Source organism: Rhinolophus ferrumequinum, chromosome 21 (assembly GCF_004115265.2).
Source record: "Rhinolophus ferrumequinum isolate MPI-CBG mRhiFer1 chromosome 21, mRhiFer1_v1.p, whole genome shotgun sequence".
NCBI lineage: Eukaryota > Metazoa > Chordata > Mammalia > Chiroptera > Rhinolophidae > Rhinolophus > Rhinolophus ferrumequinum.
The window spans coordinates 50397135-50603032 of NC_046304.1; the positions used below are offsets into that span (position 1 = coordinate 50397135).

The window sequence follows — 205898 nt, forward strand, 5'->3', positions numbered from 1 at the left end:
AAAAACTTCATCCAGTCTGGCTCAGGCTGCAGAGAACTAAATATGCTATTAAAACACTCCCTAAACTTGGGGTCCAACAAGACCACACAGGCAGCTGTCTTTATTATCAAACTGTTCTGCCTAATGTTTAGCAAGTAAGTCATCCCAAGTCTTCATAACTAATTTCCCTCAGAAGTAGTTGTTTCAATAATGACAGTTTCTGGAAGGATACTCAGGAAACTCATATACCGTGTTTCCCCGAAAATAAGACCTAACTGGAAAATAAGCCCTAGCATGATTTTTCAGGAGGACATCCCCTGAACATAAGCCCTAAGGCGTCTTTTGGGGCAAAACTTAATATAAGACCCGGTCTTATTTTCGGGGAAACACGGTATTAGTTGCTTCTGGGGCCGGGGGAAGCTAGAAGGTAGGTGGGAGGGAGACCTGATTTTCACTATATACTTCTTTGGTTTTTTTAAAATTATTTATGTGCATGTGTTGCCTATTCCAAAGTGAATATGATAGTTTTTTTAAGCATAAAGTTTATAAAATTATGGGTGGAATTTAACTTCGCTCCTTCTCTTCCAAATCAGGCTTTTTTCCCCTTTATTATTCAGCTCCCCGTTTTACTAAATAATTGCAAATGACCTCATCTACTTTTAAGGGATCATTCACTATGTACTAGGCACTGTGCTCAGCATCTCCTGTTCATTATCTCATTTAACAAGCAAACGAGAAGGTTCTACTGTGATCCAGATTCTACAGATGAGGAAACTGAGGCTTAGAGAGCGGTCCCATAGCAAGGAAGCATCAGATCTGGAATTCAAACTTGGGTTGATCTGCCGACACCCCTCTTGTAACCCCCGCAGCTGCGGCTGCCTCAGTAGCTGTAAGAACACTGAAGTGTTAACTGTATCAAACATATTAGGAACTTTCCCTCGAATTCCTTTGGTAATTAAACCCTTAAAAGCACAAAAGTGACAAAACACAATTAATGCACATCCTTTACCTAATAGCAAAACTGGGCTTTCAGTATATGTGCCTTTTTGAGTTGGGGGTACAGATTATTCTGCAGAATGACTGATTGGCTGGCTCATCAAAGTATAAGGACTCTGATCCCCACAGCCAAATCCTGAGCAAGGACTGTCTCACTGGGACACATTTTAAGCAGCAATCAAATGGAAAAGGAGATACTTTGGGTTTGAGTTAGAAGATACCAGCAATAGATACACCAGCCCTTTTTCTGGCTTAAGGGGAAAAGCTCTAGGGCTCAGAGCAAAGCTGTGAGACTCTTAGAGGCCCCATGAAAGGACAAGCCCCTGCATTACTGGTAGTTTCTATGGACACAAGAAGAAAGGAAAGATTGCAATGAAAAATAACTAAGCAGCCAGCAATTCGAGACAAGGCTGCAGAAGGCCAGGTGGAATGACAGCTGACAATACGTGACACGCTCTCACGAATCCCCTGTCACCTAAAGATAGAAAAGGGGCTTTAGAAACAGCCATCAATTATTCCAGCTTTTTGGGGGTGAAAATCAAGACAGGGATCTGGTAATCATCCTTAAGTAAAACGGCCTTCCTTCAGGTAGCTTAGTCACACAGTTAGGGGAGGATTTATAATACCCTTTTTATATACTTTGCAACTTAAAAGCATCTTCACATGCATTACCTCACCTTCGAATACATGATCTCATTTACCAATCAAGGGTTTTCATCCTCCTCCAGTCCCAGGGTCCAACCACCTCTCTCTTTCACATAGTGCCTCTCCCCCACCATCCCAACAAGCCACCAAGTCAGGTGGACCGCCTTTGCCTAGCAGGGCCTGGGAAGTAGCAGCAAGGTTCTAGGTCTGCAGGTTCTGTCCAAGGTTGAGTGTTTTGGGACATACACTTGATTTTAAACAATGAGGGTCATGGTGATTCAATGCTGGCACCAGAACAAAATTTAAGAGCAATGTCTCCCATCTTCCTTTTCCAAGTTTGTATTCATGACGCTCTTGAAATTAACCACTTCCAAGCAGAAACAACCATAAGTGAACCACGTGGCCAAGAAGCACAGGGGACAGAGACAGCCTGAGCTCGGAGACTCAGATTGTTCTTTCCCGGTGCTCACCCATCTCTGCCCCGACAAACCCCCACGGGATGCCAAACCCCCAGATTATTCAGGACTGAACTGCCAGAATTCCAGCACGTGACCCTGGAAGTCTGACTCCCAATTCGTAGGGAAGACTTCGAGAAAAGACCAGGCTAAAGATGCGCTCTGGCTGATGGAGACTTTCTATGAAAAAGTGAAACTTCTCACAGAGCAGTGTTTTAAGCCTTTTTAAAATTTTCATAATTTCCCCCCAAAGACTCAAAGTATATTGAATTTAAATTCTCCTTCACAAGGGAAATTAGATCCTGAGAACTAAGATTTTGTTGGATAGCGTTGAGCTTTGGAGGACCACAAACTATAATATCTAAGACTTTTTTCATCTTTCAAGAACCGATTTTCTTTTTTCCCCTTTTGGGGGCAATTGTGCCCCCACTAAGAATGCATTTCATAGAGGAATTTCAAACATTTTTCTTTTAGGAACAAAATTTCCTTCCTACACGGCCACTTAGGCATCATCCTTAACTTGAAAATTATGAGCTATATCAAGTAGCTGGTACCACAAGGCTGAACAGAAAACTTAAGTCTGTTGTGTATTTTTCTCTTGTCTAAAGTATTTTATTTCTTTTTTTCTCCCATAAGGTAAATTTGGTCTTAACCAGTTTTTCAGGTTTTAAATCTGCAGCCCACAGATCAACAGCTTTGGCCAAATTGCTCCTCTGCAACTCTGGAATAGCCTGGAATAGCCTGGTTGTTTATCAAGCATAAAGAAAACAAAGCTACATACTGTACCTTCAAGTTAAGCTTGGATTTTCCCTTCTAGTCTAGAAGCTGGAAGAGCACGTTCCAATCGGCTGGGGTCCCGGGGGTGTGTGCAGCAGGCATCTGCTCCCTACATGACGTGCCCCCTCCCCTTGCAAACTCTGCCCACAAGGGAGACGCAGCTTAGGCTCTGCCGCTGCGGGAAGGGTATGATGAATGACAAGCTCAGGGCTTATTTTCAGCTGCAGCCCACAGCCCATTTATTGTGTGATCCTGAGCAAAACCACTTAGCCTAGTTGTCCCACCTTTCTGCTTTCTAAACTATGGAGAGGATGTTACTGACTGCAGCATTTCCCAGGCAGAAGGGAGGTCCTGGGTAAGAAGGACGGTGAGGACCTGAAGGAAAAGCAGCGAGGAAATTCAAGGGTTTATTACAAGAATGGCAAACAGATCTGAACTTCAGTCCAATAACGACATTCACGGAATACTTAAAGTTCATTTCGTTCTGGACAACAGGCTGACCGCACCCATGATAAAATCAAAACAAAACCAAGGCAACAACCTGTGTGCGTTGGCCTTTATACCCAGGACTCAGCCGCGGGCTGTCTTCTCCAGGGCACCCACAGACCTTTGCCAGGGAGGACACTGGGTTCATCATTGATCACACAGTCATTACTGCGCCAACAGGCCCCTGAGGCTGACCCTCTCAGGTGGAGGGTGGCAATGAAGGAAGGATTAATGACGGCTGAGGCATCCGACACTACCAACCTACCTGGCAAGGGGTTATCAGGAGCTAAGGGCAAGCCCCAAATGTTACTTACTCTCTGACAAGTCCCAAAGCAACCTCCCTTCGAACCCTCCTGCCAGTTCTTTGAGGCTTGCTGGTCTTGTGGATCCCAGAGCTGACTTCCTGGAAGTTGAGACCAACTCCCTCAGGAGAAAGACCCATCACTGGGAGTGGATGCAGCCTTTGTCCTCAGGTGTTGTAAGCACGAGCTAAAGATCTGGGGAAGGTACTCATGAGACCTCAGTTGCATTTGATCCCTAAAGTGACCAAATTTTGTAGGGGAACAGGACTTTATTGGGGAACAGTGTGTACTTCCAGGACTTTTTTTTTCCCCCAAGTCAAGTTGTTGTCCTTTCAATCTTAGTTGTGGAGGGCGCAGCTCAGCTCCAGATCCAGTTGCCGTTGCTAGTTGCTGGGGGCGCAGCCCATCATCCCTTGCGGGAGTCGAACCGGCAACCTTGTGGTTGAGAGGACGTGCTCCAACCAACTGAGCCATCCAGGAGCTCAGTGGCAGCTCAGCTCAAGATTGCCATGTTCAATCTTAGTTGTAGGGGGTGCTGCCCACCATCCCTTGCGGGACTCGAGGAATTGAACCGGCAACCTTGTGGTTGAGAGCCCACTGGCCCATGTGGGAATCGAACCGGCAGCCTTCGGAGTTAGGAGAATGGAGCTCTAACCGCCTGAGCCACCGGCCAGCCCAGTGACCAAATTTTTGAACAGGAATATTCCATTCCCGGGTATTGCCAGCACCTCCAGACACTAAACAGTCACCTCACAAATTTCTGCTCAGAAAGGGCCGTTGATGAAAAGGTGCAGGTGAACTGATACAAACTCATTACTCCCCTTAGAAAAGAAAGTGGCTTCAATCTTGTGGGGGAATGACCTTACACAAGGAATCTGCAACTGGCAACAGTTTTTCCTCAGGGGACATTTTTCCAGCGTTCTGTCTCAGGAGCAATCCCTCACCTCTTGGGTTTTAGGTCACCCGGGCCTACGTGATCAGGCCCTCAGGTCAGGCTTGTGCTAACTGTGCTAAGAAACTCAAGACTGATACATAAACCAAACTGATCCTTTGGTTCATCGCATTCACGCACTGCAGAAGGCTGGTCTCTGTATCCACATCACCCGAAGTTTCACTCCTACATATCTAGAGACCCAAGAGAAATGAAGACATACGTTCACACAAAAACTCATACACAAATGTTCATAGCAGCATTATTCTTAACAGCCAAAGAGTGGAAACACCCAAATGTCCATCAACTGATGAATGGATAAACAAAACATGCTCTATCCATGTATAGAATACCACTGAGTCATTAATAAGAATGAAGTACTGACGTGTTACAACATGGATGAACCTTGAAAATATTGTGCTAAGTGAAATGAACCAGTCACAAAAGATCACACATTGTATGATTCTGTATATATGAAATGTCCAGAATAGATAAATCCATAAAGATAGAAAGTAGACCAATGATTATCTGAGGCTGGGGGAGGAGGTTGGGGACAAATGGAAGTGACTGCTAAGGAGTGCAGGGTTTCTTTTTGGAGTGCTGTAAAGGTTCTATAATTGGTTGTGGTGCTGGTTATACGACTCTGTGAATATACTAAAAGCCATTGAATGATACACTTTAAATGGGTAAATTGCATGGCATGTGAATTATAGCTCAACATAACCATTAAAAAAAAAAAGAAGAAGAAGTTGGCCTCTGGAGCCAGACTTCCTGGCTTGAATCCTTCCCTACCACTTTTTAGCTGTCTGATCTGGTATTAAGTTCCTTGGACCCTCTGGGCCTCATTTTTCTCATCTCTGAAATGGGAATGGTACCATTTCCATCCTCATAGGTTTATTATGAGTTATTATGTAAAGCACTTAGGAGAGTGCATAGTAAACTGTGTAAACTGTACATAAGGATGAACTATTAGGTTGGTGCAAAAGGAATTGCAGTTTTGGGGTGGCTGGTTAGCTCAGTTGGTTAAAGCACGGTGCTGGTAGCACCAAGGTTGCCGGTTCGTTCCCCGCATGGGCCACTTCCTTAAAAAAAAAAAAAAGTAATCGCGGGTTTTGCCATTATGTTTAACCTCTTAAACTGCAATTACTTTTGCGCCAACCTAATAATATTATTATTAGCCACATGTGTCTCCCAGGACTTTCCCTAGCTGGTTTTGAGGACGTCAAGGAGTTGAGTCAGAAGGACGCTTAGCAAGCGTGCAGTCAGAAGGGGGGGATATTCTCGTGAGGCACTTCATCAGACTTTGGAAAGCCCTCCATTCACTCATTTGTCAAAGTCATCGGAATATTCCAGGGACTGTCCTAAGTGCTCAGAAGACAGCAATAACCCAAATCGATATGATTTCCTGTTCATACGCAGCTTATATCCTTGTGGACACTGACAATGAACAAATAAACAAGAAAATATAGCAGATAGAGCTCAGTACTTGGAAAAAACAGAAAGCTGGTCTGATGGTAACTGGGGCACGTTGGGGTGGGGCTCAGGGGAGTCCTCGCAGAGAAGGGGACATTCTGACTATGAAAACCTCGTGGAAGGGCATCCTGGCTGTGGGGATAGCTAGTGGAAAGGTCCTGAAGCAGGAAGATATTAGGTGTACTGGAGAAAAAGAAAGAAGGCCAGTGTGGCTGGAACATGATGAGCCGCAAAGGGTGCAGGGGTTGGAAATAAGGTTGGAAATATAGGTAGGGATCAGGTTATGTAGGGTCTTGAAGGCCACGTGTGACCGCCAGCGTCCCAGGTGGTTCCCAATCATCCCTGCCTCTCTGGATGAACTTCCCGTGTGGTCCCCTCCCACACTGAATAGGGTTGTCCTGTGTAACCAGTAGGATAGTGTAGAAATGATGGAGTGTGACTTCTAAGGATAGGTCACAAAAGATATTGGGGCTTCCGCCTTGTTCTCCCTTGGATCATTTGCTTTGCGGGGAGCCAGCTGCCATAGCTTGAGGTTCTCCAAACAGCCCTATGGAGAGTCCATGTGATGAAGAAGTGAGGCTTCCTGCCAACAATCAGCATTACTTCGCCAGGCATGTGAGTGGGACTCCTTGGGTCTTGTAGCTTCAGTCAAGCCTTCAGATGACTGGCCAACACCTTGACTGCGACCTCATGAGAGTTCCCAGAATCAGAGTCATCCAGCCAAGCTGCTTCCAGATACCTGACCCACAGGAACTATCCAAGATGATGGGTGTGCGTTGTTTAAGAACACCAAATTTGGGGGCAATTTGTTATGCAGCAATAGATATCTAATACACCACAGTAAGGACTTGAGATTTTAGCGTAAGTGTGATGCGAAGCCATTCAAGGAGTACAAGCAGGGGAGTGACCCGATCTGACTGACTTGTGAAGAGATCCCTCTGGCTACTGTGCAGAGAGTGGACATGGGGGAGCTGGAGAAGCAGCAGAAGCCTCATTAGGAGCTATGACAGTGCTACAGCAGGTATTGACAGTGGCCTGGACGGACCACGAGTTGGAAATGAGAGAAATTGACAGATTAGGGATGTAATTCAGAGTTAGAGCGCACAGAACTTGCTGATAATTGAGTACGGAAAGTGAGGAAGGGAAGGAATCAAACATGACAGGTTTGGGCTGCATGTACTGCGAAGGGGGAAGATCAGAAGAAGGAAGTTGTTACAGGGAAGAGGCCATGAGCTTCGTTTGGGATGTTTTAAATTTGAGGAGCTCATTAGATAGATATCCCAGTGCAGGTGTCAAGTAAGCAATGGGGTATGTGAATCTGAGATTTAGGGGAGAGATGAAGACCGATGTAACTGTGGGAGTTGTCAGCATGTACATGGTAGTTAGGACCGTGCGACTGGATCCAGCCACCTAGAGAGAGACTGTAGCAGAGAGGAGAGGAGACCCTCCCCACTCCCATATCTGGGGGCTGATCGGGGGAGGCGGTAGCAAAGCGGATTGAGAAGGAGTAACCAGTGAGGTGGCAGGTGAACCAGCACAGAGTGGCGACCCAGAAGTCAGCGGAAGAAAGTATTTCTAAGGGGGAGGGAAGTGAGCCAAGAGAAGCTGTTTATGTTTCAGGAAGCATATCTGTTACTCTACGGTCCTGACTGTTCACTGACAAAGAGCATTCCTGTGCAGGATGTTTTACTGTTTCTTTAATGCTTTCCATCCTGTTTGACTAATAAGTCCCCCTCTATAGATGAGCGAATGTTCCACTGCCCTGGGAGGAAGCTGGCAGCCTCCTGCTGTTAGCATATCTAACAGATTAGACCCATCCAGTTTTAGAGAACACCTGGGGCCGCCTGTAGACGTAGTGTAGATGTAGCAGGGACTGACTTGGTCCTTGTAGATCTAGACAATACTAACTTAAGCCCCACTGGAAAGAATTCTCTGCAGGATCTTATGTTCTCATGGGTGCTTCTGGTTCCCAGCTGAACAGGTTTACTTCAGGGATTCTCTCACAGTCCCTCTGGTGTAGTTCCTTATCCCACAGCACTGACCAAGATGTGAGACTTACCTCCGCCCCGCCCCGTAATTTTCACTAAACCAATCACTTACATGGGCACCTTATAGGTAGGTCTCTCTGTTGGGGGTTGGGGAAGTGCAGGAATTTACTACATTGTAGAAACACAAGCAACTTTAAATCCATATCGGGATGTTTTTCCTAAAAATCCTTTGACATTTCCACAGTTCAGGCTCCAACCTCCCTCCACATTGCTCAGCCTTCCTCTCGGCTGGCTCCTCTCTTTTTTGTCCAATTCCAATTTTATTTTTTGGTTCATTTTTTAATGTAAAGCACTTGGGCTTATTTTCTTATTGTTTTGGTGCCTGCAGACCTCGGCATTCCGGGGCCTCATCTTTCTTTAAGACACTTATCAAATATTTTCCTAAACACAGAGTTTCCTCTCTGTCGCTTTTGGTGCCATTGTGAGGGCACATATGTACTTGTAAACAACCACTCTGATAATCTGTGAGGAATTAAAAAGCAGTAAGGCACTGTCCATGCTCTCAGAGAGCTTAACATTTAGGTAGTGAAGTGATATTTACACCTAGAGTGCTAAGAAGCACGGCAAAAATGAGTCCGGAATGCCAGAGAAGTCTGGTGTTGGTGTTTGGGAAAGTGCTGGAAAAGGTTCCTGGGGTTGGGATGGGGAGTAAGGCTGGCTGGCCGGCCATCAGCTGGCAGCTGGACCCCCTCCACAGGCCTCCTGTCTCCACTGGCTCCTCTTCCTACGCTCATTTTCCTCAAATTCAGACCTTTCTTCCTCTCAAATTGAACTGTCTTGTTTCTCTTTTTAAACATGTTGGGGGCAAGGTCTGTGCTCACTCATCTTCAGGTAATTAATCACGCTTATTGTTCCTCAGAAAATGGCCCCAACCTCCTCTAGCAGGAGCTCCTGCTGCACCCCCTCCCTGAAGTACGCCAGACTCCCTGTTGACAACAGGCAAAGTCAATCAGCTCAGTTCCTACCCATAAGCAGTGAAACAGGGCTTCCATCTGGAGGATGAAAACGGCTGTTGTGTGGCGTGCAGAAGACCCGGATATCAGTGCACTGCTGCTTAGTTATTTCTGGAAAGCAAACAAAGCAGAGGTTTCTGTTACATGGATTCCCAAAGAGCAGTGACATGGTACACTGAGGATGCTTCACCTGCAGCTACACCGGGTTTCTCCACCTTGGCAACACCGACATTTGGGACCAGGTAATTCTTTGATGTGGGGGTCTGTCCTGTGCATTTTAGGGTATTAACAACACTCCTAGTCTCTACTCACTAGACGTCAATGGCGCCTACCCCTTCCCCAGTCGTGACAACCAAAAATTGTCTCCAGACATTGCTAAATGACCGTGGGGCAAAATCACCCCCAGTTGAGAGAAGAGATTATTATATATGCATATACATCTCTCTCTATATGTATATCTATCTATAGATAGATATACACATGAATATCTTATTGAAGTGTAATTTAAATGCACGAAATTACACCTCAACAGGTTTTAAATGTATAGTTTGATGACTTTTGACAAATATATAAACCTATGTAATTCTCACCCTAATCAAGATATAGACCATTTCCTTCATCCCCCCCAAATTTCCCTCACGCCTCTTTGAAGTCAGTCCTCACCGCCCCCATCCCTGCCTAGAAGTTCACACAAATGGAATCGCACGGTGTGTCATCTTTCATGTCTGATTTCTTCCCTTCAGCATAATGTCTGCGGAATCATTCATACTGTGATGAGTATCGGTGGTTCATTTAGTTTTATTGTCGCATGGTGTTCCCTTGTACGGATACACTACCATTTGTTTATCCCATCTCCCGTGGTGGACATTTGAGCTGTTTCCCATGTGGGGCTATCATGAAGAAAGTCTTTGTGTGGACATGCATTGTCACCCAGAGCCTTACATTTCGCAAAGGGAACGCCGCCAGAGACTCACAGTGTGTTGTAAGGCTGTGCGCTCGGCTTCAGCACTGTTCTTCAGGAGTGTCAGAATTGCCTCGTTCTCAGTGTTTACAAGCAAGTGCTCCCCTCTTGAGTGAATCTGAGGGCTCCAGACAAGGCCCTCATCAGTGAGACGTCACCACAACTTGCTGCAGATATCGGAGAAGCTTGTCTGACAAACATCACAGCTGAGAGGCGAAAGTCTCTTGCCAGCGGGGGAAGAAGGGACAGCTCAGTGAATTTCACCAGGCCTCGCATTCCCTGATCCCCAGTCACCACCCCAAAAGGTCCATCATTAACTACTTTTTCACAGCCTCTGGACCATTTCCTCCACTGGAGTGTCCCCCCAGGCCTTCCTCCTGTGCTATCTGAAGTCTGTTTCTTCATGAGGAAAACTCAACCTTGTGGCTGAGAGCCCGCGCTCCAACCAACTGAGCCATCCGGGAGCTCAGTGGCAGCTCAGCTCAAGGTGCTGTGTTCAATCTTAGTTGCAGGGGGCACAGCCCACCATCCCTTGCGGGAGTCGAGGAGTTGAACACGCAGCCTTGTGGTTGAGAGCCCACTGGCCCATGTGGGAATCAAACCAGCAGCCTTCAGAGTTAGGAGCATGAAGCTCTAACCGCCTGAGCCACCGGGCGGCCCCACCCCTGCAACTCTTGAGTGGAGGGAGCACCTCTCCCAAACCCACACTCCTCCAGTTGGAGCACAGCAGTGCAGGTTTTCTTTGCTTTTATGTCTACTTCCAGACCAGCCCTCTGCCTTCCTCAGGAAGACTCCCTCTTTTGAGGTGCCTGCCACCTGGCAATAATCTGTGAGCCCACATCTTATACTCTGCTCCAAGTTCTACCACGACTCTTTCGATAACCCATCCAATCTCCCCTCTTCCTTTTAAAAAAAAAGGAGATATAATTGGCAGGTAACACTGTGTAGGGCGGACGGGTGGCTCAGTTGGTTAGAGCACTGTCCTGTCAACCACAAGGTTGCTGTTTCGACTCCCACAAGGGATGGTGGGCTGCGCTCCCTGCAACGAACAACAACGACTGGACCTGGAGCTGAGCTGCGCTCTCCACAACTAAGATTGAAAGGACAACGACTTGACTTGGATGCAGCTGATGAGTCCTGGGAAAAACACACTACTGTTCCCTAATAAAAAAAAAAAAAGTCCTGGAAATACACTGTTCCCCAGGAAAGTCCTATTCCCCTTCCCCAGTAAAAATCTTAAAAAACAAAACAAAAATACCCCACTGTGTCAGTTTAAGGCGTACCCACCTACACACAGCTTTGGAGTTATTTCCTAAAGTTGTATTACCATAAGAAGAGATAATCAAGACAGAGTTGATCATTTCCTGGTCTTTCTTACCTGCTGTCATACTTCCCAGCACAGATATTGTAACAATGCACATTATAATCAAAAAGTAATGTATAAACCTATGAGTTTATACAAACCACAGCCTGAGCATTATTAAAATTTATTATTTTATCTAACTGAATAGGTTGAGAAATGGCACCTCTGTGTTCATTATAATCTAATGTTCTTTGCTTATTAGTGAGATCAAAACTTTTCCCAGAAAAACAATTCCTAATGTTTGGTTTCTTCCTGAATAAACTGTCAGCTCACGTCCTTTGATCATTTGGTCCATCCTTTCAAAAGAGCCTGGAAGTGGCCATAGGTCGGTCTGAAACTTTGGCTGTAACAACAATCAATATTTATCAGCCATTTGCAGGACGTCGATCCTGACACTGTGATTTCTGGCAAAGGACTCCAATTCTGATTTGGTGTTTATCTCGGTCAAGTTCAAAGAATTTCAGCCCAGGGACCTTAAACAATCACCATTTCATCCTGCCACCTTTAAACAAATGATTAGGCTGAAGGGATGGCGCAATGAGAAGGACGCTGGAGTACGAGGGGAAAGAAGCTTGTTTCTGCTTGGATGTGATTTGGCATGTCACTCCTTGTTCAAAAATGTGAATCAGTCCTGATGAGCTATTCATGTTTTCTGACTCACGTCTCATATCTCCATTTGATGAAGCAAAGTCTCATAAACAAACAAGAATGTTTTTTGGATGACACTTTGTTGAGTGCTTTGCTCTAAATTAGCCTTTTCAAGGCACCTAGAGCTGAATACACGTATTTTGTCATTATAACTGGCACCATACGGGATCCAGGCTGTAGAAACTTAGGAGTCATTCCTCCCTCTTTCTCCCCAAACTTAAGTCCAATCAGTCACTAAATGTTGCCTAGTCTACCTGCTAAGTATCTCTTGAACACGACCTCTTGCCACCCAGGATGCTACCCCCTTAGCACGGAGGCTATGTTGCTCAGATTACTGTGAAGCCTCCTCTTTGGGCTTCTCAAAGCTGCTCTTGCTTCCCTACTCAGCAGCCAAACTGAGGATTTTTATAAATGCCAATCAGATCGTGCCACTCTTAAGCTTAAAACCCTCCAATAGCTCTTCGGCACCCTCAGAATAAAGCTCAAAACTCTTTAACGTGGTGCAGAAGACCCCGTGTGAGCTGCCCCCTGAATTCTCCAGCTTTGTCTCTCACCACTCTGCTCTTCCCCCTTTTCTGCTCATTATGTAGGAATCCCCTTTAGTTCCTCCGCCTCATACCCTCCTTCCTCAGGGCTTTTGCACATGCCACCCCCTCCATCTGCAATGTTTGTCCTCATTCCCTTTGCCTGGCTAACTTGTAGTGACCCTTCAGATTTCGGCTTCAACATCACTTCTTCAGAAAGCCTTTCCCGGCCACCCATGATGTGGTCGCCAGAATCCTGTGAGAGATGCTCGTTTGCAGTATTTCACACACTTGTGATGACATGATTATTTGTTTAAGGTTCTGTCTCCTCCACTAGAATATTGACTTGAGGGCAGGGATCCTCTCAGGTTTGTTCACCACTGTATGCCCAGCATCCAGCTCCTTGCCTGGCACATACAGGGGACTCAGTAAATCTGTGCTGACTGATTGGCAGGTAGGCCAACACACTATGACCAGTTTTTAAGAGGTTCTTTGCAGACTGGTTTAACAACTTTGAGCTAGCTTTCTTAAAGTCATGTAACATTGAAGTTTTCAGCTATAACTCTTAAATATTCTACAGGGTCAGAAAACAAATGAAGTGATTCTCTGTTGACTGTAATAGGTGAAGTCACTCGGTACTTCTACACTGGCTGGTGTAACAGAGACATAACATCACAGAAGGGGAGGGAGCCATTGCTGGTTGATTCATTAGCTACCTGGCAGAGAGTGTCACATAGACCAGAGCATTTAATGCTGAAGGTCTTCTCCTCTGCATCCTCCTTCTTCCTCTTTCTACCTTCTCCCCTTCTCTTTTTTCTTTTCCCTCTAGCCTGCCCCCTTCATCTACTTCTATTTCTCTCCTTCTTTTGTTTTAAGGAGAGATGAGAACGATGAATGTTTATGCAGCTAGGGGAAAAGACACAGGGAAATGGAAGTAACTGAAGATGCTAGAGAGAGACGATAATTGGGTACCAGGTCATTTATTCAACAAATGTTTATCAGGGACCTACTGTGTGACAGATACTTAGTTAATCAGTAGTGACACAAAAATGAATAGGACACAGTTCTTGGACTCAAGGGGCTCATAGAAAGAGAAAGGGCACATAAATAAATAATGTTATTAACTATATAAAGGCTAGCCATGATATGTCTCATCTTCCTACAGAATCATATACAAAGAACACTAGTTGGCATCCAAAAATAATTGCAAAGAAACTTCAAATCTTATTGTAGTCTCTTGGGAAAAATGCCAAAGGGAGAATTACATAAATGATTTATAATAAACCTTTTTAAAAACCTATTTTTCAGGCCGGCCCAGTGGCTCAGGCAGTTAGATTTCCGTGCTCCTGACTCTGAGGGCTGCCGGTTTGATTCCCACATGGGCCAGTGGACTCTCAACCACAAGGTTGCCAGTTCAATTCCTTGAGTCCCTCAAGGGATGGTGGGCCACCACCCCTGCAACTAAAAGTGAACACGGCACCTTGAGCTGCGCTGCCACTGAGCTCCTGGATGGCTCACTTGGTTGGAGTGCGTCCTTTCAACCACAAGGTTGCCAGTTCGACGCCCGCAAGGGATGGTGGGCTGCGCCCCCTGCAACTAGCAATAGCAACCTGACCTGGAGCTGAGCTGCGCCCTCCACAACTAAGACTGAAAGGACAACAACTTGACTTGAAAAAAAGTCCTGGAAGTACACACTGTTCCCCAATAAAGAACTGTTCCCTGCCCCCAATAAAACAAACAAACAAACAAAAAAAAACAACAACCCTATTTTTAATTTCTCTTTCCCTCCTGCTGTCTGCTAAGGAGGATTCTACCTTTACCTGTTAGGTTCCCAGGTCACTGTACAGTATCAGAATAATAAAGGAAAGGTATTTCACCTATTCACTTAAGGCATTTCTCATTCTACCCTAAAGCTTCTCTTCTCCCTCCCTCCAAACTTCCTCCAACTCCTCCCTAATCCACACCATCCTGGGTCTTCTGTATTCACTTTTTCCTGCCCTCTTTTAAAACCCATGTTTTCATGTGCCGGTAACCCCTCCCCCTATCCAAAGTAAACCAAATCACTCAGGGCTAAGCCCCTCCCCATCCCACCTTTCACCTACTATTTTGATACTGCACAGTGATCTGGGAACCTAATAGGCACAGACAGAATCTTCTTTAGCAGGCCGGAGGGGAGAAAGAGACTGCAAATACTAATACATTATTAATATTATTTTTCTGCCAAAAATATAAAACAATGTGGTAAGTGAGTGATACAGTTATCTAGAGGGAATTATAAGAAACCAGAGCGGGGACAGACCAACTTGATCTTAAAGGACAATAGGGAGTTAGCCAGTAAGAAAGGAGGTGAGAAGGGCATTTCAGGCACAGCAAACAGCATAAGCTAAGCCTAGCAATGGGAAATAGGCTAGGGTCAGGGAAAGGACAGAGGGGACAGATGGGGAAAGGGAGAGGAGTATCTCTTCCTTGGAGAAGTGTTGAGAGAGAAATAGAAGTAGGTGAAGTGGATGAGAAATCTCCATGGGAAGGCCTTAGTCTTCTCATCAAGGTCATTTTGGTAGGGAGAGACAAAGGACGCTCCAGAAAAATAAAAGATTGCTACAGCTGCCTGTGGTTGCTAGACAACCAACAAGACATGGCCCTGGGGACCTCAGAGTCACAAAAAGGCTAGCCAGGGTGAATTTAGAGTGGGTGCAGTGGCATGTTTCGGCTTAAATGATTTGATGGACTTCTTCAGCAAAGTTTTATGGCTGGGGGGACCGACAGAGGGCATGGTCAAGATGTGAAGGACTATAGCACAGCCCCCCCAAACTGGCAGGCACTCAGTTCAAGTTTGTTGAGCGATATTCATAAAACCCAAGGGAACAGAGAAACAAGTGTGGCCAGAGGGAACTAGAGTACAGGTGGAGCAGGGCAGGATGACTCTGTTGCATTTGTTAACCTTCCAAATGCAGCCCTGGAAATCTTCTAGGATGAAGTGGAAATACATTAAGGCACAGGCAATTGGCTAGTTCAATTCATCAAACATTTTACTGGGTACAAAGCTCCAAGTAAGGTACTGTGTGGCCTGCCAGGGTAAGTCAGCTGCTTGAGGTCTTACAAAAATAATGCTGTACAAAGCATACTTTTGTAAAGGTGACAATAGAGACAACAAGAAAGGTGGCACCGTGCTATAGAGAGAGAGTTTCAAAGACTAAAAGTCAGGGAAGTATTTAGCACAGGTAGCATTTGAGGTGGCCCTTCAGGATGGGGATGTATTGAATCTTGGCTTTATTGGTAGGAGTGAACCTTCGAAGCACAGGGAATCTCTTGGGTAAAGGGGCAGAGCTGGGAGGGTCCCAGATGCATTTAGGGGATGGGGGTGAATCTTTGTGTCTGCAGTAGTTTGGCTTGTGGGGAGGTAAGCCTGGAAATGTCTGAGTCCATTTATGAGGGGATTTGAATGTCAGGCTGAGAAATATGGACTTTGTCTATTTGCAAAAACAAACTACAGAAGATTTTTTTTTTTTAATTTATTGGGGTGACAATTGTACAGAAGATTTTTGTGTGCAGGAAAATGACATGATTCTACCAATGATTAGGCAACAGCTAAAACAGTTCAAACATACAAGATGAGTTACTGAAATAGCACCTTCTTGTCGAGCTGAGAAGAAAGAGAGATTTTTAACTACATAATTAAATTCATTTAACAGGGAGAAGGGGCTCTTACTTCCCAGGGCCAGCCATGACCCTCTTCTAATTTTATAAACAGATTAAAAACAACAACAACAAAAACCCCAAGTCTCCAGACTTAGATTTCTGGGAAAACAGAAGTAAATACTGACACAGGCTTGCTTTTTTTCCCCAAGAGAGGTCTCCCAGGCGATTTCTCTAATTATCTAGAAAAAAAATTTTTAAGCTTGTTTTTCCCTGGAGAGTTCAATTGAACTGAGGGGAAAACGGCAATGTTGCCTTAGATTCGCCAGCTTTGGTTTGGACGCAGTATTACTCCCTGAGGGACTCCCTCCAAGGTCTCTGAGCAAGATGTCTCCAGGCATGTTCCTAGCAACTAGGAGGGAGCTTAGGTGACACGGGCGCTCTGCAAAGGGCTTATTTAAAAAAGAAAGAAAGCCGGGGAGGTGTGTGTGGGAGGGTGACTCTGTCCATCTTTTTAGTGTAATTCCGTAAGAAAACTAATGCCTCCTCTGGACCTGAAAGGGCCCGAGCATTACGCCCCAAAATGCACAGTGATTCCGTGTTCTCCGGCTGGCATCACTTGGCACTTAATTCCGCCAGGCTCCCAAAGGGGTGCTTGCAGCTACAGCCTAGCGCGTCGTGAAGCCAATAAGAAACTAGAAATCCCCGCCCGTCTCGGATTTCAACCAATCGACGCCCAGAACATTAGTTTGCCAGCGGCGTCTCTATTGTCCGAGAAGGGAGCCAAGCCCCCTTGGAGTTGCCAGTAAAGGACATGGCTGCGGCCCCTGGAGGAGGGGACCTGAAGTGAGGAGGGGGCAGGGAGGGGAGAGGACGCGGGCGAGGAAGACAGGCCCCCGGGCCCGGGTAAGTACAAGAAGGCCCGTGGCCCGAAGCTAGGGGAGCAAGGGGGCGTGGTGCTTGGCCTTCCGAGTCCTCCGGATTCTTGGCCGAGGCGCGGGGGGTCTGCACCTAGGGAATGGCCTCCGGGAATCCCTTCGGAGGGGGTGTCAAGGGACTGACTCTTGACTCCAGCTGTTGGCCGTTTCTTTCTCCCAGGTGCTCACACTTGCCCTCGGCCCTGGCTAGACCCATTGGAGGTCCCGTGTCAGAAATCTAAGCCTCCCGCCAACAAAGAGCCCCTTCCCCTGGTTTGTTGTGGTTGGGCCCTGGCCCAGAGGGCTTTCACCAGAGGGCTGACGTACAGTGTATTTATAGGCCTCTGGGAGTCCCCATCCCGGGCCCAACACAGACCGTTGTCTCCCCTGCGCGCGCCTACAGCTGCTGCTCGGGCCCTCGTGCTGACCGTGTCCCCTGTGTGTCGGTGGATGGAGCCAGCCCAGGGGCTTCTCAACCCTGAGCAGCTACTTTGCAGTTCGGAGAGTGCCGTGCTTTAAAAAAAAAAGAAAAAAAAAGAAATTAAATTTCCGTCTTTTCAGAGTCGTTTAAAGACTCATTAGAAGCAACCAGAGGAACACAATAGTTGCCATCCTATTAACTGACTTGTGTGCCACTATGTTCTCATCCCTCTGCCGCACACCCCTAACGTCCAGTTTTTAGAGCCCCTCGTGTGCCAAGGTGCCCTGTGCCAGATACGAGGGAAACCCTGCTCTCCTTTCATTGGTGTATAACAACAGGCTACACTTTGGGGCGTTCATCGATTTGGTCATGTGCTGCTACATCCTACCCTCTCTTCCGAGGTTTTGTATGGCTCTTGGGGAAAAAAGGAGGGAGCTGTATTGAATCTGTTTTCCTTCTAGTGTGTGATTTTGTACATTAGAGGATATAATAATTTTCTCCTGCTTTATTCAAGACATTCAGCTTTAGTGGCGTGGTTCCCTTATGCCGGGGTACTCTTAGAAGATGGAAGTAAGGAGGGGGAGTTGTAACGTTTTTAATGCACAGATATAGAGACTGCCTGTTGGGAGAGGCCAAGGGGCAGGGCCAGGGTCAGTTACCAAGAGCCGGGGCTAGAACTTTGTAAGTCCAGATTCTGGAGTTCTTTATCCAGCAGCGCCAGTTTTTCCCGTGTGTGATCTGAGGAACTCAAGTGCCCTAACTTCTCGGGGACTCTTGCGAGGTGGTTGGGAGCATTAAATGAGATGGTATGTAAGGGATCACTACATGCAGCTTAGCACTTACTAGGTTCTTGATACAGTTTTGCATTCATTAATTTTAAGTAACCAGCAAGTAGTTCACTGGCCCATTTCCTGCATCAATATTTATTGTGGTCTCTGTCAATATTTGGGAGCATAAATAATTACCATGATTCTCAGGGAAGGCAGGGAGGGGTGGAGTCAGGGCAAAGTAGCCTCAGCCTCCATTTTTGGGAACCATTGTAGTGTGATTAGAGATGTTTTTTAAGGGGAATGTGTTCTGTGTAAGAACAGTGTGGAGGCAGAAAAAGGTTAAGAACCACAGAAGAAAGAAGAAATACCACTGGGATATGTCTTTATAGTAATATTGGCAAAGAAGAGCCCATCTTAGTATTACAACTGGGTAATTTAAAAATTTGAAAACAAAAAGCCATAGCACAAATAAGTTTCATTATCTAAAGATTATCAAATAAAGTTATCCATGGTTTAAAACTTTTGAAAATCACTGTAAAGATCAGAACACATCAGAAAGTAGATTATCATTAAGCTTGGAACTGGGGATAGCATGTTCAGATAAGATCCACATACTCTAAAGGTCTTATTTTAGCTGCCCTGTTTACTTTAACTTCCTTGCTCACTGGTTCTTGTTGTTAGAACTACAAACAAGGAAACTGGTAGATACCATGGTGTAGTACATTGACCAGGGGGGTGGAGTACAAACCATCCCTTTGATAACCAGTTGTCAGATAATTGAGAGTTAACTGCCCTTGAACCCCCACCCCCACTGGCCCCTTGTTTGTGGTGATCTGACATCAGAAGATTAGACCCGAGAGCCAGGGCAAGGCCTTGAGATGGAAGAAAACAGAAAGCCCTTCACGTTTCTATTTTGAGAAGTTGCTAGGGTGTGCCAGCTCCAAGTGTTGAGAATCATCAGCCTTTTAGAAAGCTTAACTCCTGCACTACTAACGAAAAACGAAGGTCGCAATCCTTTGGTTCGCCCCCACTGCTCTTTCCCTAATGCTGGGGCTTGGGAAAGAATTTCTATAGGGAAAGGGAGGAGCGCTAATGTAAATATTGCCTAGACCCAAGGCTTTATTGAACCTCATTTGGTGAGTCAAGTATGAGCTCTTATAATCGCAGTCAGATCTGGGAAGCCGCAAAGCCTCTACATCCACTCCTGGAGTTCAGATGAGAAGGTTCCAGGTCATCGTTGGCACTTCTCCGCCGGTAGATGTGTGTCAATGTTTTTTATCATATGATGGTGTCAGTGTTATTTCCATAAGCATATCTTTCTTTACCTAAAAGATAGGCTTCTTTAACAATATTGTTTGAAACCTGGTTCCCAAGCAGGCCTGGATTTGTTGACAATAGCACAGGTGAGCTAAAGGGTAGGCCATGGCTGCAGAAGGAATGTTTTTCTTCCCAATGGACCTGCCAGCCTGAATGCATGGTTCGGTTGGTGATCAGGGGTTTGTGAATAATAATAAGCTTTGCCTGTGGCCGCAGAGACAGCAGTAAACAGTATCAGTCACGTGGCCTGGTGAGTAGGGGAAGGGCCAGATTTAGACCCGGTAGGAGGCCTGCATCAAGCTGGGCACATCTCATACTGATTGCTTTGGGTTTTGCTAGCTCCAAAGGCCAAAAGTGATGGAGGAGAGAAGGGTGCCCGAGGAAGGAGACCCTTTCAGGGGCCTTTGAGAAATCAGAAATCTTAGTATAATTCTATGCACCCAGTTTTCTTAATTTCAGGATCCTCTTGAAAAAGAAATTCGTGGTAAAGGCCTTCCTCAGTAAGGAGATGAACAGAAAAATATTGGGGAACACTTGGAATAGATATATACTGGAGAGAGACTCAAAGGTATTCAAAAGAGCAGAAGCATCTCTAAAGTTGACATGGAATGCAAGGGGGGATGGTCGCTTTAGTAACATAAGCCAGAGGCAGTTGCAAAATTAGAATCAGAAGTTGCTGATTTTTTTTATTGTGATAAAATGTACATGAACTTTACCATTTTAACCTGTGGCATTAAGGACACTGACATTGTTGTGTAACCATCCCCACCATCCATCTCCAAAAGTTTTTCCTCTTCCCAAACTGAAACTGTCCCCATTAAACACTAACTCCCCATTTCCCCTCTGTGTGTCCCCCCCACTCCCCTCCTCCGCTCCGTCCCTGACTACCACCATTCTGCTTTCTGTGTCTATGAATTTGACCTCATATAAATGGAATCATACAATATTTGTCCTATGACTGGCTTATTCCACTTTGCATAAGGTCTTCAAAGTTCATCCATGTTGTAGCATATGTCAGAATAGTCTTCCAATTTGAGGCTGATGAATATTCCATTGTACTCGTATATATATGTCACATTTTGTTTATCCATTCATCTGTCGTTGGACACTTGGGTTGCTTCTATCTTTGGCCATTGTGAATCATGCTATGAATATGCATGTACAAATATAAGTCTCTGTTTTCACTTCTTTTGGGGATATCCCCAGAAGTGAGAGGTTGCTGATTTTTAGAAGTTCATTTGATACATGCACATGGTTTGAAAATCAAAAGGCACAAAGTATAAACAGTGAAAATTCTCCCTCCCACTCCTGTTACCAGCCACTCAGTTCCAATTAATTAATTTCTTCTTTTGTGGGGTATGCTTTTGGTATTGAATCTAAGAAATCTAACCTTAAGTCACAAAGATTTTCTCCTATCTTTTCTTCTAGAAATTTCATAGTTTTACATGTAAGTCTGTGATCTGTTTTCAGTGAGTTATTGTATATGGTGCAAGTTATATTTCCCGATTCTTTTTCTGCACCTCGGTATTCAATTGCTCCAGCACAGTTTGTTGAAAAGACTATCTTTTCTCCACTAAATTGCCTTTGTACCTTTCTCAAATATCAACTGACCATATGTCTGGATCTATTTCTAGACTCTCTATTACGGGGCCAATACCACACTGCCTTGAGTAGTTACTGTAGCTTTATAAACTTTGAAGTCAGCTGGTGAAAGTTTTCCAACTTCCTTCTCTTGAGATAGTCTAGTTTGAAGGTCTCTTACTGTAAGTGGAGTTGAGCACCTTTTCATATGTAGAGGCTACTGGATTTCTTGGTTTCCTATTCTCAGTGTTAGAAGAGACCATCAAAAGTCATCTCTTTCTTATTTGCTACCTGATGTATATATTGTCTCCATAATTTCCCAGCCTCTGCTGGGATCTCTGTGGTAACGGGGAACTCAGGGCCTCTCAGGGCAGCCTATTTCCATTTTTAAGTACAGTTCTAAAACTATTGCTCTACCTCCCTATATGTTCCCTCTGCTGATCTAACCCCTGTTTTAAGAGCCTCCCAGAGTTAGCGTGGCTCTTCTTTCTCCTGGCAGCCATCACGCCCTTCTAGCCCTGCTCTCACTCGAGGTGTTTTTGACGCGCTGGCTAAGCGTCTTCAGTTCTTCCTATTCTCGTGTCGTGGTTTCTCCAACCTGATTGCTGCTATCTGGAAGCGTTCCAGCTTTGTCAGTGTCCTTAGTGTGATGCACAAATGAAGAAAATATTCCAGATGTGCTCTGATATGTGCAGAAATCAGACTTACTCCTCTCTTTGTGGGGATGTGGCACTTCTGTTATTGCAGCCTAAGTGTGAATGAACTTTGGGCGGCCATGTCACTTTTATTGATACTGCATTTAACTAAGTCATTTATGGTAGATTGATACAGGACTTTTTGAACCTAAGCACAGGACTTAATATTGAATGTATTCGATTTGGCCCATCCTTTCAGCCTGTTGAGATCTTCTTGGATCTTGACTTTGGTCTACTTTCCAGGTTTATGCCACCCAAGAATTTGATGAGCATACCATCTGTTTCCTTACTCAAGTCTTTGATGAAAGTATCAACTAGGATGCCACCAAGGATGGAACCCTTAGACTTGCTAGTAAAAAGCGTCCTCCAGCAGAACATCAGTCCATCAGTTAGAACCTTTGGGCACAGCTATTCAGCCGAATACAAGTACCCCAAATTGTGTTTTTGGTGTGTTGAGCATGGCTAGGGTGCCATCTCGGTTAAAGAAGGCTATATTCGAAGGGAAGAGAAGGCAGCACCTGTTTGCAATTCTCATTGAGTATTTTAATTCCAACTTGAATTTTTGCTATCTTTTTGCACAGTAGCCAAAGACTGGGCTATATTATAAATCCCTTGAGGGAAGGGACGATATCTTATATATTTTTGAAAACAGGACCATTCCTTACACTTACTAAATATATGAAGTTGTTTTATGGCTCGTGTTCTTCGTGGTCTAAGAAATTTTTGCTTGTCCCAAGGCACAAAGATTCCCCAACCCCCATGTTTTCTTCCAGAAATTTTATAGGTTTGATTTTTACATTTAGATTTGTGATCCATTTTGAGTTAAGTTTTGTGTATGGTATGAGGTGAGGGTCAAGTTTTGTTTTCCATGTGCATGGGTCTATTTCTGGACTTTCTCTTCTGTCCCATTGAACTGTATGTCTCTCCGTATACCAGTACTGCATGTGTAGATTTCTGTAGTTTTATATTAAGTCTTGAAATCAGGCAATGTAAGGCCTCTCACTGTTTTCCTTTTTCAAAATTGTTTTGCCTATTCTAGATTCTTTACCTTTCCATATAAATTTTAGATCAGCTTATCAATTTCTACAAAAATGTCAGCTGGGTCTTTGATTGAGATTATATTGAATCTATAGATAAATTTGGGGATAATTGACATCTTAATATTGAGTCTTCCAGTCCATGAACATGGTATGTCTTTCCATTTATTTAGGTCTTCTTTAATTTCAGCACTGTACAGGTCTTAGATATATTTTTATTAAAGTAATCTTTAAGTATTTCTTTTTTTTTGGACTATTATAAGTGATATTTAATTTTTTTATTTTCCTGTATTTCATGATAGTATATAGACATTTAATTTATATTTGTATTCTGTATTTTTACCTTGAACCCTGCAACCTTGCACTTATTTGTTCTAATATCTTATTTGTAGATTCCTTAAGATTTTTTACATATACTGTGTTTCCCAGAAAATAAGATCTAGCTGGACCATCAGCTCTAATGTGTCTTTTGGAACAAAAATTAATATAAGACCTGGTCTTATTTTACTATAATATAAGATCAGGTCTTATGTAATATAATGTAATGTAATATACTATACTATACTGTACTATACTATAATATAATATAATATAATACCGGGTATAATATAACATAATACCGGGTCTTATATTAATTTTTGCTCCAAAAGACGCATTAGAGCTGATGGTCCAGCTAGGTCTTATTTTCAGGGAAACACGGTATGATCTAATCTTCCGCAAATAAAGACAGTTTTACTTATTTCTTTACAATCTTTATGCCTTTCATTTCTTTTTCTTCTCCTTACTTTTGAGTCCTCGCTTTGATCATATTTCTTGTTTGCTGATGACAGTAATGGCAACCATGTATTTAGACCTGCTATGTGCCAAATACTGTACTAGACCCTATGCATATAATATTTTACATAATTCTTGTTGCACCTCTGTGAAATAGGTATTATCATTTCCATTCTGTGAACAAGGTCACTGAGGTTCAGAGAGAAAAGTCATTTGCCAAGGTCGGTTAGCATTTGATACATGTTGCAGTCAGGATTTGAACCCAGGGCTATTTGGCTTTGAAGCGTGTGCTTTTTTTTCACAATGGGCCAGGAATTGAATTGGCCCTTTAAGGATATAGCTGCTGGTTTCAGATCAGACAGTTGAGGACAGCTCTCTCCCAGAATCCCATGTATGGAGTGATGGGAAAAGAGAGACTCAGAAAAGTGTCCTGCTCCTGGCTGCCCTCTCTGAACTGCTGTGGTTCCAGCTGGCCACAGAGTTATTTCACTCTTGTAGTGTTGGCAGGAGTTAAGCATAATTCCCATCTGGCTCCTGGTGCCTTTCCTTGTGTGGCAGCTACCTCATCCAGCCCTTGCAGGGATGGGGTGTCATGGGGACCTTGAGCTGTACTCGTAAATGGCCTGGGCAGCCTGAGTCAGAGCGGCCTTGGGGAGAAGTGAATTCGGCCTCTCAGGATCCCATTTCAGTTGGCTGCTGAGACCGAATGTCACTGCTTGGCGAGGCTGCTTCCAGCCTCACTGTCTGTCACTGACCCTTTGGGGCTTGCTCAGCTCTGAAAGCCCTGGCTGGAAAGACAAGGGTAGGGAGAGACTTGGCAGCGCAGGCCTGGGGTGCCTTGTGAGGAATCGGATGGGATTTCAGAGAGTTGGTGGTGGTTCAGAGGCTGGGCCTCCTGGCGAGGGTCCTCTGGACACAGCTTTGTTCTTTGTAGACAGAGCTTTTATGGATCAGGTCTCTGGGCTTCCGAACAGCTCCTCTTAACTGCAGACCCCAAAAAGAACTGCCCTAGTCAGCAGGTTAGCGCTTTCTCTGTGAGGAGTTACCTGGCACCAAACCAGATTATTCAGTGGCACTCTTTACCCAAACACACCCTGGTCTGAAATCATGACAGTGTTGGCTGCCAGGATGGATGGGTGAGGGTCGGGTTGTGTGTGGGGGGGGCGGGGGGGAAGGTAGGACTACTCTTCATCTTCCAGATTGTTGTCAGAATGGATCGTGCCTCCCCGTGGGCATCTGCCAGGTGCCTGGTGAGCACTGCCCTGTCGGCAAACCGCACGAGAGGTCTGATTGTCCATGGGCATGTATGTGTTGGCATGGGTGGTGTGTGTTTCCCAGAAAATGGAAACAGATGGATGCCAGGCTCCTGGTGGCAGCAGTGGAGTGATCACGTCTCTACTTTCTACCATCTCCACTGCTCTCCTGCCACTGTCCTGATTGTTCGAGTTGTATCTGTAGATTCCAGTTGATGGTAAAGCTAACCTCTACTTTCTGAAAAGCTGATACACCGAGGCTTTTCCTGCCTGCTGGGAGTCAGCGAGGAAAAGAGTACACGTGGAACAAAACATATGTGCCTCCGAATATTAGGGTTCAAAGAGGGAAAGCTGTACCCCAGCGTCTTCCCCAGTGCCCTCTCCCTCCTGGGCTCAGAGAGAGGAATTCAGCCACAGCTGACTGCTCAGGGAAGCTCTGCTGCTCGGACCAGCCGGCCAGGGCACACTGTGGTTGTGGTCGGTGACACCAGTTCTCTCCATGACCACTCTGAGATTTACATGACTCTGTTGTGTTTCACAATAGCTACCCATTCCAGCAACCTCGACTCATGCAATTTCTTTTTTCTTTTTTCCCCCAGATGCTGTGACTGCGACAGTCACTGGGGTTTGCACATGTTGGGGAGGAGCCTTCCTTTCGGGGGTGACCGCACTCATCTGGGCATGCCTGCAGTACTCTGGGCCCATGGACCTGAAGGAGAAGCGTGCGGTAGGCAATATTCGGCTTCTTGGGGGTGTATTGTCTGTGTGTCTGTTGGAATCTCTGTCCTTATGCTTGCCTGGGAGGTCCCTCTTTGGGGGCTTTAAACCAAAAGTGAGAGGGGATGTAGCTCTGAAGTTTGGGGTTTAAGAACGGGATCACCTCTGAGAGGGTGCTGTGCTCAGCTGGACAGCAGAGACCCAAGGAACCCCCAAATACAGGACGAAGGTGGACCCGTTAACACAGCTGCAAGGGCACGGGTTTCTGGCTCGGGTTGGCTCCGAGCCAGCCTTCTGCTTCTTGCCCAGGGGTGTGTAATTTCGTTTGTTTGCTCTTCGCTGGGGCTCTGCCCCAACCTGCTGAGCCATGTTGAGTACTGTTGGGCACCCCCTCTGTGGTTAGGGAAGAGCTCCCCAGTCAGACTCCAAACACAGCTGCGTAATCAGCTCAGCGGCGGCCAGGAGGTGCAGGCCTCCTGCTCCCAGCCTGACCTCAGGTGCACCGGTTCCAGGTACGCCGTCTTTGCATGGAGGTAGATTTGTCGTCAGAGAATCCCTCTCTTGTGACAAGGCTGCCCTAGAGGAGGTCCTTTCATCTCTTCCCTGGACTGCTGCCACACCTTCTAGCAGGTCCCTGTCTCTCTTCTTCTTCCTCCACTGTCTGTTGAAGAACACTGGCCAAAATGCAGAGCTGACCTTTTGTTACCCCTGCTTAAACGTGGCTTCGTGCCACCTGCTGAAAACTTTCGGGGTGGTGGAGAGAGCCCTCCATACTCCTGCTCCTGCCCATTTGCCCAGAGTCCCCAGTCTCCTCTGCCGTGACCTTTACTGCTAGTAATTCTGAATGCTTCAGAGTCTGGACGCACGCTCCACATGTAGGCTGTTACCCTGAAATACCCCCCATGTTTTTTCCTGGCAAACTCCTACTGTTCTTTCTTCAAGACCCAGTTTAGGCATCACCTTCTCCAGATAAATCCTCCCTCCCCTCTCCAGAGGTCCCTCCTTTCTGCAGCGTGGTACTTCCACCATCGCACTTGCTACACGATTGAAATAACCAGGCTGTTCCCTGGCTCTTAGCATACACCCTGCCATGTAGCGAGGGCTTATTAAATATTTATTAACTTGAACTCATGGGTAGTGATCTTCCTGCCCAAGAGATGTTGGGAAGTGTGGAGAGGGGGAGGGAGCTGTGTGCTCACACACCGCGCTGCTGGTGGTACCTGGCTGACGGCTGACTTCTTCAGCTCCAGGTGCCTCTGGACCAGCTGTGGGACAGGCTGGTGGACCTGAACTTGAAGCAGGTGTGTTCAGCCTCCTGTTCACAGATGCCTCGGGATGCTCTAGCCATGCTAGCAATGATTGGCACACAGGGAAAGCTACACTTACCTCTTCCCTGGTGGGGTGCAAGGCTGCTGCTGCATACAGTTGCAAGGGCTGTGCACTGCTCAATTCCGGGGGGGCACAGGGATTACTAGACTTACAAACCCATTTATACAACTTACAAGGGCTTGTAAAAACCCAGAGGCTATAGGCTTGTAGCCCAGGGGTGTGTAATTTCGTTTGTTTACTCTTCGCTAGGGCTCTGAGGCTATGATGGTGTGCGATGTGGTGGCCTGCCTGGGTAAGGCTGAATGTCCCCAAAACAGAGGACAGTATTGTCTTCTGATTCCAGCCTGTTGCTGAAACATTAGTTCCTAGTGAACTGCGGAAGCAAAGTTCTGTGATCCAGGGAGCTGGCTTCTCTTTCAAACCTAAGGAAGAACACTTGAGAGCCCAGGCTGGTTAGCTCTCGGGCCATTTTTCCTGGAGGATTTTCCTTTATCCCCCTTATCTCTTTCTGGATAGTTGACTCCTGAACTAGAAAACATTGTCACCGTCAGCAGCAGCCATATTTATGGGACGCTTCCTTTGGGTTGGTAGAACTCCAGGCACTGGGGAGGTGGCCCTGGCTTGGAGAGGCTTGCAGTCTAGTTGAGGAATTGATAGTCCAAGCAGCTGAGTGATAGAACCTCATGGGGTTTCTCCCTTGCGAGTTGTATAAATGAGGTTGTAAGGATAATAATCCCTGTGGCCTCTGACAGTCAAAGCCTTCTTGGAGGAGTGGGAGAGAGAGAGAGTGGGATGGGGGTTGTGGGAAGGGGGACTGTCATCCCCAGGCTGTAGCCCAGGATTGGTTTGGCTGTTGCTGGTTGATTTTCTGCACCCTGTTCCCATTCTCTTTGTGACCTGCTCCTGCTCTCCCCGTCTGTCTTGTCCTCCAGCCCGTGGTGGACCCACTGGAGCAGCGACCATTTGGATTTCTGCTTCTTAGGTGCAGAGTTGCCCTTTCACTTGGCTGAAATGGGCAGTGTCGGAAGGGGGCAGGCTGCGTTGGGGGCCCTGCGGAACCCCTGGGTCAGATCTTGTGAGCTGTTCTTTCTAGGGCCTCTTGCACAGGAGGGAGCGTGTTTGCTTGGTTGTGGTTCCCACCGATTAGTGCCTTGGTAGAAAGCTACAGGGAAAGCGTGACCTGGGCGCAGGGGACAGGGTGACAGGAGTCTTTCCCCCTGCATTTTGCTAAGGCTGCAGCCCTACTGCACAGGCAGCAGCCGTCCTTGCGGTGGCTGCTCCAAAGCTGACCCCGCCTCCCCCTGGCCTTCGCCTCAGGGAGCCTTCCTGCCCTTAACCTCTGGACTGCCTGGGCCCCTCCTTTTCTCTCGCACTCAGCCCAGGGTTTTGGCGGGGGCCCCACAGGGAGCTGTGCGAGAGAAGGGGGAGGGGAGAGGCTCTCTTCCCTTCCCTGCAGTTAGAGATGATGTCGTCTAGGAAACGTGGGCCCTGGAGAAACGTGCTGGGGCTCCAGCCGCAGCTCTCTGGTATTGGGTCATTAGGCTGTTTCCTCTCCCTTGGGGTTTTGCGGCCCCATCCTAAGGGTGGCCTGGACGTAGGCAGAGAAGTTTCCCATTCAGTCCCAGGGCCTTTTGCCCTCCTTCACCCAGGGGAAGTGCTGAGAGCTTCCTGTATGTCAAACTCGGGGTCCTAGAGAGCTGCTCAGGCTGTGCTGATGTTCAGGAGATGGCGAGGTGGGAGCCCCAGGTCGCTGGCCTCCTGCTTCTGCCTGGGAGATGTCCTGGTCCCAGCAGCCATCCAGCAGGTGCATCACAATGCAGAGGGGTCACCAGCTGCTGGGGGATCTCTTCTTGGGCATTGAATATCGGCTGTTGGGGTCCCCGCACCACCTGTGGTGGGAAGCTGTTGGGTTCTACATATTGGAATCCTCAGCGGAGGTGCTTCCTTTCAGCTGCTCTTCCCTCTTCTGCTGGGTTCTTTCCTGGATGCTTCCGCTCTCTTCCTGGCCCCCTGTGCTGCCCCCCTAGAAGTCGGTGCTCCGGTCTTCTCAGAGTCCCTTCTTCCCGCTCCATGCAGGATGTGCTGCTATTAATAACTCGCAAGTCCCCTCTCCCCTCCTTCCTGCAGCTCTGACTGGGGAAGGAGCTGCTTGTTGTTGGCTTGGCTCCACGCAGGGAGCCTCGGTGATTTGGGGGAGCTCTCGTGATGGCAGGCTCACCACACTGGGGCCCCTAACTTGCCCAGGGATTTCAGCCAAGGGAAGGCAGTCTGGGGAGGGAGACCAGGTACTCTCTGACTGACAGCAGCCGTGTCTGCGTAGCTTCTCCTCCACTGTCCACCCTCTTGGCTGCACATCCTCCTCTGCTCACCCTGCAGTGGCTCCTCTGATGAATGGGCCAAGCTCCTGGACATCTGGCAGAGCATCCCCAAACTTTCTCCTCTCAACCCCCCCTCCTCCCTCGCGCTCCCTCCTCCCTCCTGCTGCCGTTGCAGGCTGCCTCCTCCTCTTCCCTCCCTCAGTCTGCAGCGTGACTGGAAATAGGCTGAATTAATCAGCAGATTGAAGCTCCACTGGGCTGCGTGTGGCTCCTTGCTCACAGGCTCTCTAGCTCTCTCCTTTCTTCCTTCTCTTCTCGTACTCTTTCTCCCGGTTTTTTCTCTCTGCCTCTCTCTGAGGGCCGTGTTGGAAGTTCTGTAGCCGACGCCTTGTGGCTCATGCTCTTTAAGCAGGCAGAGCGATGGATGCCCCCTCAGGGCAAGCACAACAAAGTGAGTATGCCAACGTGGGTGCACAGTTCTGTGCCAGTGTCTCGTTCCCTGCTTCGTGCAGGGGGCTCGGGGGTCGCGGTTGCCACAAGTCTTGATGGATGCTGAACTGGAGGCTGCGCGGAGTACGAGGGAGCTAGGACAGTGGAGGGAGGCTGGGAATGGGAGCCAGGAAGCCAGTGTGTTCAGGGAGCTGCCAGCCGGGCTCCCTGTCACCCAGGGCAGGACTGGAGCTGAGTTTCCCAGGGGGGCATCTGTCTCCAGATGCTGGGACCCGGGTCTCCACGCACAAGCGATGGGAGCTTTGGGCTTGGATGCCAGCCCTCCTTGGGGCCAATAAAGGGACTTTTTTCCCTGGACCATGTGGGTCATTGAGATAGGAGCGACTGGGCCTGGGTTGATTTCTTCCTAGGTCTTGGTGGCTGCAGGGGGAAGAAGATGGGTGAGAGGTTCGTGGTCAGCTTGAGCCTGGAGAGTGAGCAAGGGGAGGAAGCTTGAGGCTTTGACGGGCCTGGCTGCAGACAGAGTCGATTTGTGTCTGGCCAAACTCAGAAGAGATTTGTCATGACTGCTACAAAAGACCCTGGCGGACAGTGGCCGAGTCTCTGCTTCGGTGATCCAGGCATTACGTGGAGTCCAGCTTTGGTGCCCTCCCCACCTGCACTAGTCAAGAAGGCTGTGATGGTGGGGACCTGGCAAAGGGGCCAGCCAGTTCTCTTAGTGGTTTCTGCTGTTGTCAAGGATCAAGGTCGAAATTCACTAATTTGTCTCCCTGAGCCCAGGGGACCTTGATTCTGTTTGCTCCCAAAACAGGTGGAGTAGTAAGGAAAACAGCTGCTGTGCTGACAGAACCTTGAGGAGTCCCACAGGGACAGGGGGTGGGGGCTTCTGGCTCTCAGCCACCTGAGACCTGACGAATGTGGCACAGGAGAATGCAGGTGTGTTGGCTCTTGAAAGGCTCGTTGGACTGACCCAGATGCTTAGCTCCAGGCTCTGCAGAGCTGGTCCTGTTTAGTAGCAGGTCCTAGTTTGACAGAGTTCTCTTCCCACCGTGCTGCTCGCCACAGAACCCCCCTGCCCTGCAGTGTCCCCTTTGGATGATGGAACAGGGAGAAGAAGTCCAGAGCATGATGGGGGTTGCTGCCAGCTTCTCTGAGCCTGGGCTTCCCAGACCCTCAAGTTACTCCTCTAGGATCCAGTTGAGCCTGAGCAGTGAAACCAGTGGGATGGGGTTGGTTCTACCTGCAAAGCATCTTTGTCAGTGGAGAAACAAGGCCTCGCCTCCCCTCTGGCGTGGAGGCTCCGCTTAGCCATCGCTCCTCACCCTCTCTGGAGGTGCCTGATTGGGCGGTGCGGGGTTAGGATTGGGGGTTTCTGAGCATCTGGGAAGCAGGACGTGCCTTTGCATACTTAAGGCCGGGGCAGGTTTTCTTCATCCTTCTTGGCCCTGGTAGGCAAGAAAAGCCGACCTCAGATTGCACGTGTACGACTCGGGGCTTTATTTCTCAAACAAACCATACCCATCCTTACACAGTCTCCCCGTTGGTACCCAGGCACACTGGGGTGCCCAGCCTAACTCATGCTTGGAGAAAGGCTGGCAGAGTCCACTTGCCCACCAGCCCTATCTGAATTTCCCTCGGAAAGGGTGAAGGTCTTCCACCAAGTTCCTCGGCCGTGGCTCTCACACATAAGGGGGGGAAAGCCATGGCACAAAGAGAGAAACAGTGACTTTACCTGGAACTGGGACCCTCCTGCCGGAGGTTGGCTGAGGTATTGTCATTCGGGTCGGTGAGCGGCCATGGCAATTGGATAAGGGTGGTTGGGGCATGGCAAGTAGGCTGGCCCAGCAGGCTGTGTCCTCACCCCAGGGCCAGCCTGTGCGGGCAGGCATTTTCTTGAGAAGGCATGTAATTACGGAATGACTTAGTTTTCCTCTGCTTGCTGTCTTTAATCGCCAGTCTGGAGTTGGTGCCCCTGGCCAGACACAACATGCGGGGGCAGACGCACGCCGTCCGCTCTGCAGGCACCCGCCTGCCTCCACTGGCCCACACCTCCCGCACCTGAGCAGCAGCCTGCGGGACCTAGGAACCTGGGGGCAGAGAGAAAGAGCGAAGGGATGGCTGGGCAGGGGAGGAGGAGGGCCTGGGTTTGGGGGCGCCTGGAATAAAGCAGCAGATGTCAGGATAGCCCCAGGGCAAGCAGAGGGGAATTGCTGAGTGCCCAAGTTCCAAAGGCCTGGCAAGGGGAAGGACACTGCCCTGACTTGCTCTCGGCTCCTCTTCATCTGTCCCTGCCTTCCAGAGCCTGGTCCTCATTCCAGATGGAGCAGCTTCCCAGGGGACCTGCAGCCCCTGGGGGTTTGTCCGGCCCTTCCTTTCTCCCTCCCAGTCCCTGTCTTTTGAGTATGCAGCCTTTTCACCTCTACAGGCCAGACCTTCCCTGCCTCCAGGAGCTTTTCCTACTTGATCATTTCTGGAGGCTTGGCCTAGGCTACATGCTAGGAACTCTCACATCCACGCTGAGCAGGGAGCTTGGAAAGCTGAGCCTCAGGGAGAAAGCGGGGGAGGGCAGGCACAGGAGGCCCTGCTCTCTCACCCTGGCCCCAGACGCAGTGGCTGTGCCTTCCAAATTTCCTTCCTCCCTGGGCTGGGAGGAACGGGCATCCCCACTCTGGGCCGGCCGGCTACGGTCTGTCCCCTTTGCCTTCTCTCTTGCCCTTCCAGCCGTTCTGGAGATTTCCTTACCCTGCATGTCAGGAGTCAAGGAGGCAGGGTACAGACCTTAGCCTTCCCGGACACTCCTTTGTCCTGGACCACAGCCTTTCAGGGCGGCCCCAGGATCCCTGCCAAAGGGAGTAGGGTACTTAGGAGTACAGCATTTACCGATGCCAGGGTGCAGGCCCCTTGCCCAGGGGATCCTTTCTTCCTGAGCTGAAATAAGCAGTTATCCCCTGTGGGAAGAAGCAGCTCTTATCTTCATAATCCCCCAAAGCCACCGTGGAGAGTGGGGATTAGGTGAGGTGAGGCGAGGGAGCTGGGAAGTCTTTGGGCCAGGCGGGCGGGCGCACTCTGGAACCTGCCCTCATCCCTCAGGCCGAGGACGCTGGTGCTAGGCGCGCGGGCTCCACTCACGTGGGTCTTACCTGAACAGGTCAGACAGCAGCTGCGGGCTTCTCTCCCCCAGTCCGGCATCCTCTTCTGGTCTTGGAGATGTGTGTCTTGTGAGAGGGCAGCAAGGAGGAAGCCAGAACGTTCCTGGGAAAAGCCAGGGCAGACCCTGGGGAAGGCAGATGGGGTGAGAGGAGTTCAAGGGGGTGGGCCGTAAGTGGAGCAGCCAGGGGGTCAGCGGCCCGGTGACATTGGTCAGGACTCAGGAGATGACCCCAAGTCCCTTTCCTGGTGCCTCAGGTCTAGGGGTCTGCTCCTCAGTCTCAGGAACGTTGGTATTCTTCGGGAGGCCCTGGGAAAGCCTCACTCCTCCTCCAGGCACTGCCTCTCCTGGGGGCTTTCTTTTACCTGGGACCCCCGAGCTGGGATCTGTGCTTCAGATTCTACCTGGGACAGGCCTCACCCCGCGAGGTTTGATTCAGTAGGTCTGGGCTGGGACCTGGACGTCCACGTTTTTAAAAGCTCTAGGTATTTCCGCTACAGATCCTGGGATGACAACCCCTGATTAAGGTATCATTGGGATCAGTGAAGCTACATGTGTGTACGTCTGTTCCTTCCTTCCTTCCTTCCTTCATTCAGCTGGTATTCACTGAGCTGCGGCTGTGCACCGGGCACTCAGCAGTTGGTGGGAGGGGTATGGAGATGGAAGAACTCAGTACCTGTTTTCAAGGAGTTGGCAGTCTAGTGGAAGAGCAGACAAGTACATCTATAACGACAGCTCTGTATGAGCAGACTGAGCCAGGGAGCTATTGGAATACAAACCTCCCCCTGTAAGTGCTGCCCTGGATTTTGGAAGAATTTCCTAGAGCTGGTGACGTTTGAGCTGAGTCTTGAAAGTGAAGTAAGAGTGGTCTGGGGCGGTGAGTATTGTTCTTGACTGGGAAAATACGTAAGGGTATTTGCACATGAGCCAGAGGAGTATGGCAGGAAGGGCAGGAAAGGAGGCTGGAGAAGCCGGCAGCTCACAGAACACACTCAGGACTCTGGACTCGATTTTAAAGGTAAAGGGGGTCAGGTGATCAGACAAGTGCTTGCTCTGGCCTGGGTTTTGCATTTGGTTTGGACAGGTAGAAAATGGAGGGAGAGATTGGGGGGCAGAGAGGGGAGGGCAGGGTTGGGGTGAGGGGAAGGCCAGAGTCTGGGGATTCCAGCTCTGGCCTGGGCACCCAGGGGAGCTGGTCACTGCAGGAGGCGTGCAGACTCTGGCAGGGAGGGCCAGGTGGCAATTTCAGGGTTTTGGACATATGGACTCAGGTGCCTGTGAAACAGCTGTGAGGCAGTTCAGTCAACAAGTCAGAATTTGGGGCAGTGGGTAGGCTAGAGGTGAAATCTGGGAGGTGTAAGCTTGTTAGTGGTGGGTGCTTCTGTGACTGTGGCCGAGGTCGCCCTGGAAACGTTTGTAATGTCAGGAAGATGTGATAGAGTGGGCTTTGGGGTAGATGGAGGGCAAAGAACAGAGGAGGAGCAGGAGGAAACAGGAGCAGGCCAGGCCAGACGGGGGGGGTCTCAAAGAACAACGTGGGTGGCCCCCAGTGTCACCCAGAAATCACCCCGCCGCCATCCTCAGTGAGATGGGAATAGGACGTAGTCGGTGCACGGTCCTTTCCTGGGAACAGCTGTCTTTTTTCTGAGATTGTTTCCTTCCTGATGTTGTGTTGTAGTTTTGCAATCCCCTCCTTTTTAGGAAATGGTGGTAACAGAAGATGGTGGAGGTTTTTTCCTTAACTTTTCTTCTAGAAACATGCAATGCTAGCGTCCCTGTGTTAGTTCTCTTCTTCCCGTTCCTATGTGACGGAACCTAAAAGATGGCAGTGGGTAGAGTTGAGTGAACGGTGAGTTAGAAAACACTGAGCATGGAGTTTAGCTTCTGTTTTTGTTTTAAACTTGGCTTTGAAGAGTGGGGACTATGTACTTAAACATCTTTCAGTTTGGTAGAGATTTGAACGTGCGTACACCCGGAGGGACAGGGGCTTAGTGGAGACAGAGGAGGCGAGGATTCCTAGTCGGGGGGAAGGGCCTGGGGATGGGAGAGGAGGGGGCCCGTCTTGGCAGGACCTGGGACCTCTGGGGAGATGCTGAACGCTTCTTGCTTCCCTACAGGGCGAGCCCACCTTGGCCCTGGGCCTGTCCACCCAGAAGGCCCTCAGCACCCTGAAGCAGCAGCTGGAGGCGGTGCTAGAAGAACACCTGAAGGAGCAGAAGAAGCGTCTCACGTGGAAGGTAGGCCAGGGCCTCGTGGGGATGGCAGAGAAGCGTGGGGCCCACTCTCAGGGCCTTGGGTGCCAGGACCCCACCGAGACATCACTGAAAATCAGAAAGAGCTCGGGGTTCCTTTTAGAGTGAAGTCCTGGCCCCTCTTGGTGTAGGAGCCCAGCGGGCTGGACCCCAGCCGAGACCAAAGCGAGAAGACAAAGGCAGCCTCAGGGGCTGGGTGGGGTGGTTGGGGGGAAGGCAGCCAGATTCTAGCGGGATGGGACAGAACCTTGGCTCCTTCCTACCTCCTGGTCCCTCCTCTGTCCCCGCAGGAGCTGTGGAGGAGCAGCTTCCTGCACCACGGTAACCGCTGCTCCTGTTTCCACTGGCCGGGCGCCTCGCTCATGCTGCTGGCCGTGCTGCTGCTGCTGGGCGGCTACGGGGGCCAGCCGGCCGGCAGGTATCCGCTCCGGCCCAGCCTCTCCCACTGCACCCTTGGGGCCTGCCCTCTCCTGCCTCAGCGAGTCTGCAGTCCCACCTAGGTCACCCCAGGGGCGATGGCTGCTGCCCGAGCTGCCCCCACTGCCGGCACCTGGTTTGTTTAGGGATCCTCCGTCCCTTGGCTGGCTGGGGGCAGAACCAGAAGGAGACACTCTTTTCAGAAGGGACTGGGTGGGGTGGGGGCGGGGTGGAGTGCAGGGCCCTGGCTTGGTTAGGTTGGTGCTAGCAGCCCTGACCCCTTCCCGCCAGCCACGGGGTGGAACTGGTGAATGCCTCGGCGCTGTTCCTCCTGCTGCTTCTCAATCTCATGCTCATCGGGCGGCAAGATCGGCTGAAACGTCAGGAGGTGGAGAGGAGGCTCCGAGGGATCATTGAGCAAATCCAAGGTGAGGCCAAGGGTCTCATTCCCACGTGCCCCGTGGGGGGGCGGAGCCTGCAGAGCTCCTCCTGAGGTCCCGTGGGGGCCCAGGACAAAGGCGTTGCCTCTGCTCAGCCTTCCAGGGGCTCTTGGCATCAAGAACATTAGCAAGATGCCCTGCCCTCTTTTGAGCAACTGTGGGAACCCAGGCAGTGGCCTGGGCAGGCAGGAAGGCTGAAAGCGGCCCAGGAGGCTTGCAGCCTTGCTCCGTTAATAGGGAGACGAACAGAGAAGACCCTCTGTCTTGGCAGGAGGACAGTCGAGATGTCCTCTCCCAAGTCTGCCTTGTCCGGTGGTCCTGGGCCAGGGGAGGTGGGAAGGCAGACCAGGGATGTCTGAGATACCTGTAAGAATTGGGGTTGGGGCAGGGAGCTGGGAGCCCAAGGTAGAGCCGCCCAGTTCCTGAAGGAGAAGGGCATTGTGCAGGGAGGTTTCTGCTCATCCAGCCACTCAGCTCGTGCTTCTGAAGCCCAGGCTATGCATTGAGGACTACATTAGGCTCTTTTGGGGGACGGCGGCTCCTGCTTTCAGGGGGCACATGGCAGCACCTCTCTCAAGAGACTGTTCTCTAACACTACTGGTGGGGGAGGTTTAAGTGCTAAGTGAGAATCTGACGTGATTAATTAATTGCAACCATGTGCCAGGCACTGGGAGTTCCACGGTAACCAGAAAGGCGGGCGCTGCTCTCTGGGAGCTTAGTCCCTCGCTCAGGAAACATCGGTGGCTCCCTCTCGGTTATCAAAGCCATGCCATGGGGCTTCCTCTGGTGCAGGCTCTGACCTTCCGCTCCATCCTCTTCTCTTGCTCTCCATCCTCACGTTGTAACGACTCCCCACTCCTAAACCCACTGCAGACTTCCCTGCCTGTGTGTCTCTGTCCGGCTGTCCCTCTGCCTGGCATACTTCTCCCTGGCTCGTCTCCAGCTGACAAAATCTCGCCCACTCTTTCAGGCCTGTCTTCAATGCCCCCTCTTCCATGAAGCCATCCTTGATCACCCCAGCTCTTCAGTGCTCCTGCAGCTCTGGGGTCTGCTTTCCTACACTCTTAGCACATGTGTTTGCCTTGTTTGGAGTTACCTGCCCACGAGTCTTATCTCCCCTTGTAGGCTCCACGGGCAGGGCCTGTGTCATCCTCACCTTTTACCTTTGTACCACTCGTGGGCTCAGCGTTCCCCTCCAAGCCCTCAGTAGTGTTTGTGAAATGTATTTGAAAGGAACAGGCGTACGAAGAATAAGAGCTTTAGAGGAGGTGGAAGAGCCTGGGCTGAGTGCTTAGGACAGGCTTCACGGGAAGGTGACCTTGAAAGAGGAGAAGTGTTGAAATGAACGCTGTGGGTTGACATAGGCCTTCTGGGGAAGGAAGATGAGCAGGCAAAGCTCCACGCTGTGTGCTGGGTCCAGCTGTTGTGCAGAGGCCTGAGTGAGTGGTCTCCCCCTTTCCATTCTCGTCAGATGCCCTCAGGGATGGCAAGGAGATCAAGTGGCCCAATGCCATCTATCCTGACCTCCACATGCCCTTTGCGCCATCCTGGTCCCTGCATTGGGCCTACAGAGATGGACATCTGGTCAACCTGCCAGTGAGCCTGTTGGTAGAAGGGGACATCATAGCTCTGAGGCCCGGCCAGGAATCGTTCGCCTCCCTGAGGGGGATCAAGGTAGCTCGAGGCTTTTCTCCTTCGCGGGAAATGCTGTGGGCACATCCATAAGCAACGGTGAGAGGGGCCCAGGGCTTAATCCTAAAGCTTCCTGGGCGCCTCCTAGGCTTCTCGACAGGGGCTGTAGCGGAACGGAGAAGGGCTGGGACATCTTTCTTCTCCTTGTCCTGTTCTTTCTTCTCTGATCCTCAAGCTGCTAGGCGTCCGGTCCCACGGGCCCCGCCCCAACTGACTCTGCTAACTGATGGTCCCTAAGCCCATGAGATGTCTCCACTTAGCTGGAGCTGCCAAGGAAGAATGGCTTCCCATAGAAGCCTTTCATTGTCCTCCCCCTTCTCCCCTTTGTCTCTGGCAGGATGATGAGCACATCGTTTTGGAGCCAGGAGACCTGTTTCCCCCTTTCTCTCCACCCCCGTCCCCCCGAGGAGAAGTGAAGAAAGGGCCCCAGAACCCTCAGCAGCACCGGCTCTTCCGTGTCCTTGAGACTCCTGTGATTGACAACGTCCGGTAGGGGTGCTGCCCTGTCTTTCTCCTGCCCTCGTCTTCTCTTCCCCAGTGACTCCTGTGAGCAGCGGCATGGGTGACACGGCAGGAGCCTCTTCTTCCTGGGGCCCTTTAGGGCGAGCACCGCTGTAGGTTCTCCTCGTTAGCGTCCTGTGAGCATTCTGAGACTGGGGCGTTGCTCCCCTCCCAGCCTGAACTCTGAGGGGACGGCTGTGGAGGCCTCAGACCACTCTCCCGGGGGCCACTTGGCCGGCACTGAGGAATTGGAGGGAACTCTGGACTCAGTGCTGTCCAGTGAAGGTGCGGGTTTCCGGCCTTTTCCCTGAGCAAGACTCGCTGAATATAGGGTCACCTCTTCCTGCAGATGGTGCCTGGACATGGCCCTGTCCCGCCCAGTCACTGCTCTGGACAACGAGAGATTCACGGTGCAGTCCGTGATGCTGCTCTACGCCATGCCCGTGGTCCTGGTGCGTGAGGCGAGGGGCAGGGGAGAGGGGCAGGAAATGGGGGAGCCTCGGGGCCAGACGCCCGTGAGCGTGTGAGCGGAGATGGGGCCGCAGAGTGAGCCAGCCAGGGTGGGGAGTGTGAGTGGGCAGAGAAAGGGGAGTCTTAGAGCCTGGGTCCTTCTCTGTGGGAGGGCATCAAGGGTGCACCTCTCCTGCTCCCAACAGGCCAGCTTCCTCATCACCAATGCCCTGCGTTTCATGCTGAATGCCCCCGGGGTCACGTCTTGGCAGTACACCCTGCTCCAGCTACAGGTAATGACAGTCCTTTCCTCCCCATGCTTCTCTCTTCCCTCATGTTCCCTGACTCTCCCTCCCTCTCAGCAGCCCAAGGGTCCTTTAGGCTTCAGCTTAGAACGCCTGCTGCCCTTCCTCCCTTCCTGCCCCCAGACAGCTGTCCCTTTCCACTCAGGGAATGGCCCCAGGGTGGGGAAAGCCCGCCCCTCCCTCCCTGCCTCCTTCCCTCCCTCGGCAGTGTGGTTCCCTCTTTCCCAGGTGAATGGCGTCCTGCCCATCCTCCCCCTGCTCTTTCCTGTCCTCTGGGTTCTGGCAACCGCCTGTGGAGAAGCCCGAGTCCTGGCGCAGATGAGCAAGGCCTCCCCTAGCTCCCTGGTAGGTTTTTGCAAGGCATCTGGGGACAGTGCAAAAAGAACAAAAACCAGGAACAAAGAGGTAGTCTGCTGTGCCCCAGGGGACAGGAGCGGGAGCCCAGTCCCACGTGGACCCAGCGCCTGGGCAGCCCTGGGCAGTTCTCCAGCGCTTTGTCCTGTCCTTCTAGGGGAGCCTCCAGGCCACGCCCTGGGGGTACAAGAGCGTCCATCCTGGCTCTCAGCAGACAGGGGATTTGGGGACTGCTGGTGTCCTTTACCAAAGGCACTGGGAGCTGGTGTGGGGCCTGCACCTGCCAGCTTGGAGTCCTGTGCCAGGGCTGGGGCGGGTGGGGGGGCAGCTTCCTCCCTGAGGCTCACGCCCTCTTCCCCATGCAGCTGGCCAAGTTCTCGGAGGACACTCTCAGCAGCTATACAGAAGCCGTCTCTACCCAGGTACACTCGCCCAGGAAGGGTTCTGCCCCAGGCCCCTTCTGGAACCCGGGGACTCCCCTATTGTGTGACCTTCCAGCCTCCAGCGGGCTCGTGGAGCTGCCAGCCCTGTCTCCCGTGGACGGTGTGTCACTGCCCTGCTGAACAAATGCTTCCCCGCCCCAACTGCTTAGTGCTCCCTGGACTGTCTCCTCTGTTGGCCCCAGAGGCTGTCTCCAGGGAAATATGGCTGAGTCCCAAATGGCCTCATGGACTTTCTCCCACCAGGAAATGCTACGCTGCATTTGGGGCCACTTTGTGCGGGTGATCCAGGGGACATCGCCAACTCTGAGCCACAGCTCCAGCCTGCTGCACAGCTTGGGCTCTGTCACGGTGAGGGCGGGCCCTCCGGGAGGACCCTGCCTCAGCAGGCCTCCTGCTTGGCTGTGTCTGGGTGCCTATCGGCCACTTTAGTGGACCCTGGCAGGTTGGGGAATGCCAACCCCCTTTCCCAATCCCCATCTCTCCCTGCAGGTCCTGTGCTGTGTGGACAAACAGGGGATCCTGTCATGGCCAAACCCCAGCCCAGAGACCGTGCTGTTCTTCAGCGGGAAGGTGGAGCCCCCGCACAGCAGCCACGAGGACCTAACGGATGACCTGTCCACCCGCTCCTTCTGCCACCCGGAGGTAGAGGAGGAGGTACGCCGGCTCCCTGGGGCCCAGCTCTGGGCCCGGCTGGTAGCCTCGGGGAGGGCGAGGCTAGGAAGGAGAACGAGGGCTCAGGCGGCATTAGGACTGATTCTGAGCAGTTCAGGCGGAGCCCCCAGACAAGGCAGTGAGGGGACATCACGGCCCTGCCTCCCTCGTCCACGGCAGCCGTCGGGACCCTGGTCCGAGGCCTGTACTCCCTGCTCTCCTCAGCCCCATGAACGAGACGCCCTCCTGGCCGGCTCCCTGAACACCACCCTGCACCTTTCCAATGAGCAGGAGCGTGCAGACTGGTCTGGCGATGGTCCCAAGCCCCCTGAGCCCTACTGTCACCACAGAGCGCACGGCCGCAGCAAACACCCGTCCGGCTCCAACGTGAGCTTCAGCAGGGACACAGAGGGCGGAGAACAAGAGCCCAGCAAGGTGAGAGGAGGAGGCGGAGAGCCACCGCCAGGCCGGGGCATCCTGGCCTCCTCTGCTGAAGGGGCCCGAGGGGTGCAGCCCAGCCTGGATGGATGGAGCCGCAAGCACAGGTCCTCAGGCCTCCAGGCTTGGCCAGGCAGGGCAGCTCCTGAGGCCTCACCCAGGGCTCCTCCGTGAGGTGGGTCCCAGCCCCCTTTCTGGATCTCGCTGAAGGTTGTTGTGGGGGTCAGGCCCCTTCCTCCTAGTCACAGCCTTCTAAAGACAGACAGCCAGTGGTTTCCTCTAAAATAGTTTCCCCGCAGAAAAAGATCCTTCACTGTTTCCTCCTTGGTCTACTCATCCTCTTCGTAGGAGTTGCCAGTGTCTGGGCACCGATACTAGCGGCAGCCAGGAACTCAGGAGGGACAGGGAGAGGATTTCTGGGGGGACAGGAGAGCGTGAGCACGTGAGCACGCCTTCCTGGGAAGGGGGTGGCTTCTCTCAGGGCCACGCCCACCCCCACCCCCCCAGTCTGAGGCCCCCCTCCCCTTCTGCGTTCCCTCCAGACGCAGCCGGGGCTGGATGGGGAGCTCTGCGAACCCGAGGACTTTGTGTGTGACTACCACTTGGAGATGCTGAGCCTGTCGCAGGACCAGCAGAACCCCTCCTGCATCCAGTTTGATGACTCCAACTGGCAGCTGCACCTCACGTCCCTCAAGCCCCTGGGCCTCAACGTGCTGCTGAACCTGTGCAATGCCAGCGTCACCGAGCGGCTGTGCCGGTTCTCGGACCACCTGTGCAACATCGCCCTGCAGGAGAGCCACAGCGCCGTGCTGCCCGTCCACGTGCCCTGGGGCCTCTGCGAGCTCGCCCGCCTCATCGGTACGTGCTGCTGGCAGGGCTGGTGGCTGGGCCCTGAGAAGAGGCGGCGTGGCCTTTGTTCATTGTGTCCCCCACGATTGTGTCCCACGACTTAGCCTCTGATTGTCCCTCTTAACCAGGCACTGCCTGCCGTTTGACAGTGCTTCCTAATCTGGGAAAATAACCGGTTGTGGGATGGAAAAGTGGAAGGAGCCAGCCTAGCCGGCCTAGATTTCTCTCCACGCCAGGGAGGGCGGTGCAGTGGTGTGGGCTTCGTGGCGGAGGCTCTGAGTGCTGCCCTCCTCCCGCAGGCTTCACTCCGGGGGCCAAGGAGCTCTTCAAGCAGGAGAACCACCTGGCGCTCTACCGTCTGCCCAGTGCCGAGACCATGAAGGAGAGCTCCCTGGGGAGGCTCTCCTGTGTCACCAAGCGGCGCCCCCCGCTCAGCCACATGATCAGCCTCTTCATCAAGGACACCACCACCAGTGAGCCTCCCGTGCTTGGCCTGCATCAGGCCAGACCTTCCAGGAGCTTGGGGCAATGCTCTGCCCTCCTCATCCCTTTTTAGGGAGTCCTGGGCAGACGAGCACTAAACAGCTTCCTAAGACCTCAGATATGGCAGGGATTGGATTGGGGGACCAGGGCGGGGGTGGTGGTAGCCACAGAGGATGGGACTGTCTGTAGGACGGGCAGCTTAGTGCCTGCGTTACGAGCCCAGAGCCCCCACCCCCACTCCTACAGGCTGGCTACTATGAGGCCTGGGTAGTTCCCCCCACCCAGCGGGGGGAACTGCACCCTTCTCAAGGATGGCAGTGCGTTACCTGTGGGGTCAGGGTGAGGGCAGGGGAGTCTTGGGGCACTCATGGTTTGGCCTGTTCCTCCCCTGCCCCAGGCACAGAACAGATGCTGTCCCATGGCACAGCTGACGTGGTCCTGGAGGCCTGCACAGACTTCTGGGATGGAGCTGACATCTACCCTCTCTCGGGTTCCGACAGGTAGGTGAGGAAGCTCACGCCAGTGGCAAGAGCAGTCAGCTTAGGCGGCCTGCCTGCCCAGCTCACAGGCGCGTGCTCCCAGGACCACGCGCCTCACTTCCGCCCTGTTGCCCCGGCAGAAAGAAAGTGCTGGATTTCTACCAGCGAGCTTGCCTGTCCGGTTACTGCTCCGCCTTCGCCTACAAGCCCATGAGCTGCTCCCTGTCCTCTCAGCTCAATGGCAAGTGCATCGAGCTGGTGCAGGCGCCTGGCCAGAGCAGCATCTTCACCGCGTGCGAGCTGCCCAGCACCATCCCCATCAAGCTGAACAGCCGCCGGAACAGCTGGAGCTCTGATGGTACTGGGTGCAGCCGTCCCTGTTGGGGCCAGGCATGGGGAGGGCTTCCCGAGGGCCATGGAATCAGTCGTAGCAGAGGGGACACTGGGCACAGCATTGGACCCCGAATGCCATGGTGGCACTCACTATCTGGTGACGTGGGTAAGTCCCTTCATCCCCTCAGTGCATAACTAGGTGCTGCCTCTGCTGTCCTCATGGGTTTCTTGTCTGCTCCATTGGGATACAATATAAAGTGCCGTCTTGAAAAGTTATAAAGTAGCAGTGTTTATAGAGCATTAGCTTTATTCAAATCAGACAAAAGGCCAGGTCACAAATCCTCCTGGAACAGAGGGACTCAGAGCTCCACCGACCCCCACCGCTCCCCACTCCGTCAAACACGGGGTCTTATGACCCGAGAGACCAGATGGAAGCCTTTGCCGAGGGTGGGGCCAGCCCCCTAGCCTGGACCAGGTGGGGCTCTGCTGTTTCTCTGTAGGATCATCACCGACTGATGGGTACCTTTCATTGTCTTTCCTCCTGTGTCTGTTGGCTCTTGCTTGTGTCCTGGCTGCGTGGGATCTGCTGGGGCCGCATGCTGTTTGATTTGGGTGTGGCATCTGTGTGTGGTCCTGGGCTGCATCCCGGAATTCGCCGGTTCCTGGGTGTCCTGGCCGGTCCCTGCCGTGTGCCTACCTGAAGAAGGGATCGGGGAGGTGCTGGAGAAGGAAGGCTGCATGCAGGCCCTGAGCGGCCAGATCTTCATGGGCATGGTGTCCTCGCAGTACCAGGCCCGGCTGGACATCGTGCGCCTCATCGACGGGCTGGTCAATGCCTGCATCCGCTTTGTCTACTTCTCTCTGGAGGATGAGCTCAAAAGCAAGGTGGGGAGAGCCACGCCCCTTGCTGCCACTGAGCCCCGTGCCCACGGGATTTGGGGCTGGCCTAGCTGTTCATTGCCATCTGTCTTTTGCAGGTGTTTGCAGAAAAGATGGGCCTGGAGACAGGCTGGAACTGCCACATCTCCCTCACGCCCAATGGGGACATGCCTGGCTCTGAGATCCCCCCCTCCAGCCCCAGCCACACTGGCTCCCTGCATGATGATCTGAATCAAGGTGAGGACAAAGGTTTGTGGTGAGGACAGGTGGGTGTGGGCGGCTCCCCGCCTTGGAGCTACACTAGGAAGAGCCCCTGTGGAGCCCTCCTAATACATCCATTCTCATGGAAAATGGCTCTCCCTGCGGTCACAGCTGTTGAAGGAGGCAAGAAGTTCTATGCCATCTTCAGGGCAAGGAAAGGCTCGCAGAAGGCTGGCCCAAGGTGAGGGACAGGCTTTCGTCCCCACAGTGTCCCGAGATGATGCAGAAGGGCTCCTGTTGATGGAGGAGGAGGGTCACTCGGACCTCATTAGCTTCCAGCCTACAGACAGTGACCTCCCCAGCTTCCTGGAGGACTGCAACCGGGTATGACGGCAGGGCCTGCGCCCCCACCCCTGGAGGTGGCACATGGCCGATCCGGGGCAGAGAAGGGAGGGTTGAGGGACCCTTCTCCCTGGCCCTGAGGCCCCTGGTATCTGTGTCTCCAGGCCAAGCTGCCCCGGGGTATCCACCAGGTGCGGCCCCACCTGCAACATATCGACAACGTGCCCCTGCTAGTGCCCCTCTTCACTGACTGTACCCCCGAGAGTGAGTACTGTGGTCACGGTGACTCGGGCAGCCTGGCCCCTTCCACCGAGCACTGCCAGGGCCTGGCATCCCCTGGGCTCTGGAGGCGACGTTGGTTTCCCATGCAGAGAGCAAAGGAACCTGGGCTGGGAGGAGCTGGGGAGCCTAGAGGGCTGGAGCCATGAGCGTGTCCATTCTGGGGAGTCAGAAGTGACTGGGTAGGATGGTCCCAAAGGGGAGCCCACTTCCCCGTATCTCCTGTTCTCCTGTCCTGTGAATGTCCAGCGTCCCATGTGGGGCTCTGCCTGCCTGACTCTTATGCCCCTGACTCTGTCCCCACAGCCATGTGTGAGATGATCAAGATCATGCAGGAGTATGGAGAGGTGACCTGCTGCCTGGGCAGCTCCGCCAACCTACGGAACAGCTGCCTTTTCCTCCAGAGTGACATCAGGTCAGGGGGACACGCTACTACCTCCGCGTGACCCCAGACTCGGTCTTGCATGGGGCTGGGGCACACTCTATGGCTGATCTTGCCCTGGCTGGGGCAACCGAGGGATCTGGGCACAGTGGGGAGGAGAGGGAGCAGGCGCTTGCCCTGTCCCGTGGAGATGGGTCTTTGTGGAGTGCAGCTGACAGCTACGCGTCCCCCTACGCTGCGCAGCATTGCCCTGGACCCCCTGTACCCTTCCCGCTGCTCCTGGGAGACCTTTGGCTACGCCACCAGCACCAGCATGGCCCAGGCCGCGGATGGCCTTTCTCCCCTGCAGCTCTCAGGGCAGCTCAACAGCCTGCCCTGCTCCCTGACCTTTCGCCAGGAGGAGACCATCAGCATCATCCGGCTCATTGAGCAGGTGGGGCTCAGGTGGGCGGGGCCTGCTGGCGGTGGGCGGGGTAGAGATACAGGATCTGTCTGGGCTCCCAAGGGCTGGTCCCCTCCAGGCGAAGCTCTCCCGGGCAGTTTGGTTTCCTGTCAGGAGCATCCGGGGCATCTTGAGGCTTGTCAGCTGTAGGGCCTGAGAGGTCACAATCTGTCCCTCCCGGTCCCTAGGCTCGGCACGCCACCTATGGCATTCGCAAGTGCTTCCTCTTCCTGCTGCAGTGTCAGTTGAGTCTTGTGGTCATCCAGGTGAGGTGGGGCCAGCAAGGCATTGCCCCTCCCCGGCCGCTCCTTTGCTCAAGGGCCAACTGGGAGTCTGAGGTGGGGGGCTGGGAGGATGCAGTGCAGCTTAGGGGCCCCCAGCGCCTCTGTGGAACCCCTGGGCTTTTGGAGTTGACCTTAGGGGCAGAATAGCGTCCTCGCCAGTCCCAGCTCCTCTCAGCCAGGACGTGAACGTCTGTCTGGGCACAGGGCGAGGCAACCCTGGGGCTCCCCGCGTCCTACTCCTTGCCAGAATCTAATGGTGCTCCCTGGGCTCTCCCGGTCTAGTTCCTCTCTTGCCTAGTCCAGCTGCCACCACTGCTCAGTACCACTGACATCCTATGGCTCTCCTGCTTTTGCTATCCTCTGCTCAGGTGAGAAGCTGGCCACCCCTCTGTGCCCAGGCAGGCAGGATGGGGGTGTCACCAAGCACCCCAGGGCCCCAGGTCCGGGGAGCCCTGCTCAGTGTTCGCCTCCTCTGGCACAGGGGTCACCAGGGGGACTCCCCTTGGCTTATTCCTCCTGCCCACCCGCCCTGCCCTCGGTCCCGAGACTCCCAAAAGGCTTCCCCCATGGGCACTGGGGGACAGAGGGTCACAGTCGCCACACTTCACCCGCTCTCTGCTTTTCAGCATCTCTCTGCTGGGGAAGCCCCCCCACAGCTCCATTATGTCTGTGGCCACCGGGAAAAACCTTCTGTCCATTCCTAAGAAGGTAAGTGAAGCGCAGCCTGCGAGCCTGGGCCTTCCCCAAGGAATTGAGTGTGGAGGTGGCTAAGCCTTGGGAAAGGTGATCTGGACGGGCGCCTCCATCAGAATGTCCCCCACCCAAAGGGGAGGTGGTGGTACAGAGCTGGAAAGACCCTCGCCAGGGCGGCCAGTCCCTGCTCCTGGCCCCTTCCCCGCCCCCTGGGCCTGCCCATTTACTGAAGAGCCCTTGGATCCAAGTCCAGAGGCCCCTGTGACGGGCCTCCCCTCCTCCCACAGACCCAGCACTACTTCCTGCTCTGCTTCTTGCTCAAGTTCAGCCTCACCATCAGCTCGTGCCTCATCTGCTTTGGCTTTACACTGCAGAGTTTCTGCGACAGCTCCCGGGCCCGAAACCTCACCAACTGCTCCTCCATCATGCTGCCAAGGTGGGTCCTGTCCCGGCCCCTACCCCAAGTCCACTTCCACAGGGCCCAGAGGGGCCTGAATCCACCACGCCTTGCTTTGGCAGCCACGCCGACACGGCTCCAGCCTGGTTTGATGACTTTGCCAACGGGCTGCTGACAGCTCAGAAGCTCGCTGCCGCCCTAATCGTCCTGCACACTGGTGAGGGGCTCCCGAAAAGGGGCCAGTGACGGCTGGTGGGGGCACCCCGGGGACCAGGCCTTGGGCCATGGTGTGTCTGACACTCCCCCCACCACCCCATTTTCTCCAGTCTTCATTTCTATCACCCACGTGCACCGCACCAAGCCCCTGTGGAGAAAGAGCCCCTTGACGAACGTCTGGTGGTCCGTGACGGTGCCTGTGGTGTGAGTGCGGCTTAGATGGGGGCAGCGTGGGAGGAGGGGGCTACGGCAGGCTGTGATTTGAGAGCGGGGTGTGGGCCAGAGGTGGAAGGGTGCCCTCCTTGAGCTGCTCTGACACTGAGAAAAGCAGGGAAGGAAGCAAGGAGGCCTGGCTGATGCAGGGGGCCACCTCCTCCTGCAGGCTGCTGGGGCAGGTGGTACAGACGGCAGTGGACCTGCAGCTATGGACGCACAGGGCCAGCCACATCCACTTTGGCCTGGAGGACGTGCCTCTGCTGACGTGGCTCCTCGGCTGCCTGTCCCTGGTCCTTGTGGTGGTCACCAACGAGGTCGTGAAGCTGCACGAGATTCGGTGAGCTACCAGCAGGGCACTCCGTGGGCCCAGGCATGTTCCCTCAGCCTGTCACCACCCGGGCTCCATTCCTTTACCTTCTCGCTACCCATCCCACCGTCCTCCTCTGGTGTCCTGCCACTTCCCCTGGAGTGGGGGTCTGTGCTAACCTGGATTTTAATCTCCTGTCCCCCCCCCCCAGGGTCCGGGTCCGCTACCAGAAGCGACAGAAGCTGCAGTTTGAAACTAAGCTGGGCATGAACTCTCCCTTCTGAGCCATTGGCCATGGTGACCATAGTGGCCCTGGTCTCTGGGGCTAATACCAGACCCATTTCTGAGTCTGGGGAGTTGGTGTCATGAATTTTGCAGGGTTTGCTCTTGTGCCCCATGGAGGTCCAGATCCCGGTGTCAGACCCAGCTGTCATCTTGACCCGTGGGGCTACCGTGGAGGAGCTGACGAGCCAAGGTCTTATCAGGACAGTCTGGCTCTTCCCTGGGTCTCCCCAGGGGCATTCTTGAATGTATGACCTCATGCGCTTAGCAGAGGGGCTCTCAGACCCCTTCACCTGTGGGCTGCCCCCCTTCGTGGTCCCCTCACCCAGTGCCCTCCGCTCTGGGGTCTTGGGCCAGGGCCTCAACTCGTTTTGAAAGGGCCACTGGCAGCAGCCGTGGCGAGTCCAGATCACTGTCAAGTCCGCAGCTGAAGGCAGGGGCGACGGTGCATCCTCCCCCATCCTGTCTTCCAGGGGCAGGTGCCTGGATATGGCCGAGTACTTGCCCTCCCTCCCTCTGCAGGGGAGCCTCACGGGTCCTGAAGATGGAGAAGGGCCCCCAGCTCGCCCTGGAACCTCCGTGCCTGCCCTCAAGTTGGCCGAGAGAGTCTGTCTTGGGGATACAGCCCAGGGCGCCTTTTAGCCCCCCGCATATTTCTCCTGTGAAAATGTTTTTACTGGTGTATATTTTTTACTGGAAATGAGCCTTTTAGGAATGAATGTAGACTGGTTTGTATTAAAACTTGTAAATTGCTTAAGAAAAACATGTGGCTGCTCCATGAGGCAGCCACTAAGGGGAGGAGAGGAGGGCCCAAGCCTCCCTCCTTCCACACTGGCGGGAGCCTTACGGGTCCAGTTGAGATTGTGGCACAGATCCAAACACACAGGCCGATCACGTGGAATGACACTTTCATTGGTGTTAGTTGGGGTAAGAGGTTAATGGTTACAGAGCTGGGGCCTGGGCCAAACAGGTCAGGCTTCCAGCCCCCAGATGGGCAGTGGGCATTCTTGCTGTGATTCGAAGCCCCTCCCCAACTGCGTCTTCTCAGGCAGTTATAGATAGAATAAATTCCATTTAAAATATATGCATTTCTCTCTGCTTAAAAAATATTTACAATTGAAAAAGTTTGGACTTTGGGGATCTGTTAATCCCTCTGCCCCCAACCCCGCCAGCTTTGCCTCACTGAGGGCAGGCAGGGGAGGGACCAAGGTCCGGCCTAGGCACTGCCACCACTGCTAAGCAGGCCCCCGGAGGCTTATATACATGTCCTATGTACACCCGTGAGGACCCAGCCAGACACACCACCTCCTCCAGCCTCTCAGCACCAGGACAACACAGAAGGTGGCAAGAGGACCTTGGCACAGGAACTTGAGACTTTTGGGGGGGGAGGGCAGAGACAGCACCCCAGAAGCTCTGCCATCACCTCTCTCCCTGCAGAGGAAGCTCTTACCAGGATCCCTGTCCAAGGGGTAGGGCTCTTCACTCAGGTTACACACTGGGAGGGGGTTTCGCTGAGATGTCAGCTTCTGACAAGTTCCCTTGGCCCACGTGGGGCGGCCCCCCTAGAACTGCAGTGCTGACTACCACTGGCGTGGAGCAGCAGGAGCTTCTTCTGCACTGGGGCAAAAGCAGTGGACGCTGCAGGTCACAGTGGGCGTTGCCGAGGCTGCAGACGGGTCGAGCTCAGTCCAGCATGGCGTCCAGCTGGTCAGCCAAGGCATCGAACATGGTGCTAATGTCATCCAGGATGTGCTTGGTGGAGGTGCTGGGGGCGCTGCAGTGGGGAAAGGACTGGGTCAGATCACCACGCGGGCCCTGAGCAAGGGGGCTGTTACTGAGTGCCCGGTTGGTGCCAAGCACGGTCCGTGAATCTTCATTCTCACAACCTCCCAAGTCAGCAGGCGTTGCTTCCCTTCACAAGTGCACTTCCCGCTCAGAGCGGGAAGTGACTCGCCTAAGCGCACGTGCCTCTAAGTGGCAGCCACCAGATTCCCTCTGCAGGCCAGATCTGGATGACTAGAGAACCTGTACTCCTCCCATTCCAATAGGGGCTCCCCAGCCTGAGGATCTATCTGCCCGAGATGCCCCCGCCCTCCCCTCAACAATCCTAGGACCCCCGGGAAGAAGACTTGCGAGGAGCTGTTCCTATGCCGCCACCTTCTCCCCCTCCCTGCACAGCACCCAGCAGCCCTCACCCCTCTCGCTCCTCAGTGCCAATGCTCTTCTCTGCTGCCCGCAGTGCAGCTGCCAGGGATGAGCTGGTCTGCTCCAGTCTCTGCTGGGCTCGGCCTGAGCCTGCGGTCCCAGTGCTCTCTGGCCTTGGAGGGGGTACCGGGCGAGGGCCAAGCCGGGGAGCCAGCTTAGGGCCAGAAAAGGCCAGCTGGGTGCAGGCCACAGATACAGGCTTGGGAACTGTTCCTGCAGAGACAAAAAGGTTGGCCTGTGACTTGGCTGTGCTGGACCCAACCCCCGCAAACAGTGCCCTCTCCCCCAGGCCCTGCCTCATACCTGCTCCAGGCACCTTGATGACGGCAGCAGGGGGAGTTGGGGGCTCCGGATCCCCAGGCCGCCGACTGCCCAAGTTTTCCAGAGCTGGCCCAGGGCAGGGGGACACAGGGGACTGGGTTGGGGGGCTGGGAGAAAGATGGGCTGAAGCTCCTTGAGTTGGAAGGCTGCTGGGGTCAGGCCGAGGAGGGCTAGGAGAAGCTGACGGGGATTCGCTGGGGGTCTGGGAAGGCAGGGGGACAGAGGAGCTGGACACGGTACTGGCTACTCCGAAGGCCAGAAGTGCGGTCTGCAGCGGCTCTCTCTCCCGGCATTTGGGCCTCCGCTTAACAGTGTCTGACTCTGTCAGGTTGAAGTCCAGGCCGGCGGGCACTGGTATCTCCCGGGGCGGGGGGCCAGCTGGCTTCGGCCGCTGTTTGATAGTCAGGTTCCCCTCCTCTGCAAATGGGAGCCCTTCCCCTGAGCTGCCCCGAGATGGGGGTGTCCCCTCCGGCCCAGGCTCCTCCTCCTCCGTGTCTGATGAGGGGCCGGCTGGGGCAGGCGGGCCAGGGGGCTCCGATGGGCCAGCTGGTTCACTCAGTGTTCGCCTTCGGGGCCCTGGGGCCCCCTCCTTGGGCCCTAGGTTTCCATCTAGTGGAGGTGGCTCCGGGGTGGGACCAGAGACAGAGCTGAGGCGCTTGGGGGGAGGGGGTGGCGGGCCTTTACGTCGGGCCCGGAGGGCAAAGGACTGGCTGCGGGGAGCCCCTCGAGCTGGGGTCTGGCTAGGGCTGGTCCGTGCTAGAGCGCTGCGTCCTGGTCGCCGAGTGAGAGTGGCATAACTGCCCAAGGCACTGCCCACTGGCCCGTCGGCCTCCCCTTCAGTTTCCCCCTCGGCTGGGCCAGGGCGGCTCAGGCTGTGGGACCGGCGCTTGGGCCGAGGTGGGTCTGGCGGAGTGGCAGGGGGGCCAGCCAAGTAGGAGAAGGCCCGGGGTGTACCCGGAGGTGGTCCTGGCGCTGGGCTGGAGGGAGAGCCCTGGGGGTACATGAAAACATAAGGGGGAGGTCCTTGGGGGGCACCAAGCTTAGGGGGCCGCTCTGTGCCCTCTGGAAGGTTCCTCTCCTGTGGGGTGCTGGGGTCCCCACCACTGGGCTGGGGGGCAGGCTGTTCCTGTGAGTGACCGGACCCTCGTGAGCGTGCTCCAATGCTCTCCTGGCTAGGGGAGCGGGCAGGGGGCAGAGGGAGTGGCTCAGGGCCATCCCCGGCCATGGCTGCTTGCAGCTCTGGGCTCAGCTCGCTGCCCTGAAAGGTGAGGAGGCGTGGGCCAGCTGCAGCAGGACCATCTCCGTTCTCCAGCCCCTCGATGGCCATCAGCTCTGGGCCCCTGGCCAGCCAGTGGCCACCCTCGCCTGAGGTCTCCCCCTGCAGCAGGCCCCGCCGAAGCTCGGCCAGCCGCTTTACCCCCAGCATAAGCTTCTTCTGATGACCTGAGAGGGATGGATATGGGCAGAAGGGTTAGCTGGGGCTGGAAGGGGTCACCCCATTCCCTCCCGGACCCCATTCTCTCTTCTGGCCCTGGACCCTGAGAACGTTTTGGAGACCCTCGGGTGCAGTCAGTGCTCACCGAGCTTATTGACGCCAATCTCCTGCAGCTCCTCCCAGGTGAGGTCGGCCACCAGCCCCATGGAGTCGTAGCCACTGCTCACCAGCTGCTTATGGTATTGCGGCAGCCCCAGGGCGCACAGCCACTCCAGCAAGTCCGCCTGGAAGAGTGCCACTGTCACGACTGGCTCCCCGGCCAGCCTCAGCCCCCAAGCCAGGAAGGCGCCACAAAGCTACAGCTGACGGTGCGAGCCCGTGCCGTCTACCCACTCACCGGGATATAGTTGGGCAGCCACTCAGCGATGCTGAGCTGGGCAATCTCGGAGGCGATCTTCTTCCTGTGCCCAGGCTTGGTCACCCCAATGGCTGTCAGGTCCTGCCACACAGAGTTGTGCCATCAGGCCCCTCCTCTGTCTGCTGGACCCTCCACTGCCCTTCCACAGGGGCACCTACCTCAGGTGTCATACGGCTGATGGTTGGCACGTCGTAGCCGGCCTGCAGGAAGTGGGCAGTGTAGCCCTCCAGCTGGAACTCACTCAGCCAGTTATGAATGGCCTGAGCATCCTGGCGGGGGTGGTGAAGTTAATGGAGCTGAGTGTGCCAGAGCCCAGCCATCTGCCCCAGCCTCCCCTAGGAGCCTGGCCTGAGCAGGGACTGAATTCCATACTAAGGCCCATCCCATGCCCGCCCCGGCCCTCCCCCAGGCCCGCAGTCACACCTTCCCCTCCAGCAGCTGCTCCGGCCTCACATCCTGGGTGAAGAGCTGTTCCCCAGAGCGGTAGTTGGCCAGAGGGCGGTGGCTCAGGTTGTCTTCAAGGAGGAAGAGGAATGGGATCAGGGGAGGCAGGACGGAAGGGTGCCGAAGCAGCTCTGCTAGCCCAGCCCAGCCCATTTACCCTTCCTACCTGCCAGGGACGGGGGGTGCAGTCCTGGCAGCACCTGGTCCTCTCCAGCAGAGGTGAGCGGCTGGAGACAGGGAAGGAGCCGACTCAGCGTTTGGGGTAGTGGCAGCAGGACAGGCCCCGCCCTGTCCCAATACTCACACCCTCCTACCTGGGCGTTCTCAATGAGGAGGCCAGTGCTGTGGCCGTTGGTGCCCTCGGAACTCTGCCCGCTGCCAGCACTGCGGATGCTGCCCACACTGCCCTCACTGCCCACGCTATTCCTGTCACCTGCTGCAGGGGGCAGAAGCAAAGAGGTTAGAGGCCCAGTTGGCCCTGCCAACAGCTGACTGGCAGCTTGCCAAAGCCAGACACCCACCCCAGTGCCTTGTGCCGCCGTCTAGGAGGATGTACCTGGGCTGTCTGGGCTGAGGCCCACGCGGGGGAGTTGGCCATAGGTGAGAGGGTGCGGGGAGTCATCAGCAGGACTCTGCGGTGTGCGGGAGAAGCCTGGGCGCAGGGGCGTGGGCGCAGAGGGGAGTCGGGGTGGCAGGATGCCCACCCGCTTGCTGACCACTTCGACGATGCCCGGGGGGAAGTAGCCCACGCGGTCTGTGCCCCTCTGGCTCTCGTGGATGTGGCCCTTCCAGCGGCCATCGGGATGCTGCTCAAGCACCTGCGGCAGATGGGGTGGGGGTAGGGGCAACAATGGTTACTTCCTGTCCACAGCAAGGGCAGGTGGCCAGGCCTGCAGCTGCGGTCCAGCTCTTTCCCCTACCCCCAAGAAGCTGGTCTCCGATGCCCAGTCAGCCCACAGTTCCGTCCCTGCTGTCAGCATCTAGCCCAATCTCCCGGGTGCCTCCAGAACAGACGAACGAGTCCTGGAATCAGCCCGGGTTCAAATCCCAGCCTCACTGCTTGCTGGGTGTGCGGACTTGGGCGAGTCTAATTTCTCTAAGCCTCAATTTTGTCATCTCTAAAAAAGGACATGGTGATAGCACCTACCTCGCCTGGACTGGAAGAAGTCAGTGAGGTAGTGCATATAAAGATCTTAGCACAGAACCTGATCCACAGTAGGTGCTCCAGTAAGTGACAGTAATCATTTGTGTTCGAAAAGAAATACCTGCACCACTGGGTCCTCACCGTGATGACGTCCCCTGCCCGGACATTGAGGGCAGTGGGATCATGGAGGTTCCAGAAATCCTTGAGTGCTCGGACCTTCAGGATCCCCGAGGCCTCTAAGAGAAGGGGGAGGACTGGTGTCATCTGAGGGTCCTTAGGGTGCCTTCCCACCCCTCCTGCCCCCTTCATGACCCTCCCCCAGGTTCCTGCCTCATCATCTCCGCAGCATTCCCCCCGACCAGTCCCAGGCTCAGATGTACGACATCCTGCTCCTGGGACATCTGCTCCTGCTCCACTTCCTGGTACCCACTGGAGTAGTAGACCCCTGGGCTGGGTCTTCTCCCACACACACTCACCCCGCAATAGCTGCTTGATTTCCCGGCTGGCCTGGGAGGTGGTGAACTGATTCACGATGTCCAGTGCCGTCTGGTTATACGTGTTCCGAATGTTCACGTCCACCCCGCCCTGGGATCCAGTATGGTGTGAGGATGCACCAAGCACTTTGCTCGTCTTTTCCCCCAAGCCTCATCACCACCCAAGAGATAGGTACTATTTTCAAGTTTTACAGATAAGGAAATGGAAGCTCAGAGATAGGATCAAGGACGAGCTCAAGGTCATTCAGCTAGTAAGAGGCAGAACTGGGGCTCGAATCAGGTCCAGCTGCTCTGTAGTCACTTGGCCACCGCCCACGCAAAACTCCACATTGGCTGGGGGTGAGCCCCTCCTGAGCCTCTAGCATCTGGTGGGGCTCTGTGTACACCTGCGGGGTGACCAGGTGCCCACACCCACCTCCAGGAGCAGCCGCACCACCTCGGTTTTGCCGTACAGTGCGGCCTCATGGAGCGCCGTGCCCGTCTTGGTCTGCCGGTTGATCTCTATCCCGGCTCTCAAAAGCTGCCTATGGAGAGGAGGGCGAGTCACGAGGGTGGTGGGGGCGGGAGAGGAAGCTGATTGCTGGGGGCTTGGGAGAGTGATCCAGAGCGAGGGTGAAAAGGGCAGCAGGGCAGGGCACCAAGGGGACATTGTCGGTCCTACAGGAAGGGGATGAGGAAATGAAGGTGGGGTGAGCGGTGGGTACCTGATGACCTCTCTGTGGCCATTCTTGGCAGCCAAGTGCAAGGGTGTGGTATAGTTGGGGTCACACGGGTCTTTGGCCTCACCCTCCAGCAGTGCCACACATAAATGGCTGTTGAGTAGCAGCTGGGCCACCTGCAACAACCAGCACCCAGGTAGAGCCTCCTCTTAAGACCCCACAGATGGACAGGACCCGGTACCCCAGGAGCTGCAGGCCTCACCTTGAGCCGCCCAAATTCGCAGGCCAGGTCCAAGGGTGTCTTCTTGGCCTTGTTGACCAGGCATGGGTTGGACTGATGCTGGAGGAGCATTTCTGACTGGGGTTGGGGGAGCCAAGTGAGGGGTGTGGCCTGACCAGCCCCTGCGCCAGCCCTGGCCCTGCCCAGCGCCCCTGTGGGCAGCGGACTCACATACCACTTCATAGTGCCCGTACTGCGCAGCCAGGTGCAGCGGGATCTGCCCGTCCAGCGAGGCGGCGTTGACGGCCGCAGAGGCCCGCAGCAGCAGTCTCACAGGCTCCAGCCGGCCCTGCCAGGCTGCGTAGTGCAGCGGGCGCATACCTGCCGGGGCAAAGGGGCTTCTGAGGGAGGTCCTGGAATGACGGGGGTCAGGAGAGGGCAGTGAGCAGGGTCTGGAGCCACCTCAGCTGGAAGGGAGACAGACCCAGCGGAAGCAATGCTGGCTTCACCCGGGGTGTGGTTAGGGAGAGTGCCGGCTGTATGGGGCTGAAGCCAGAATCCCACCTCGCCCACCATAAATGAGCTGCTGACCTCATGACAACATCATCTCAACTCCCTCATCTGGAGACTGGGACGCCAGTACCACCCACTACCCCATAAGGCTATGACGATGGAGGAGGTAAAGCATTTGCAAGCCCAGAAAAGCTATGTCAACCTCTATTAGCATTGCTATGACGTAGCAGAGACCAGCTCTGACCACAGGGTCTGGGTTGGGGGCACACTGGGGTCTCACCATTGCTGTCCTTGATGTCCACAGTGGCCTGAGCCTCCAGTAGCAAGGCTATGAGCTCCAGGCTGCCCCCCAAGGCAGCATGGTGGAGAGCAGAGAATCTGTCATGGCGAGATACATGGCAGGGTGTCAGTGAGCAGCCCTCCACCCCCCAAATCCTGGCCTTCCACACCAAACCCATCCTGGGGACTGACAAGGCCGGGTTACTTGCCCACTGTGCCCCACCCCCGCCAGCCCTGCCGTGGGAGCGCAAAGCAGCCAGGCTGCAGCATGAAAGGGCTCAGTGTCTGGGCTGAGAGGCCTGTTTGTCTGGCCTCCCCTCAGCCGGCCCAGGGGAGGGGGCCGTGGGAGCAAGAGCCCGAGGGCTCCTACCCTCTAGGGAGAAAAGGGGGCCCAGCAGGAATCTGACCCAAGGAGGCCCCTCGGAGAGGCACCAGGGCCCCTCCTCTCACTCAGGGACAGCTCCACAGGCAGGAGCGTGGGCAGGACCCCCTCCCTCCCATCCTACACGGTCAGAGCCCCGAGCTCTCAGCAAACACACTTCAGGGCCAAGTTTGAGAGGGGAAGGGGCTCTAAGACCCAGGTCTTTCCCTCTCGCCCCTCCTCCGCCCTACAGTTCTTGAGAGGGGAGGGGCTCACACTCACTCACCCATCAGCATCCTGGTAGTTGACATTGAGTCTCTTCGTGGAGCCGAGGAGCTCTGGGGTCAGAGCAGAAGGCATCAGGCTACCCTCAAATGACCTGCTCTTACCCGCACCCTAACCCAGTGCTCCCTTCCAGCCCACCTCCCAAATCCAGCTGACCTCTTGGTGTGCAGGAAAGCACCTGCCCCATGGCCCTTTAGCGTCCTGTCCCTACGGCCCCTCACCCTGGCCCACTGGCCCATAAGCTCGAGGGCACTGAGTGCAGGGAGCTGCTGCAGCAGTGGCCTGGCTTTCCGGGGCCCCCAGCCCAGCTCATTTATACATCCAAGGGGGCGGGGAGGGGGACTGGCATGCTGTGCCCTCAATGGACGGGCCCACGAGCGCATGGTTAGCATTCCTGCCTGAAAGGGCTAAGGAACGAGTCTCATTGTCCCACTGGGCCGAGGGGGCTGGGAGAGAAAGGAGAGGGGCACTAGATGCTCAAGAGTGGAAGGGCAGATGCCAGTGCTGGACTCAAGGGCCACCACACCCAGCCCTGTGACATCCCTGAGTGGAGCCTGGTAGAGAAGGTGGCGTCAGACAGACTTATGCCACGCCCGGGCCCCACCATGTACTAACTGTGGGATCTTGGACAAGTCACTCATCTCTCAGCTTCAGTGTCCTCATCTGTAAAATGGGTTGATCAGAGAACCTGCTCACAAGGGTTGAGTACCCGAGTCAGCATGCAGGAGATGGAAGCCGTCACCACTTCGCACTCCTTACACATTAGCCACTATCATCAAGATGCTGCCCTCCAGCAAAAGCTGGTACAGCCCCCCCCTTGGCCCATCTCTGTACCCACAGGCTCCTAGCAGAGATAATGCCCCAGGCAGGGGGCTCTCGGCTGCGTGGTGGGAAGAGGAGCTAGGGACATGGGCAGGATGGTGGTTTATCCCCTTCAAGGACAGGAACAGGATTCATGCAGGTGTGTCCCACTGGTGAGCCAGGGTATGGGAGGGGGCGTCCCTGATAAATGGTGGGGAGGAGAAGGGGAGTGCCTGTCACAGGCGGCCCCTGCCTCCTGCTAGAACCTACCCCTGCCAGGAAGGAGGAGGCCTGGTTCAACCCAGGCAGGCAGGGTGCCAAGCATGCTGGTCCAGGCCTGCCCCCAGACCCTAGTGGGCCCCTGAATAACCCAGCAAGGCAGGGCCTCATTCCAATAGGGAGGGACGAACCCTGAAGTGATGAGTGCAGGGTGGGGAGGGAAGGGGACAGCTACATTTAGGACTGCGTCAAATTACTCTCCTGCTGAAAAGGTAAATACACCGCCAAGGAGTGACTAGGGGTGAGGAGGTGGGGGCCACCGGGAAGGAACACAGGACTCCCAGTCTTCCTCTAGCCACACAGTTCTTGGGAAGTTCTTGTCACACAGAACCATTCAAGGCAGTGGAAAGAACAGAGGCTCTGGAAGCAGGAAGTGCCCGGTTCAAATTCTTTTTGGCTGTGTGTCACTGATGAGCCATGGTACCTCTCTGAGCCTCAGTGAAGATGACGAGTTCAGCAGGGAAGAGACACAGAAAGTCCCTCTGCCTGCTGCCAGCCGGGACAGTCTGGGATGGGGCAGCTTGGCGGTGAGGTGCAGCCTTTCTGGGAAGTGTCAGGACAACGTGACAGGAGGGACAGGAACAGGGGCAGGGCAAGGCTGGGTGGCTCTGTTCTTTCCAGAACAATGGGCGGAAAGGTGGTGGGGGAGAGGCTCACAGTGACTGGGCTGGGGGCCGTGGTGGGAGGGCGGAGGGTCCTGGTTCTGGCAGTGGCTCCAGGCACTTCCCCTGCAGCACCACCTTCTTTCCCGGCCTGGCTCTGGGGGTGGAAGGGTCGCTCCTGATTTAGGCTTGGGCAGAGGATGTGAGCTCAGCAGGCCACCCCCAGCCCACTCCGTTTCCTCTGGCCAGAGAAGGAGACAGCTCAGAAAAGAGAGTGGAGGAAAGAGGGAGGAGGGCCGGGGGCAAGGCCAGGGCAACTACACCCCCCTGTCCTCCCAGCTACTTGACATCGATTGGAGGAGCTGAGGGAGCACCTCTCTTTGGTCAGCTGGAAAGCTCTAGCCACCCCCCAGATGGAGAAGGGGAGCCCTGATACCTCCCTTCCGGCAGTTTCCTTTGCCTCTGTGGTGTGGAACAGGAGTTCCCTGCCTCCCTTTTGAGAGCTGCCTTCGAATCACCTGGAGAACTGTCTAATTTGCAGAGTCTCAGGCTCTCTGTGATGATTCTAATTCTGGGAGTACCAGGGAGTCTGCACTTTCAGAACAATCCTAGGTAATTCTGATGAGTAGCCAAGTGTGGGAGCACAGGTGAGAGGGCACGGGCTTGTTTCTGATCTGTCACACAATGGCCGTGTGACCTTGGGCAAATCACTAACCCTCTCTGAGTGTCAATTTTCTTATCTGTAAAGCGGCTATATAAATTAGAGAATTGAGAGGATCATAACATTTCATGAATTATAGGGTCGGCAAATATCACCTTGTGATTTCCTTTTTGTCACCAGCTTTTCCAGCTTCTCAGAGGACTGGGAGGGGAAGCTCAGTGCCGGGGCCTCAAGAGTCCCAGGACTCTGTCACTCTGTCTGTGCCTGTACTCTCTCTGTAAAGTCCCCTTGGGGGCTGTGGGAAGTGACTGCTTCCCCATAGACATTTCCCCCTGAGCACAGGGAAGCTTCCTGGAGCCTAGGAGCCCAGCTGCAAGGCTCCCACCACTGGCCTCCAGACCCCAGCCACTTGCCCTCCTGAGGACCTCATTTTGAGGCCCCAGCATGTGAGGCCAGCAGCAGCTCAACCAAGGCCCCACTGGGCAGGTCGCCAAAAACAACACAGAGGTGAGGGGAGGAGGGGGAGTGGCTCCCACTCTTGCGCCTACAGGGCTAGGGACCTCCTTGGCACCTTCACCCCATCATACCCACCCTGTACCCACTTCCCAAGGGCACAGAGACACCCCACACACACGGCTCCATCTCCCTATACGCTGGGTCTTCTGCGCTGGTATGTAAGTGGGAGCCTCTGGCTTCTGGGCCCTTAAAATCCTTCCTTCTGGCACCCACACTCGCAGGTGTGGGTGGGGATAATTGGGTGCTGTCAAGTAGCCTGGGGGACTCCTTCCTGTGCACGGGGCTAAGGTGTATCTTGGGGCTAGAGCCCTAGAGTTTTGGGGGAATCCTCCCTCCCCCAGCCCCACTGTGGTGGCAGCCACCTCCTGCCCCTGTTGGTATAGGAACTCAAGGGGGTAAGTCCAGTGTCCTCCATGGATGGCCCAGAGAGCTCGCCCTGAAGCCCAGAGGTCTACTTTTCTTGGAGTCTCACTGCAGAAGTTCCCAAGAGATGGGGCTCAGGTGTGGCCACCGCACATGGAGCCCCCACAACCCTGTCAGGACTAGAGACCCCAGGCTGTGGAAAAACCTCCAGGAAATTAGCTTTGGCCACATTCCACTAGGAAACACACGCAGATAAGTCAGGGGGAAAGGGGCGTTAGCAATTGACGAGATCGCGTTGAACTTTGTTTTAAGCAGTAGAACTCTCTTGTTAAAGGCATCTTACAGACATCCCCAGTAAGCTAAAACACAAGTGTAGAGATGATGTGGTTGAAGTGGTGTGGGTGTGGGGTGGAGCTCTATCTGTTCAGTCTTTCCCAACCCATTGCCAGAAACCCCATGGCTCCAGAGAATACATCGGAAAACCACCTGCTAGAAGACAGCCCCGTGAGGGCAGGAATTTCAGTTTGTTTCATTCACTGCCACTGCCCACTGCTTAGAACACAGCCTGGCTCACAATAGGCACTCAAAAATTTTTGAGTGAATACACTTCAACCCTTTTATGTTACAGGTGAGGAAACAGGCCCAGAGAGTTTAAGTGATTTTGCCTAAGACACACAGCAAGCAGCAAATTTCCTTTCTGGCTCTCCCACACAGACACACTCCCTGTACACAAGACAGTTCTCCCACCCCAAACCCCCAGATCACAGGGATCCCCCAGGCCTCTCTCTGTGACTTGAGCACTCAGGGGAGGGTCTTAGCTAGACAGTCACCCCCACCAAGTACTCACTTGTTTTTGCAGCCTTGACTTTAGCCACCAGTTTCTGCACACCAGTCACATCTCCGTTCTTGACAGCGAGGATCAGGTCCTGTTCACGACCCATCCTGGTTCCTGGGCTGGGCTCTGGGCTCAGAAGTCCAGGGTAGAGGCAGGAAAACTGGCCTAAGCCAAGACGTCAGGGTGCCATGCCTTGGTCCTTTGGAGGGCCAGGCGTCCTGGGGGAGCGTGTTGGTGTCCCAGGCAGTGAGCTTCTTGTCAGGGGCTGACAGATCCTCCCTCAAGGTGCTTCGCGAGCTGCCACCACAAGCAGGAAAGCCGATCTCTGAGGGGGTGGAGGCTGCTCAGAAATCTGGACAGATATCAGCTTGCAGCTTCCGACAGCCCCAGGATGAGCCGGGACTGGGCACGCCAATATCCCCAGCGTGGCTCAGGAGCACCAATGCCCACCCAGAGAGCAGCCAGCATTCCCTCAGGCCTCGAGCAGCAGCAGTGGACAGGTCTCAGGGGTCTGGAAAAGGTGCAGTGCCTCTTTGCTGAGGGCTGGGCCAGAGCCTGCAAGGGTCCCAGAAGCAGGGCTCAGAAAAAGAGCCATACAGGGCCTCCAGGGAGCCCCCCAAAGCACCCTGGCTGCCCTTCTGAGTCAAGGGAGGAGCTGAGCCATTCAAAGCGGAGAGGGAGCTGCCATGCAAGAGGAATATTTGGAGGGGGGGAGGTGGCATTCTGGGAGGGGTGGCTGAGTCACTAAGGCCCCAGGGCACCTGGCAGCACCTCAACCTGGGGCAGGCCGGGCCAGTAGCCTATTCTCTACAGCTCAAGGCGCTGACACCCACGGACAACTGTCGGGCCAGGAGGTGGGGCCTGGGAGGGTCAGGCACAGGCAGACAGGCAGGGGTCACTCCCTGTAGAAGGTGCCTGTCCCTCAGACTCCTCTCTACCTAAGCTTTACTATAATAGCTGGATGGCCTAGCGCCAGGGCTCTTTATGAATCCAGAGTGGTGTTGGGAGCTTATGGCCCCCCATTTGTGGTGAGGGTCTGCCTGCTGGACAGGGAGACTTTACAGCACCTGTTGCTGACCCATCTTCACCCCTTGTGCGTGATGGGAAGCAGCTGGGCAGAGAACGGGGACAAGTGCTGGGGCACTGCTGAGAAATGGGGCGGCCTGGCCCCCCCAAGCCTGAACCTGAGGCCCAGAACCCTCAGTGGCCACGAATTTGTTGCCCGAGTCCTGTGGCATGAGACCCGCGCAGGCCTGGGGCTCTGGTTGGGGACCCCTCACTCCCAAAACGTCCTAAGCCCAACCCAGATGGCACTCCCTCTCGGGGCCCGCGGCCGACAGTGGGGGAGGGCGCCCCTGGCAGTGCCTGGGGTCGAGCTGGCTCCCCCGCCCCCCGGAATGCCCGCCCAGCGCCGCGCAACCCCCCAAGCCAGGCCAGCCCAGGCCGACCTGGGGAACAAAGCGGCGGGAAGGACTGGGAGGGCCAAGCGCCGGAGGGAATGATGCGGGAGGACGGAATAAGGGGGCGCGAAAGAGGACGGAAGGAGCAAAGAGACTGAGGCGCCCGCCGATCCCGCAGAAAAAGTTAGTTTGTGCCCGCCCTCAAGGGTGCTGACCCACAGCTTAGGCCCCGCAGTCTCACCTCTGCCAGCCGCCCCGCCGGGGGTCCAGCTGGCCCTACGCGGTCCCTGGCACTCTGGACCGTGGCTCCTACTGCCCCCCTTACCCCCTTTCTCCTCCTCCTCCTTTTCCAAGGCCGGCTCGGCGCCTCCCGCAGGAAATCCCGCCCCTCCCCCCTCCCTCCCGCCGGATCGGGAGCGGAGGGACCGTCCCGGCCGCTCAGTCAAGCTGTCAGTCAGCGCCCGCGGCCCCGCCCCCATCCGTGCCAGGCCCCACCCCCATTGCTCCCCTGCAGACCCAAGAAGTTGGCCGAGCAGCGCATGCGCGCAGGTGAAGCGGAGGTTGTGTAGGCGAGAACGTGTACCCGTACGTTCCTTTTGTGGGGCGGGGGCGACCTGGGGCTCCAGAGTTTAGACCGAAGGGTTTCTGACTGGGTGAGAGAGAACACGTGATGTGAAGGGGTCTGGGAACCGACACCCGTGGACCCCACTTTGGAAGTCCCCTTTCCACTTTGCCGGTCGCCCCTCCCGGAACTCCTGCAGCGAGCGACCTCCGCCAGCGTCCGGAGTCGCCGACCTAACGGCTGGTCGGAGCAATGGTGCCACCTAGCGGACGGTGTCGGAGCAGCCCATGGTGGCGGCGGCGGGGACCCCAGCCTCGAGGAGGTGCTAATGACGGGCGGGGGTGGCGCTTCAGCACCATCGTGGCCCGGACAGCGCCTCCCGCCCCCCCCACCCCCGCCCTCCAAATCCAGCTTTACGAGCCCTTACGAAGGGACCCAACGGAAGACACTGAAGGAACTATGAGCCTCCCCAGACCCCACCTCACAGCCTCCAATGGCTTTCAGTTTGCGAAGCTGGAATTCGGGAACCCAATGCTCTCCTTTTCTAAATTCCCTCTTCCCTCCTCTAGTAGGGACTGATGGTGGGGACTAAAGCAGTCCAGGACTGTGGAGGGGAGCGTCACGAATTTTATTATTCATACTACACTTTCAGATGCCGGGTTCCTCAAGTTTTACTAGAGAGGAGCTCAGACGAGGGCTAGGGACAGTAGAGGGGGAAGCTCCTACAAATCCAGAAATCTGCAAGCTCTCTGCCCCCGGAATCGAGGCACAAATTTTTTTTTTGTCAGGCGCTAGGACCCAGGACAGCCAGGAAGGCAGACAGCAGGTGGGTTGATCCGGAGACCAGAGGAGCCGAGGTCAGATCCGCGGGCTCTAGGGCCGCGAGAAGTTCCGGCGGTGGGCGGGGCATGGGCAGCGCACGCGCAGGCGTGGACGGCGGACTCATGGAGCTCGAACCCGAGCTAGCAACCGTGGAGGTTCCTGCCGGGCGCGTGCTCAGGTGCGCCGCGGCTCGGCCCGGGAGAGTCACGGGGACCATGGGGTGGTCGCGGGGAAGGGTACGGGGGTCCGGGCGGCCCCGACTGCCTGACTCTGACCCCGCGTCTCCTCCAGTGCCCGGGAGCTCCTCGCCGCTCGCTCGCGGTCCCAGAAGCTACCCCAGCGCTCGCATGGTCCCAAGGACTTCCTCCCCGACGGCTCGGCTGCCCAGGCCGAGCGGCTGCGTCTGTGCCGGGAGGAGCTCTGGCAGCTGTTGGCAGAGGAGCGCGTGGAGCGTCTGTGAGAGGGACGGGACGGGGGCGGGGCCGGGACTGGGACTGGCGGGGCAGACCGACCGAGAAGACTCGGTTAGACTGAGACGGGCTCCTCCCCACTCCTCCCCAGGGGCAGTTTGGTGGCCGCGGAATGGAGACCAGAAGAGGGGTTCGTGGAATTGAAGTCTCCTGCGGTGAGCGGCGGCGCTTAGGGACAGGGGACCAGCTTTCTCTGCCCTTTCTGGCTCCTTTGTGACATTTGCTCTGGGTCCCAAACAGGGTAAATTCTGGCAAACCATGGGCTTCTCGGAGCAGGGCAGGCAGCGGCTTCACCCCGAGGAGGCCTTGTATCTGCTGGAGTGTGTGAGTGGGGCCCCAGGAGGGTGGGGGGGAAGGGGTTGGGATCAAACAACATGTGGGGGAGGCTTTTTTTGGGGGAAGTATACACAACTGAGTATTCAGGAAGTTTGTAGCCTGACTTCTAGAACATAAGAGGATAATGATATACAGGGAGTAGGGATTCCAGTCCGTGTTAGTGTTGCTGCTGCTCCCCACTTCCTGGCTGGTCATATTCTTGCTGTGATGCTTGGGGGTGGGGTGTGTGTGTGTTGGGTTCCCACAGATGTTAGAGCCAAGAAGTTACCCCATTGATTCTGCCACTGCAGGGAGGGCTTACACGTTGAGCTGTTGGCCCCACTTCTAGGGCTCCATCCAGCTCTTCCATCAAGACTTGCCGCTGTCTATCCAGGAAGCCTACCAGCTGCTGCTGTCTGAGGACACTGTGACTTTCCTGCAGTACCAGGTATCTGCCACCCTCTCCCAGGAAAAGAGCCACCCATCCACTGAGACAATGGGTATTTACATGTACCTAAGATGTGCAAGGCACAGAACCATATGCTGGGGCTACAAGACAGGCAAGGATTCTGCTGTCGTGGTGCCTACACCCTAGAGGTGGCAATGGATGATAAATCAGCAAGCGAAAGGACAATTGACTTCTCAGAGCTGAGTGTTAGGAAGAAGACAGTGGAGGAGGGGCACAAGGCTAGAGACATTAAGTGTCATCGTGACTACATGGATGGTATTTAAAACCAGGGGGGCTGGATGGGTGTGTGGCCAGAGTGGAGGGCTGCATCTGAGACCTTGTGGACCCCAACATGTGGAGGTCCGGGGGAAAGATGAGACCAGAAACAGACGGAGGAGTGTCCAGCAATGCAAGAGAAAAACCTGGAGAGGCGACATCACAGAAGCCAAGGGATTTTTTTCAAGGAACAAGTGGTCAGCTATGTTGAAGACTGCTGAAGATCAAGCAAGATAGGGGACATTCTGGCATACATTTCTGATACTGATATGGAGACAGGAGGATGAACACGTGGCTCTTTACCAAAGACCACTCCCACCCCACCCCTGTCAATGGAGGGGCGGGGATGTCCACCACCTTCTGCCATTGTCTTGTCCACATTGTAATCAGGAGCTTCACGCTCATCAGCTTTGGTATCCAAATATTTTAGGACATAGTTCTTTTCCTGGCCCGTCAGCTATCAGCTTTTTGGGATTTGCATTTAAATCAAGAAACTGCTATATGTCATTTCTGCCCAAAATAAGGTAAGCAAGAGACAGGAATCCATACTGAGACCTTAGTCTGAAAGGCATTTATTAATAAGAGTGTGGGGAATGGCTTCTCTTCCTGAGAAACTATTTCGTGTTTTCACAAGTGGACGTATGACCTTTTTTTTTTTCTTTGGAGGTCTTCAGCCACCTGAAAAGACTGGGCTATGTGGTTCGACGATTCCAGCCAAGGTAAATCCCTATCCTATTTCTCTCCCATTTGTTCCCATCCTGGCATCTGGGTGACTAGCCCCAAAGTGGAAAGTGGCCTCTGCTAACCTGGAGCCCTTGGCTGGAGTTGCAGCTTTCAGGACACGGGCCGTGGGCCTTTGCTGGAAATGATCTACCGAGAGGCATGTTGGGACAATCGGGTCATTTCAGCTTCTCCTGGGTCATCAGAGTGAGGCCCGTCTTCAGCCTGTTCACTCCGTAGATAACGATTGAGCACCCACAGCTAACTGTGAGCATGGAAATGCACCGCAACAGGGCCAGGCACTTAGTGAGCCAGCAGATTTGTCGAATGCAGGCAGGAGTGAAGGAATTAACAGTTGGTAGGGTTTCACATCCCTTTGGCGAGGTCAGATGTTCTTTCCTTCTGGGGCCTCTGAAGGTCATCACCTTAGTAATCCAACATTGCCCGGAGCCACAGAGACATTCAAACTTGGAGTGGAAACAGGTACAGCCTTTGCAGTTTCCAGGATGTCACCAAAGCTCTAGGACAGAGCTTTAATTTCTGAAAGTAGAATATATCCTAAGGGAATAGTCATAGATGTGTGCATACGTTTACCTGTGACAATGTTCATTCATTCAACAGTATTTGTTGATTACTTACTGGGTGCCAGGCTCTGTGCTTGTTGCTGAGGAACAGCAGAGAACAAAATCACTACCCCACATAACTTGCGTTTAGTGGGGAGCTTACACAAAACAGTGAACTTGGAAACATACTATGAGTCCAACAGGGAGGGCATAGTCACACAAATTAGCTTGTCCCTTCGAGCAGCACTGTCCAATAGAACTTTCTGTGGTGATGACAATGTCCTACGTCTAAGCTGTCCAGTGTACTCCTATGTGGCTTGTACAGCTGAGTTTCTCATTTTTATTTTAATAGATTTAACTTCAGTAATTCCTTGTCTAGTGGCTGCCACATCAGACAGTGCAGCCTTTGGGCCATAAAAAAAGTCATGGCAGGGGAGGACTGCTATAGTGATAAGGCGCCATGTCCATAATATATTATTAACTAAAACAAGAAGACTACAAAGCAGTATGTCATTCTTGTTAGAAAAACCAAATATGGAGAGAAACTGTGGTGTTTATAAGAAACAAAAATGTTACAGTGGTATCCATGGGTTTTTATTTTCATTTTTATTTTCTACATTTTCTGGTCCTTGATATTTCTCACCAGTGTTGAATCATTTGCTTCTGGCTCTGCAGGAGCCCTGCTTCCAGGGAGCTCAGTTCACAGGTGCCACACAGAGGCCTGGGCAGAGATGCATGGGCAGGCCCCTGTGGCCGTCCCGATGTACCCCGTGGGCAGGTCTGCCTGGTGCCTTAGCCCTTGGGTGTGGCTGATCCTGGCCCACTGACTTGCCCGCTGGGCCAGCCCCTCACAAACCCCACCAGGAGCACCAGGCTGAGCAGCTGGATCTGTTGTTTGCCCCATTCTCACCCCACAGCTCCGTCCTGTCCCCTTACGAGAGGCAGCTGAACTTGGACGGCAGGGCCCAGTGCTTGGAGGATCGGAATGGCAAGAGGAAGAGGAGCTCCAGCTCTCGGTAATGCTCCCCACTTGGCCACGCCCCAGGGAGTTGTGGGGGGCAGAGCTGGTGTTTGGGACCTTGGAGAAAGCATAGGCTTAGGAGCTGGGCGTGGGGAGCTCCCTTGAGGGCTCAAGGAGGCAGAAGTGCACCCACAGGACATATGCACCTCACTAGCCAGGAGCAGATGTGCTGCATTTCCTCCCCATGTCCCTCAGGTCCATTAATAAGAAGCCCAAGGCCCTGGAGAACCCCCTGCAGGGGGTGGATGGGACACCTGAGAGCCTGGCAACCTCCATCCCACCTTCCAGCAACCAGAACATCCGATGCCCTGAGGAGAAACCCCAGGAGTCAAGCCCCATAGAGGGCCCAACGGGTCCCTTTCAGCTTCTTGGGTCCCTAGAGCCCAGCATGGCCAGGGAGGGGGTGGGGTGCAGCCAGGAGAGCGGCAAAGTAGAGAATGGGGTCAAGGGGGTTTGTAAGCCACGCTGGAACTTTGAGCAGATCTCCTTCCCCAACCTGGCTTCAGATGGCCGCCACACCCTCCTGCTTGCCCCAGCCCCAGAGCTGCTCCCGGCCAATGTGGCAGGGCGGGAGACAGATGCTGAGTCCTGGTGCCAGAAGCTGAACCAGCGGAAGGAGAAGCTCTCCAGACGGGAACGGGAGCAACAGGCAGAGGCCCAGCACTTCTGGGAGGACATAAATGCAGATGCCCAGGTGCAGCGCTGCTCCACCTGGTGGGAGTACAAGCAGCTGCTGCAGAAGCGGCACCTGCAGAAGACCCAGAGCCGCCCCCCACACCTGTGGGACCAGACTGTCACCCCCTTGTTGAGTCCCAGCCAGGCAGACTCCCCAGGTACCCTCTCACTCTGCCATAGCCCCACAGGCCACTGGCAGCTAAGGAATCACAAGACTTTGAAAGGGGCACGGATTGCCCAAGACCGATTAAAGCTTAAGAAAGATGGGGAAGGAGAGAGCTGTCCCATGGATTACCCACCAGGGCAATCTGTTTTCCTGGGAAGCGACAAAAGGACCCATGTGGGAAGGTTTACAGATGGCGAGTCAGTGCCCAAGGAAAGGACAGGAAAGCAATGAAAACTCCGAACAAATCCTTACTTAATGTCATACACCAGATGGGTGGGGATAGCTCTGCCACCAACTTGCTGTGCTCCCTGTTCTCTCCAGTCTGTTAGGGGAACAAGGAGGTGATCCGTAGACCAAATAAAAGGAAAGCTTGCTGTGTGCCCTGCATGTTAAGGACAGGGGACTAATAGAGCAAGAATGACAGTAACAGATTCAGAAGTACTTCCAGCCCTTATGGGAACATGGGAGATTATAAGGAACTGGACGAGGGCTCCCAGATCAGTTACGTTACGGATAAACAACATGGTAAATCTCTATACTAACAAAAAGCTGTTAAATCTGGGACCCCTAACGATGGCAAACTGAGAATGTCAAGGGAGTACAGATGACGGACTCCCCTCCCCAACGCTTTGTTTTCACTGTCCTTGTAGCCGCAGCCCTTCAGCATATCTCGGTGCTGCAGACGACACACCTTGCTGATGGAGGTGCCCGGTGAGTTTCTAGGTGGTGCCCATCTCCACAGTACTTTGGCTGCCAGTAGGAGTTGGCAGCTGGGATTTGAAGTTGGGTATAAGCTGAGGGGTCGTTCCAGGGACCCCTACCGTGGCTAATATGTGTGTCCAGGGGAGAGGGAGGAGTGCGTGGATTTCCCCCCAGGGTTCTGAGCAGGGCAGCTGAGCCTCCCCTGCACATCAAGCGACACCTCACAGCAGGACCTCAGTTTCCCTGAACAGGCTGCTTCCTGGAATGGGGAGAGGGAAAGGGTGGCGTGGAAAGAAAAGGTGGAGCAGGAGAGTTCCCTAAGGTTTCTCACTCTGTCCTCAGGCTGCTGGAGAAGTCTGGGGGCTTGGAAATCAGCTTTGATGTTTACCAGGCCGATGCTGTGGCCACGTTCCAAAAGAAGAACCCTGGCAAGCCCTATGCCCGGATGTGCATTAGTGGGTACGAGACCAGCGAGCACTGCCCCCAGGCTGCTGCCAGTTATGTGAACCAAGTGGACGGCCTCACAGCACCCGACAGATTGTCAGTCCCTGAGAGGATCCAGAGGCCCAGAGAGATTATGTGACCCACAAGAGGCCACACAGCCAGTTAGTGCTGTGGAACCCAAGCTTCCCAGTCCTCAGCCCCATTCCTGGCATTTGCAGGTAGCCTCTCTCCTGTTCTGGGCTCATTTGGAGAACCTGACTCTTCCTAGCCCCCTTACTCAGCCAGGGCTCTGGGTCTCTCTTGAACTTATCAGAGCCATGCAGTTTGCAGACAGGAGAGTCCAGGGGCCAGACTTCTTGCACTCCCAACTCCTGTCTCAGTCTCCCTTCCCTGGGAGCCACAGAGGGCTGGGGTCGCAAAGCCTGGGGTTAGGCGATGTCCAGGTCTCAGTCTAACCTTTGTCCCTGCAGATTTGATGAGCCAGTCCCAGACCTCCGCACTCTCAAGCAGTTGTCCTACCAGAGTGGGGACGTTCCTCTGATCTTTGCCCTGGTGGATCACGGCGACATTTCCTTCTACAGCTTCAGGGACTTCACACTGCCCAGGGATTTGGAACACTGACTGTGCAGCTCTGGCAGGACCTGGGGCCTGTTGGAAGGGGTGGGGGGGCTGGGGACCTGGACTGTCTACTTTCAGGGCCCATCTCAGCTGCCTCCTACACCCTGCAGCTGCAGGGGCTAGTCTGGGCCTTGGTCCTGGGTGTCTGATGCTTGCAGAAGAGCAAAGTTGAGCCCCCGCCCCCCCCCCCCCACACACACACACTTGGCTGTTGCAGCGCTTCAGAGCCCCCGGCCTAAGACTGACGCCTTGCAGTGATCCCCTTGGAATTCAGCACTAGATTTTAGAGACCCAGCGCGGTGGGCCAGAAGAGAGGACTCTGTGCCTTTAAAGGAGAAGGTGCCTGCTTCATGCGATAAAGCCAAAGCCATTAAAAAATAGATCCCTTTTCTGCCGTGGCTGGATATACTGGAGAAGCCCCCCAGCCCCAATATGGGGGCGCAGACCCCCCCCAACCCGTTGTCGGTGGAACTGGCGCCCAGGACCTCACCCCTGCTTTGCCCACCCTCAGAGAACACTGCTTTCTCCGGTGCAAAAGCTAAAAGAAGCCCGCAGGAGGGCAGGACACAACCCCGCACCTTTCTGGGGCCTGCGTCGGAGGTGATGGGAAGTCACAGACCTCTGGTCAGCTTGGCTTTCTGAAAGGGGTCCTCGGAGGGAGGCCAGCGGTCCAGCAGCCCTTCCCTGAAGGCAGCGGATCTGGGTAGGGCAGCTGAGAGGCGCCATAGTCGCTGCGAGCTGTGCGGGGGAGCGCGCCGTTCGCGCCCCAGGCCTGGACTCCGCGCCCCTTCCGCTCCCGCCTCTGGTCGCTCTAACCCCCTCCCTCGTGCTAAAAACTCTGGTTGCTGTTGGTGTCCCTCGGGGCCTCGGGCGTCTGCCTACCTCTGCAGGGACTAGGAGAAGCGGGTTCCAGGCTTGGGGCCCGCCTCGAGGGGAGGCGCCTCGCGGCGACGCCCCAGTCCCCACGCCACCTCGCTCTTAGGTCTCGAAACCTGGTCCTGTGTCCGCTGGTCACCCTCTGATTGGATTGGGCGCTCTCAGGAAGAGCCGGCCGGGGTATGCCCCGCCCTCAGCAGCTCCGGGCCGGGTTGTGGAGGGACGGCTCCTCTGGGCAGTCGGACCTGGAGGTGGCCCGGGGCCGTGGCGAGTTCCGGGAACTATTTCTTCCTCCGGGAGGCGGCGGGACACTGGGTGCGGCGAGCCGTTCTCCGACCAGGTACGCGCAGGTGAGGCCGGGGGCGGGGCGGCAGCGCCTCGTGCATATTCTCGCAGGCCTAGGCCCCGCCCCAAGCTGCCTGGGGCCGCGGATTGGTCCGGACGGCGGTCCCCGCCCCGCGGGGGCGCTCACGCCCCGTCGGCGCAGGGCTGCGGGGGGCGGAACTGAGGCGGGGCCGGGCCGCTGGGGCCCCGCGCTCGGGGTTCTGCGGGCCTTGCCGGCTCGCCCTTTATGTAAATAGTGGCGGCTCCGCCTCCTGCTCGCCGCGCTGGAGGTGAGCAGGAAGGAGACGGCCGCCCAGCAACCCGTGGGCCGGCGGCGGAGTGAGCAGAGCCAGCGGCTGGCGCCGAGGGAGTCGGAGGCCTCGGCGGGGGCCGGCCTGGGGTTCCAGGTGAGGCGCGGGCCGGGGCCCACCTATCCGGGCCCGCCCCCTCGGGGCACCAGCCACTTGGGGTGGGGAGGCAGGGGAGGGCCGGGACCCCGGGCGGGGCTCGGAGGGCTGCGCCCAGGTCCGCCCGCCTTATCCTGGATCCAGTCGCTCCGCCGGTTTAGGAGAAAGACACCTGTAGAAAGTGCCACTGGGAACTTTTCTCTGCCTCATCCGCCCGCGATTACAGAATTTAGGTTTCGGGTTTGCACTGTAGTGTTGGCTTTGGGGAGTGGGGAAACAGGTGCCCCACCCGGCTGGGTGCGAGGGTCACCACGAGCAGAGACGGAGTCCCCGGGCCCCGGGACCCACCACGTGCAAGGTGCCTGGCGGGGGAGGCCGGCGACGCGCGTTTCCAATGGTCCTCTCTCCGGCAGCGGCGGCCGGCGAGTGTTACGTCGGCGGCTTAGCCCCTGTCCCTGCCATCTGGGCCCTCTTCCTACCGGCCCTTTGTGTCTCGTAATCCGCGGACGCAGGAAGCCCGCGGGAGGGACTTAGGGCCTTTCTCTGCCTCGGGCGGCTTTGGGTACCTCTAGGGGACAGTACGGAGACCTAGTCTGTTTTCCACAACGACAGAGGTGGGGTTGCACTGTGGAACGTTGGGACTTGGCTAGGAGTGGAAAATTCTGCCTTGCCAAAGGAAGTGTGCAAAGTTTGCTCAAGGTTTGCTCCGGCTGGATCGTTCGTAGACACATTGAGCTTTGGCTTGGGGGAGAACTGACTAACCAGGAGAGCCCTGTGTGACCCCCTGAAGCTTTCACCTGAGACAGGTGAGGTGGGTGGGGCTTAGACTCAGGCCCCTTCCATGGGGATCCCTGAGCCAGACGCAGTGCGTCTTAACTTGGGCTCTAGGGGTCCTCTGCAGAGTTTACAACTCAAGGGTGCAGAGGGGATTCTGAACAAGGAAGTGAGCTGAGAGGGAATGAGTGTATGTGGGAGACAGGAAACCCCCAGGTGGGAAGAACAGAGCTGCAGTACAGAAGAGCTGTGGCCCAGCACAGGGAAAGCCACGGTCAGAAGATGCTTTTAAGGAAGACAGGTTGCGTCTGTGTGAACTGAAGTCCAGAAAGGGTCCTCCGAGATGGTCCAACTTTCTTATTTTATGGACAGAGAATCCAGATTTTGTTTCCTTAATTGATCTGTGCACAGTGTCCACTATGGCAGTCAGGACTCAAACCTGGCTCTGGGGGCTGTGACCAGGACTGGCTCCTCTTTTCCGAAGTTAGACTGGGCCAGTCTCAATGGGGACCACTGGACAGTGTTTGGGGGGATGAGACCTTTTAGAAAGTATAAAATAAGTGGGAAAAACTTCTCCCTCTTGCCTCACAGTCTTTCCTCAGACATAGTGTTCATTAAGTGTTTTAGTGTCCTTCGATTCTCAGGTATACTTTTGAATTGTGTCTGATCAATTTTTCTTCTTGCGACCTTGGCTCAGTCACTTAACCTTACCAAGCCTCAGCCAGCCTTATTTTTCACTAATGTTGACAAGATGAAAAATGTTACAAACACATGTGGCTTGGCACATGCTGGAACCAGGTGAGGGGTTGCTTCTCAGCATCCCTGCAGAGCATAAAAAGCAAGCGTGGTCACTTATGGGCCTTTGGGCAGACGTCTGGGCCTTTTGAACATGCCTGATGGATTGTGAGGGAATCGGGCTTCTCTGTCCAGAAACCAACTGAGAGGGTCATGATTTCTGAGAGCCTCTGGAGGTCAGAACTTTTAAAATGAGGATGGGAATAGAGGAACAGAGGTAAAGGGCAGTGGCTTCTCTTAACCTCACCTTGTGTTCCAGTGGCCCTTGGTAATTCTGCTCCTTGGGAGAGCCAGGAGTGAAGCCTGATGGCCAGACCCCAGCTGAGGGTCTTTTGGGGGCGGGGGCGATGTAATCCGTTCTGCTTTCTGCTCAGGGGAGGGCTTGACTGTACACATTCTGCACCCTGTTGGGGGATGGGGGGAGGGAGCACATTCCTGCGCTGCTCCTTGTCATTAGGAGATTTTCTGAGAACTCCATAGTGCTTTCTTTCAACCTTATTTAGGGAAGGACTTCTCGGCCCCAGGACCCTCTCCCTAGGAGAAAGTGATGCATGGAGCTGGAAAGTTCGGAGCCTTTACAGTCAGTCTGTGACCCCCTGTCTACCCCACTGGAGACATTGACCATTCCTGGGCAGGAGTCTCCAGGAGTAATGTCGGGTTTCCTGAAGGCTTCCTCAGCCTTACTGGTCCTTCCAGATGTGTCAGAGGTAGCTCCTGAGACACCTGAGTGGGGGTGGGGAGGCTGGTGGTCCCTGCTCCTGGGCTGGCTGCTTTGAGCAGCACTGGCCTCTGGGACGCCCTCATCCAGAGTAGTCAGCTTGGAGAGGCCTTCTTATCTCACTCAGGCAACACCACCCTCAGGGTTCCTCCTGGGTCAAGGCATGCCAGGTCTGGGTGGCAGATTTGTCTTCCCTTGCCCAGGAGCAGTTTGCAGGGACAAGTGGGGTAAGGGGCAGGAGAAGGGCATCCCCACTGGGGCCTCTGGTTCTGCTAGCCCTTCTCCAGCCCCTCCTCCCCAGGAGACCCTCCGTCCTGTGCCCTGTCACCAAGAGGCTTTGCCCAGCTTCCTTTGAGGTGACCTTCCCTCCCCACCCTGCCTCCCAGAGGAAGCTGGTCCTTTGAAGAGTCACTCCACTCCTTCCTCTTCCCAGGAACCACAGTGAATTCTTGAACTAGGAGAGGCTCCTCTGGGCGTGGGGACAGGGAAGCTGCTAGTGACCTGACTCTACCCTTCAGGAATTCAGCAGTGACCGGAGCCTTCTCTCGAAATACCTGACTCAGTGTTCCCAGGGTTTGATGAAAGGGACCTCTGGGCACAGAACTGTTTGACTCTTGTAGCTAATGATATTGTTGGGTTCTTTTTGCCGAGGAGCTGGGTGTCCTGGAGCCTTGGACGGAGGCAGGGCCCACAAAGGTATCCCCAGCAGGAAGCCAGGCATGATGTCCACATGGCCATGGCCTTGGCCAGAGATTTAAGAGCAGGATGGAGAAGTTCCCTGAGGGACCCTCTGGTGACCCAACCCAGTGTTCTCTGGGGTTGGTGGCTCCCAACTGGAGAAGACCTTAGTCTGGTTGATCCCCATTCAACCCTACCTGTTCATTCATTCACTCAACAAGTATTTACTGGTGCCTCTGTGTGTGTGGCGTGGCTCAGACACCAGGCATAATCCTCACACAAAGCAAAGATCTCTGTCATCACAGGATTCTCATGCTAAAGGGTGGGGAGCGTGAGTACAGAAAATACGGGTAAGGAATAACATCTTAAAAGGCGATATGAGCTACAGAGTACCAACTAAAGCAGGGGGTAGGACCCCCGTGGTGGAGGCAGCTTGCAGCTTTAAAAGGGGGTCAGGGCAGGCCTCGACAAGGTCACACCCCAGCCCAGACTCGCAGGGGTGAGGAAGTTCTCTAAATACAATTTGAGTGTCTCCCAGGTGTCAGGGCACTAAGCACTGGGGATACAATCATGGGCAGGACAGGCTCAGCCCCTTTCTCCTGGAACTGACATCTTCTAGAAACTCTTAGGACAACAGTTCAAGTTTCGAAGCCAGTGGGAGGCTGTGGAATGGGCCTGACAGGAGGAGCAGGCGGCCTACCCACACCCACCCCACGGAGGTTGTCCACTTTGTCCCCACAATGGCTTTGCTTTTCCTTGTGCTTGGCCACATCCAAGCCACCCCTTCCCTGGAGAGAGTGTGATGTTGGATTAAGAAGGGGACTAAGGCCCGTAGAAGGGTGACGGGGGTGGTGTTGCATGTGTTCTCACTTGGCACCCATCCTCTCAGCCAGGCTGAGCGGGGAAACCCTGTAGGAGGAGGCTCAGGTGCGGTGGGAGGGCCCCCCTGGGAACACCCTCCCGGGGTTGTGAGACTGGCCTAGGGCTCCTTAGAATGGGTGGTGGGGAGGTGGGGGTGGCAGCTCACCTGGATCCAGCCAGGGAGGGCGAGGGCAGGCTCTGGCTGCCGACCCAGTGGTCCCACCCAGGGGGTCCCACCCCTGGCCAGTCCCTTTGTCCTGGGAGAGAGGCGTGGACGGAGCGGAGGATTCTGCAGTCAGGTTGAAGTTCAGGGACTTGGACTCTTACTAACTGCTTGGGCTTGCTAGCTCTTGGGATTGGTTATTTCATAAATAACTGTAAGAATGACACGCGATGAGGTATGTAACGTGCTTATATTACCTAACAACAGCAGTGACGACAATCCTCTCTTCCCACCCCCTCTCTGTCTGGGAGCTCTGAGTCCCATCTCCACGAGGAGCCCTTGCAGCCAAGGTTTGGTTGCTAAGCTGCTGGCCAGGGGCCTGCCTAGTGCCTCTGGGAGATTGGGTTTCCCGGGGCAACGTGGGTGCTTGCAAAGCAGCTGTGGGCATCTGAGTTGGCATGGACAGAGGCCAGAGGGGTCAGTAGCGGCCCCAGTCACATAGAGCCGTACCCCACACATCTCTTCCTCGGTAGGCAGTGCAGGGGTGAACTCACACCTGGTAGACGCAGAGTGGAGGCCAAAGCCACACACAGGCCTCACACAGGATGTCGGGGAAGGAAGGGCAGCTGCCTCGGCGGCAGCAGGCAGTGGAGAACATGAGCAGAGGGGAGAGCAGAGCTTGGGACTCAACCTCACTCTGTGTGTGCCTCTGGAGGACCGAGGTGGCTCCAGGAGCCTTCTCCCCCTTGGGCCCAAGATGTCCAGAGTCCTGCTATGGAGTGTCACCTCTCCCAGCAGAGCAGTGGAACTGCCCAGGTTACTGAGGGGCCTTCTGGGCAGCTGGCCCATATACCTCCAGGACAGACAGGCTGGCTCGGCTTGGCCAGGCCTTGGTCTCATGAGGACCATTTAGCCCAGACATCCCAAACAGTGCCCGTGTGGGACGAGCAGTCTGGCCTGGGAATCCCCTTCTTCCTGGGTCACAGTGAGGTTTGCTGCTTATAGTAGGGGGCCCAAGGCAGGCCTACCCCCATGTAGTTATTCCTTCCCTCACTCCACTGTCTCTTCACTTACCTCTTGAGACACACGGGTGAGGCAGGGTCCATGTGTCTCCTGGCCCCAGGGTCTGGGCAAAAGATGACAGGGAAAGGGTGTGAATTTGCTCGCCTGTTGCCAAGTTGACAGCTCTCCTATGTGTTTCCACGCTGGGCATCATGGTGTAGGGAGACTGATTCTCACCGGCTGGTGGATGATGGGGAGCAGTGAGAAGGGAAGGAAATCTCGGGATCGATCAGCTGCCCACAGACAACTCTCAGCCTAGTGCCACGTGCAAGGCACAGACCTGGGTGGAAAATGAGTAAGAAGCAGCCCTAGGTCAGCAAGCTGCCTGTGGCCCGGAGTGCCCACCCCCAAAGGGAATGGCAAGGCCCAGCAGGGAGGGCGGCTCAGGGTCTGGTCAGGGGCAGAGGGCACGATGGGCAGGAGCGGAGACCAAGGTCGGGCAGTCTTGAAGAGTTTGGAGGGTGGAGAAGGTGTTCCTTCCTGGGAAGTCCCCCTCTCAGGGGTCGTGTTTTAGCCAGGTGGCGTCCCCAGTGCGGGAAGCCAGGCCCCTCACAGCTCCTTACAGCCCCAGAACTTTGCCTCAGACCCTTTTGGCATCAGACTTGGGGGACTCCTGAGCCTCTCTCTTCTCCCACTGCCCTTGTCGTAGAAGCGGCACTAAGGTGTACAGCACCCGAGAGTTTGCCAGCCCCTCACAGGCCCTCCTGTTGAAGCTTATGCCAGCGCCCCCGTCAGTGCCTACGAAGTAGTCAGGTCCTTTTACCCCAGGACCCTGGAGCCCTGGGTCACACAGCTGCCTCCACCTGCCAGTCTACTCCCTGCCTCTGTGCCCCTTTGGTGTCCACAGGGCTGTCCTCTCCCCTATCCAGGTTAACTGGCCGGAGAGCAGCCCAGCTGCCAAGAGAGCGGGAGCGATGCCCCCACGGGACTGAGTGCCCGCTGCGAGCTGAGAGCCGCCCTCACACCTGACCACTGCCTGGGCCTCACTCCTTCTCCCGTTTGATCCTCTTATCTACCCTCCTGGGAGGCAGATAACAAAAGAAGAAAAGAAATCAGCGCTAATTCCTTAAGGCTCCCAGGGTGTTGTCTGCACATGAAAATATTTTTAACAGATTCGCCCTGACTGCTGGGTACATAGCATACACGCTCCCAGGTCACTAGTCTTCTGCCCTGCTCGTGACTGGAAGCCCCCCTTATGGCACTAAGCATACTTCCCCTGCCCCCCTGTTGTTGGCCACTTAGCTTCCTTCTGATTTTTCCCAATAGCTTAATGACCAGCCCAACAAGACGGGGAGGACATTCTCAGAGCTGGATGGGGGCCTGTGTCCCCGGTGGTTTTAGGGACCGTTTTAGTATAAGGTGAGGTCAGGTGCTGAGGTTAGGGTGGTCAGGGTGGGTTCAGACAGCGAGGGCGTTGTTTCGGAAGGTGATGTTGGATGTGCTGCTTGAAGGGCAAGAAGGGATTTCAGACAGAAGCACGGAGACCGCGGTGAATGGGGCCTGGGGTGGCGGCTGAGCAGATGGACCGGCCGAGGCGGGGCCTAGCCTAAGGGACGTGTTGTGGGGGAGGGGAGGGCTGACCACATCAGGCCCCTGCCCTGGACTGTCAGTGGGTTCCCCGTGGAGTCAAACGGAAGCTCTTTGCTGTGAGCCACCAGGGCCCCCCTTCCCGACCCACCTCATCTCTCCTTGTCGCCTGTGCCCAGCCCCTCTGCATCCTCCTGTAACACGCCAGCGCAGTTTGTTCCATCTGCCTGACACACCCTGCCCGAGTCTTACCACGGCCACCACTTCCTATCATTCAGGTCTGGGTGGAGATATTATACCACCTCCGTTCATTCATTCACGGTGCTGCAGTGAAAAAGAAGGTCAGAGTCCCTGAGTAAGACTTGGAAAGCATATCCTTGTGGAGGGTTGCACGGGTCATAAACAGGATCTGTCAGTGAACTAGGCCACTGCAACCAGTATTAAGGAGAAAAACAAAGCTGGGAAGTAGGAGAGAGAATGTCAGGGGAGGGACATTTGAGTAGAGACAAGGGAGGGAGGCATGTGAGTTTCTGTAGGCAAAGCATCCTGGGCAGAAGGCACAGTGAATGCATGTGCCCAGAACCGGGAATGGTCACCAAGTCCTTCCAACCACCAAACCCTGTTCACTCTATCTTAGCATCTTTCTTTATTCTCTTGCTGGCCCTGATCTCTATCTGAAACCATCCCGCGGACTAATTTGTGTACTTGTGAGTCATCACACTCTCCCCTGCAAGGATGTGAGCTTGGTGACATAAGGGATCTTGTCTGTCACTGTTGTATCCCCAGTCCTAGGACATTGCCAGCTCCATGCCAAGAGCTGTGCCGGGCACTTGGCATTTGGCATTGTTCCCATCCCTCCCAGCAGACCTGTGCAGGAGGTAGTGTGTCCCGTCTTACAGACAAGCTCGCTGGGCCCCAAGGAGCTGCCTTGGGAGGCCACCCAATGCAGAGAAGCTGAGCTGTGGTGGTTGAGCCCTGTCTGTTGGTACCGAGCCCTGGGCCCTTTCCCTTATGTCCCCTCCCCACCCCACTTCGCCAGGAGTGGACTGAGTTGATAGGATCCATTCCACACTAGGAAGCTCCAGGCCTGGGTTCCTGAAGCTTGTCTGTAGAGAACCTGCTCGTCTGGGGTGAATGGAGCTGAGGGTCTGCCTGGAGGTGAGTCCAGCCAGTCCCAGGCCTGTCACCCTTCAAGAAGGGGTGGCACTTTTTATGCCTTGCCCTTAGCAGTTCTGGATTAGGAGCTGCACTGAGGGCTTGACTGGCATGAGGAGCAGATGCTGTGGCTGCCCCGCTTTGGTCCCGGCTCCATCACTCCACATCAGAGGGGTTCCAGCCCCTGTGCAACAGGCGGCAGGCCCACGCAAGGCCCCCAGCTTCCCCCAGCCAGACCTCGCCAGCACTCCACAAGCAGCGGCCCGGCCCAGCCCCCCAACTGCTTCGTTGGCTCTGAGCTGCAGGCATGTGGGCGTGAGTGCACGCACGTGTCCGTGCCTTTTAACTGCAGGGGTGTAATTAGGCATCCTGTCCTGTCATAGCCATCCTTTGCTGCCTCCCAGAGTCCTTAGATTTGGGAGTTCGCCAGACCTGGGGCCAAATCTGAGTTCTGCTGGTTCTTCCAGTGACCTTGGACATGTGGCCTGGCCTCTGTGGTCCTTGTCCTTGTCTGCCAAGTGGGGACATTCCGCTCCCCTCCTGGGGAGGCTGGCGGCAGGTGGAGGAATACGGGGTAGGGTTTAGGTGTGTGCCTCGTTCACAGCTCACAGGGGACCAAGGAAAGGAGCGATCGGGACATGTACTGACACGCCACTGCTCTACCCCTGGGTGGTGCGGTTTAGGGAGGATTTTCTCCTCAAGATTGTTTGCTTTTTCAATGGTGAGCATGGATTACTTGAGCAAAATGTTTAAAAAGTAATAAAAATAACACGCAAGGGTCTGGTCCAGTGCCCAGTAGGCAGCAGGTGTTCCAAGGGGCATTTGGGTGGATGGCATGCCCACCCTGCACTCTTGAGTGGGGGTGTCTCCCACCCATCTCCACATCCTGTCTCCCTCCCTCCTAGCTGCATCTCCTCCCCTGGGACTCCTGTGTGGGGCCTTGCACAGATGGCCCTGTGCCCTCTTCTCTCCACCCCCTGGCCTGCATGGGTCCTGCAGGGCAGAGCCCAGATCAGCCTCTCCCTGGAGTCTGCAGAACCTCCCCCCTCCAGGGCGCCGCTCCCAGCTTCCTCCAACTTCTGACCCTCTGACCTAGGCCTGAGAAGGGAGGGTAAGCACCCCGAGGACCCGGAGCGCCCTCCCCCAGGCTGGAATGCTCGGCCACAGCTCAGCTGTTTGTCCAGGAGGCCCGTGTTGCCGCCGTCTGGAGTCTGTTTTCACTCCCAATCCTGGGAGCCTCTAGATCTGTCCCATGTCTGTTCCCTGGATCCCCTCAGGGCCTCGGCTCAGGTGGACACCTGGGAGTTTCCCAACTACCTCCTGTTCTGAGGGGAAGTGGGGCTCCCTGCTCTGCCCTGGCTCCCCCAAAATGTGAAAGCACAAACCTCTCACATCCACCCCCAACCCCTCCGCAAGTGGTGGCCTTTTTGTTGTCCCCAGATGGTAATGGTGCTCTGAGGTTTGGTGTCTGTCTGTTTCCAGTTGGGGTGGCATTTGGAATACCATGGGATGTGTGTCTGTGCCAAGTGGGGTGACCCATCCCAGCATGGCCAGCCTCAGTTGCTCTGCCAAAAGAACCCCCCAGTTCTGCCATGCACTTGCCTCAAAGGAAGCTCCTAGTTTTTGATCACACGGGGTCCTTTCATATGCAAAATCCTGGCCTGATGCTTAATTTTTGTCACCTCCCAAGAAGCCAGAAACTTCAGAGCATCCTTCGGTCTCAGCTTCACACTTTCTTCTCTGTAGGACACCCCCACCCAGAGCACTCAGCACCCTGCGTGGTCCTGTCTTTACCTGCCCCCACCCCAGACTGAGCTCCTCCAGGGTGGGTACTGGCTCTGCTTTCTTCCCTTTATAGTGTTTCCCGGGTGGGCCTGAGTTCCTATTTCCAAGGTCAGGCCTTGGTGTCCTTTGGTCAGTGGGAGGCCGAACTACTGGAAGCCGGAAGCTGGAGTACAGATGATCCGCCCCCCTTCCCCCAAGGATGATCCAGAAATAGTTTCCTCGGATTGGGAAGGCATTCTGCAGTGGGCGGACAATTTGGGGGCCTTGAGCTGGTTTCTGTATTGGGAGTAGATTTCTTCTCCTGATTAGCCTCCACTTGGGCCCCTGGGAAAGGGGCCTTTCTGAGCATAGCCCATCAGGTCGGGAAGCCTGGGGCCAGGGCTGCGGCTACAGAGACCCCAGCAGCCTCATGGGGTGGACCCAGGTCTACCATGGGTCCCAACTGTGGGGTGGGATGGGCTAGCACCCCCTGACTGCGTGCTCTTCATGCTCCCCCACTCAGGTTCCTGGCAGCTGTGGCTGGTGGGAACAGCCTAAGCCGAGAGTTGCTGACAGCCTTCCCTGAAGTTAGAAGGCAGCGTCGGCCCGGGGATGCCGGCTCCCTGAGAGCTTGCTACTGGGCCCTGGCCTGGGATTGCCGGCCTCTCCCCTGCCCCCATCTGGGTTCTGGTCTGGGAGCCCAGCTGGACAGCCTTTGCATTCCCACCTCCCCGCCAGCTCTGGAGAGAGGCTTGTGAAGTTTCCCTTTCTGTTTAGTTGGAGTTTGATGGTTTTTCAGCAAACAGGTTAACAATTAAGCTAATTAACCTCAGGGCTTCTGGGCCTCCTGTTCCTCTAAAGCTAAATGGCTAAACGGCTCCCTCCCCAGCTTGTCCCGCCAGCTATATAAGGCCACAGGTGGCCAGGAGCAAGCTTTACAGCACTAACTAGCCTTGGGCCCCCAGGTACGAGATCCCTCCAGGAACCAGACTCCATGGATGGAGCAGAGGGAGCTTGGGGAAGCCGAAGATGGCAGAGCTGGCTTGGCCCAGCGGCATCCACCTGCTGGGCTTGGGGGAGAGGCCCATAGTGGCCTGGGCTCAGCCAAGCTGTGACTGGGTGCCAGGCAGGGCTCTGGGGCTGCAAGTTTGCCTCACCCTGGTGCTCAACAGCTCCCCATCTTTCTCCAGAGGGCTGGATACAAAGCAAGATGAGGCGGTTTCTGAGGCCCGGACACGACCCTGCGCGGGAGAGACTTAAGCGGGACCTCTTCCAGTTTAACAAGGTAAGGGGGACGTGGGACACACTACCAGGAGTTTATGGTGAGTACGATGTTATCAACCTCCCCACAGACTGGGACTCGGGGCGCTCAGGTTGCCTTTACCTGAATTAAGATACTTACTTGGCACTGCCTGCAATGCCTTATGGGAATCTGACTGGAAATGGGGTCTGGTGAAGGCTTTCCTGGGAAAGGCCAGTGGGAGGCTCAGGAGCTGGGACTCCTTGTCCCAAGTCTCACTGGCTGTATGACCACTGCAAGGCACTCCGCCTCTTCCAGTCTCAGTTTCGCCACCTGTGAAATGGGGATAAAACAATCCTGCCTATCTCTCACAGGTTTGTTGAAGAGGGAGAGGAAAGGTGAAAGGACATTGAATCCTGTAAGATGTAATAATGTTCCTGAGATGTCAGGTCCCTTGGGGTAGTGGCCACATGGCTCTTCCCTCCCTCCCTCAAATTGCCCCCAAAGGAAAACACAGCTTTCGCTGTAGGCAGAACACATGATTCCTTCTGGCAGGCTCCAGGCCTGGGTGAGCGGGGAGAGGCACCTGGGAGAACTGGCCAGGGTTGGTATTTGACTGCCCCAGCCCCACACCTGCTCCTAAGGCTCCCAAAGCCAGAGTGACCTGTCACCTGAGATCACAGGGAGGGTCCCAGAAACTCCCAAAGGGGCTGGTGCCTGAGAAGGGCAGAGCTGGCCTGTAAACGGTAGGAGAACGGCGTGGATTGCGGCCACCTAGCAATCTGCAGCCGTTTCGGGGTAATTAGCTTCTCTCACTTCAGCTTTGATCTAGGCCCTTGGCCTCCGTACCCAAGCTTCCCTCTGTCCCAGAATGTGGCCTGCAGGAAGGGGAGCACCTGGGTTCCCCTCCAGGATGTGAGTCCAAATCCAGCTTCACCACTTAAAGCTGGGAAAGCCTGTGCTCGTCCCCCACAGCAGAGGCTTGTTACAAGAATTACATGGCGTTGGATCATCTAAGTGCGAGGCACGGTGATCCAGGAACGTCAGCTGCTGTTTCAGAGGCATCCTCCAGGGCAAGAGAGCCCCCAGGGGCTTGCTCGAGGTGGGTGGGGTCCCAACATGCCCTGCCATCTTCCTCTGACTTTCTTGACCTGTGGGACGTGTTGCTGCCCACGGAGCTCTGCGATGAGGCCGCTGGCCTCTGAGATCAGACTTCCCTAAACGAGCGCCTCCTCTCACTGGCAGAAAGAAGCTGTGGGAAGGGCTTTTGGGCCTCGGGAAATGGGGTGCAGGTGTTGGGAATGGGAAAACCTTCGGGCCCCTGGGGCTCCCAAGGGAGCAGCCCATGGGTACCGGTCTCAGAACCTCTGTACCTACTGGGGGTCCTGGGTGATCCCCATGTGCCTCCATTGCCCCTGGTGATGTCAGATCTCACACCCTGAAAAGGTGGCCAATTTCAGTGGAAACCGGATAAACAGGCTTAGCAAGGAGGGATGAACCCCTGTCCCAAGTTCCAGTGTTCAGTGGGGTGAGGCTGGGGTGCGACTTGGGTGGAGGAATATTTCCCACCATGCCCCACAACTGGTGGTCTCCACATTTGGCCACCCCACCCCCAGACCTGTAGGGGAGGGGGTGGGGAGGCTCCTGGAATTCCTTCCTCTTTCCATTCACTTGCAGGAAACTTGCATTGATCATCTCCTGTATGTGCTGACCAGGGCTGGGGCTGTGGGGATCGCAGATGACAAGACTCCTGCCCTCCTTGACTTCTATAGTCTGGTAGGAGGGAGGGAGCCGAGGGTTTGAAGTTCCACTTCTTGGGAGTGGAGAGTCTTATGAGTCGATGAGTCTCATCTAGGCTCCGGGTGAATGGTGAAGCCTGAAGGGTTGGGATTGGAGAGTGAGGCCAGATTCTAGAAGCTTTGGGAACCTGGGCAGTGCCACCCACGTTAGCCCCTCCCTCCCCAGGCTTCCCCGAGGCCTCGAGGCTAGAACTTCAGAGTCTGGGCCTGACACACCAGAGCCACGGTGGATTTTGAGCAGGGGAGTGAATGATCTGATTTGCAATTTAGAAAAGAACTCTGGGGCCCTTGTTTCCTGAAAGGAGACCCATTGCACCGACTGGATGGAGGCCAGGCAGTGGGGGTGGGGCACGGGACATGAGGCATGAATAGACCAGGGCGTCTCAGCCTCGGCTCGGTTGGCATTTGGGGCTGGTTGTGAGGGGAGGACACTGAGCAGCGTCCCTGGCCTCCCCTCCCCAAGGGGCACCACCAAAACTGTCTCCGGACATTGCCCAGCGCCCTCTGGTAGGTAAATTGGTTCCTGGTTGAAGACCACTGGATTAGAGAACGGTTTAGGGCCTGAGACTGAGGGACAGGTGACAGTGGGAGTATAAGAGTGAAGGCGACAGGCAGGGAGGTAGGTGTCCAGACGACTGGGGGCTCTCCATCCTGGTAGGCAATGGTGCCAAGCACTGGCATAGGGAGCCCAGGACGGGCAAGGAGCAGGTTTCAGGGAAAGTGATCCATCTGATTTGGACAGAATAGCAACAGAGATCTCCATTTACCAAGAGGCAGTTTCCCCCAGGGTTAGTGGTGCCAACCCCAGAACCTGTCTGCCTGAGTTCCGCAGCTGGGTGACCTTGAGCAAGTCACATATCTCTAAAATGGAGATGATAGAAGCTGCCCCATAGGGTTGGTGCGAGGATTAAACGAGTTAGTGTACAAGTTGAAAGGCCATCCATGCATGGCCAGTGGCTACAGTGTCAGCCAGCTAGGCTTTGTAGACATTCTCTGCTTGAGGTTGAGTTTGGGGATCCTTGGGACCCTCAGGTGAGGGGGTCCTAGCAGTCACTGGGAAATACAGAGCTGCAGCTCTAAGCTTCAGGGGGCCTGCAGTTACTCGCACACAAGGAGAGGGTGAGCCATTTGGAGAGTTCCCACATCTGGTGGAGCGAGCAGTGTCCAGACCAGACCGGCGACTGGTCACCTCTTCCAAGGGCTCCATCTTGGAAGTGCCAGTCTGCAGGGCACTGCGGGGGCGGGTGTTTGGGACAGTGGCGCCATCATGTGCCTGTCCCAAGCAGCTTCCAGACATTGGCTTTGATCCCAAACATCCATGCCAAGCAAGGGGCCTCAGAGAGCGGGGATACCCATCGGCCCAGGGGGCCGGAGAGTACCCTGTCCTGTGTCTTTGGCTTCGCTACCTGGGAAGGAGCTGTGTGTCTGTGGACAGATCCTCTGAACCCTCTGCCAGAGACTGGCTGCCAAATGGGCAACTCCAGTTCACCAGGGGCTCTTTGCTAAGCAGCAGAGGGGCCAGGCAGTGCGGTGGTTAGGGGCAGGGACTCTGGAGCCTGATGCCCTGGGTGTAGCTGCCAACGGTGCCACTTCCTCACTGAGTGACTGTAGACATATCACTTAACATCTCTGCTCCTTCACTTCCTCATCTGTAAAGTGGGCACCACAACAGTCCACATCCAGGCTGGTGTGCTAAGTGAGTAAGACTGCTCGAGTGGTGCCTGGCACACGGTTGGTGCCGTACCACGCTTTGCCTCATCCTCACGACAGCTCACAGATGGGTGGTATTCCCATTCTGCAGGTGAGGAGACTGAGGCCTCCAGGGCTCACACATCCTGAGCATGTTGTGGGGGGCACTGGCTAGGAATGAGGACCCCTGGTGCCGTCTGCCAACCAGCTGTGTGGTCTGAGGGCGGTGACGTCACCTCCTGAGCCTCAGTTTCTTTGCCTGTGAAGCATTCGTCTGCGGTGTGTGGTGGGTCCTCAGGATGTTGGGAAGACAGGCGAGTCAGCTGGCAGTGCCAACAGGGCCACTAAGGACCAAGCAAGGGGACTGTGGGACCCACTGGACACCTCAATAGAGAGGAAGTGGCTCCGAGCAGACTTCAGCTCATGTTAGAGTAAACCCCTTCCTTGAAAATCCCTTGAGGCCTCTCCCTCCCCTGGTGAAACCGACCAGCCAGTTGATAAGGGTGCCTGGGCCCTTCCTGCCCAGGCCCACCCTCCTCCACCCCCAGGCCCTGAACAAACAGAGTGTTCCTGACCGGCTGCCCCTGTCCAGGGCCGGGTTGTTTTGTCTTGGCTTTTTCGTGCCTGGGCCCCTGGTATCAGGTGACAGCCACACAGGGAGGGCCAGGTTTCTGCTACCATCAGGAATCTAAGCTGACCACACCCAGTATGGAGCAGTGCCACCCAGCCAGCCGGGCGTGCCCCCTATGGCCCTGGGCAGACCTCCTTCCCGACCCCCAACAAGTGCTGGGGACTCCTCAGTCCTCAGTCTTGGCCAGGTCCCCCCTTGCTGAGGGCAGGACCATGGGCCTCCACGCTCTCTGACAAACAAGCTTTACTCTCTCCCTTCTGGGAACTGAAATGGGGTTCCGGAGCCAGCGAGACAGACAGGGCTTTCTCTCCCACCCCATGCTAATGTTGCACTTTGGCGGCTCCTACAAATCTCTCCTTTCCCAACTCCCTGTCAAAAGGATTCATTGTTCTCTCCTCCCTTGGCAGAGGTCACCTGAGCCAGTAGCAAGGTGGGGGCAGGGCCAGGTAGGCTGGATGCTGAGCTCAGGAGGTAGGGGAGGATGGCTGTCAGGTCAACTTCCCAACTTGAACTTGAAACTGAGCTGGTGAGGCTGGGGTCTCAAGCTGAGAGGGCCATCCCTGGGATCCGTGCCTGCTGGCCCAGGCCGAGCCCTGCCCCACCCTGTCCTGGGTTGCTGTGGGCCTTGGCAGTTGAAGAGCAGGGCACCCCTGAGGCTGAGTCCGCCCTTCTGTGCCCTCACCGTGCCTTCTTTAAGGGAGGTCATATCCCCACCCTGCTCTAGGGACCAATAGAAGCCTGGAGGGGAGGTCGCTCTCCATGTGGGCCTTGTGCTCTAGTGGGGGAACTAGCTGAGTCTTAAAAGGCTCTTAGGTATTAGGGGGAGGGACAGCCAAGGAGTGGGAAGGGCACCTCAAGTTGAGGGGACAGCTGGGGCTCAGGCCAGAGGTGCCCTGAGAAACCTTCCTGCTCCCCCAAGCTGTTCCCACCTCGGCTTCCTCACTCTTCCTTGTGCCCTCAGCTAACTGACCTCGGTCCCCTTCCCAGAGCCAAGTCCCTTCCTTCCCCTGGGCCTCTCATAACTGGCCTGGGACCCACAGGTCTCCAGGTCTCTGCTTTCAGGACTGGCTTCTATTCTCATTGTCTGCTTGGGGATTCATGGGCCTTATTTGCATGTTGAATCGGTAGTCACCCTCCCTCTCCTCCCCGGACCTGGGGAAATCCCATCACCACACTATATACATTTGAACCCACTGTCTTGGCCCCTGGCCAGGTAGAGTCATTGTGAAACCCCTCCTTATTTTGTTCTTGAGGGAGCTTTGGTCCCTCCAGAGTTGTCAATTGGGGAGAAGACGTTCCAGTGGGGAATAATGGAGAACCTTAGAAGGAAGCCGGGCTTCAGGGGGCAAGGCCTGTGTGCTCTGTGGGGTGAGCGAGCCTTCCAGCCGCTATCAGGTGGTCGTCTTAAGGTTCGTCACGTTGGAGCCAAGGACAGCCTTGCTTCATCAGCCATTGGTATCATCCTGTTCATTCATCAGATGTGAAACGAAGCTCACAGAGGCCAAGTGGCTCGTCCAGCAGATGCCTTCTAAGTGGTAGAGGAGGGTTTTAAGCTTGGTGGGCCTGACACGGCCCCTGCTCTTTCTAAGCCAGTTTATGGAAAAGAAGGTCAGGAGGGGCGGCACAGCGTCCCCAGGATCCTGAAGGAAATGAGCAACGAGTAGGAGGGATTGAATGATGGGCCTGACCTTGGTGTCCCTCTGGGTTAGGGAAAATTGGTCAACCTGCAGCAGGAGTGACTCCGGTGGGATGTTAGGAGAATTTCCTGCTGGGGACTTGATACAATAATGTGTGGCCTAAGAGCCTCACCAAAAGCTGCAGACTGTTTTCTCTTTGGCTCCGCTTTCCTGAGGCAGAATGGTCTCGGGCGATGCCTTGGCCCAATAGGAATATAATAAGAGCCACATATGTAATTTAAAATGTTCTAGAAGTCGCATTACAAACTTTTTTAAACACGTGAAATGAATTTTGATCCTAAATTCTGTTTAACCGAATATATCCAAAATACTGTTTCAACGTGTAGTCAATATAAAGTAATGAGACTTTTTTAGTTTTTTGTATCTTTTTATATTTTACATAGTCTTTGAAATACCAGGTGTATTTTACCCGTACAGCATATCTCATTGCAGACGTTAAATTTTCTTTGGAAATACGTGATCTGTATTTAGAGTTCGGGAGATTTTTCACTTGGAAAAAGGTTCGAAGCTTGGTTTGCATGACTCCAGCCCCTGATTCTTTGGAACCCAAGAACATACCGAAAAAGTTTTCCAATAACTGAAGTGAGCATATGGAATGGAATAGAATGAACAATTTAGTCCCTTGGTGGCACGTGCCACATTGCAATTATTCTGTATCTACGCGCGGCTGGTGGCTATTGTACCGGGTAACAGGACCTCCTTCCCAGTCCTCCAAATTCCAGAGGCTTTGGCCCTGAGCTGCTGCTGGTGGTGATTCTAGGAAAATGCTACTGTCCCAGGAATTTCTCCCGAGCTCTGGCTGCCGACTTCCTAAGGCCCCAGCAACTTGGGGCTGGCTTGAGGACTCGTGGTGGCCCCTGGGGAAGCTTGTCCCACATACCTCATCATGTGCCCTGCCCTCCTTTTCCTGGGAAATGTTTACATTCCAGACACTCTGCTATCTCCCCAAGGCTTTTCCAGGCTCTGCATTTTTCACATAGCTGAACGGGGACCTGGGCTGGCAGGGGGGCTCCTGCTGGGTCACTTCTGCCCTCCCAGCTGTCCCTTCCAGGTACAGCCATTTGCAAGGCCGACTGTGTACCTGGCAAAGAGCCAGGCCTGAGGGGACCCCTCACCTAGGCATCCCCAGCCATCCCCAGAGTAGGCACTTGGGGAGCGCTCCTCCCCGGCCTGACCCCAGCATGGGGCTTCCGTCCAGATACCACTGGACTGGACTGGACAAGCAGACAGGCAGGAGGTGAGTTTGCTAAGTTATCGTCCCAGCTGTTACCAGGACGTAGCTCTTTCTGCTCCCTTGAGGCCTGACAGGACATTCAGGTGAAGCGCAGAGGAGAGCCCTGGGCCTAAGGAGAGCTACCTCTCCTTTTTCTACAGGATAGCCTCCAGTTTAAAAAAGAAGAATTAAATGTTTTTGAAAAGTCTTTAAAGCAGCTGGCTAGCCTCCTTTGGCCTGCTCTAATCTAGTTCTACAGGTTCAGTATCCCCTGGGGTGGGAGGTGAGGGATAGGGTTAGCTGATTCAGAAACAACCAAAAATCTTCCTGACGATGGGTGGCAGATGTAAATCTGTGTTTAGATCTGCATCTTTTAAACCTATGATTCCATCCCTGGGACATCTCCCTGAGGAAGTACTCAAAGCAGCAGGAAAAGTGGGAGTCCAAGAGTGTTCCCCAAAGCAAGCGGCAATTGCAAAACCTCCTGAAACAAAGAAAATGTTCAACAACAGAGGCCTGATGAGTTAGGACACCTCCACATGGAATGTTCTTCAGCTGTTGAAGAGTCGTGTCAGTGCTTTGAACAACCTGGGCTGGCTGTAGGTGGGAGAAGAAGCCACAGAGCTGCCCATGTATACACGTGCCATGTGACATGATCCCAGTTAGGTCTCTGTTTTAAGTATAGGCACACACATGCATACACTCACAAGCATAGCAGAGACACACTCCGAGATGTTAGCAAGGGTTACTCCTTGTTGTGGGAATAGTGGGTGATTTCTTTTCTTTTTCAAACTCCTTTATGTGTTCCAACTTTTCTGTAATGTGTATCACTTCTGTAAGAAATGAGCAAAAGCATGTGTCGGCGACAACACTCCAGAAACTTCCTCTCTGGAAAGATGGAGAATTCACAGTGACAGGAAGGCCGTGCAGAGAGCAGATTTTCAGGGCTGGAGAGCCAGGAAGGGCCACTGTGGGTTCCCCAGGACCCAGGGGCCAGCCCAGGGCTGTGATGCAACCAGGCATCCTGTGCCAGCCCCCCAAAGCTTCCTGTACCCTTGCAGGAGGGCTGGGTCGGTTACCCCCAGCCTGCATGACGGAGGAACCCAGTCAGAGTTCCTGGAGAGTGAGTGGCCAGCGTGGGGTCGGGGAGAATGAGCTCCCGGGGTGGGTGGCCAGGTGGCCAAGGACCGGGTCAGCAGTGGACTGAGGGTGGGGCCCAGGTGGGTCCGGGATTGGCTGCACACTCAGGTATCTGGGTAGGACCCTGCAGGGGACTAAACTCCTCCCTCCTTCTGGGGGAGGCTGTGTGCTGTGGATTCACCGTCTGGCACTGGCCTCCCTCAGCCGGAGCGCGAGGGGACGTGTCCACAGGCCAGCGTGCTTCTCGTTGCAGACAGTGGAGCATGGCTTCCCGCACCAGCCCAGCGCCCTCGGCTACAGCCCCTCTCTGCGCATCCTGGCCATCGGCACCCGCTCCGGAGCTGTCAAGCTGTATCCTTTCCGTCCTGCCAGCTTCGCCCAGGGAGGCCCTGGGAGGGTTTGGGGACCTTGGCATTGGTGAGATTCTGGAAGGACCCCCACCCTCCAAAACAATCAATAATAATAATGACCCTTCTGATTCCCAGGATGTCCTAAATGTCCTCTCAGGAGTCAGCCCTGAAGGCAGTAAGTGGAGGCAGGTGGTGGGTCAAGAAGATTTTTTTTTTTTTAACCTTTTTCCCAGTAAGAGTCAGTAGACTGTCCCCAGGCTCTGTCCAAACCAAGACAGGGTGGCCTTGGGTTAGAGGCGCTGTTGCGAGGGAGCTGCTTTTCCAGATTCAGCCCCTACTGTGCATATACCCTGCACACACACAGGTGTGCATGCAGACACCAGAGGGTAGAGTGGACTCCTGCTTGGTGGGGACAGTCCTCCCCTGGCTGAGGCTGGACATTGTCCAGTTGGGTCACCTTTTTTCCAGAGCATTGCTTCTGGGCTGACGGGCTCCAGGCCTTTTCACAGGCAAGCCCACAGGTTCCAAGATGGAGGATCATTGCTTGGCCAGGCTGGCCTGGGCTACACTCCAAGTCTTGGGGTACTCCTACCCCATCTGACCTGAGCCCCAAGGGTGAGCCAGGGTGGGACCCAGGGGAATTTGGAGCCCAGCTGGCCCCTCCAGTAAAGCTGTAACTTCCTCTGCTGCATAGGTGGGGAGGGAGGCCGAGTTGGGCTGGAGGGTGAACACGGAAGGACAGGGGCCGGGTCTCACGGCTGGCTCAGCCCTCCCCTGGCTGGTTAATCATTGCCAGGCCAGGGCCATATCCTGGTTACCAAGATTCATGGCCAGGGCTGCTAGGAGGAGGCCCACAGGGGTGCCCTGTGTTCTCTCACAGGTGCCACTAAGCGGTAGCTGATGGGTCTCTTGCAACTCAGGTTTTGGGGTGGGGCTAGGGGTGGCAGTGAGCAGCCTAACATTTGCCAAGCTTTTCCCACCGGCCTGGCTACGAAAGCTCTACCTGGTTGGCTGTTTCCACCCTCAGGGCTCAGGTCACTGGCTGAGGCCCTCGAGCCAGGGCCATTTTGTCTCCATCGCACCCCAACCCCCAGTCCCTCTGTCTGGAGAGAGGGCGAGCCGTCTGCCACTGGGTGTTTACACTCCTGACCACGGGGGCCACTGGAGCTTGGGCAGGCGGGGTGGTATCCTGCTTTTCGGAGCTTTTCCTGAGCCTGTTACTCCTAGCTATGGTGCCCCAGGGGTGGAGTTCATGGGGCTGCACCGGGAGAACAACGCTGTAGTACAGATCTACTTCCTGCCTGGCCAGGTGAGGAGTCCCTCCATGCCTTTCCTACGTCTTCCAGAAGCAGTGTGTGGAGAGGCAGGCTTTGGTGACCCTAGGTTTGGTGCTGGTAGGAGGACCTGGGACCACCTCCCTTTCCCAGCTGCTACCCAGCTGGGGGCCTTTGGTTCTGGGGCTCTCTGCGAGCGCCCTGGTGACTGCTGGCCCTCCCTGGGCAATGAGACAGAACATTCCTGCCCCCGTTTCCTCCCTAGTGCCAGCTGATCACCCTGCTGGATGACAACAGCCTGCACCTATGGAGCCTAAAGATCAAAGGCGGGGTGTCAGAGCTGCAGGAAGAAGAGAGTTTCACGCTGCGTGGCCCCCCAGGGTAAGGGTGCGGTCCCCTCACTCTCCCAGCCAGCCTGACCTGTGTACCCAACCCCAGGGTGCGATCACCTTTTAAAGGTCCTGTAGAGCCCTTGGCGGTCCGGGCAGGTGTTTGAGCCAATATGTCTTCACCTGCAGGTGCTCGGGTGGAATGGGTGGGACTTCGGCCTGCCTCCCTCCACCCTCACAGTGTCTGTGCAGGAGGCTCCGAGGGGGTTCTTCTGCCTCTTAGCCCAAGCTCACTGCCATCTGCCTCCTGTCTCGGCAGAACATAACCAACATGTTTGTCCTGGCCTGAGACTCCGTGGACCCTATTAAAGGATCTCAAAGGCCTGCTTTCCCGAGGCATGGCCTTCCCTAGGGCCGGCGAGGGCAGCCTGGAGTTGGGGCGCCTACTCGGGGAACCCCCTGCGTGGGCCAAAGCCAGCTCATGGGCGGCTGTTCCCATCCGCAGGGCTGCCCCCAGTGCTACACAGATCACCGTGGTCCTACCACATTCCTCCCGTGAGCTGCTTTACCTGGGCACCGAGAGTGGCACCGTGTTTGTGGTACAAGTGCCAGCCTTCCGCACGCTGGAGGACAAGACTGTCAGCTCGGACGCCGTATTGCAGCGGTGAGCCCTCAGCAGACCCTCTTGGTGTTAGGAGCCTGTCCCCTTGTGTGGGGCATGACCTTCTCCCTTTGGCCCCAGTAATGTCTCAGGAGCTAATCATTTCTCTTCTGGGAAGTCTATGGGGATGGGAAGAGAGACGCAGCTCCCCACCTGTCCCCCAAATTAAGAATCTCACCCCATAGTATATTACCATTATACTGCTAAAAGAGGTCTTGTGGGTAACTTGTCATGTCATTTAAAGCTAAAGAAGATGAGGCTCAAAATGATTGTGTAGCATCACTAACTCTTAGTCCAGCATTCTTTGCACTGATACCATGTATTTCAAAACCCCAGGGGCTCTGCAGTGTGGCAGAGGGGACCCGAACCGCCCTGCTGCAGCTGAGCTTCTGCTGGTGTTTGTGCTTTGCAGTCTGTGCTCGGTTTCCGTTTGCACGCAGGCTCCGTGGCCGACAGCCCTTACAGCCACAACCTTGTAGGTTTCTGCAGATCATTTTGGAAGCTTTGCTCCTTGGCAGTGGTGTCTACCACTGAGGGAGTCAGATCGGTCAGATCGAGTCTGGGTCGAAAGGGAGGAGATGAAGGGGTTGGTAGCGGTAGAATGTTCTGCAGTTCTGAGTGGCAGGGAGAAGGCTGGGGTGCTGGGGCACTTGTGAAGGAACAGTCTGTCACTCCAGGGGACGGTCCTGGGGTGAGCGCCACCAGTCTTGCTACACAGTTTCCTTTTGATGTTTTTCCTGATGCTTCTCTGTATTTTCTGAAATGGTGTAATTCTCGCTTTGTTTAATTTAGGAGAAACTTATTTTTAATATTAGTGATAGATTATTATAGAATCATTCAAATACTGAAACTTTACAGATAAGATTAGAGGATCCTTTGACCTCCCTCTCCCAATTCTAATTCTGACTCCAGAGAGGCGGGTGCTAGCCGCGTGTGGTGTGCAGTATTGGTGTGGGGATGTACATAAGTGTAGAGGGGTTCGTTAGGTTTGGGGCCTAGAAATGCCCTCGGGGTCCCGGCCGTTTCCGCTTCGTACTCACCGTCCTCAGTGTTGGCTGTTGGTCCCATGCCTGCCACCTCGTGGTCTTCTGTGGGCTGCAGCACCTCCAGACTTCATATCAGCGTTCTAGGCCCAGAGAAGGAGGGGAGGGTCAGGGCTCAAGACCAGGCCAACTGATAGACAGCTTTGTTTTGGGGGGCTCAAAAGCTTGTCCTTATGAAATCCCACCTCCTTACAAAAAGGCACGAGATGTGAATGTGTAGTTTAATGGCTTCTTGTAAAGTGAGGATGCCTGTAGCAACCCCACCCCCGGCAAAGAAGCAGAGCTTGCCCGCCCCCAGGAGCCTTCCCGGTCACCACTCCCTGCCTGCCCACCAGGGAACCACCGGACCGACTTTTCTGGCCGTCGCCTCCTTGCCTTTCCTAAGTTGTCCTGGCTGCATGTGCGTCCCTGTGGGGGTTATAAGTGCCACTGTCCTGCTCTACGCGCTGCTCCTCCTCCCCTGGGTGCTGTGTCCTAGCAGTCTTGCCATGCCAGCACGTTCCGAGCCCACTGCCACACGGAATGCCGTGGCCAGCTGTGCCATGCTGTTGGCCAAGGCCCGGGGATGGACATGGGTGTGGGCTCACAGTGTCCCCCTCGCCCAGGTTGCCAGAGGAGGCCCGCCAGCGGCGCGTGTTTGAAATGGTGGAGGCTCTGCAGGAACATCCTCGGGATCCCAACCAGGTCCTCATTGGCTACAGCCGGGGCCTTACCGTCGTCTGGGACCTGCGGGGCAGCCGCGTGCTCTGCTATTTCCTCAGCAGCCAGGTCAGTGATGCCTGAGACGGCGGAGGGTGCCACAGGGCACTCCCAGACCCCACATGTCACATACAGCGCCCGGGCCAAGGTGCGGGGCTACGGGACCAGCGCCCTGATCCCAGCCTGTGCTCTCTCCCTCTCTGCTCCTGAAGCAATTGGAGAACGTCTGCTGGCAGCGGGATGGCCGTCTGATTGTCAGCTGCCATTCGGACGGCAGTTATTGCCAGTGGCCCGTATCCACTGACACCCAGCGACTGGAGCCCTTGCGCAGCTGCGAGCCTTACGGTCAGTGCTCCTCCTGGCCCAGCCCGCTCACCTGGGACTGCCTTTCAGGGCACAAAGCAATCCTCTCTGTTCCCAGTCAGCCTTTCCTGCATTTGGGAGTAGGTTCGCAACTCGGAAGCAAAACCTGGGGCCCAGAGAGGTGAAAGCTTTGTCCAAAGCCACAGAGTGGGTTTTCTGAGGCCCATTGTGACTTTCTCAGGGAACTGCTCAGAGAAAGACTCCCAAACATAGGTCTACTGAGTGGGTGTGGGGTGGGGCACCTGGCCCGTGCAGACCCACGTGCCTCTGAGGGTAGGAGAACCCGTTCCAGCTAATCCCTTTTCTTATAGGTCCCTTTCCTTGCAAAGCTATTACCAAAATCTTCTGGCTGACCACCAAGCAGGGGTAAGTACTGGTGCTCTGTCCTTTGCTCTTTCCACAGACTTCCTGGAGAACTGGAAAGGCTTCTCAGGCCTCTGCAGGGGAGGGCCGGGAAGGTCCTAGTGAGCACTTTGGGGTCCCACGGCGGGGTCTCAGACTCCAGGAAGGGGAGAGAGGCCCATTCGTACCTCTCATGGCTAATTCCTGAAAAAAACATTCCTGTTCTTTCCCTTTCACCCTCGCAGAGAGTTGATTCAGATCATCAACTTTCAGAGTGTTTTCAGCAGCAGACCCGTTCCTTCAGACAGAATCCTACAGGGAAACCTGCTGTATAAGCAGAAAGGGGGGCCACTCTGGTTGAGGAAGGAACGGCTGCAGAGACTCAGACCCACAGCCTGCATGCCCCCATGTCACCCCCAAGTTCTCCTGGGCTGTTGCAGTCAGGAATAGATGGGGTCTGCGCCACGCATTCCTGGGGACCTTGGGTGGGCACTCATCCTGAGACTCCCTCCCAGCCCCAACCCAGAGGCCAGCCACAGGGAAGTCCAAGCTGCCAGCCCAGCCTGTGGCTGTCTGGGGTGGTGTGCGGAGCCCCAGCCCACCCCCCCCCTTCTGTGCCTGCCAGGTTGCCCTTCACCATCTTCCAGGGCGGCATGCCTCGGGCCAGCTATGGGGACCGCCACTGCATCTCGGTGGTTCACAACGGCCAGCAGACAGCCTTTGACTTCACTTCCCGGGTCATCGACTTTACTGTCCTCACCGAGGTGGACCCTGCAGCGGGTAGGCGCGCTTTGGCAGTGGTGTGGAGGGCTCACCACTGGGACGTATACGGATGCTGGCCCGTCGTAAATAAAGAGGAGGAGCCTCCACAGCCGTGCCCCAACCTGCCAGTCCCTGAGTCCCCACTGCACCCCTTCTCAGTGCCACTGAGCCCAGCAGCCGCATCAGCCCCGTTCTCCCCCTCTTTGCCCACCTGGGGCTCCATCTTTGCTGATCACACTTCCTGTCCACCCCACGCGCTCTTTACCCTTCCCTGGCTCAGTTGGGACTTGGCCCAGGGGGTGGGGAGTGCAGATATGTACTGTTAGGTTTAACACCCACCCAGCTGAGGAAAGGGGGTGCTGGCTTAGACATGGTGAAGTCCTCATGGGGTGAGGCAGGGAATGCAGTGTGAGGCTGGCTCTGAGCCAGCCTCCTGGAGCTTGGCCAGAACAGCAAAGCCCTGAATCAGCCTCATAAATTGGGTAACAGGCAAGACCAGAAAGGGATGGTGTCGAAACCTGGAAAGGAGGCCTGGCAGGAGAACTCCAGGGGGGCGGGCCTCCTCTCCACACAACTCTGATCTGACAAGGCCCAAAGCCTCCAGGTGAGGGGAACGGGCCTGCCCAGGATATCCTGGGCTGTATTCTCCCGCCCTCACCACCATGAGGCCATTTAAAAGGAGACTCCAAACCTGCTTTTGCTTATTTCTCAGCCACTTTCCCTTTTCTTTCCCCCCCTTCTTTTGCCTCCCCCCCCACTCCGGTTCAAGCCATGGTTTCTCAGTCTAGTTGTGTAGGACACAGCTCCCTGGCCCATGCTGGTATTACGAGCCTTGCGCTCCCCCAGGCTGAGGTAGTCGTTGGTCAGCCACTCATAGCAGCTCACGGCAGCTCTCGCCAGCTGCCAGCCACTCACGCTGGCCACTGGCCGCTCCTGGCAGCACAGCAGCCCGCGCGGCAGCCCTCGGCTGTTCATGGCAGCCCAGCTCCAGGGAGAGCCATTGTTCACAGTCTTAGCTGTAGAGGGTGCAGCTCACTGGCCCATGTGGGAATCGAACTGGCAACCTTAGCGTTGGGAGCACGGCACTCCAACCACTTGAGCCACCGGGTCGGCCCCACCTTCCCTCTCACACGTAACACAGGGTGCTAGGAGCAGGGTCCAGTTTTTTTTTTATCAATTCTTTTGGATTGTCTACATCTATGAGCATGTCATCTGTGAACAAAGACAGTTTTATTTCTTCCAGTCTGATCTGCATACCTTGTATTTTCTTGTCTTATTGCATTAGCTAATACTAGAAAAGGAGTGGTGAAAAAGGATATCCTTGCCTTGTTTCCGACCTTAGTGGGAAAACTTCGAGTTTCTCACCATTAAGTATGATGTGAAGTGTAGCTTTTCGTAGATATTCTTTATCAAGTTAGGGACATTTCCCGCTATGCCTAGATTACTGACAGTATTTATTATAAGAGGGTGTTGGGTTTTGTCAAATACTTTTTCCACATCGATACGATCATGTGGAGTTTCTTTTTTAGCCTGTTGATGTAATGGATTACATTAGTTGGTTCTCAAATGTTGAGGCAGCCTTGCACACCTGAGATAAATCCTACTGGGTCATGGCATATAATTCTTTTTTATACATTGTGGAATTTGGAGCTTGTTTATAAAATGCAAACACCCTGGATCCAACCCTAGAGCATCAGATTCCACAGTGCCAGGCTGGGGCAAACTGCTCCTTCCTGGTTCCTGGAGCCCCTGACCTTTGGCCTGTCCCCCCAGCCTTTGATGACCCCTATGCCCTGGTGGTGCTGGCCGAGGAGGAGCTGGTGGTGATTGACCTACAGACAGCAGGTTGGCCGCCAGTGCAGCCGCCCTACCTGGCATCCCTGCACTGCTCCGCCATCACCTGCTCCCACCACGTCTCCAACATCCCTCTGAAGCTGTGGGAGAGGATCATTGCTGCTGGCAGCCGGCAGAACACGCACTCCTCCACCATGGTAGGTCCAGGACTAAACCCAGCCCCACCTTGGGGCCAAGGTCTCCCATAGACTTGTTGGTCTCATTTTCTAGGAGTGGCCCATTAATGGTGGCACCAGCCTGGCCCCTGCCCCACCCCAGAGGGACCTGCTGCTCACAGGGTAGGTGTTGCACACTCTTATTGCATAGTAGGCTATGTGGGGTGGGAGCAGAGCCCGGAGGGGTGTGCGCCAGTCCCGGGCACTGCTGGCCTGGCATCCTCACGGCCACAGGTGGGCTTTGCCCACAGGCATGAGGACGGCACCGTGCGGTTCTGGGACGCCTCAGGCGTCTGCTTGCGGCTGCTCTACAAACTCAGCACGGTCCAGGTGTTCATCACCGACACAGACCCCAACGAGAATCTCAATGCCCAGGGTGAGGACGAGTGGCCCCCGCTCCGCAAGGTGAGGCCAGGAGCCTGGGAACCGGGGAGGGCAGGGACAGGTTGGGTCTAGTGCTTACGGCTACTCATGGGCCTCCTCTCCCTTGTCAGGTGGGCTCCTTTGACCCTTACAGTGACGACCCTCGGCTGGGCATCCAGAAGATTTTCCTCTGCAAATACAGTGGCTACCTGGCTGTGGCAGGCACGGCAGGGCAGGTAGCAGGCTGGGCTGGGGGTGGGGGGTAGGGGGGGAGTGATCAGATGACTGAGTAGTGTGCAGGCCTGTGAACTTCCTTCTCAGGATTGGGGGGCAGCAGACAGGAGCCAACCCCCTTAGCGTCCACTGATGGTGTTATCACGAGCATCAGCTGCCCTTGTGGCTCTGACTTTTCCCAGTGGATAGAGGCTGCCTGGTTCCATTAGAGCAAGGCCTTTGGGTTGGTTAGTTCTCCAGAAAGCAGAATTGAGGGCCAGAGGTTGGGCAGAGGCCTTCTAGCCCTGCTTGGTCCCTTGGCGCTGGCATAGGTCCCGGGTCCTTTGCTGTCCACTCCATCAGGGTTCCTGAAGTCCTGCTGTCCCTTGGTGCTGGGGTTGGCTCAGCCCATCTGCCACCCCACCCAGGTGCTGGTGCTGGAGCTGAATGACGAGGAGGCGGAGCATGGCGTGGAGCAGGTGGAGGCCGACCTGCTGCAGGACCAGGAGGGCTACCGCTGGAAAGGGCACGAGCGCCTGTGCGCCCGCCCAGGACCTGTGTGTTTCGAGCCCGGCTTCCAGCCCTTTGTGTTGGTGCAGTGCCAGCCCCCGGCTGTGGTCACGTCCTTGGCTCTGCACTCTGAGTGGCGGCTCGTGGCCTTCGGCACCAGCCACGGCTTTGGCCTCTTTGACCACCAGCAGCGGCGGCAGGTCTTTGTCAAGTAAGCAGCCCGCCCAGGGTGGCTGGGGCCTGAGTCTGGAATTGGGGCCTGGCGAGGACCTTTGGGCCCTGGCATTGCTGACAGCCTGATGTTCCCCCCAGGTGCACGCTGCACCCCAGCGACCAGCTAGCCTTAGAGGGCCCACTGTCCCGAGTGAAGTCTCTAAAGAAGTCCCTGCGCCAGTCCTTCCGCCGGATGCGTCGCAGCCGGGTGTCCAGCCGGAAGCAGCGGCCAGCTGGCCACCCGGGAGAGGTGAGGCCGAGGCCAGCCATGAGTCCAGGCAGAGCTGGGAGCAGCCACAGTGGGCCAGAGTACTCCTCCCTCACTGCTTGCTTTGGCTGCAGGCACAGGCTCTGGACTCACCACATAGGTTCACCTCCTGCCCCCGTGCCTTGGCTAGGTCACACTGCTTCTCTGTGACTCAGCTTCCCCAACTGTAAAAAGCAATAATTATAACACCTTGGGGTCAAGTCCTCAGTATGTTACCAGCCAGGGAGTGGCGTGCGCGGTGGCCAGTCTCCCCCTAGAAGGATCTGTGTTGAGCAATAGATGCCTTAAGGAGGGGAGGCCAGCGCCCACCGTTAAGCCGGCCCCACCCACCGCAGATGCAGGAGGGGCGTGCCCGGGCAGAGCGGACAGGCCTGCAGAACATGGAGCTGGCGCCCGTGCAACGGAAGATCGAGGCCCGCTCGGCGGAGGACTCCTTCACGGGCTTCGTCCGGACTCTCTACTTCGCTGACACCTACCTGAGGGACAGTGAGTAGCCAGCCTGAGGTGGGAGGGGCCCAGGCGAGCGCCCCCTTACGTGAGGGTATGTTGGAGACTGCTGCCTGCCTGGCTCTTGGGACCCTCAAAGGGGTTTCCTCTTGTGAGCCGGGGGCAGAGCAGAGCCTCCACCTGTGTCTTTCCCTCCCCTGCCTGGGCCGCCAAGTCATTTTGTCCTGGCTTCTTATCCAGGCTCCACCAATCTCTAGGAGAGTGACCTTGGACATGTCACTTCACCTTTTTGGGTCTCAGCTTCTCCCCCTGTAAAGTGGGGGGATATCTTCCTCCTAGAATGACTGTGAGGGTTGGGACATGCCACCTGACCTACAGAAGCTCCCCTGGCTGTCCCCTACTGCCCTCCTGCCAGGGCGAGGGTGGGATGAGGGGCTGTCTGCCGTATCATGAGGGCCGAGCTGTCCTGTGTTCAGGACCATCTGTGTTCAGGGCCGTTGGTGGTCAGAAAGCCTTCCCAGCCTTCTCCCATGTGCACCCCAGAGGCAGGCAGGACCCACAGCAGCTCCATTTTGCAAAGGAGTGAGCTGAGGCTTACAAGGTTTGCTGACAGGACCTTGGAGTCACACAGGTAGTGAGTGGCAAGACCATCCTGGAAGCCCAGGTCGCCTGGCTCTACTTGACCTCCAGAGCCAGAGTTAGATATAAACCTTTGCCTCCTGGCAGGCTCCCGCCACTGCCCCTCGCTGTGGGCTGGCACCAATGGGGGTACCGTCTATGCCTTTGCCCTGCGTGTGCCCCCTGCCGAACGGAGAATGGACGAACCGGTGCGGGCCGAGCAGAGTGAGTGCTGGGCCGGGGAAGAACAGAGGGTGCTTGTCTGCCTGTGCTGGGGGCGGGCTGGTTTCTCCAGCCTCGCCCTTCACCCACCCACCAGCCACCTCCTGCCTCCTCCCCTGTAGCCAAGGAGATCCAGCTGATGCACCGAGCACCCGTGGTGGGCATCCTGGTGCTGGATGGACACAGCGTGCCCCTTCCCGAGCCCCTGGAAGTCGCACATGACCTGTCAAAGAGCCCAGACATGCAGGGCAGCCACCAGCTGCTCGTTGTGTCAGAGGAGCAGTTCAAGGTGCCATACGGGTGGAGGCGGGGTCCCCAGGCTCCCTGCGGCAGGGAAGGGGGGTTCAGACCCCAGGCGCAAATGAGAGTGGCTGGGACTCCCTTATAGCGGTGTTTGTTGAGGCGTGTGAGAGGCTGCGGAGGCCCAGGAAAAGAGAGGGGCCTTAGTGTGGAGTCCCTGGGCCCCAGGCTCAGCGGTGGGAACACTGAAGCAGGACCTGTCTGGGGGACAGAAAATGCAGACATGCAAATAAGTGGCTCCAGCGTCCTTGTGCTCCAAGTGCGGAAACGACACATCCAAGCACTGAGGGAGCGCCGAGACTGAGCAGGCTTCGCTGGGAAGCTGGGTGGCGTCAGGTGGATGCAGGGAAATGAGAAGTCCCTGTTTGGCTGCGCTGCAAACGGGTCCGGCCATGGGTGTGACCACAGCCCTGTGCCCCCAGGTGTTCACGCTGCCCAAGGTGAGTGCCAAGCTGAAGCTGAAGTTGACCGCCCTGGAGGGCTCACGGGTCCGGCGGGTCAGCGTAGCCCACTTCGGCAGCTGTCGAGCTGAGGACTACGGGGAGCATCACCTGGCCGTCCTCACCAACCTGGGCGACATCCAGGTTGTTTCGCTGCCCCTACTCAAGCCCCAGGTGCGTTACAGCTGTATCCGCCGTGAGGACGTCAGCGGCATCGCCTCCTGCGTCTTCACCAAATACGGCCAAGGTGTGCAGGTGGTGGCGCGTCCAGGCCCTCCGTGAACGGCTGGGTGTGGGGCTCCCGCTGGGCTGCTGGGCTGCTGGGAGGGGCAGCCAGGGGCGCTGCGGCCGAGGCCGGGCTCTTTGGGCGGAGAGCTTCGAGGGAGATTCTGGCCCCTGATCCCCTGGGTGGAAGCCCCATTGTCAGCAGCACAGGGCCTAGGGGACTGGGCTGGCCTCACCTATTAGGCCTCTCCTGCACCCCCCAGGGTTCTACCTGATCTCACCCTCGGAGTTTGAACGTTTCTCTCTCTCCACCAAATGGCTGGTGGAGCCCCGGTGTCTGGTGGATTCAACAGAAACTAAGAACCACAGCCGCCCCCGCAATGGATCAGGCCCTGAGAAGGCCTTGGGCCGAGCCAGGTAGGTAAAAGGGCAGGTAGCCTTTGCCCCAGCCCCCCCACCCCACCCCAGCCTAAGTCACCCACTGGGAGCTGGCCAGAGCCCCCCTCCCATGTGAGCTCAGCCTACACTCTAGGCTCTGGCTCTTTGCCCCCCTTTGTATACCCCTGCTTCCCATGTGAGATGCCATCCAAGACAGGTTTGGCTTACCTCTCAGGAGCCTCCTGCTCAGGGCAGGCCAGGTCAGCTGACTTTGTTCTTCATGGGACCAAGGCTTTCCAAGCCAGAATAGGGAGCCTAGTGGCCCCCGATCCTTACTATCTCTCCTCCCACAGGAACTCAGGGAGCCAGAGTGATGGAGAGGGTAAGACAGGCCTCGGTGAGGCCAGGGGAGTATGGGGGCAGAGGTGATGTGAGCACACATGGGCCAACCGGGCCTAGACTTGGGGATGGAAAGAGGGAAGCGGGCCCCAGGTGAGCAGGTTAGCTGGGAGTAGAAACAGCATTCCTTCCAGTCCTGGGCTCTGGGCTCCAGCACCCCCACCCCCTAAGGAGGAGCTGGGGTGGAGGGCCCAGGGCTCACCTGACCGGCATCTGCCTTCCAGACAGGAGGCCTGGCCCCGTGATGGAGCACGCTCTGCTCAATGACGAGAGTGAGTCAGGCGGGAGTCGGGGGCTTGGCAGGAGGGATGTTGGGGGTAGAGGAGTTTGGAAGGCCAGCGGGGAACGGAGGGCCATTTCCCTGATGGGGGCAGACTCGCCCAGCACCTTATCAGTAAAGGGGGAGAAAGGCTTGTGTCTGGCCCAGCCCCTGCTGGCCTCACCAGGCCTCTGTTCCCCAGGGGTCCTGAAGGAAATCCAGAGCACGCTGGAGGGAGACCGAGGGTGAGTTACCGCCCAGGCTTGCAGGGGTGGGGCCCGCGTTGCCAGGAGAGCTCTGAGAGGGAAGATCCTTGTCTGGCCACTCGAGTCCCCACAGAAGGTGACTGCCCTGTCTTTGCCCACACAGGAGCTATGGCAATTGGCGATCTCAGCAAGTGGTCATGAGGTACAGCCTCAGCAATGGGGGAGGTAGGGGCTCTGAGCACTGCTACAGGCTGGGTGGGGGCAGCTGGGAGGACACGCTCCTGGGGAGGGATAGCTGGGAGAACCCTTTTCCCCCTCCCCAAGCCCCTGAGAACCTTCGGGTCCATCCCAGCCCTGACATATGCCCTGTTTGTCCTGTAAAACTCCGCATCTGGGCTCAGGGTAGGTGACAGGCCACCATCCTGCCCAGGATGCAGCTGAGTTGCTGTCACTCTACCTCATTCCGCAGCAGAGTGAGCGGGCCACACGTCCAGGCTGCGCGATGAATACACTACTGGAGGGCTCTTCCTCGGGGCCCCGGCCCACCTGGAAGGGCCCCTGCCCTGGGCTGGGCTAGGGGCTGGCGGCACCCCAGCTTCCACCCCACTGCTGCTCCTGGCCTGGGGAGAGGAGGGACCCAGGCCGTGGGACTGCCCCTCCCCAGGCCTTGTCTGTCTCCTTCCTTTTGTCAATGTTGCACAGTTTTTATTATTCTCCCCCTTTTTGTAGTGGGCTGAGTTTTAAATTATAAATTTTAACTGCCTCTGGGTGAAAAAGAGTTTTTAATAAATAATAAGGTACCTTATTACCTCTTCACTGGTTCAACGACTTTAGTTTTGTAACTGTGCAGAAATGTTCCACGTCAATGGAAATGATCGTTAGCTGGTTCCTTGTCTTTGCCCCGGGGTTCGTCCCCTGGACCAGACTGGTGCTCAGGAGAATCCGCCCCTTAAGCCATTTGAATCAGAGCAAACTGTACCTGGTTGTGTCTGATCACTACGACACCTTCTGTCTTTGGGAATAAATGGCAGGAGTTAACCGTCTTGAGTCTGAGCGCATCACTGTGTTGGGGCAGAGGGAGTCCCCTTGCTGTCAGAAGGGGAAGACACCCACAGTATCTCAGGTCTGGTGGCGTCTTCCATACTTCAGGGAAGGACTGGGGGGTACTGCTGAGGTGGGGGGCAATGCCCTGAGGCGAAAGGTTTTACCCCCAGAGGAGGGCCTGGATTAGACAGCTGTTAAGGTCCTTATAAGCCAGGGGTTTCATTCTTCTGGGCTATAGCTTTACTCACCTGTCTTTGTTGAGCACCTCCTATATGCCAGGTGCTTGGGTTCCAAGGTGGCCAAGACCATGAGGGCCCTGCCCGTGTGGGGCACATAGTCCTTAGAAGCATAGGAAGTGTTAGGATGAAGGAAATTCCAGAACCTGTGAGAAATGTGCCTGGGCGGGGGGGTGACCTTAAGCTGTGAAGGGAGCAGTGACGGAGTGGGCTGGACAGATGACTCTGCAGGACGAGAGGACAGCAGCCTGCAGGGCCGGGTCTGCTTGCTGTGGAGGCGAGTAAAGAGCTGAGGGTGGCTGGCGGGAAGTGTGCTGCTGATGAGGCCACCCAGTGGCCAGGGCCAGCTTGGGAGCCCTGGAGCCTCATGAGGGTAAGGGTGCCATGTGCCACAGGAGCCCCCCTCGACCAGAGCAGGGAAGTGACCTGCTGGAAGGACACTGAGGAGCTCACACCGCAGAGGATGGATGCACCGTGGGAACATTCTACCCAACCGCCGTCCAGCCGGGCATGGCCAGCTCAGGAGTCTGGATTTGGGAACTTGGGTCACACAAGCATCCCTGTTTCTCCTCAGAAGGGGGTGGGGGCTTACTGAGACGGGAGCTCCAAGAACCATGAGGTATGGGGACAGTTCCCCAAAGAGGAGAGAATGCTGTCCCTGGGAGCAGTAGAGGAGGGCTGCTGAGCAGATGAAGACAAAGCCACAGGCAGGAGGGGGTGCCACACACCCTGCAGTTAGAGTCGGACCTTATCCTGACACAATGGAAGCCTCTGACTGGCTTTAATGCAGGGAAGTTTCACAATGAGATTTACTCTTCTAAAGACCACTGTTGTGACCTCAGGCAAATTACTTAGCTGCCCTGCCTCAGTTTCTTCCGGGAAATGGGATGATAGCATTGTTCCCTTATGATCTGTCCTGAGGCTCATGAGTCACTGGAGATAATGGGTTAATGATGGGGGACAGGCACAGGGAGAACCTGTTAGAATTCTACGCACAGGATGTCTTTATTTTTTTAATCAAAAGAAATTAAGCTTTACTATTTATACCTTGAGTTGGCACTGGGGTCCTCAGTCTGTAGGTCAGAGGATGATGCACCAAAAGTGGGTACCAAGGAGGGAGTGGGAGCCTCACTCACAGATGGCTGGTACCGCCCCCGCCCCCTCCGCCTCCTTCCAGCCTATGGAGATTTGTATGGTTTTTGACCGACAGTTTTGGGGAACTTACAGCTTGTTTTATCGGCTTAGCTAAACTAACTCACAAAAACAAATGAACAGTGCACGAAGTTTCCTGCCAAGAAACTAAGAATTGAAGGTAACGGCACTGAGGCAAGCACCAGTAAATCCAAAGATGGGAGAGCCAGCGCTCCATGGCTTAGAGGAGCCTCGTGGCTGCAGCAGCGGTACAGCTAATCAGACAGAACAAGACGTCGACACGCACACACACACACTTCTGAAATGATCACGAAGACTCTGAAAATCGATTTATATCCACACTCACTACGGACGAACTCGGCTTTAAGCACACTATGCCTTGAAATACAGTGGCACCTCAGTTTTCAAACATCTCCGTTGACGAACATTTCAGTTTACGAACGCCGTAAATTTTATGGATCTATGGTATCATTAGATAGTAAAATTCATGCTAAATCTGCAGTTTTAGGGGTTGATTTTAAAGGTCTGGAACAGATTAACCCATTTTGCATTACTTTCTATGGGGAAACCACACCTCGATTTTCGAACTTGTCAGAACGCGAATGGGCTTCTAGAACTGGTTACATTGGAAAACCGAGGTACCACTGTATTAGCTAACGTCGGTGGTTCGCACATTTTAGTTCTCAGAAAACATTTTCATATTGGGAGTGTGAGATCAATTTTATTGATAGGTGTGCACAAATGGAAGGGCCTGGCATTCTCTGGAAAGTGGATTAATGGAAGTTGGGCTGGCACTGAGGGAGGAGCTGGGGGTCCTTGCAGCAGCAGTCCAGGGAGGGGTGATGGTAGTGGCACAACGGAGGCTGAGTTGACAAAGCTCACTGCCTTGGAGAAGGTGAGTGAGTGGGAGGGGTCCCTGCTGATGCCAGGGCCTTGGAGATGTACATGCGGTCGCGACTTCAACCGTCAATATGCAGAGGTGGGAGAGCCTTCGTGTCCACTTAAACTTGGAAGTCAGGCAGCTCCAACATGGGAACATTGGCTTTGCCTATGACTGGCTGTGTGACCGTGGGTATATGACCTCACACCTGTGCCTTAGTTTACTTATATGTAAAATAGAACATAATAGGGACTACCTCGGAGGGTTGTAAGGATTAAATGAGAGTAAAATTGCACGGCACCTGGCTAGTTAACACCCAAAGGAGGTGAAAGTTACCGTGGATGGTGGGTAAGGCTCACCTGCCTCGTGAGCAAAGCAGGTGAAGGAATGGTGGGAAAATTAGGAGGAAGAGAGGATAGAGAACTGGGCTGGAAGTTGGGGTCTTGTTCTCCTTGGTGTCAAGTTGACCAGTTCAAGGTGTACATTTTTGTTGTATGCTGTTTTCTTTAAATTATATTTCACAATGTAATAGAACAACAAAAAACTAACAAAACACCTTATGGTAGCTGTGTGCCAAGGTCAGCCTGGCCCCCGGCATCCTGGAACAATCCAGGGGGTTAAGGGAGGAGGGTGGGTGCCCCCGGGAGCCCCAGGACTAGGGGTATGGCCCGACAGGTTCCTTCCGCACCTTTCTCCCCATGCTGGGCAAGTAGTGAGGCAGAAGCTGCAAGTGGGCCCCCTATTTGGTGCAGTGCCAGGCTGGCAGCTACTTCTGGGCAGCAGGGTTGTCCTTTCCCTGGCCTTTGCCCGCAGCTGCAGCGTCTCCTCTTTCCTGGGTGGCCTCCCCTCTATTGTTGGTCGAAGGGGTCAGAACCCGCAGCCACCTGCATTATTGATGCTCCTGCGTAAGAAAGGAGACATGAGGGGTAGATTGAGCCTGTAGACTCCGCTAGAGCAGAACTGGGGTAGTGCGCTGCCGGAGGGCTGAGGGAGCCTGCGGGTAGCCAGGTCTTCGGGAACAGGAGAGGAGGAAGACACCCGGGAAGCCCCTCATCACTGGGCCCGCCATGGGTGGAAGAAAGGGCAAAGCACCCCAACGCCGGGAGGGACCCGAGGGTCCGGCCTCGCGGGAGCAGGAGTCCCGGTCCGCCAGCGTAGATGGCGTGCCCAGCCGGGAACGCCGACAGGGTCGTGTTAAGGCCCGAGGGGTAAGACCAATCTTGGAGCCGGCCACCGCGGGAGGCCAGGAGACCTCTGGGGTCCACAAGAAGCCCACTGCGGAGAGGAACAGCGGCTGCAGACGGCCCGGGGCTGGTCCTTCATCGGAGGCCCAGGGGAGACAAGAAAGCGCGCGGCGTCGGGGACGCGGGACTAAGAAGAGCCGGGAGCCCGGGGACAGCCATGCGGGGCGCCTGGAGGAGGAGAGTCTCCCTCGAGGAGAAGGGACGACAGGCGAGCGCGGCCGCCACAGGAGAGAGGGTAAAGGACGGGGACCCTCGGTTCGGCGGGGACTCAATGAGGATACGTCGCGGGGAGACGGAGACAGCTCCTGCCGGGACAGTGAAGCCCGCGAGGCCCAGGAAAGCGGCAGCCAGAACAGCGGGGCTCCAGAGCTGTGGCCCAAATCGGAGCAAACGGACATGGGCTCGGGAAGTACCCAAACAGGGTCAGAGTCAGCGCTGGAGCCTGGGGAGCTCCCGAGCAGCGACGGCCCGAGCAGCGATGAGCCCCCCGCGAAACCCCGGAGCCAGGAAGGATCGTCGGGGACGGGGCCCCAAGGAACGCAGGAGGATTCCGGGACGGACAAGGACTCGAGTCCGGACAGGGCCGGGCCTGGACGGGGCCCACTGGCAGCCCCAGGATCCGCGAGCCAGGACACGGAGGCCGAAGAGACTGAATTGGGCAGAAAAGCCATGGCCTCCAGCCCCCTCGAGAGCAGCCGCATGTGCGTCCCTCAGAAGTCGCGGGCTTCTCGGGACCCCAAGCCGGCCCGGGACACGAGTGACAAAGGGACACAGCGGGAGGCGGAGCCGCGGGACGCCGAGCCCGGTGGAGCCGAGGTCTCGACTGCCCGGAATCGGCGACGCCAGGTCGGAAAGGTGGTGGGGAAGGTGCAAGAAGCAGCGGATGAGAGCGAAGAGGGAGCTGAAGGGGTAGACGGACCCGGTGACCCAGCACCGCTGGCCGCCCTCGTGGCGCTCCACAGGCTCCGCGCGAGGCCCCAACCAGGCCCCGCTTCCCAGGCCGCGGGTCCCCGCCGCGCGGGCCTCAAGGAGCGGCTCCTGCGCGTGGCGCGGGCCTTGGGCCTCCTCCGGTGGCTGTGGCGTCGGCTCTGGCTCAGGGCAGACAGGGGCCAGGGGGCGGGGCCGCGGGCAGGCGAGGAACAGGGGGCGGGGCCGCGAGGGGTCGATGGGCGGGGTCGCGGGCCCCGGCTGCGGAGCCGTCTAGCGCTGCGCCTGGCGGGTGTCGCGGGATTGGGAGGACGGCCGAGGGCTCCCCCTGGCGGCAGCCCGAGCTCCCCACAGGCGGCGACCAGCCCAGCCCGCGAAGAACCTTCTGAGGACGAAGACCCGACCCCGGATCCCAAGTTCGCGGTCGTGTTTCCCAGGATCCACAGGGCGGGGAGGTCGTCGAGCAGCCGGAGTTCAGAGGAAGCGTCCGCAGACGCCCCCGCCGGGGAGGGGCTCATTTGGCCTTGTGCAGAGGCCTCAAGGGACAGTGAAGGGCGCAGGACGAGTGGAGAAGGGGTGGCCGGGCCCCGCCTCGGCTCTCTCCTCTGCCCGACTCCCCTCATCGAGCTCCCACTAGACGAGAGCCGCTCCAGCAGCGAAGCAGAGCCCGAGGCCTTGGAAGCCGAGGCTTCGGTTCACTGGGTGCAGGGCTCGGACACCAGCGAGGACCTTGGGCTTGGCATCCACGCTCTGCTGCCCCGACTCACCCTGGAGAGGAGCCTGGGCCCCTGTGGGTCCCAGAGGGAACGGTGGGAGCCCGAGGATGAGACCGAGGAAGCGCTAGAGAGAGAACTGGAGCTGAGCCTCGGGCCAGGCCTGGCGGCGCCGTCCTTTCCCAGTGCTGAGGGCAGGAGCCTCACGGAAGTCCTGGAAGAGACCGAGGACCTGGCCCGGCTGCGGTGAGTGAGCACGGTTCCAAATCTGCCATACCTGGGTCACACAGTTCCTCATGTCGCACCCTACTCCCGTTTTTATAAATTGTAGAGGGGATGTTGCCTCCCTAAAGGCCGTCTGGCTGGAAGGGGCAGGTGAAGGGTGAAATCAGGCACCTCTGCCTAGGACTTCCTTCTCTAATTGGCGCAAAGCTTCCCTCTGGGTCAGCAGCCTGGTCCTGCTTGTAGCCCCTTGAGGGGGGTAATTTACTTAGCAGCTGGTCCATGTTATGTGTGAACAGGGCTCAGAGAGGTACATGACTTGCCCAAAGGGTCTCTGCAGTCAGTGGCAGCACTAACCTAGGACTTCCCTCCACCCAACTCCCTGCTCCTCTACCCTGCTGTCCCCACAGACTGGTGTGTGACAGCTCCGTGCTTCTGTGCCTCAAGAAGAGGTTTCACCTGGGCAGAATCTACGTATGGGGGGACCCAGGGAGGGGATGGTGGGCTGGCACTCCCTCTCCCCTGAGATCAGAGGGAGCTCCATCACCTCTGGAGCTTGTCCTTCCTGGGCTGGGTGCTGAACCCTCTCTGGAGGGTTCAGAAAGCCGGGGGCTGGGCCGGGTACCGTCAGAGTCCCTTTCCATTTGCATCTCCTGCTCCCTCCATGTTCTGGTGAGAGCTTCAGCTTTCTTCCCCAGACCTTTGGGGGGCCCCTCCTGCTCGCTCTGAACCCCTGCCAGCCCCTGCCTCTCTTCTCATCTGAGGTCCTGGCCAGCTACTGTCCCAGGAAGGCCCCCAACACCACCCCGTAAGTGACGTTGCCTCAACAATCCTTTGCTCATCCCCCAGGCTGCTAAGGCCCAGCCTATCCCATTGACCAAAGTCCTAGGGACTATGGGCATGTCCTGCCATCACCTAGAAGGGCGCTGGATGCCCCTGGCAGCCTTCTCATCTGCCCCTACCCTCTTTCCCCAGACATATCTTTGCTGTCGTGGCATCAGCCTACAGCCGGTCTCAGAGCACTGGGCAGGGCACCTGCATTCTTGTCAGGTGGGTCGTGGCTGCTCTATTACGCTGAACCCACAGGCCACACTGAGGGCTGGAGGTGGGGGTGGGGAGACATGAGATCTGCATTTGAAACGGTCAGTTTGTTCCCCTGCTGGGTGGCAGCTCTGGGCTTTGTAAGGACTGGGTTCCTGGCTGAAGTCACCACATGTGCCTCTTGAATTAGACATCTCGGGTACATTTTTCTGTTTGGTCTCCATGCCCGGGGTCTATCTTTCCACATTTTGGGGGGTCTCCTTTAGGATGAATATCACCTCCAGGTGGGCATGTCCCCACTTCATGGGCTCAATGGGGTCAGCCCATGTGCCCCTTCCTGGAGAGCCTAACAGCCCTTCCCTCCTGCAGTGGGCACAGTGGTTCAGGGAAGACAGAAGCTGCCAAAAAGATTGTGCAGTTCCTAAGCAGTCTGGAGCAGGAGCAGACAAGGGACAGAGGGTGTCGGGTAAGGGGCAGCTGGCCATTTCCCGGGGGTCCAAGAGGAACCATCCTCCTTTGGGCCGGGAGGGTGGTCTTCAGGTCTCTGGCTTCTCCTCAGGGGCAGCCCCAGGCATTGCCTACTGTGGGGGCAGGGTGGGGTGGGGTGGACTGACCCTCCGTGGACCAGCACAGTCCCCAGGCACAGAGTGCTTTCAGCTGGGATGCCTGATCAGTGGGCACCACTGCCACTCCTGGGGAGACTTGAATGCCCTTCCCCCATCCAGCTGGATGACGTGCTGCCCTTGCTTGGCAGCTTCGGCCATGCCAAGACGGTCCTCAATGCTAACGCCAGCCGCTTCGGCCAGGTCTTGTGCCTCTGCCTGCAGCAGTGAGTGATGGGGGTCCAGGTGGGCACAGGGGGCACGCATGATTACTTCCCTTTACCGGGAACCTGAGGCTGTTGCCCTTGGGTCCAGCCCATGGTGGGTCCCATTCTGAGTGGGGCCCCTGGGTTGCATGCATCCTGGGTACCCCCAGCCGGTGTCCTGTGCCCACAGTGGGGTCATCGTGGGAGCTTCTGTGTCACATTATCTGCTTGAGACCTCAAGGGTGGTGTTTCAGGTAAGACTCACCCTGCTGCTCAACACTTGCCAGCTCTCAGAGTGGGAAAGAGGGAGGGGCCGCTGTGTGTGGAGTAGGGGGGCTGTGGTCCCTAAGCCCCCAGGCCTGCCTTCCCCAGGATTTGTCCTTGTTGGCTCTGGGGCACAGAATCAGGCCACTGCTCCCCCTTAGTCAGTCCTTCTTCAAGGCCCAGGCTGAGCGGAGCTTCCATGTGTTTTACGAGCTGCTAGCAGGGCTGGACCCTGTGGAACGGGAGCGGCTCTCCCTGCAGGAGCCAGAGACCTACCACTACCTCAACCAGGTAGGGACAAGGCGCATTGGGTGCAGGCGACAGCGCCTGCCCAGGGAAAGGTCTCGGCAGAGGGATCTGAGGGGGAGCTGAAGTGGAGAGAGGCGATGGGTGGCCAGGCCCTGCTCCCCACCCCTGCTCTGCCCTGTAGGGCCGGGCCTGCAGGCTCCAGGGCAAGGAGGACGCCCAGGACCTCACAGGACTGGTGAAGGCCCTGCAGGCGCTGGGCTTGTGCCCCGAGGAGTTGACCGCAGTCTGGGCTGTGCTGGCCACCATCCTGCAGCTGGGCAACATCTGCTTCTCCTCATCAGAGGTGGGCTTCCCCTGAGGCGCCGGACCTGTGTGGCCTGTTTGCATAATCAGGGCAACAATAATGATGCCCGTCACTTGTGTGAGGGAGACTGCAAAGCCCTGGGCCACCTTCAGCTGCCCGGGAAAGCAGGCAGACTCCCATTGTTTAGACAAGAAAACTGAGACCTGCATTTTCTGCGTCTACGCCAATGCCTGTCCCCCAAGCTGCCACCACTGGGAAACATACCTGGCGCGTATTGAGCAGCTGTTATGTACCTGGCACTGTATAAATCATGTCTATATGTTTTCTAATTCAGTTCTCATCACAACACCTGGACCTCAGGGGCATTGTGTCCCCTTTAATAGTAAGACAGTGGAGGCTGAGAGAGGAAAGACACTTAGTAGGGCCAGCCAGCTAGTAAAGAAGTCAAGTCAGGACTCATATTCTTAGAATCCAGAGCCGGCTCCTACCTGCCCAGGTCTACCTCTGGGTAGCAGGGCAGCTTGTTAGGCAAAGCCAGGCCTGGCCCCTGCCCTGTGGGAGGCACAAGCAGAGCTCCCCCTGCTCCCTCCCTCCTCTGTGCAGAGGGAGTCCCAGGAGGTGGCTGCTGTGTCCAGCTGGGCCGAGATCCACACGGCAGCACGGCTGCTGCGAGTACCACCCGAGCGCCTGGAGGGGGCTGTCACCAGGAGGGTCATGGTGAGCTCGAGGGTCCTGGGGAGGCACGGGCCCAACCAGGCCACCTGAAGCCTTGCCGAGAGCCCAGGTGGGCCTTGGGCCTGACGTACTACGTGCACATCCTCTGCCCTCCAGGAAACACCATACGGCCGGGCCTCAAGATTCCTCCCCATGGAAAGCGCCATTGATGCCAGGTGGCCCTGGGGGCAGGGGAGCGCTGTCACCCCACCTGGCTCTGTGCTGCACTTGGCTCACACACCATGCCCACAGGGACGCCCTGGCCAAGGCCCTGTACTCGCGGCTCTTCACGTGGCTTCTGAGGACGACCAACTCGCGGCTGGCACCACCCCGTGAGGGAGACGGCGTGGACACTGTCACTGTTGTGGACATCTACGGCTTTGAGGTCACCCCTTGGGTGGGGCCCAGCATCGGGTGCCCATGTCATCCTGCTTATTTCTGGGGACCCCAGCAGCTCCAGTTCTCCTGTGGGGGGCACTCGTGAGCTGTTTGCCTGTCTGGCCCTGAGATGGTTCAGGAGACAGCTGCACACTCCAGAGGTGCAGCCACTCTGCTCCCCTCTGTCCAGTCTTGACATTGCCTCTGGAGAGTTCTGTCCTGCTTGGCCTTGCAGAGTCTCGCAGGAGCCTCGAAGGCTGTGGAAGACAGAGACCCTACGACGGGTCGGCCCATAGCCTCAGCTGCTGTACACCGAGAGGAGTGGGGAGAGGGAGTCCGTCACATCACCCTGACTTTTCATAAGCTCTTCACCCCAGAAGATCCCACCTCCTCAGGGCAGGAAGGAGGCGGCTAGAGCAAGAGGTGGCCCCACCCTCCATCCCTGGATGGGCACTGCTCACTGCCCTCCCCCCCATTCTGCTCCCCAGTGTGTCCTTGGTCACCGTCCCCTCTATGAAGGGGGGGATGACAAGTGTGTGTGTGTGCTCATGTGCGCTCTTGCATATGATTTAGAGCATGTCAAAACTCTGTGCAAGCTACAGGAAGTGGGGGCTTGCTGGGATTACTAGTAAAGTGCTGGGGGCACAGAGGAAGGAGCCTGTAATCCCTGCCGGAGGAATGGCGACGGCTTCTTGGAGGCGGCAGCCTGGAGCCCTACTTATGAGGATGTGGAATACTGATAGCCAGTGAGCTAGGCCGCAGGCAAAGGAGGCTTCCAGACCACAGGGTGGCTGCGACCAGAGGCCTGAAGGCTCACAGCCATGCTGAGGCAGAGGGCAGGGGTGTGGGATCCTAGAGGGAGGCCTGACTACGGCTGGGCTGGGCTAAGGTGGCCTACACGCTGTGCCAGGGCCTTTGCACTTGACCCTGTAGGCTGCAGCATCAGCCCTGGGGCACCACTCTTCCCTGAGTGCTGGGGAGAATGTAGGCAGCCCTGTGAGAGAGGGATGCAGGGTACCAGGAATGTGTACCGGCCCTCCACACCTGCCCTGTTTCCCCACCTGTGTGGGCGCCCACCTCACTGCCCACGTGTCCCCAGGCCCTGCGGGTCAATGGCCTGGAGCAACTGTGCAATAACCTTGCCAGTGAACGCCTGCAGCTCCTCTCCGTCCAGATGCTGCTAGCCCAGGAGGAGGTAAAGGGACCTGGGCATGGATGCGGAAGGGGGCACCCAGCTATTTCCCAGAACACAAGCCATCCCTAGTAAAGAAAAGGCTCTGCACTGAGAGCTCTGCCCCAAAGCTCACGTGCTATGGGCTGTCTCAGTCCTTCTGAGCCTCAGTTTACTCATCTATGAAATGGGAGGACCACCCCAGCTCTGGCTCAGATGAGGCCCCCCAGGAACATGGGTAGGCTCCGTAAGTAGCCAAATGCAGTCTGTTCCCAGGAGGAGTGTCAGCGAGAGTTGCTGCCCTGGGTGCCCATTGCCCAGCCCCCGAGGGAGTCGTGCCTGGACCTCCTGGTCGGCCAGCCCCACAGCCTCCTGAGTATCCTGGATGCCCAGACAAGGCTGTCCCAGGTGAGCCCCCAGCGGCGGGACAGGGAGTGGGGAAATGACAAGCTGATGGGGTCCAGGGACCCTGCCCACAGCCGGCCCCTCAGCACAGCTTGGGGAGGCAGTGGCCGCACTGGGTTCAGACCATGACTCTGGGTGACCTTGAGCAAGATGCCTGTCTTCTCTGAGGTTCCTCAAGTGCTCGCTGCAGATGGGGACAAGAGTGTTGGAGGGGCAGGGTGGCAGGGACTGCGCAGAGCTCTGCTGAGCTCGCAAGGGTCCCTTAGGCCTCCAGTCAGTCGGGGCAAGCCTCGACCAGGGTGAAGCCATCCCACAAATACTGCCTTCCACCCACCCCTGCCTAATAGCTTCCGTTCCTCTCCAGCCTCTGCCCTACTTGTATTTTTATAACACTAGTGTCCATGAGCAATTACAGCGTGTTCATGGATTCTTTCTCCAGAGCTAGACTGAGCTCCATAGGGCTGAGTCCTTGTCTGCAGGATTCTATTCTAGTGCTATGCATGGTGCCTGGTACACGGTTAAGGGTTCACTAAATATTGAATGAATGCATGAATGATTGTATGAATGAATGAATGAATGAATGAATGAATATGTGTGCCAGGAACTATGCTAGAGATAAAAAGGTGAGCAAAAATAGACCCAGTCCCTCCCTTAGAGCCTGCAGTGTAACAGGAGAGAGGTATTAATTACACACTTACACTCACACTCACACACACACACAGTCACACCTGTACGGCTCCATGGATGGGTGTTCAGGGTCATGAGAGCATGTGTGTGGTTTGGGCCCCCTCTGGGATCTGAAGCCATTTCAGCTATATACCATGACCCCAGCTATGAGATGACCCCCATTTTCCCATTTAGAGGTTGAAAATAAAAGATGAAAAATAATGATAAAATTATTCAAAGGTTGTATTTCATCAATCAATATTAATATAAACGTAATAGTATATAATAATATGAATATATTTTCTATTATAATGACATTGTTTTATATGTAATATTCATACATATTTGAAATCCCTTACCAGGTAAACCCACCACGTTGATTCATAAATGATTGCTTTTCCCGGTTCACATTTCATAAAGTTTTAAGAAAACTTATCACAGGTGTCTTTGACGTCTCAGGGCCCCTTTTGGAATCACCCAGCATGGTTTTTCCAGGGCTCAGCATTAGGTCTCCATTCTTTGAAACAGCTCTTTTCGAGTCTGTGTTGGGTGTTGAGCCCTGAATTACTACCCCAAGCCACACGTCCCATCTATGTAACATTAAGGCGGGTGTACCCCATGCATTTGTGGTTATATGTTCCTTAGCCCCATAAAATAACTTCTGCCGGATTGCTTTCTTAAAGTTTCTTTGAAAGACTTGTTCAGAAACACCTGTAGGTATGAGGCCACACTCCCAGGAGTGATTACTGGATCTCTCTTAAAGTACCCCCCCCCCCGTCTCCCTCCCCCGCCCGGCCCATTTCTTTAAAATTATTTTATTGACTGAGTTTCCGTGTGTCTTTTATTGACCGAGGCAACTGTATTTTTCTCAAATAGTTCTTTGTTGTTCAAGTAGTCACCAGGAAAGAGAGAGCTTCTCCTTTATAAGGACTCAAATATGGAGTGACTCTTCCTGTCTGAGGAAGTAGTTTGGGAAACAAAAGCAAAGCTCCCCTCAGGTTCAATGCCACGGAGTGGGGGAGAAGGGAGGGGAGCACAGTCCAGGCAGGGGGCGCAGCAGCCTCGGCCTGAGGGAAGCCTGTCTGTGCCATCAGGCCACCGACCACACCTTCCTCCAGAAGTGCCACTATCACCATGGAGACCACCCGTGCTACGCCAAGCCCCAGCTGCCCCTTCCTGTCTTCACCATTCGACATTACGCAGGACCTGTCACCTACCAGGTATCAGGGTTAATCAGAGACAGTGTGACCCTGATGTTCCTCTCAGAGTCGAGTCACCTGACAGGTGACAGGAGTGGGTGAGGGGAGGCCCCTTCCAAGGCTTGGCCATCTGTGTGTACCTACCTGGGCCCCATCCAGTTCTGAGCCAGCAGTAGGGAGTGGGGGCAATAGAGACTGTGGGACCCTCCAAACCAAAAAAAGGCAGAGCATGCATATGGGACCTGGCTCAGCCTCAAAAGGAGAAGTCCCACTCTCCTTCTGAGCCTCCGTTTCCTCATCTGTAAAATGGGAGTGGGAATCTGTCCTACAGATTGCATGGGTTAAATGCAATAATAACCTGAAAGTGGCGGGACAGGGACCTGGCACATACTAGCTGCTCACTGAAGGGACTTTCCCAGCCACTGCACACCTGCCTAAGAGGAGAGGCTCTGAGGGGAGGGGGCCTGGTATAGAGTAGGACCCTGTGATGGTTTCAGGTGGGGGAAGTCATGTAAGGCTTCCTGGAGGAGGCAATGTGCTCTAATTATAGAAGGAAAAAAACAAACAAACAACAAAAACTATCCAGGAGTTACCCAAACAAGAAACAAAACGGGTATATGGCAATTAGATCTTAAAAAAAAAAGAAAAGAAAAGAAATCACATTAAAAGAAAAAAAAAGAAAAACAAAACAAGGAGATTGAATTAAAAAAACTATGAAACTGTATTGAAGGTCACAAAAGAAGACTTAAAAATGGAGGGACAAACCACGTTCATGTTGGGAGCTCTAATGTTGTTCACTCTTTCCCAGGTGATCTAGAAAACTGATACAATTCCAAACAATACCCCGATGGGGTTTTTATGGGAGGAGGAGGAAGAATGGGTTTTGATGAAATTATTCTGAAGTATTATCTGGAAAAGAAAAACATGAGAATAGACAATAAAATATTGAAAAGCAAAAGATTGTGGAGGAATTTGCTCTACCGGATATAAAACCATGTTTTAAAGCTCTGGTAATTAAAAGCGTATTGCTAAGGAACAGACCCATCAATGGAACAAAATTGAAAGCCCCCAACAGACCCAAGAGTATGTAAAGAAACTAGGCAAAGGTGGCCTTAAAAATGTGGCCAAATATACATAACATAAAATTTACCATTTTAACCATTTTTAAGTGTACAATTCAGTGGCTTTATGTACATTTACAGTGTTGGTAACCATCATCACTGTCTATTTCTAGAACTTCTTCATCATCCCAAACAGAAACTCTGTCCCCATTAAACACTAATTCCCCATTCTCCTTTCCCCCCGCCCCTGGTAATGTCTAATCCACTCTCTGTCTCTGTAAGTTTGCCTATTCTAAGTGGAATAACACACACACACACACACAATTCTTTTGTGTCTGACTTATTACATTAACCGTGTTTCAAGGGTTCACCCATGTTGTAGCATAAATCCTTCCTTTTATGTCTGAATAATACTCCATTGTGTGGATAGAGCACATTTTGTTTACCATTCTTCCATCGATGGACACCTGGGTCGCTTCCACCTTTTGGCTCTTGTGAATAATGCTGCTATGAACACAGGTGTACAAGTATCTGAGTCTCTGCTTTCAATTCTTCCGGGAATCTACTCGTATCTAGAAGTAGAATTGCTGGATCAGATGGTAACTCTACGTTTAGCTTTTTGAAGACCCGCCAAACTGTTTTTGTCAGTGGCTGCACCATTTTACACCCCTACCAGCAGTGTGAGAGGGTTCCAGTTTCTCTACATCCTGCCAATACTTGTTATTTTACAGTTTTTTGTTTTTAATTCCAGCCACTTGGTGGGTGTGAAGTGGTGTCTCATTGTGGTTTTGATTTACATCTCCCTAATGATTAGTGATGCTAAGACTCTTTTCATGTGCTTCTTGGCCATTTGTATAGCTTTGGAGAAATGACTATTCAAGTCTTTTGCCCATTTTTGAATCGTTTGTTTTTTCCTTGTTGAGTCGTAGGAATTCCTTATCTGATATGTGATACTTTTTCCTATTCTGTAGGTTCTCTCTCTCTCTCTCTCTTTCTCTCTCTCTCTCTCTCTCTCCTTCCCTCCCTCTCTCTCTCTTTGGTAATATAAACATAGCTTATTTGAGAAGATTTTTAAAATCTGAAATGCAGATGATGTGTTTTTACTTAACATGTACATTCTATGTCCTTTTCAGTGGGACTCAGTGGGCGTTCTTCCATCATACTCTTAGCAGCCATGGTGACAGTATCATCTGACAAACCTCATCTCGATTCAGCTTGTTGGGCTAGTCTACTTGACTGGTTCAAGTTACATAGGAAGCTCAGTGTCACCCATCTTTTGTAGGCCATCTGCTGTGGAGATTGTCCAATAGGTTTCTCTAGAAGCTTAATTTTCTCTTCCTGGGGCCTGGTGGCGGTGGCGGGGTCTCGGTGCCCATGGTTCCGCCGGCCTCGGCCTCGGGCGGCCACCTTTTCACTCTCTTACTAGTGTCTTTTGATGCACAAAAGTGTTTAATTTGCGTTTAAATCCAGTTTATCTCTTTTTTTCTTTTGTTGAGAAAAAAAAGAGCCTGTGCTTTTGGTGTCATATTCAGGAAATCATTGCCAAGTCCGATGTCATAAAGCTTCTCCTTATGTTTTCTTCTAAGCGTTTTATAGTTTCAGGTCTTACATTTAGGTCTTTAATCCATTCATTGTGAGTTAATTTTTAGATATGGTGTGAGATAAGCATCCAACTTCACTCTTGCATGTGGATTTCCAGTTTTCCCAGCACCATTAGTTGGAGAGACAAAGGTGGCCTTATAACTCGGAGGGGAGAGGCTGGATTATTTGACAAGGGGACCAGCCTCCGCACCCAGCCTTCCCCTCCTTGGTTTTCCCTCCCCTCCCCACATTGTCTCTTGCAGGTTCACAAGTTTTTAAACAGAAACCGGGATGACCTTGACCCTGCTGTGGTGGAAATGCTTGCCCAAAGCCAGCTCCAGGTCCCCCTGCAGCCCTTCTTGGGTCCCCAGCCCTCCACACTTTCCCCATCCTGCCTTTCTTGCCTGGACACTGTTGCTCAAAGGGCTCGCCCTCCAGCTCCCTGGCTCCCTGGGGTGGGCAGCAGGCAGGGCTATGGACAGGCTGGGTAGCTAAGCTGGCTCAGCCCCCTCTCTCCCCACAGCTAGTGGGCAGCCTGTTCCAGGAGGCAGAGCCCCAGGCTGGGGGCGGGCAAGGCAAACCCACACTGGCCTCTAGCTTCCAGCAGTCCCTAGAGGACCTCCTAGCCAGGCTGGGCAGGTGAGAACAATGCCCCCCACACCCAATGGCAGGGAATTGGATGGGTGGCTGATCTGTACCCAAGTGACTTCCTCCTTCCACCTCTCAGGAGCCACGTCTACTTCATCCAGTGCCTCAACCCCAACCCTGGCAAGGTGAGCTGCCCCAGCTCCTGGACCCAGAGCCCTTCCACCCCTGCCCTGCCCTTCTTAGCCCACCTCCTCCCTGCTTGTGCCCTGTCCTGCTTTCCCCACAACTTTAAGCCCTTGACTCCAGCTGTCATTGCTCTGTCCCATGACCACAGTTTCCAGGCCTCTTTGATGTGGGATACGTGGCAGAGCAGCTGCACCAGGCAGGTGTCCTGGAGACTGTCTGTACCCGCAGCGCCAACTTCCCAGTGCGGGTACCCTTCCAGGCCTTCCTGGCCAGGTAAGGCTCCAGGATGGGGGCAGCCAAGGGCAAACCTCAGAGACAGGACTCATGAAGAAGGCCCCCTGCAGTGACTGGTAGACCTGGGCTTCCTTCAGGGTGGAGGCGGACCCACTTTCCCAGAGGCCCTGGGCCTAGCATCCAACCCTTCCTCTTCATTCTCTCTCTCTCCGTTCACTGCCCCTCCTCCATTCAGCAAAACTTTCCTGGGTGCCTGGCACATAGTAGGTGCTTTCCAAATCATTATTGAATGACTTAGAGACTGAATAGACATCGACGGTCCTGGGGTGTCAAGTGTGGAGGGAGGTTTACACTGTGCTTGTTTCAACCTTGACTCTGTCCTTGGGGCAGGTTCCGGACCCTGGGGACAGAGGGGCAGGGAGAGCTCTCTGACCGGGAGAAGTGTGGCACCATCCTGAGCCAGGTGTTGGGAGCTGAGTCGCCCCTCTGTCACCTTGGATCCACCCAGGTGGGTGTGTGTACAGAGAGGCAGACATGATGGGACAGCAGCATTCTGGGACAAACTCAGGATTTGGTGTTCATTCTGGGTCGGGGGGAGATGGGGTGTGGCAGGTGTCCCAGGCACCCCAGGAGAATAGATGATTTGGCTGGAAGGGAGGGGGCTGAGGCTTCAGGAGAAGAGCAGGGTGGGCCCTGGCCCCTGGCCCCTTGGCCTGCCTCCAGCCCGTGCCTCTGCCCCCAGATCCTGCTGCAAGAGCCGGGCTGGCAGCAGCTTGAGCAGCACTGGGCCCAGCGTCGTTCCCAGGCGCTGCTTACCCTGCATCGCGGCCTCCTCGCCTGCATCTCTCGCCAGCGCCTCCGCCTCCTGCCTCGGATGCAGGCTCGTGTGCGGGGGCTCCAGGCCAGGTCTGCAGGGGTGGGGTGAGGCCATGGGCCTCCTCAGGTGGTGGGGCAGGGTCGGGGAGACATAAGGTCTCAAGGCCAGTCTGCCTGCCCCCGTGCCATCCCATCATCACTGGACTGTCCTTGACAGCATCCTGCCTGTACCCATGCAGTCAGCTTGAATACCCCCGGTCACGGGAAGCTCATGATCTGTTGAGGACACCCAAACCTGCAGTCTTGACTCCTTGAGTGTTCTTTTTTCTAGTCTGGTCTAGTCTATTTGTGATTCTGCAGCAGGAATGATCTTTTAAAAGCATGAGTCCCTGCCTTGGATTTTGGCCAGACTGTTACACTCCAGGCTCTTTGGACTTCCCGGTCCTATAGCACTTCGTTCCCTGTTCTCACCTTGTTAACTCCCTGTCATCCTTCACAGCCTGTCTTAGTTCATTCATCCAACAGCTATTGATTGACCTCTGTTTACCCTGGGCCAGACTGAGGACCTACGGCTGAAGGCAGAGATGCGGTCTCCAATGCTAGCTGGGGAGTCAGATGCAGACAGTAAACCAGCTGCCTGTCTGGGGGCCCTTGGCTACCCCCAAAGCTCTGAGAACAAGTGAGGGCAGTGCTCTGGACACCAGGGAAGGCTCCGGAGAGGGGGTACCCATCACCACTACCTATTTCCAAATGTATTTGTCTCCAACAGAAACTCTGTCCCCATTAAGCAATAATTCCCCCTCTCCCTTCCCTACAGCCAGCCCGTGATAACCTCCAATCTTCTTTCTGTGACTATGAATCTGCCTGATCTAGGTACCTGTGTAGGTCAACTCATACGATATTTTCTTATGTCTGGCTTATTGCACTGACCAGAATGTTTTCAGGGTTCGTCCACGTTGCAGCATGGATCAGAAATTCCTTTCTTTTAAAAGGCTGAATAATGTTCCATTGTATGGACGGACCACATTTTGTTTATCCATGCATCCATCAGGCACAGTTGGGTGGTTTCCATCTTTTGGCTATTGTGAATAACGCTGCTATGAACACGAGTGTGCAAGTAGGTGTTTGAGTCTCTGCTTTCAATTCTTTGAGGTCTATATGAGGAGTGGAATTGCTGGGACATATGGTAATTCTATGTTTACATCGCTTTTTGAGGAACTACCAAACTGTTTTCCACAGCTGCTGCACCAGCAGTGCATGAGGGTTCCACTTTCTCTACATCCTTGCCAACAGTTATTTTCCACTTTTTTAATTCCAGCCATCCCAGTGGGTGTGAAGTGGCGTCTCACTGTGGTTTTGATTTGTATTTCCCTAATGACTAATGATGGTGGAGCATCTTTTCATGTGCTTATGGGCTATTTGTGTATTTTTAGAGAAGTATCTATTCAAGTCCTCTGCCTGCTTTCTGCTTTTTAATTGGGTTATTTGTCTTTTTGTTGTTGAGTTGTAGGAGTTCTTTATGTATTATGCATATTAAACCTTATTCAATATGTGATTTGCAAATGGCCTCCCATTCTATGGGTTGTCTTTTCACAAAGGATAATGTCCTTTGATGCACAAAAGCTGTAGACTTATTTTTAAATGTTTATCCCACTTGGCTCCTTCATTGAGGAGTCTGGGCTTTCCTACATCTGGAAAATTCTCAAAGACATTTTATCTGAATGTTGTTCCTTCCAGGATTTCCTATTAGATTTTCAGTGATGTCATGTTTTTCATTTTTAGAAGTTCTGCTTCTTAAATAATAACATACCAGACTATTCTGAATACTTATCGTCTGTTAATTCATCTAATCTTATCGTGGGGCAGGTATTAGAAAAATCCTCATTTTCACAGATGACAAAACTAAAACCCAGAGAGGTAAAGTAACTTATCCAAGACCACTGTGACTGAATAGGAGAGGAATGGCCCCAGATAGTCAGCTCCAGAGTCTGAGATCTCAGTCCCCTCTACCGAACAGTTTCTCAGTTGATCTGTTCTTTCAAAGTGTCCTGCCCTGTGCTTTTTGCTTCCGTGAAGCATCCAGGGACTTCACTGGCCTGGGGTCAGTTTTTACATTCTTGGCTTGGAGGATTCAGGTACTGAGGGTCAGTTGGACGCCTCCCCACTCTCCTTCCCGGCTTTCAGGAAGCGGTACCTCCGGCGGCGGGCGGCTCTGGGACAGCTGAACACCATCCTACTGGTGGCCCGGCCCCTGCTCTGGAGACGGCAGAGACTGCAGGTGAGGTGTCTGGGTGGGGCCCCTGCTCAGGCACCTTGCTGTCCAAGCTGGCCAAACCGTGACACCATCCACCCTCCTGGCCCAGCCACACAAGGTCAAGGCCTCAGAGACCATTGCTGGTTGAGCTCCTCCCACTTTTGTCTGCCTGGCCCGAGTAGGCTGGGGCGTGCAGGAGACCATTGCCTGCCTTCGTCCCTGCCTGTCCCCGGACCCATTGTTCCCTCCAGCCTAAGTGTCTTCCCATCCCCTCCAGCCCTTCCGTGGGGCACACCTGCTTCCTTCTCTTACACGCTGACTCTAATTTGAGGGCCATAAAGCAGCTCAAAGGTCAGTGCCCACATACTGCCCCCGTCTCTGTCACCTCCCTGGCTGGACTTTGTCCCCTGGGACCATTCCTTCCCGTCAGTCATTCTGCTCTCTTCCCAGTGCCCTGGCAGACAGGCAGTGAGGCCCACAGCGCTAAGGCTGGTGAGGGTTCTGAGAGTTGGCCCCTCTGGGTCTGTGCTTGTTCCTCTGCTGGTGCTGGGGTCTCTAGGGGGCAGGAAGGGACAGCGGAACTGCCAAGCTGGGCAGGGCCACCAGGAGGCTCATGGTGGCTCAGTTCTTCTTGCGTCTCCCCTGACAGCTTGGGCATTGGCGTGGCTGGCACGGCGGCAGGGCCTCCGAGAACACATCAAGCATGGTAGGTGGCCTAGAAGCTAGAGGCTGTCACTGGGTTATGAACCTGCTGAACCGGGCACAGCTTGAGGGGGAGCATGGGGCCCCAGGGGTGCTGGCATGGGTCCTGTCCTTCAGGGACATCTGTTGTGCGTACTGAGAAGAGGCCTGGGTGATCTTGGTTTCCCTCTGAGGGCTACTGGGGCCCTGTTTGTATGACTGTCCAGAGTCAGAATCCTTGGTCTTCGGAGGGGATGTTTATAGACCTGGGGTAAGGAGGGACATTAGGTGCCTGTGCCCCTCCTTCAGTACCTGGTCACTTGCTCCACCCTGCCAGGAACTGGGCCGCCTGGAGATCCCGGCTGAGCTGGCCGTCATGCTGAGGACAGCAGAAGGTGAGTCTTGACTGGTGTCGCTCCTGCCATGACCCCTCCCCCAGTCCCTCTACTGTGCAGAGGGTCTGTCCCTGTGGTCCCTCCCGCTGATGCTCTGGGCTCCCCCGAGCTCACTGCCCGGCTCCCTCTGCATGGGGCTGGGAGCTGGTGGTGATGGCAAGAGGCGGGACCAGAGCCAGGTGCCTCACCGGGGCATTTCTGGGCTGCCTCTGGCTGTCCCCAGGCCGTCAGCAGACCCTGGCCCAAAGCATCACCGAGGCCATGCCCCCGGAAGTACCTTCTCGGCCCAGCCTGACTCTCCCCCAGGATATCGACCAGTTCCCCTTCTCCAGCTTCATCTCCAGCAGCTTTCAGGTGGGCTTACCAAGCTTCCGCTCTTCCTGGCTGACCCTCACCGTTTCCCAGATGTTAGTCTCCACCAGGCAGGAGCTGTCTATTCCTCTATCTTCCTCCTCCTTCCTCCCTCTCCTGTCATGGGGGCTGTGGATGCAGCTGCATTGCTCGGAAAATGTCCATTAAACATAAATGACTCACTCTCAGGTGTTACTTAGATCCGCGATGCTACACACCAGGTGCTATTGCCCTGCCATTGAAGTAATGTCGTTAAAGCCTGTGCAATGACCAGGGACACTGTCCAGGCTCAGTGTTGGATATAAAACAGGATTCAAAACTGCGCAAAGAAGGCCAACTCAGTGGCTCAGGTGGTTGGAGCGCTGTGCTCCTAATGCAGAGGTCGCCGGTTCGATTCCCACATGGACCAGTGAGCGGCACCCTCCACAGCTAAGATTGTGAACAATGGCTCTCCCTGGAGCTGGGCTGCCACGAGCAGCCGGAGTTCGGCTGCCGTGAGTGAGCGAGAGCGGCCATGAGCTGCTATGAGTGGCCAACTGATGACTGGTGACCAACTGCCTCAGCCGGGGGCAGCGCAAGGCTCCTAATACCAGCACGGGCCAGGGAGCTGTTTCCTACACAACTAGACTGAGAAACAATGGTTTGAACTGAAGTTCTGGGGTGGCAGGTGGAAGAAGGGGGTAAAAAAACTGCACAAAGAGTATGATCCCAATTTTGTTAAAAACAATGGGGGGTGGGGACGCATGTATCTGTACAGAGAAAGTAGAACTAGAAAGAGAAATGCTAAAATCTAACTGTGTTGCATCTGGCAGTGGAGTGTTAGTGGTGGTTTTTATTCTTTATCCTTTTCCATGTTTTCTGCATGCGTGGGCATCAATTTTCTATTCAGAGCAAGCAATTAAGCTGCATTTTTACGATGGTTTTCCAGGCCGGTTCCTCTCTCTCCCAGGGTGATGTTTCAGTGGGCTCCCCTGAGACTGTATCTAGCAGGTCATCACAGACCAGCCCCTGATCAGATGCTGTGTCACCCTCCTTCCTTGCAGGAGCCATCCCTACCCAGCCCTGGGCAGCTGCTGGCCAAGCCCCTGACACGGCTGGACGGTGAGAACCCTCAGCATGCCCTGGATATCAACAAGGTGGTGAGTGACACATCAGGGAGGGGACAGGGTAGGCCCATGCAAGAGCTGGACCCTGGCTCCTGGGTGTTGGCTGGGACCATGGGACCCCCAAATGTCCTGCCCTTGCCCCGCTTTGTGTCTACAGATGCTGCGGCTCCTGGGGGATGGGTCCTTGCAGTCCTGGCAGGAGCAGACCATGGGCACATACCTGGTGAGGCAGGGGCAGCACCGGCCAGCGCTGCGGGATGAACTTTTCAGCCAGCTCGTGGCCCTGCTCTGGCACAACACGGACGAGCAGCAGAGCCAGCGCGGCTGGGCCCTCATGGCCGTCCTGCTCAGCGCCTTCCCTCCAATGCCCACCCTGCAGAAGCCACTGCTCAAGTAAGGGGCATGGTGGCTGGAGGCCCAGTGGGTGGGGTCAGCGGGCCACCTCATCTTCACAGCAGCCCTGTGCTTCTCCTCTGCAGATTTGTGTCTGACCAGGCCCCCAGAGGCACGGCAGCACTGTGCCAGCACAAGCTGCTAGGGGCTCTCGAGCAGGCGCGGCTGGCCCCTGAGATCACACGGGCCCACCCGCCCACCCAGCTCGAGTGGACGGCAGGATGGCGGCGGGGCAGAATGGCACTGGACGTCTTCACTTTCAATGGTGATTGATACCTGCCTCTTCCCAGGACTCCCCAGGCCCACCACAGTGGGAGCCAGCCCTGCCCCCTCGTCCTCCCTGGACCCCCTTCCTGCTTCACCCCCTGTGACCCTGATCTCCCTTCTGTCCTGCCTTTGGAACCCCCATGGGGATAGCAGCCCCTTCCCTTCTGGGGGGACCCTGCTGTCTCTCACTCTTGGCCCCACCCTGCATCCCCACAGAAGAATGCTATTCGGCCGAGGTGGAGTCCTGGACAACGGGGGAGCAGTTTGCCGGGTGGATTCTCCAGAGCCGGTATGGGGGCCTGGAGCTGGGGAGAGTGTGGCCAACACTGATCATTGTCCCGTCCTCCTCCTGAGTCCTCACCAACCCCCCCAGCCCACTCTCCCACGAAGCACCTCCTGCAGCTGCTCCTGAAGGCCTAGCGCCAAAGCCTGCTCCCCAGCAGTGGGGTATGGGGGTTAGTGGGCAGCATCCAGGAAGTAAATTCAAGATGGGGAGCAAGAGTGGAGATTATACCTATGGTTCAGATTCTAATTAAATAGGTGAACAAATAAATGCGAGTATCAGAGCGGATGTGTAAGTAGGAGGGTTGTGAGTTGCAGATAAGGAAAGCTGTCTGAGCAAAACTGGGTTCCTCACTCAGGTTCCCGTCCCCTTCCACAGCCCCCTCCCCCTTGCCCTTTTGGGATGTTCATGTCTGGCTGACGACTCCCCTACTGCATTCCTCTGTCCCACCCAGAGGCCTGGAGGGGCCCCCCCGTGGCTGGTCTGTGTCACTGCACTCCAGGGACTCCTGGCAGGACTTGGCTGGCTGTGACTTCGTGCTGGACCTCATCGGCCAGACCGAGGACCTTGGGGACCTGGCTGGTCCCCGAAGCTACCCCATTGCCCCCCGAAGCTTGTAGGTGCTGCCCCAGCACCCCTGTCCCCAGCTTGCTCCTGTACCTATATGTTGTAGGTGACCCCTGCAGCCACCCTATCAGACCCTGGGGTTTATAGCTGCTGCCACAGGCCCAGCCCCCTACCCCCAAGGGACGTCCCCACAGAAGCTTCTATACTTTGCCTCAGCCTGGGCTCTGCCCCCAGCCAAGGCACCCGCCTCAGCTGGACCCACTGTCTCCTACAGAGCTGAGGATATCCCCCCCGCCCCTGGTGTCCAGGCCCCCTCACTGCCCCCAGGTCCCCCTCCAGGTCCAGCCCCACCATTGCCCAGCAGGAGCCACACAGGTAAGGCTGGGAATGGGCACACTGAGGTTGGCAGAATGCTGGGAGTGCGGGGTTATGGGAAGCCCCACGCCCTAGGTGGGTGACGCTGACCCTCCTCTGGTCCCACAGGTGAGTCCCGGACCTCAGGGAGCCTGGATGGCTTCCTGGACCACCTCTTCGAGCCAGTCCTCTCCCCAGGCCTCAGGGTAAGTGTCCTACACATACACCCCACCCCGCCCCTGCCCCTACCCCACTGGGGCTCTGCTGCCCCTCCCATCTCTCCTAGGCCTCTAGCTCTGACCCTATGACCTGTGACTTTTGTCCCTTCAGGATCTGGAGGAAGGCTGGGCTCTGAACAGCCGAATGAAAGGTGGGGGCGCCATCGGGCCCATGCAGCAAGGCAGCTACCCCATGGGTGAGTGCAGGTCCAAACACCCGTCCCCGCTCTCCCTGGCCCAGCCGCGCGTAGGCAGGCCTGGCCTGGGAAGCCCCAGGTCTGGGGTCAGAGCTCCAGCCTGTACCCTGGTGGCCCATACTCTTTTCTTTGCCTGGGGCTGGAGGGTGGCGGTCTGTGGGCCCAGGTAGGGATGACCTGGGAGGGCCCTGTTCCCTCAGTGTACCCAGGAATGATGCAGATGCCTGGATACCAGCCAGCCATGATGCCAGCACCCATGCCCATGATGCCAGCGATGGGTGCAGTCCCGGCCATGCCACGTAAGCCTGGGCTGGGGCACTGGGTCCCTTCTCAGGGAGGGACGGGAGGAGAGAGGATCCTGCTAGGGGCCCAGAGGGCACAATGGGCAGAGGGCTGCGAACTTGGTGTTCACCTGCCCCGCCCATCTGCCACACTTGCAGCTATGGTGGTGCCACCACAGCCACAGCCACAGCCCCTGCTTTCCAGCGTGGATGCAAGGCAGCTGGCGACCCAGCAGCAGAATTTCATCAACCAGCAGGCGCTGATCCTGGTGAGGGTGGGCAGGGCCCCCGGATTGCCTAGCAAGGACAGGTCTGTGGGGCAGGGCCAGGCCAGCTCTTACCTGGCCCACCCACTGGCCCTCCCCCTCCAGGCCCAGCAGATGACTGCCCAGGCCATGAGCCTGTCCCTGGAACAGCAGACACGCCAGCGCCAAGCCCAGGCCCCTGGAGCTGCCTCCTCGACCACAACTCCAGCCATCTCCCCCAAACCCAAGAAGTCCCCAGCCCCCCAGGAGGTGCCAGAGTGTGAGCTGGAGCCGGTGGGTGCCTGCCTGAGGGGGAGGAGCAGAGACCGGGCCGAGGGTGGGGCCTAGAAGAGGGCAGCAGGCTCCAGGGCTGTGGGGGTGGGAGGAGTGGGAAGATGCAGAAAAGATGCCATCGGGCCTCGGTCCCCAGGACTCAAGGGGTTCGCTGTGAGAGGTGACTTGGCTGGCAGGGCTGCTCCCTCACTTTCCCTTTCTGACAGCAGGAGACCTCACAGGAGACCTCACGGGAGACCTCACGGGAGGAACACAGGCCCTCGCGGCCCAAGAGCTTCCAGCAGAAACGGGACTATTTCCAGCAAATGGGTGAGGGGGCCTGAGGTGGCAGGCCCGCACAGAACTCGGCCACCGCCCCAGCCTAGCCGGGGGACAGTGGTGTGCACTCTACTCCCCTGGGTCAGTGTGGCCTATCCAGGAGCACAGATGGTCAGGCCAGGTGGAGGGTGACAGACAGGGCCATCTGGTCACTTACAGGGCAGCAGCAGATCAAGGTGAGGACAGTAAAGCCTCCGGCCAAGGTGCAGATCCCCCAAGGGGAGGAGCAGGAAGAGGAGGAACCGGAAGAGGAGGAACCCAGCACAGGTGGTGGGGAGATGGGGGAGGGCCGGGCTTTATGGTTCTGCACAGGGTCTCACGTGTTTCCTATCCTCCTGGTCAGTGCCGTCCCCTCCTCCGCCCGCGGTAGTGAAGAAGCCAGTGACACGAGGTAGGGACAAAGCTGCACGGGAGGCTGAGGCTGAGCCAGCCCAGGAGGCGGTGCAGGGCCGGCCTGCGGTGGTACGCAGCTCCAACCCGCCATCCAGGAAGGCAGAGCCCAGCAGAGAGATACGAAACATCATCCGCATGTACCAGAGCCGCCCAGCCCCCGTGCCTGTGCCTGTGCAGCCGTCCAGGTGGGCCTGGGGGTGGCCAGCGCTGCCCGCTCCCCAGGGAGTCACTCTGTAGACTCCTCACCTCTTCCTTCTCTCAGGAGGCCCCCCACAACTCTCCTGAAGAAAAACAACCCTAAGGACGAGGCTCTGGCAAAGCTGGGGATCAGTGGTGCCCTCTCGTCCCCCTCGGTGAGGCCCGTCCCATCTCGTCCAGGGCATGGCTACTCCACTCAGGAGTCCAGGACTCTCAGGGGTCAACTTGGCCTTTCCCCAGACACAGCCAGTGTGCATTCCCTATGCCTCCACAGACGGTGTCCCCCAGCCCAGGAAAGGGTGCCCCACCACCTGTGGCCCCTCGACCCAAGGGCCCACCACGGTTGGGGACCTCCAACTCCATCAGGAAGAAGCAAGAGCCCCTTCGGGAGCTGTTTGGCCAGACCCCACCCACTGCCCAGGCACCCCCGCCTCCACCAGTGCCCCCACCGCCTCCACATGGGGACCCGGGGACCCCTTCAGCTGAGCCTCGTGGTAAGGAACCCCACATCCCCACACAGTGAGCTTCCTTGGGACGGGGGTAAGATTCCGAGCAGCCTCTCGGTGCTCATGGCTGGCGTCAGCTGTTCGGGCTTCTGGACTTTGGAGCCGCAGGTGAGGAGCCCCGGCTTCCGCATTCCCACCCAGGGCAGAGCCTGGCCACCCCTGGAGCCTGTCTGGCACTGAGGGACTGTCACATACAGGGTGTTGTCCTCGATGTGGACCTGGAAGCTCCATCAGGAACTTAGTGGCCCGGCTGACGTGGTCAGGGAGGGCCCACGAACATCAGGGACAGCGGGGAAAGTCCAAGGCAGGAGATGGAGGCAGGAGACGGGACTGTGGGCGGGAGCAAGGCCGCAGAGGCGGAGCCAGCTGGGAGGTGAGGGTCTTCTCTCTCCGAGCCCGCATTATTCCAACGTTGGCTGCTCTTTCCCTGACGCTCCCGCCCCTCCGTCTGCCAGGCCGTATGGAGCCCATGGGGGACGAGGGGATCTGCACCCAGCTGCTCGTGCCCTCTGGCAGCGTGAGCTTCTCCTACGCCAGTGTGCCCTGGAAGCTGTTCCTACGCAAGGAGGTGGGCATGAGGGCCAGGCCATAGCCTGACCTCTCTTTGGGCTGGGGAGAGGGCGGCAGGCTGTGGGAGACACAGGCTCAGACCCCAGCCTCTGCTCCCCACAAACACTGCGGCGGCAGCCCCACTGCCCACCTCTTCAGGCCTGGTTTTCTGTCTGACCTGGGAGACAGCGGTGGGGCAGGAGGGGGCTGGGCAGGAGCACCATGCCCTCTCTCACTCTCCCATGCCCTCCTCCAGGTCTTCTACCCCCGGGAGACCTTCAGCCATCCCTACAGTCTAAGGCTCCTCTGTGAGCAGGTGAGAGCCCAGCCCACCTGCAACATGTACCGACAGACTGCACCTACACCTGGGCTAGGCAACCACCAGTGCGACGGGCCCAGTAACAGCCAGCGCTGAGGGGGCACGTGCTGTGCTTTGAGCCCTGGCTTCCTTTATGTAATCCTCACGACATCCCGACATCCCGACGAGTAAGGACCATTGCTGGCCTATAATGAGGATGAAAACTGAGGTGTATCAACAGAGGCTCCAGCACATGGCGGGTGCTCAGTAGTGCCTGTTCCTTTGCCATCTCTGGATGCTCCCAGGACTGCCTGTCTCCCAGATCTACAGTAGCCCCCACCCCACCCCAAGTTCTGCTTCTTCAGGGACACTTGTCTCCACTGACCAAGTAACAGCAGGCAGTTAGGGGAGGCAGGTGGGACCCTGGGCTTGGAAGCCCTACATGCCTTGCTGCTGCAGCTCTGCCCACGGGCTTTTCCCCTGGGCGTGGCTGCTTCTGAGCTGGGCAGTGGCATCAGGACCTGGTGGTGACCACCTGGCTCTGTCCCCAGATCCTGAAGGACACCTTTGCCGAGTCCTGCCTCCGGATCTCCCAGGACGAGCGGCGCAAAATGAAAGACCTGTTGAGTATGGTCCAGGGACCCTCAGTCAGGGAGCTGGTGTGGGGAGCTGGGCCTGCCCAGAGGGAGGGAGGCTGAGGACAGTCTGGGGCCATCGCTGCCCACAGGAGACCTGGAGGTGGGTCTGGACTCACTTGTCACCACTGAGGACAGTGTCAAGAAGCGCATTGTGGTGGCCGCTAGGGACAACTGGGCCAATTACTTCTCCCGCATCTTCCCTGTCTCGGTCAGTGAGGTGGGGGTAGGGCGGGGATGGCAGCACCCCAGTCTGGATCCCAGCACTGCAGCCTGGGATGAGGGGTGGGCGGTGGGGGAGAGGGGGCCAGGGGAAGGACAAAGAACAGCACTGGCCCTGAGCAGCCCCAGGGCATCTTGGATGGTGGAGGGGAACCAACAGCTGGTCTGTGGCGCCCCCTTCCGGGCAGGGTGAGAGTGGCAGTGATGTGCAGCTGCTCAGTGTGTCCCACCGCGGGCTGAGACTGCTCAAGGTGACCCGAGGCCCCAGCATCTACCCTGACCAGTTGAAGACTCTCTGCTCGTACAGGTGAGCCTTGGCTGTGGGCGTGGGTGGTGGGCTGGCGAGGTGGCCCCCAGCTCACGCCCCCACCGTGTGCACAGTTTTGCTGAGGTGCTGGGCGTGGAGTGCCGGGGCGGCTCCACCCTGGAGCTGTCACTGAAGAGAGAGCAGCTGGTGCTGCACGCAGCCCGGGCGAGTGCCATCAAGACCATGGTTGAGCTGTTCCTGAGTGAGCTCAAGAAGGCAAGCGGGCGTGGGGGGTTGCCCAGGTCGGGGCTTCCACCAGTGCTGCATGGCGCCCTGTCTGGGTTGCCTCGCCTTGGGGCTGTCAGCCAAGCTCCCTCATGCTGCCTAAGGTGGGGTTGGGAATTCCGGCGGTGTCCCCGGAACTCTGGGGTGCTCAGGTGAGAAAGGCCCGTGGAAGGGTGCAGGTGGGGTGGGCAGCACGAGGGTCACAGGCGGGCTGGCCGCTCTCGCCCACTCACCCTTCTGCCTGCAGGACTCCGGCTACGTCATCGCGCTGCGCAGCTACATCACTGACGACCGCAGCCTCCTCAGTTTCCACCGCGGGGACCTCATCAAGCTGTTGCCAATGGCCACTCTGGAGCCAGGTATCCCCAGGGGCGAGCAGGGCGATGACACAGGGAGGGCAGCATGTGGCGGAGCCTCTGAGGGGCGGAGAGGCCAGGCTGGTGAGGCGCCGTCCCTGGATGCCTTTCAGGCTGGCAGTTTGGCTCCATCGGGGGCCGTTCCGGACTCTTTCCTGCCGACATCGTGCAGCCAGCTGCTGCCCCAGACTTCTCGCTGGAGCAGAGGAATGGCCGACACAAGAGTCAGCTGCAGCGCAGAGAGCCAGGGCTGGCTCCGTGGGAGAGGGCGTCGGAGGTGAGGGAGGTGGGAGAGGCGGAGGCAAGGCCTACCTAGGAGTCAAGGAAGGAAAGGGCTCGAATGCCCCAGAGCAGCAAGGACCACCCTGCCGCTTGGTGGACAGAGCTGATGCCGCCCCTTGGCTCTCTCCCACTTTCTTGCCTCGTCTCCCCAGCAAGACTGTGAGCTTCCCGCAGGCAGGGCCTGCGTTGTCCGCCCCTTGTGTGTCCCTTGTCTTACTTAGTTCGGTGCTACCTTAGAAGATGCTCAATTAAAAGCTCTTGACTTTTCTGATTTCTGCCGGTGTGCTCACTACAGCTGCCCTGCCTGCTCCTCTAGGGTTGGGCTGGGGTGGGGGCTGGGACAGGGCCTCTGGACAGGCCGGTGGCCAGTCGGGTAGCACCAGGTCTCCTGTGCTCCCAGGGTCCCACCCGCCCTCAGAGCCGGGCTCACAGTGACAACTCGGAGGCCAGCAGCCTGCCCTTCTCTGTGGCCTCTGCCTCCCTGTCTGCGGGCTCCCACAACTACACCATGCAAGAGTTTGCCCTGCAATACTTCCGGAAGCCCAAGACCTTGTGAGTACGCCAGGCCCAGCCCTCTGTCCGCAGTCTCCCTCAGTGGGCCTCCCTGCTCAGAGCCAGTTGGCCGGTGCTCTTAGCACCCTCCCTACACAGCCTGGGATGTGGCCAGAGGACCAAGCAGGCAGGAATGTCTTCCTCTCTGCCCCCTCAGGCTGGACCAGGCAGGTGGAGGTGCTAAAGGGAAGGCCACGGCCAGCCTGGTGCAGTACACCAAGGTAGGGGGACAGGTGGGGAGGAGTCGGGCCAGTGCACCTGCCCTCTGGCCCCCATGGGCCCAGACCCTCAGCACAGCCTCTTTGGCTACAGGTTCCCATCCAGGAATCGCTCATCAGCCTTAGTGATGAGGACGCGAACAAGAAAGCTGTGGGAAGCTTCCAGAGTGAGTGGCCGTCCTGGGTCCCCATGTCTGCCGTGCCTTGGACCTAGGCTCCTGGTCACCATCTCCCCCTGAGTTTGCAAACTCGGGGTACCTCTGTGGTGGTTCCTATGCCCCCACAGCCCTCATCCACTTCTACTCCCGCCTAAGAGGTTGTGGGTCGTGTGGAGTCTGGGCTGGAAGGCAGTGGTGGTTCCAGTTCACTGTGTTCCGTGGGGGATCGCAGGCACCCACAGAATCTGAGCCTGTCACCTCATTGGTGAAGCTGAGATGGCTGCTCTGCCTGGCTCACACACATTTTGAGAGCAAGGCAGGAGATGGCAAGGGAAGGCCCTGTGTGGTGAGGGCACAAGCCAGGGCCGGGCCCCCTAGCCCAGCTTCCCACACTTCTCATCCTGCCTGCAGCTCTGATGCAATTTATGGGAGACCAGCCTAAGCCCCGGGACAAGGACGAGTTGGATCTCCTCTATGAGCTGCTGAAGGTGAGCAAGAGCTGTGTGTGCTGGAAGCTGGGGGTGGGGGCAGAGACACCGTGAGTCAGTCAGTCCTAAGGGTGCCTTCCTGGGCCCGAGGGGGACCCTCCTTCCTTTGATCACTATTCATTTGAATCATCTGAAAGTATTTATTGAGCACCTACTATATGCTGGGGGCATGGAAGTGAGCCAACCAGGCTAAGTCCCCACAGAACTTGCGACCTTGTGGGAGGAGACAGTAACCATGATGCAGTGTGTCTGGGAGTGAAAGGTGCCATGGGGAATAAAGCAGGGAAAGAGGCTGCTACAGTGCCGAAGGCTTGGTGACAGGGTGACACTGGAGCAGAGATCTGAAGGAAGCAAGGGAGTAAGGCATGTAGGCATTGGGGGCAGCTCATGTGGACAGAGAGAGGGGCAGGGGTGACAGTCCTGAAAGGGTAAGCCTTAGCACCAGCAAGGCCAGCACGGCTGGAGCCCAGCAAGCTAAGGGGAGAGTGGAGGACGCAGTCTGGGAGGGAGAGTGGGTCACGGCCTTGCAGACCATTGACAGGACTTGGATGTTTTCAAGAGAAATGTGGCTTCTGCTTCCCGGGGTCACTCTGGCTGTTGCTTGCTATTCTGGGGGCGTAAGGGCAAAGGAGGTGAGTGAAATGATCCCAGGTGAAAGGCAGCGCTGGCGCGGGCCCAGAAGAGGCAGCAGAGGGTAAAAGACTCAGAGCAGCGGGCTTGTAAGGAATTGCATGTGGGGTGTAAGAGGGGTCACGGATGCCACTGAGGCCTTGGCCAGAGCAACGGCTGTTTGATTAGAAAGCCTGAGGGAGGAGCAGGTCCGGGTTGGGGGAGGCGTTCCAGACAGTGAAGCCTGAAGTCCCAGACTCCCAAGGGGAGGGCCTGGCGTTCAAGGGAGAAGTTTGGGCTGGAGGCAGGCACCATCAGCAGACGGAAGCAGCTGAGAGCATCAGGGAGCGAGTGTAGACAGAGGTCCAAGAGCGTTACAGCCCTCAGAGGTCAAGGAGATAAGGGGAGGCAGCAGAGGTGACAAAGACGGGGGTCCAGAGAAAGCGGAGGACAGGCCAGCTCGGCCTAGAAGATGAAGACAGTGGTTTCCAGTGACCAGTTATGCAGATGCTGCTGAGTGAGACAAAGCTTGAGATGACCACCGGGCTGTCACCTTGACTTGGCCCCCAGCCCCCAGCCCTGAGCAGGATTTCTCCCTGACTTCAGGTCCCATGCCATCCCTCACTCCATCACACAACAGCTCTGCCCACCCCCACTGCTCTTGCCCTTCCTGTCCCCACAGCTGTGTCGCGAGAAGGAGAACCTCAGGGATGAGATTTACTGCCAGGTCATCAAGCAGGTCACGGGACACCCCCAGCTGTGAGTGTGGGGGGCGGGAGGGGAGGGCCAGCAGGCAGCGCACTGCTGTGGGCCAGCAGGCTGAGCGCAGGCTCTCTGCCCTGCAGGGAACTCTGTGCTCGAGGCTGGAGCTTCCTCAGCCTCCTGACCGGCTTTTTCCCGCCATCAACCACGCTGATGCCCTACGTGACTAAGTTTCTGCAGGATTCAGGCCGAAGTCAAGGTGCCTATGGGAGGGGCTTCCAGGCTGGGGACTCAGCTGCTTGGGGAGGGGTTTGAAGATGCTTGTGACCCCAGCCTGACTCCTCCCTGCAGAGCTGGCCCGGACTAGCCAGGACCACCTCCAGCGCACAGTCAAGTATGGGGGGCGCCGGCGGCTGCCCTCGCCGGGTGAAATGCAGGCTTTCCTGGTACTGGGGGTGCAGGTGGCTGGGCATTCTGGTATTCCCTGGGGGGGGGAGGTGAAGCTGGCGCCGCTCTCTACCGATGGACTGACCCTACCACGTGCCTTGGCAGAAAGGGCAGATGGTCCACCTGCTTGTAGTTCACCTGCCCGGGGGTGTGGAGTACAAGACCAATATCCAGACCTTCACAGTAAGCGCAGGGCCACCAGAGGGCCTGGGGAGAGGCAGGGAAGCCGTGGGCATCCCTTCTGGGGACCCTCCAGCCCCCGCCGTCATGGCCTTGTCCACATGCCCAGGTGACAGCAGAAGTGCTGGAGGAGCTGTGCGGGCAGATGGGCATCCTGGACCCCGGAGAAGTGCAGGAATTTGCCCTCTTCCTCATCAAAGGGGCAGGTGAGCCACATGGCCAGGCTGGATTCAGGGTGCCCGGTCCACCTTTGAGCCCACGAGGGAGGCGGTTCCCACGCTGGGGCAGCAGGGCTGCAGGCGGGGCCGGCCTGGGGCGGCAGGGCAGGCTGCGAACCCCTGCTCCCTGTGCAGGTGAGCTGGTGCGGCCCCTGTGGCCCCACGAGTACCTCAACAGCGTGGCGGTGGACAAGGACGTGAGCGTGCACAGCCGGCGCGTCAGCTGGGAGAGCCGGCTGCACTTCGATAATCCCACCTACATCAGCACCCACTACAGCCAGGTCAGCCCCACCTGGCCCTGGTGGCTGTGCCGCTGGCATTCGCCCCCCCCCAGCCTGCCCGCGAGGCCCAACCTGGGCGGGGGACCTCCAAGCCTTGCTCCTCCCAAGGAGAAGGGATGGTGGCAGGAACTGGTGGGGGCTTTAGGGCACAGCTGCCCCCTCACTGCCCGGCCGTCTCAGGTACAGCGGGACTACCTGCAGGGGAAGCTGGTGGTCAGCGCCCAGGAAGATGCCCAAGTCGCCAGGCTGGCCGCCCTACAGCACCTCAGCAGGGCCCACAAGGGGCCCCCCTCAGAGTGAGTGTGAGCATGGCCCCCACACCTGTCACTTCTCTTGCCCCTCCCGCTGAGGACGTCCACCTCAGCACCCACCCTGAGGGCCTCTCCTTCAGCCGCCCAGCCTCCAAGGTCCAGGCCACTCGACTTGGACTGTTGGCCCTAACCTGATGGGCCTGGAGCAATGGACATCTGTCCTCCTCACCCCAAGCTCATCAAGGGCAGGGACCACGCCTCATCCATGTGCCCGGAGCCCCCGTCTCGCCCACAGTAGCCACTGGTTCATTTACTTAGCACCTGCTGTATGCCCAGCCTTGACTGACCCAGCTGTGTCCTAGGCAAGACCTGCTGGCTTACTTGCCGAAGCCACTGCACCAGCAGGTGAGTGTGGCCGTCATAAAGGGGCTGATGGAGCAGGAGCTGAGGCAGCTGCGAGGACACAGCTCCCAGGAAGCGCAGATCAGCTTTATCGGTGGGTCTGGGGCACGGGTGGCTGCGGGGGACGCAGCAGGTGGGAGGCCCAGGAGGGAAGGGCTGAGAGTGGAGGGGCTGAGGGAGCTTCTCCACCTGGCCTGTTCCTCTCACCTGACCTGGGGGCCAGGTAGGGCAGGTCCCAGGGCCCAGTGGCCAGAACTCCTGTCTTCCCCCACCCCCCGCCCCCAGAGGCCGTGAGTCAGCTGCCCCTCTTTGGCTACACTGTCTACATGGTGCTTCGGGTGAGCCAGATGGTCCTGCCCGGACCCAGCCTCCTGGGACTAAACCGTCAGCAGCTCGTCCTCATGGAGCCCAGCTCCCAGGTGGGCCAGGCACCTGTCCCAGTGTGGGCCTGGGCACCCTAGGGTCACTCCTGTCCCACCACCCACACCGACCCCTCCCGAGAGGGGCCAAGCTCTGTTTCTGCTGCCCCCAGACGCAGTATTGCTCCATCGCCCTGAGGGACGTGCAACGGCTCCACATGCTGAGCCCCCTTGAGGAAGGGGGCCTCCCTGGCCTGGAACTCAACTATGGCTCAGCCGACAGCCCCCGGACCATCTGGTTTGAGCTGCCGCAGGTGAGTGGCCGGGGCCTCTGAGCACCCTGGGAAGCTGGCAAGTGCCTCCCCTGGACCTGGCACCGCCAGAGGCTGGGCCCAGGCTGATGCGCAGTGCCAGGCAGGGTGTGGGCGGGGGCAGAGGGGAGGCTGGCTGGGGCGCCCCGTCCTCACATGCCCGTGCCCGGGCAGGCCCAGGAGCTGAAGCATACCATCGCCTTCCTGCTGGACAGTGGTCTCGCTCCCGTTTAGTGCCGGCCTCACCCAAGAGGAGAGCTGGAGGGGCAGGAGGAGGGGGCCCCTCCCTGGCCCAAGTTTCATCCAGATGGTCTTCCTTGGGTGCTGTCAGCCCACTTTGGATTGGATTTCATGGCTCGGCTGTTCTGGAAGCCGCTGCAGCCGGGTTGGCCCATGTGGAGGCCACAAGGCAGGGGCTACTATAGGGACATCAACCTGGAGAGTAGTGAGACTGCTTCGGTGGGTGGGCGACGGGAATGCGCAGGAACTCGTCTTGGGCCTCTGATGTGCCGTCTGGGGGAGATGCCCACCTGGCCCCGCCCCGGGTCAACATCAGCATGACCCCAGCTGCTGCTGGGAGAAGCAGCTGCGGAGGAAATAAAACACCTGAGAGAAAAGGGCTGCGTGAGCGCGTGTGTCAGAACACATGGGACTTTATTCCTCTGGTAAACATCTTGGTCCAGCCCGGGCTCCCCGACCAGGAGCTGAGAGGGCGCGGGGCCTGGGCGCTGTCCCTCCTCCCACAGAGCTCTGCACCTGGGGCCGGCAGGGCTCTTCCTGAGACCCCAATGCTCGCACAGGGGGGCCTCGCCCCTGGCTTATAACTTAAGTACAAGAAGAAATGGAGGGACCATTTCTTCTTCCTGTTCCCCTGGCAGCAAGCACACCACCCAGCTTGTTCTAATCTGGGGATGTGGCTCAGAAAACCAGCCATAAAGGCCAGGAGAGGCAGAGAAGCTAGGAGAAAGAGGACCACAGGCCCTGCAGGTAGAAAGAAAGGTGGGCTGACTTCTGACCTTGATTTGGGAGGTGTCCGGGGTCATCACCACAGCAAGGTGTGGTTGGAAGGGGGAAGGACCCTGAGAAAAGGCCAATGCCCCTGGCAGCAGCAGCAGGCCTGGCCAGCTTCCCCGCCCTGAGTCAGGCCCAGGCTGGCCCATGGGAGAGTCCAGGGAGGACCCTGGCTGTGCTGGGCTGCAGCCGGTCAGCTCTGTGGGCCACACAGGCCATGCCAGTCAGCTTCACTCTCGCACCGGGCCCGGCCGTGGAAAAACTGCTGGATGAGGTTCTGGGCCTCTTCCTTCACTACAGATTCAGAGTGGGGGAACGTGAGGGCCAAGCTCCACCCTGCAGAACCCCCCAGGTGCCTCCTCGCCCGGCAGTGCAGGCACTCACCGCTCCTTCCAGGACAGGGCTTCTGAGTTAGCGAGTGTGAGAGGTGGCGGGCGAAGGCTTTAAACAATTCCTGGAGGAACATGGTGAAGAAGAGCGGAGAGCACAGACCCCTACCCTGCCCCTTGAGCAACCCGGAACCATAACCCAAGGGCACGGCAGCCTGAGGGAGGGGGACCGCGGGCCTCGGGGCCAGCCTGCTACTCCCCTGCAGCCCACGCGACATGCACGCCCATTGCACCCAGGTGTCCCAGCCCCAGGGGAGGGCAGCGCCCACCACCTGCCCTACCTTGGAGGCAAACTTGCCCTCCTTGTAGAATGGGGTCAGGCACTTGACCACGATGTTCGCAGCCACCTTTAGGGAGATGCTGGGAGCTGAGAGCTGGCGGGAGCCTGGGGCCGTGGGGTTCATAGTTCCTTGATCACTGGCGGAGATATTGTCTTTGGCCTCAGCTAAGACGGGGGCACTGGCTGAGGGGCAAAGTCTCTTCTGCACCGGGCTATCTGGGTTTTCCTGGGCAGGGCCAGAGTGAAGAGTCAATCTTGGGCTTCCGGTCACTGGCCCCTCCCTTCCTTCTCGGAGACTGGGCCCCAGCACCTGCTGGCTCCCTCCAGCCCTTCCCTTCTGCCCCTGGGATGTGAAACAGAGAGATGATTTCCCCCAAACCCTTAAGCCAGAGCGGATTAGACAGCGGCCCGGTCCACAGGCCGCCTCCCTGTCGGTACCTGCTGTGATCTGGGTCGCTTGCTCCTCTGGGTCTCTTTTGTGGGTGTGGGCTGGCCTTCAGGCGGCCCCCAATCTCTGAGTGGGCAGGCACTGGCCGAGGGGAGAGCAGGCATCAGAGCTCCAGGTACCAGCTGTGCCCTTGGGCCAGCAGCCCTGCAGAGCCCGCTGTAGGAAGGGCCCCGAGCTTCAGAGGCCCAATTAGGATAGGAGATTGCAGAGGATTCCAGGACTACATGTGTCCTTACCTTGTCCACTCTCTGGGGCACTCAGGCTGGGGGCGGGCAGCCAAATGTCCCAGGGCTCCATCCTCCTCCCCTGTGCACTTCTCTGGGGTGGCCGCCAGGGGTCCCCGCACCCCCTCCCAGGAGGGGCCTTCTGGCCCTGGAGCTGAAGCAGGTGGAGGTGGGCCCTGAGCCCTTTGGCAGAAGAAGCGGGTAATGTTCTGAGAATCCTTGACGGCTGCAGCCGCGAGGACCTGCTGCTGCTTGTTGGCCCGAACCTTGGCCCTGGGACTGTCCCTGGAGGGGCCTTTTGTCTTCTTCTCAGGGGCAGGCCCCCCACAATGAGCACTGCTCCCGGGGGCCTCTCCTCTGAGCCCCGGGTCGGGCTCACTGCTGTCCTCATCCTGTGGGCCACAGGGCCGGCTGGCGGGCTCCCGCTCGCCTCCCTGCACAAGCTGGGGGGCTTGGCCCTCGGCCAGCGTCTTCTCCATCAGCTCTGTGGCGCTCTGGAATGAGCAGGAGCCTTTCGGGAAACCAGCTCCCACTCGCTTGGGTTTGAACTGTGAGGAGGAGGAGAGAGTGTTTTGACCACCAGGCCCCCTCGAGGGCACTCACTGGCAGGTCCAGGTTTGGCCACACTGGTGGGGTTCGTAGGAGTGGGGGAGGGAAAAGCCAGGCACAACACCGCTGGGGGTCAGGCTGTGGAGCTGGAGAAGTACAACTGGCAAGGCAGGGAAGCTCAGGGCCTGCCCCGGGGTACCCTAGGGCCAGGACAGTAATGCCAGGCAAAGGTAAGATGCTGTGCCCTGGCTGAGGGCAAAGGGAAGTAGTGCCTTTCCTGAACCCAGGTTTGGGGTGGACGCCAGGACAGTGCTCACCGAATACACCTGGGAGGCTGGCCGGATGTCGTACTCAGTGGGCTCAGCCTGGGCTGTGTAGCTCTTGGCGCCACCTCCGATGTCGTAGAGCTGCCCGTCCTTGGAGGCTCTGTGGATGTCAGCCACCTGGGGCAGGAAGAGGCAGGCGTGCCATGGCACCCACTAGCTCCTGACAGCCGCCAACCAGGCTTTCCACAAGTGGGCTTCTGTGGCCCATGGCTGCAAGCTACCAGACACTGGACAAGGTCTAGTCCTCATGGGATTGCCTAGAAATACCTCCAGCCGGCAAAGGAGGGAAATCAGGCTCCACACACACACCCTCACCCCCGCATAAGTGGCTTCTCGGGTGGGGGGTAGATTCTGGGCTTCCTGAGGCCAGAGGGCGGGCAGACAGCCTGGGCATGTGGAGGGGCTGCCTCTCCCACCCCCGCCCCACTCACCCCTGCCCAGGCCCACCTTCTTCAGCACGCTGGCCTTATACAGGTTGGCTGCCTTGGCGCTTTGGAAAGTCTCATGTTCCAGTTCCACAGCCTTGGCCTGGAAGTCAAGCCTAAGGGTAGGAACGCGTGTGAGGTGTCAGCCCGGCCTGAGCCCTCATCTCGTTCAGCTCTTGTTGAATTCCACCTGGGGACCTGGTGATGGTTCAGGGCCTGATGGGAATGGCCTTGGGCACAGCGATTTGGACCTGGACTCGGCAACCTGCGGCCCCTCGATTGTGGCCGAGCCTGCCCCGAGTGGGGCTGTGGTGCTCTCCGTCCCATGGGAGGAAGATGGACCTCAACCTGGGGCGGGGGTGCCCAAACAAGCCAGGGGGCCTGGAGTTCTTGCAGTTTCCAAAGCAACAGGAGCTTGTCGAGCCCTCCCTGGCCCCATGACCTGGGACACTCACCCATCACTGGTACCTGTGGCCTGGCGGTTACTGCTCAGAGCCTCGCCCAGAAGGCCCAGGCAGTGCTCACGGGCCTGCAGAGGGGAGAGAAGGTGGTCACACAAGCATCACGGCTGGGCGGCAGATGTGAGGAGCCACCCTCCTCTTACCTTCACCGTGAGCCTGGGGATCCTCCTGCTAGAAGCCTCTTTCAAAGGACAGTCTTCATCTGGGGGTAGACGGGGTGGGTTCTTCCACTCTACCTCCTGCTCTCTGGAGTCCCCAACCCCCCACCCCAGAGGCATCCTCCAGAAATGGCCCACAGCTCCCTGGAGACATTTCTGTACTGACCTGGAGGTACAAATTCTTCTGTCTTGGGGTCTTTGCCCTGGAAGATGACATGAAGGACCTGTGAGGCATCCTGCCCGCTGCAGGGCAGCACCCAATTCAGCACGAGGGACGGGCTGAGAGAGTGTGAGTGGGAGGCCACCGGGGGCCCCACCGAGAACCTGCCCCCTTCACCTTGCGCAGACTCATCTGTTTCTGGTAGAAGAGGTTCCATTCCCGCTTGTGGGCCTCATCTCTGCCCTCGTCCCCACTGCCTCCAGAATCTTCGTCATACCTAGGGGGCAGGACGTGCATGAGCAGCCCCGGCCTGGGCGTTGCCCTCCCTCCCCACCTCTGGGGGGCAGTGATGTCCCTGATGCCGGCAGCTTGGGCAGCACTGAGGTCTTGGCCCCAGCACGGCATATGGGTGTTGCCTCTGGTCAGGCCACGGCACCAGGGAAAGAATGCTAGACTATTTCCAGTGGGTTGAGGCCCCTGGTTCCATGGCCCCTCACCTGCTGAAGCCCCCATAGCCCCTGCGGCCTCCCTCATACAGCTCAGGGTCGAAGCCATTTCCCTGGGAGGGCCTGATGCAGGTCTTGCTCCAGCTGCTGCTGTGTTCCAAGGCGTCCAGCTGCTTCCGCACGGCCGCAGGGTTCTGGCAGTGGTCACAGCCTTTGGTGCAGGCAGGGGGCGCATCCCCGAAGTACTTGGCAATGGCAGCGTGGCGGCACCTGGCAGGCAGCAGGGTAGAGGTAAGGGGTGAGGGACCCAGACAGGCCAGCATTCGTTCCCCCAGTCCCTAAGCTCGGGCATCGTGTGCTAAGCACCGCATACCCTTCATCTCACACACGGGCCTCCCAGGGACCTTGGGTGCCATTTTACAGATGAGGACAGTGAGGTAAAGGCGCTTTCCCAGTCATATAGTACCTGGGGGAACCAGAGGAGCCAGGGTGTGACCCCAGTTCTGTCTTGCTTCTCTCTCTCGGGGTTACTCCTCTGGGCCCCGCCCCCTGTCCCCTGGTAGTGGGGTGTCCTGGGAGGAGCTTGGGCTCCGGTTCTAGATGCTGACTCTGCTGCTAAGGCTGCACCCTTGGGGAACGCGCACGCTCACTGGCATCGCTCGCCTGTGAAAGAGCCAGACGAGCGCGGGCCCTAGGGCTGTGTGAGGGCTGGTAAGAGGATGCTCTGAAGCCCTCTGCTCATGTCTGGAGCACAGCACAGGCTCTTGCTATTATTACTCGGCACTCTTTTCTAGGGGTGGGGGAGGGAGGGAACAGGAGGAGGTGGCCCCACCCCAGACTCAGCACTCAGCTGGGCTTCGGTCTTGGTGACCTCTTCTTTGTTGTCCCCCAACAAACCTCTGCTCAGCCCAGTGTACACAGCCTGAGGAAGGGGGGCTGTCCCAGAGCAGGAACCAGACAGTGCTGAGAGCTGGCACCGTAGGCTAGTGAGTCCGCCTCAGCGAGCTTCCACTGCCTCGACCCAGTCGCAGCCCCCTTTGGCCAGCCTCTAGCTGTCTCTCCTACGATTCCCCAGGTTGGGGGCACAGTTGGTCATTGGGGCAAGCGCAGAGGCCCCAGGGCCACAGCTCTATCAAGGCCCTTACAAATGGCCAGACCAGACTCCAGAATGTGGCCGGAGGGCAGGGAAGTGGGGAGAGGGGCCGAGCTGTCCAGGTGCCACATCCCAGGGACAAGAATAGCTCTAACCAGAACTCCTCTCAATGTGAGCACTGCCTGGGGCTGCAAGGAACCCTTTAAGCAGCTGAGAGTCTGAGGAGCAGGTTCCAGGGACAAAAGCTGATTGTTACACGGCCCCTAGGAAGTCAGGTCTGGTTGCCTTGTTTAGCTGAGTCTGGAGAATGTGTCTCTGAACAGCATGAGACGGCAAGGACGCCAAGGTAGCCACCAGAGGGCGCTGTTCCCACCCCTCCTAATATCAATGTGCAAAGCGTTCTGTCAACCGAGTCTGTGTGTCTGCATAGTGGCTGCCTGTCCGGCCTCGGGAGGCTCTGGCATCCGAGTGGCAAGGTTGGCTTCCTTCCCCCCGCCCTTCCCTAAGCCCTGACTCACTGGGGTTTTGTGCTCACACTCAAAGGGCTCCATTGACAGATCGCAGATGCGGACTGGCGTCTGCTCCTGTCCTGCTCCAGGCATAGACTGGTCGGCTAGGGTGGCACGACTAGCCAAATGTCAAAGGGCCCTGCCAGCCACTGGGCTCTGGAGCCTGTCCCTGACAGCCGGGCCAGAAGCGAGGAGACAGCGCAGCAGGCACCCTTTGGCAAGGAGACCAGCAGGGAACATGAGGCACCTCCCCACCAAGCAGGCCAAGCAGAGGCCACTCCCATGTAATTCTGGACTCCCAAGTTCTTCCCCAGGAAGCCTCCCAGGGGGCGGGCTGCTTGGGTGGTCCGGCACCTCCCCCCCCCTATTTCCTTTCCCTGGAGAGGCCAGAGGGAGGGACCAGCCAGGGAGTCCCCTGAGGGACAGGTTGGGGAAGTCAAGGATGGGGGCCAAAAGGCTCTCCTAAGGGTGGGGCAGGAGCCCAAGAGCTGGTGCTTTGGGGGCCTCTCGCCCTCCCCACCCCACACCTCAGTTGGAACCTCCCTGGGGTCATCTTTGCCAGGGAACAAGAGAGCCGACCTCCTCTTTCATCAGCTCACAGCCCAGGCCCAGCCCACGTGGCTTAGTACACACCCACCAGGAGGGAGAGGAAGAGAAGGAGGAACCAGAAGGGAGGGAGCTAGGCCCGTGCATGAGGACCTCCCCAGGACAAGTTCCCAGGAGGGACTCCCTTCCCGAGCCCAGGCAGCAGTGGCACTGGCTGCCCCCCTCCAGTGGCCGCCCCGTGTAATTTGACACTTGGATCTCCTGGACAACCAACAACAAAAAGCTGAAGCCGAGACAGCAGCTGGCTGTCAGCAGCAAGCAGCTCTCGGCTCTGCTTGCACTGAGGCGCCCAGGGAACAGCAGTCACCAAAGAGGTGTCTGAGACGCGAGGGAGAAGTGGCCTGAAGAGAACAGGCCCTCGGACGCTGCCAGGCTCCCCAGCACCTGCGGTCACCCCCCAGCTCCAACACCTGAGCTCCCAGGTGAGTGGCCATGGATGACGGGGGACGAAGTGAACGGAGCAGCCAGGGTCCACTGCCCTACGGGTGGAGGGCCACAATTTATGGGTGGGGGAACACACTTGGTCACAGTCTCTGGACGGCCTCCTGTTCAAACCTGGCTCTCCTTTCTTTTGCTGGGAGTCAGCCCTGGGGGACAGACCAAGGTTGTAGCCCTCTGCAAGGGTGGTTTCCGCCCTGCTTGCTGAGCAGGCAGAGGGACCCGGGGTACCTGCTTACTCTGCAAGTTAGTTTAAGCTTTTCTATTCAGGGGGCTTGAACGCGGGATTTGGCTGCCCAGGATTGGGAGAAAAAAGCGCCTGCCCACTGAGCTTCCCTTTTCCAGGACCAAGGCCCCTCCGTCCCTGCTTTCCCCCAGTCCAGGAGGCTCGGGGCAGGGCCCGGCCATTTCTCACCCCCTGGAATGCGGCAGGTCCATGGCAGCTCTGCCTATCTGGGTCCTAGACACAAGCAGCAGATACCACATCTTGTGGGGGTCTTGGCCCGCTCACGGCCAGGTGTTCTCAGCTTGGGGTTCTGCCTGCCCCAGGTTCTCCTCCCTGGGTGCATTTAGATCCCCGGAAGCCCCCAAATCTCCCTGAATTCTGCACCAGAAACGTGAGGGCCTGACTAAACCCAGTGGAGAAGGCAAGGATGGTGGGACTGAGGCCAGTGAGAGGGTCCGACCTGGTCACCTGGCCCTCTGCTGCGCCACTGTAAGGCTGAACCCAAGGGGGTTCTTAGGGCAGCACACAGAGTGGCCCTCCTGTGCAGGGCCCCTGGCTGCCGACTCCTCCTGCCTGCCTGTCCTCATGCCAGGGCTAAAGTCTCCCTTTCTGTCCCCCAGATGTTTTCCCCAAAGCAAACAAGCTAGTATCTACTTAGGAAGAAAAACAGCAATCCAGGGGAAACTGGGAACCAAGCATCAGTCCAAGTGTTCTGGGCTCAGTAGAGGCTGTGGGATTTGGCCTGGGTGGGTGGCTGGGGACACTACATGGCCTGCAGCGAAGGGCAGGGCACAGTGGAGAGAAGGGACAGACATCACATTGTGTTGGAGGCAGCAGGTAAGGTGGGTGAGGGAGGGGCCCACGGCTACCTCTGTTGGTTCTTATCCCCACGACAGCCCAGGCAGGCAGGCGGGGATGTCAGTCCCTGTACCCACAGGACACAGGTGGACGGGGGCCCCCCAAACACAGTCCCTGAGCCGGGACAGAAAGGTAATGCCCAGCTTCTGGGGCTTCAGGAACAATCGCCAGCAGCAGGAAGTGCCTCCCCCGTCTGGAACAGGGCTGGGGAAGTGGGCACTGCTGCGGGTTCAAGTGTCTACGTCCCATTGCCAGTCGGAACCAAGACAGAAAGCGGTGCGTGGGAAGGCTCCACGCGGCGCACAGTGGGCATCTCTGCCTTGCCGGCAGGGCCCCGGACCCCACAAACCTCCAGCCACCATTGGTTATTACTCATTCTCGCTGTTTCTCAAACAAGACAATGCCCTGGGGGCAAGGGTGGCAGAAAACAGGAAAGCGAGAAGCCCTGGGGCCCCTGAGCCATCCACACTGGTGCTTATCAGTCACAAACACACCCACCTGCTCTGCCTGGGAGTTGGAGTATCAGTTTTGCAAGGAGGAAACAGGGAAGCTTCAGTACCAAGTGGCAGCTATCTGGCCTCCAGGATGTCTGCCTGCTCTGTTGCAAGATTCTCTGTGCCAGGAGATGCCACGCAATGGAATGTTTCCTAGTCCCTCCAGCTCTGCCAGCCTTCTTCTCTGCCCTGCTCCCTCTTCCCCGCCACGGGCTGCCACTCCAGCCGGGAGCACCAGAGAAGGACCATGCAGGCGGCAGCACCGGGCTGCTCTCCTTCCTTGGGGCCAAGGGAAACCACCACTTGCTCTGGCTGCTTCCAAGTAAAGCACTACCGAGCATGGGGTTGGGAGGGACCCTGGTTTCCCTGGTTCGCAGGCAGGAGGTAGTTTTGGAAGGAGTTTGTTGGACCTGAGATAGAAAGACTGGAAAAGTACAGAATTATCAATAGCCCCACCAGACTTCCTGCCTTCCCCCCTGCAAACCTGGGGAGGTACAGGGTGAGAGAGGCAGCCAGCCCCAGAGCACCCACTTTCCCCAGGCCACAGCTGGGAACACTTAGGGCTCCCTGGGGCAAAGCCACATGGTCACCTGACGGCTGCTGGCTATATTGGGCACCAGGCATCAGGCACCCCCTTGGCCTTGCTTTAAATAGCCCACTGGGAAGCCCGCCTGAGACCTGCTGGAATGTGCCTCCTCCCTCTTAGGAAAAAAGGCCCCTCCAGCTTCCCTGTGGTCCCCACTAAGGCTCCTTTTGCTGGAAATGACAAAACATCAACTGAAAAGCCAAGGAGGCTCCTCTTCGGTCTTGGGGACAAAACGGCAGTGTCCAGTGGCCCCACTCGTGTCCTGGTACAGACGGGAGCCAGTGAGCAGCCCTGGGTCAGACCCCAGGACTGGGTGCAGCTGGCCAACTCAGGTCTCCAGAGGCCCTGGGTACAAAGCCATGACGCCATCCACGGCCATGGCCGGCCGCTGGTGTGGACAGCCTTCCCAGAGTGGGCGCTGAGTCCTCTGGGCAGGAGTCTACAGCCTTCTGACATCATAACCCTTGGAGGACAGCTGACTTTAGAGCCGAAGCTTCTGATCAACAAACCCCGCCTTTCCTGCACAGCCGTTCCGCCTCGGCCCAACCTGGGCAGCCTTCCTCCTCCCTGCTCAGGAGATCACGCCCCTGAGACTGGCCTGGGTATCCACACCGCGCCTGCTGCAATCCCTCCTGGGTCTTTGGGCGTGGGAGCCCACGTGGAAAAGCTTTCCTTGCCCTCCGCCTGCCTCTTTTAAGGAGTGTCTCTGATGGCTACATTAGGCCATGTAGGCACGGGGCCAAACAGGCTGAAAAAGCCAGACCAAGTGTAGACGAAGAGGGAAGGGAGAGAAGCAGCACTGCTCTCAGCCCTGTGCAGACTCTCCCCGGGAATGAGACCAGGGGGTGGGCTCCCGTCCCCGGGGAACCAGGGCCCGGGGGGGCCCGCCCTCTTTGTGGCAGCCTGCTCCACTGGTCAGTGGGGGGACGTCTGTTTGGTGTGAGCACAGGAGAGGGGTCCTATGCTCGGGAAAGAATTTGGTGTACCTGGTACGTGAGACAGGAAGACGCACAAGAATCCTCCCTTTGGTGACAAGAGCGGTCCCTTCGGTGGTTGTCAAAGAGCAGGCGTGGCCCTGGCCTGGTGAGTGATGTACCCGACAAAAGCAGTGCCACAGCCCACGATAGTGGGCTGGGGCTGTTCACACAGAGCCCACCTGCTTCCAAAGAGCTGTGCGGCCCAGAGCGCTGGGCTGGCTTTCTTGCTGGTCAGAGAGTAGGCTGCACAAGACAGGCCACCATCAAGAGACAACGCGGGGCAGTAGGGGAAGTCATCATCAGAGAAGTCACTTCCTCTCTCAGGTCTCAGTTTCCCCATTTGTAAAAGAAAGGAGGCAGGACTGGATGACTTGTGGCATTCTAGGGTTCAAGATCCTAGCACCTTTGAAAACTGGGATCCCGCTCTCTTTTACAGAAACGTGCTGGCCGGAGGGTGGGGCGTGAGAGAGGCTAGGAGGACGTAACTCCAGAAGCCTCCACTTCTGACAGGAAACCATCCACCTTTCCAGGGAGCTGCTACCCCCATCATCACTTACACACACAGCTTCCCATCTCCAGCTTGCCCCTCCTCCCCAGACACAGATGAAACTCCCCAGAGGTGTTTGGGGAGGATCACTGACCGTGTACAGGGAGGTACAACTGCCCCCAAAGGCCACCTCGACTCTCCTGCACTGACCCGACCCCGGCCAGAGGGGAATCATAAGTGCCAGGCACCTCCGTGTGCCAGGCTCTGTGCTGCCAGGTGGTCAATCCTCCCAACAGCCTCGAAAGACAGGCACCTCATCTGCATGTCAAATGAGGAGAGAGACTCAGAGATCTAAGTGACTCATCCAGTCACCAAAGCCGGGAGTGGGACAGCAGCATCCAAATCCAGGCTGATTCAAACAGTGGTCCATGGGGGACAGCTGACAGAACTAGGAGACGATGCAGGAGGCACACGAGAGTTGCCTTCCGAGTCCTGAATGACTGGGAGGCAAAAGAGGGGCAGAAGCGTCCTAAGTGACCATAGGTGGGACTGACATGGTCAGGAGGTCCCATGAGCTGCCCAGGAAGGAACCGGGTGGGCCGCATTAGAGGTGGGGCTCCAGCCAAGGCTGCACACCAGGGAGGGCAGGAGCCACGCGCAGGGGAGAGGGCTCGAGCAGCCGGCCTTTGGGCGATTCTAAGGCAGCTGCTGTGGCAGCACCGGTGTGACCGGCTTCTCAGACCACAGCCATCTCGGGAGAACCAGCCAGCTCAGACTGGGGACGAGGTGGCAGTAACTAGAGCCTGAAGTCTGGCACATGCTCCTAACCACCTGTTAGCCTGTCTTGGATCAGAGCTGCTTTGATGAACAGGTTCAGGCTGGGTTGGCACAAGACTGTCCCTGGTCCCTCTCTAAGAGGTACTGGCTCCCTGCGCTGGAAGGTGAGGCAGAAAGGGAAAGAAAGCAGCTCTGCTGTCCAACATGCCAACAGATAGATTTGACCTGGATCTTGACGTTGGCCTCCCAGGCTCCCCAGACAGGAAGAGGCTCTTGGTCAGGGGCGTGGAAGGCTGAGTTGCCACCAACCTGGGGCAGGTGTGGGAGCAGAGGCGACTCTATTGGACAGGCCAGAGGAGCAGGTTCGAGCCAGCAAAGGAGGGAGGGGCTGGCTAGATTGGCCCTGGGATACCTGAGCTCCTTCTGTTGAGAGGACCCCTTGGGAAAAACTGAAGGGACAGTGTCATCTCTTCCTCCTCACACAAGAACGCCATATGAGCAAAGAAATTGGGCTGGCGGGAGAGGTGGGGGCCTCACACCACCTCACCCAGTCAGTTCTCCCCCACAGCTCCCCCTGGCCAGAAGAACCCCCACTCCCAGCTCTTGGGAGACACTGATCCTTCTTGCCACACGTATGATAAAAGGCAAGAGCACCAGGCTGGAATCCTGAAGACTAGTCTCCCCGTCAGGGAACCCCGGGGAGGTATCCCAAGTCCTGAATGACCCAGAGGCCACCAGGGGAGCCGTATCAGTCCAAGGCACCCTGGCAAAACCTAGGATTGGTATCTGACACAAAGGAATGTAAAGGTGAAAGCACCCCGTCTCGCAGTCGAATGTTGGCCAAACCTGGCCGGCTGGCAGACCCATCCTGTGGCCAGCTCTGCTAGCAGCCTCCACAGCAGGGTCCCAGGCTCACTGTCATCACCGGCTTCTCTCACCCTGGGCAGTGCCAGCCAGGTGGCGGCTGGGGGCCACCACTGAGCAGAGGGGCCCCACCGGCTCTCCTTGTCCCTTGTGAGCCAGCAGGGGTGTGAAGGGTGAGACCTGACAAACTCGTTCTGCAGGTGAGTGAGGGCAGATTCTCTGGAGCCAGCTCCATGGGGACTCAGGTGTTCTCTCTGTGTGGCACAGCCTGGCAGGAAGCCCGGCAGGAACCCAGCTCAGCATGGCAGCCGGCAACTTCCTGCAGGAGATGCGCTCGGTCGGTGAGAGGCTGCTGCTGAAACTTCAGAGGCTGCCACAGGCCGAGCCCGTGGAGATCGTGGCCTTCTCGGTCATCCTCCTTTTCACAGGTCAGTCAGGGCTCTCACATTCTCTTCCGCACCCGCGGCTCGCCCTGGCATCCGGGACACGAGATGGTGGTGTAGCCAGAGGGCTGGGAGACGTGGCTGGGTGCCCCCAGGCAGAGGAGGAGAAGCACATGTCCCGTGCGGAAACCCAGGGATTTCTCCGAGTCCTCTGACATGCTGCTCGAGTGACGGGGTGGTACTGGGAACCAGAGGCACCCCAGAACCCCAAGGCAAAGATGAAGGGAGCCGAGTTCTGGGAGGTGGAGGAGGTACGACAGGGCAGAGGTCAGGGCCCCGGCGGCCGACATGCAGATAGTCCACACCTCTCGTCAGACGCTCGGGTATTTCTGCCCAGAGAGCTGGACCTTTGAGCCAGACGTCCAGAGGGGCTTCTTTGGAAGGAGGTGGGCGTTCTTTCTCTTCCCACCTGTGCCCTCTGCCTCTCTCCCCCAATCTTCCAGCCACGGTTGTGCTGCTGCTGGTGGTAGCCTGTAGCTGCTGCTGTGCTCAGCCCAGAGGCAGAAAGGCTCAAGTGCGGCCGGTGACCCCGCCGTGAGGGATGGAGACATGACCGAGCAGAAGCTGGAGAGGAGGCTGCCGGAGCCACGGCCCACGTGTCAGCCCGGCCCTGCAGCTCGCCCCCCTCACGACCAAGATCCACCGTGTCAGCTCTGGCCAAGAACTGCCCAGGAACCGGACACTGATACCTGGAGGCTTATCAGGGAAATAAGGGCTGTTACAGCCACAAGACCTCCACCTGAACACGGTGCAAGGAGGAGCTGACTGTTCCAAGGACCCAACAAGCCACCACGGTCCTTGGCCGACCTGAACTTTTTAACAAAACACGGAAGCGGGGTCCCCAAACCTCGATGGAGAACAGCCCGCACCTGTGGGGAGCTGGCCCTCGGCGTTCTGCTGACCCACGCCAAAGAGGAACGGCCAACCAGAGGGACTTTGTGCAACAGCTACGGGATCCCAAGCTCCCCGCCAGAGACGGGGCATGTCAGTATTCTAGTCCAGTATTTGCCTGTTTCTTTCCCAGTAAAAGCTTTTTGGTTATGCGCTTCTGTGGCGCCAGGCTCCCTGGACAGGGCTCTGGGCGAGAATTCCAGGGGTGTGGCCAGTGACTGTCCTTTCAGGCCTCTGCTCTCCCTGTGCCCATGCTGGAAAAACACACAGGCAGGAATGCCACACAGGAGGGCATGCCATGGAACCAGTGAAGGGTGCAGTGGAATTCCTGTCAAGCACTAGTTGCTAACGAGCTCTGTCTCCCAGATGCCTACTCTGTAAAGATGGAGGCTGTGTGTGCCCCAGGCAGGTGCTGGCTCAGAAATGCCACTTAAGTCTCCATTGCCATTCACTGTAGCCTGCACATCCCACACTAGCAGGCTCAGGCCACTGGGTCTTCTCAAGCTTCTGGAGTAAAAGAAGAGGTCAGGCCCCTAGTACCACCTGTAACCTACGTCCCGACCCCTTCGCCCTGTCCCCACTCGTGTGCCACAGGCTGGGTTCAGAGCTCCGCCCCCACCACCCACCAGCTGTCAGTAGAGGTTAGTGACCCGACCTCCCCGAGCCATGGTTCCTCCCTGTGAAACAGGGCTAGTCCTGGTAACTGCCTCCTGGGCTGAGTGCGTGGGGATAAACTCAGATGCACCACACGGAGCACTCGGCACAGTGCGGGCCGTACCCTAAGAGTCTGCAGCTATGGTTAGCCGCTCTACGCAAGGGGCCGGCCCAGAGCAACGGGGACCCATTTCAAAGGCTGGTCCTACTGAAATGCAACACCGACCTTGCCTCCCTCCCTTCCATTTACTTTGTCTTCTAGAGAAGTCTCCAGGTAGAGCTACAAACCTAGGAATGATGGTAAGGGAAGCAGAGGCCCCCCCACGGCACCTTCCCTTCCTTCCCCACGGGTCCCCCAGAGCCATAGGAGGTCTGCATTTTTGACATGCCTCTGTCATCCTGGCCTGGGCAGCCCCTGCTCTGCTGCTTGGGTCAGCAACCCATCCATCCAGGAAACAGGGACTGGGGAGGGGATGCGGGCCCCTCCAGCTGGCAGGCGAGTGGGAGTCACTCTCTCCCTGGCTGGTTTCACTTCCTGGTGTTCATGGACTTATCTGACGGGTTTGATGTGGACTGAAGACTCAGAGAGGAAGTGCCTCCACACAAAATGAAAGAAATTCAAGAATCTGCCTGTACCCTCCATCCCCTCACCAGAGAATAGGATTCAGCCTAATAATAATAGTGATGAGGATGATGATGGTAAAGATAACCGAAATTCACTGAGGGCTTAAACATGCTCAGGCTTTGTCTTAAGGATTCTGATGCAGATAAATAAATGTCATTGTCACAACAACGCCAATGCGATAGATGCCATTATCACCCCCATTTTAAAGATGAGGAAATTGAGCCTTAGTGAAACGATACTAGGTAATTGTCTAAGTTCAACCAGCTGGAAAGTGGCAGAGCCAGCGTCTGGCTGCAGAGTCCCTGCTCGCCACACCCAGGGCTCCGAGGCCTCCCACTTGCAGTGTCCATTAGGCTCTGATTCTATTACCCTCCGTCAACCAACCCTACATCCCAAACACCCACACCCAGAACTGTCTCAAAATAACCTCCCTGTGAGCGAGCGGGCGGGGCCCACTAGGTCTCCCTCCCAGAAAAAACACTGACGGACGGCGTGGGAAGCCCGCCTTTTTCGGTCCCTGCACCGACAGCTGGAGGGTCCCCAGGAAGCTCCGGGCTCAGCAGCTGCTCCAACAGCACGACAGTCCAATCCCCGTGTGACTTTGCCCTGAGCAAGTTTTCATCAGCATCGAGAATGTCCCTTCCTAAGGATGGCTGAGCCTCTTTGCTACAAAACATCCTGGCTTCCTGGTCCAGCTGCCAAGAGGTAGAAACCACAGACAGCCTTGGGCACCGACAGGCTGATCAGCCGGTTTATGTGCATTTTCCTCCTCTGTGCCAGGCAGTACCTAAGTGCGAAGTCCAAATAAGATGCTGTCCGTCCCTGCCCTCAGAGGGCTGACTACTCCCCATTCCTTGGCACCCGGGCACACACTGAGCACTGCCCCCAGTGGCTCTGCGAGCTGTTGGGCCAAGTCCCGGGCAGACTTCATTCCCACTCAGCTCAGCCAACCCGATGTGCTGCAGACACAGCAGCCTGCACACTCCCGGCACGGTCTTCTCCGGGGAAGACGGGGCACGGAGAGGGGCAGCATTTCCCCCACGGTGGAAAGAACAGCAGAGGGGCACAGCAAGACGGCTGGTGGCCATGACGGGGCAGCCATCAGGCTGTCTGGGGCCCAGAGAATGTCTGGCTGACCCTGGATGCCACGTCTCTCCATTGCCTCGACTGAGCCACCATCAGTGTTTGCCTGCGGTCACTGCAGCAGCGGCCTAGCCAGTCTCCGCACTCACCTCGCCAGTCTCCTCATGTCCCCCACCCCCAACGGTGGCTTCTGCCACCACACAGTCGTCTCTTGGTTCCTCAAAAGGGTTTCCCAATGCACTGAAGATCTGTGCATTTTACTGTCTGCACGTTATGCCTTATCAGACACTGCAGTAAGGCGACTGGTGCAAGAATTGCATTAGCAGAACTTGGCAGAGAGCATACAAAGCGGTTTTCTCCTAAATCTGTTTTTAACATCTGAAAGCAATCTATAATAAAAGTCTTCACAACGACTGACATATTTGCTTGTGGGTAATACCGATTCCAGACCATAGAAAAAATGAGGACAAATTAATTTTGTCCTTAAAAACAGTTGTCTCACTCTCCTTGGGACCTGCAGCCTGCCCTGGAACCCTGACTCCTCATCCTGATTCTTACAGAGTCTTCAGCATACACACCACCCCTTCCAGCGGAGTGCCCTGGGCTCCCGCCAGGCCCTGCCTTCTCCTGTCATTCTTCCATCCATGGCAACACTTCAGTAGAATTTTCTGATTGAGGCCAGCAATTGATTCAAAAAGTAGCTTAAGCAACTACTGTGTATATGACACATGCACGCTATACACACCTCATTTTAAACTGAAACATACACAGGCACATTCCTTGGCTAATTTTTTCAATGTAGGGCCAGGTCCTTTTCTCTGAGTGTGAGTTGCCTCTATTGTCTATTTGCTAGTTTGGATTTCCTTAAAGCAGAGCAAGAACTCAAAGATATCTGCAAAGAAATCTGAGTGTGAAATCCTGGAATTTTACAAAATGTTTACGGTTGTCCACATCAAAATTATGTTTTGACAGGAACATTACTTGAGTGATGCCAAAGTCATTCGAAAGTGGTCCGGTAGGTATTCACAGAAACAACTCTCCACTCACTCTGAGGTACAACACAGCCTCCGAGCTCAGAGCCTGTGGAGCTGAGTTGAGCGGCTGGGTTCCAACCCCCGTGCAGTTCTTTCTTAGCTGTATGACTGGGTAAGTTACTTAACCTCTGTGCCTGTTCCCCAGCTGTAAAATTGGGGTTTGGGCTATTCTTGTAGCTTCATTTTTTCTGTGATGTTAAGTGCAGTTCTGTAATTACAGTAACTGCCACAAACAGGTTTGGGAACAAACAGCTGACTCCTGACAAGCATCCAACTTAACTGATGGAGCCAAAGTGCAAGGAGACCAGCCCACTGGCTGGGAACATTCAGCAGGCCAAGGGCATTAGTCAGGGTGTTTTACAGAAGGAAATGCGAAGCATCAGGTAGGCCAGGGGTCAGTGAAGCCCAGGATTGTTAAGGACTTCGCTGAACTTGCCCGTCATCTGTCTCCTCCCACCCGGGCTGCCTGGCAAGCTTTACACAGCACAGGGCTCTGACATGCCCAGAGACTGCTAAGTGGTACGAAGTGGGGCCTGGGCATAGGCCTTTAGAAAAGCTCCTAGATGATTCTACAAGCGGGGTTGAGGACGGGTGCTCTAGACGGCTGGACAGCAGGGCCTGGCCACAGCAGGCACTTGAATCCTACCCTATAAAGAATGGTGGCTACCAGGTTTCATACGCCAGGGCACTGGCTCCATTCCCACCTCCTAGCTGCCCTATTGCACCAGTGGGTACTACACGAAGCTGCTGAGGCCGTGCCTGAGAGGCAGGCCCCGAGGGAGACATTAGGGCTCCACAGGAACCCAGGGCCTCCATGGTGATAAACACTTCCACCCACAAACTCATTCCAGGAGGTGCCAGCATCTGCTGCAGTTAATTATTATTCAGGATGCACCACAGGAAGGGAGCAGTCTGTGTGGCAGTTCCAGCCCCAGGGCTTCCCGAGCTCTGGACAGGTCCTTTCATTCGCCAGGTCATCTAAACAGTGAGCAGAGGTGGGACCCAGCCAAAGGTGAGGCGGATGGGTGGCTTGGAGCAAAGGCTCTAGATCCAGCCTCTTCCTCTACCCACCGCAAGTCTGACTTCACTTAGTTAGGTCACCTCAACCCCCTCACAAATGACATCACAGAAGGGCAGACACAGCTGGGGGTAGGGATGAAAGGCAGACAGGGACCAGGGGTTGCTAGGCAATGGGCCCTGGCCCACCTTTGTTCGCTCTGGTGATAGCAGTGAGGTCTGGTCGGGGCCACTTGGCAAGGAGAACACCTTTTCCTGCAACAGTTGCTTCTTGACGTCATAGTGCAGCTCTGGTCACCTGCTGGCCAGGGTGGGGCCTGACGGATTCCCCTCTCTTAGGAAACAGGAGTGTTAACAGTAGAATCAGGTAATGACTGCCTCCTTCTCCACCTGTACTGCCTTCAACCGGCTACAAGCTTGCAGTCTGCCGATCTTAGCTATGTTTCTAGAAGACTAGTTAGTCCTACTGTTTTTAGCTGCCTCCAAAGAAGTTTACTGAGGTCTCAGCTTCGGTCAGTCCACTGTTGGTGACTATGGTCATCTCTCAGAATGTTTCCCAAATGTTGGCAATTGAGGCAGGACAAATAGGAAGGACACAGAGCAGTGTTTTTTAGATTCTAGCTGCGTAGGTCTGAGGGATGGGAGAGGAAGTCCTTGCTCACACCAGGGCTGCTCAGGAAAGGGGTGGAGAACCTGGAGGTAGCCTCCCAGAAAAACCCAAGGGTACCCTCTGTGGGTGCCAGTCCGTCTCCTGTTTCTACAGGGAGGAACGTCCATTTGTTGCTTGCCAGAGGCATCGAGCCCAAAGACCCACCACCCCTTCGGTGTCTAAGACCTGCAGAGGTGGGCCAGCTGTTTGGAGGTTGCTCCAGAGGGTGAAGTTGGGGGTGGAGGGGGTGGTGAGTAGCACCTGGGCCACGGCCCTGCAGAGGCCCCTGCACTCAGGGCCCCTGTCCCCTTTTCCAGGTTCACATGGACATGGATACACTGATAACTAAACAGAGGCACATCTGGAATGATGAGTTCTGGGAGAATCCCTGGGACCAGGGGAGCCTGGCAGTGATCGGCTTATTTATCACCATGACCCTGTTTCTCATCTTGTTTGCTACTATATTTGGTTTATACTCTCCGCTTGAGAGGCGCAACCAGTACGAAGAGTCGTGACCTGCTTTCTGGGGGCCAAGAATGGGGCCACCTGTTATACACGGTCAAATCCCCATGTACCTTCTCCTCAAAGCCCTCTCAACAGTCTGGAGTTACACTTTTTTCTATATGATTGTGTAATAAGTGCCTGTCTTCTCCCCTGGACCGAGCACCAAGAGCAGGGGATGGGTCCCTTTGTGCTCACCGCTGTACCCTCACGACCAAGGCGCCTGCACAGAGTCAGTATCCACCAGTATCTGCTGGTTGAATAAATGGAAACATGAGCAACTGAGCGAGCAAACAGATAAACCGAAGTCTGCTGGGCTGTTGGCTCCCCCAGCACAGAGAATCCAGGAGATGACAGAGCCCAGTTCAGCCTAGGCCTAAACACAGAACACAAAGCTGTCCTTCCCTCTCAGACAAGGTGCCAGAGGTTGCCTCCAGCCTAATTCCTGTTCCTTTTGACACTAAAAGGTAAACAGCCCTGTCATGAACAGTCAGATGCGCAGCATGGCCAGAGCTCAGAGAAGTCGCTGCATGCAGAGAAGGGAGGAAACGTGCTGGTGTCCCGCCCTGGTCGCATTCACCTGACGCAAGTGTCTCTTCTGTTGGTCTAGAGATGCCCAGGTAGCCTCACAGGGTCCTACAGCCCCCATGCCCCCAGACCCTACAATGCCGCCTTTGTAGAAATGTACCCACCTCTGCCAAAGCCAACACATTGGCCTGTCCCTCGCTGCCAGGTCCCCTCCCTTAGGAAACAGCTGCTCCAACTTCAACTCAGGACTATTCTTAGAAAATGGGCAACTATCTGGAGGGCAAGGGGCCTTTTCTTCATGTTACACACCATTTATGCAGTAAAGAAACATTGCCAATTACTCAAAGAGCAATTTCAAATCCAGCCACACCAGCCGTGTTTATTCCATCCCAGGCCCTGGAAGTCTTGGAAACTGGGACCCTCACAAGTAGCAAATGAGACAGGAGAAATGAGGTTGCACAAGGAGCAGCAGAAGACCTACTAATACCCGGAGCCCCCAGCACTAAGAGGCTCCCTGGTATGAGGCAGGAGAAATAAGGGCAGAAGCCCCAAGAAGACCTCGCCTCCGGGCTATGGCAGAGCTAACTCCTGGATAGGCCTGCAGGCCTCAGACTCCTCCCAGACAAGACCTCGGCCAGGATATGTCCAGCGAGGGGACTCTTACGATTAGCAAGGACCCTTGCTAATCATTATGAGTGGTTTATTTAAGGAGCCTAAGGCCTAATTTAGCACCTCCCTGTACCAGTGCCTAAAAAGGGCTCTGGTGGCAATGGCTGGGTGGTCGTAGGGCAAGGAGGGTCCTGGCACTGCAGCCAACCACCTCTGCTCGGTGTGGTTTTGCCACAGAGGCCAAGTGAGAGACGGCTGTTTGGAAAAGGAAAGAGCTTCAGTCCAGGAGCCACCGACTCACTGGTGAATAGGAGGGGGTGGGAATCCCAACACGGCCCAAATAAGCCTCTCTGGTCTCCAGAGGAGAGTCCCAAACATCTGCCAGCCTCCAGTCCCACGTAATAGCAAGCTTCACGCTTCAAGAATCTAGTTGTGCAAAACCCAAGATGGCACATGCGTATGAAAACGTGCATGTCATTGAGTATTGGGAGATCCGGGATTAGTGGCATCTGTCTGCTACGAGCTTTGTGACCATGACCTCTCTGGACCTCGGTCTGTTCCTCTGTAAGTCTGAAGCAATCCCTTCAGCCTCACCTACCTCACAGGGCTGTCCAACAAGCTCTGACCAATGAGAGCAGAGGAATCAAAGAGCTTTTTAGACCAAAGGGCCACACAAGTACGAGGTGCTCCCAGCTTGTCCCGCATCCTCCTGGACGTCCCTCACACAGCGCACGCACAGCTGCTCGTGCCCGGAACCCACCCTGCCACACCTGCTTGTCACCGCAGCTATTAGGCTCTTTCATGGCCTCCACCACCGGCAGATGCAGAGAAAATAGATAAATGGGTTCCAAGTGGGCAGGCTGGTGTTATGTTAGAAAAGCTGATTTCTCTCCAAGCATATTACCCAGCCCCGCCGAGAGATAAACTGGATCACATGCCTCTCTTTGGGTCCCGGATAAGAGTCACTATTACTCAAGTGTAACTAGTGGTCCAGCACAGTGGCATGTGACAACCACAATGCCACTGGCTCAGAATTGATCACATGACTCAGGACTGAGTCACTCATAGGATCAGCCATTCCAGGAGGGACTGAAGTAGGGTGGATGGATGGCTGCTCAAAATATTCAACGAGTCCTCATACTGCCAGAGTTTCTGGGGCTTTCCCCAGAAGAGTACAAGGGTACTGACTTCCAGGCTGCCTGACAGGAAATGCCCTATGCAATGGCCTTTGGCAGGTAGGGGTCCCTTGGTGACCCAAGAGTTGCTCCACATTAGCTGGTTAACTAGTGGGTGCTAGAGGAGGAAAACATCTCACTAACACTTTGTTCTAGAAACACACAATATAAGTCACTCACCCTGAGTCTTCACAGAAGGTCACCAAGGCATCAAAGGCCAAGATAGCAGCTTTATCCGATGCTTTGTTCCCTCTCTTTTCCTGGAGACAAGAAACAACTACTCAGCAAACGTCTTACATAGTTGGACCACCTTGCAGCCCAAAAAAATGATGAGGGAGAAAAATATCAAATGATAGTAAGAAAGCAACTACCACACAGGCCCTCGAGCACATGAGCTCATGCACTGGCACTTTAATTTCATGGGACTGGGGCCCGGTAATAGGATACCTGGGTCAAAGGGTATTTTACAGTTTGACAGATATTGCCAGATTACTCCCCCAAAAAAGACAGTAACACTTCATTTTTCTCTTGGCAAAGTGTGGGCCCTCTTTCCTGCTCATGCCCACTGGCAACAGGTGCTAGAACTCTTTTACATGTGTGTCAAATCACTTTACTTCAATTTGCATTTATCTGATTCACTACTGAATGTTAACCTCTTTGGATAAGCTTTTCTGGGAACATTCTTTTCGTGTCTTTTGCTTTTTATATCCTTTGTTTTTACTTGTCAGTGGTTGAAAGCTCTGTATTCTCACCTTTCACCTTTTATTTCCCTTCCATGTTAAATATCAGGGGCACCAAAAATGTATACACAAGTCTTATATTCATTTTTTATCGGTACATATTACTACAATTTTAATAGTTTTTTCCTTTCTTATAATGTGTATACAGTTTTTGGGCACCCTCTGTATTTTTCCAGATCTATTTATCTATTGACTTTGTTTATGGTATCTTTTGCCACGTAAGTTTTCTTCATAAGTTCAGGACTTATAGAAACTTAAAATTTTTTTGTGTATTCAAATATTTCTTTTTTTTTAAAGATAGCTTTCTGGATTTCTAATTTTCATTACAAAAGTGTCTCCAGACCTAGATTATACACTGGACTAACTTTTCTTGCAACATATCTAGTATACAAATTCTAAGATTCCACTCTCCAATAAACGTCTTTTGGGATTTCAATTGGAACTTCATTAATTATTTATATTAACTTTGAGGAGAATTGACAGTTTCACATCTTCCCTTTTTACCTGTTCAGAGCCTGTTTGCTTTTCAATGAGAGTCTAGTTTTCTTCCTCTACATCAGTGGTTCTCATCCCTGCCTGCATATTAAAATCAACTGGAGGGCTTTAAAAGAAAAGTCTCTTTTTAACAGCCTGTAACGCTTACTTCCAGGTATTTTACGAGTTTTGTTCTTGCAAATTAAGTATATTTTCATTTCCATTCCTAAGTATTTATGGTAATGCAGAGAAAAACTATTGCTTTAAAAAATATTTCTCTTACCTTCAGCACCCTGCCAGGTTTTCTTATTAATTCTAGTAGATTTCTAGCAGTCTTTGAGATTTTCTGGGCAGACATTTGTTTTTCATTTCTACCTCCTGTTCTCCTTGTCACTGTGAGTTTCTATATTGTTTTGTCCTTATGTTGTCATTTTGGTAGGATCAGAAATAAGCACTGGTGTTTAATCTTTCTTATAAGGAAAAGTCTACATGTATCCTTTTGCAACGTCACACACTATGCTTTGAGGGATTTCTCCATGTTGATTCATGTACACACTGGGTCATTTTGAACTGTTCTACACAGCCGCTGCATGACACACACACTGTTTACTTATGCAACGCCCGACAGAGGAAGAGTTCTTCACTGTCATGCTGTGGCACCAAACATCCCTGTACACCCTTGTCCATTACAACCTTGTACACAAGACAACTTGTCCACCTCGAAGTGGAATTACTAAATCAGAGACCAGTATCCTCCACTGACATGTGTCACCTCGTCTCTCTCACCAGTTTATATCCCTGAGAACATTGTGAGTTACCCTTCCCCCACATCCTCACCAACAGTGAGTATAAAGATGTTTCACATTTTTGCCAATCGAATGAGTATAAAACGACAGCTCGTCATCTAATTTGCATTTCTCTGATTCCTAAGGGACATTGAGCATCTCTTCAAACACTTATTAGACATTCTGGTTTCTTCTTCTGTGAAATCCATACTTTTTGCCATGCAGCTGTTCGCCTTTTAGTTATTTACCTGTAGGAGTTCTCTACAAATTCAGTCAATTAGGTATATTACAAATGTCTTCCCCAACAATGGCTCATTTTCCACTTTCTTTATGGTATCTCTCATTATAGAGACGTTTTCAGTTTGAATTTAGTCAAATAGAAAGTATCTTCCTTGATGGTTTCTACTTTTACAATTTTGACATACCCTTCCTTTCCTCAAGGCCATAAAATATTTTCTCCTCAATTTTACAGTTTTTGAGGTCTTTAATCATCTATAATTCATATGTGCAAGGTAACGGGAGGTAGGGATCTAATTTTATCTTTTCCTAGCACCAATTATTCAATATTTCACCCTTTTTCTGTTGATTAACAATGTTATCTATCATATACCCAGTGTCCGCATATACTTGGGTCTGTTTCTAGGCTCTCTACAAAGAATGTATAACCAGTTTTTTTTAAAAAATGCTAAAAACAAGAACAAAGAGCTTATAACAATATGGGACAATGCTTGCATAACAACACTCATTAAAACAAGGCGGGACTGACCTTGATTATGTAAAATAACATGCACACACAAGACTTACTAAGATAAATTAAAGTGAAAAGTCTAACCTAACTTGTTGCAGGCTTCCCTGCCACTAAAACACAATTCCCCCCTTACTGTACCATGTAGCTCCTGAAGTACTGCTGTAGCTTACAGAAGCTCAGAAATAAGCTACGTGAAATCGGAGAGTGGTGCGTTCAGACAGGAAGGACTTTTACTGCCCAGGACTTACCTGGAGTTTTGCTACTTCCTTCCTGATCAGGAAGCTGACTTGGTCCCGGTCGTGCCTGGAGTAATAGAGACGACACCAGGAAGGCTTCCCGTCCCTGCCTGCTCGGCCAGACTCTTGGTAGTACCCAGCCATAGATTTGGCAATATTCCAGTGGGCAACAAACCTGTAGGATATAAAGGGACAAGCGACAGGAACTGTGAGTTGTGGCAGAAGACCTGAAGGGAGGAGTGTCTGAGACAGTGGAGCAGGTTCTCCAATGCGAGCGGGAGCGGCGAGGTGAGCAGGTAGAGGAAGAGAGAGGATCCCAGAATTCAGTCTGGCTAGGACACCTGCAGTCCATCTGTAGGCCTCCTTGCCTGGGAGCAGCCCGGTTTAGAGGCCATAGCACTTCAGGAAGCACTTCCAGCACATAGGAGAAACCAAAAAAAAACATAAAAACAAAAAACTCACAGCCAGAGGCCCAGTGGACTTAAACAAGATTAGGCCACTTCTGAGCTGCACAGCCTTGAAAAGTCCTTTGTAACCTCTTTGAAGAGGGAAAGGGATAATATTTATGAAATACTTACTATGAGCCAGTATATATATTGTCTCACTTAATCGTTACAGACAAAATCATGCGAGGTAGTCCCACTTTAGAGACACTGAACTTGAGACTCAGAGAGCTAAATCTGTACCAGGTGACATAGCAAGGGAACAGGAGAGCTAGGATTAGAGCCTTTGGGTGTTGACGTCAAAGGTAGCCCCTAACGAGATACAGCCAACCCAGGGCCCAAACTCTGATTCCAAAGTCCACGTTCTCTCAAATGTAGTAATTCCTTCCCTGACCAATTCAGGGTCAAAGTGAGTCTTAACAAGATCATGGATGCAAAAGTGCTCTGTCAATCACACAAGGCATTATTGCTGGTGTGAAACAGAGCAAAGGGCTTCAGGCTGTAGCCCAGAATATCTCCAGGTCAGATGTGGCTAGAGGTAAAAGACTTCCCAACAGCTGCCAGTGTGGGCCAGGGAGGCTGGGATGCACCCGTCTCCTCCAGCCTGTCAGTAAGCAGTAACGAGGAAGAATGGGGACAAGCTCTTGGCCTTGACTTCCCACAGGGAGCAGTGTAAGATGGTTCATCCCACCCCCTCACTGGGTCCACCTGCTAAGACGTGACTGAACGGGCCGCGTTAATGGATGAGCCTGACGGTCTTCATGCCGCCCCGTTTGCTGGGGGAACAGGCTGCACAGGAACTGTCAGTGTGCGAGCTGTGTACTAGGGACCCTCTCTTGGGGCCTCCTTCCCTGCTGGCCCTAGAAGGAGCACACGGACCTGGTCCTCTGGGGAGAGCACTAGGCAGCCCACCTGAGCCAGGCCCCGATCGGGAAGGTAAAACAAAAAACAGGGCTCACCTGACGTTGGCTTTGTCCACTCCCATCCCAAAACTAATGGTTGCGACAATTACGGGGACCTTCTCCTCCATCCACTCGTTCTGTACCAGTGTTCTTTCAGAAGCCTTCAGACCTATAGAGGAGGGGGATTTGGGAAAGGGAACTCGCATTTCCCATGGAATCTACCTTGGATTTGACTGTACACACACCCTGAATCCATCACTTACCAGCTGTGTGACCTTAGGCCAGGCACTTAACCTCACTGAGCCCAAGCTAACAAACAGAAAGACCCTATCTAGCCTATATGTGGCACAGAGCACTCAATGAATGTTAGAGCCAAAATTCAACCCCAAATCCATTGGCCTCCAAAGCCTGTGCTCTTCCCACACCACCAATACCTGGGCTTATAAAAACTCATCACCTGTCGTTGGTGTGGGCACAGGGTTATAAAAAGAATTCAAGAGTCACAATTCTCATTTTAGACCTCATCATGTCTAGACTCCCTTTGGGGGATTTAAGTGAATCCCTTCAGTTCTGCCTGGGTATCTAGAAAAGATGACAGACCATCTGATGATCCAGGACTCACAAGAACAAGAGACTTGCTAACAAGCCTCTGAGAGTGAAGAGGACCACATGACCTGGGCGGCCCTTACCTGCGTGGTAAGCCTTGGCGTTCACTCCCCTGTGACTGAGCTCTATCGCCAGCTGTTCACAAGCCTCTCTGGTCCTGCAGTAGACAATGCCGCAGCCACACAACAACTGAATGGGAAGACAGGAACAACAGGAGGGAAATCAGCATTGGGGAAAACAAAACAATCAGCCCATCCTACTGTGGCCTGCTTTGAGGGAAGCTCCGCACTCTCTCATCAGCCGCAGTCTCTCCTGGGGCAGGCCGCCCGGCAGGGCTCTGCCGCCTTCTAACAAGGCAGGATCAAAGCAAATCAAAACCCCACCTATCTACGTAGCTCCTTTGCCTCCTCCCCTGAAACCTGGAATAGGTCTGCAAAGGCCACCAGCTCTCACCGAAGGATTCCACGACAAGGGAACCCCATTAAGGGGAACAATGCCAGGAAACCAAAGGGACAACTCTCTGTGCTTTACGACGCTGGGGCTAATCCCGGCTAAAGAAGCTAGAAAAAGCAAAGGTCTTAGAACTCCAATATCCATTTCTGTGCTGCAGAGAGCACCCCACTGCTCCAGGTACATCTTGGTCCCCCGATCTCAGTGCTCTCACCCCTTTATCAGCTTTCTGTCCGAGAGCCTTAAGGCAGAAGTCCCTCAGGTTGCCATAGGGATCAGGAAGAAGTTCCTTGAACTGCACGTCGTAGAAGAGGTTGGCCCGGAAACAGGGAGTCTTGAAGGTGGCAACCGGTTGCTTCAGATGCAGAGCAGCAAACACATCCTCTTGGACCTGCGGGGTGGCTGTGGCGGTCAGAGCCACACATGGGGCATGTGCCAGGCGGGAGCGCAGGGCACCCAGACGCAAGTAGTCAGGACGGAAGTCATGCCCCCACTGGGAAACACAATGAGCTTCATCCACCACCAGGTAGGAGAGCAAGTGGCGGGACACCAGGGAGTTCAGGGTGGGCTGGAAGGAGGTGGAAGCCGCCATCTCTGGCGTGATGTACAGAAGTTTGGTCCGGGGCTTTTCTTGCTCCAGGTCAGAGAGCAGCTCCTTCTTCTCCTGGGCCGAGAGCTTCGAGTTCAGGGAACTCACTCGTACCTTCAGGGCCAGCAAGTGGTCCACTTGGTCCTGAGGGTAGAAAGGGGACAAGCCACAGAGGGGAGTATAACTGGCCCTCAGGATCTCAGAAAGTCATTCTGACTCCTGGGGTATTTCCCAGTCAGAAAACACCTTCCTCCCACCCTCCAGTTTGTCTTCTCTTTGCACATAAGAAATACAGAAGGTCAAGTGGTTGAGAGGACAGGCTCTGGAGCCAGACAGACCTGGATTTAATCCTAGCTCACTTAATTGCCAATTGGTGCTTAACTTTAACCTCTCAATTTTCTCACTCTCTTTCTCTCTGTCTACTATAAAAATAGTGACTACCTACTAGAATTGTTGTAAGAATAAAATTTTACATATTAAAGGTGTTATTAATGCACATAAAACACTTAGCACAAAGCCTGAGACCTAGTGAAAACTCACTAAGCACCTGTCATGGTTCTTTCCAGTCTCTTTTTCTTCATGGTCGATAGCACTTCCTCATTTCTGATTCTGTCGGCCCAGCTGCAGGCCTTAAATATAGTCAGAAGTGCAGAACAGATGTTAACAACATCCCAATCAGTGTCTCATCTGCTTTTCTGTGTCATAGTTGCGCCCTTGCCAGAATAAAGCAGGACACCAGAGATTCCCCATTATTAATTTATCTCTATCCATCTGCATCTTCTATTCCGTCAAGAGTGCACATGTGTACCTATGAGAGTAAGTGGCATGTGTATACAGATACAGTTCCATATTCCCCTGGACAAAAAGTAACAAAGAAGGGTAAGAGACCTCAGGCCTTCAAAACAGAAAACTCATTCATAACCCATCAGAGTGCTATATGCTAGTGGGGAAGCCCACATCTGGGCAATTCAGAAACCCAATATACCGTAGAGAGGGAGATAATCAAATCAACGAAAATAAGAAGCAGAAGACCAAAGAAAGTAGAAGTGAAATTGCCAGCGATAAACAACCTTTCCCTAAACTTTTCGGGCTACCACCTCATTCCCCTAAGCCTCACCTGAATCAAGGCAATGAGAGGAGAGACTACGATGGTGATGCCATTGGCCAGCAGAGCAGGGAGCTGATAGCAGAGGGATTTTCCTGCCCCCGTGGGCATGCACACAAAGACATCCTTGTCACCTGCAAAGATACAAGAAGACAACATCTCAGTGTTTCCTGTCTTTTACTCTGTCCTTCATCAAGGCGGCTGAAAATTAAATGAGACTATAGATAAGTCTCTAATAGAGTGTCTGGCACATAGTGGGGGAGGGTCTCAAAATAATCCTAATTCCTTTCCCATCCTTTCTATGAAAAGGGATCGAGGGAGATTTGGAAATGTGCACAAACCATTTCTGGCAATGGCAACAACAACCGTAAGGTTAAGAAATCTGAGTCTGCTGGGATACATGTGATTGAACTAAATAGTCATGAAAGCCAAATACTTCTAGATGAGGAAGCATTATCTGTATAGACATGGAAGCAATATCACTTGGAGGTCTTTTGTTTGTAAATATTACGATGTAGTTAGTATTATACTGCTGCTCCCCTCTTGACAACCTCCATTCATCAACATGTCTCAGGTTTATATTAGTATTCCTTCCTTCCCTATTTGGGACCCAGACCACTCAATCTTTAACAAAGGGATTACCTAGTTCAGTGCCTGGGTTAGGCTATTCCTGCCACCCGCACACAAATGAATGAGAATGGGAATCGATGAACTGTTTTCAAAGAATCTGTAGCTCTGGCTAAGAAGTAAGAACCAGAACAGCTGGGTGGTTCTGTCAATAAAATTGCAAGTTTGGGGTGACAAGTCTACAAGATTTCCAAAACCAATTAAGGACCAAGGGTAGGGAAGTAGGAAGGGTCAAAAGAAGGGCGTTCGTTCTGTGGCAGTGCTACAATATACACTGGTACATTGTATACAGTGGTATAGCTTGCAAAAGTGTAAACACAGGTAGTCTGGCAATGTTACCTTTCACTACAGCCATGGTCGCTCTCTCCTGTAAAGGCGTCTTGAAAGAGTCAAACCTGAAGACCTTCTTCAACGTGCTCCGGACTCGACGCTCAGGGTCAAAGGGAGAGGAATGGTAGGTGCTCATCTTAGCGACAGACAGTGGTCAAAGGTTAAGGCAAAGGTGATGGCATATGGTTGAGACAAGAACCCTCTGTTCTGCTTTTAAAATACTGCTTATTTTTTCTGAGTATAAATTTGCTTTATTACACTCAAGCAATATATTATTTTCAAGCAACATAGCTCCAGGTGAACAGGCTCAAGCAATACATTTCTGGGTAATTAACATCTCCACTTTTATGTCCTTGATAAGAAAAACACTTAACTATCCCAGGCCAGGGTATATAGCACAGAGCTAGAAATCAGATCACGAGAAGAAACACAAATGTCCTCAGAAAAGTTTGGAGAAGGTGGAATTGTTTTTCTAAGATCCACCTTCTTATCCTTCTATAAGCATAGCCATAATGACCATTCTTCCGCCCAGGACCTCGACCCCTTCTTCCCAATTCCCAGAGGAGAACTCTTCCCCGCTTTTCCTCCTCTGAGCCCCAAACCCGCTCTTTTCTCCCTTCCTCAGCCAAAGTCTCCCTTTTTTCACCCCAAGATATGAGAGCCAGCCGTGGGTCGACCAAGAGCGAAGGGCACTTGTTGGGCCGTTGATGCCCGCTGGCTCGGGAACTACTTGATGACCCCCATAAGCCACCGCCAACTCGGAGAAGCCAAAACACTGGGCAATCACTGTCAGGTAAAACCCATACAACCTTGTATCCGTCGCGCAGTGATGACGTTGCGCTAGCGCTAGCCCGAGAGGCGGAGACAGGCGCAGAAACGGCCGTTTTGATTGGTTCCCGGTCTGGAACCGGCGCGGGGTCTCCTGGGATCCGAAGTCGCCTTTTCTCACGGAAGTCGGCTTTTTGCAGTCCTGGGGGTGAGCCGCGCCGGGGCTGTGGGAATAAGATGGCGGGGAAGAGGAACGTTCTGTCTTCTCTGGCAGTTTACGCAGAAGATTCAGAGCCCGAGTCTGACGGCGAGGCTGGAATCGAAACGGCAGGCAGCGCGGCTGGTGAGACCCGAGTAGGGAGCTGGAAGGGGAGAAGCAGGTGTCTCCTCGGAATGCTGCTCCCCTTGCAGGGCGGGAGGGAAAGAGATGGTCATTGTGCCTTAAGTATTGGGCCCTGAAGCCCCTAAGAGCGATTGGGGTCCTGGGCGAGACCGAGCGTTAGACGCTCTGTGATAAGAGTGGACCGTTGATTCGATTATTCTGCGGAAAGTTACCGAAAGTCTCCGTGCCCGGCATCTTGCAGAGCAGAGGGATGGGCGTAGGGCGGACCGGTACCTATACTCTCCGGGCCTGTTTGATGAGAAAGAGCAATGAGTAAAACGTTCGTGGACGGTGATAAAGGTCGTATCTTATTACCTTTATAACTTTTAACTAGTGCCCTAGACACATCTTGGAGCTTAGAAAATATGTCTGGTTTCCACTGCGAGAGAGTAATTTTGTAGATGTGGGGTAGGGTCCGGGCATGCGTGAGCTTCCCAAGGTTCCTCAGTGATTCCGTTACTTTGTGAGTTGTTAAAACCCCTCAGTGATTTTGTTCCTACTACGGTTGAGAATCGGGGTGTTAGGAAGTGGGAACAGATTCACCTGGGAGCACAGAGAGGCAGTAAGTTACCTAACATATCTGGGCCTTGGTTTCCTCATCTGGAAAGTGAGGGGGATTGGACTAGGTTAGCTACACTCAGTTCTTTGTGGTCTCTGCAAGTCAGGAGGTTCTCTGGTGGTTTTCAGTCATAATGTATTGTTTGGGGGGTTTTGTTGTTATTTGTTTTGTTTTAAACATAGAAAAAATTGTTTCTCAAGTAGATGTGATTGGGAACTCCTTGGAGTGCCCCCTGTTCAAGGTCCTGTTGCTAGGGGAGGACACACAGAAATGAGGATGACAGGATACTCGTAGGAGAAGATGAGTTCTCTGGTGCCTATAACACAAAGTAGTCATCGATAGAGGTGCTCAAACAACAGAATCTGGGGCCTAACGTTTGCATTTACAGGAGATGTAGATTCTGTTTTTAATCTTCAGATATAGTTCTGGTCACTCAAATCACTAAAAGGTTTTCTTGCATTTTCCCCCATTCATTCATTTTATGTTTTTCTTCTGTTTAAGAGGAGAAAGGCGGATTAGTATCCGACGCCTATGGAGAGGATGATTTTTCTCGCCTCGGAGGTGATGAAGATGGTTATGAAGAAGAAGAGGATGAGAACAGCAAACAGTCGGTAAGTAAATCTGTTCCCAGATCCAGAGCTGCTCAAAGCACCATTTCATTTGGCAGAAACTTTCTGAACTCTTCCACCAGCATTCCATTTCTTACCTAATTCCATTCCTCCCCTCACCCCCACCCCACACTTTGGTGTCAATTAAGGAAACTGGGTTGGCTATCAGCAGTTCTGTTTGAAAACCAAATTTGTTTTCACCTGGATTATTTTGTATTAACCTTTAAATTGAAGTTTGGGGGGAAAAGTGGACTATTTTACTTAACCCAGATATCAATGGGTTTTTCATGTTGATTTTCCCTATTTAGATAATTATTCCATTTGTAACAGTGTATTAATCCTAATTGGTGTATCATTTACCGTTTCCCTAAAAATAAGACCTAGAATCAGCTCTAATGTATCTTTTGGAGCAAAAATTAATCTAAGACCCGGTATTATATTATATTATGTAAGACTGGGTCTTAGATTAATTTTTGCTCCAAAGACTCATTAAAGCTGATTGTCTGGCTATCTTGGTTGGTAAAAGATTAGGCAGAAAAATTTTTATTATTGTGTATGTGATTTAATCCTTCTTAACATTTTACTTGGCACTTTTTTATCACAGTGCCCTTGGTTCTTGATTACAAATCTTGCCTGAAGTTTTAGTATGTGTTGGCTAACAAAGAAAAGAGAACTTGTGTCTTAACCAGAAAGACTTTAGCTACACTATCGTGAGTATCATGAGCCAGAATTTAAAATTTTGGAGAAAAACAAGGACTCAGGCTCGTGCTTAACACAGACATACAAAATTGAATCTGGATATTTAGCAACAGCTTTAATTGGAACACTCAGTGTACTTTAGTCTTTGTTTGAAAACTTGGTTCTTTATTGACATTTAAATGTTACCATTAAAGTGCTTTCAAACTAAACAAACCGCTTTGTATTTTATGCTCTTTTGGAAGATATTCTCATGCTCTTAGCCCCACCATTAATGCTTATAATTCAGAATTGACTGAAATTGGTTAGAAAAGCTTTGCAAGTTGTTTTCTTTTCCTGAATTGCCTGAAGTGCATACATACTGGCTTAACATCCATTCCTATTTTCTTCAATAAATTTGCATGGTGCGTGTTTTTGAATCGTTATTCCACATTTGCTTAGAATGTTCATCATTTTTAAGCTTTATTTCATATTTTAGTAAAATCCTCTCCAATCCCAATGTAGATATTCTAAAATGTGATTGTGTTTGGCTGAGCTACACCTCCGATTGAGTTCATTTTAAGATTATGGAGTTTCTATTAAAAACCTTTGGTTCACTGACACCTTACAGGACAGCTAAATCTCAAAACTGTTAGTATATTTTGAGTTTGTTCAAGTCTTCACGTGATGTTTATCTTAACATCTGGAGTGCTGTTTCGTTTTGGGGTTAAAGTGTAGCTCGATTGAAAAAAGCAGTTTCAAATGAAACTTCATTTTTTTCATGGGTGTTAATTAAAGTCCCCCTTGCACTGGGGTGTTCTGGGTAGTGAAACACATGGATATAGTTACTTGATAGGGGAGCTGATTTTTGACCTTCAGTAGCATTCAGTGGAATAGTGGACCAGCTTGCGTGAGGCCAGCACACACTTTGGAGAATGCTTGGCCCATATGATGCTTTGTGTCAGGCAGACCATTTGGATAAGGAACAAGTCTGGATAGGACGGGTCAGTGGCAGTTCTGTGAAAACTTGAATGGAGGCAGGGCCCACTCAGCTGGGACCCAGGAAAGGCTGGGCATTGCCTTTTAGTCGTGCCTTTCCAGGATCACTTGCCCTGGTCATTTGTCGCCTACCTTCCTGCTGTTCACGTTGGTGCAAATGCTACCGGGTTGGAGTGTGGGAATATAGTCGTGTATGGGTCATGACACTGATAGTGCATGATGTCATGATAGGTCTGAGTCGGATGTATTTGTGTGTATGAAAGGCAAAGAATGCAAAAAAGTTCATGTTCCTGGTTTTAAATCATTGAGACTTCACTGGAAACAGTATGTTTTATCCTCTGGGACCTGGTGTTATTTCTGGAGCGTATTGTGGACTTTCTCCATTTTTATGTATGTGATTTTTAGTCTCAGGCATTTTCATTGATGTAGACTATGCTGGAGTAACGACTTTGAGCTGCTGGTGTTCTTTTTTCCTGCCCAGAACATCTTCCTTTCCCTTCTCTTTCTTCAGTTCTTGGTCGTATGGTAGGGGAGGGGTTCTTGTGGGGGGACTCTGGCTGGGTAGATTTGCTCCAACCCCTAGTTATGCATGTGAGAAACTTCAGGCCCACTCCTTCAAGCTTAATCCTCTAAATTCTTTGTCTTGTAGGAAGATGACGATTCAGAGACTGAAAAACCTGAGGCTGATGACCCAAAGGTATTTGGTGTTGGCTCTGGTGGGTGGCTGGTTCATGGCTCAGTTCATATGTCTGATCATGATCTGTCCCACTAACCCTGTGTAGCCATGTGTAAATTTTCTGGGATGAAATCAATTTATAAAGTAACCTGGGGCCACTCTGGAAGGAAGTAACTTATATTTCCAGCCTTGCAGATACGGTGGCAGATCTCCAGACTAGAGAGGCAAAAGGCCTGGCTGAGTATAGCAGCCCACAGGTGCTCTGCATCTGGGTGGGCTTCGTGGGGTCACTGACCCTGCAAGTGGGTAAGATATGGGAGTGTTTCTAGAATCAGGAAGCCATAAGGACCGCCTTGTGTACTCTGGGTTCTCATTAGTTGTCTGGACGTGAAGAAGGGCCAGCAAGGGTGAGACGAGTGAAGCCTCGCCCCGCTGCTGAGCTGCTCTCAGCCTAACCCATTTTCCCAGGCTTGTGCCCTTCTACTCTTGGATAAGCTGTACAGAATGGTCCTTTTTGAAACAGCAAAGCCAATCCTTATTCTTCCATCCCACTAGCAGCCAAGAGTAATTCACATTTCCTGTCACACTGCTTGACCCTATTGTGATGAAGGTTAAGACTCACCCCACTCCCTTGTGTTGGGTACGCTTTCTGGACTGTGCACTGGGCATTATTAGTCCAAGTGTGCCTGCTGGGGAAGCATTCTTTAGGAATAAACTTTTTTTTTCCCAAATAGAAAGACTGATTCCATCTTTATAGGCCTGGAGAACAGGAATCAAGTTTTGTGATTAAAAACTGCTTTAAAACCAGCTGAGGCCTTCAGGGTGACCTAGTGGAATTTAGGAAAATTATACCCAATTAGAATCTACGTGTAAAACATTAGTATATTTGAAAATGCAGCATGAGCTGTTCCAAATTTGAACTGATTCTGTGATTGCATAGAACTGTGTGCAACCACTGAATAAACCCATGAAAGTCTGAGGACGATACAGAGAAGAAAAAACATTTTACCAAGAAAGTTTTGGCACCAGCATGCAGGAGGGGAAAAAAAAAAGTATCGTAGGAACTGCAAATGCAAGCTCCTTTCTGTGCCTAAGGAACGTTCCGTGGTAAGGAACACAGGCCCAAGAACTCGTCCGGGCATTATAGCAGGTGGGGAGACCTGTGCCGGGACCAGTGAAGTCACAGCTCTGCTTGGGCTTGCAGAAAGAAATAGTCAGTAGTAGCAGGATTGGTTTTCTTAGTATTGGGGGTGTGAGGAGCTTGGAGCCTATGCACAAAATAAGCCTGAGGAGCCGCCAGCGTTGTGATTAAAAGTTTTGGGGCTTCAATGCTAGAAGGAAAGGAGGATTTTTGCAACCTGGAACCTTTCTATGTAAAGTTGCCGGAAGCTGGAGCTTCCTGGGGAATGTCGCCCTTTCTGGAATACAGTGATTCCCACAGTAAATCCCCTGGGAATGACATGCTTTTATGAGAGGAAGACCAGCAAGGAGGGGAGGGGTCAGAATTGGGAAGTTTGTTATGTCTTTTATGCTCAGCTTCTCCTTTCTCAGTCCCACAAGAAGGTGTGTCATTTATACTTGCTCCTTGACTGATGTGCTTTACTGTATTTCATTCAGTTACTTGAATTTCACGTCTGAATTTCAAAAGTTTTCGTGGAACAATTTCTGTTCCTGTTGGGGAGCCCTCAGAAATCAGAACACAAGATCCAGCCCTCAAAGTAACTCAGTGTAGTTCTTTTGGAGGGGGTCCCCCAGTCCTCGGTGGCTAGCAGAGGCCCACTGGGGAATAGAAAGACCATGAGGCCTCCTGGCCTCTCCAAGGACTAGAAACAGCCCCCAGCCCCTTTTCCTTAGTCCTGGCCCTGACTTCTTTTCCTGCAGGAGCTGGCAGCAGACTGCCTTCCAGGTAACGGCCTTCACACCTCAAACCCCTCTTGACTCTCCCTCTATTCTGGAACCTTTTTGGCACATTTAAGTTTCATTTCAATTGATGTTTTTACAGTATTTTTGTATTCTAAACCCTAATATTGAATATTACTGCCTTAAGTATGTGAAGTTTCTAGCAATAAGTTATGTCACCAGAGGTGACATTTGTTTTGTTAGCAAATAGATTGATGTCATAACCATCTTTTCCACTAGATGGTGCTCCTTTCTACTTTGGCTCTTTAAGACCTGCTTTTAATTTTTTACTATTGCAGTTCTCAGAACATTTTGGTTCCTTTACACAATTAAAAATAAGGATCCCAAAGAGCTTTTCTTCATTTTGGTTTTATCTGTTGATATTTATTTTTTTAGAAGTTAAAACCAAGAAAAAAATTTAAATATTTTAAACTTACAAACCTATTATATATTAACATAAATAACATTTTTATGAAAAATCACTATTTCCGAAACCAAAAGAAACAAAGAGAAAACAAAGAGAGGCATCGTTTTGTCAATTTACAAGTTTCCTTAATGCCTAATATCTAGCTTAATAGACAGCCAGGGTCTCATAACTGCTGCATTCAATCTGTTGCAATATGTTGTTTTGGTTGAAGTATTTGAAGAAACGCTGTCTTCACAAAGATAGGTCGCGGGAAAGAGAAGTATTTTAATAGCCCTTCAGGTACTTGTGGATAATCTTCTCTGATAACTTCATCAAAACTCAGCAAGTGCTCTTTTTCCAAAGGTTAGTTGCAACGTGGACTGTGGAACCTTATCAACGAACTTTTGTACACTGCTTCATTAAAATCCAGGGTCTCTCTTGCACTTCTAATGGTCTTTATCCATGATGTGATGTTACGTCATCGGATGCTAGGGGGTTGGAAAGCGTTGGTTCCCTGTGTATGCAGATCTCCTCAATGCTGACACATTTTGTTCTGTAATATCCAGAAATAATCATATTTTTTAGTGACATGACTGATCTCCTCAGACAAGCCATTAAGGATTGGGAGGCTGCCATGCGCACATTAGGGGGTACACACTTTCCCAGATTCTCATTTTTGCTGGAGAGCTTGAATTTTATCATTGCCGATCAATATTATCAGAGTTTTCCTTACAGTGACAGGGTTCGTTTTTGGAAAATTTCTGCCAAACACCCAAGTCCAAATAACTATAGTTTGTACGTCAGTCATTCCTTCAAGTAAAAATGGGGTCCTGTGAAGAAAGCAGCTAGTGCAGCTTGGAACTCAAATAACCACACAAATGCTTTTCCTTTAGATAACCAAGTCTCTCATGTCATCATACAAAATGCCAAAAAAAATTTGTACTCAAGGATCAAGTGAAATTGGCTTTTTTTGTTTTGTTTTGTTTTTGAGAGTACGACTACTGCTAAAATTCGGTGCCACTGCCTTGATTTATTCTAAAGGGCCAAGAAGTTGACCCACGATTGCTCCTGTAAATGTCAACACAGTGAAAAAGGCAAATAATGTTTTAGTGTTAGGAAAATAATGGTGACCTTGCAGACTCCTGGGGGTCCACAAATTCACTTTGAGAACCACTGTTCTTCAAAAACCAAAATCTTGGGTAGGTGATAGTAAATAACTGGTAACTGCTTTCATTGCTCTGTAAGTACATGTTAAGCTGTTAGCCTTAGGGGGCCTTGAGCTTTGTTGGGGGCCGGAGAGCATCCAGAGTAAGACAAAGCAGCCCAGGTCGTAGGGGCAGTTAAAAGACCTGGGTTTGAATTCCAGCTGTCCTTGGGGAAAGTCCCTTAACCTCAGTGTTTCTCATCTGGAAAATAGGCCTAATAAAACATACCTCATTTGTTTTATGAGGATTAACTAAGCAAAATGTAAATACTTAGCTTAATAGTGTCTGGCATGTGTGTTTTCAGTAGTTAGGTACAACATCCAGTACCTCCTCTGCTCACTTCCCAGGCTGGTCACACATGTCGTTGGGCCTGTTTTGGAATATTGAATTCCTCGTTTAAACTGGAGTGTGCTCAGAGGAGAGAAATCTTAAAGGTGAGGGGACTTCGCACCACGTCACGTGAGGAACAGTTAAGGAGCTGGGGGAGAGAAGACTGGGGAAGAGCTGGTAGCTCTAGCTCTGTCTGCTCTTCGAAGGTCTAGTAAGGCAAGGGAGGTGGCAGCCGGATGAAGCAACGCATAGCGTTACACAGAAGTGTGCCTTGAACTTTCTGTCACCTCTGGCCAAAAGGGGTCGAGCTGCTTCGGTATGCAGGAAGCTCCCTGTTCTTGGACCTTTCACATGAATTTTAAGAAACCATTTGTCAAGAATGTCCTAAAAGACATTTGTGGGTTGGACTTGGACTAAACTCCCAAGGGGTTTCCTGGGAAAAGACTTCGGCATTATGGATGAGCAAAGTTGGGTGTTCTCTAACTTCATTACCTGTTGACTTTGGGTGTAGAGTACAAAGACTAAGAATTGTCCTAATTTTTATCACTGAAGTTTCGGGTTACCAATGAGTCCACAGTCCCACATTTGGGAGTTTGAGTAAGAAATGATGACTCCAGACCCACCTCTGGGGAGCCTTTGGTCCTGACCCATCAGCTGGGGTGGCTCTGGGGGTGCTGTGACTGCCCTGAATTAGAGAAGAGGCTGGAGGAGGTGGCCGAGCATTCCACAGGAAACACTGCCTCGGCTCCTCTGTTCCGTCGTATCTGTTCCTCTAACTTCAATTTTCCGGTCTTACCCGTTCAGTAAGCAGCCGGACTCAGATGTTCTGATTGCTTAACAGAAGGTGGCACTGCTGTCCTGGGAAAAGTCGGGTCGAGAAGTGGCAGTTCTCAGTCCCGCTCCTCACTACAGGGACAGGGTGCCCGTGGCTTAAGTGTTTCCTACATGTGTTTACGCTTGGCACATGAGCTTCCCTTTGCACCGCTCTCCTTTGTCCATGTTTTACCTCGATTGCCCTGGACCGTTTTCCCTTGTTTATTTTTTTTCCCACTCCCACAATTCCTGTGTATGAAGGTATTTCCACTCACTGTCCCTGACACACCCTTCCTTTGAAAACAAACACGACATTGATGAGCTGGTGGCGAGAGAAAGCTGGAGCAGCCTGTCGCCAACAAATGGGACTGGCTTCGCTGGGGTGGGACCTCCGGCCGCCCTGCGGTGCTGTGGTCCAGGCTTTGACCCAGGGAACGAATCCTCCTGGCCCAAGGAGCAAACATCTGGCAAAACAAAACAGTGTCTCAGGGTCAAGGAGGTGGCGTTGGGTGGGGAAGAAATTATCCTGGTATTTTTTTTAAAGGCGTGTATAATCCCAGTTCAAAGAAAACGTTTTAAAAATTCTTCGGGCCCAGGAGTGCAGAGATGTGGAGACGTGGCTTGGAGCCAGCCTAGTGGACCTGGAGTCAGGAGGCCTGGACCTCAGGCGCACAACTTACACTTCACTCACTCGTCTGTGAAGTCAGGGCTGTGGTACCCCATTTACCAGGTGATCGTGACAGCGGGATGCGATGTATGTGGATGTGTTTTTTACGGTCCGACCTCAAGTGTCTTCTGTGAGTTTGAGACTGTATGGGGCCCCATGTCATTTTTATCAGATTTAGGAAACTTCTAAACTGCAGTTAGCATTGCTAAGCCTTTTCAGCCAAGGTGAATCTGATTATATGCTCTCATCCTGTGGGTCAGAAGTTGCCACAGTTCTCGGTCCAGGGTACCCTCAGGGATTTTTCACAGATCTCCTAAGCCAAAAGGAACACCTAACAATTCTGTTTTTTAAATAATTGGCTCCAACAATCAGCATTACTGTCCTTACAGTTTAGTAGCCACTTGAAAAAATAATACGTACATCTGTGCGGTATCTGACAGATGATGTAGTGCTGAGTTTCCTTTGAAATTTTTAAATATCACAGGCACCTTTGTGAGTTGCAGCAGCATCCTGGGGTGCCTTGGTGGGCATTTTGGGAGTCCCAGAGGGTGGGGTTCCCAGAGGCCTGGCCAGCGGAGTGAACGGACCACACATGCACTCCCGAACTTCCATGAAGGTCAAGTGTCTCGGTTGCCATGTGTTATTGTTAATAATTGACTCGGGATCTCAATCAAGGATTTGCATGGGGCAGAAATGACTCGGTAATTCTCTCACTTCCCGTCCTCTGCAGCCCCTTCCCCCAGCCCAAGATTATCATTGGTCTTTTAAAGTATCAAAGATCTGGAGACTGAAAACTGCCCAAGGAGCTTATTTCCCAGGAATTTGCTGTTGATCACTGCTTTGAGGAAGAACTTTTAGGAGCCCGTCAGCAATTGCACATGGGCAACACTTCAGGTTGAAATTTTTAAATTTCTTTATTGACCATGTCCAGAAAGGGGCTCCAGATGTGTGCCAGCTTCTGCAGGATCGTGCAAAGCACAGTGTTTGCCTGTTGGGGCTTCAGGTGTGCTTGCTCTACCCCCAGGATCCTGAAATCAGAAGGGAGGTCCTGAGGCTTTTCATACACAAGCGACGTAGGGTTCTGTTCATCCTGAAGCACAGGTTGTGTAATTGTGCATAGGAGTCATGAGTCCCTTTCCAGCCTTTGAAAACGGGTTGTTGTGTGACTTTGCTTGGTGAGCTTCTGGAGAACCCTCCCTTGGCGGACTATTCTACTGAGAATTAATTTTCAGGATGGGATAGCAGAGGTTATCTGTTAGAGCTTAAACTTGGACTTTTCCTTAGAGATCCGGAACGTGGAAAGCGTCATATGGCTCTGTTTTTCTGGTAGTTACCCTATCAGGGTTTGGTTTGTTTTGTATCGTGCGTATTTTATTGTCAAATTATCGTAATACCAAGACTGAATATTTTGCAAAAGAAAAAAAAAATCACCTGATGCCACTATTCTAACAGTGTAGCAGCCATTTTCATTCTTCTCTTTATGTTTGCCTGTTACAACAGCGTGTATATTTTGTATCCAGATTAGTTTCCATTGGTATTAGGAACATCTTCAGTGCTGCTACAGTGTGGGTGATTATAACAGCATGACACAAATGAAAGATTAAAAACTAAACACTTAAGAATTATACAGCTCTCGGCCTTAGCGTCATCTTCTTGGATACCTCCGCGCCATGAGAGCCAAGTGGAGGAAGAAGCGAATGCGCAGGCTGAAGCGCAAAAGAAGAAAGATGAGGCAGAGGTCCAAGTAAACCGCTAGCTTGTACATCGGTGGAAGCCACAGGAGCAGAAATGAGGAAAGCCAGAGGCCAGGGATACTGCAACAAATTGTTGGACTGCATGCCTAATATCTAGGACTTCTCAATGGATCTAGAACATTCATTGCCATCTGTTCCCCGCTACCATCTTTTGAGAAACCCACTTGGCTCGTACAAAAGAGTCCTTTGCTCTGGACCTGTGACATTCTGGACAAGTTCTGTTCTCAGTTGTGGCTGAATGTAATGTGTACAATAAATCATCTGCTGTCTTAGCTGAAGAAACAAAACAAAACAAAACAAAACAAAAGAATTATACAGTAGGTGAGTTATAGCTTAATAAAAAACTGCTAGAAGAAAAAAATATTTTTTTAGTTTCTAAATACCTCCAAATGGGGAATAGTAAAGAAAAGGATGAGCTCCACCAACTTTTGTTCTAGTAGTGATACCAGACATTACCAATACACTTTTTCACATCAGTTCCCTTACTCTGCATATTTTCAGCTAGCTAGAATAAAATTCAGATTGAGTACATTATAGTAGCGAACTAGGAGTATATATTTTTAGTTGTTATTGAATAAAGTGCTATGTAGGCAGTTTCTTTCCAATGAGATTCCCTGATAGACAGGAAACATGACCCTTTACATGGGTCAGAAGAAATAACTCACTGTTTAAAGCTTGAGTCCTCATGGGAAGTCCACATGATTGTTCCCCCAGTGAGGGAGGAGGGCTTAGTAGGGGGTCAGGATTTGGTAGCATTTCTTCTGTAAGCCCCCAGGAAGTCTCAGCTAAGGACGGGGTGGCGGCACCCACTGTTTATATGATTAAGTCTTCAGGACCAGCCCTTCCGTTCAAGTCAACTCAGACATTACTCACTGGGGCCATGGGCTCTTGAGCTGTTTCCCCTGATCGTCATAGTTAAAAAGTAATAAATTTGGCAGTCTTCCCCTTAAGGCGAGGGTTTAATGCCTGCTTTGCTCTGTGACCTGCTGAGGAGTCATTCCTGAAGAGACATTTTTCCTCCTTGGTCTTTAATGTTGACTTCCCCAATGGTTGAATCAAGGGCTTCACAGGAACCATTAGTTTCCAGCCACCTAATCTAGAGGGAGGAGGTGAAAAGTTGGGAAGAGTTATCTCTGGGCGTTAGAGTCAGATAGACTCAGGTTTGAATTCCAGCATGTAATTTCTGGGCACGAAGCTGCTTCATTGTGCTTTGCCTCAGTTTTCTCATCTGTAAAATGGAAACAATAATGTCTGCCTCGTGGGGTTATTGTGAGACTTGACTGATACATGTTACCTTCTAGTGAGTTCTTTGTTTTTAGGGTACGGGAGGGAGAATGGATGCTTGGCCCCTCTATCTTGGTTTTATCCTACCTGCCCCATGTTCTGCCTCCCATACCTCATGGTCCTTTAAATGCTGATTAGAAAACTAATTGCAGCGTGACTCACCTAGGACCAGAGAAGGAAATGACCCTTGACCATTGCTGGTTTGGGAGCCACCCGCTCTTAACTTCTCACTGGAAGTTGTCATACAGACTTTAAATTGTTGAGAATGCCCAAGCCTGCTTAACATTTGGCATGTCCTTTCTCTCGCCATAATGAATAGCCAAGTGGCTTTCGTTAGGCCTCATCTTTAACAAGGCTAGGATTGCCGTTGTAGAAGTGGGAGACATGGAATTTCCATGCTGGGGAGAACCCACCCAGCCCAGGCTAGGGTCTACAGGTCTGGTGATCTGATCTGAGCAGCAGACAGAAGTACAGAGAAGGGGCCAGCTGTGTAAGCAGTTCTTTTGTTGTCCAGACTGAGAGAAATCCAAGCTAGGTCCTTTGTCTTACCACCTTCCAAAAAAGGCCTGGCTACATCTGAGGCTGAGCGCTGTGCTAGTAGGAACGTTGTAATTGCTGGAAGTTGTGATCTCATGCAAAGGAGAACAAGAACCATTATTCTCCCTCTGAACCCCCTCTTGGCTCCACCGCGGTGCCAGCAGGCCCTTCTTGACTGCACTTGCTCCCAGTCAATTGAAGCTGACTCCCAGAAGCCCCACCCCGCTCCTGCATGGTTCTGTAGCCAAGAAGGAGCCGCTGTGTGCCCGTTCCGCCCACCCAGCAGCCCGGCAAGCCCCAACGTACTTCCCTGCAGGCCCAGATGCCGCAGATTACTGACTGAGGTGTGGCTGGGCCCTCCTTCCCCAGTTGGGATTTATCTTTTTGAAATTATGTGATGCAGAGAGCCAACTGCCTATCCTTAGGGATCCAGCATTTCCCGTCTTCCTTCTGTGTTTTTCAGGGCTTCTTTTGTTTGTTTTGTTGTGGAGTGTTTTAAAATGCTTATATTTAATATCAGTGTTTTCTAATACAAAAATATGGAATGCAGTATAATTAATTAAATTAATCGCAAAATAATTGGAGGATTTATTTAAGGAGTATTCATAGTATTCTATAGGCTGTGTGATCTGGTAATGGGACACAAATTTAAAGTTACATGATGAAGTTCTTTCCATTGTAGCAGTGTATCTGTAGAGATCATTTTTATCTCCAAAGGTTGAGGCCCGTTGTGAATCTGCCACTGGGGCCAGTAGCCCTGGACCTGCCTCCTCTGCCATCTTGACCGGAAGTCCTGTTCTGTGTTTTAATCCACGTCTCTTGAAATGCATCTGTGTGATCTCTGGGTTCAATGGGATTCTGCTCAGTTTTAGTCCCAACATTGGAGTTCAGGAAGTTTTTCATAAGCAGTGTCCTAAGATACTGGCATTCCTTCTGGCCCTGTACATGATTAATTCCTCTTCCTGTCAGAGTGTAGGTGATGACCCGTTTGCTTTTCCATAATCCTAGCTTTCTGTTATCTTGGTTATGTCTGTCCCGATGTTTATCTGGCACCTCAGCTTGGCACCTGACCTCTCAGGCAGTGCATGCTTTTGTAATTCGGTGGCCATGTTGAGTATGGGTCTCAAAGGCTTCACTCTGCTGTCCTCAGCCTCACAAAGCTGCCTCCCTAGTCCTTGGCTGGCTCTAAGCCCCCCACCCCCAGCCTCTGCCTCCCCCATAACAACTTGAAGCATAGAGACACTGTTTTTGTGGAAAACCTTTAAGAAAAAGGCACAACCTGGCCCCACCACGGAGAGCTTAACTCAGATCCTTGATGTGAGGTGACCTTTGTACCAGACGCCGCCCACCCTGACACCCTCCCCGCAGGAGTGGGGAGAGGAATGGAATGGCCCTCTCTGAACATCTTTTACCACTTTCAGGAAGCTCAGAATCTTCAAGTATCTAGAATGGAATCTGAAATTCTACTTGGAAGGTCAGATAACAAAGTGTCCCCTACAGAGAAGCTCCTGGCCAGAGCATTGCGTTTCCAGTAAAGTCTGGTTGGTTCCCTGTGACAGCAACAGCGCCATGCTGAGCAATTTCGGCTTTGTCGTGGCTGGATTTTTTCAGATAGAAAAGAGCACTGTTTCTTCCCTGTCTCCCTGCCTTGTCTCAGGTCTACAAGGCCAGTCCTAGAGCCGGCTTAATTTGTCTTGGCAAACGCCTGTTTAACGCCTTCCTGTAGAAACCTTCTCTGCTTGGGAGCTGAGTCTTCCCGTCAGGACGCTGGAGTGAAGGCGAGTCTGCCACATCCAAGGTGGCCCCACCAACTTCCGCCATTTTTCGATAAATTGAGTGTTTCCATCCTCAGGCAGGCAGCGTGCCATGGCAGTGGCCCATCCTGACCAACAGGATACAACTGAAGGAAAATGTGCTGGCGACGGGCTTTCTCTGCAGCTCTCCTGTGTATGTGGGAAAACAGCCCACGTGGGCATCTGTGCCATAGGGAGCTGGCCCCACACAGCACGGGTTCAGTGACTCCCTCTGAGCCTTGGGAATGACTGACGGCTCTCAGGTCACGCCCCCAACCATGTCTGTCAAACCACAATAATTTTATTCTGGAGCTGGGAGGTATTTGATGAAAGTTCCAGAATTGCTGCTTTCTTGGCAACATGAAGTGACTCACACTTGCAGCTCAGAAACCTTGTTTGACTTTCATTCTGATGCTTTCAAGAGGGCTCCCAGACACACCAGTCACTTCAGAAGCAGCAGTATTGTGTGTTCACAGTACTGGGGGTGTTGTGAGAAGTAAGTGAGATCTTTCATTGAGTGCTTCCGCATGCCCACAGTTATCCTAGACTGAGTTTGTTCCTAGTACACCCCAGCATTTGGCCATTGTCTGGTCCATAATAAATGCTCAGTAAATTATTTTTGGAGTAATAAATAAAGCATACAATAATTCTTTTTGCCTTAGGATTAGAAGGAGCAAACTAGATTTAAGGTCCTTTTAATTCAGTAGTGGTGCTCCGCTTCTTCTTCTGCCGGCCCCACCTCAGCCTTTTATTGCAGGTCCAACCCCTTTATTAGTTCCTCTTCTGCTGCCTCCCTTTTTGACGTTGAGCCCACACATCGAACTCACTGTGGGCTATGAAGGTTTGGAGTCCGGGGGTCAAGCACTGCAGCTGAATGTGGCTATGAAACCCTCAACGGGACTAAAGAGAAACTGACTGGTTAGAAAGTGGGGGGTCGGAGGGAGAGAGAGAGTATGTGTGTTTTCAATGTTTGTTGCAGGTGCTGAGGACACAGTGTTAAATAAGACTGTTAGTGAGAGTACAGGGTGGGGCAGACGTCTTCATTGGCCAGGTGGGGGTGGGGTAAAAGAAGGTGTCCTTGAGCTGAGTTCTGAAGTCTGACTGGGGCTTGCTTACTAGGCACGCGTGGGGAGGGGGGTGTTCCAGGGAGCGGGCTTTGCCAGGGCCCTGGGGAGGCACCTCTGGTGCGGAAGAGAAGGCTGAAATGGTCGGCAGCGCTTCCCCAAGGTGTGGGGCCGCAGCAAGGATTCATTTTTAAGTCAGTACTCTGCTCGTTAAGTGAGATATGAGTAGGACTCTACTTGGACAGGCCCATGTCTGAGAACGTAAGATTTGGAAGGTTTTGTTTTACTGACCTCCCTCTCCAGCTGCCACCTACTTTTAAGATGCCGGATTACATCAGTCAACAGAAAACATACAGTCTAGCATTCTTCCCCTGGCAGAGGGGGTGAGGCTGCCCTTTGCCCTCTGTGCAGAGTGCTTTCTCTGTGCCTACCGTGTTTCCCAAAAATAAGACCTAGCCGGACAATCAGCTCTAATGCATCTTTGGAGCAAAAATTAATATAAGACCAGGTCATTATATTACATTATATATATAAGACCCGTCTCATATTGTGTCCAGTATTATATTATGTTATATTATATTATATTATATTGCATTATATTATACCGGGTCTTATGGTCTTATATTAATTTTTGTTCCAAAAGATGCATTAGAGCTGATTGTCCAGCTAGTTCTTATTTTTGAGGAACCACAGTAATGCTCCCAAAGCTGGAGAGAAAAGGTAATGTTTAGATTTGGCAGAATCCAGCTTCCAGAGGCTGCGTTGCTTTGTCTCAAGATGCCCATGGATCTTTGAGCGAGCTTTGTGGGGCAGGTTCCAGGAAGGACTGGCGAAGCATTGTCGGCTGTAATAAACTTCCATTCTCTCTACCAGGACCTGGTACTTCTCTGCTGAGTAAGTCCTCCCAGCTCAGATAGCAGCTTATCCCACTTCGTGGAGCCATGTTTTCACTTCCTTCCTCTGCTTCAGTCGTAATTTTGTTGGTGTTGGACTTTTGTATTCTCTGCAGGAGGAACTACCTTCCAGGTTCTGTAATCCCTGAGCACGAGGCCCCTGCCATGGCTGTTGCATCCTTACAAGTCTCAGACACGGTTGATTAAGAACGAGAATTTGACAGGTTCAGATCACTGTTCTCCAGGGATGTCCCTGCCTGCTGCAAGCTGCCTTGTGGCCTGGTTGGTGGGGGCTTTAGTCTCAGGTGAAGCTGGGGGAGGCTGAAGGGGTGCAGACAGTCAGAAGGGAAGGTCTTGCCTCAGAGCTGGGTTTCCTTGACCATCTCAGTGCTCTCTCTCCTCCTTTTCCCATCTCCTCACTTGGCTGCTTAGGAAGCTGTGGATTTTGTTTTGTTTTCCTGAACTAGAGAGCTGAAGCGGTTTACCTGGTCTTTTCTCCTAGGAGCTGCTAGGTGAGATGCTTCATTTTCACCTTCCTAAAGAACTGGGTGAAAACCCCTCAGCCTGCCATGTCGGAGGGGTGTGGGCTCCATGCCTCCTGGCTGACGCAGACAACTGTCTGGAAAATAGATCTCCAGGCTGAGTTCATGGCTTTGGCCAACTGAAAATATCCACCTGGCGGCCAGAGGGATGGATTCGTACAAGTCAAGACAGGTGTCCCAGTGCATTCCGAAACACTGCTTTGGAGGCAAGGGAAGAAAAGGAACAGTGGTTTCTTGTTGCTCTGCTGGTATCCTAACCGCCTCTTCCTGCCTCTTTAAGGGCACAGTGAGACGCTCTCCCTATTGCCGGTTTTGTAAAACCGGTTTCTTAAACTCCTGGCAGTTTAATAACGTGAACCTCCCGGCTGTCTCCTTGGCGCTATCATTTTAAACATTTTATCAGATGTTTTTTCTGACCCCATGGCTGGCTTCCAAGATAACTATCATGGCTGCTCGGTTCTTTTTCGTACTGAATTCCTGGTACGTGACTAGGACATGGCTGGGAGGGGGCTGTCTCTCTAGGTCTTGTCCGGAGTGTGGACACCCCCACCTCACCCCCAAGGTCTGTCTCCCTGAAGCTGCTGTCATTGGATGAAACTTGGCCTCAGTGGACAGTTGAGCATAAATGGTTCTAAAAAACATCTTTGAGGTGTCTGACACCTGCCCTCCTGGGTGTCGCCAGGCACCCCGACTCTCCTTCCTTGCTGGCTTCCTGCGGCACTGCTTGAAGTCCTGGACCCAATTCCATTTGAAGCACACAGGATGTGAGTCCAGGCCCTTCGTTGTGGGCTTCAGCTGCTTTAAGATCCAGGAGAACTTGGGTTGTTGTTCTTCAGGACCACCTTGGTCCAGTGACACCTGCCCAGGAATTCACCCCCAGCTTGTTCATGTCAGGGCAGAAGTACATTCTGACACAAACCAAGGTGTGGCCACCAGGAGGCACAGGTGCCCACAGCCTGGTTCCCCGGGGCCTTAGAAGTCCCACAGGTGTCTGTCTGTGACACAAACGGGAAATCTGAACAAGCACAGATTCCCAAGTCTTCTCCAGGAGACCTTTGTGCAGAATCGTGTGCCCTCTCATCTGTGGAGGCGCCTTTGTATGTTTGGCCCAGAGGATTGATTCTCTCAAGGCGGGAGAATCTCGCGCTTGGAGTTGGGTCCGTGTCCGGTGGTCGGCACATTGCTTGGAGGGACGGTGGAGCTGGATTCCACTGCTGAGAAGTTGGGGTGTTGGGGAGGTTGGGTTTGGGGTTGAGTAAGAGTCCATAGCTCCATGGGGCTCAGGGTGAACTCTGGGCACGCAGCATGTGTGTGTGTGCACATGTGTGTGTGGTGAGGGTGAGAAAGCAAAGACTAGACTACTTGGCAGATGGAAACCACCAAGTTTATTTTTTATTTTTTGGTTTTTTTTTAATGTGTAGAATGATTCATTTGAGGGGGATGAGGAGTGAAGCCAAAAAAGGAAAGACTGAAAACAAGGGAAAAAGGAAAACTTTCTGCTTGTGATTTTGCCCCATCATCTCTTTTCTTCCAGAGACATGACTAAACAACCTCTGCTAAGCCAGGCAAGGATGTTATGAAACACAGGGATCCCCCCTGCCCCCGCCCCCATTGCCAGGGACCGAAAAGCTACAAGCAGCCCCACGGGGGCTCAGGGCCTTTCGCCTTACCCAAGGAGGCCCGGGAGTAAACAAGTCCCCTTTGAAGAGACCTTGCTTGTTTGGTGACTAACTTCCTGTGTCTCTGGAGTATACCCATAGAATTCCAACAATTCCAGCCTGGATATCTTGCCTCAGCTCTGCATTTGGGGCCAGGAGAGGGGCTGGCACAGTGTAGGGCGACCAGCCAGCTGGCCTGGGAAAGGAGGTAGGATGTACCCAACTGATGTTTTCCCACAATTAGCAACCAGAAAGCTGGCCCCTGGGGGGGAATTTCAGGGCCTTTGATGGTCCCACATTTTGTTACTGTCACGTTCTTTAACATTGGTTCCTCCAGAGTCACTGCTACAAAGGGATTGTTGTGGGCCCCTGGGGACTGGCACTGTCTGTGGAGCAGCTGATTGATGACCAACCTGAATTTGGCATGGCAGTCCTCCAGGCCGCCTCCTGACCCTCCTCTACCCCGGCGCAGGCCGGCCTCCTCTTTGCCCACCTGATTGGCAGGGGTGGGTGGTAGAGGAGCCGCGTTGCTAAGCAGCCTGGCCTGGACATTATGTCTGTCCAGGTTGAATGAATAGCTGCAGTGTTCAGCAGAATTGAGGGGGTTTTGGCCTGTCCCAGAATCCAGAGGGACTTTCTGGGAGAAGGGGGGCTAAGATCTCCTACTCTGGTCTTAGCTTGGAGCCATCACGTGGGAGGGGGTTAGGTATCCTTCCTGCGCCTTCCTTTCTGACATGTCTCTTCATGTGAATAGAGAACAGAGCCCTACAGCCGTTGCTGTGTGCAGGTCTTGTTCCAGAGTTGTTACTGTCTTTTCTCCTCCCTCACCCACCAAAGCAAAAGGAAGTGAGATCCAACAACTTCCTGGGAGCGCAGCTTCTGCCACTTAGATCATTAGTGTTTTGTGGCCCTCAAGTCCCCTCGATCTAACTGTGATTGAGGGGTTGGGTTTCCCCAGAAATGGGGAGACACAGATGTTCTTGCTGATATGTACCGTTGGGAAGCGGGGGAACGGCCTCCCTCACTGGGTCGGGCTCGTGACGGAGCTGGGACCGGCGCAGGGGGGTGTTCTCCAGGTTAGTTTGGTTTAGATGAGGCATTTACTCTGGGCAGTGAAATACAGAGCAAGTCCAGAAAACTGATAAGAACCCTCTGCTCTTAGGTTTCTGCACGCGGCTAGAGCGAAGGACGCGTGGAAGTGTGTGTGGTGGGGCAGTAGTCTGCGTGAAGCATCAGAGAAAGCTTTTCTTTGGAGAATATAAAGCCAACGTAAAGAGAGCTGGGGGGTGAGACAGGGAGAGCAGCTGCCTGCGTGCCGGAGCCTTTCTGGGGCCTGGTTCGGTCACTTTTATATCAAAGGATGGCTATGTGCCTGCTCCAGGGTTCCCTTGTGATAAAGTCTCCCCTTTTTGCTTAAACTAAAAGAAAAAGCTCTTGGGAGTAGGTAGTCTTTGTGTTTTAGTCATAGTATCTCACATTATAAAATAACCACCTCTGGCTTCCTTAGTACCAGCTGGGGTGGCCATGTTCTGGGGTGGCTGGGGGGGGCGCCGCGGGCAGGATCCAGGTGTGCAGGTGACAGACGGCTGGCGTTTGCTCTCCTCAGCCTTGGTGGGTAGTGGCCCTGCTGGAGGCCATGGAAGAGAGACTGAAGTGGGTGACGAGCGTCCTGGCTGCTCTGATAAGGGAAGAAAAGGGGTTCAGGGGTCCCAGAAGGCCCCGAAGCATCAGCTCACTCTCAGGGTTCCCTGCGGTGCCTTCACTTTTTTTCCTTCCTTGAGTATCCTCACTGGTCTCTGTGGAAAGTGACTTTGGATCGGAAATGCCATGCTTACCTCCTTGCATTTTTGGTTCTGTTTTGCAGGATAACCCAGAAGTGGAAAAGCGGGATCCACAGGAATTAGTTGGTAAGTACGGGAATGCCTTGAGGGCACATTCTGAGCCTTGGCCTAAGCGAACTGGCTTCCGGCCACGCGGGGGGCTTCTCTCTGCTTCGGCCAAGGCAGCTGTTCTGGCTGGAGCTTTGTCTCTCCTGCTCTCGCTTAGGGCCTCTGGCATTTCCTGAGATGGCTGGGTAAGACATCCCGGGAACAATTCTTCTTTGAAAATCATATCCATGGTGTATTTCGTTGGGCTTTGGTCCGCTGCCAGTGTTGTCAGGAGGGATTCCAGGCCTCTCCAGCTGGGACCTCGTTCCCCTTATGCCCAGGGCTCGTCCTCTGCCCTCGGGCCACCTCCTTCCCCCTCTGCTGGCACATTTATGTGCTCCTGGAGCAAGCGTGTGGCCTCTGCTGACACTTGTTCTGTCCCCGAAGGAGAACATGCCTCAACAGTCATGGAGTCTGGGACCCTTGGTGACTTGGGCGGGGAGGGCGGGTACGTTTCTGGAAAATGGCACACGTGTCGTCTCAGTCCTGTGTTAACTCCAGCCTCATACCCCTTCTCCAAGCGCCTCAACTCCCTCGGTGTGGCCGTGGACTTTGTCACTGCTCTCTCAAAGCCTGGCCAAACCTCCCTTTCTGGGGCAACTGTGACAGCCTCGCCCTGCCTGCTTAATCTTTATAAAGCGGGGTTCTTGCTCCCTGGCTCCACAGGCGACCTGCAGAGCCTGCTTCTGCGCCTTCTTACCGGTTCCAGCCCTGGGGAGCCCAGGACTCAGGCTAGACGTGCTGCTTCCTGCACCTGTCCTTTTTCTGGACAGAATCCTTTCCCTGGGGGTGGGAGGTGGGGACCCATTCTGGTTTTCCTAACTGAGAAGTATTTGTTATGTTTGTCTTCTGAGGAAGGATGGGGCAGGGACACTCCGAGTAGCCCAGACCGTCAGTAGGATGCTGCCTTTATTCCTGAATTTTCTGAGGAATGGATGGAGTGTGTGTCTTTCAAAGCCGGAATTTTCCTAAAACCGTAGAGTTTGCTCTTTAGAACATGGTACTATGGGGGGTGTACCAGTTGGCTTTGTGGGCAGAGGAAGCAGGGCATGCCCTTGCCAGGAAGCCTATGGCCTCCTCAAGTGGGTGACCCAAAGGGCGGGTGTGACTGGGGCTTCAGCCCCCTCTCCCCTCCCCCACCTCCCCCATCCCTGCTGTTTACTACCAGGAAACGGGGGGTGGGAGTGGGCCATAGAGCCCGGGGCCACAGTGCCCGCTGCTGCTGCCAGCAGCGCTTGTGCTGGGCAGGCGGGGGGATGAGTGTATGGGGGCAGCAGCCGTCTCCCCCCCAGCCTCTTCCTCAACCAGCTTTCACTTTTTCTCTCCTGGCCACTCTTTGAAAATAGCTTCATTGAGGTTGTAACTTACACAGAGTAAGATTGGCCAGTTTAAAGTGTGCCGTTTGATGAGTTTTGACAGATGTGTCCAGTCGGATTAACTCCCACAACAACCATAATGTAGAACGTTTCCTTCACTCCCAAAACGTTCGCGGACTCCTCCCCTTGAACAGTTTCCTCCCGCAGCCTCAGGCAGGCAGTGTTCTTTCTTCACTGTAGTTTTGCCCTTTTCAGAATTTCATATAAATCAAGATTTCTCAACCTCGGCACTACTGACATTTTGGGCTGGATAATTCTTTGTTGTGGGGGCCTGGCTTGTGCATTGTACAGTGTTTTAGCAGTATCGTCGGTCTGTGCCCACTAGATGCCAAGAGCACCGCCCTCCCCCACCAGATGCGACAATGAAAAATGTTTCTAGACATTGCCAAATATTCCCCGGGGAGCGGGGGCCAAAATCGCTCCCAGTTGAGGACCATTCCTACAAATGGAATCATTTTTGTTTCTGAGATCTACCCATGTTGTTGAGCACATCTATAGTTTTCTTTCTTTTTATTGCTAAATATTATTTTCTTGTAGGATTACACCACAATGTCTAATCCGTTCACCTGCAGAGGTCATAGGTAGATCTTGAAGCCTTACCGTTTTGATGACTGTTACCATTTCTAACTGAGAAGGGAATAGCTTAGCTGAACAGAGTGGCTTTCACTCATGGTGCTGCCATCGTCAGCCGTTCTGCCTGAACTCAGCTCCTTTGTCCGTCCTCTGGATTTAGGACTCACTCTTAGGTTGCTCCCCTGGTGTGGGAAGCACTTTCGTACGTGTGAACGGCCCCAAGTTTAATGGAGCAAATGAAAGCAGGCAGCTGACCCATTGGTCTTTCCAGCACTGTAGCTGCTGGACAGAGCTGAGCGTGCGTGCCCTGTCCGTCCCCTACAAGTGCCCCGGTGCCCCCCGGGCGTGCCTGGAACAGTGGCACCGGGGTGGTGATCCAGTTGGGTGTTGCATGTCTCTAGGGAGCCAGAGATACTCCAGTGCCTCCTGCTCACAGACCCACGGCACCCCCAGGCGTTCCTTCATTGCCCGCCCGCTATACCGGAGCCCAGCTGACTAACTGTCCTGCTCAGATTGCTCCCTGGCAGCTATGGATTTCGCCCCTGCTGTCTGACTTGGGCATGCACAGGGTGAATACGTGATGGCAGGCCTCCCAGTTCCTACTGTGGCTGCCTTGCTAGAACACCCCAGCAGACCCAGGAGCAGCCACAGACATGGACTGCTCCCTGTGCCTGGGCACAGCTCTCAGTGTATTTCCTGGGAATGGTTTGAGATTCTGTTGCTGCTCAAACAGCCACATGTGTGGGTCTGGTGTCTTCTACTTTAGATTCATTCTGGGACTTGGGAAAAAGAAGCACAGAAAGGTTGCTCCTGAAATCAGGGGGATACATACACTCTTATCTGGTTTCCTGAATGTATCCCTTCATTTGCCAGTTACTCCCTAGGAATTCTCCTGTTCCTAACCTAGGAGCTCAGGAGGGGGTCTCCCTACCCTGCCATACTGTATACCATGTGACCCCGAGTGTGGTGGGTTGTTATGGCAACACTGTCACACCCTGTTTTTCCAAAAGGCTTTCTTTCCTGGCAAATGCCAAAGGGCATTCTTTGTCTCTGGGTCACGTGCTGGCATATGCTCTCCACCCGAGGGAAGAGCTCAGCCTTCCCCGCTCTGTGCCCAAAGCCTGCCCAGGCCCTGCGTGCTTGTGGAATCGGAGGACCAGCTCACCCACTAATTCCACTGCCAGCCGGCCTCTGCAGCCTGCTTCAGCCTCAGGCTGAGAACTCCTGCTTCTCCCAGAGCTGGGAGGAAGGAGGAAATCAGAATGAGAGTTGAACTGCAGCCAGATCTGGGTGTCACCCTTGCTTCAGGAGTCGAGAGACAGAGGACGGTGCTGGGCACAGAGAAGCACGCCGTCCCCTGGTAGCACCTGCTGCTGGGCTGCACTGGAGTCTCAGGTCCACAGAGGCCATGTCACCCCGTCTCGGTCCTCTGGTCCTAACCCAAATGGCAGATCTAGTGCTCTCTGTTCTTGGGGTGCATCCGGTGAGGTTCCACGGACCACAGTGGGAATCGGCCCAGGCGGCCGTGTTCTGGGACTCTGCCCTGGGCTCGGGCCCAGCCTCAGTGCTGGCAGGGTGTGCAGCCTTGTTCGGCAACCGCTGAGACGCGAAGCTGGAGCTGTACCCTCAGCCCTGCTCAGCACCATTCTTTACAGTAACAGTGGAAATCAAAGCACCTTATCTGATAAGAAAACATTAACCCAGCCTTGGGAAAGGAGAAGGGGGAGGCCGTGCTGGGTCATCCCCGGGCCGTCCCGCCAAGCACTTGGGACTAAGAAAAGCCTCGCCCGGGGCTGGCACACAGTGGGTCCCCAGTAAGGACTTGCTGGGTGTTGTTGGTGCTGGCTTGTTCATTCTTCCTGCCCCACCCCGCTCTGCCTGCTATTTGCTCATTGTATGGTCCTTTTCATGAGAAAATGTTTTAAAGAGCACAGACAGACTCTTACAACAAACAGTCCATTGTCTGAGTGATCCAGAGCAGGACTCTGCAGTCGCCAGGGTGACCAGAGGCCACAGGGAAGGGAGCGGGGAGAAGGAGAAAAACTTGGGTGGGCAGTGGTAGGTCTCCGAGGGGATTGTCCCTTGGGAGTTGTGGTTCTTCACATCAGAATCAGGCCTTTTGTTCCCAAGAATGAGGTGGACTGAAAGAGAGTGATTGGTTTATTTTTAAAAGACCCTAAACTATCACCAACAGGTAAATTTTTTAAGTGCCATTTATGCCCAAGGCAGTTTTCAGTGCTTTGAGTCCCAAAGCCCAGGGAGCCCTGAACCCTGCTTCTCCTATATCTTGGGTAGGATAATCCGAGATGTGAAGGATGGCGCCAAGCAACTCTGAGCTTCCAGAATCCTGGGAGGGTGCATGAGGGCATAGCCAGTGGAGGGTGAGCCAGTGTGCACCTCTCTTCCTGCCCTGGGTTCAGCGACTTCACACTGGGAGCTTGAAATTGGCCGTGGCAGGAGAATTCACACCATGGAAGCTGGCAGAAGCTACCAATTGTGGCTGTTCCCTTGCCACCTTCCATCCCCAGCGGTTGTTACACATTTACTGGCACACCCTGGACATACCCTTTCCTTAGGAGTTAACTGCTGTCACGTGGTAGCACGCATTCTTTACACTTGTACCCTCTGCCTGAGCTTCTCTCCCCCAAGTTGGTGCATGCTGGCTCCTGGTCACGTGATTTCAACTCAGACGACACCACCCTCTGAGAGGCTACTCTGAACACTATTTCATAGCCTTTATCCCTCCCTAAAAACATTTTATGTACTTTTTTTTCCCCCATTGTCCGTATGTATCCCCCATCCTAACCCACACCCCCCTATAGAATTTTTCTCTCTGTTCTCTCAACAGCCTCCTTTTCTGAAAGAGTCCGGAACATGTCACCTGATGAAATCAAGATCCCACCTGAACCCCCTGGCAGATGTTCGAATCACTTACAAGTAAGCACAGAGCTTGGCTTCTGAGACCCGTATACATGAGGCAGCCTGGGTCAGGTGTCTGGTTTGGTGTGGCTTTAAGAGGCTTCTGTAAAAGAAACAGCCAAGGTGGAAAGGAGCCTGCAGTGCAGGGTGCCTCCCTCAGCCCGCTCTCTGGAGTTGGCTCTGTACCCACTATCCCCTGGTACTGCTCTAGCTAGGGCACCCCAGCTTGCCCTCAGTGAGGGCCTAAGCCTAGGCAGAGATGACATACCTTTTCTCTGCACCCCGGCTGAGCCAGTGGGATCATCTCAGCAGGAACTTTGCTAAGAAACTGGAGGACCATCAGAATGTAACATGAATTATAGAAATACAAAAACACAAGCATTTTTATGCATAAATTGCTATCCTCTGATTCCAAAACTTCCAGTTCACTAGCTTTTTGTCTGATACAGCTTCAGACAGACCTGACCTGAGGTATTGAAGTCCCAAGGAAATGGAGTATTTAGTGCAGTTACTCCCATGGGAGCAGGACCTCGGGACAACTGGGGTTTACGCCTCCTTTTTAGCCTCTGTGATTGTTTCTGGTCCCTCTGCGGGTCCCCTGTGAGTGGACACCCAAGCCTGCCCAGTAGTGGCATCCAGTCTACCTGTTCTTTGACCCTGTAGGTTCTGCTCGAGCCTCTGGCTGTGCTGCCCGTCCATGGCACCACCCTAACGGATGGGTGATGAATGGGACCTGGGGCTGTGGAATGTAGCAGGCCGGGGCTGTGGTGGCAGGCAGATGCTCTTTTCCGGGAGTCTCCTCCCTTTGCTGAGTCGTCATCCCCCTGCCCACCACTCCCGAGCATAGTGTAATCTTCACAGCAGGCAACAAGTCACAGCATGTAAGGCCAGTCTGGCAAGCTGCCAAGCAGAGACAACCAGCCAGCCTAGCCTTCTAGTTAAGGGCATTTCTCGTCTTTTAGAGCCTCCTGATGGTAGAAACATGACACAATAAACATTTTAGTCCTCCTGAGATGGGGGAACCCATCTGATGGCCCAGGAGACAGAAAAGTCATCTGTAAGATACAGGTCCGCTTCCGTATGCTCAGGCTTCTGTATCAGGCCTCCCTCCATCACCTGTGAGGTGACATTGAGGTTTGTCCCTCTTGGCTTTTCCCTTCCCTGGTAAATGTATTACAAACCTCTCTCTGCCATTCAGTGCTTCCTCTGGCCAGTCTCGGCAGAAAGATTGGCCTGACAAAGGGGTCGATGACCTCTCCTGATGATCCCGGAGGGCGTCACACAGGACTTGCAGCCCAGCCCACCTCCTCTTGCAGGTGAAGAGCGCCCAGGTGTTTTCCTTCTGGAGAGTCTGTGTGTTTAAGTTCCACCACGGGGGGAGGCTGCAGAGGGACCTTGCTCTGGGCCAGCGTCAGCCTCCTGGGCCGGAAGTGGTGCTGCCCTGAGACTTGGGTATCTGGGTAGCACTGATGCCATCTGTTGCAGGCATCGTCTCTGCGGGCCTTGGGACACCTGTGACACTGGCCTGGATCCTTGCCAGGTGCTTCTCCTGTATCCTGTCAAAAACCAGAGCAGAGACCGGGGACAGGGGGCTTGATGAGAGCTGAGCTCTTGACCCCTGACGGTGCCTCTTGGTAAAGTGGCGGGGACCAGCCATCCGTGGCCTCCCCACACAGGACATTAGGGAGTACGTGAGACCAAATCCAAACAACTCGACTCCCTCCTCCTAAAGGACCTGGCCTCCAGGTCCCCTGCTGAGGACTTAACCCGAGTTAAAATGTAAAGCCAGCCTTCAGCCCCGCCTAGCCCGCCAGTGCCCGAAACCCCCCTCTGGATGATTCAGGAGCTGATGAACCAGGTGCGAATTTGTCCATGGCCTTCTCCGTGGCTTCCTTGCCTTAATCTTTTTACTACTCACTTTACTAGCCATCCAGGGGCAGTCAGGAGAAAGCAAACAAAAACAGGCTGGTCTCAGTTTATCTCACTTGTGTTCAGCATTGGTCAAAGGCTGGTGGCGAAAGACTGTGGCTAGAGCAGGGCTTTGCGTGGCTCTGGGGCTCTCCTGTGTTCACATGTCCACATAGCACACGTGACCACAGCCTGGGATTGTGAGGGGTGGGGTAGGGTCGTAAACACCCTTCTTTTTCTCTTCCATAGGACAAGATCCAGAAGCTTTATGAGCGGAAGATAAAGGAAGGAATGGATATGAACTACATTATCCAAAGAAAGAAAGAATTTCGGAACCCCAGGTGAGTTTCCCATGAGCCTGCAGGGTCAGTTGAGTCATTGATGTTGGACTGGGGATCGGGGTGCCCCCATTGCGGTGACAAGGAGAAGCCCAGCTAAGATCTCACCTGAGCCCAAAGAGGCTAGGACACTGCGTTATCCCAGCTGGAGGTTTACCAGTTACGATCCAGGCTGAACACATAAACCAGTATGTGGGGTGGAAACCAAGAGACTGGAACTAGAATGGGGGAGACCCGGCTGGGTTCTCGGCCCTGCTCTGCTCCTAAAGCACAGGACCCCCTCATCTGTGCAACAAGAGGGTTGGAATAGACCATTATCGTGGATTCTTCTTTCACCTCTAAAAAGTAATTGATTCTGCACGCAGGTCAATGGAACAGAGCTGTGTCTGGGTCTTGCTCTATCCAGGGCCTGAGAAAGTGACACACCTGGGAAAGAGTCTGGTGTGGTGACAGCAGGGACCTGCCCTGGCCATCGTGTGGGCCTGAGTGTGGTAGCCCCAACCCAGCCACAAACTGAAGCTCAGATGTCCAGATCAGACCCAAAAGACACAGCCCTCATCTCAGCACCACACTCCTTCTGGCCCCTGGCTAGCCGTCCTTCTCTTTGCCAGAGCGGAGGTCCAGAGGTGACAATGTCAGGCTTGTGGGCATCTCCCCTCCCATCAGGAAGCTTAGAACAGTCACCTGAGTTTCAAGTTTCGTCTGAGCCCAGGAGCTGGATGGTTTTGATCTGATATCTGGGATGAGGGCCTGCTCAGTGCCGGTATTCTTCTTTTAGCATCTATGAGAAGCTGATCCAGTTCTGTGCAATTGATGAGCTCGGCACCAACTACCCAAAGGTATGTCCTGCACATGGAGGCTGAGGGCGGACACCCAGGGCCCCGTGCTCGCTCTGTTGGCTTCAGCCCAGAGCCACCAGGAGGTCCGTGTGGCGGCAGTGCTGGCTGAAGAGCGCAGTCCCATGTCTCTTGTCAGCCCGTTGCTGTGAAATAGTCCAGCAAAGAGACTGCAGCAACACACCGGCCCCTGGGCCCCTGGTTGGTTAGGGCCTGAGTGTGGACTTGCTGTGCTGTAGGCCAACCTGTGGGCAGACACATCACTGCTCTCATATTCCTAGAGACAAATTGGCCACCCCCTTGGCTGGAGACCAGAAATAACGGCTGAGCCCCTGTGACTTTGAAGGCAGGGGCACCCCAGGCCAGGAAGATCCATGCAAAGACTTGGGGGTGGGAGGGGCGCAGACTTGGGTTTCTAAGTCTTTTGTCATCCGATAGCCCTCACCGGCTGCAGCTTTAACCTTTTCTTTTTCAGGATATGTTTGACCCCCATGGCTGGTCTGAGGACTCCTACTATGAGGCATTAGGTAGGTAGCCGTCCACTGTCTATCCGTCCATGCAGTCAGTCGGTCATCAGGCAGGGCCTTTTCTATGTGAGACCGTGTCCGAAGAGCTAGAATGCAGTCTTGAACGAGACAGACCCCATCCCTGACTTTGGAGGTTACAATACAGCAAAGGAGACAGGGCTGGAGGGGGAATGCCAGCAGTGAGCGTGGTGATGAGCAGGGTGCACGCAGGGCCATCTAATGAGCCAGGGCAGTGGGGCGACCTCGCTGAGGAAACACGTCCACGCGGAGGTTTGAAGGTGTAGAAAGGCCAGCCCAGCAGATGAGACAGTGGCCCAGGCAGGGGGCGGAATGTTCTGAGGTCAGCGAGAGGACAGTTTCTCAAGGAGCCCAATAGGGAGAATGGGGAGGAATGTCAAAGGGTCTGAGCCCTCAGGTGACAGGTCTCAAACCAGCCCCTGGACCAGATCTGACCTGTAGATGTGTTTTGTTTGGTCCATACAAGTCTTGTCTTGCTTTAATTTGAATTAGTTGCCTAAAGTCTGCATAAAAATCCATAATGCCAGCTTCTCGTGGTCAGTGGGAAGGTAGTCCACCCTGGGCCCCGGCACCCCCACGGGGCAGCAGTCGGCCACCGCGCAGGAGCAGCTGAACCCCCAGACAGGAGGTGCACAGCCCCCCACCCCTGAGCCTTCGAATTTGAGGCCACACGGGCCTGCAGCAGTCTCAGTGCCTGGGACAAGAACGCAGGGGGTGCAGCGAGCACTGGACTAAGGCCTGTCAGCCTCAAGTGGGAGCTGTTCCAGGACTGCTTTTATGACAGCTTCTCTTGTCTTTGTAGCGAAAGCCCAGAAGATTGAAATGGACAAACTGGAAAAGGCCAAAAAGGAGCGAACCAAAGTAAGTGATGGACAAATGTCCTGGGTGAAAAGGGCAGGTGTTTGGAGTGCACGGTCTTCTGGCTGAGCCCACAGAGCGCCCGGGCTGCCCTCCCCGCCCCTACCCCCACCCAGCTCATGTCTAGTGGCGCTCTGAGCAGCTTTAGGCGTACCTTGTGGACAGAATAGGCCTTACTGGATTTCCAGGCTCTGTAACTCAGCTAGAAATCGTTTGGTTTCTTGGGGTCTGTGGTTTGCTGCTTTGTGCCCTCTCTCTCCTGCCCCTTACAGCTGCAGAACCCTGGTGGCTTTCTCTTAGGGGTCATCTGTGTCTTCCCTGGCCTGAATGGAGGCAGGGATTTCCTGGGTGCACTCTGGTCTATGCCTTTCCGGGCCTCTAGAGCTCACCTTGGTGCCCTGCCTCAGAGCTTCCACGTAGGCCCCCTGTCTGAGGGCCAGATAACCCCTCATTTTAGGACCTTGAGCACCGCTTCTTCCCAAGCAGCATGGGTCCTTCAGGGAACAGAAATTTGGCTATGAGACTAAATGTCCTCAGGGCACTTAATGACCAGAGTCTCAGAGAAAAAGCTCGAGACAGAAGTTCCTCCCACCTTTGGTTTGGCCTGACCCTCCTGCTGCAGCTGCGGCCTCCAGGACGCCGCCCCCACCCCACCCCACCCCTGCAGCCCTATGGGAGCTGGCGCTGGGGGATGATCAGGTTTTCTCATTCTTAACCCTTGACTGAATTTCCCTTCTCTCTCTTTCCCTCCTCTTCCTAAACCCCAGGCTTATTGTGGGGACACGTCTGCAGCCCCTGGGGACCGGAGCTGTCCTTCCCCTATGCTGGCGGGCAGGGGTTCCCCGGGCGTGTGCAGAAGCCTCGTGATGCCGGGAGGGATCGAATGTCCATTGGGGAATGCTTTCTTCAGAGTAGTAAAGGTCCCCTTCACACGCCCCAGGCAGTCACGGCAGAGCTGCTGCTCAGTGTGTCCTTTGTATGGTGCCAGACTCCTGTCCCCCAGGAGCGGACAGCTGGCAAAAGGATGCGGAGCAGCCACTTTGCCCGGGTCTTCCTCTTTCCTCTCCCCTCCAGATTGAGTTCGTGACAGGCACCAAGAAGGGCACCACGACCAATGCCACGGCTACGACCACCACCACGGCCAGCACAGCTGTTGCAGGTAGAAGACAGCTTTCTGCTTCCTCAGATGGAGTGAGGGTTTCCCTGCCTTATGTGGGGGAATAGACCCCACGGGAATGTGGGGGCCCCCCCTGGAGATCTGGGCCTCGGCTCTGCCTTGCCGTGTTTTTTTTCTGAGCCTGGAGTTTTGGAGCTAACTTTGGAATGTGGGGTGGGCTCCCCGGTTCACCGACTGCCGGAAGGCTGTCTGGCTGGGGCCCCTTCAGTTTCCGTTCCCTAAGCTCTGACCTCTGGCCTTCTGGGAAAGCGAGTGTTTCTGTTTGGTTTGTCTTGGTCCTGACTTCTGTCGCCTTATTCCCAGATGCCCAAAAGAGAAAGAGCAAGTGGGACTCGGCCATCCCGGTGACGACCATAGCGCAGCCCACCATCCTCACCACCACGGCAACACTGCCAGCTGTCGTCACCGTGACCACCAGTGCCAGTGGCTCCAAGACCACCGTTATCTCTGCTGTGGGCACCATTGTGAAGAAGGCCAAGCAGTGACCTGAGGGACCACTTCTCCTTTCCGTTGGCGGGAGAGCTGCTCCAGGACTTGACAAGACTGTGGGGCCCAGTGACCGATGCCCAAGGGGAGGTGCCACTTCATATATTCCAGGACTGGGACCTGCTCTCCAGATGCCACCCCCAGAGGAACCGCTGTGGCATGCCAGCCAGGAGAAGGACATTGCTGTAGAGAGGGGCACTGTGGACAGTGTCCCCGCACGTGGGGTCTGTAGCGCTATTAAAAGTGCTGTGTTCGTACATTGTGGCCTCTTGGATGCACTGGCCTCTGCTGTGGTCTGTTTCAGGCAAATGCAAATGCTCAGGCGCCCTCTCCATCTTCTCGGTTGGATTATTACTCAGGTTGGTGAGGGGGTGACACAGGAAGTTGCCGCAGCCATTCCCCGAGTATACCACTTGACATGGGCAGGTGGGGGTCCAGAGAGTGGGTGAGACCCCGTGTTCCCACTGTCCTGACCCCCAAGCCAGCCTGTTCTCAGACAGGAGCTGAGGCCTCTGCTCCCTAAGGGGCAATTGAGCCTCCCTGACCACTTCTTGGACACACCCAGGCTTTGAAGGCAAGCCTGTCACCAGAAGGGCTGGGGTTGATCCCCGACCTGCACAGGGAGGGGAGAAGCGTCAGCGCTTGGCCAAGGCTCCTGGTCCCTTGGTGCTGAGCCAGCACGGCCAGCAGGCTCTGCACGGTGGGGGAGATGAATCACCTCCTGCCCTGGCTGGGGGCAGCTCATTGTTTACACGACAGCCATGCTCCTGGGAGGATCTTGCCACCCCACCCTTCCTGTGCCTGTTATCTCTGCCCCACAGAGGCCCCCAGGCAGCGCCGGTGACTGCTGGGCTCCTGGGCCCAAAACATTTCCCAGCCGCCTCCAGTCCAAAGGGGACTCGTTTGCCTTCTCACTCTGGCAACGCTCCAATCCAGCGGAAGGGCTGAGTGGCGGGGAAGGAAGCCTGGCTGTGAAGAGCCGTGTTGCTTCCGTGGGACACTCGGAGGGTTAGAAAGGTGCTCCTCAAATTGCACCTGGTACTGTTGCGTGGCCAGAGGAATATGATGAACCTGCCCCTGCCGTCCCCAAAGTGAAAGTCGAGTCACACTGTTCCCTCGCCATACACACACCACTGCGCGCTAGGGGACCCTCTCCTTTGATGGCAGTTTACAACCCTGGAGAGAGGAGCTGCTGCCCCCTCAGTCCCAAGAGTGTCTCATAAGGGGTTTCCTGCCCTGTGGCCTCCAACACGGGCCCCACCTCAGCACAGGGTCACTGTGGAGGTTATTTGGGACACGGGGGACAGCAGTAAACGTAGCTGACGACTGCTATGGAAAACAGTATGGTGGGCCTCAAAAAATGAAAAATGGGACTACTACATGAGCCATCCATCCTACTCTTGGGTATATGTCTGGAAGAATTAAAAGCAGAGTCTCAGTTATATTTGCACACCCATGTTTATAGAAGCCTTATTCACAATATTCAAGAGGTGAAAGCACCCAGGGTCCATGACAGATGATGGATAAACAAAACGTGGGATGTACATACAGTGGAATATTATGCAGCCTGAAAAAGGAATTCTGACACGTGCCGCACAATAGATGAACCTGGAGGATATTGTAAGTGAAATAAGCCAGACACAAGGACGAGGACTGTAGGATTCCACTTATCTAAGGGAATCAAATTCATAAAGAAGGAAAATAGGAAGGCAGTTAACCAGGGCCGGGAAGGAGGGGGAATGAGCTATTCAATGGGCGGAAAGTTCCAGTTTGCAAGACAAAGTTCTGGAGATGTTCCGCCAAATGTGAATGTACTTAACTCTGCTGAACTGTACATTTAAACATGGTTAAGATGCTAATTTTTATGCTTGAACGACAAAAAAACATATTTTGGGTTGCTTTGTAATGCTAATTTTAAAACTTGGTATAACTAAAAGAAAAACATTTACCCTATATTTTTGGAAACACACAGCTTATCCCCCTGTTGATAAAGGAAATCTCTCTTTTTTTTTTAATAAGAAAGATACCGTCAATTAAATGTAGGAATGGAAAATCACCATTCTTCAACCCCAAAAGAATAATTGGTTCAGGCCAGGATCAACAGTGGATGCTAAAACCCTTTGGTGAAAAGGTTGTTGGGAACCTGGCAGGGTGACAAAACATCATCACCTCCTCTAGATTACTTCTTAATCACAAAGTGAAAAATGTATTTCTACAATGAAGATAAATGGCAGTCGCTTCCTTAATCACCACTAACAGTGAGGCAACTGACATTACATGCAACCCAATTAAAAGCACAACCTATGACCACCTTGCCAAAAAAGGTTTTACCTGAATCCAATCAGACTTCTAGACCTAACTTCCAGTTTACAGGAGGCTGAAAAAACAAGTCCAATGACACAGGAGGAAGCAATCAGACAAATCCAGACAGTGGGACATTCTGCAGGTCAACTGACCTGTCTCTAAAAGGTCAGTGTGGGGGGGGGGGAGGCTGGGGGAGACTGTTTTAGGGTAAGAAAGTGAAAACAATCAAATGCATTACAACTGAAACTAATATAGTGAATGTCAACTGAATTGAAAACATAATTTTTTAAAAATCAAGTGCAATGGGTGACATGGATTGGACTCGAATTCAAAAGGAAAAAATTGTAACACATCTTGGGGACAACTAACAAATTTTACTGGGTTGAATTACAGATATTAGGACATTCTTTTTCATTTTCTTAGGTGTGATAAAGTTATTGTGGTTACGTGGGGGGCTGTTCTTGGGAGATGCATGCCTGGAGTGCAAGAGATGAAATATCATGATATCTTCAACTTAAATTCAAATAAAGAGATATATGAATACATGACAAAGGTATAAATAAAGCAAATATGGAAAAATGTTAACTCTTGAGTCTAGGTAAAAATGCAGGTGATCTTTACACTCTTCTTTCAACTTTTTTATATGTTTGGAAATAGTCAACATAAAAAGTTGGCAGGGGGGGAATCATACCGTGTTTCCCCGAAAATAAGGCTGGGTCTTATATTAATTTTTGTTCCAAAAGATGCGTTAGGGCGTATTTTCAGGGGATATCTTATTTTTTCATGTAGAACAATCTACATTTATTCAAATACAGCCATGTCATCTTCTTCTGGAACATCGTCATAACGTACTAAATGCGTCCATCTGGCTGACGATCTTAACTGGGCCTTGTTTTCGGGGTAGGTCTTATTTTCAGGGGAACATGGTAATTTCAAAGCGGGTCTATTGGCAACCCCCAGCCCTGGTTAGAGACCAGGCATACAGACTCTCCACCTTCGAGACCTCTCCCTCAGTTGGACGGGGTGGTCAACACTGGGTCTCTAGTCCCCAAACTCTTTGGATCACACATCCCCTGTCTATCATTTAATTTGTTTATTTATAGAAACATGTACTACTCTACCAGTAAACAATGCACATTGTCAAGCACAAAAATGGTGGATTGTCTGGCACAGCCCTGGAGAACACACAGCTCATCCTGGAGCTCCCTGAGCTCCATTCCTCTGGGTATCCCCAGCACCTGGCTTCAGAGTTCATTAAATGCTTGTAAATGAATAAGTGATTGAACAAATGAGTGCACAAGTCCTACTGGAGCCATATGATAAGTGCCGGGGAGTTGGGAGCAGCAGTTGAAGGGTCGTGGGCTTCTCCATCCTGTGCAAGGGCCCTCACTCTCTGGCCGAGCCTAGGAGGGAGGCCCTCTACATGCACCCTCACTCTGGCCCTAAGGGTGCAGAACAAGACAGCAAGGTTTTGTTTTTTGTAAAATTAACATGTAGCACAATGATTCTTAACCTTTTGGGGACCAGGAATACGTGTGGGAATACAGTGTAAGCGAAGGACTCTCTTCCCAGCAAACCCACATTTCTCCGTCAGATTGAGTTTTGCACTAGATCATTGATGGTCCCTGCTCCCCACCCTCAAGGTCCACACACAGGCTCCAGGTAATGAAACCCCAGATTCCAGACACCTGAGGAACCTCGTGGCCTGTCTTAGGGCCTTCCTGGGGCAGAAGTCTCACCTCTCAGCTACCTCAGGGCCCCAGCCCCTGTAGCCATTTTGAGAAGGATCTGGCAATGAGGAGAGGACGGAGCTGCTGAGCCCAGGGGAGTCGATGACATTGCTGCCTCTGGGCCTGAATCTCCTTCTCTAGGAGGGTGTCTCAGCCCCCCACCCACAGTGGGGCGCATATCACTTAGCGCAGGCCTCAACGGATGGTGCTGGCAGGCTGCTCTCCCATTTCTCAGGGTGCAGTGCTCACCTGCTGGAGTAGCTCAGTTCCATGGGGCTTTTGTGCTGCCCTGGCACACCCAGACCTGAGTGCCTCAACCAAACTGGGGCTCCTTCCACAGTGCTGCCAAATCCAGGAGCCAGCCTCTGTGAGTACCTGACCCACGCAGAGCAGCTCTCAAAGCCGACTGAGTAAGGTGGCTGAGTGGCGACTGTGGCTCACACAGCTGCAGTGAGCACTTGTGTGGCTTTCCCACATTCAGTCCCAGCTGTTCCCATGATCTCTCTGAGAGTTGGCAGCACATGAGTCTGATTACAGATGAGAATACTTAGGCTCAGGGAGGCTATCTAGCAATCCCATTTCGT

General features: G+C 54.4%; 9 protein-coding genes across 24 annotated transcripts; 7 read left to right on the plus strand and 2 right to left on the minus strand.

Moving 5' to 3' along the window:
* The first annotated feature begins 16948 nt into the window (after positions 1-16948).
* Positions 16949-48993, plus strand: TMEM94 (transmembrane protein 94). 4 transcript variants are annotated; one of them, XM_033089004.1, is made up of 32 exons: positions 16949-17083; positions 25542-25669; positions 35022-35141; positions 35447-35574; positions 35865-36001; positions 37485-37687; positions 38043-38194; positions 38556-38658; positions 38863-38949; positions 39190-39306; positions 39681-39737; positions 40002-40106; positions 40248-40412; positions 40635-40844; positions 41390-41705; positions 41996-42169; positions 42577-42679; positions 42799-43016; positions 43695-43876; positions 43969-44107; positions 44340-44455; positions 44578-44677; positions 44999-45107; positions 45318-45507; positions 45705-45782; positions 46083-46168; positions 46427-46508; positions 46781-46929; positions 47013-47107; positions 47217-47310; positions 47489-47659; positions 47841-48993. In XM_033089004.1, exons 2-32 carry the CDS (start codon positions 25646-25648, stop codon positions 47911-47913), a joined length of 4083 nt encoding a protein of 1360 aa, XP_032944895.1. In that variant the 5' UTR covers positions 16949-17083; positions 25542-25645; the 3' UTR covers positions 47914-48993. The 4 variants fall into 4 exon arrangements, with proteins under 4 accessions (XP_032944895.1, XP_032944894.1, XP_032944893.1 ...); XM_033089003.1 differs by lacking the exons at positions 16949-17083; positions 25542-25669 and adding an exon at positions 29543-29757 and having other exon boundaries at positions 43698-43876; XM_033089002.1 differs by lacking the exons at positions 16949-17083; positions 25542-25669 and adding an exon at positions 29544-29757.
* Positions 48994-49132: 139 nt separating this feature from the next.
* Positions 49133-62520, minus strand: CASKIN2 (CASK interacting protein 2). Of its 5 annotated transcripts, none has more exons than XM_033089007.1 (20): positions 62388-62520; positions 60759-61071; positions 56691-56742; positions 56045-56142; positions 55487-55632; positions 55294-55389; positions 55077-55207; positions 54788-54896; positions 54355-54463; positions 54020-54114; positions 53291-53552; positions 53049-53170; positions 52901-52961; positions 52714-52805; positions 52449-52559; positions 52270-52371; positions 52018-52156; positions 50420-51880; positions 50107-50329; positions 49133-49685 (listed from the first exon to the last, which is right to left on the minus strand). In XM_033089007.1, exons 2-20 carry the CDS (start codon positions 60850-60852, stop codon positions 49595-49597), a joined length of 3594 nt encoding a protein of 1197 aa, XP_032944898.1. In that variant the 5' UTR covers positions 60853-61071; positions 62388-62520; the 3' UTR covers positions 49133-49594. The 5 variants fall into 5 exon arrangements, with proteins under 5 accessions (XP_032944898.1, XP_032944899.1, XP_032944897.1 ...); XM_033089008.1 differs by having other exon boundaries at positions 60759-61043; positions 62388-62513; XM_033089006.1 differs by having other exon boundaries at positions 60759-61301; positions 62388-62506.
* A 190-nt stretch (positions 62521-62710) lies between these two features.
* On the plus strand, positions 62711-70344 carry TSEN54 (tRNA splicing endonuclease subunit 54). Its single transcript, XM_033090424.1, has 12 exons — positions 62711-63030; positions 63497-63708; positions 63822-63986; positions 64092-64155; positions 64241-64324; positions 64665-64763; positions 65706-65758; positions 67240-67338; positions 67539-68176; positions 68835-68895; positions 69229-69345; positions 69801-70344. The coding sequence occupies exons 2-12, from the start codon at positions 63617-63619 to the stop codon at positions 69949-69951; spliced, it is 1623 nt and encodes a 540-aa protein (XP_032946315.1). The 5' UTR covers positions 62711-63030; positions 63497-63616; the 3' UTR covers positions 69952-70344.
* A 695-nt stretch (positions 70345-71039) lies between these two features.
* On the plus strand, positions 71040-104397 carry LLGL2 (LLGL scribble cell polarity complex component 2). Of its 8 annotated transcripts, none has more exons than XM_033090419.1 (26): positions 71040-71164; positions 82243-82337; positions 90715-90812; positions 92039-92120; positions 92351-92466; positions 92920-93078; positions 94724-94886; positions 95030-95162; positions 95492-95546; positions 96148-96302; positions 98058-98275; positions 98349-98416; positions 98545-98698; positions 98788-98892; positions 99298-99590; positions 99692-99842; positions 100196-100346; positions 101034-101150; positions 101270-101436; positions 101870-102134; positions 102376-102529; positions 102844-102872; positions 103114-103161; positions 103351-103393; positions 103518-103556; positions 103785-104397. In XM_033090419.1, the coding sequence occupies exons 2-26, from the start codon at positions 82263-82265 to the stop codon at positions 103858-103860; spliced, it is 3114 nt and encodes a 1037-aa protein (XP_032946310.1). In that variant the 5' UTR covers positions 71040-71164; positions 82243-82262; the 3' UTR covers positions 103861-104397. The 8 variants fall into 8 exon arrangements, 6 of the variants coding, with proteins under 6 accessions (XP_032946310.1, XP_032946311.1, XP_032946309.1 ...); XM_033090420.1 differs by having other exon boundaries at positions 71065-71174; XM_033090418.1 differs by lacking the exon at positions 71040-71164 and adding an exon at positions 71339-71555.
* A 3336-nt stretch (positions 104398-107733) lies between these two features.
* On the plus strand, positions 107734-139196 carry MYO15B (myosin XVB). The gene is made up of 64 exons (XM_033090166.1): positions 107734-109796; positions 110183-110246; positions 110471-110580; positions 110748-110822; positions 111183-111279; positions 111539-111642; positions 111812-111875; positions 112063-112176; positions 112316-112477; positions 113042-113155; positions 113270-113328; positions 113405-113537; positions 114630-114725; positions 114978-115109; positions 116867-116992; positions 119877-119954; positions 120137-120252; positions 120341-120386; positions 120536-120660; positions 121012-121129; positions 121364-121527; positions 123622-123715; positions 124341-124397; positions 124710-124767; positions 124991-125121; positions 126162-126257; positions 126382-126617; positions 126704-126882; positions 127101-127173; positions 127622-127783; positions 128009-128109; positions 128218-128294; positions 128419-128503; positions 128704-128802; positions 128944-129053; positions 129156-129323; positions 129530-129632; positions 129801-129908; positions 129985-130219; positions 130297-130387; positions 130507-130726; positions 131194-131306; positions 131544-131603; positions 132137-132212; positions 132313-132431; positions 132631-132749; positions 132824-132965; positions 133222-133333; positions 133444-133607; positions 134013-134164; positions 134322-134385; positions 134477-134549; positions 134952-135028; positions 136320-136396; positions 136483-136598; positions 136691-136785; positions 136892-136969; positions 137076-137172; positions 137320-137465; positions 137646-137761; positions 138079-138212; positions 138404-138537; positions 138651-138791; positions 138963-139196. The coding sequence occupies exons 1-64, from the start codon at positions 107734-107736 to the stop codon at positions 139020-139022; spliced, it is 9108 nt and encodes a 3035-aa protein (XP_032946057.1). The 3' UTR covers positions 139023-139196.
* Positions 139197-139417: 221 nt separating this feature from the next.
* Positions 139418-169724, minus strand: RECQL5 (RecQ like helicase 5). The gene is made up of 20 exons (XM_033091653.1): positions 169634-169724; positions 168834-168960; positions 167880-168001; positions 166388-166906; positions 165807-165912; positions 165175-165286; positions 163785-163947; positions 160970-161049; positions 143717-143935; positions 143397-143496; positions 143226-143262; positions 143045-143103; positions 142896-142969; positions 142463-142556; positions 142007-142132; positions 141153-141688; positions 140907-140997; positions 140470-140694; positions 140184-140253; positions 139418-140093 (listed from the first exon to the last, which is right to left on the minus strand). Exons 2-20 carry the CDS (start codon positions 168958-168960, stop codon positions 139993-139995), a joined length of 2961 nt encoding a protein of 986 aa, XP_032947544.1. The 5' UTR covers positions 169634-169724; the 3' UTR covers positions 139418-139992.
* SMIM5 (small integral membrane protein 5) lies at positions 149841-155683 on the plus strand. Its single transcript, XM_033091656.1, has 2 exons — positions 149841-152008; positions 152467-155683. The coding sequence occupies exons 1-2, from the start codon at positions 151882-151884 to the stop codon at positions 152559-152561; spliced, it is 222 nt and encodes a 73-aa protein (XP_032947547.1). The 5' UTR covers positions 149841-151881; the 3' UTR covers positions 152562-155683.
* On the plus strand, positions 158297-158689 carry SMIM6 (small integral membrane protein 6). Its single transcript, XM_033091657.1, has one exon. It carries the CDS (start codon positions 158300-158302, stop codon positions 158489-158491), a length of 192 nt encoding a protein of 63 aa, XP_032947548.1. The 5' UTR covers positions 158297-158299; the 3' UTR covers positions 158492-158689.
* SAP30BP (SAP30 binding protein) lies at positions 169484-201534 on the plus strand. 2 transcript variants are annotated; one of them, XM_033091654.1, is made up of 11 exons: positions 169484-169935; positions 171035-171144; positions 173465-173512; positions 190201-190243; positions 195062-195150; positions 197290-197381; positions 198157-198217; positions 198690-198741; positions 199562-199620; positions 200692-200776; positions 201098-201534. In XM_033091654.1, the coding sequence occupies exons 1-11, from the start codon at positions 169830-169832 to the stop codon at positions 201277-201279; spliced, it is 927 nt and encodes a 308-aa protein (XP_032947545.1). In that variant the 5' UTR covers positions 169484-169829; the 3' UTR covers positions 201280-201534. The 2 variants fall into 2 exon arrangements, with proteins under 2 accessions (XP_032947545.1, XP_032947546.1); XM_033091655.1 differs by lacking the exon at positions 173465-173512 and having other exon boundaries at positions 169744-169935; positions 201098-201279.
* Positions 201535-205898: the final 4364 nt, after the last annotated feature.

What these genes read in the sequence shown, in the direction of transcription:
- TSEN54 (XM_033090424.1), top strand. Translation starts at nt 63,617, where the DNA reads ATGGGCAGCGCACGCGCAGGCGTGGACGGCGGACTCATGGAGCTCGAA. An exon ending in CCTGCCGGGCGCGTGCTCAG is followed by an intron (nt 63,709 to 63,821) that starts GTGCGCCGCGGC and finishes CGTCTCCTCCAG; the next exon opens with TGCCCGGGAGCTCCTCGCCG. An exon ending in TGGAATTGAAGTCTCCTGCG is followed by an intron (nt 64,156 to 64,240) that starts GTGAGCGGCGGC and finishes GGTCCCAAACAG; the next exon opens with GGTAAATTCTGGCAAACCAT.
- TMEM94 (XM_033089002.1), top strand. Translation starts at nt 29,704, where the DNA reads ATGCTCTTTAAGCAGGCAGAGCGATGGATGCCCCCTCAGGGCAAGCAC. An exon ending in GAGAACAAGAGCCCAGCAAG is followed by an intron (nt 40,845 to 41,389) that starts GTGAGAGGAGGA and finishes CGTTCCCTCCAG; the next exon opens with ACGCAGCCGGGGCTGGATGG. An exon ending in TCATCCGGCTCATTGAGCAG is followed by an intron (nt 45,508 to 45,704) that starts GTGGGGCTCAGG and finishes CCCGGTCCCTAG; the next exon opens with GCTCGGCACGCCACCTATGG.
- SAP30BP (XM_033091654.1), top strand. Translation starts at nt 169,830, where the DNA reads ATGGCGGGGAAGAGGAACGTTCTGTCTTCTCTGGCAGTTTACGCAGAA. An exon ending in CCAAAAAGGAGCGAACCAAA is followed by an intron (nt 199,621 to 200,691) that starts GTAAGTGATGGA and finishes TCTCCCCTCCAG; the next exon opens with ATTGAGTTCGTGACAGGCAC. An exon ending in GGCCAGCACAGCTGTTGCAG is followed by an intron (nt 200,777 to 201,097) that starts GTAGAAGACAGC and finishes CCTTATTCCCAG; the next exon opens with ATGCCCAAAAGAGAAAGAGC.
- MYO15B (XM_033090166.1), top strand. Translation starts at nt 107,734, where the DNA reads ATGGGTGGAAGAAAGGGCAAAGCACCCCAACGCCGGGAGGGACCCGAG. An exon ending in TTGCCCAAAGCCAGCTCCAG is followed by an intron (nt 119,955 to 120,136) that starts GTCCCCCTGCAG and finishes CTCTCCCCACAG; the next exon opens with CTAGTGGGCAGCCTGTTCCA. An exon ending in AGCTGTTCCTACGCAAGGAG is followed by an intron (nt 131,307 to 131,543) that starts GTGGGCATGAGG and finishes GCCCTCCTCCAG; the next exon opens with GTCTTCTACCCCCGGGAGAC.
- RECQL5 (XM_033091653.1), bottom strand. Translation starts at nt 168,960, where the DNA reads ATGAGCACCTACCATTCCTCTCCCTTTGACCCTGAGCGTCGAGTCCGG. An exon ending in AACAGATGAGTCTGCGCAAG is followed by an intron (nt 143,263 to 143,396) that starts GTGAAGGGGGCA and finishes GTCATCTTCCAG; the next exon opens with GGCAAAGACCCCAAGACAGA. An exon ending in AGAAGAATTTGTACCTCCAG is followed by an intron (nt 143,104 to 143,225) that starts GTCAGTACAGAA and finishes GTCTACCCCCAG; the next exon opens with ATGAAGACTGTCCTTTGAAA.
- SMIM6 (XM_033091657.1), top strand. Translation starts at nt 158,300, where the DNA reads ATGGACATGGATACACTGATAACTAAACAGAGGCACATCTGGAATGAT.
- CASKIN2 (XM_033089007.1), bottom strand. Translation starts at nt 60,852, where the DNA reads ATGGGTCGTGAACAGGACCTGATCCTCGCTGTCAAGAACGGAGATGTG. An exon ending in TCCTCATTGAGAACGCCCAG is followed by an intron (nt 52,962 to 53,048) that starts GTAGGAGGGTGT and finishes CCCTGTCTCCAG; the next exon opens with CCGCTCACCTCTGCTGGAGA. An exon ending in CATCAAGGTGCCTGGAGCAG is followed by an intron (nt 50,330 to 50,419) that starts GTATGAGGCAGG and finishes TTGTCTCTGCAG; the next exon opens with GAACAGTTCCCAAGCCTGTA.
- LLGL2 (XM_033090419.1), top strand. Translation starts at nt 82,263, where the DNA reads ATGAGGCGGTTTCTGAGGCCCGGACACGACCCTGCGCGGGAGAGACTT. An exon ending in AGGGACCTGCTGCTCACAGG is followed by an intron (nt 98,417 to 98,544) that starts GTAGGTGTTGCA and finishes CTTTGCCCACAG; the next exon opens with GCATGAGGACGGCACCGTGC. An exon ending in CTTCACCAAATACGGCCAAG is followed by an intron (nt 102,135 to 102,375) that starts GTGTGCAGGTGG and finishes TGCACCCCCCAG; the next exon opens with GGTTCTACCTGATCTCACCC.
- SMIM5 (XM_033091656.1), top strand. Translation starts at nt 151,882, where the DNA reads ATGGCAGCCGGCAACTTCCTGCAGGAGATGCGCTCGGTCGGTGAGAGG. An exon ending in GGTCATCCTCCTTTTCACAG is followed by an intron (nt 152,009 to 152,466) that starts GTCAGTCAGGGC and finishes CCAATCTTCCAG; the next exon opens with CCACGGTTGTGCTGCTGCTG.